This window comes from Aptenodytes patagonicus, chromosome 1, assembly GCF_965638725.1.
Source record: "Aptenodytes patagonicus chromosome 1, bAptPat1.pri.cur, whole genome shotgun sequence".
Classification (NCBI taxonomy): Eukaryota; Metazoa; Chordata; class Aves; order Sphenisciformes; family Spheniscidae; genus Aptenodytes; species Aptenodytes patagonicus.
Window position 1 is genome coordinate 207,063,530 of NC_134949.1, and position 286,613 is coordinate 207,350,142.

At 40.0% G+C, this 286,613-nt stretch overlaps 5 protein-coding genes and 1 long non-coding RNA gene across 10 annotated transcripts; 3 read left to right on the forward strand and 3 right to left on the reverse strand.

Moving 5' to 3' along the window:
• Positions 1 to 17,840: 17,840 nt before the first annotated feature.
• On the reverse strand, positions 17,841 to 26,885 carry LOC143155404 (uncharacterized). Its single transcript, XR_012994412.1, has 3 exons — positions 26,795 to 26,885; positions 18,401 to 18,671; positions 17,841 to 18,201 (listed from the first exon to the last, which is right to left on the reverse strand). It is a non-coding gene; the product is annotated as an uncharacterized LOC143155404 (long non-coding RNA).
• An 82-nt stretch (positions 26,886 to 26,967) lies between these two features.
• MICU2 (mitochondrial calcium uptake 2) lies at positions 26,968 to 182,257 on the forward strand. Its single transcript, XM_076328105.1, has 12 exons — positions 26,968 to 27,249; positions 115,334 to 115,481; positions 139,187 to 139,218; positions 139,333 to 139,408; positions 144,084 to 144,131; positions 148,280 to 148,362; positions 154,431 to 154,493; positions 164,375 to 164,472; positions 174,007 to 174,178; positions 174,471 to 174,579; positions 178,890 to 179,047; positions 179,334 to 182,257. The coding sequence occupies exons 1-12, from the start codon at positions 26,968 to 26,970 to the stop codon at positions 179,436 to 179,438; spliced, it is 1,374 nt and encodes a 457-aa protein (XP_076184220.1). The 3' UTR covers positions 179,439 to 182,257.
• An 8,092-nt stretch (positions 182,258 to 190,349) lies between these two features.
• ZDHHC20 (zDHHC palmitoyltransferase 20) lies at positions 190,350 to 235,940 on the forward strand. Of its 3 annotated transcripts, XR_012994413.1 has the most exons (14): positions 190,355 to 190,540; positions 209,936 to 209,962; positions 214,527 to 214,621; positions 218,186 to 218,306; positions 219,674 to 219,743; positions 220,961 to 220,993; positions 221,837 to 221,957; positions 228,283 to 228,415; positions 230,044 to 230,170; positions 231,425 to 231,514; positions 232,705 to 232,820; positions 233,217 to 233,294; positions 233,813 to 233,846; positions 235,549 to 235,940. XR_012994413.1 is itself a non-coding variant. In XM_076328107.1 (13 exons), exons 1-12 carry the CDS (start codon positions 190,423 to 190,425, stop codon positions 233,252 to 233,254), a joined length of 1,089 nt encoding a protein of 362 aa, XP_076184222.1. In that variant the 5' UTR covers positions 190,355 to 190,422; the 3' UTR covers positions 233,255 to 233,294; positions 235,549 to 235,940. The 3 variants fall into 3 exon arrangements, 2 of the variants coding, with proteins under 2 accessions (XP_076184223.1, XP_076184222.1); XM_076328107.1 differs by lacking the exon at positions 233,813 to 233,846; XM_076328108.1 differs by lacking the exons at positions 214,527 to 214,621; positions 233,813 to 233,846 and having other exon boundaries at positions 190,350 to 190,540.
• Positions 235,941 to 242,023: 6,083 nt separating this feature from the next.
• On the reverse strand, positions 242,024 to 243,870 carry MRPL57 (mitochondrial ribosomal protein L57). 2 transcript variants are annotated; one of them, XM_076328111.1, is made up of 3 exons: positions 243,803 to 243,870; positions 242,591 to 242,690; positions 242,024 to 242,497 (listed from the first exon to the last, which is right to left on the reverse strand). In XM_076328111.1, the coding sequence occupies exon 3, from the start codon at positions 242,490 to 242,492 to the stop codon at positions 242,181 to 242,183; it is 312 nt and encodes a 103-aa protein (XP_076184226.1). In that variant the 5' UTR covers positions 242,493 to 242,497; positions 242,591 to 242,690; positions 243,803 to 243,870; the 3' UTR covers positions 242,024 to 242,180. The 2 variants fall into 2 exon arrangements, with proteins under 2 accessions (XP_076184226.1, XP_076184225.1); XM_076328110.1 differs by lacking the exon at positions 242,591 to 242,690.
• A 113-nt stretch (positions 243,871 to 243,983) lies between these two features.
• Positions 243,984 to 254,360, forward strand: SKA3 (spindle and kinetochore associated complex subunit 3). Of its 2 annotated transcripts, none has more exons than XM_076328198.1 (9): positions 243,984 to 244,267; positions 245,414 to 245,478; positions 246,036 to 246,201; positions 247,861 to 248,284; positions 251,445 to 251,545; positions 252,350 to 252,534; positions 252,739 to 252,951; positions 253,147 to 253,265; positions 254,155 to 254,360. In XM_076328198.1, the coding sequence occupies exons 1-9, from the start codon at positions 244,165 to 244,167 to the stop codon at positions 254,177 to 254,179; spliced, it is 1,401 nt and encodes a 466-aa protein (XP_076184313.1). In that variant the 5' UTR covers positions 243,984 to 244,164; the 3' UTR covers positions 254,180 to 254,360. The 2 variants fall into 2 exon arrangements, with proteins under 2 accessions (XP_076184313.1, XP_076184405.1); XM_076328290.1 differs by having other exon boundaries at positions 252,353 to 252,534.
• Positions 254,361 to 264,481: 10,121 nt separating this feature from the next.
• Positions 264,482 to 267,933, reverse strand: SAP18 (Sin3A associated protein 18). The gene is made up of 4 exons (XM_076328112.1): positions 267,815 to 267,933; positions 267,529 to 267,638; positions 265,692 to 265,814; positions 264,482 to 264,970 (listed from the first exon to the last, which is right to left on the reverse strand). Exons 1-4 carry the CDS (start codon positions 267,884 to 267,886, stop codon positions 264,814 to 264,816), a joined length of 462 nt encoding a protein of 153 aa, XP_076184227.1. The 5' UTR covers positions 267,887 to 267,933; the 3' UTR covers positions 264,482 to 264,813.
• Between the last annotated feature and the right edge of the window lie 18,680 nt (positions 267,934 to 286,613).

The following is a 286,613-nucleotide window of genomic DNA, read 5'->3' on the forward strand; positions in this document are numbered from 1 at the left end:
GTTGCTTGGGCAGAGCTCAAGGACCGGGCACGATACAGAGGCTTGCATGAGGGAGAAGACGGCTCCGGCAGCCCCTTGAATTAAATACACAAACCTGAAGACAGGCTCTTTTAGGGGTGGTGGTGGGAGAGAGGCAGGGAGAAAAGGAGGAGAAACATAGTATCTTGGGGGCTGGGGGGAGAGATTGCATGGTGTGAATGATGATGTGCATCGCTGAGGTGGCGGGGCCCAGGAAGGTCACTGGTGGAGGCTGGAAACAGAGCTCCGGAGAAGGGGAATTTTGCAAGGGTGTTAATTAAAAATAATCGACTCTCTGCATGTCTCCCCTGCTCGGTGGGCATGCGGTGGCAGGGGTGGCTCTCCTTGCCTTCCCCACCACAAAAGCCAGCAGCCCAGCTCTGACTGGTGCAGCCTTTCTGCATCCCTCCACTTGCCACTGTGACTTAACACTTGAGGGAAAGAGACTTCTAGTTTCCACGTCTAGCAGGGAAACTGCAGCAGGGAAAGGCTGTGTCCTGAATCCCCACGGACCTTTAGGGAACTGACACATTCCATGCCAGTGGCGCATGAGCCACCTCTCTTTCATTTGACTCCATCGGTCTTTATTACTATTTGAAGGACGGGATGCAGAAGCTTCAGAGCAGGGTCCCATCATGCTAGTTAAGTACAAACCCACAAAAAGAAACAGCTGCTGCACATCAGTCCATGCATTTCAATGTGCAAGAGCAGACGAGCCCCCCAACCCCAAAGCAGGAAAGTCAGCGCTCTCCGGTAAATAGTTCCACAGCATTTACCCTGTATATCGGGTTTAAGGACACTGCTCACACACGCACACTGGTTATATCAGTGTGAACAACTGCAGAATGACTTGGGAAAAACTGCAGAACTCACCATGTCAAAAATCATTATTCTTTATCAACTGGATCATGGCAGTACCCAGAGGCCCCGTTGAGGGCTCACAGTCCCATTGTGTCGGATACTGTAGACACATGTAATAAGAGAGATGGTCTATGCCCAAGGAGCTTATGATCTTAACCCATGATGAAAGACAACAGGTGTATACTACAGACCCATGGGGGAAGGATAAGGGAAAAGCAGCCTGGAGAATAAAAAGCAACAGGCCTGGCCAATGACAAGTGTTTGGTGTCAGAAGGAAGTTTTAAGGAGATTTGAAGGAGAACAATAAAGGATCTTTATGGTTATTAATGGGAAGGTTTTTCCATGTGTAATGGCTAACTTGGAAGAGAACATAAAATTGCTTGTTAGGAAATTGGACTGCTGAAAAGTGAAGGTCTGTGCCACTGGCAAAGCAGAGGGAATATTGCAGAGTGACTGAGGAGCCTGGTATCTGGTGTGCTCTCAGTCTAGAAACAACTGGGAAAGAGGCTCCCAGCTCCTTTCCAGTGCTTTAAAATTTACATTTCCAGTCCCAGTGAAGAGTATTATATGGAATTTTAATTTTTTCTCTAGTCCAGGCTTCAGTATTGTATTTTCTATCTTGTACTTCACAGCAGCATACCTTATGAAAAATATCTGAAGGTAAAGAAGAAAGTGTTGGTATAGTCGCTTTTTTTAAAGGAACTTAAATGAAAGCTCACAGATTATTGGCTATAGGAAGTTTAATGTTATAAAAGTGTTATCTAAGTTGAGGCTTTGATGTCTGAATTACTCATAAGTATCAAAGCCACACATGAATTATGCAGGACATCCCCAAAATTATACCCATCTGTGAGTAGGTGGTGTTCCAACCCTGCTTCACATAAAATCTATGTGTGATGTGTAATGTCAAACTTAGCCCTTACAGAAGTTTGGCTTTACTGATAGCTGGGGCTGTATTAAAAACCTACACTTTTATCCCCGAGACACTGATGCAGGAACATCCCTACCCCTAGCTCCCCTCTACTTGAGATTCACACCCACTTCCCTTATACCCTTCTGGAATTAAAGACTGCATCTGCCACAGTGAGTCATCAAGAGCTTACTCATCAGCTTTATGCAGGATTTTAACTCTTGCGAGCAGAACTGGTCAGAAGGATCCTGCATTTCTTGAGGTGTTCCTGGCACACGTTCTCCTCATGCGTACCACACTAATGCGGAACCTCTGGCAAGTTTTAGACGTTATGACTTTTTTTTTTTTTTTTAAACTGTTTCACCTGTACTCTGCCAACCAGTTCAGCTTTACTTGAACTTTTCACATATCAATTTTTGAGTGTCATTTAAAAAAATAAATCAGCCTGCCATATGAAAATGGCTTTTTTTTTTTCATTCCCCCAGATTGCATAATTTCACCAAAAGTACAGGATCCTACTCTGGACCTACAATGTATCTAACTCATTTATTTCCCAACCTTGCAGATGGAGAACTGGAAGACTTATATCATTAAAAAGAGAGGTGCTACGACTTTCCCGCGAAACACATGGCATTTGCCATTTTTACTAAAATGTCTTCAGTCAGCAAACTTTTAAAAGCTGCTTTTTTATACATCGAGAATAATATAGAAAGTAATGCTATTTTCAGTTTTCTTTACAAATAAGAATTTTTAGAGGACTTTGAAGCATGATATAAACCTGGATATGATAAGAGTATTAACTCATCTCACCTCACTTGAGGCTGCTACGATGGAGACATCAAGTTCTAAACTACTTGTTCCTTAACGCAGAGAAATAGGAGCAATTTTAGGGCACAAATCATCTGACCTATTCTAGGTGTCTACTTTAGGATGACATGACTCATGCTCTAAAGATGCTTAATTCTTTCTCGTGTATGAAGGGAGCCTATATTAGATGTAGACTTCTACATGACAGAGGTCTAGATAGGACTGGATGGATCCCACCTGCTGCGCTATACACGTGATTCAGCATTTCCCCAGAATGGCTGGTGAGGGCACTAAACTTAATATAGCTGCACAAATTAATTCTCCAAAGAAAACTCATGTCATCTCAGCAACAAAAAGTTACTGAAAGTCATGATTATGAAACATTAGATTGCCTGGAAATAAATAAAATATTTGTGAAAATCTATTAGCCGTGTGATTCAGGTTAACTGGATTAACATAGGAAGCGCCTACAAGTTTAGAAAACTTGAGCTAGCAGAATGTATTTGCTTTCTCACTTCAGAAACTGTAGAAAAAATAGCAGTATTTATGACAAAAAAAAAATTACCTACAAGAATCCCAGAAGACAACATGAAAGGGCCCATTTCCCAGTTCACCAAATTTTCAGACCAGAGGAGTGTAAAACATACAGTTTAGATGGAAAACCCCAAGAAAACATCAGCATCAGTGTCACCATACGATACACAGCCACAGCAGGGTATCTGACATGGATTTCTTATGGCGTTATGGTATTTTGCCGCGTACAGGAATTAGTGAATCTACGTTAAATAAGCATTGGCAGAATATGATCTTTGTGACCGTCCTAGGGAGGGAGTTACCAGGTTACGTGTTTTAAGATATCTTAATTTAATTACAAAAGTAATAACGCCATTATCGGTCAGATACAGTCGAGTGCATTGACACAGGTGTTGATACGGTCTTTTGGAATGCATGTCCTTGTTGGTGATACTTGAAGGTAGATAGGGTGATATAAGTGTGAAAGCTGCCAAATGTTTAAAATTTCTCCGATGTGTGTACTTGTACATGGCTTGTATCTGCTGTTTTTAGTAATGAATTGGTTGTCTATGATGTTGCAAGTCCCTCCAGCTCAAGAGCCAAAGTGCTGTTGATTGGAAGAACAGGGGAAGAAATCAGAGTTGCCACGTGTACAGGTGACCGCAGAGGCCTCCGCATGGCAAGCGATTTGTGTGGCACGGCTCACAGGACTGCTCACTGTGAAAACGGGTCTGCCGCTGCCCACCCTTTGCCTTGTGCACCTTTCCTGCCCAAGCGCACACGGTGTCTAATCAAAGAGGTTTCTGCCTTCTTCATGCTCCCATACTGTTGGTGCTCATTTGCAACTGCAGGCTCGGCAGGGTTTGCCAGCAGGCTGCAGGGTGTCCCTGAGGTTCTTCCTTTGCCTGATGTACTTCCTTTGTAGATAGTTCACTATCTGAAAGGTAAGGCGGCATTCGTATACCAACCAAGGCACAGACCCAGACCATCAGCTGGACGCTACTTACCAATGCTAGACTGGAGCTGCAGCCAGCAACCAGCTCATCGTCACCTCCCTTGGGGCAGGGAGAAGGTGCCTCTTGGCACTTGCCCAGCTCGGCAGGAGCCGGGTGCGTGCCCCGACTTACCACTCTGCGTGCGCTGTGGCAGGCACAGCAGCCCGGTGTACCTTCGCCCCGATGAAGAAGGTGGTCCATGCCAGCTCCATTATGGCTCCACGCCCGCTTTCTGGAATGGCCAAAGGCCTCGCTAGCTTTCCCGATGGAAGCGATTACCTCTCCATCTACGGCACCGTGGCCATCCAGGACATTTCCTCCCGCGTCGCCAAGAGCCCAGGAGAAGGCCTCAGGCCCGCTGCCTCTCGCCGCCTCCAGGAGGCACCTCCGCGGGGGCTCCTCGCCGAGGAGCGGGCGGCGGGGCCGCGCCTGGCTGCCTGCAGCAGCCGTCCTGGGGCGGCCCCCCGCGCGGCTGCGGCGCCGGAACCCGCCGGTGGCAGGAGCGGGGCAGGAGCGAGGCTGGGCGAGGCGGGCGCCGAGGGCTGCGGGGCAGGGGCAGCCGCCCCGCCGCGCTTGTGCGGGGCTCTCTTGCCCTCTAGCGGGCAAAGCCAGCGGGGCGGCCCCGCCATGCCCCCCGCCGCCGCCGCCGCCACCCCAGGCCAGCGCTCCCCGTTCGACGCCAGAGCCCGGGGCCAGCCGGCGACAGCCCAGCCATCCCACTCCGGTGAGCGGGCAGACGGGGGCAGGAGGCCGAGGGGCGAGCCCAGCCCCGGGCGTGCTGGTACCCTGGCTGATGGGCTGTTGTGCTGCGGGTGGTGGACAGCCTGGCTGGGGAGCACAGCGTGAATAGCGCCTGTCCAAGATGTCACCACCATCACTCAGCCAGCAGTGGGGGGAGGTACCCAGTGCCACGGCCCCAACAAGCTGCACGAAGAGCTGATGAGCAAGACCATGATGGGGCAGTCAGAGGCACCATTTGTCTTTGATGGGTGTGAGCCCCTCGACTGGTCATGGTGGCTGACCATGTCCCCATTGCTAGGACCAGAGCTGGCCAAGCAACGGATGGGCCCCAAGGGGAGCATGGGGCTATGCACCCTCAGTTGCTGGGCAGATATCGGGTGCCTGCTGCTGCTGAGGAAGGGAGCAGCCACTGAGGACAAGGGTGCCCCAGGCATGGCCTTGCCATGCAGGGACCTGGAGGCGGCTCTGCAGTGAGCCCACGGCTGAGTGAGGATGGAAGCAGAGCTGGAGGCTGTGCTTGGGGAAGGGAGGACGTCCGTACTCATGTGGGGTGTTCTGGCATACCATAGGAAGATCAGTTCTTCCTGTTGTTGCCTGTGTTTACTAAAAATTCTCCTTTTTTGCTAATGAATTAGAAAATATTTCAGTATCACCATCTCCATCATCTTCTTCTTTCCCAGATCCAAATCAGTAAAAACTTTGTCCTTTCCTACATTATTTTAAATGTACTATCTCCATCTAACAAAAGATCTTACACCATCACTAGGAATTCTTGCTTTACAAATATGTTTTAGAAAATTTGCATTTCTTTTTAAATCTGTCAGTGACTGACTTTCTTCCTGTAGTCTTCAGCTGGACTTTATCACTTTTCCCCATTTTGTAAATCAATTTTATACTTTTGTTCCATCCCCATTTTTAAAATTATTTTCAGTATTATATATTGCATTTTTGCTCTGACTGCTGTTGTAACCACTGAACCACAACAGGCTTAAAAGCCATCCTTTTTATGAAATAACAGCTTGTTAGCCATCTAACAGAATTCAGGATTTGAGTTTGCTTTCTTCCTCTCTAAAGCTTTCCTCCTCTCACTCTCATTTGTAATTTCCCCATTCTTTGGGAAACCCTGATACCTCTGGGGTGACCGTCCCCTCTTGTTGTGGTTCCTTGAAGTAGGGTAGTGATGAGATGTTTGCTGGTAGTGAATGTAGTTGGGTCACTGGGAACGTAGTCACTTGGAAACCTCCACTCTCTGCTACAGTTATTATAATCCTTTGTAATATTTTGCATGCCTGTGTCTGTTTCATCCGCTTAAACGCCATCCAATTACTTTGTTGATAACTAACATATTTTGCGTGGTTTTGCCTGTTGATTTCCTTAATCGTTCTGCTGCCATTTCACCAGTAAGTCAACAGTATGTAACTGCACTCTGATTCAGTGATGTGAAGGGACAGAAAATAATATAACCATTTTCTTCAAATAATTACCCTGGGTATGTAAGTGTTTTCCTTTTGACTGGCCAAGACAAAAGCACCTCTGACTAGAATTTCGGCTTGTTTCTCCTGAACTCCATGCTTTTATAGCAAGACCAGAGACCCTTCCCTCTTGTACGGGGAATAAGGGGCTGCTCTGGAGAAGCCAGTAGTTGTGGGGAGCTGAGGGACTGCAAGATTACTAAGCCATTCCCCATAGAGGACTGCCATCTTCTGTTTAAGCTCTTTCTGTTTGCCCAGCCTGAAGAAGTTTATAAAGGAACTGGGCAAAAGTATGAGAATGAATGCTTTACATTTTGGAGAGAGTGGAAGGTCATGGAAAATGCACGCTGTCTTTTGGGTTTGAGAGACAGCGTCTGACTTGTTTGATTCTCCAGTTAATGTAAGAACATAAGAACATGGTTATAGCAGACCAGGGTACAGCTATGCCAGTACCTTCTCTATGACAGTGGCAGTGGGAAACACCATTTAGGGAGTACATGTGTTCCTGGCCACTTTGTGCAGTCTGATCCCCTTGTTCTCCCCCAGATTGGATTCAAACCAATCTCCTATTAGTTTCATTGAATACCTCCTAATCCTTGTGCTGTAACTGTTGAATAACAGGTGAATAATAGTTACTCATTCACCTGATATATTCCCTTCATGATTTTGTAAACTTTACTCTTTGCTCTCAGCCTTCTCCTCTCCAAAATGAAGAGTCCCGGTCTATGTAGCCTCTCATATGGCACCCAGGAGGTGCAAGGGTCTTAGTTTCCCTTGAGGAGACAATAAACATTATAAACATTACTGGAAACTTAGGCAATATCAAGTTAAACTAAGGGATGATAGAAAATGGGCTCAGTGAGCAGGCTTATGCGATGTTATGTGCAGCTCACATGAGGCAGATTATCAAAATCATTTCAGCCAGAAGAATCCCAGGGACATGCTTTGATTTGCTCACTGTCAGGTCAGTTCTCCAGGAACTGGTCAAGGAACCTAAGTTTTGTGTACAGTATGTCAAATGTTTTGTGGAACCAATCAATGCTGAATTCCTTAACAATATCTGCAATGTGACCATCATCACAGATACAGCAAGCAATGGACCTTTCATATAATGGATCTTGTAGTCTACTAGAGAAGTATGCTGGTGTTGACCTTTATATAGCTCTGGTGAATATAGTTTTAACCATGGAGACTGTATCACAAGCTTATCTCAAATCTTGATTGCTTGGCTAACTGTGCTAACACTGTGTGCAACCAAAAATGTTTGACCCTAGTAGAAAATTCAATGGCGGTCAAGACATGGTGGAGTGCTGATCCTCAGACAACAGCAACATCACATACGCCATTAAATGACATTGGTTAGACTTTTTACGTTTGATGGTATTCATCATCTTAAGGCATTCAGTGCTTTTTCATCAGTGGCCAGACTATAGTCCTAACACTGCCAACTGTTAGTGAACTACTACACTGACAAGGTGAAGGGGGAGAGAAGGGACTGCACTGTACAAATTGCCATCAGTGTAATCTTTTCACATGCTGTTGTGAGCCACCAAAAGTATTTTATATATTATCCCATGTGCTGGTGAAGAATTGGAAATGCCTGTGACCTAGCAACTACTAAGGTGTTTCAGATAAGGAGGTTTTCTCCTCCAGATCTTTGCCATGCACAGCTGCAACCTATGTTTGATGTTACACAGGGAGTTAACCAACGGTAACGGTGGTCTCTTCTAGGTTTAAATTATGTGAAAAATTGGCTTTCAAGAGAACAAAAAAGAAACCAACAACAGTGGTTCTGAGCTACTACACAGCCCTCAATGTGACTCTCCCTCCCTCTCTCTGGCTCTCAAGGCACTGCTTTTATAAGAGTCACCAACACACTTCGAGTACCAGGCTGTATCTTTATCCTTACCAGGGATACCTCCCTATGGAGGAGCTGAACAGAAGAGTCTCTACTCCTCTGCCCCCACCGCTCAAAATTCATACTGGGTTTCCACATCCTACCCTTCATTTCTCAGAAAAACGGGACAAGGAGATGAAAAGCTCTTTACTGACAGGAGTTTGCTTCTCTGCCTTCATAGCTGCTCTTGATAAAAACCAGCTTTCCCACCCTGTTGTTTAGAGATTTCATCAAAGTCTGCAAACCTGAAATCCACCGTGGGGATTCCAGTCCCCTCCCAGCAGCTGTTATTCCATGAGAGCTTAGAAATTCACCAGAGGGTCTGAAAAACACATCAGCACTGGGAATCCACAACTAGGATTTCACACCAGAAATAGATGCAGTCTGAACTGCTGTGCTTTTTCTAGGCATTGCAGTGAAATCACTGACAGGCAACGGGGGAAGAAACCATTCAGGAGGTTCCTGTGCTTCCTCCGCTTTAAACATTGCTCTAGGTTTGAGGAGGAGAATTACAATTACCGTCAGGGATTCTCAGGGACGGGCTTTATAGCACAACCAAGCACTGAGAACTCACTTCTTCTGCAGATACGGACAAATTGGCTCTGACTACCTTGCCTTTACTGCAGTAGCACTGCAGCCAACAGAACTATGCCTGCAAATGTTGAGACATCAGGCAGACCTCTAGTATTAAGTATCCTGCTTTTTTTAATGGGGTACAGGCTTGTGAAGAAACACATGGCAAAACTGAAGGAAAATTATCTTGCCAAGCCTCGTGTTATGCTATTTATATAAATCTTGATATGAACAAGCAGAAGGAATTTGCTTGAGCTTTCTGGAATTCATACCTTGTATTCTTGTAATCATCTGATCGTTCCAGCTCTGTATCTGGGAACCTGGTTCTGCTGCCCTGCTGAGGGCTGCTAAGGAGAGCTCCGATATACAGAGCTTGTAAGCTTGCTCCCTTCTTTAGAGTACGTGTTTTCTGGTTGTGTCTTCCAGTGGGGTAATGGTGATGACACTGCAAACCCTGTTCCTCCAAAAAACTGGAGCAGATTCTCAGCTTAGGTAAACTGTCACAGCACCACCCCATTGCTGGAGCTCTGAAAACTGATATGAACAGAAGATAAGCACATTTGGATCTTCTGTTCCCTCAGGTAAAAAACCCTCTTACAGTTCTCCACTGCAAACCCTCAGAATTTGTGGGCCATTCTTGGCCACAGCTTCCATAATTACGGAAAACTGTGGAAGTCACCTTAGAAGGATAGATGAAAGCAAAGCCCGGGTACACCAAGCACAGGGAAATGAGTAAAAGCTCTAAGAACGGCTTAAACGTTTACAGAGTGAATTTCTGGAAAGACTGTTTGCAGTCCAGCTGCTCAAAATACTTGACTCTCAACTGTAAAAGTGTGAGGACTGAGTCCTTAGTAAATGTTCTTGAATAATCCTCTCTGTAGATTTGACTGTCACTAAGTTTTTCCTGCATGCAGATTTTGGTCCAGTAGTCCCCATATTTTATTTATAATTTGAGTCATATGTTGCTTTCATAATTTTTTGTCTAGTCATTTTAAACATCTTTGTACAGTATTCAGGCAACAAGAGCAAATCTTGTAGCTATTATTATATTTGCAATTTCCCTTGGGTGGCAATTTCCCTTGGGTGTAAGCAAAGTCTATATAATGCAGAGTCTATCAAATATTTCAAATTTATTGCATTCCAAAGCTATTAAAAAGTTGAGGCATTAGGCTCGTCTATTAACTTAACAGTGAGAATGAAGCTTATTTCTTAGCATTTCTGAAAGGTAAAAATAAATCTGTAAGACACACAAATGCCACACTTGAAAAATAACAGCATACTGGTAATACGCTTGAAAAGAGTCGGTCATTTATAAAGATGTTTTACAAGTGGAGTCTCTCTTCAGGAACAGAGAATCAAATAACTTCCATTACTGAAATGAATTGAAATTATGCGTTTTATACGGCCAAGGGCAAATATTCAAAAAATAGAGCCTAAATTAAGACTGAACGGCTAAGATTCTCAGAACTGCTCTTTGGTGACTGTTTTTGGGCAATTACATTCAAAAACTCTGCAGATGCCTCATACGAGTGCTCAGTAAGTGAACTTCAGAAAGTACATACAGAAAATTAGGTCCATTAAGATCTCGTCAATGTCTTTAACTATTTACTTACTTATGTCCTAAGTAAGGATAAAGATTTCAGTGCCTGATTTTAAGCTGCCACTGTTTTAAATTCCTGGCCTCATCATTCTGTAGTGAGATTACACTTTCATTAATCTGTGGCATTTTTTTCACATGTGAAAATTTAAAATACTTGCTTTACATCACCTCATACCTCCTTATCCCTTCTGAAAATTATGTCAACCAAGTCTAAATCACTAAAGGTTTCCTATTTCATAGGATATACAGAAATCACTAAAGGTTTCCTATTTCATAGGATATACAGCTATGATCTTTGCTTTAGAGTATTTGGGTAGTCACTGGGGTAGTCCTGCCAGGTTATGGAGAACAGACGTGAGCTGCCAAGAAGGCTGATAAGCATGGTACTTTTTTATTCATGGTACCTTTTTATTCACATGATTCTTCTTAAGGCAACTGAGAAGAAAAGCTGGTGCAGGCAACATGACAGCAGCAAGCCTGTATGCAATATACACCATGAGACAAAGAACATTAGTTTAATACTAAATTCTGCCTGTAACTGGCCTTCCAGCCTGACCTTACTAGCAATTCCTTTCAAGAGTTGTCCTTAGATAAACTACTTCTGAGTAGAAGGTTGTAAAATGACATTTTTTGCATCTTTTGAACAGCATTTAAGCAGAGAGATCAGAGTCTTTACTCCTTTCCCTATTAAACACAGAGCAGTCTGCCTCCTCCCCTCTCACTTTAGATGGGCAGCATGGGCATAAAGCTCACAGCTATTGCGTGTTCAGGGACTCTTCCTGACTGGGGCTGAATGTGGGCGCTTTGACCCTCAGGACTTCAGCCACCCTTGGCAGGCTGCAAATTCAAATCCTACTTCTGTCCACTGGGCAAATGTTAGGCAGCAACCTCAAACCTCCTGGAGGGAAGCTTCACACAAGTGGCTCCATTTGCAAGTGCTTGATGGTATAGAACTGCATGAGCTTAACCAATTTCCAGTCTTACTCCAAAGGAGAATATAAACAGCTCAACTCAAGGTCAGTTACGCCTAGATCATGACAAAACATAAATTCACACTGAGCTGGAGAGGAACTGTTCCTGAGATTACGCTCCTTGAATATATTCACAAATGCAGGCACTCCTGCTAGTCCTAATGCTGATATTTAGAACACAGGTAACTGCTGAAAATTAGTATCCATTAGGCTGCATTTACAAAAAAGACTGTTCCAGCTTCACTGAGGACCAGACTGGGTATCTATTGACACAAAAGAAAGGAAAAGCTAAAATTCCTATCTAATGAGAGATACATGTCCCACTCCACAAACCAAACCATCAGTTTAGACTGACAGGCAAGGATTTCTCTCACATTGCAGAATGCTGTCTCATGCTCTTCTAAGGACATCCGTCCACAGTCACTACAGCCTAGTTGGTTCCCATCAGTTCCAGCATTTCAATAGTACTAACTGCTGCCACATGGCAATTGCTATTGAGTCTGCGGAGATCCATCCAATGCCTTTTGCTGAAAGCATAAGCTGTAAGATTGCAATGTCATGTGAGCTGTTTTCACATCTTGTCTTCTGGGTTTTGTTTTTTCCCTCTGATTTCTTAGAATTATTGGAAGGTTCTTACCCCTCCCTGCTTCTTTACCTTTTCAGGAAGGTCCAATCAACTCAATTCAGTCATCTTTGATTTTCTCTCCAGTTCTGCTCTCAGTATGGAGCTATCTCATCAGCTCCACATTCCACCGCAGCCTTGCCTTTCATCTTAGTGATGCTTTGGTGTGGCTCTTTGATGACTAGAGCAAGAAATATTCATTCACGTATGGAGTCCTCAAGCTCTTAATCACTGAGCATTTTTAGAGCAGAAATTCTAGTATTTTGCCCTTAATAATAATACCCAGTGACCTTGCACTGGGTATTACAACATTTCATCTTGTTCCTATCCTTCTACTAAAAGTTCATTTAGTTCTTCTTGTGTAACAATCCAATCCTCTTCCATTTTTCTTATCAAATTTGTCATCCTCAAACTATAAGACTCCTCAAAGAACTATGTGTGTAAAACAGAGACTAAAAGAATATGGCATTCTAGAGCGAGACCCTGTATCTTTGTACCAGCTATGGCCCCTGTGCCATAACCTCTTTGTCAAAGCTACCTTCAGCACCAAGGGCTCTGCATTGTGGCATACACATCTTCTGAAATGCCCAAAGGAGTTAACGTATCCTCCTCCTCCCCTTCCTGATACAAACATTCTCAGCTATGGAGGGTTAGAGCTACACCAGAGGCAGGTGAACAGTTGACTTATTCTGTCCTGCCGATGATGTGCCACATCCATACAGAGACAATCCCCTTTGTGCAGAGAGCTCAGTAGGAATGCTCAAACCTCAAGCTCTTTCTTCAGTTAAGCTTTTCAAAGTCAAGCACAATTTCCTAGGCCTTCTGGATTTTGTTTTTTCTATTTGTGTGACCATTATTCTCAGTGTTTGCTAGGTGGCAACGTACCTTCAGGAAAGAAATATTTTATAGTATCCTGGTTCTCTGGAATACTGCTTTTTTTATTCTTGTTTAACCCCTTTGCTATTTTTAGTACAGCCAACATTCTTTAACAGACAATAAATCAAAGAGAACCATAAGTTCAGATTTCAAATATATGAAAGTCAGTAGAAGTCCTTGGGAAAAACAAAAACTCTGCTTAAGCTTAAATTGTGTACACAAAAGCTGGCAGCACCTTTTGGAATTAAAAATCACCACAGTACAAATGCAGCTAATGTGATCACAAAATAACAGGCCGCATTAGCATATATCTGTAAATAAAATATGATCTATTTCACAGACTTGGTTAACAGGGTTGGGAGACTGAGACTCAGAGGAGACTGATGTCAGCAACAAGAAAAGGAAAAGACTGCTTTTTGTTGGGTTTTTTGTTTGTTTTTGAACAGGCCTTTTATTGAGCTCTTTCTGACATGAAAACCTTGACCCAGCCGCCTTCCAAGCACAAACCTCACCCAGAATTCAGCAGAAATTCTGTGGATGCAGAACTCATGGGATGACATCCAGTACGCAGCGTACAGTGGCAAGTGCTCATATATGCACATAAACAACAGCATCTACTTCTCTAGCAGTAATTTAGAGATTTGTAGGCAGAATTGCAGTGCTAGGTTATAAAGGCATACTGTAAGTCACAGAAAAATATAAAAAGAGGACACTTTTTCCCCTCAACTGAAGCTTTGGGCTGAGGTTCTAGCCTTCATTTCAGCTAGCACAACATGTAAAAGACACAAAGACAAACAGAATTCCTCTTTCTCTCATCATCATAACACTCTTGATCACAACTATTAGACTTTTTTCAGGCTGCTAATTCAATGCCCACTGGCACTTCTGCTCTTTCCTCTTCAAGTACATTTTACTGGTATCTCATCTGAAATTCAAGTCTGGTAAATATAATAAATTTTATTGTAACTTAGATTCCCTAGTTATTAAATTAGCTTCTTTTCAGAAAGAGTGCTGAATCTAAAGGAGAAAAAGCTGTAAATTATACCTGACAGCTTTAATGCTCTTATAACTATTTTAATAAAAGATGTTGTGATTCATCATAGGTAACGTCTTGCAAAAAAAATTGGGTGCACTGAGAAAATAATGCTAACAGCTTTGCAAAACTACTTAGAATTTAAAATAATTTGGGTGGTGGGGAAAATGTGGCTGATTCTGAAGACTACAAAGTGTTCCAAATTACATTAAATTTTCTCTTGCAGAATCTGTTTTTGGGTAAAACAATAGCAGTAATTTCTACTTTCATAACTGCCAAGGTAATATCAAGTATGGAGAAACCAGGCAAGATACCTTTTGTCAGTAAACATCTTACCATTTTTCTGATTTGCTAGAATGGAAGATGTGGTTGACAGTAAACCCTTACTTCGTATTCATAAGCCTAAAACATAATATTGTTAACTATATGACAATAGGGTTGTGTATTGTACAGTATCAATATTACAACTCCAGGGTTCATAGGAGAAGGCAGGGCAGATGACTTTAATGACACATTAAAGGACTCAGAGAAACCAGTGGAAATGTAAAGTACAAACAATGGCATTCTTGTCCTTTGGCCCAGAACTCAATCACCTGAACCAAGCTGCATCACTTCTGTTTATGGATGTCCTGGAATTACTCACAGCACATCTAGGGGGAGCAACTTTTTATTTATGCCAATTAGATAGAAAGCTTGAGATAAAAAAAAAAAATCAACTGTATCTAGCAACAAAAAAATAATTACTATTATAATTACTATTATAATCTTCATACTCCAAGATTTAATATAAGAAATTAAACTAAGAGATAGACTCTATCATCCAGAATTTTCCCATTCCATTTTCATAGGAGAAGAAATCTTTAAAGATCCATTTTGTATCATTTTGTCCTGGTTTCAGCTGGGATAGAGTTAATTTTCTTCCTAGTAGCTGGTATAGTGCTGTGTTTTGGATTTAGGGTGAGAACAATGTTGATAACACACCGATGTTTTAGTTGTTGCTAGGTAGTGCTTACACTAGGCAAGGACTTTGCAGCTTCCCATGCTCTACTGACTGAGAAGGCTGGAGGTGCACAAGAAGCGGGGAGGGGGCACAGCCAGGACAGCTGACCCAAACCTGCCAAAGGGACATTCCATACCATGTGACGTCATGCTCAGCATAGAAACTGGGGGAAAGCTGGCCGGGGGGGCCGCTGCTCGGGGACTGGCTGGGCATCACTCGGCGGGTGGTGAGCAATTGCACTGTGCATCACTTGCTTTGTATATTCTTCTTATTATTATTAATATTAATATTATTTTATTTCAATTATTAAACTGTTCTTATCTCAACCCATGAATTTTCTCACTTTTACTCTTCCGATTCTCTCCCCCGTCCCACTGGGGCAGGGGGGCAGTGAGTGAGTGGCTGTGTGGTGCTCAGTTGCCGGCTGAGGTTAAACCACAACACATTTGCACATCTATGTACATATTTCATAGAATCACAGAAATTTAGGGGTGGAGGGGTCTCAAGAGATCCCTTTCTCAAACTACAGCACTGGGACAAAATGAAATATGTAAAGAACAGTCCCAAGAGATAGTTACTTAATTTGTCCAGAAAAAAAATGCCCATGAAGGGTATTCTGCAGCCCTTCTACATAGCTTGTTCCACTGCTTCCCTGTATTTATAACAAAAAGGATTTTTCTAACCTGGAAATTAAGCTGATTCTCCTTGCTTTTCCCTAATGGCCACTGAAGAACAACTGATCACTATTCTTCTTAGAGAAGTCTTTTCCATACTGGGAGATGTCAGCACTTCCCTCCTCTATTTTCCACTGTCTAGACTAAACTAAATTCCATTTTTTCCTCTTTTCTTATACTGTTACACTTTGCTGAACTCACTTCTATTTATTTATATTTTTTAAAGTTTAATGTCCCAAACTGGATACAGTAAACCAGTTCAGGTCTCTGGAAAGCATCTCATCCAGGCTTCTTTTCCTACAAAAGGTTGGACCAGATGATCTTTCAAGGTCCCTTCCAACCTGAGCTGTTCTATCATTTGTAGTGGGGTATTCAATCTTTCTATCTCCCTGACAGTACATACACACGAGAACTGGCTTTAGGTCACATGATTGCATTTATGGATCTCATTTAGTTTGTAAGTTTCTTCAGATCTATACAGTCTTCTTTGCAGTCTTCCTGTCCCATCTGGGTTTTTTTGCTTTTGTGCAATTGATGCCTCTTTCATCAGCGTAAGAACTTGTATTTATGGCACTCGTTGATTTTAAGCCATATCTGCAACTTGGGAGGATCATTTTACCATTCTGATCCCTTTTTCCAGTGTATTTCCAACTTCTTCCAGCTTAACATAAATTTTGAAATTTATAAGCGTATAGTCTAGTCACTCATGCCAACACATTGAAGAGAACTGTCCCCAAATTTCTAAAGCCTACATGAAATGCCATCTCAAATTGACTGTAAGCCACAAATAACCACTTTTCCAATGCAGTATTTTTTGATCAGTTGCCCTCACCCATCCTTACCTTCTAGCGATTTCATCGAGGCCATACTTCTTTAGTTACTTATAAAAACCAACAGGGAACAAACTCAGAAGCCTTACTAAAATCTGCGTAAGTAATTTTTCCTACTTCATCTGTATCTACTAGGCAATATATTGAAGGAGAAAATTAGTTTGGTTTGATATGATATGTTCTTGACAGAGGCATGTCAGCAAGTTTTTATCACCTTATCATGTTCTAGGCCTTTAGAAACTGCTTATTTAATAATTTGTTCCAGAATCCAGGGGTAGGAGTTAGTTAGGCTACATGGCTACCTTGGGTTCTCTTCTGTCTCTTTTTCTAAAAGCTGTTATGTTTCCCTTTTTCAGTCTACTGTCTCCTCTGTCCTCCATGAGTTTTCAAAGATATCTGAAATACCTGGAAACGATTCAGTGCTTACGTGGGCTAGCTCCTGAATTACCTCAGAAGGTAGATGCAGGAAATGTGAGTGTATCTATCTTACCCAAGTATCTTCTCTTTCTTAAAAATTATTTTGTTAAATATCCAGACAGCAGTAACCTTTGTTCTAAGTTTTGAAGACTATCTGACATTTGAGAAGTGTTAGAAACTTTGGCTTGTCTGCATGACATACATAATATTTATTACATGTGGACATCCAAATTAGCCAGATATGGTTGGTATGGTGGTATGCTGGCTCATGAACAAGTTTACAGTTTTGAAAAAAGTAAGTTACCAAAGGAAATGCTAACTAATTGAAATGTTTAACATAATCCTTAAGAGGCAATTGCAACCTAGTAATTGTTTTTAATGCTACTACGTAATGATCTGGGGTTTTGCTAGTTTGAGGTCAAAACATGATTCAGATCATGACATGATGACACCGTTTTTGCAGAAAGGAGAGAATAACTTCATGGAATCTAAAACCACTTCTGCAAGACATTTACTATTTGTTCTGGCTAAGCTATTTCTAAGCCTAGGGGAAAAACAAAGATGATGAATAAGGCAGCTTAAGTTTTAGGCTATCAAGTATATGCAGAAGTACGAAGGTAAGTTCTGGACTGAAGTCCAGAATAATTTTGCAAGTGACTTCAAGTAGATTAAAATCTTAGACATTGTCTCAGAGTCTTAGGGAATATAAGGGACTTTTAACTTGTGTCATTTAGATACCAAGGAACTAGAATAAGGTGCACTAAATAAGGCATAAAGTTAATGATAGAGGTTCCCACTATGCTTTAGCCATTGCTTTCTTACGTCTTCTTGTTACTTGCTTTTATTGGACCATAGTCTCTCCTGTACCTTCAGAATGTAAGTTACAACAAATTCGAATCAGTGGAGTTATAGCTAGGAAAATTTAAAAATTACGTGTAAGGTGGATGTAAGACAGTAGATGAGTAGTAGCATAAGACAGACACAGACATCCTTGGATTTAAAATCAAATGTGGACCCCCAAAAGCTCAGTAATGCAGAAATTTTATTTTTTTTTTAACATTTGCAATAATCAACTGGAAACCATCCAAATAATGCAGTATTTGCAGAAAATACATTACAAATAGCTTTTGCCTTCAGGGATTACTTCCAGCTCTGTCACTGCCTTGCTTTAAGATCTTAGACAAGTCATTTCAGCCTACTGCGCTGGTACCAAAAGAAGGCAATCAACCTCTAGTGATCCTCCACAGATGCCGTAATACGTAGTTCTTGATGGGGTACCCTAACCCTTCAGAGTAGCAGAGTCCCCTGTTGCTCTCCCTGCAGGGAGTCTGGTACCTCCCCAACCACCAGTGGTAGTTGAGTTTCTGGTGATCAGCAAGTAAACCTAGTTGCTGAATACACACAATATGACATAATAAAATAGAGATTATATAAAAAGAGATTAAGGAGCAGAGTAGACTAAAAAGAGGAGAAGAGAACAGACACATTGCATGGGCGTTAAGTCATTTAGATCCTACTTAGTCTGTAACAGCAACTGCTAACCTACAAGTTATTCAATATAAAAATGCAATACTTATCCCTCAAACTTGCCTTCCACTTCGTCCATCCAGGTCTGGTAAGAGTAGTGGGCTCTTTTGGGTGCGGGGATGTTATCAGGTGTAACAGACAGCTGCCATGGGTAGATTTGGGGTAACATCACACCATGGACAGTGCCTGGTTTCCAGCAGGTGGCCTATAGGCTCTGCTGATCCTCAGTCCTCCACTGCTGCCACAGCTTCCTGGAGCTTCTCAGGGCTTATGGAGTGGGAGGCTCCAGGCTGACCTCAGGTCCTGTGAGTCAAAATGGCAGTCTCTCTTGCTGCTGTGGAGAACAATAAACGGCTTGCTTTCATCAGTCACCCTCTCCCTACTCATAGGGCCCCACCCAGCTAAGCTTTGGGGCAGCCTAGCACTCCTGAGTGCCTTCAGCTACCACAGGCAAGTAGGCAGGTAGCCTCTGCAACACTGGACCACCTGCCTTTGTGAGCTCTCTCTGAGCTCTCTCTGTAGCAGATCACAGGAGCGATGTCTGAACTGACAGAGGATATGTATATTTTTCATACAAGGCAAGACACAAGAGAGGCGTAAATTCCAGTGTTCCCAAAACCAGATGTTCATAAGCCTAGTAACAAGTTAGTACTTAGGTAGGGTATCACAACCTCTCACATGCAGCAGCAATAGGACATTCTTCCCTCAGCTGCACCTTTAATTAACACACCCATGCTTCCACCTGTCATCAGGGTGGCACCCCATAATCAAACCGCATCTGACTATCTTCTTTGTTGCCAACCCCGACAGTGTATGTGCCCAACAAGTTTGGTATCCAGATCTGCAAGAGTTCCTTTTCAAGAATATCTACAGCAACAGTAAGCAGTAAATAAAAGCAGCTTACAGTGTAGGTATTTACCACTGAACCAAAATCATCTCAGTTCCCCTTACAGCCAGGAAAAGTGAAATGGGTATTTCTTTGGTTGAGATTCATCTGAGCCACTTTAAACATCTGTCTTAGGATGAGATGAATCATGATGCAGAGATGCATACTTCTCCCCATTGACTATAACAAGAACATAAGGCAATTAATTCAGGTGCAGACACCTCTATGTAGACATTTATTTTTAGCCAGACAAATCCTAGCCATGTCTTACATACCCTTGCCATTCTGCACAAACCTATGTTACACATGGTTTAGTCTCACCAGTCCCCTTTCCTCAGAAATTGTTACAGCTGATTTGCTGTGGATCCTGACTAATACTGTATGGGTGCATCTTTTGTGCTACATAAAAGAGAGAGAGGGACTGAGCTCAGGGACCGGAACCAGCACCATACAGGTGTCCTGGCTGTGCTCTGGGCTGCTCCAACTATATCTCTCAACTACAGACCAGATACAGAGAGGCCATACCTAAGCTGTGTGAACATGAGACCCATAAATGCCGTGAATGCCATGTGAACAGGACACCCCCTAAGCCTTGTGAACATAAGCCAGTCTGTATCTTGACTTTCTGCTCTTGGTATAGCTTATGCCTCCTTGGACACATGCAATTCAGATATTGCAGAGTACCAACTCCCTCAAGTTCCCTCAAGACCCTTCTCTTTTCTAGTGGAGGGTCCTGTAATGGACTGGAAATCCTCCCTGGGTGTGCTCAGCCAACAGCTCCTGCCTCAGTGGTGCCAAGTAGGGACCCTTCCCCAAAGACCAGCTTTGTCCACAGTTTCTTCAGGGATTTTTATTAGTGCCATTATTACTATGCCTTTGTGAGTGGCTCCAACAGTCTGTTTTGATGTAGCTACAGACTAAGGAACTCCTCATTAGCAAATATACCAAGATTGCCCACAATATTTACACAAACAGTTTAGCTATTTTTCAACTCTGTAAGAGCCAAATGCAGACATCAATGGAAAGAGAAAGACTCTGCTGACCACAATGAACTTTGTATTAGGACTTTCAACTTTTTTATGAAAGGATCGCAGAACCTTTCATGGTGAAGGTATGTGTCTACCACACACTCGTGCTATTAGCTTAGATTAGACCCTATACTAATTTTAGTTACTAAACACACATATTTGGAAAATAACCATGCCTTCCCCTGCCTATACAAAAATAGGTGCAATCAAAGATTATAAATGGTATTCTGAGCAAAAGAAGTAAACACTACTTAAAATAATGGAATACATTACAGAAAACAGTAATTTAGAGTTTTATAATCCCTTTCTTTTTAAAAGAAATAATTATATACACTTCACCATCTTCAGCAGTATTAAAGATGTTATAATTTAAGATAACTTTCATTAATAATCACAGTAGTACTACAAAGTGTTATTAATAGTAGCTTTAGACAGCGGTCTGGGAAAAGAAACAAGAAAAAAGGTGTATGATGCTTCTTCTACTTCAACATTTCCAGAAAACATATATTTTAAGAATATTTTACAGGTTAAAATACCGATAATTCTATATTTGTTTCTTTAGTAATACTGTGAAGTAATGTCTTTGCCATCTTTATTGTATTTTTTGAACTACATAACAATAATTATTTAAAATTATATCAGTCACATTGCATTTAAAAATATAGAGTCTGAGTCCCTAATAAATCCTTCTGGTTTTTCAAGTAACATAGATAAAATTAACTTTGCTAATCTTGACTTGTTTTATTGTACCCTTATGTACAATTTCTATCCCTCTCTCTTTTTAAGTACAGAATCTATACAGTGGAAAGTGTTAGGCAACCTTAACTATAGTTATTGCTGCCAACTCTTCCTATAAAACTTAGGGTGAAATACTGGTATAATTAAAATTGATGGCAATGCTCACATTGATTTCAGAGAATGAAAGAAAAGAGAAGAAACGCTCCCTGAAATACAGTAAGGTCCCCACAATAGAATTTTATATTTACATGGGAAACACTAATAGTAAGATTTCAGGAAATCCTATAATTAATATATTATAGGCAAAATACATACATAAATGTGTATATATATGTATATAAAGATACAGGTAAAAAGTCAAAATTATAGGATTTCACTTAGATATGGGTCTATCTTTTTAATCAATGCTAGTAACACTACAGAAGAATGTTTGGAAGGGAAGAAAAATGAATTATAACTTATTCAGCTGGAACCATGAGGAAAATATTAACTACTAAAGCACATAATGTAATTCCATTACTTAAAATGTTTTCAGGGGACCATGGGACCTCTATTATTGTTGCAAAAGTGCCATGGGATCTTACCATTAAAAGATAAAACAGCAGTTGAACTACAGTTCTCATCTAATAGCGAGCAAGTCCCCAGTCCTCAAGGATTTATGTATACAGTTAATTTTATGCAGGAGTAGTCTTGCTTCAGACCACTGAACTTTTCAAAATGCTTAGAATTAGGCATAATATATGTAACTCTTCACAGAATTGAGACCTACAGCCTAACTTGGAGAGCCATAACGAATATACTTTTCAAATTCAAAAAAATGCATGTTCCTTCACAAGAGAGTATCAGTTTTGAGCTGCATTTTTTATTCACATAAAAGCAGAATTTCGACAGTCTGCATACCATTTCTTTTATGAATCAAATATTTATCACAAAAAGGTCAGTGCCATCTTAGAAACTGTATTTTAAAATCTTTCCAATTGCATTACTAGTATCTTCAATTCTCAAATTTATTTTTTTTAAAAATAAGAATTTGCTTTCAACTTTTTCCTCCAATTTTTCAACTTGACTTAAAAAAGTAATTTTTCTGAAGTTTGAGGGAAATTGTTAAATATGCCAGCAAGGTGTTTTCCAGCTAACTGCATAGGAACAGTGTGGGAAGACATTCAGTGTGTTAGAAAGGTCAATATAAATTAATGCTATGAGAGGTATTTGGGGACACATATCTTAGATAAATTTTAATTCTTTTCCTTTTAAATGGACTCTATCATGATAAGCTTTCAAGTAACTTTAGCAAGTTGAAAATATTTGAAGATAAGCTATATTTATGGCCTAGGTCCTAAATGCAAAGATTGCTGTGAAGTCTTATTTATGAGCTGAATGGTGTTATCTAGCCACAAAATGTTCACATTTATTTTCGGTCTTACTAATGGACGAATGTTGACTGTCTGGTATTTAGTTCCATTTCCATCATCTCCAAAGCCTACAAAGTAACTGGACTTTCTGTAAACTAACAGCACATTGTCACCTTAAGGCTTCTTCATCAGAGGAAGGTATTTCAGTTTCTCTCATCTGTTTGTTGTTTGTTTTTTTTCTTGTGGAGGAGGGATGGGTAGAAATTATAGAAACATTCCAGGTCAGGTTAGACGGGGCTCTGAGCAACCTGATCTAGTTGAAGATGTCCCTGTTCATTGCAGGGGGGTTGGACTAGATGACCTTTAAAGGTCCCTTCCAACCCAAACTATTCTATGATTCTATGAATAATAGTCTGTCTAGCATACAAAGCAGCTTTGGAAATCCCTGAAGTTAACTCCCCACCTTCACCATAAACAACCTTGGTACAGGACCTTTGAGACTCTGGATAGAGATCAAGGTATCAGCCAGCCAATTTTAACAACTGTCCAGTTTTATCCAATCACCCTGCAGTTTTCAAAGTACGCAAGGATTATTTTGTTTTATCACTTTTAACAAAACTTGTCTTCCTTGTGCTTATATCCTTATCTGCTTCAGAGTGTTTTCCTTGTAATCATAGGCAGACAGATTGCTCTCACGTCTGTTCAAGTAAAATACAAGTGATATTCTTAAGAGGACCAATGTAATTTTGAAGGGGCTAAAGAAGGCTTCGCTTTGCGAGACCTTCCATTTCAGTCTTCTATCTGACTTTGGGCAGAATTTAATCTATGGTCCAGTTCTTCACCTACAAAACCAAGCAGTGATATTTCCTGTCTTACGATTAGCTTGTCTGTTCAGCTCCTCCAGGAAAGTATCTGAAATATTGTTAGCACAGTGCCTAGCCCACTAAAATCTTACTTTCGGTTGGAGCTTACTGTCAAATGTACATACATTAAATAAGTCAGACCATCCCCATGCTATGTCTCATGAAATGGGGTCATGTATATAAAAGGTGGCTTGCCAGCCCCCCCCTCAATTCACAACTGGCTGGTCATTGCCTTCCCCAATCCAGTTTACGCAGCATTTGAAGTCCTGAAAGATAGATGAGCATGATGGGTGGCCCTCAGACTGGATGACTGAATCCATCTTTCAACTCTTATTCTATCTAAAATAGTAAGAAAGGGTTTAGATTGAATGTAACAGGAGTTAATTTAAGCTGTTACAAGAGTAAATGAATGCTGGCACTAAGCCTAATGCTCTTGAGGGGATTGGAGTTCCAGCGGAGAGTGAATCCCTGTTGGAACTTGGCCTAATGCTCTTAAAAGACACCGAGACGTGGAAGTGGACCTTCAGGCATGTGGAGCTGTAGGTTTACTTGGTATTTTTAATTTTTGCTTTTGACTTTGTAAGAAAACTTGGAAGAAACAAAGTTTCTGCCAAACATGATTTCCTAAGCATCACAAGAGTCACAAGGGTTTTGTTTCATGGTAGTGTGTTTTCATCTTTTGATGTGACTTCACATTATGTTCATTACGCCTAACAAGAAATGACTGCATTTAAGTATTGTTATGTAACAATTCACTGGAATATTGAATCTTACAGGAAAATTACATTCTTAAACATTTAAGAAAATATTTTATTAGGCTTTTCATTTGCTTTCGCAAATTTTCAGCAATGCAAACATCTCTAGAACAAAGTCTGAAGTCAACATGTAGAAAGCACTTGTTAAAAAAGCAGGTATGTCAGCTTGCGAAATGTAATGATTTCTGCTTACAAGAGCCAAGGAAGAGCAAACTGTGCAGGATGGGAAAGGGAGCCTCTGAACTAACATTTTAGTGCCACAGGGCATAGTAGTTGATGACATTTGTCACCATGTAGCCCAATTTTTCTGATGAAACTCCTATTTACCAAACTGTCAGTGTCATTTCTATAGACTACAGCGATCTTTGCTTTCTGTCGTACACTACCATGCAGTGATACTGCATGAGGTGAAACAGGGCTATGTCTTAATAGCCAAGGGTTTTCTAGCTTAGGCATACATTCTAGCACCCACAAACATACCAGCCTGGTTACTGCAACACAGGTGGGAGCCACGTTATCGCAGCAGTAGCTTTGCACTCCTGGACACTGCACACACAGGGTGAATTTACTGCAGGGAGAGAAGGGGTGGCTAAGGACACTTAACTTCCCCATCAGCATTGCGTGCTTGCAGTCATATGAGAATAGTTCTCCATTCACACTGCAGTTGTATCTGTTCCGGTCAGGAATGTCATCTGAGGAAAGACAAATGACCTACTTATTCGTTCTCACTCAAAGAAAACCTGAAAATGCCTGGCAGAGTGCTGAACTAAACCTGCTTACCTGCATTGTGGTCGTGTGTTCTACATAAAGGGATCTGGCATTCAGAACTCAAATCTCTCAGCCATCCTTTACAATGTTTCTGAGATGTTGCCAGCATTCATGAAGTGCTTGTTATTCGCTGACACAGAAAGGGAAGTACTCTTAGTGTGTTTGTGCAAATATTCTGTGTCACACTATAAGATTGGAATGGAAAATATTTTGGCTGTCTAGAAGGAAGTAGAAATAGGGGACAGGAATTTGCTGCAAGTTTTACATCTCTACAGCAGAAGTGGGATTTTGCAGTGTGTGTTTGTGTATGACGATAGAAGGATTTTGCTGCTATGTTTTACAGTATCTGGGGATTAGAAAGGATTTTCCTGTATGAGTTACCTTCTAGGTCTCTGGGGATAGGAAAAAGATTTTGCAATGTACATTAGTCTGTGGAGATGGAAACCATTCACCCTGCATGTTGCACTCTTGGGTGATTTTGCAATGAACAGCCATTTCTGTTCCCCAGAGAAGGTGTTTTTGAAGGGTTTGTATGCTGCTAAGGACTCAGGTGGCACATTCCTGAAGGTGTCCCAAACACTTCACAGAATGACACTCAGTGAACAACACATGCTAATGGAAGACTGGATAAATTCTGAGATGCCATTAGTTAGATGACTGAAATTACCATCCATGAAACTGAATTCATGACTCCAAATTCAGGTCAGGGGAGTGAACTAAAATTACTTTAGTGGCACTGATGGATGATCACTGTTTGTCAGTGGATAGAGGGCAAAAAGGCATTTCCATGTTTCAGAGCGTGTACCACAGCATTTGTAATGTTGACCACACAGTACTGGCTGTCGTATCAGAAAGAGGTGAAAGATACAGTTTGCTAAAATGGACTAAGTACTTTCTGAAGGCCTTTAACCAAAGACCAAAATAATGGGAAATTGCATGCAGCAGTTCTCTCCCCAGTCTTTTCCCACATTCACGTGAACTGCTGTGAAAACATGGATACTGGCACTGCCAACCTACAAATGACATTTAGCTTCCTCTCCGCTTTACTTCATGTGACCGTATCATTAATTCCCAGATGGCCCAATGTTTGAACGTGATCAGCTAACTCAATCTAAGCAAGGCCTAGAGAGCTTTGTTAAAACTATGGTACTGGACAAAAAAGCACTTTGAAGCATTCACAGTAAATAGTTGTCTTTGACACAAGTGATTACTGCTGGTAAAGTCAATCTGTAACGCTTTTCAGTTATCACCTTTGCCATGACGGTTTCTGTAACCAGTACCTTCTGTCATCTGTATTTCATGAGAAACTCTACTCTGCCTTTGAAAAGGATGTTCTAAACTTATTCATGCTTTTGTTGTTTCTCGTCTGGAACATACGCAGAGCAATGCATCCATACACAATGTCTCCAACACTTAGAAAACCCCAACTGCACAGCACATGGCACCAGGTCAGCCCTGCTAGTGCAAGCTCACCAAACCCGCCTCGCTCTGTATGCTGGGTTTCCTGCAGGGTTTCAAACCCAGTTCATGACCCATTGCTCTTCATGTACTCGGCAGTGGCGTAAAGCTCTGAAAGAAGAGTCACATCAGTGAATAACGTGAAGCTGAGCTCTGCGAGGCAGCGAGGGGCACCCTCAGGACCGGAGGACTGTTACAAGCGCCGCCACTTTTCAGTCCCTACTGCACAGGCAAGGCCTTCAGTGGCCCCTTCTCTGACACAAACAAAACGCCTGACCCCTGCCACCGCCTTCCCTCTCTACCAGGAACGCGCCGGGCGAGCCCGATCCTCGGCCAGGCCCTCTCCCCTTCCCAGTGCAGGGCCAGGGGCAGCTACAGCCCCCAGGGGCCCAGGCCGGCCGCGCAGGGCCTCTGACCGCCGACCAGCCCCTCCGTTTGAGTTGTTTTCAGCGAAACGCTTGAAGCGGGGGCCCTGCCGCCTCCCCTCACCCCTGAGGGTACTGCCCGGCCCGGCCCGGGGCCGGGAGCCGGGCGCGTTTCCACGACGGGAAGGCGGCCCTGCGGCGCCGGTCACTGCTGTGAGACCCTGCGCACCTCTGACTGCGTTACCTCTCTGCCAGGACCGTCCCCTCCGATTTGCGGGTAGCGTCCCTCCCGCTCGGGGAGCGGGGCCAGCGCGCTGCGCTCTCACAGGGGACAGCACGATCCCGACGGGACTGAGCCGCCCCCGCCCCGCAGGGCGGGCAGCGAGCCTCCCCGCGGCTTCGGGCGCGGCGCTGCGCATGCGCCCCGAGGCGCCCCGCGGCCGGAGGCGGTGGCGGAGGGGCCGGTTTGATGTCGGCGGCGCCACGGCGACTTCCGGGAAGATGGCGGCGTGGAGAGCGGTGCTGGCGGCGGGCGCCCGCGCTCCGCTGAGGGGGCGGCTCGCGGGACTGCGGCCCCCTCGGAGCCAGCGGCGCCTGCCCAGCTGGAGGGTCGCCGCCACCGCCGCCCTGGTCGGGGGAGGCTCCCTGGCGGTGTGTTACAGCGGGCGGCCGGGCGTGTTCCCGACGGTCCTGGCTCAGGTAAGGCGGCAGCATCCCCGCTCCGGCAGCCTCGCCTCTCGCCGGCGGGCAGGGCCGGGAGGGCCGCGGGGGAGGGCCGGGGTCTGGCGCCGGGGGCGGGCGTGGGTCTGCGGGTCCCGGGGGCGGCTGTTGGCGGGCGCGGAGTAGCGGCCTGCGGGCGGGCCGGGGTCCGTGGCGATCAGACCTCGTCTGCTTCAGCGCCGTGAGGCAGGACCCGGCTGCGGGAGCTCTCATCGCTCAGGTCGTCCAGCAGGTAATGCGCATCCCCGGCCCCCTTGGCAGCAGCCGGGATCAGCGCTGTGTCACTTAAACTAATCCTGCCTCACCTCATTGACGGGAACTTGGCCGTTTTCTTCAGTGGAAGAAGGCAGGGGGTTGCCTTAGCACCGAGCCTTTCCCCCGTTCGCTTGACAGCCCTGGGCCTGCAACCTGATGAACTTGTGTGGTTTGCAGGAGCACAGGGCCTGTACTGAGCTCCTTGTTTTGCTGGTAACTTTCAGAGCTTGTCTTCCTTCCACGATGCCTCATCATCAGGAGCTGTTAGACAGTTGTGTACCTTTTTTTCCCCTTAAAAAAGAACATTTCATGAAAATAGTGCTTTATATCTCATATTTTGTCTGAAATGCATCACACGTAACACTTAGGAAAATTTCCTCTTAGTATGTTCAAAATGTGTGCTATGGATGTTAAAATGTAGTTTGCCTTGGAGCATCAGTGCACACTCAGAAGGTTATGTTCAAGGACAGATAATCATTATTTACAAAATAATCTTCACAAGTTCCAAAATACAGTTGTTTCCCAACTTTATTCTTTTCACAGAGGTAGTGAACTTTTTCCCATTCTTCCTTCAGAGAAGAAGTTACTGTCAATTAGAGTTGGTTAGGTATTTCAAGACTGGAAGACCTAAATGTTTTTTAGGCCAGAGGGTTTAGGTGGGATGGGGGGAGGAGGTCAGTGTATGCTTGCAGTGCTGTTCATCTGCTTATATCTAGGAAATTTTGGAAGTATTCAACAGTTTGTATGCTTTGATGTCTTGTCTCTGAACAGATATTGAACAGACTGAACTGCAGGCAGGTAAATAGCAACCTTTATTCTTGAGTCAAGAACAATTAATTTTTTTTTTTTAATATTGCAGTCTTAATTGTGGAGAATTTCTAAGCTGCATCTCCTTAGGAAACTCCAATTTTTTTACATAAGCATGTTTCTAAATAGATTAACTATTAGTCCTGATTCCTTGGACAGCGCATGTTAAAACTTTGGTTTTCTGTATACCGCTTCTAGTGAGGAAGACATCTGTTTTCCACTAGAAATCCTACTGGAAATGTATCTCCTTGTAGTAAAGAGCCAACAGAATATGATTTTACGTTTAGTTATGTGACATTTTTCAGCAGCATTGCATTACATTTAAAAAGTCCTGTCACTGAGACCAATTTCATATATGTATAGGACTCTTGTGTAAGTAGACATGTATGTAGTTATATAAAAAAAGTGTTAAATGCAGGAAGTAATCACTTCTAAAGGGTGTTGAGTGTAATGATTTAGTTCTGGTGCTGATATGTTCATGGAGTAGCTTCCATGCAATACATGGACAGTCCTACAAGTACACTTTTTAATTCTCTGGGGGAACTCCAAAAGTCTACAGCTTATTTAGTTGATTCATTTTTAGAGACAGTAAATTGCTGGACTCTGCAAATGTTAAGTAGTTTATTCAATTTAAACTTTTCAGTTTTCCAGTAAAAAGATTGTTGGAGATGCTATCGTAGTTACAGGTAAAAGTTCTCCATATGTCTTGTACTCCATGTTGCTGCAATTAACGTATTGAGCTTTTCAAAACTACCCAAGAACTGGCCATGCCAAGTGTGACACTAAGGCCTCACTAATAAACTGAAAGTGGAACTGGATTGTAAAAGCTATGAGGAGCAGAGTGATAGAGCCAAAGTAGCATGCTGCAAGGAGTCTTTTAAGCAGTTTAGATGCTACTTGTGGCTTCTTACTGACAGAAACAGGAAATACTGAAGAGCAAAACAGTGTTGAAACAAGTATATCGCCTTTATTTTATGTTTTGGAGTGATCTTTTTGCAGTTCAGAGCTTGTGCAATCCTGTTAAATGGAGATACTTTTCACATTCTAACAGTGGATAACTTTCTATTATTATTCCTTTTCATTATAATTGATCTTAAGCAGCCTTGCTTGAGATTGTGCTGGCAAACAATTCTGAACTGTTTGTTTATGTTGCAGTCTGTTATGTAGTGGAAATGTTTGCAGCATAGGTATGTGAAATACTACAGGTTAAGGCAAGTATTTGACATTCGACAGCATAATTTTCATTACCATTGTGGTAATAAAGGAATACGTAGTGGAAATGTTTATACTTCTATCTCATCAACCAGGCCTAGCATTTGCTTTTGAGAATGCAGTGAGATTACGCTACAGTGCTTCCCAGTTTTCCTTGGTAATACAGTCTTTACTGTTGAATCGTAAGAATGAATTGCTGCAAAATGGGAGGTAGTTATTTAAAATGCTTGACAAAGTGAAGCTGACAAAGTGACAATGTATCTCCATGCTGTAAAGAGCCAACAGAATATGATTTTATGTTTAGTTATGTGACATTTTTCAGCAGCATTGCATTATGTTTAAAAAGTCCTGTCATTAAGACCAATTTCATGTATGTATGGGACTCTGGTGTGAGCATAATTTGAGCCACTGAGTAAATTCTCATTCTTGTCTTAAGTGAGGTGTAACAACCATTAATAGCTTTGTTGCAGAATCAAAGTCTTCATTGTAAGTACTTGCTGTTTGTTTAGTTTTAAGTAGTTGAAGTTGATAACTCTATTTAAATTTTCCATTATTCTCAATAAAACTAGTCTCTATCAAACTAGTCAGAAATTTTTCAGCTATACATTGTTCTAGACAACTTCAGAGATACAAGTTACTGTTGAAGCTGGCAAACAACACATCAAATCTAAAGTTCTGCAAATTCAGTATTCTTTTTTTCTTCTAAAGCTATTCATTATTTTAAAATCAAAGACTGATACCTTTAGCACCTAGTTTCTTAAATCTTTATTTACTTCCAGTCCTCACGTGCTGCTGCAGTGGGTTTAATCCTGCTCATATTGGTTGTTGGGACTTCTGACTTCTGCTCAGAGTGAATGAAATCAAGCCTGTCTACAACTCTTTGCAGAATCAAAGGTCCTGCAGGGTCAGTTAATCTGTTTTCCTTTTGTGAGTAGTATAGGTAGTGTCTGTTTTATTTTGTAGTGGCTTATGTTTGGTTATTGTGTTCTAATATAATTGTTGTTTATTACGGCAATAAATTTTCAGTTTGGATGGTTTTTTTAAACTTTTTTTGGCCCAGTTTTTTATCAGCATTTTCACTGCCACTTACCTGTTCTGACAGCTTACATTAAGTGGTTAGCATATTAATAATGAAAGTGTCTATATTTAACATAAGATTACCTCAGATGTAATCTTTCCTACTAATTGTCTCTTTAGAGCTTCAGTAAGTGATTTATGAGTTATTTTCATTCTCTATCTTCATTTGCTGACCTGCTGTTTAGAAAAATATAACTAATATATATTGGAATAAGTCCTCAGTGCTGATTTTAAATCTGTACTGTACAAAGATTTTTATAGCAAAATTAACATATTCTTTTTTTATTTTTTGTAGATGACAGGTTTTAGTTCTATCTGCACTTGTTATTTACCAGTGAAGCTACATTGACAATATCCTAGACCAGATATAGCCTGTGCTGGGCAAAACTAGATCATTTTTTTCAAATGAAATGAGCTAGTCAGCTTGTATAAAGGGGGGGGGAAATTTTTTGGGGGGGAAGAGCTTTTGTTCTACCAGTGTAACTTAGAACAGGGATTTATGTTGAAGTTCACTAAAAGTGTTTCTTCCATTATCCAAACCAACAGAGCCAGGTCAAAAATGTACACACTGCAGTGATACTATACAGGCTGCTTTTCTTCTTTAGTAGTGTAATTCAAATGACACAATGGTATATAATTTGTAACCTTGATCAGACTTGCAGCATTGTCTACTGTGTCTTTATTATCTCAGAGCTTGCAGTTTGCAATACTAATGTGGCATTATATGGGCTAAAGCTGTTGGAATTCTTTGGTTAAAGTGTGCTGTTTATCGCGAGTCAGCTTTGCAGTCAGTTAGGTTACCTTTATAAAGGTCAAGAATCAAATACGTGATTGCCAAAGAGCATGCAAGTGAATTTGGAATGGCACACATTGGGAGGCTGTAGCATTTTGTGAGAGGCAATGACTTCTGCCTCCCCACTCAAACTAAATTTGGAACTTGCCAAGTGACTGTAGCATCGATCTCGTATGCGCACAAACTGCAAATGATAAGAAAACTCTGAGAAGCAGCAAGCTGCCAGAGGCAGCGTCTCCTGCCCCTGCTGAGTTTTTTATGGACATGTTTAGTCCCTAGCTTCAGAAAGAAGAATATAATTTGATTTACCCAGTTACCATCCCTGCAGTGTTACATTTTGTGCTGAGTCCAAGTCACTGTTTTCCAAATGAGACTGACTGGAGTTGTTACTAGCACATATATGAAGTTATACGTGTGCAAAGCCCTGTCTGGTGCCAATAAATGTGATTTTGTTTCAGCATTCTTTTTCTAGGATTGTGGGAGCACTAGTTGGTACTTAAATATTTGATACTGCTTACCTGAGGTAAAGAGGAAAACACAACTTATTAACAGCATCTTTTTTGTCTGTTTTTGTTAATACTTTCTGTTACATGATTGTAGTCTAATTGGTTCTCTTTATCTTACCTTTTCTACTACTGCTTGTGTTGCATCAGCAATGTGCTACAATTCTTCCAGATAAGAAGAGACTAGATTCCTGTCGTGGAGGTCTTAAACAAATACATAAATTGTATTTGATCACACTGAAAATATTAAGATAATGCTTTTAACAGTGGTTAACAAACCATTTGTGCCATTTTTTTTGTGTGATATTTCTGAAATTCTTGTTTTATTTAAAATGTGTTTATTGAAACAGTCCTCTTTTGATCTGTGTTAAATGTTTTATTTCACCTTGAACTACATTGAATGTTTCACCCTTTTCCAGTTTTCCAATGTTAACGATTCTTAAGCAAAGATAGCCACACATGGTAGTGGTGTCTTTGTGTGTCACAGTGATATGAAAACTGTTATTCCAAGCAACTGTGCGTAAAATACTTCTAATGATCAAAACTGGAGCTTAAATGAGCTTTCTGGGGTTAAAAGTGTAACCACCACAAAAATTTATTTTAAAAATGTATAATTTTGGAACTATTGCCTAACACTGTTTAAAGAACCCAGAATACTGTAAAGGATTCCCCAAACACCAGTTTTGTTCAGGGAAGGCCCTTTTGGTTCTGGCACTACAGAAAAGGCAAAATAATCCACTGGAGGACCTCTTCACAAATCCCAGGGGTACAGAGAACTTGGGAAGTGCCACAGTTCATAGGATAATCTAGGGAGAGTGCTTAAATTAGATACAATTGTAAGTTTATCAGGGTTTTAGTAGAAGTCTCTGGACTCCCAGACTTGGAAGCTGATAAAAATGGTTTTAAAAGTTCTGAAGTCCTCTTTGTGTTTCTTGGTGACATTTTGAGACATGCACTGTGTCTCCAAAGAGGTGAATGCTGAGTTAGAGTTATTTTAGACAACTTCTGATATGTTGTGCATGGTTTTCACTCAGGTAAAATTTCCAACCCAAATCAATAGATGATTTGCAAAATAATGTCTACTATAAGCATGTTACCTGTTTAGCATATTTTTACTTCTACTGGATTGGTAACTTCAGGCATAAACATGTGTAAAATATATTCATGGTGTTGTCAGTGGTCCTTGTTATATGCTTCCAAACCAAATGTAATCAGTTGCATGCATGTCAAAAGCAGCTTTTGTTTAAATCATTTCAAGTAATTTCTTCAGAGCAGTGGAAGGAAGAAGTGTCTAGCTCTGGGATTTTGGTGTGTTTTTACATATCCTTTGTATCCAGGACCACTTTGTGACTTAAGTTATGCTTACACTACTTTTAGCCGACACTTTCTCACTCAGTATATTTCTGAATTTTTTTTGGTAATAAATGATGTTATTTAGGAAGGTAAGCTGTGCATAATAACTGCATGTGAAGGATTTTTGGTATTGGCAGATAAAAATATGTATGTGGCATTTGAATTCGGTCATCAAATAGGAAAAAAAAAAGCATATTTGTGGGAACCACTGTTTAATCTATAAGTTATGTGTAAGTGCTTTAAATTGTGAGACATTGGTGAATCTTGTTAGAATGGGAATTTTTGTGTGCGTTTCTTTGTAATCTGTTTTAAAAGCTTGGTTCATGCTGGGGGAAGAACATTGCTATTAAGATGAGGTGTCTTTATAAATATAGAACCCGGGATAATATTGCATAAGGATTTGTAGTGATGTATGGAATCGCCTGGAGGGAGGAATGTGGTTCTAAAATAGAACCAGAAAGAGTATGTGCAGTCTAATCTGAGAAATACACAGGAAGGTTCTTGTGCTTACTCTGTCAGAAAAAAATTGCCTGCTTTTGTTGGATCAAAAATCCTAGAATAGTTTTTGTGTCCTAAGTAATATTTTAAAGTGTTTGTCTCTGAGTCTTTATTCGATTAGAAATTAATTGAGAATGCAAATGTAGCAGCATATATGATAGATTACTAGGATGCTCACAAAGTAAAATTAAGTGTGTATAAAATAAGTCTGCAGCATAATGCTTTAACAGGCTTTTGAAACTTAATGCAAATGTTTTTAATCCACATCAAACATGCTACTCAGTGATAGCTTGCAGGCCTCAGAGAAGCCTCATGTTCTAATTCAGCTGGTGCAAACCTGACCACATGATCAGATCGTTAATGCTTAAAATCTATGTAGTAAAACAAGGCCATGTAAAAATCATTAAAATTACCGTTGCTGTTGTGGTTGGAGCATCTTTAAGGATCATGATTTTTTTAAAAAAATCTCTTCCCTGCCTTACCTTGTCCCTTCCTTAAAATGTTGACCTTCCATTTTTTGCTTCTTATTTTGCTGCTGACCGTTTTTCTCTCCACATGACAGAACGTATTATGCTGTACGGAGTGGACCAGGATGCAGCACATGGAGCCAGGCAGTGGTCCCCTGCATAGCGTTAGATTTCTGTTCTGGTTGTAGCACGGTTGGAAAGGTGTTAGAGGATTCCTTACTGCATCTTCAGGTTGGGTCCTTGAACCATCTGCAAGATTTAAAGGTGCCTTTAAATCTTCCCACTGAAAAATCTGCAAAACTGGCAGCCTTTGGGGGGGGGGGGGCAGTTTGATTCAAGATGCTTTGAACCCGTGGCATGTCTGTACAGCAGCACCCAGCGCAGGAGAGGCTCCTTGTTGAGGTACAGTGAGCTGCAGGCAGTGCTCTTGTCAGCATGTGGTAGCACCCCTCTGCCAACTTCGTGTTTTACTTTCTGCTGTATCTTTACTGCTATATTTACTGTCTCGATAAATATTACCAAAAAAATGTTGTCTTAGATCATGACAAGGCAGTCAACTTTGTAGTAAATGCATTAAATACTTCCTATTTTTGAACAGGAAGTGAGTAGTCAATTTTTTATTACGTGACTGAGATGTCAATAGTGTATGGCTACATAAGAGACAGTTTAACACAATTCATGCATAGGCCTTCTAACTCTGGTGTATCGTGTGAATATATTCCTATTAAGTTTTTTTCTTTACCATGCATCTAGAAGTAAACTGAAGTACTACAATATAATTCATTTGGTTCTATGCGTTTAAATGCCTTAATAACATTGTTGCCTCCTAATTCACCTAGAATGAATGAGTTTCAGTTAATAGTCCCAAAATATTATGAAAATAGTGTGTGTTCAAAAAATGCATTTTAAAACAACATTTCTCGAGGTTTTAAGCATCAATAAATATGAATCTCCCCTGCAAGAAGAGCTCTTTGGAATCAGATTGCCAGCTCAGCCTACACTAATCTTTCTTCTTTTCCTTAAATATACTTAAGTCTTTCTGAAACTGTTCCTCTTGTGCAGCCAACCAGGGTAACCTTAGCTACCTCTTGTTTAATTCTGTATTTCACTGTGTTATGGAAATACTGTATGTATCAGGTATCCACCAAGCAGTCTAAATCAATAACTGAGATATTAAATATATCACAAACATCATTCTCGGCATTAGTGACATACAGACATTGTCATGTTGTGTGCCTAAAATAGCTTGTGGTATAGGGAGTATGGAATCTGTAGGACCATGATGTTATAATTAATTATAGACTTAAATATTACTTATGGATGTGCATTTGTTTCTCAACTTTAAATATACGGTATCCTTTTAGCTTTTTGAATGTGAGATATTTACATCCTGAAGTTTTTGGCTTTTGAAAATATTTACATTTATTCCCTTCTCTCTGTGCACGGAGATTCTTTGTGCAGGTGTCTTCATTGATGCTAAAACATGATGTCAAATGTAATCTTAGGGGTCGAGGTTAAAATTTAACTATCTTTCATCTGATCTGTCACCTCTTACTTGAATTCACTCTTGCTATATGACTTCAGTGATTAAATAAAATCTAACTAACGTTCCTTCTAGGCACTTTAATACACGTGAAGTTGCATGGTTTTGTTGTGTTTTTAGCTACTGTTTTAATTGCAATGTAATAAAAAGTTAGCCTTTGAGAGTCTTTGACTGTTTATGTTACTGGACGAGCTTGCCTGAAATAAAAAAAAATACTCTTTTGAATAGAAAGAATACAAAATAATATTCTGATTTCTAACAAAGATCCCAGAGAAGAAACTAATATTTATTTACTGGGGATATGAGACTTTTCCTCCAGTAAATACTCTAGGTGGTTTCAAAATAGATATTACAATGTTTCTTTTTTATCTGCTTTCTTAGGTGGAACTTGTGTTCATTTTTTTTCTAAAAACTTTGAACATAGTGATAATTGGCCTTTTTGGGGGGGGGGGTAAGAAATTATCTGTTGTACGCATCTATTCTCCCATTGATGCTGTTTTGTACTGTTTTTCACATGTGTTTGCTGGATTAGCTTGAGAGCTCTGTATTGCACTTCCTTGCAGCCCTTTGTGTAAAGACTGTGGCTGGCTAAATATGGCTATTCCTAACAAGCGGGTCAGCATCTTGGAAACATAAGGTAGCTGGAAAAAGAAGAAATAACTCAGAATCTAGTTTAATTTGTGCTGTGGAGAAACTTAGATAGACAAAACTGGTGATAGCTGTAACAATAGCATTAGGGCCATTTATTCCATCTCCTGATTTTCTGCATTGGGTACTTCTAGGTCAGTAAATTTTGGTACATTATAATGTTGTCTAATTTTCTTTTTACTATGGTTCTTATAATAAGGTTACTTAACATAACTAGGCTTAATTTTGTTTGAATAATATTCCAGAAAGACACTAGCTAAAATAATCATCAAAGCTAAATGACAGATAAAACTATGTGAAATGCTCAGTCAGAATATGTATCCTTACTATTCAGAATACTATATCTCCTTACTGCTACTCCTGAAGGTTTTTATTACACTATGAACTGAAAGACAAGAGAAAGGAGTCTTGTCAGCTTTAAACACCAAACAGGATTTAAAGTAGTTCCTCAAGGTTTGTGTCCCTTTCAGGGTAGGAGAAATTTCAAGAGTGACTGTCTTGCACTGATGGAGTCTTTAAAAAGCAGTTATAGCAGATGTAGCTAATAAATATTATCTTATCAGCACTGATACCTTCCCTGCTCCTTTGCCAAATTAGCAGAGAAACTCCTTCGTCTGCCTCCAAAAACTGCAGAGACTAACTCTAGCATAGATGAAAGATTTACATGACATGAAGGAAACCGGTGTTTCCAGAAATAAATCTTTTTCTTAATCTTTCTTTTTTTAAAAGTAGGCATTTTCTTTGATAATGCCTATTATTTGAGATACTGCCATTAATAATCTATTAACAAATTATAATGCAATATTAAAATAAAAGACATTGAACTGCATGTAAAGCTGTATACATACATATTTATAATGTAAATTTATACTTTTTCTATATATAAGTAAGCATATAATAGTATGCATATGTATAAAATATACTTAAAATACAGACTCTGTGAATGCAGTAATAAAAATAAATATAATGCTGTGTTAATAATGAAGTTATGGGATTTATTTGGAAAGTTCCTAGTCTAAATTATCAGATATACCCAGCATTTAAAGGATGGATTCTGCCTGAAGTTCCATCAAAGGCTCCTTCTGGTGGCCCTGTAAGAGGCAGATGGCTGCGTGCTGCCAAGTCAGGCTGCGCTTTGAACTTGACTGCGTGTGCATGCCAATGTGAAATCTTGCCAAGAAGAAAAGTGGAAAGTTCTGTGCTGTCGTATTGCTCACTGTGGTGAAACAGACTTGGTAATAGTATTATATTATCTCACAAAGTTGCCAAAATGAACTTTATTTTTCAGTACAGAAGTCTTAACAGTTACGTATTGATCACGTTATTTGATGGTCTGCTTCTCTTTTTCTAAAACTTTGAAAATTAGAAGACACCAGAGCTTAATGCCATAACTGACAGAAGAATTGGTTTGGGGCTGCAGTACAGCTTCTGTACCAGTTCTCTCTAGGTTTGTTTTTGAAGCAACTGTGGACTTGTCTGGTAATTTGGTGTTCTTTAAGGAAATGCAAAATCAAAATTATACTTGGCATGGAGACTAAGATACTGCTTTTTACCATTACTTTATAGCCTTAAATTGTTTAAATGCAAAGTGACAGTGATCTCAGTAGTCTGGAATTGTCACAAAATGAAATGTTTTCCCTTGCTCATTTACCTGAGGGGAAGGCATGAGAGTATGGTTCTTAGAAATGTAGTAAAGCTAATTGATAAAACATCTGGCACCCTTTTGTACTGAAAAATACACTAGATGGTCTTAGGCATAAGGGAATACAGTAGTATCACTGCTGTATTTGGGAATAAGTAAAAAATGACAGGCTTCTGCTGAAGATCTGAAACAGGAGGAATAAACATTGTAATCTCCAAAACCCAAAAAACCCAACACGAAACATGCATCAATTAAGACGGGGTTTCCCAGAGTAATTTAGATGCTTTTATCTAATGTAAAGCATTAATATAAAATCTGTACATTCAATAGGGAACAAATGAGGAGAATTGATACTTGATTTAGTTGTTCACATTAGATGGACTTCTGGTTCTTAATGCATAACTGTTCTTCATGAGATCCATCTCCACTTAAGAGTAGCTTTTCTACTTTTTGCAGTGAGTTGTGTCCACAGTGGAACATCCTGGGGTGTTGTTTCTTTTTTTTTTAAAAAGAGTGTTGGTACTAACATGCATAGATCAGAGAAAATGTTTTTTCAGTGCTTCAGACAACTGCAAGATCTGGTTTGTCTTCCTGAAATTTTTGTGTCGCTAATGTAATTTAGAGGCAGACTTTTTTTTTTTTTAAACAGTGCAGTTACAGCAGCTGCTTAGAAATGTGGGCATGTTTTAGTAAGTTTGCAGTCAGAGAAATGTAGTCTTTCATATTCTGATTCTACAGAAATCCTGTGGTTAGGCCAGGGATGTTTATAAGCACATGAGAACCAACTGAGTGATGGAAATAGAGCTACTTAAACAATATGCAGATTCCATTTGTGTGAGCTTTACAATGTGCAGATGCTTTTCTTGTGCTGTGACTTACTTTGTCTGAAATTATTTTCTTCTAACCTTCCAGCAGATTATCTGGCAGTGCACGCTGATATTTTTTCTTTACTTAAGTGACAATTTTTTTAAGCTCTGCAAACTCTTTTCATTGAAATTGGATGTAGCCAGACCTTTCCATATAGAAGTTTCTCAACAAAATCTTAAAATATATTTAGCTATTATAAATTAATCCCAACGTGCTCTATTTTGTGGTATATGGTTAAAATGTGTTTTAATTTGCCTTTCAAAGTAAATCAATTTCTGTATTATATCAGAGCTGGAGTTTCCTTTTATAGCTTGGTGGTTATTGCATGTGTGTGTGTTACTGCTGCAGTATTTCTCCTTCTGGGAAAAAATAATTGTTCATTTTTTCACATAGGGCTGTAGTTAAGCACTTCTGTAAAGAAATTTGTGCTTATCTGTCTTGAGCTCTCTCCAGCAACTTTCTTGAAAAGAGCACTAGAGACTGAAAAGTCATTAGTAACAGCATTTAAGCTGTGACCTATGGGAAGGTCTCAACATGAAAAACAAAAATGGGAAAAACTAAAGCAACTCTTCTGTTTCTGGATTTTTAAAAAAATCCGTTAAAACTTCAAATTTTCAGCTTAGCTGAAGAACCACCATGGACAATAAAGAGTGTAAAGTGTATAAAATTACTTTTCCTAGAACACAGTGTTTTCTTTTATTCTGAATATGCCTGTTGTATGGAATGTTCCTACTCAATCTCCCAGAAAAACATTGTAGGAAATTGCTGACATACTTTTTTTCCAGCTGCTGTTAAATTTGGAAAACTGACAATGTCATATTGCCAAATGGTGTTGCATTGTTATTCTTTAATTTTAAGATTTATGTTCTTGCTTCTCTTCAGCCTCAAAAGTGAAAAATATAAAGAAAAATCTAAAGATTTAGGTGTACCAGTAATGTTGCATGTGTTAATTGAGCAGACTTTGTATAGCAATAAATACCGGATTCTTTTTGTGAACACCTCTAAAAAAATAATGCACTTTCATCTGTTAATATGCCATCTGTTTACTGAATGTTTATCAAGGATACCTCATTTTATAATTTGTGATGAAGAGGTCACTTGACAGTACCGCTTCTTGAAATGACAACAATGCAATCAAGATGCATTGTCAGAAATAGTGATTCATAGTCAGATTCCTTGGTGTAAAACCCTTAAAGCAGTACATAATGTTCCACTACAGATAGCTTTTTCTTTGCAGTGTACACTCATGCTTTGTGGCGGTAGTAGGAGGTACCACTTCCAGTATTGCAGAGTAGTCATACTGACAGCAAACAGGGAATGATTATCCTGAGAGTCATCACATGGATGAATCCTCTGGCAGAAGGATTTGTGAGACTGTAGCTGTGGGAGTAATGTGGCATCTTTCTTGCTTCTTCATCCCTAATTGCTTGTTAATTAGATCTTTGGGGGGGTCTGGGAGTATTCCTGGCAGGACTCCTTCCTCACAGCAGACACTGCAGGATGAAGTTGTGCAGAGGGTCCTGGGTCCTCTCTCCTTCGCGTAGCCTGCAGGTTAGGTCACTCTCTCTTCATCACTTCATGGTCTTCCAGGACCAGCAGACTCCACATGTGGGACCGCTCTGCACTGCTGCTTGCCAGCAGGAAGCGATGCTTGCTTCTGCTCCCTTCATTGCTGAAGCAGAGGGGCTGGGCTGGGCTCAGTTTTGAATACAGAGTTAAAAGGTGGTGGGTAACGGGAAGTAGACGCAGTGGCTCTGGGCCAGGCTGTGTAGGGGTTAAGTTCTGGATGTGGTGTTAATATGATGGAATCAGACCCTTCTGTATGGTTCAGTAGATTGTGTGTGATTGCGTGTCACCTCTCTAAATTCATGTTATGTACCTCTGCTTCTGGCCATCAGAAATACCCAGTTGACCTGACTAGACCACCGCAAGTGGACTTAAAAGTTGCTCACAGTTCTTTGAAGTGCGTTATACTTCATGCATACAGTGTTCCTCGTCATCGTGGAGGTCATATCTGGGCTGTTATTTTGCCACTTCAGACCTGGAGATTGTCAAGCTTCCCATCACTGCATGCTTGAGGGACACTTCTAGCCCATTTAGTGTCCCTGTGAATGCGTTTGGCAAAACAAGTTGATAGAGGCAATATCCTTTATTAGACCAGCTGCTGTAACTGGGAAGATTATACAAGCTTTTGGTCACCACACCAAGCTGCAGAATGTGCCTTCTCTGTCAGTAAACTTTGAATAGACAGATAATGAGGTACTGATGATGATCAGGTTATGTTGAGGTAGCCATGAAACAGTAGTGATCTGCTTTTGATTGTGGATAGCGCATTGGTCCTAGAGGCCATACTTTGCAAAGAGCAGAGTCCATGAATAGTTTCATAAGAATTTGAAGTTAACATGCTAGCAACACTCATGCCTATACACCAGCTGAATAATTTTTCATATTCAGGTATTTTGCTGAATGTGAGATGCTTCCCCTAAAGCAGTTCATAAAAGCAGTAGTTCTGCTTTTGCAGTAAAAATGTCCTTTATTCAGTTTTGGTCCTGAAATCTTTCTATTTAATATAATACTTTTATAGTAGGGGAAGCAGGAGAGGGGAAAAGTGGATCTGCTCTCCTCCAGAGTTTGTTCTAGTATATTTTTGGAACTGATGTATGCATAAGGCACAGTAAAGCACCTTGTGTTATTGTAGTTGTCTTTAAAAATGTTATTTTATGCAGTAAGTATATACAATAGCATAATTAATTTTCCATTGTTCATAAAATAAGTGTCCATGAAATGTCTGACATTCAAAGAAATTAAATTGCTGTTGTATATATCTATAAGCAATTTACCTACCACATAACCAACTTGTTAATGGTAAAACAATGCTTTGACAAGAGACTAAGTTGAACTTATGGTAGGGTGATGTGGTCATAAGTGTTCAGAAATCATAAATCAAGCCTTAAAATTGAACTGGCTGAAAATGTAAAGTTTTTTATTAAAGATCATGTGGATTCTTTTTATTGGTTTTGAACCTCCAGGCTTGAAACTTCTGGATTGTAGGGGCTAGAAGTTTTTCAGTGGAAGCTGAGATACTTTCTCAGTATTACGAACAATAATGTGACTTTAATGATATCAAATGCTTTACTAGTATTCATGATGAAACTAAGTGGCAGGATCAATGTATATATACACTTTGTATACCCTTGACTTGAGAATGAAGAGTAGCAAGAGTCTTGATGAGTTCTTTGGTGGCATTTGTTAAATCTCAAGGTGAGAAACTTTATTGATGTGCCAAGTTGTACTACTTACCACAGTGAAAAACAAGCCTTTAATAATAGAAAAAGGGTTGTAAAAACTGATGACTGCTTTCATCTTGTGGAATTCCTAGTTGGTCATCCATTTCATATCCTGTTTCCTTTCCTTATACTGTAAGTTTGCTCTGTATGGCTTATTTTCTTGATTTGTTAAGTTGAGGGCTAGTGACCTTCAAGTTCCTCCAGATGGAAAGGGGGAAAGGATCACTTCCCACACAGAAGAAACTTGAAAAAATTATAAGTTCAAAAAAAAAAAAGGGGGGGGGAGGGGAGGAATTTTCGTTACATAGAAATAATTTATCTAGTAAATATAACCTTGGATTATCTTTGTGTCTGTTGTTTTTGTACAGTGTCTTGTATGTTGAGATTGTTGATAATGACAGGGTTCTCATGCACTGCAGCAAAACAGATATAAGTGTATGTTACCTGAACCATGAATTTTCGGTTGGGTTTTGCTGGGGGAGTAAAAGCTCCCCCCCTTTTTTTTTTGGGGGGGGGGGGGGGGAGGGGATAGTGTTGCAATTAATTTTTCTCCAATTCTCTTCCTTATCAGTGTGGGAATAGCTGTGTTCATAATGCCAAATTTGGTGTGGAATTTTAGCGGCCTTGTGTTAAAAGTAACAAGGCCGCACTTGAGCATAACGATAACTATGCTAGGAAATCCTGGGCATTTGAGTACAGAAAGCTTCAGACTTTTCTGTAGTAGTACCTTTGCTGGAGAACTGGCAGAGGTTTTTTTCAATTAATTTTTTTTCCCACTGAAAACAAAGCAGGTTGTTGTAGTCTACAACATAGGAATATGTCTGTTTTGACAATATTAGGAAGATTTCTACTGCCTAAGATGAGAGAAGAGAGGTAATTTTTCAGAATAAGGAGAGTCTGAAGGTTGGGATATGAAATATTTAGGCTCAAATCCATGATACGGATAGAGCACAACACAAAGCTCAGTTTGCGTCTTTCATATCACAGGTAAGTGTCTTTATCACTCAACTTCTTAGGTGTTCTAGGATGATTATTTTTTTAAAGTTGAACAACAACAACAACAAAAAATTCTCAGATGTACTGAAACCATGATCTTCTTTTCCTGCCAGTCCAGATACTTCAGGACTTAAAACCAGTCTTATATTAAGTATATATAAGGCCAATTTATAAAAAGAAAAAGTGTTCTGGAGAGTTGTCTTTTTTTTAAGTAAAAATATTTAGATTCTTATGGTATTGTTTATCTGTGATAAAAATATTGTACTTCTAGGGCCAGAGTGAAAGAGAGGCATAGAATTTCAAAGGTACGCTATTTCTCAACCAGACTTGGATATAAGTGGATACAGGAAATACTCACAACTGAAGAAAAACAAATCAATTTTGAGAGGAAATGTATCATCAGCTTTTCTCTGTCTTCTCAGTTTACCAAGAACTTCCTGAAAAAAGACTGAGTTTTTTCTGAGGCTTAGAGTCAAAATAATTGTTCTTGAGAGTCAAAATAATTGTTTTTATGGAGTGTTTAGAAGGTTCACACACAGGTAACTTGGTATTCAAAGTACAGTTGGTTCAGTGTAACTCACGTAAGCATCTGTATGAACTGTATCATTAGTTTAATTTTCCTGTTTTAAAAACAGTATTAGATTAGAGTTGGAAAGATAACGCAATAATTTACCAAGTGCTAGACAGGGCTTAAAATCCTCCTTAATGGTATAGACTGAAGTATGTATCTCAGTTGTGTTAAAGATACAAAAGTTAAAAATAAAGGGGAGGAGGAAAGGCATATCTGTGGTGTCAGCGAGGCATGTGGTAAGCTGATGTATAAAGGGAAGGTAATGGATCTGCTTGGATTCCAGCCAGCGGTGCCGGACGCGGGCATTCTGCCGAGGCGCATTCCGGGGCATTAAATGCAATCCCTTCTCCCAGTGTGCTGAGCCCTCTGCGTAATTCATCTTCCCTGCAGTCCACTCTGCCGGGGGCCGGGCATACAGCTTAGCCAGTTTCATAACCGGTGCAAGTTCTTGGTAGTCACTTTTTCAATTCAGGGCAGCGTTTGACTTCTGAACACTTAGGCATGGGTAGCTCTGTTTGAATCTACTATGCAGGCACTATCTTTCAACTTGCTGTTACTTTGAATAGGGTATTGGAATCTTGTTTCTGCTCTAAATTTCTGGTTGTAAGCAAATCGTCTTAAGAAGATGGCTTTGTAATCTACATTTTTAAATTTATAAACACTATTGGTGTTAGCATGCAAAATGAAGCGGTGGTGGGATTTCCTTTTAACCTCTCTGTCATGTTAGCAACTTATTCTGATACTACAGCTGTTTGCTACCTTATAGCAACACTGGAGGAAAAAACTGTATGATCCATTTTTGTGAACACAAAGAGGGAGAACAGAAGGAAAAAGGAATTCTTCATCAGCACCTGTATATTTCAACAAGTAATCAAGCGCTGCAGTAAAACTCACTCCCTAAAGGTGTCCAAGATGGAAGTTTACATCCTCCAACCTTTGAGAAGCATCACTTCCATTTTCCCTACCAGCCTAATTTTCCACCTTTTCCCATTTTCTTGGCCATTTAAAAGCAAGATGAATTAGGCATACAACTCCCTGTTATGTCTCCTAGAGTAAAAACTTTAAAGACATTCAGAAATGTTTGCAGTGTTGGCCTCCTGCTCCTTCCTATGCTCAGAGGGACAGGTTACCTCAGATCTGATGACAAGCATACACCATTTTGTGAAATGAATTCCTCCAAGGTTGTCTTTGACTACCAGGATTATTTGGCCACTTGTTTTACAGAATGACCAGAGCAAGCCTGAATATATAGACTGTAGCTTTGTAGTTTGGTTGTATGCAACCCCTTTATAAAAAAGAAATGTTATGAAAGCATTTATAAATGTTTATAATATTATAGCTTTTAATATCAACTTTTCATGCTAACAGCTATGATTACTTTTCATTTTTATTGAAAAGCTGTTTTGTAACAAGAAGTTTCAAATAAATATTTAATGTCAAGCTGGGCTGAGATTAATCTAAAGATATTAATATGCCCAAGGTAACTGTGACTTGCACTTCGTTGAGATGCTGTGCCTTGAAAATATAAAATGACCTGCATTTCTAGCATGGGTGTTTATATTCACTTTTTAAGAGCCTAATGGCCAAAATCTATTTTTAAAATAGCTTGTTTTTCTGACTTGTTGATAGCAATTAATCCTTATTCAAAGATGTACTATTACAAGTTAAGCTTGTTAAATTAAACTGTTTGATTTACCTTTCACTTCTCCTGCCTTCTTAGAAAATCTTCCTACTTTGAGTGCTACGTAATATTGTTTATAGTTGTGGATGCAAAGAACTAGAAACACTGGACAGTGGAAAGCATATAGGAAGGGATAGCATTTTCCTTCTCTAACATTGGGAACGTAGTGCACTGACATCTGTCCTCCTCCATTCCCACAGCCTTGCTCAAAAAGAACCCAAGGTCCAAAAAACTTGTGTTTAATTTGATGCTGTCATTTAACATTCTCCATGCTTCTGGAACAAAGCTATTTACGTGTGGGACGTAAATAGCTGTTCACAGCTGCTGCCAGCTTACACCCTGGTGATGGTTATAGCTCCTCACCCTAACACTGGAGAGACTTCTTTTAAATATAGTATTTTGATGAACACTGTGTTTCTTGGTTAGAGCCCTTGTCTAACCCTGTTCATGTTTCACACATTTAGGAGAACTGACATTAAGCTCACCTCTGTTAAATATGGGGAGCCATAAGCACTTGAGAAGACAAAGAGTTTTTAAGACCAAATAGATGGAATTCAGCAATAGTAGTGTGAAATGGTATAAAATATGCCTTACACTAGGTAGTCTGTTGTGCAAACAGAAGAGTCATGCTTCATTTTTGGCAAATTGTTCTGGTTCTGATAGTAGCCATTTTTTGTTATTGTAGTTGAACTACTCTGTGCCAGCTGTTTAACTATACTTTTCTAGTAACTTTTACTGAGCTTTCCCAAGCATTTAGAGTGCTGGGTATCTAAAGAGAGATTAATATGAAGCTAAACCAAAGGCAGTAGTGTTTACATTGTGAGGGGGAAAAAAAAAGTAACACTGAGAAATAGCTTGTAATCTCTTTCTCAACTCTGTTATCTATTCATTCCATAATCCTATCAAAATAAAGATAAGAAAATAAATATCTGAATCTTATGTTGGTGCTCTTGTGTAGTGTGGAGTGGGAAAATGGCCCACTGGAACTTCTGACCTTCTGTTCTCTCTTCCCAGGTAAGAATTTTCTAATTCTTTTTTCCAGTTCTTTTATGTTGCCTTCCTCTTGCCTCTAAAGAGCATCCTCAGCCGCCTTCTTGCCACTTTGAACTTCCAGTTTCTCTTTGTGCATTTTGAGTTAAAACAAGCATTTGTTTGAGGAAGAATGAAGAGCAGTATCCTATTCTGAAACTAAAAAATAACTATGAAAAGTGAGTTAGAGACAATGGAATTGTTTTCTTTCTACAGAAAGTAGTATAGCTTAGTATCATTTTAGAGCCCAAATTTGTGCTTCAAGTTGTCCATGTAGTAACCAAAGCAATTAACTTCTTAAAAATTCTTGCAGCTAATTTGTACAGATATTGCTGTACCAACCAAAATGTAGTGTTACGTGATTTACAGGTCAGAAAGTATATAGAACCATAAACTTCAAACTTCTTTTATGATAGAATGAATAATGAGCACTTGTGTATCTTAGTAAATAGGTGCAAAATGTTAAATATAAATAATGAAAATATGCACAAAATATTAATTGAAAAGGAATGTTAATTTTTAAGAATTACTTTGTGTTGACACTGAAAGGAATTATATACATTCTGTTCAGTTGTCTTCTGTAATGCGTTAAGGTTTTTTAGCTACCGTATTAAAGATAGCTTGGGCTTCCCTCAGTAGAAGGTTTAATGACTAGCTTGAAGCCATTTTCTTTTAAGGAATTAATATTTAGACATAACATTAGCTATGGGGGTAATTAACAGTTTTAGAATAATTAATGAATAAAATTGCAAGAACTGTAATTTGCATTGCCTAATATCAACTTTTAAAGCTTTCTTTAAAGGTTTTTGCTAATTAAAATGCTAAACTGGTTTTATTTCATGAACAGGATATGGAAAAATATTGCTGTAATTTCTTTGTAGGCTCCATTTGGCTTGACGCTTCATTGAAATCAAGCCTGGGTTAATAATTTACTCTTTTCTCTAAGCAGATACACTAGAGGTTTAAAAAAAAAACAACTCATTTGGTATTGCTTATTTTAAAACCTCTGAAATTTCATTTTATTTTGTGATTGGATTTGCTTGGTTTTATAAGAAATAAATATTTCACCTTTTAGTGTCTATTGGTGAGGAGAAGGGGAAGGAGAGAGAGATGGGCTTTTAGATGGGCTTTTGAGTTCAGTTTTGTTCCAAAACCAGTTCCTCACAAGGGTGGAAAAAAGCCCTTTAACTGGGACATCAAATGCTTGCGTCATGGTTGGCACACTCCGTTGGTGTTTGAATTGAAGTAAGTTGATAACATTCATACCTGAGAAAAACTAGAAGCACAACAGATATTTTAAGCATGCACATTGTACCCAACTTTCTGTAGTTTGGTATTCCTCCAAATTCATAATTGTACTTAGGAAGTTCCTTTCTGGTCTTCCAAATCATTATTAAAAATGGACATTGCTAACTGATGTGGGAGTGGCATCCCAAAGCTTCTGATCTCTGGTGTTAAATCTTTCAAAGTGAAAAAAATAATAGCTTAGAAAAACTTGATTGAAGACTACTTCAAGAAAAATGGATTTAATAAGTGGTTGCTTAATTGACATGTGACCTGTAGGGTTAGAGATGCCAGACAGCAAAACTACAGTGAAAGAGCTGGGCTGAACTTTATTTAAATAGTGCTTTCAGATGCTATTGTACATATAGATTGTAATCAAAATGACTGTTTTATCTAAATCCCAGGTAGAGACCATAAGAATTGGTACTTCATAATTATCAGTAAATTGCTCAGGCTACTGCTCAGCCCAGCTAATTGCTTTCCTTTCTATACTTTCTTCTAATCAAAGAGGAAACAAAACTATGACCCAGCTTAGTAATGGCCAACGTTGTGTAATAGGAGCTGTCACACTCACTGGTGTTTCACTAGCGAGGCAAGTTTTGTGCTACCTGTCTGAATGAGGTGCTTTTGGTTATAAGGCAATTATGCTCCTTGAATACTGATGGGTATGGTAGGGCCTTGAGTTTGTATTTGGGGATACCTCTCTCCCATCCCTAACAATATATTGACCATTAGAATACTTTTAAATTCTAGGTATAAATGAAGTAAATTACCAGGGTGGGGGTTTTTTTCAGCCTTTTAAGTATTGTCATGCTTCTAAAAAAAATTTGTGAGTTTTTACTATGTCATTCATGTTTTTACTTCAGGGATAAAGTAAAAGTTCTTGCTTTTCTTGAATTACTCTGTTCATATGTGTCTGTACTTGATGCCTGCATCTTAAAAAGGATAAGGCTTGATTAGCATTGATTTTATTAGCATTGTTATGTGATGTGATGGCATGTAGCAGTTGTGAGAGAAGATACTGTTCTCTGACACATTAATCCTGTGTTATGCCGGGCCATTCACAGACCATTCGCATAGTCTTCATTACTTATCATTAATCTTCCATGTCATACTTTCTTCAGATCTTTTGTCTGTGATCATTCCTTACTTGGAGTCCATATTTAAATATACGGAATGTGGAATTTGTGAGTAATGTGGTGCCCAGGGAGGATTAACGCAGAGCACTCTTGGTTCCTCTTGATCTGGGTTTTCATCTTAATCATTTGATTGTTTTTTCAGACCAGACAGTCAAATTCTATTTCCTAGTTTTTCACATAAAGTCACAAATAATTGCAGGCTTTCCAGACATCACCTATAAAATTATTTATGAAAGTACAGTGATTCTTATCAGGTTTGTGTGTATTTAAAAAAAAAACAAACCAACCCACATTGTTTTTACAATCACTTGTTCTACTTCACTCTCCTAGCAACAGTTAATGGATTTAATTGGAATCTATGAAGTGATTAGTAATTTTTCTATGTCTGTTCCTCATCCGTTCAAAACCACTAGGAGATGGGGGGAAAAAAATAATTGTGCTTATGATTAAATATGGAAGAATTAATACATATTATATCAATATCTGTATTGTATCATTAATACTGTGATTCTCTGGTGTTCCTTGATCAGATACCTCTTACTGTGTTAGAAGATAAGAAATTGTTTTCTGTGTAATAGTGCTTTTATGAAAAGATTAATTTTCATTGTAGCACATGCCTTTTTCAGTACCTTTAAATAACTGTGTAGATTGTTTTCTTCAGCTGTTAGTAGCTTAAGTAATCTAAATAAATAAATAGGTGGTTTCATTTTAATTATGAGTTAAATTACAGTGCTTTAAACTGATATGGCAGAAAGATGGCCAAAATTGGTGCTGAATGTCATTCCAAAGGACAAGAAGAAGCATTGATGGTGTTGTGTTGTGTGTGCTTGGGACTGAGCAAGACCTTTCTTATGCAGAGCATAGAATATGAAATTGGGGTTGTACTTGTGTTGTGGAATTGGGGGGGTGAGTTAGTGTTTGTGTAGTGTGGGGGTTGGGTTTGGTTTATTGGGTTTTTTTTTTTAATGCAAGGGCTTTTACTCCTAGTTTTACTCTTAGGAAGCAGTTCCAGTCATTCATATCTTTTTACATTGACAAAAAAGACCTGCACTTGATGAGCAACTGTAAAAATTAGATGCAGAGATTTCAGAGGACTTAACCAAGTTGCTTGCTACTAAAGGCATATTTAATTTTGCTAGTAAAGTTTCTAGGTATTTATAATTTTTGCAGATGTAATAAAATACATAGATAATTTAAAAATAAAAATGTTTCCTATTGTATATACGTAGAGACTTGTTATTAGTAAAGTACCAATGGTAAGTACCATTGATTAGTAAGTTCAAACAAAGCTGTGGAGCAGACCAAAAAGTAAATGGTATGGATAATAAAATAATAGCAGTCTTGAGGTCTGTAATTCTTTCATGGATTAGATACATGATATTTTGCTGGCATTAAGTTCAAAAACCTGTTCCTTTACTATTTGTAATTTGACTTCAGTCATGCATAGACTTGTTGACAGCTATTTACTAGAAGTCTACCTTTGCAAGAGACTAGTACCCTGCTGTGTGGCAATAAAGATATCAACATACCAGCTGCAAGAACTGTTTTTCAGCTGTATTATTATGTAAGCATTAGAAAATGGGAAAGACTTACACTTTGAGCAGAAGTGTGCAAATACACTTAATTTCTCATATTAATTGCTTGGCTGCCTGATTATGCTGTTTTCATTAGAATTGTGCTTTATCTTGTATATCTTTGTTAAATACCAATATCCAAATTACTTTTTCAAGTTATCTATATTTAAAAAATGATCCTGCCTAACAAGTCCTAAGCTGTGTTTAGAGCCTGTTGTGTATTATATGCTCTTGTTAGTAACTTGAAAAGATACGTTCTATGGTTTTGTCAGTCCATGGAGGTGTTAGGGTATTTAACACAGTGCAACTCATGGCATGTACCAGACAATGCCATTTTGTAAAAGACATTAGCAAAACTCTTGAGTTGGCATCAAATAAATTAAAATATTTGTTTATAAACTTTTGAAAGTTGTAATGTCACCATTAGGAGAAAGCTGTGCTTTTCTTGCCTCCTGCCACACACATACTTTGAGGGTATGCTGATAACTGGGTTCACTTTCTCTGGCTTTTTGGTCTGTGGACTTAAACATTAACCTTTCCTCTGAGCACATCAGTCCAGTCTCTTTTGCTGTATCGCTAAACTGGGAGACATGTCTGATCTAATGATTTCTTTTTTGGCATTTCCAGCTGAATTGGTTTTGGTAATTAGTAGAAGTTAATGTTCTCATTTTGAGGCTGCAGCTTTTAAAAGTTTACCAATTCTTTTGATCATAGCTTCAGAGCTAGGAACAGTAAGCCTGGTTAACCTAACTGTTTCTGTTGTGTTGCTCTATTTGGTTTATTTGTTCCATATCTAGAAGCTAACCCATACCTGTAATAGTCTTTGTCTTCTCTGTATCTTTTCTGGCTCTGTGTTCACATTTTTAAGATGTTGAAGAAGAATGGTGAGAATTGTGTACAGTATTCAGAAATGTGGGTACGCTAGTGGCACAGTGACTTTCTTCTTTTTTTTTATTCTTTCATCATTTCTGATGATCCTAGCCTTAGATTTGTCTTTTTGATCACTATTGGGATTTTAGCTGTTGTATTCAGAGAACCATGTATGATGATTCCATTCTCCCCCCTCCCCCCTGCCCCCCGACTGGTAACAGAACTGGTATCATACATCATATGTAATTTCTTTTTCTATGTGCTTTCTTTTGCATTTACATTGAATTTTATCCTTCAATCATTTATACCATTTGATCAGATTTATTTTTGATTACACCAAATAATTTTGTATAATTAGTAAGCCTTTTCACTTTTTTTTTTTGTTTTAAAAACTAGCTTTCTAGATCTTGGATGTGCTGAACCACACTGACCCTTTAGGAACTCTACTGGCAAAATCTCTCATATGAAAAACTGTTTATTTCCGCTCTTGCTTTGCTTTGTTTTAACGAGTTATTTAATTCTGTAAGGAGCTTCCCTTTTTGTCCTGTGTTAGCACGGTTTGTTTAGGAGATTCCTTAGCTTTTGTTAGGTAGCTTGTCCAAACTTCTTGAAAACTCAAATCTGTTCTGTCACTATAAATCACAGTTATGCAGCTGCTTATCAATCCTTCAAGTACTTCTAGTAGTAATGACTTCACTCTACAAAAGTTGTTGACTCTTCCCATATATTTATACGTATGCTTAGTCTTGCTGGTTTTGTTACAGTTTAAACTGTTTGCTTTGGTGCAGGCCTGACTTATCTGTACCAAAATTCCCTGACTGCTTCCAGAAAGCTAATTTTTTGTTTAAATGCTACAATATTTGACTCTGTCATTGCTGTCTTATAGCATAGTTTTAAGGAATAAATTTCACACCACAGTTGTTAGATCATCGGTTTCGTAGTTACTTTGTCTGGAAATTTTGGGTAAATACTGTCTGATCCTGATGACTTGTTGTTAATGGCTTTATCTAGATTATCTTCTGCTGATGATTGCTTAAAATACTTTCTCTGTTCTACCCCTCTGGAAAAAGACTGTTGTGGCAGCTTCCATCAGCAATTCTATAGTGCGCATCAGGGCAAAAAAAAAAAACAACAGCGTAGCTTTTCTAGTACTTTTGTTTGAGCTTTTCCTTCATGTCTCAATCACATATTTACCCTACTGATTCTTTCTTATCTTCATGCTTATTCTTGGAACAGTTTTTAATTGTGAATTGAGAGGGTTATTAGAAAGTTGGTTTTAAAACTTTTTTTGTTCTGCTTTTTTACAATTTCTAGTTAACTAGCTAAAGTTTATGGGGAGTCCTCCCCCACCCCATTTTCACTGTTTAGGAGCAACACACACTTTTTAAAAGATGCTTTTCTACCTAAAATAGCCTTCTCCAATGTTGTTTTTAATCAGACTGGCTTTTCTGGGGCTTTTTTGTTATTTTTGCTTGCTTGTTTTTAATGTGATGTGTGTTTACCGTGAGCTTCTAACAATTTTGCAGATGATCCCTGTCACATCCAAGCATTTACGCTTCGAGGTGCTCCTTTTAACTAGCCTCTTTGTTTTCATTTAGCTTACTTTTGTGAAATTTAACTTTATAAGAATGGATATATTTTTTTGTTATTCCAAAGAGGTTTAATATGAATGTATTACAGTTACTATTAGTGGCTCTTTGATTCAAGATGTAACTGGCTTTGTGAACTGTTTGCTCCTGCATCAAAAGTTGTTTCTACTTTTTATGACAGCTTGCAGAAGGAATAATTTATGGTGTTTAAAATACTACAGTTTTCACAGTTGTGTTGTATTTACATATCTAACAGTGAGAGATTTCAACTACTGAGTAGTTGCTTTTCTGCTTTCATAACTTCTGCAGTTTTCATTAGTGTGTACTACTATACTAACTTTTGGTCACATGGTTTATAGTACAACTCTTAATTTTATGCTTGGAGGATGTTGTGCTTACAGACCTGTTGGCTTTCCTGTGGATTTGTGGATAAGGGGAGAACAGTGGGAGCCATTTGCTTCAAATTTTTGTGAGGTCTTCAGCACTGTGTCTCACAATATTCTTGCCTCCAAGTTAAGATACTACAGTCTGGATGGGTGGACAAGATGAGTGAAAAAATGGTTGAATGATCAGCCTCAGAGGGTAATGGTTAATGAGTCATACTTGACCTGGAGGCCAGTGAAAGTGGAGCACTGTAGAGGTCTGTCCTGGGACCTGTCCTGTTTAATATCTTTACCAATGAACCAGAGGAGGTGACAGGGTTCACTTGTCAAGTTTGCAGACAACACCAAATTGAGGGGAACCAGTTGATACACAGAGCTGCCATTTGGCGAGACCTAGATAGGCTGGAGGGATGGGACAACAGGAACCTCATGAAATTCTAAAAACAAATGCAGAGTTCTACACCTGCAAAGGAAGAATTCCTTGCAGCAGTACTGTCTGAGGAGCAGCTCTATGGAAAGGGATCTAAGGGTTTTGATGGACAGCAACCTGAACATAAGTTAGCAGTGTGCCCTGGCTGCAAAGAGGGTGAAGTATCCTGGGCTGATTAATCATAGATTGAGGGAAGGAAAAAGGATTATCCTCCTTAACTTGGCATTCTTTAGACCATATCTAGAACACCACTTCTAGTATTGGACTCTCCAGTACAAGAAAGGCATTGACAAGCTGGAGTGAGTTCAGTGGAGAGCCGCCAAGATGGTTGGGAGCTGGAACACTTGCTCTATGAAGAAACGCTGAGGGATCTGGGCTTCTTAAACCTGGAGAAGACACAGTTTCAAGAGGACCTGATAGCATCCTTCCAGTGCCTTCGAGGAGGTCATCAAGAAGATAGAGCCAGGTTCTTTGCAATGGTGAATGGTGGAGAGGACAAGACACAGTGGGCATAAATTAAAATAAAGACAATAGCTGGGTATTTAAAAAGAAAAAAAACAAAAACAACCAAGTATGGTGGAGGTGCACAGTGGGATTTTATGGCTCTTGCATTAATGTTGAATTTTTGGCCCCTTTAACTTTGAACTGGTTAACACGGTAATTCTAACATTCTTTTAACATTGTATTTCCTAAAATAAAAGGAACAGGTACTGGAAAAAGATAGGAATGTTTGGGCCTGCTGCTGTTGCAATTAGGTGGTGTTCCCATTCCATAGTACTTGGCTTAGAATGCTGCTCAAGATGTACAATTTAATAGTGGTGTTGGACTGTATCTGGTCCTGTCGGTTTTGGGTTTGGTTTTTGCAACTTATTTGTCTTGATGCAGAGTAATAACATTTAGAATTATGGAATCCACAGGTAGTCATTATTTCAGCATTAATGTTCCAGCTACTCAGAAAACAGATTTAGAAAGAGAGTTACAAATACAGATGTGAAAACAAAATCTTAACAGAAAATATATATAGGTAAAAACAGTTCCTTTCAGGCACTTCCAGACTTGCAAAAGTGATGAAAAATACCATTAGATCTCAGTAAGTAACTTGGAGACGTCAAATACGCAGGAGCCCTACCTTCATTTGTTGTGGAAAATCACATAGTATTTAATCTTTAATTTAATATAGAAACTTTATCCAGGCTATTAGTGAAAACTTGCTGCTTGTTCTTAACTTGTAGAGGCAGTATTATTTCCTCCATTATACCCTCAAGCACATTTTTCAGTTGGAATTTGGTACTATATGATAGAGAGCTTCCTCGGGAGGCTCTTAACCTCTGATTATAGTTGCACTAGATGGTAGCCTTCTTTTCTTAAACTTGGAATAAAAAAGTTAGATGGGTTTCACTGTTGTTCTTGGTTGCCTTAACAAAGGTCTATCACCTGAAATTCTCTATAAGACATATTTTGATTATTGATAATTTTAAGAAAGTGACTCATGTAGCTAAAGTGTATCAAAGCTTTTTTAATTTGTGCTCTGCTAACTGAACTCCCTCACATTTGATTTCACAGTTGAGAAGTGATCCTTTTCTCATAAAAAACCACAAGAACAGCCATACAGGTTCAGTCAAGGAAGAACAGAGGAATTGGGCAAGTGTATATGGCACTTTTTCTAGTATTCTGGCCACTTGTGATTTGGCAGCCTAAGGAGAAACCACCTTTGGCTCAGGATTTACTGGCTTTCAGGGGTGTTTTTTCTGTTCAATGAACATCTCCAGATATCACTTGAATACAAAAATTTTTAGGTTCTATAGCATAAAATGGCAGCATTTCACAGCTGGTTATGTCATGAACCATCTCTTACTGTTTTTGAGCATTTGGTATCCAAGACAGCTACCCTCTTTTAATGTTTCAGGTATAAGTCAAAATAGAAGCTAGGAACAGACTTTAATGTTTTATCCAAATTCTGTATTTGCAATTGAATACAGTGCAAAGTATCTCAAGTGTATAATTAAAAAGTATAAAGTTAAATGGGGGATGAAGGGATTGAGAGCAGCCCTGCCGAGAAGGACTTGGGGGTATTGGTGGATGAAAAGCTGGACATGAGCCAGCAATGTGCGCTTGCAGCCCAGAAGGCCAGTCGTATCCTGGGCTGCATCAGAAGAAGCGTGGCCAGCAGGTCGAGGGAGGGGATTCTGCCCCTCTGCTCTGGTGAGACCCCACCTGGAGTACTGCATCCAGCTCTGGAGCCCTCAGCATAAGAAAGACACGGACCAGTTGGAGCGCGTCCACAGGAGGGTCACAAAAATGATCAGGGGGATGGAAGACCTCTCCTATGAAGAAAGGCTGAGAGAGTTGGGGTTGTTCAGCCTAGAGAAGAGGCGGCTTCGGGGAGACCTTCTTGCAGCCTCTCAGTACTTAAAGGGGGCTTATCAAAAAGATGGTGGCAAACTTTTTGGCAGGGCCTGTTGCGACCGGACAAGGGGGAATGGCTTTAAACTAAAGGGGGCTAGATTTAGACTAGATAGAAGGAAGAAATTTTTTATGCTGAGGCTGGTGAAACACTGGCAGAGAGGTGGTGGATGCCCCATCCCTGGCAACATTCCAGGTCAGGTTGGACAGGGCTCTGAGCAACCTGATCTAGTTGAAGATGTCCCTGCCCACGGCAGGGAGGTTGTTGGACTAGATGACCTTTAGAGATCCCTTCCAACCCAAACTATTCTATTCTATGATTCTAAATTAAAAACTTCTTTGTAACAGGAATGTTACCTTTCATAATGAATCCTATTTGTAATAACTAATGGAATTGTGAATACAGAAATCTTTCAGAAATCTAGCACAACTGGTTGCAGAAATATGCTGCATAAACATCTGCTATTGCATTCCTTTCTGTTTGTGAATATACTTGTTCCATGCAGGTTGGTTGAACGTAATGATGCATGCTTAGTCATTTCATCTTATCTTCAGCAGTTTTCTTAGAGCAAGAAATAACACAGATTGCCATTGCAAGACAAGGTCACTTCTTGTGTTCTTTACACAACATAGAGCAAATGATGGATTTCTTGAGGCTGGTCTACATTGTGATCCCAGAATTGCAGACTAATCAAGAGATGGAAAAGTGAAGTTTAAACTGGCTCATTGGTGGCCCAGAATCAGTAGCATGTTTATCACCACAGCATGACTGTTTGGACCTGCTGAGAACCTTCTGCAAAAGATATACTAGGGAGAAGTTTTAATTGTCTTTAATTGCGTTTAACAAATGAAGAAGCAGCTGCATTGGAATTGGGAAGTACTGTATGCTGTGCTGAAAACCTTCTCTTTTTTTATACGGGTTAAAGGATCCTTTGTCCATCTGTAAGCTTTAGGCAGCAGTTGCCAATTTTGGCTCCAGCCAAGAATGTCTAAAGTGCAATAGCCAACATGTTCTCTTTTTAAAAGCAGGTAATAGGTTCCAGTTAGGCTCTACATTACCAGGATTCTGGTAGTTTCTAAGAGCATAAGTATTATGCTTTCTATTGTAATTTCAACAGAAATGCTCAAATAATTCTTAAATTTGGTAAAGATTTCAAAGCCAGGAAGGATTGCAGTTACCTGCAGTACAGCACAGTTCACCTAGTCCTTTGTTAAAGTCAAGTTAACCAAACCTAAACAGTAAGCTTTCTCAGCTACATTGTAGCCTTGCTAATACACCTGCACTTGTAGGGGAAGCAAAAATGATCATTTCTGTGTTGTCAGGTGAACAAGTATATATTATATATTCTAATCCTATTTTGAAAATGTGTGTGGCCCATGATCTGCTGCCTTCCTGCATCCGAGGGGTCCCTAGGAAAAGGGACAGCAGTGAGCACGCTACACCGAGTGTAGTGATTTAGTTTGTCAAGCTGTGTTGGGCATTAGGTAATATATTCTTAAGGGTGTCTTAGAATTTGAGCTTTCTCTGTTGAGTGTAATGTTCTTATGTTGATAAGTGTCAGTAATGGTTTCATGTTGTTGAATAAATGGTCTTTCTCCATAAATTTATATGAGCAATTTTCTCATTTTGTTAAGAAATGAATGTTCTCTAACGTTAAAAGTGATATACTGATGTTAAGATTTCCTCTTTTCCCCAGTTTGTCACCAACTATATTAAAAAAAAAAAAATACTCATAGGGATTAGGGCTACCAGTATGCTAGAAAATTATTATATTAATGAAAAAAAAATCCCTGCCTTTAAACAGCTTTTCTACTAAAAGAACTTACCTATCATTGTCTGTAGACCCATCTATAAAGTCACCTGCCATTACTGCAGTACCCAGCCATCTTAGGGCTTTTGCAGAACACATCAATTTTTTTTTTTTTTTTTTTGCAGCCCATGCATTCTCTTTTTTATTTTGTAAAGTGTCTTTTCTGTGTCCTGAAGCATGCTTTTTGCATTACTCATTTCCCCTTTCAATGGCACTCCTTGGTCTGGCATTTGCTGATTATCAGTCACATTCCAAGGCATAACTTGTGAAGGGAAGGAAATACACTCAAGCTTACCTCTCTAGGACTGTGCATGATTCTGTGCAATTTCTTCTTCCATTTAATTTGCCTGGATTTTTTTTTTTCTTGTCTTGTCAGTGGTATTTAAAAGCAGGCTGTTGCTTGCACCATTTTGTTGAATGTCAAAGCTATGAGGCTGCTGCTGCTGCTACGCTACAGTTTGGTGAATAAAACCTGAAGCTCTTCAAAACCAGATATGTCTTGGGATGATTTGTTTCAACTAGGGGGTCTTTTGATCAGAAGTGGGGAAAGGAATCACAGCTCACTGTGAAGCAATCAGCCTTTGAGGTGGCTACATGGCTGTGCTGCAATAGTTCTGGTCAGCTTGAGAATAGCATACCTTTGTGGATTAGTTGGTAGCATACAACGTTCATAATGTATTGCATCTCTATTCTGTTTAGATAGAGGAGTAAACCGAAGAATTGAATTTTCTACCTGTATAAAATTTTTTAGTTAAAATCAGTCCTTGGGTGCATTGTTTAGCAATTTGTATTGTTGGTGACCACTACTGAACCTTCTGTTTAGTCTTTCAGATCACTTAGCATCTTCTTTTCTTTGCTCTTTTTTATTTCTGACTGGTTTTATGCATGACTTCCTTCCATCCTCCTTGTTTAATTTACATTGAGCTTATTTACATTGGATTTCAGCTGTTCAGAAACTTTTTTTGCTTGATGTACAGTTAGGCCTAGCTTGTGGGAGGCATTATAAAATTCGTGTCTCAAACTCCCTTGTCCTTTTTGCAGTCTGGTGTGGAGCTTATTTTTTTGCCACAATTATCTGAGTTGAAGAACGTGGCTGAACTTACATTGCTGGTAAGGGTTATGACCTGTGAAATTTCAGACATTTACATCTCTAGTCACATTCTTTAACCATGAATGTGTCGTGGTTTAACCTCAGCCAGCAACTGAGCACCACACAGCCGCTCGCTTACTCCCCCTGCCGCCCCCCCAGTGGGATGGAGGAGAGAATCAGAAGAGTAAAAGTGAGAAAATTCATGGGTTGAGATAAAAACAGTTTAATAATTGAAATAAAATAATAATAATAATAGTAATAAGAATAAGAATACACAAAGCAAGTGATGCACAATGCAATTGCTCACCACCCGCTGACTGATGCCCAGCCAGTCACCGAGCAGCGGCCCCCCCGGCCAGCTTTCCCCCAGTTTATGTACTGAGCATGACATCACATGGTATGGAATATCCCTTTGGCCAGTTTGGGTCAGCTGTCCTGGCTGTGCCCCCTCCCAGCTTCTTGTGCACCTCCAGCCTTCTCAGTCAGTAGAGCATGGGAAGCTGCAAAGTCCTTGCCTAGTGTAAGCACTACCTAGCAACAACTAAAACATTGGTGTGTTATCAACATTGTTCTCACCCTAAATCCAAAACACAGCACTGTACCAGCTACTAGGAAGAAAATTAACTGTATCCCAGCCAAAACCAGGACAGAATGCCACCCACTACCTACAGATTCTCTTTTTCTGGTATCCCTCTTGTGCAGTTGTGTGTTTTATTTATCATTTAAAACTATTGTGTTTAAAATTTTTATGGAAAAATATGTATCAGCGTTCATGTATTTCTCTACTAGTTTTCTACCTATATAAAATCTTACTGTTCACTTGTTCCTATTACTCTTATTACTTTGGATGTCTAATTAATTAATTTCCCCCTTGTATTTCCCTCAGGTTCTGTCCTAACATTTCTGAAGATCTGCTCTCATGTTTTGGCATATTTTGTTCTTCAGTGACTGCTAATTTTTCCACTTGTCTTCTCTTTCTAGTATTGTTTGGTCTGATTTACTGCTTTTCTTTATAGCTTTTGGAATTGTTATTGCCACCATTAATTCCGTGCTCCAGCAGTTCCCGCTCAACAATGACAACGGTTTAATCAAATTAGAGTGGATAACGTTAATAGGTGCACTCCCATTGTTAGAAGTCAAAGAAAGAAAATACAGTTTAGTGTCTTCATTTAATATTTTATGGTCCTTAAGTACATTTAGTCTGTCATTGTTACTGTGGTTGTTTTCCAGACCCTTATCTGTTGTGAACAGATGACTCAACAAAAGTAATGTTTCAAACATTTTCTTGCACATTTGCTATATTTAGTGTATATATCTTTGGAGAAAATGATATTTAAGTCTGTAGTTTGGAGTGTAAGATTATAGCAGTTTTGTAGCAGTTAAAATATGTAAGTTGCCTGGTCCTACAGTGAAGTGGAAAAGACAATACAGATAAACTATACAGGGAGATCTCCAGGTTAGTGATTTCTGTAGGATTGTGTGTATGCTGGTGCTTGGAGGTATGTTGCTGTTCGAAGCTTGAAATATTCTCAAACACAAATTGTCTTGGAGTAAGAAATTGCTGGTTCCCTTGAATGAAAGGGTGAAAAAACTTATGCAATTTGCTTGTCTATGTATGCCAAAGCGATATACGTAAAGTCCATTTAAAATTCAAGTGATGTTTTGCCAAATATCAGTTGTAAAGAAATAGTATCAATATAACCTCTCTCTTTCTGCTCTGTATTCTACAATTTTTATTTCTAATAGAATTTTACTGCTCTGTTTCAAGGGGTAGTTAAAAGGCAAGTAGATATTTTTAAATATCAGTTTTTTAAATTTTCCATCATGTGGAAAAAAATTGTTCTATTAAAAAAAACTACACAAAAAAATACTTAACACTATGTACTTCATAATCTGCTTATTTATACCAGTGCCTTTATTTTCCAGTTAACAGAATGCTATATACAGCTGTTTATCTATAGCTCTTTGTGTAAGTGTGCTTGTGTTTGTGCATGTACACATGCACACGCAGAATAAGATAACTGATTTTTATCACAAGAAAGGGAGATCATTATGTGGTTCTTTACAACTACTGTGCATGTAGTTTTGAATAGAGATTGTGTTGCATTTTATTCTCACAAGCAGTTCTGACCCCAGCTTGGGCCAAAGCCCTTAGTTCCTGAGGTCCCATCAATTGCCTCTATATTATGTTACTAATTTTCACATATATAAGCACTCTAGTTTGTCAGATTTGAGAAAACACAGGCTTCAAAAAGTCTCTTGTACACTGTTTGTGAGAGGGAGAGAGGCATACTCCCAGGTGAGGTAATTCATGGCTTAAGGCAGCTGCCTGGTGTGGTTCCAGCTGTGTGTGTTCAGCCTTCAGGCTATCTGTGACATAGTGCATCCAACATTGACGTTACGTACAGTGATCGGCTCATGTGCATGAAGCTTGATGTTTCAGGCTCCTGGTCCTGGGCAGCTACTGTGCATGAGCCTTCTAGATTTATAGGAATTTTAGCACTTTAACCAGTTCCAGTGATGGTCTTTTCCAGTGTTACCTGTCTTAAGTTATTTCTGCAAGGCATGAAAGAGCAGAGCAAGGTATATATTGCCATCTTAAATACCTTGTTGTTTTTTACTTGCTTGTTGTACAGCCTGAGAAAGCCATCTTCATTGCTCTTACAGATATCATCAGTTCACCTGTTTACTGTTGTTGTTGATGCTCCCTCCCCAGTCTGAAACCTGCATCTTCTTGTTGTTTAGTCATTATGCCTGTAGATTATACATGTCAAAACAAAGAAGCTTTAATATTTTTCTAGGTAAGAACAACACTAAAATAAATTACTTTCTGATCTTTTTAGATGGGAGAAATAGATTGGGCTCTAGGTGTGTTTTACAAGATTGAATCATTCTTGTAGCTCATGTTTGAACTTTATCTACTGCTTTTTTTTTTTAAATGAGTTCCAAAATTAAACTCAAGTGTTTGTGGTTTCATGAGCTCATGTGTGAAGGCAACATGATATCCATATTCCTAGTCAGGATTTTTCTTGTTTAATTCCCATTGGCAGAAAATCTTAAATTTATAATGTTCAGCAAAATATCTATAATAAGCCCCGAATCAAAATGTCAGGTCCTGGCCAGGAAACTTTTCAGTATGAGAGATGAAGAAGTGAATGGGTCTAAAACTTAAAATCAGAAAGGTATAGTGTTTGTGCAGAATGAGAATAGCATATATGGACACAAGATGGAAAAAAGCATTGTACTACGTGTGTGGGGTGGAAGTCTCTTAGTTACCTTTTGCTGTGACAGATGACACTGCCAGCTTTCTGCTGAAGTGATGAAGCAAGTCTAGTGTAGGTTGTGGACAATGGTCAGAGGCAGATGTTCTGGTGACTTTCTGTCCTCCTTCTACATTTTAGAGAACAAAAGTAAAGATGCAACAAAATCAGGAAGTTATTGGTGGTAATGATGAAGGTTTGGGGCTCTTCAGTTATTGGAAAGCAGTTGGAGGAAGATGACTGATGGATGTGTCCCAACTAAATGCCTGAGGAAAATTGCTTCTGCATTCTGGGACAGAAGGTCCAATATAAACTAAGAGCAAGGAATAGGTTGAAAGTTTGAGAGAAGGACACAGAAATTTCTTTGCTTGGTCTTTGTACCCTGGAGGAAGAAGTAAAACGAATGAGAATATAGCTGTAAAGGAAGAGATGAGAGTAGGACACAAATGGCAGAAAGCAAGGAAAATATAGAAGCAATAGGTAGGTAAGATTTACTTCACGGGCAGACTTTCTCTTTTGTACTAAGTTTGTTGGAAATGTGACCACCTCTAATCATTTTTTCACTGTTCATCAGCTGGCGATTGTTCTCCCCACAGCCAAACTGTGTGAGCATTCCCCATCCTGCTTCAGGCAAAATTGACTACATTAGCGCATATCACTGGTGATAAAACAGTAATGAACAGTGGAAAAGGGGGAAGGAAAATAGCCTTCTTTAGCTGAAACATCTGTTTGCAGAGTAGATGTCTGTGATCTTAATGAAAGGGCACTGTATCAGTTTCAAAAGAGAGACCCGCAATATCCATATGCCAAAGCACAGAGTCAAGAAAATAGAACTAGAGCTACTGGATCAGGTAAAGAAAGAGATGCTAATGGTTCACGGTGAATTTCTCTTTTGTGTATAAGGCACAAACTGGGGAGAGGGAAAGGGAATGTCAGAAAAAGTAAAACAATTTGGAAAGATCAGTAGATCTTCTAAGAACCTGTAAGCTGGATAGGGCCCTTTGGGACCTCAAATCTAAAACCCTTCTGTAGCAGGTAAGCATTTCGTATATAATTCAAGTCACAAATTGTTCAAGCTCCATTTTAACTCATTATGGCTTGTAGCTTTTGTTTTCCTAATCTTTTAATTGGAAGACTGTTCCAGAATTTCATGTTGTTTGGGACAGTCTTATTTTTAAGCTACCTTTATTTCTGGTCAGTGTTTTGCCCTCATGTTAATGTATTTTAAAACTATAATCATTCTTAATAATTGATACCTTTCCCTCACTACTTCATATTATTATATGGAACAATTTTGTCTCTTTTAGCTTTCATTTTGCTAGGCCAAGGAAGCCAAACTTCTGTAATGGATTTCTCTCTCAATACATTCTTTGTTCTCCTGATCACAGTATTAGCTCAGCTCATCACCTATAACATTAGAAAGTATGCTTTTGACCCTCAGGGTTTGATTTGGATTTGAATGGAAATATCCCTTTGAGAAAGGGATACTAACAGAAATCACGATAGAATCATTTTCCCCAATTATAAACTGACATACAAATGCTAATAATAATGGTAAAGCCTGTGTGTTCCTGGGTGTAACAGCTGCCATGTTTTTTCACAGAATAGCTGTGTGCCCGCAAAGGAATATGCTAATTGTAGACTAGATCTTGGTCAGTGAGGACATTGTACAAGCTTGACTAACAGTATATACATGTAATGGATGTAAAGTTTGAATGGAAAATAATAAAATTTAAAAAATACATAAGAGTTTGGGTTTGATGTAGTTTCTAATTCAAACACAAACTTTGAGAAATAAAATAAAGCAGTGATTTAAGAGCATAGGAGCTTGGTTATGGAGGAAGCACAGAAAATAATTGGAATTTTAATACCAATTAAGAAAGAGAAACTTCCAGGGAAGGACTCCAAACATGAGGGAAAATATAAGCACCTCAAAAAACAGAAGACTAGAGCAGGAGCTTGAATACATGGAAGGTCAGAGGGGATAGTGAGACATGCTAGAAGTCAAGCAAATTAAGCTTTATGAAAAGTATTTAAAGATCCTCCTGTCTGAAGACAATATAAAGACTGGTGTTAGATATTTAAAATGTTGAAATGAAACACTTGGCTAGAACTGATGTGAAAATTTTTGTCTCAATTTTAGATTAGAAAAATATGGTAAGATGTGATAGAAAAGGCAGAAGGTCTCTATATGTATTAGCACCTTCAAAGTGGAAGCAAAGTTCAGATCTCAGTATGCTCCTACCACAATGGTCTGTATCTGAATGTCCCTGGTACCTGACTGCATGCTCCTAACGCTGGAACTTAAGTGGGAAAAGTGGTGCAGGTGGTTATAATCCTGTTGGATTTACCTCACCAGTTTATGATTTTTCGGAAGAAACTTAAGGGAAAAGAAGTCATTAAGAATATAGGTGCAGGTGAGACACATGACCAAACACAAGGAACTTACCATGTTTAGATGACTTCAGACTAATGCATTATTTTTACAGTGGTTTTACTGGGGGTACAGAGGCAAATACACTGCTCCTTGGAAAAGTTCTGGCTTCCAAATTCCCTTTCTTGAGATTTTTCCCAGTTGTTGCCTAGGTAGGAAATATGAGAAGGAAGGATAAAGCCATATTAACTCATCTGGGGGCAGTGCTGCCAACATTTGCTACTTGAGTTAACCAGATCACCTCCTAAGTTATCTAATAGCAGCCTTATCTTTCAGAAATGGTACAGGATGGATTAAATACTGGAGGACTGGAAGGGATGAATGTACCAGTTGTCAAAGGGGGGAGAGGAGTCAAGGAGAGAGAGTGCAGTCATCTTAATATTGGCATCCCCCTCCAAAAAAAAGTTTATCAAACTTTTTATTTATCTGCAAGGTAATGAAGAGATGAATAATTGCCAGCATGGGCTTATCAAGAATAAATAATGTCAAACTAGGTTAACTTCTCTCTATGATAAAGCAGTTGAACCTGTGAATAGAAACAAAGCAGTAGCTGTCATATATTTTGACTTTATTTAAAGGCTTTAATAAGACTGTCTTTCGTGACATTTTCATAAGTAATGTGGAGAAATGTGGTCTAGGAGAAACTAGTGTACAATGAGTGCAAAATTGATTGGATTAGTATTGTTATTGATGAATTGTCGATGAATTGCTCTCAAAATGAAAAGGTATATTGAGCAGATTTTCTTTAGAGACCTGCCTGCAGTCTGGTGGTTCTTTCTGTTTTTTACCTAGTGAACTGAGTGATAAAATAAAGAGTAACTGGGGTCATTCTGCAGATGACACAAAACTGGGAAGGGACTGTACTGGGGAACAAGATCACACTTCAGAATGATCTTGCAAAATTGGAAAAATAATCTGCAAACCAGTAGGTGAAATTCAGTGGACATGAGAAGACGTGACACTTATTCATGAATAAATCATAGCAGTCCTTCAGAAAAGGATTTGCATTTTTTTTTTTATTTGATAGCGCTATACTATATCAAAAGGTAACCCTTCCACTGGCATGTACAGATAGAAGTGTAGCCAGTAAAATGAGCAAAGTCAACCTTATTTTTAATTCAGCATTATCAGAGTCTCTGCTGGAACACTATTCCGCTTGGGTAGTCACATTTCAAGGAAGACTTGGACCCCTTGGAGGCTGAACAAAAGCATCACAGATGATAAGTGTAGGAAGCATCCCTTGGAGGAAGAGTAAACTATTTTCATTTGTTTAGCCTGCAGAAGAGAAGACCTAGGACAGTGTGGTTTTCTAATATGTAAAAGGCTGTCGCAGAAGAAATGAAGGAATAATCTCTTGTGTCAGTGGTGACCATGATAAGTAAAAAGGGCCCAAACTCAACCAAGAAAGGCTTAAAGGAGATATTAGAGAAACCTTTCTAAGTGTCAGATTAATTAAGTAATAAAGCAGATTGCATGAGAAGACTTTGAATTTTTATCATTGCTAGGCTTTCAAGAGCTAGTTAAAGACGTGTAGCTATAGTTTTTCCCACTTTTGAGAGTAAGGTGGAAATGCATTTTTAAAAAAAATTTGTTTCCTTAACCTGTATTTTTCTAAAAGTTTCTGACTGAATGGCTGCCTGGAAGAGAAGTATTCAAGTTGAAGAAAGATAACATCAGCGGTTACATTTGTGCCCTGCCCCCCGAATTCACCTTCTTTGAGAAGGAAAGTCAGGAAACCTTTTCTTCATTATAATGGGGGGGGGGAGTTGCTCCAAGACGTAGAAATCATCTTTCTTTCAGGAAGATTCGTATTTATATTGGCCAAACTGATAAACTTTTCTCTTGATTCAAACATATTTGATTCAAGAGTTATTTTATTTTGAACTATCTTTTTAATGCTCTAGTAAGGATTCGAATTCTAGCAGTTGATATCTTCAGATTAGTTTTAGACCATATATTTTTGTTTGTATAATCATAGCTTTCAGGCAGAAGTCTGTCCGTCACCTTTCTCTGATTTGAATTTGAGAGGGATCTCTTCAATGTGACTGTCAAGATTATTTTAGCCTTCTAACACTAACTTTACCTTCTCCGTTTCTTCAAGGGTGGTGGTCATCTATGTGCTTTTTTGCTGTGATCTGTATATACAGAAGATGACCTGTATAGCTTAATTAAAAATTCATTACCGTTTTATGTTTGATGGAAAGCTAAACAATGCATTAGACTAAATTGTCCATTACACTTTTATACAAGGTAGTGTAATTACATGAAAAATAGCCTTAACAGTAAGAATAAAATTTATCATAGGATAGTGCTAATGCATTTATATGCAATCAGAGTAGGTTTAATTATAGTACATTTAAGATTGGTGTGCCAAGGGCAATAAACTTTACAACAACATTCAAATGTTTAATAAGCATGAAACATCATAAGAACAATGTAGACTAAACCTTCCTTGCATCCGAAAAGCTGAAATGCAAAGAAGTTTTTATTTATTGCCTCAGGTAAAAAAGTCTGTAGAAACAGATAAGTGATGACAAAGCTTTGATGTTAATAAACCCAAATGGAAGTCAAAAATCAAAGTGTGTAAACGGCTAGGTTATAAAAAGAAAGATGACAGAGTTATACCCTGTAATTAGGTGTAATTTGTGCTTTTGGCACAGCTATTTGTCCTGCATGAATGAGAGGTTGTCTTATGTTTTCTTGTCCCTGTATAATAGAATTGCAGTACGGGCACATCCCACTTCAAACCTCCCTAGGGTTTTTTTTTTTTCAAGAAATATTTGAAAGCAGCATGCATATTGATCCCCTCTTATGTGAGTACTGTAGTCGGTTTGCCCTTCCTAGTACTTAAAAATAATCATAAGCTGAGTGTTTATAAAACACTTACAGCTAGAAACAAAGTAATAATTTTAGAAAAATGCAACCAAATCACAAAATGAGTTTCTACCTTGAGCATAAAACACAGATTTATGTCATGCAAGTAAATTACATCAAAACTAGAAAATTAATAATCCAATTAAATTATTTAATGAGTTGTTCTGTTTAGCAGCTGCATAATTGGCTGTCTCATCCATATTTTAAAGTGTTATAGAACAAATTGCTATTAATTAAATAATTTAATTTGATTCCTGTCTTTGTTTTATGGTATCTCTGCATGAGACATAAAATTTTCAGTGCTGAAACCTATTTTACAACCATCTCTTTCTGCCATGCACCGTGAAAAATTACAAGAAATCTTCTACTTTCTGTGTTGCAAAGAAACTAAAAAAGTCTATTGATTCAGGGAAAACTGCAGATTTTACTAATGGCTATATATCTGTACCGGTATCAGTTTTTAAACTTTCTTGTTTAGGAATAATTACTGTATTTTTAGACATGCTAAGTTCTCTGTGTCTTTATAAAATTACCACAAGGTTTGGTACCGATGTGTGGTTTTAATCTCTCTGATGTGAAGTTCACAGCTCTCATTTGGTGGGATGTGAAATACCCTTGCAGAGCACCTTTTGGTTACCTGCATTACATGTTAAAGGTTGTAAATCCATGATATGCAGGGCAAGAATTGACTGCTCCAGCAGTGCAAAGCCACTTGCTAAAGCTTATATGTCTCTTACACATGAAAACACGTGAAACAAAATGAAAAATGAGTATGATTCCTTTTTATCTTGGCCTAAATATATTTTTGCTTTGTTTTCAATGTCTCCTTTTTTACTTGAAATTTAAGTCTGACACGTTCAGAAATTCTCAAATTATTTCTGTGAATGCTGCAGCGTAGTTGCATGTCAGTGTTCACTGGAGGCATGAAGTGGCCCTCCGCCTCCTGTGGATATCCTTCTGTCTTCTGGTACATCCTTGAAAGGTTGTGTGCTTGTACTTCAGTGCATAAATCTACCCCTTTCTTTCCAGTTCATGAAGCCTTTTTCATGAATTCTACCTTGAAGGACAAACTCCCTGGTGGGGAAAAGGGCTCTCTGATACAGACATTTCCTTTCTGTTTGGGCCAGGGGGGCTGCATTTTACATTTTGGGGGTCTGTGCTCATTGAAGGGTGAGGGATTCCTTCCGCCCACACCAGTGTCACTCCTGACACTGTTATATGCCTCTCTTCCTCCCGGTGTCATACCCCACTCCAGAACTGCTATGGGTTATACTGGGGAAAAGGATTTGGCAAGTCTGTAGCTTCTGGTGTTAAAGGAATAATCTTGTTACAAAGCCAGTTATGTATGTATTTCATTTCAGAGGTCACATTTTGGTATGCTAAAAAGGTTGGCTAAAATTTCTGGAAGCCTACGTGGGATATTATTTAAATAAAATTAAAAAAAGCAAATCCTCAAACAGTATTATTTCAACTTCTGCCCATGCTGTCAGTACTTTAAAATATCTTCAGAAGATTTAAGTGAAAAGTCATAGTATATGAATAGGATGCTACTGAAGTAACTTCAGCTCTTCTGTCGAGATTGGGTGGGATTCAGTAGAATTCCAAACCCCCATGGGATGTGACGAGAGCAGAACTTTCAAGAGAAATTCAATAACGATCCAGTGATTTAGAAGTTACAAAAGTAGATGCCTGTAGACAGGTCTTAAACTAGTTTTCCACATCACCACGGGATTTCTGCAGCCTTAAAACTTAAAGAAAAATTTAGAAAACCCTGTATGCTGTGTATGTTCAACAGGTGCCAAAGATGCACATTTTTCTACCTTACTTGTAAAACCACTCTGTCTTCTAAATGTGTTCTGATCATTATTGGGTTTATCTTTTCTGATAAATGTGATATTGTTAGTGACACATGGATGAATATTTCTTATATAATCTCAGAAGTTAGAAAATGCTGATCTCCAGGAGAGTTCCGTAAGTACGGTTCATGCTGATCAGTTACTTAAAGGCTTTTTGTTTTCCTCTTTTCCTCCCACTGAGATCCACTTTTAAATTTTATCTGTAGCTTTTAAGGTGCATTTTCTAACTGCAGTGGAATGAAAAGATGTGACCTGTACTTCTTCATAAGTCAAGTGGTAGAGCCGTGCTCCAAATGGCTCAGCTCATTGTCTTTTTCCTGCTAACATTGTGAGTTAAGCTTTCCCAGACTTGTTTAAATCTGTTTCTTGAGCCCAAATATCTGCTCACAATTGCTGCTATTCTTGAAGTGCCGGCGCATGATTTCTGAACTGCTGGCACTGTTCGCTCCTAACCAGATGACAACTCACGTTTAGTTAACAAAATTAACTGTAAGTTTTCTTAAGCCTGCAGTCTATAGTCATAACAGTGTACCCTAGCTTGGGGTTGGTCTTTCCCTCTGTGTTTCTGATCATTATTTGCTTTCCTCTTTTGCTTCCCCTTTCCCCCCAGTTAATTATAAACTTCTTTCATGACTCCGAACTTCCCAGATGTGTCAGAACTGAGGTTCTTGCTCTCTCTGGACTGTCCCAAGCCAGGTTCAGTTTTTACCTGAACCATCTTCCACACCAGCCAAGAGGGGTGGGGATATGAGGCAGGCAGTACATGGACCTCCTCTGAGCCTGAGCAAAGCCGTGACCCCCTAGTTGTGCCAGCTGCCACCTTTGTGTCAAGACGGTCCAGTTTGCAGAAGGACAGAAGTGAACGGAGCATGGCTTCCTAGCCAGACACCATTGCTCCGCAACTCTTCAGATCAAACCCAGCAAGTCTGTATGACTTTGGAGGAATGACTAATAATTTATTTGGGACTTCCAAGTAGTCTTACAGTAGAGAATTTGATTTGCCTGTCAATTGCCCGAATTCATTATGTTGTGGAAAAAAAGTCTGAAAATTCTTTTTTCTAAGTTTTCTGTCTGTTTGAGGTGAATGACTTTGTGAGATTTTTCTCTAACTCCAATATATAAAACAAACCTTTTTTGCTTGTTTTTGAGTGGAGCCATTTCAAATTAAAGCATAATTAATTTTTAATTGAGAGTTGTGTGATTTCTTCCTAGATTGGTGTATACATAGTATGATAGTAATGTACTCTATTAAAACTGATTCTTTCCATTGTCCTCTTACTCTGTTGAGGTGCTGCTACTTGTTGAGGACTGGGAAGATGCCTTAAGGTGAAGGGAGACTGGACTCCCTGTGTGCAGAATTGTAGCTTTGCTTAGAGACTTATGTTAGTATTTGGAAAAAAAAATTCGTAAGATTAATCTAGATGTGTGGCTACAAAGATTTTTTTTTTATAATGATTGGAAGAAGTGTATGTAGATTAAGACTAGAATAATGGATAAACTATCCTTTTTAAAATATTTAACTGTAATTACGTTAGATTTATAGATAGGAGAATATTTCTTTCTACTTGTTCTCTGGAGTCTGTATCAGTTCTGGAGTTCTTTGTGTCTTTTTGGTGGTCTGGTTTTTTTGAGTCATCAATTTGATGGCTGTCAAAGCCTTGCCTTTGTTTAAAGTGTAATAACATCTTTATTTGAGAATGTATGGGGATGTTGTTATCTGGACATGACGGAAGACAGATTTGTGTTCTTTCAAGCACTTTTGTTCCAAATGATAATGACTTTTGTTCTAAATGGTACTTTCAGAGTGCCATTAGGTCAGTGGCTGCAATCGCCATAGCAAATCAGTTGCCTCCAATAGATGATGATTGCTGCAAATCAGACCTGCTTAGGTTATCGTATCAAATAGGTGGGGACTGCAGTCCCTGGCCCAGGGTAAGGAATTAAGTTATTCTTTGCCAGGGAAGCCTTAATTGTTTTAGGCCCAAGAACGGAAAGTGCATACTTGAGGAGACTAGCAGGAGTTGCAGAAGTGTGGTTGACTTACTAATTGTGACTCAGTAGTAACTTATTTTTACCACTTCAGATAGCTGTGGATTTGGTGAGTAAAACTTAATGTCTACTGATTAAATTCAAATTTTTGTTAGGATAATTTAATGTGTTTTTTCTTTTCACTTTATCTTCTTTTCTGTAATGCTAGGTGTGCATTTGCATTGCAGATTAAATAGTAGAGAAAGTGCAGTAAAAGTTTACTTCAGTAAGGATGCATTTGATCCTCTTAAAGTTCTAGGTATGGAGTTTTACAGTTGAGATATAGTTTAGTTATTCTTAAGTGTACTGATTTAAAAAAAAATGAAAATACTTGTTCTGGGGCGGATAAGCATTTTTGAAACTAGCAAATGTAACTGAGAATTTTGGGTTACGTGAAGGATTCTTCCAAAACGTGTTGCAGTTTTTTATTTTTTTAATAAAATTAGAGTTTTGAAATGAAATTGTGCAAAACCAAGATTTCAGAACATTCATATATTGAAGTGTTTGAGTACTATATAGACAATTCAGCAAAATCAATAAATATATATACACACACGTATGTGTATGTGTATGTATATATCTGTCGATGCTTCCACATCGAAACCTGCTGAGAAAAAAGGCAAGAAACTTCCCATGGCATTTTTGCATTGTCCCGGTAACATGCCTGCCATGGAGGAAGCACCTACCTAACTGAGGATAGATCGGTGTGGTTGTCTTACCTGCTCTGTCTCTGCCTTTCTTGTTGCGAACATTAACAAAAGGGCGAGGTTTTCTTTGTTTAAATAAAAATCCTGTCCTGTTTCAAAAACATAAACTTTTGTATGAAAACTGTACCGTGTTTTTTTCAGTAGGCTATAACTTGGCTTTCTCATGCTTTGATGTCAGTGTTTTCTGCTTCCAGACTGTGTCCCTGAATACAGTAAAAACGTACTGATAATAGTCCTTTCAGAGAACCTTTTATTTGGTTTGGTTATGAGAATTTTTTTTTTCATCGTTCCAGGAAAAAAAGCACTTCTATTCATCTCTCATTTCACCTATTCCTCTAGTTCTGTAATTTATATTTTCCAGTGTCTTTGGATAGAATCCTGGTGAGTTCTCATGAGATTTTTGCATATTTAGGTCTTTTTAAAATCAGCTTTCAGAATTAGCATTTTACTGAGTTACTTGTATCTGCCAGTATTAAGTAGGCCATAAGTATTCTATTCTGCTTTTTAAAACAGTAACAAATTTTGTCCCCTTAAATGGAAGTGAGGACAGCATTATATAATTGCTGTTGTTTTTAGCTCAAATTTCTGGAGTGGACCACAAATAAAATCCTAGCTTTTCTGAGGCCATTGAAAGTGTTGAGGAAAACGTAACGACCTTGATGATTTCTGACAAACAAATGAGGGTTACTTATGGCAAGCTAGCATTGTTGAATTAGAAGCTATATTCCAGGCCTGCTTGTAAGTCTTCACAAATCCTATCACAATGGAAGCCATGGAGTAACAAAAATATTGTGAAACAAATGCCTCCTGGGTGGCTAATTATTGGCATTCTTTCCTTTTTACTCAAAGGGAAGCTCTGTATCTTCCCTGTAAAATGCTGTCTGACTCAAGAGCAAGAATGCTTTGGGGCGGGGAGCTGGAATCTCTTCAGTGGTTTATTTGTGAGGGATTTCTTATTTATGCTTTTATTTTATTGAAAAAAAAAATAGTTCTTAAAAGGAAGTGCATTAAGTCCTTACTGTCACAAAAGACTGTTAATACCTTGGCTTTCTCTATTAAAATATCATGTAAACAATTATTGCATTATTTGTGCTGGTTTGTGGATGTTGTTTCAGTTTGAAATAAATGTTGAATTCAGAAGAACAGTTAATACATATCTTAATTTAACATATTTTGTTTAGGTGAACTAATGGAGTGAGAAGGCTTTTCAATTTATTATACTTTCTTCTTAAGTGAATGCCAAAGCTTTTCTGCTGATTTGAAGTAAGAACTTATGATGATATTACTGTTTATCATGCACTGTGGAGGTTGCAATTATTTCCTTTCTCTGAGCATTCCTGTATCAGCTTGATTATTAAAAGCTTTAGATGCCATAATGTTAATTAGAAAATGACAATGGCGTAATTGCATTCTCATCTTCGTAGAAAAGTGGCAGTTCTTAGAGAAGGAAAGAATAAAAGGCCAATATATGCCTTCGTATGTCTGTCTGGAGGTGGTTCATGTTAAAGAAGCTTTTCGATGAGCATGAAAAATTAGAGCCTCAAAGTTGAGACAAATTTAGAAACATTATAGAAAATAAACTCTCTCTAGGAAATCTAAATTTGAGGAAAGAAAAATAAGTTTCCCCAAATTATGCTTTTATATTGGCCATGCAAGTCACTAAACCCTTTCTCATTTAGTCATTTTTAATTTAACAGGCCGTTGCCTGTGTTCCATTAACCTCAGTCCTTTACAGGATCTGGGGAACGATTGCTGTAAGTCTGAACAATAACCATCTCTGGTGATACCTTGATGACCTGACTTTCTGTTTTTGGCTTTCTTCAGTTGTGTTGTGCTTCCTAGGAGATTAGAAATTCATTATTGTGCATCTGTTCTTCCTTCTTTGTGAAAGTTGTCAGTCCAATATTTTGATTAGGGTTATGATTTGTGGGAAGAGAGGGTTTATTGTTAGGGAAGAGAGAATCTATTCTCTTCTGACCATGCTGCAAACAGGTTTTGTTACAGCATTTTCCTGTCATGATTTTCCACACACCCCTGGGAGAACTAAAGCAAAAAAGACAGAGATCCAGCGTCTCTGACATTAGAGACGTGAAGTTTGTCTGCGTTTCACATAGCTTTGGTACGTATTCTCCCTGAAAGCTGAGCTTTTCATTGTGTTACTTTTCTTAGTCCTAATGGTGGAGGGTAGAAGAGTTTTTTACTGCATGGTAACAAGTGTTTTTCTTGTTCCATGGATGTGCAATACTTGTCCTAAATCTGTTTTAAACAAAAAAAGAAAACCCTCGTGTTTTATAAGAAAAACTTAGTGACCAAGTCTATTCACATCACTGGCTTTTTCAAAACTGCACCAAGGGAAGAGAATTTAGTTGTAACTTCACAGAGTGAAAGAGTTCGCCTTATCAGCAGAAAGCTCTCATAGAGTAACAAAAACCTATGGCAGACAGCTATGAAAAATCTTACAATTTCTTCCATATTTTTGGCATTAATGAAGAAACAGGTTTATAATTTAGAAGTAATTGAATAGTTTAATCATGGAATATATAAGCAAAAAAACTCTCTTTAATTCAAACTATGGCTTACGGTATTTATTTAAAAATCCACAATTAATTTACCGTGTGTTCATTTTTTAAGACTATCAGGATTATTTTTCTCTATTCCCTTAATATAGTGTTTCTATGTATGTGTATATATATATATAAAAATAAAAGCATCATTGCTTGTCCAAATGTGTATGTTGTAGCTAAGGCTGGTGCTTAGTAATCTGAGTACTACTTCAAAATCAGTCAGGCTTGTAATTTTTTTATACATTAATAAAAATTAAATAGATTCTCTGATCTGTAATCAGGATAAATACACTGACTTCATGTGAGTTTTCTGATTTATACTAGCTTCACCTGGTTTACTAAAGAGAAAAATTGAGCAGAGACTAGATAGCAAAAAGTGGGAGAAGGCAGGTGGGACAAAATGAAAATGTCCTACAGTCACTTTGAAGATCAAATATAAAATATATAAAATATAAAAAAGCAGTCGGGAAATCATGCTCCCTGACCTAACCTCGGCATGCAGAATATGGGGAAAAAGCAAAAATGGCCAAGGAATTTCTCTGGGCTATGTCATTTAGAGACACCAATATGTGTGTATACACAGAGTATCGTTTTTATACTTAGTTTTCAAATGTGGCAAAACAACTCAGCTAAGAAAGCAAGCTAAAAGACTTTTTTGAAAAAGAGATCTTCAAATTATGCTTAATCGCCACTTGCTTAAGTCCTGGTTAACTAACTGAGCATAAATATGTCCATAAAGCTGAGCACAGATTTAAGTGTTTTGTCAAATGGAGACTTAAACTTAAGCTTTCCATGTGTTTAAATGTTCTGAGCTGCTGTGATCTACTGAGTACTCTTACCTGTATTCCTGAGTCTAATAAAACCACGGTCTGTTAGGTTAGAGATGTAGGGTCAAGAATGTTTATCTTTAATGTCTTATGTTCTCTCCACAACCTGTAGCAGTAGGCTGCCTTTGTTGTATGAAAAAGTGCAGAAATGGAAACCTGGCAAAGTGTGTGGTATTCCTATAAATTGCTGCCCTCAATACTTCTCAATTAAATTATCATCAAACATCAGCATTTACAGAGCTAAGTACAAAATAAGTTGGGTGAAAATAGAAGAATTTAATATCCACTTTCAGCCTCTGACATTTAAATCTTTCTCTAAAAGAAAATTCAGGGAGCTGTGATTGCACATAAGCATTAGAGTTGTTGGTGAAGCCTGACGTGGGCAAACGGTCCCGCCAAGTTGTTAGAGAAATGGGGTGAAGGGTTGGCATGGACTTGGGAGCACAGTCACAAGAAACTTGAAAAACTGTAATAATTGGAAGTTCAGGTGGATCATACTATTCTTTCAAATATTAAACTCGTAACATGATACCCTGTATTGAATGTTCCCCCTTTCGCTTTATCTGTATGTATGTGTATATATACATATGTAAAATGCAGTACACGTGGGGGGTGGGGGGGTGTGTGTGTATACACACACATATGAAAATCCCAAACTGGATATGTGGGGTTTTTCTTCCAATAATTAAAATTCACCCTTCTGAGTCCATTTCATCTCCTTCTTCCCTCCACCCAAGTATTTTCATGCTTCAGTATCACCAAATGAAATGTATCTAATCCAGGAAAGGGCAAGTACTGAAACCAATGATGATTGCTTTGCAAAAGTAACATAACTGCCCAAAGTATTAATAATTTGTGGAGTGTATCAGTTAGTTATTTACTTTCACCCTTTGGAAGTAAGAAATGGTGGTTCTTCTGAAGAAGCATGTCTTTCTATTTTTAAAGGTAGCATTTTCCAGACTCAATAGGAGCAAAAACTCAGTTAGGAGCAAGGCATTTAGAATATTTCAGTAGAATGTCGTGGTTTCGGCTGGGATAGAATTAATTTTCTTCCTAGTAGCTGGTACAGTGCTGTGTTTTGGATTTAGCATGAGAATAACGTTGATAACACACCGATGTTTTAGTTGTTGCTAGGTAGTGCTTACTCTAGTCAAGGACTTTTCAGCTTCCCATGCTCTGCCAGGTGCACAAGAAGCCGGGAGGGGGCACAGCCAGGACAGCTGACCCAAACTGGCCAAAGGGATATTCCATACCATATGACATCATGCTCAGTATATAAACTGGGGGGAGTTGGCCATGGGGCAGCAATCGCTGCTTGGGGATGGGATGGGCATTGGTCAGTGGGTGGTGAGCAATTGCATTGTGCATCACTTGTTTTGTATATTCTATTATTATTATTATTATTATTATTATTATTATTATTATTATTATTATTATTATTATTATCATAATCATCATCATCTTCTTCTTCTTCTTCCATTGCTGTCCTATGAAACTGTCTTTGTCCCAGCCCACAGGTTTTACTTTTTTCCCCCGATTCTCTCCCCCATCCCACTGGGGCAGGGGGGGGTGTGTGTGTGAGGGTGAGCGAGCAGCTGTGTGGTACTTACTTGCCAACTGGGGTTAAACTACGACATAGAAGTAACTGATTCAAGTGGATACGTATTGCAAAATGTGGTAGTTTTCCTGCCTGCCGTTCCTGCTTGTAGCTGCTGTTGATCATTAACATTTATAACAAATTTCACAGCTGCTGTTGATGAGCTAACTAAAATAATAGCCTGTGTTAAGCTGTAATTGGACTCTCCCTGTCATCTTCACTTGCAACATTTTGAATTCTGTTAAACATTATTAAACTTGTGACACCCTGTGGCAGTGGTGAGCCATTGCATATTATGTATTGCTGCAAAAGATGTATTTTGGACACCCTTTTGCGGTAGAGGTTTTGCTTTTCAAAGCTAGACCAACTGCAAACTACTTTTGGCTGCCCAAAATAGGCACTCCCCTCAGAGACAAGGGTAGAAGTCTTGCTTTTTTTCAGCATTCTGTGTTTTACAAATAAACTAATTTGCTGGACCAAGTAAACACATTGTATTTCACCTGTCTTATTTTGAAAGTGCCTCTTTGTCATTGATGTTTCTGAAACAGCTTTCTGTCTGTGTGCACAGCAGCAGTCCAAGAAACAGCAAGGGCAAGCAAATACTTCTAAGAGGCACAGTCTTCATTGAAATTATTTTGTAAAGCAGCTGTTAGCAATAGTTGTATTACCAACTAATCAAGTAAGGTAGCTAAGACAGACAGTGTTGTATGGACTTTTAAATCATTATACTTACAGTGCTCTTCAGAGATTCCTGAAAGAGATTGTAATAACCACTTATGTCATGTGTTGGCAGACACTAGAGGATGAGTCGGTGTGGATACCTCTTACTACATCTTGAAATATTCACCATAATGTTTGCACCTCTGCACTATAAAGAAGTGTGTCCCCACAAAACCATGTTTTGCTGAAGCAAGAAGTTAGTTTGTCAAAGCGTTGTATCCTCATCTGTTGATAACTATTTACTGGCAATTTAATGGTTTTACTTTATATCAAACCCAATGGGAATGGGGTGCCTTTTTAGTGCCTCCATGGTTAAACGCTGGTGTTCTGATACAGTGTGGTAAAATACTTGACTTTTTTGCCAATAAATATTTAGTTTGGCCAGAGGACAGATAAATTGTGAAATTTTATTTATGTATCTACACGCACACAGATGCTTATATATACATATATGTGTGCTTTTAGGAGCTGGGGCAACAGTTGTGCCCCAGTACTCGTATGGGGCAACATAAAAGTTAATGGGCTTCTGAAGTCACAGATGCTTACAATTTCCAGGTAGCTCCAGTGGCTTTGCTGGTAGATAAGGTTACTCAACCTTTTTCTTTACAAGCCTGTTTACAGTTGTTCACAAGTGTCAAAATGTAACTGCTCACTCTGAAATTCTCTGTGCCAGGAGTCAGCCTTAGGCTGAATTTTTCTGAAACTGTGTAGTGAAGATGAAATGGAAGGTACAGGCACTTTCAGGGAAGTGTCTTAGGTGCAGGAGACAGGAATGGGGCAGACTCAGATCAGGGGATGGAAGGATAAAACCAGCTGCTGAGGTGGTAGCTGCAGGGTTGGTAGAGGGATTAGCAGAGGGGAAACTGAACAGCTGAGGGACTGGGCAGTGGGGATGGGGCAGTAACTCGGGCAGGACAGTCTCTGCCGATTATGGGTTCTGGGAAGTCTGGTCGTGGTACGTTCCTTTGCTATCTGTAAAATATGAGGTGTGGGGGTTTATTCCCCTCAGTCAATCAAGATAAGATCCTATTGAATCTACCAATTACCCCCTCAGCTCAAATGGTGGAGGCACATGCTGTGGTGAGAACTACATGAAGTTACGGAGTAAAGATGTTGCCATATAACAGAACTTGGGGGTTTTATTGTGTATTTTGGAGTCCTGAAACAACTGAAAGAATTTTTGGAGTCATATCACTGCATTATATACATAAGAGGGAAGGCTAAGTTATGACTGAACTAGTAGTTATAATTAAGGCAATTTTTTGAGTCTTTGATTTTGTGGCTTTAATGTTCAACAAACTGGACTGCTTGAAAATAGTGCCACTGGAAGGATGAAAAACAGTTACACTACAAAATGTAGTTATTAGAAAGGTGAAGTAGCCCAGATGCTAGAAATTGAGTGCAAAGCTGAAGAGTAGAAATGACACTAAACAAAACATTGAGCACAGTTCATGATCTTAGCTGTCATTTTCCTGGAGGGAAGTTGGGCAGCTCTGAATGTTAAAGTCCTTCTTAAACTGTATCTATGTAAAAAGGAAAAAAAGAAGTAGCAAAGGTAGTTGCCTGACATGAAAGATGGGCCTAGAGGATGTCTCCTTGTTTGAAAATTTAAACAATGGGATTGATAACAATAGTGCAAAGAATAACGTAGGGAGTAGGATTCATATAAAAAGAGAAGGAGCTGGGTCTGAGTCATTTCAGGCATGAGAAGATGGGTAGGCACCCAAGAGTGGCTATCAGAGAGTGGGACTGAGCTGTGGATTGAATTAGTCAAGGTTAATGGCAGAAAGGTAATTTATGCATCATCAGTATACCATGATATTTGAAGACACAATAGAAAAAGAGCAGCTCAAGCATTTAACAAAAAAAGAGCAGAGGGACGTGGTAATTCTGTAGTGATAGAAGAGAGGAAGTGTCCACCTTGCCTGTATTGGACAGACATCACCAAGTGGGCTGCAGGCAGTAGCCTGCTCACTGCCTACAACTAATACTGCAGATAGCATTGAGCAAGGCATCTTGAATTCTGAGACTTTTCCAAGCTCCCCAACTTGACCTTTGCTTACAGAACAGCCATTTTATACGTAGCTTTTTATCACTTTGTACCTTGTCCACCTATACTACTTTGTCAAAAATGTTAATACATCATTGATATGAAAATAATTGTGTGGTAAAAACAGAGTTTAGGAACAAAGGCCACTTCACATTAAGATATAATTAAGATTATCTTTTAGTTGGTTGTGTATCTTGCTGCCTTTTGGAATATGATTTGTATCTTCAAAGAGTAACCAGTCTATTAAAACCCACATTTCTCTTTCAAGAATACTTTGTTATGATAATTACATTCTGTTTCTAGTTTTGGCAGCTTAATGCTTTTTATTGAAGCATCACACTACAAACCTGTATTTTCCATGTGTTAGTACACTGTTTTAGACAAAATACAATTTCAGGCTCTGATCAGATCCTTACATAAGAGAATCTAAATGTTCGAATCAATTGAGAAGATAGACTCCAGTTGTTAAATACTTTACTTACAAATCCTTTGTTCTGTTGTTAGTTGTGTTTGGTCCCTACTCTTTCATTTGGTCCTTCCAGTTAAAGACCTGTGACCAACTCCATTAGGTTGTTGATTCTCTTTGTTCCTAAGGCAAAAGTTGTAGGTTAGGCCTGCTACACCAAAAGAAAACTTCTGGGAGCCTCGTTTGTTGCTTTTTCATCCTCATTGTAGGTTGATGTAATTGTCTTTAGGATTACTTTAATCTCACGAGCAGAAGAGCGTATTCTGTGCCAGGGATATACAGCTTCTTCATTACAGTGATGTTTTCATCTCACATGGTTAACACAGTTGATAATTAGTTTTTCTGTTGACAAGTACAGAAAGATGAGAGGATTTTACCATTTATCGTCCTAAATATAATTTTACCTATGATAGTAGGTACTTACAGGTGCGTTAGCTGATGGTATAGCTGTGTTTTGTCCACTTTTTCATGTGACATCTTGATCACACAAGGCATTCCTCAGATCTCATGAAAATGAAGGATGACTGATGAGCAGTTGCTCTGAATGTAATGTTAAAATGTCAGTTAGACAAATTAAGATAAAAGAGGGGTTGGTACCTGCAGGGCAGAGGGACATGTTGACAGGGAGAGTGTTACTGGCTAGCTTTGAACAGAGAAGGAAGCAGTGAGTTACAGCTATGGTTAACACAACCATAGGTGTGTGGAGGACTGTAAGTCGTTAAGACCAGTGTTGATATTAACATTGTTTTATTTAGTGTACAGTAAAATTATAAATTTTAGTTTGCAAGCTCGTTTTCTGGAAATATTTTGTAAGTCTCCTTTTGAAGGTCAAGACTGAAAGGTGGGGGGGTTCTGGTCTGGTGTTTTTTTGTTTTGAGAAATGGTCTGCTGGCAACTGGCTGTTTCTGGTTTCATTTGTGTGAGTTTGTTCTGCTGTGCATTGGTTAGTGGTTTTATTTTATGGTCTCCATGAAATCATTTGTTGCATCTGGTATGTACTCATATAGGAAATGTGAACTATGAATCTGTATTGGCAGGCATTTATATTGATTATTGTGGAGACAGCGACAAGGATGGCTAATTCTTGCAAGATCTTGTTCCGTTCCACAAACCACTGGAGATTTGCTACCAATAATGAGTTAGGTAAGGCTGAAGAAATCATAAGAATGGGGTTTGGAAAACATACCTTCCATTATACACCCTTTTCCAAGTATGTATTGGTTGTTCTCTGATGCTTTTTGCCCTGTATGGTTTCCAGCATGGGGCAGTTTGACAGGTAGGGACACACTGGCAGGGAGGACGTGAGGCAGAAATCTTCTTGTACTGCAGGAGGTTACTAGGCAGTATCTGTGTCCTGTTTGAAGACAAGATCTCTTTCTGCTGGGATTTTTTTTGTTGAGCAAAGCTTATCCTTAGGCTGGTTAGGGTGTAGTGAGTGGCTCTACTCAGAGCAGAAGTGATGATGTTGCTGGTTTTATGTAGGCAAGTATGTTGGGCTGTGGGCTCTTTGCTTGTGGTAGCAAGGTTGTGTATTTTGTATGTCTGTTGTGGTGCCTAGGAAGCTGACCTTAGAGGAGGACCGTATCAGAGGGTGATTTTGTGAAGGGAGGAGGTTGATGTCTTTGCAGTAGAAATCAGTGAGGAATTTTGTGGGTTTGATTCAGATGATGGAGAAAGTAATTTTGTGTGTTCTGGTTATAGTGTAATCTTGCTAGTACAGTTGCCTAGAAAGTCATTCTTGAGGTGGTCCATCAAGGAATGGCATGTTGCAGGTTTGTTCAGGGGTCTGTGGTTTGAAGAAAAAGACTGTTGTTAATCTTTGATTGGACTACTGATTTCTATGCCTTAGGGTGTATGAAAAATTACTTTTGCAGATGTGATAATAGAAGAGGACGACTACTTGGCAGTAGGTCTTGGATGCCAAGAAGGTGACTCCTACCCGTGAATTGCACTCATGTATTAGTGCAGTGGAAACCATAAAATAAGTCTGATTTTCTGAGCCCTGCTGGAGATAAGCTGTGTAGCGGTTCATTTTATTAAAATCTGAAATTACAGAGAAAAAATTATGAATAAGCTGCAATGTATTTCCCATCAGTTGCATACTCTGTTCTTGTTTGAAATAGCTTTAGCATAATTCCTTTTTTGCTAACTCTTAAGATCTACCTTTTGTTTCCTGTTTATTCGGGGGAAGTTAGGTTAAGTTGCAAGGCTTCTCTTACTTCTAGCATTGTAGATAGCATCTATCCCATTCAGTATTGAACAAGATTACAGGCACTGATTCTGCTCTTGTATAGTTTTTAGGCATGAAGTGTAACCTCTCAAAGATTTAAATACTGATAACTATGAAGCTCAGGACAGGTGAACATTATTAACTGATATTTTGCTTTTTTCAGCTATCAAATTGGATTCGTGCTTATAGCTTTAGAAGAAGTACTGATTTTTTTTAGTTACTTTGTAAACAGCTGTTAGAGTTGAGCTTTTCTGAAGCCTTTTGAGAGTGTCTAAAGATTAATAATCACAGAAATTTTTAAAATAGTTAGCTGGCTTATTTCTAGCATGCTTTCTTTTGCAGAGGGCTTTTGAAAGCACTCTGTATTTAAAACCCTAGCATGGATTTAGAATGGCTTTGAAATAGTTTTCAAGGTGGCAGAATAGAAAGAGTGTGACATGACTACTTAATCTCTAGCTGGGGCCAAGGGTTCTTTTTACATAATCCCATCATTCTTACAATATGTTAATGCAATGGATGGAGTTAACTGACCAACGGTTGCCAAAAAAAAAAAAAATTACAATAAACCAATCTGCCATAATTTGGGACTGTAGTATATAAGAAGTTGTTTTTGAGGAGCCTCGTTGTCCTTTTTTTAGTTATTAATATTTCCTTTTTTTGTTACAGATGACAATTAGGCTAATGTTGTCTTAAAGGTGAAACAGATATATAGCATTCAGGTTCCTTCCACAAATTTTTACATCCTGGTAGCATAAACTGAATCATCAACAGGTTGTAAAATTAGAATATGTATTTCTTTAAATAGTGTGTTGCATCTGCTATTCCATCATAAACAAAACAAAACACTTATTTTCTAATGTAATTGTGACTATAAGCTGAAATGTAAAATACTTAATTTTACAAGTTTGTACATTGGCATTCCTTTTAGTTCTGTTTCATAAATGTTTGGTTTGGTACAAAAGTCTACATTGCAATTTTCACCACACCTCAATCTTGACTAACTTTAATAAAAGTTTGTTTTGTTTTGCCAGATCATTTCTGTGATTCTAAGTCAAGATCAGTAGGTTGAAAATTGTGTAAAGAAAAGAAATCCACCCAAACCTTAAAAATCAATTCTACAAAGGTGATTGAGTTTGTGCTTTTCCTTTAAAGATCAAACTTCCTGTAATAATTCCCATGTAATCCCTGTGTAGTTAAATAGCACAGTAGTCATAACATGCTTGAAATATATGCAAGGCATCAGCCCAAAAGTTTAACTCTTAATAACAGAAGGATCAAAGAGAGCTTCACTGACACAATTTTATTTTAAAATAAAACATGATACAGACATAAACGTTAGTCTGAGTAAAAAGCTTTTATAGCATGCATTGTGGATATTTTATATTGTAGATTAAAACCAGTTCTCCTTGTCTCAGCCACAGAAAGAAATCTCACACACCTTCATCGTCCTAAAACAAATGTTGTCGTTTCAGTTTGTTCACGAGTTGATGGGTCTGTGCTGGAGAATGATGCTTCTGTGAAAAGGGAGCTCTGTGACATGCAGCATCTTTCCCTCTGCAAAAATAAAGTGTGTATGTTTGAAAATGTGCTTTGATGTCTTAAAAATACTCTTAACGGAGGGATCTTGTATGTTTTTAACTTGCCATGTAACTCAATAATTAAGTAAACTTCCTTTGAAAGTAACTATGTTGCTGTAGGGTACTGAAAATAATGGAAGCTACAGTATCCCATTGGTAATTTGAGTGAATTATAAAGACAGCTCAATGGATTTTTCCTGTACTGAAATTTGTCTTTAGAGAGCCAGTTGTGTGGTCTTATTACACAGTTGGCTTCTGGTCCTGCTAAGATAAACTAAATCACAAATCTACTTAAAGAAACTGACTTTAACCAGTCAGTTAAAGTCTTTTGGCTCATTAAAAATGAGATGCTATGTTTGTAGGAAGCTTGCATCCGCTTCTCACAAGCTGTTGTTCAGAAATGTCAAATTATGAAATAGCTTCTCCTGTGGTGAGGTGTATTTTGTCCTGATTCTTAGAGATTTTAAATTTCTAGAAGTGTTCCTCATCATTAAAGTAGACACTCTTTCTTTTTCAAGCTAATGCAGTGTCAAGTTTACATTTTAATATTTAAATTAAATACTTCCTAGCAAACATTCAGAAAGCCAACTTTCAATATTGGAAGTGGGAACTGATTAATCACTGCAGAAATTCACTTTACTGTGGATGACAAGCAGAATTTTTTTCTCTGTTTTACAAAAGAATGTATCGCATATGCAGTGTGATTAATTGCCAGGTTTTGTAGTTTAGTAAGTTTTTATTCTGCTAGAGCACAGTGTATTATTCTTACAAATAGTGGTAGTGTGTGAAAAGTCCTAACAATTCCCAGGTACAAAATTATTTGGAAGGAGGGGAGGAAAGGTTGTGAATCACTTGGAGTTCTTTATTTGAAATGATACTGGGTTTTGATATGTACAAGGAAACACAGTGGTGTCTGTGAGGCACATGAGTCTGATTTTTATTTTTATTTTTTAATTTTCCAAGCTGGGGCTTTAACTGCCTGTCAATTTTCCTCTCAGTGTGTTTGAAAAATAGCTTTTCTTCTTCACTCGTACTTCACTTAGCTTCCTATATTCTTCAAAGGCAGGGACACTGGTATGTGTCCATCAGAACTAATTTTTTAGTAATTTTTTTTTTGCACTTGCAGGAGATTAAAAATGTGTCGAGCTCATTTGGGGGAGGTGCTGTGCCTGTGAGGTGTGCTGTGTCTCTGGCTCCTCTTCTCCTGAGCCCTCTTCGGCGCAGAGCCCCTCTCCCCCACCTCGGGCAATTAGCCTTGCACTTCTGCCCATCCTCATTGCCTGCTTCCATGTAAGACCATCTCCTGCCTAACTCTGATCCAGGATTTGGAAAGCCTTAAGATAAGTGTGCAAGAGGAGGGACCTTTTCAGTTCTTACGGTATCTCTCACTAACAGGGTTAAAGCCTGGCTCAATCCATCCCTGAGAGGTTTTTTCCCCCTTGTTTTATAAACAAAACATTCTATTTTGGGATGTTACAAGAATAACTTTTTATATTCCTGTTCACAAATTTAGAAGAAACTGCAAATGTTATGAGACCTTCAGTTATAGATGAGAAAGCCTATTGGGCAAGTAATTGGTTGGAAGGAATGGAATTAATAAAATAGAAAAAATAAGTTACAGTGTTTCTGATACACAGTATTTGCCTGCGTATTCTGTGAACCTCTAGTAGACTGGGATCAGTTTCCTCTCACAGGACAGGAGAACAATCAAAGCCGGGCCTGCAATGCTTGTAAAATCTGCTGTCCTGCCACAGCTGAAACTGCTGGCACTAGAAAGTTGGGGTGAGCTCTCACTGGTCAGCTGCACAGGCAGGTTTCCACATTTCCACGGGGCCTATGGAAGTGTGCTGCTCAAAATGAAACTCTTGTATGCAAGGAATGCCTCCTTTACTCTGCCACTATATGTGAAGTTCACTTACTTGAATTTTTAAAAAATTAATCTTTCTGGCAGGATATTACACTGGTTTGATAGGTTTTTTTAAAATCATTCAAATTTTAATTAGTCAAACTGTACAGTCATTTGGAGAGTAATTCACAGTTGGTGACTGGGCCCTTAGAAGCTGGTAAAAGATGCTGGCTCTTTTGTAATGTAACTGTTAGTAATGGAAAATCCATTTTTCTGGATTAATTTAGTTTCATTTTCATTTTTCAATTTAATATTTAGCATCTAAGATATATAAAACGAGATTCTGTGCTCAGTATAACAGATACATGTAAATTCATCTTCTTTTCTCTTGAGTAAAGGGGACTCTCTTTAGTATCCCAACATAGTATGTTCCTGTTTTTCTGGTAGGTCAAAAAAAGGTGCAGCAACTTTTCCATAGTTAACACAAATTACACAGGTAATGTGTAATTGAGATAAACCTTTAGAAAACACCACAGAGAAACCCTACTTGGAGAGGTTAGATCACAGGATAGGTCCCTTCATTTCCTAAGCAGGAAGATGGATAGAGAAAAAACTCAGCATAGCGCAGGGTCTGGGCATTTTAAAGGATTGTGCAGATAATGTGTAACATGAAACTGTTTCATTTGTATTCTCAGAAAAATCCAGAGGTAATCAAAACTGCTAACATAATGAGTTTTGTTAAATTTATTAGAAAAAAAGAGTAAGAGCCCTTAAGACTGCTTTGAAGTTTTGCTCACACACAGTATAGCATCATGATAGCCATCAGGTGTGATTGGGACAAAAGGGACTTTGATCTTCTTGTCTTTCCAGAGCGGACCACCTTTTGAGGCAGGATCTCAGTTTTTCTAGCTTAACAGATGCTCAGAGAAGGGATTAGCTTCAAATTTATTTCCAGATTATACTTTCTTATTTCAGACTTTGTGCATTGTAACTGCATTGTCAGTTTTGTAATTGAAGACTTAACTCTTTGCTACAATAAAATTTATGGTTTTCTGCTTTGGTTGCACAACAATTTAATAAAGACACTGTTCTTAGAGAAACATAATATATGACTGATGATGTAGCAGAATCTCTCCGGTATAGAACAGCTGAAATAACTGCCTGACACATTGTATGTCCACTCTCAAAGTACCGTATGCAAAACTCAGCAAAATTCATTTTCACATTCTCAGCGCTCATGCTTGGGGTCGTATCTGTCACAAATGGTCTGTTGTTATCTTTCGTATCACAGAGTGAAATTTCCCTTGTTGTAGTGTATGAAAAATGTTTGCTTTCCTTTTTGCTGCGATAAAATATTCAAGTGATGACCTGCCAGTGTCTTATAATATATACTCCACTACATGAAGGGTTCCCAAAACTCATACCAATGGAAACTCAGATACCAGTGGCCTTAGGAGGAGTTTCTGGCTTCGTGCTACTTTGTGGGCATCCGCAGGAGGGACTCATTGCTCCATGTCATCAGCATCCTACCCTTCAAATTCAGGACTACAAACTCATGCACCTGTACTTACCCTGATTTGTTGATGGGTGGTAGCTGCCAGTGTGAAAAAAGCTTCGCCTATGCACTTCAAATGGTCCAGCTATCACTTGTGCTATACGTCTGTCAGGTTGGGCCTATGTTGAGGTAATTGAGTTAATTCAGCATTTAAAGATTCTACCTTGATACCAACAAATTTCAAATATATAGCTCACTGTTTCCGTTAAAAGTCTCACTCCCTAGCACTGCCCTATGTTGTAAGTGGATGCAGACAGAGGTTTATCTTAGTACATGTCTTTCTGAAAATGTTCCCTGGTATCACTTTTGGTAGCTGATCTTTATTTCCTCCTCGCTGTGTTTCCTTTACCCTAGTAGCTTCTTGCATCTTACATCGTGAGGGTTATCTGAGATTTATTTTCAAGTACTCATACCTTTAGAGTCTGTAAAGTATTGTTTACTCTTCCAGATAAAGTTCTTTGAAATGAAGTTTGAAAGCTGTATTGTCATGGCTTGTTAGTGTGTTCAAAGAGTAAAATGTTTATTACATTTTAAGCAGCAATTTGTTGCAAAAGATGTGATGTAACACCATCTCTATCTTTTCAGCTGAAGTCAAAGCACCTTTTCCATAGATCATGCAGAAACTCTATAGTATTCATTTCTATCTCCTATGACTGTGAAAAAAGTCTCCAAATATAAACATAAGCAATGCTCTGCTTATCTTTCATTTTTCTAGATTTTCTGAAACCATAAATCTGCAGGAATGTTGTTCTTTTAGTCATTTAAATGAAGTGCTGAGTGCTGAAAATACAAGTTTGGGTGATAACTATGTGGCTGCTGATCAAAGCAACTAGAGAGAGTGCAAGTCCTCAGGTGATTTTTTTTTTTTTTTTTTTTTGTTATAAAGTCCCCAGGAGCCCCAGGCTTAATCATGCAAGATAATTGTACTTTGAACACATGTAAACTAGCCCCATGTTTTCCATTTTGACTTTTTTTTTTTCAGATACACCTAGTGGTTCATGAAAAGATAAGCAAAGGACTAGACTTGATGATGTAAGAAGTCCTTTCCAGTCCTATATGTGCCTAATTTTTCTATTTCTCTCCACTGTTATATTTTTCTTCTTTTTCTCCTTTTGCTAGAAATGCTTCAGATGGAATGGAGATTCCCCTCTCCACCCCTGATCTTATGTAACTGTGCTCCTTGGGTTCTTTTGGGGGCTTTTGGTTTGTTTGTTTTTTTTTTAAGACAGAGATGTGCTTGCAAGTCATTATGCTAAACAAAGAAGGAGCTCCTCTCCAGTTTTTCACCCATTATAAAACATTAATTGGCTACAGAAAAGAATTTAAACACAATGAGCATGTCAATCTTAGCACTGTCCCTTGGGACTTTGGAGGACGGCATGCTTTCTGCACTATGCACAGTCTGTCAGATTTTAAAATGGGAAAATGCATTGTCATTATCAAAGATGAACTAAAAAGGAAACAAAACATGCTGTTCACGGTAATCACTATGGTGCATCCTAATACATGTTCTCCAGTGAAAAGACACCTACATAGTAAGTATGCTTTGATGAAGTTGGGTATACTTTTAGAAGCTTGGTAGAGGGCAATGTCATGCTAAGTGAGGTGTTTCAAAGCCAGTTTTCTGCTTTCAATGGCATCCTTTTTAAAGCGGTTGATTCCTTACCAAATAAGCTGTAAGTGCATCTATTTTGATAGTGACATAGGTGTAACAGCAGAATGTTGTCACTACATTTGCAGTTACCATTGGAGCGCTCTCGCTCAATAGCTGGACCTGAAAAATCCCTTAAGTCAGTCATACATGAAGCTTGAAATCTGTACAGCTACTTTGTTCATAGTTACAAAATCATGGTGTGAAACAGCAGGTGCAACCCAGTGTCTGCAGTTTGCATGGTTTCTACTACAGCTAAGATGGGGATAAGTCCCGTTGGACAGTGAGGAGTGGTACCACCTGTCTGTCAGTGGGTCTCCCTTTCACTGCCTGGGTCCCTGGGGGGGTAGTACTCAGCAGGGTGCAGTGATCTTGTGTGCAATGTCAGGCTGTAATTGTGTCAGTCCACTGATATCTTCAAGTTTGGAAGGACAGTCAACATCTGCGTATTCTGCTGAGATGTGTTTTTGCAGTGGTATAATGGGTCATGTTGACGCTTCCAGCTATGCAGTCAAACCCAAAACATTCAGTCATCTAGCACATTGCTTGGAGTTGCAGCTGATGGCCATGATAAAGAGTTGTGTTTACTCTGAGTTCCGGACAAATAGGGTAAAATAATGAAAATGAAGACAACTTTTTAGTCCAAGACATAGGGAACATTTATAAGCAAGCATCTGAGGAAAAAGAATTACAAAAGAGCAAATGACCTACTATTTCATTTTAAGCAAATTTTCTAAATATAGCATGTATATGACCTTATAGTAAAAAAAACCCCAAAACAAAACAAAAAAACCTTTCAGAAAAATCAAAATTCTCTGTTTTTCTCTGGATAATTAATGTAGGAGTTAATGCAAGATTTCCTGGTGGGTTTTGATAACTTTGGGATTAGAAAAGTAGAGGACAGCATTAATTCCTGATATAATTCCTTTGGGGTTTGACCAAATTTATCCATAATTAAGTAGTGCTTGCTTCTAGGATGCATCCTCAATTTATGTTTCCATAAAGAAAAGCAAAACTAGTTTTTAGTGCTGGAACAGGCTGGAATAGGCATTTCTCATTTTATTCTCTGCCCACAGAGCTACAAGTGCTGCGATTGCTGTGAGCCGGGTATTCTAGTCTTTTTCCTGAGTTATTTCAAGAAGGTGATAGTGCTTGTGGTTTTTATTTTCCTCAACAAAGGTTTCCTGCCTTTCCCAGCAGTTGGAGTTACTCACTTGAGCCGTAGGCCACATACGACTGTTATTGCAGACTTCTGTGCTCTGTCCCATTTTTCACTACGCCTAGTTAGCAAGGAGTTAAGTCAGACATAGATTTATCAGAGGAGAAATCAAATTTTAGGTGTCTGAATACTATGAGGAGACACACATCTTTCTCTACTGAAGCCAGGAGGAGTCTGAAGTAACAGAGTTCTCACTCTTTAGGCTGGATCTGGGAATGTCACGAGCATGTAGACAGTGATCTGTGAATGGTGTTCTGGGGTCTTTGAGCTTAGGACCTGTCTGTCATCCCAGACATACCTTGCTTAACTATTGTTCAACATCCAAAGAGAAATTTAATCTAATCTCAAACTAATTAATTTCTCCTTGTTTGCTGCAGTGGCCAGAAATGACTGGCTCTACCTCCTCTCCGTATACTTCGTTTTCTGAGAAATGAATTTATATCTGGTTTCCTCCAGTGAGGCTTCTGCCTCAGTATGGCTTTCAACTCCTTTTTGGGAATTCTTGCACTTTTATTTAACACCATAAGTAATTTAAAAAATGGCACTAATGTAACACTTCAGTGCCCCTGCCAGAGGAAATGGTCTTTGCAGTTTGTAAACTGAGAGGGAGAGAAAAGGAGATGTGAACCAGTCAACTTCTCTGTTCATTGATGTTCTGTATTATAAAGGATGGTTGAACTTCTGTTTGGAGATAACTTAACTTAATGGTTTCTAATAAAACACTGAAGTGTTGGCTCATCTTTAAAAAAAAAAAACCTACTTGAAATTTAAAAAAATGCAGGAGAAAACTGCTTCATCAACTATTAAACAATTGACAAGAATTATAGTCAGGTGGCTCAGATTCTGTAGCCTTAATGGATTTCTGGCAGCAACCATAAGTAATAATTACAGAAGAAAACCTCTACAGTAATTTTTTTCAGTCTGTTTAAGCACAGACTGCTATTTAAAATTTTGATAAATAAAAAGCAGAGTACATTTAATTTGGGAGTTGAAGATTACTATTCTGCAGCATTTCTGTAGTGTAGGTGGAACTAGCATGTTGCCAAATACTGATGCTCCACTGCATGCAGTCTTCAAAGCTAATTCATATCCCACACTGTTTTTGTTAGCAAATCAGTACAAGTTTATATCGGGTTTTAGATTTAACTAGTATTTGTTCTTTTAAAATAATTTTCTTGTAATGCCACAGGAATGGCATCACAGACATATCATTTATGGTTCTTTAAAACATGTCTTTGATAGTCTCAAGTGTAAAACTACAACAGCGATATTGTTTTATGAAAAAGGAATTAATGGCAAAGAATAGGGACTGGATGGAAGAAATCACGGAAACCTGCAAGTTCTGTTAAAGCTTTCTCTGAGCTGATAGCATGGTGAGTAACAGTCACTGTAGCTCTGGTAAAATGTTCCCTGACTTGATAACCTGAAGAGTAGCAGGTGCTACAACTTTGTTCTTTGACGCTGGAAGAAAAGGGTGATTATATAGTGATGCTGGAGGCTTTCAGCTACTAGGTGAGTTCAGTAGACTTGCCCGTTGAGGTAGAAGGTGATAGAGCATCATTTAAAATACGAGTTGTAACTCCACAAGCTTTGAAATGGAAATATTTATTGCACTAATGCAATGCAAAGTTCTGCATCAAGCTTCCAGAGTTTAAAATTCATGAGGAAGTGGCAATTTAGGACTTTCTTTAGAGGAGGAGCAAATGTACGGAAAGACCAGGCTGTACAAGTGCTAGCAATTTGTGATTTATCTGCCCTCCCCACATACACATATTGAATTAGTCAATGTTCTGAGTTGCTATTGGCGTGAGATGAACAGAGACTCCTTTAACATTACATCAGTAGTATAATTAGGAAGGAAAATTAAAATCTTTTAAATATTACTAAAAATTGTCTTATAACACACAGTATTGTTGTTTTAAATTCTGATAGTTTTCTTGCAACTAGAATCTGGAAACGGCTGTTGCATGTATCTTAAATAGGTAGAGTTTGCGGATGTTTGATGAACCTAGTTCCCACCTCCATCCTCAAGGGTTCACAAGAACAAGGCATGAATCAGTCACAGATCCCAGACAGAATATCACTGACTATTCAAGACTGAATATTGAACTTCAGGTAAGTGGGATTTGAAGTGACAGGATTACATTTGGGAATATAAAAGGGCTTTTTTGTGGCAGGTTTTTTTCATGGCAGCTGTATGAAGCTGCTCAGAAGTGTGGAGTGTTCAAAGTAGTCCCAGCAGAGATGGATTATTGGAAAAATGCAAGTGAGGTGGGCAAAGCTGCCTGATAGATTGCAAAACCATATGATAAATTATACTGATCACATGCATATGGCCCCCATATAAGTAATGTATATTTGTGCACAGAGATTTATCCTCCCCACCACCTTTTTTTTGTAGTAAAATTCAGAGCAGTGAATTAGGAACGATACAATCAGATATAAAAGGATTTAGAACTGTTTAGGTGACTGGGCCAACAGCTGGCAAATGCGATTCACTGTGGAAAAATGTAAAATAATTAGTCTGGGAGCAAGAAACCAAAAGAAACACAGTGTGTGCTGCAATGGAACAATCATTCAGCACACTGACTAGGAAAGGATTTGAAGGTTATTGTGGAAAAATCATTGAAACCATGAGGCTTGTGCACAGCTGCAAGAAAGTAAGTTACTAGGTTGTATCAGAGGGATAAAATACAAAGTAAGAGGCGATACTGTTACAGGAGTGTTAGGCTCCATCTGGAATACTGTATATAGTATTGGTCACTGTGCCACACAAGGAAGATATTGTCTGGGAAAGAGTGCAAAAACAGTAACAAGATAAGTATTTTATGTGTAAAGATTAGGGAAGATGATCTAGTAAAATGGATACATATATCCTTTTCTCTATGCGAGATTAAAAATTAGGAGTGATTTTAAAAATGGGGAGATAGAAATGGACAACTTAGAACTGCATAGAAAGAGTGACAAGGATCTGGAATAAATATTTCAGAAAGTGTTGGTATACAGAATATACATAAATTCTATAGACTTCGTAAAGAGAGTTAAAGGGAGTGACAAACAGTGATAAATCTGTGATTGAGTTTTTAAATTTGAAGGCGGGCACATTAAGCTGTTTTCCCTTCTCTCCCCTCTTAAAGATTCGTGACTTGGATGGCCATAGTTTTCAGACTTATTACAGCTTGTAACTGGGAGGGGGGCACACAGTTTGTATCTATGAATTATGCTTCTGTGTCTACTAAGACTGTTTTTAAGTCTTTTTTTCCTGTGCTTTTCTGTATGTCAAAGTCCTGCAACTAGAAGCTAAGGCTGACTGTTTAGTGTCTCTGTAATGCCATTTCAGGATAATGATGCACTTATACAGCATGCCATAGGTTTGGAAATGTGTTTTAGAGTGTCTGCTGTTTTGTCAACCTTGGTTCTTCCATTAAAAAAAATTGGGGGTGAGAAAGCCAAGCGTATTAAAGAATATGGCATTCAGATTTTATGTAAGTGGTAAAATTATAGTTAAGATGAGAAAATATGCTAAAACAATTAAACTATTTTAAGTAATAGAACTCCCTTTTTTTCAGGATTCAGCACTTGGCTGGGATGCTTAGCTCTTCTTTTTTTTTTCTTTTTCTTTTTTCTTTTTCCTTAATGCCTAGCTAGCTGTTGCAGAAGCAGTAAGACACCGTGTGAATAATATAAGGGATAACTCCATAGACTTCAGTTCAATGGAGAAAATTGTTCCACAGATTTGAACTTAGCTATCTGCATCTTTGGATCTGAACCAAACGCAGTGGGTCAGTGGATTGATGTTTGAGAAAGCAACTTGTCAAACTTGGTGTAAATTGTTAACTCCTCCTGGGAACCTTTTCCATTTTGATACTCTACTTTGAAAATTTTGGAGTTATTTGGTCCCAGCTGCTTCTCTGTTGTCACACAGCTGCAGCAATGAGGACAGTTCTTTGTGACGTTGTCATCTGTATCATAAGCAAGGTGTCACTTTTGCAGTAAAAAGCTGATTTTGACTTTCCCGTAAGCTGAGTCGTTTGCTTCCCAGTGTTGTTCCTCTGCCATGTTAGAAATCTGCTTTTAGTCATCTGACCGGGAACTGTCAGCAGATTAGTTTGTCAATGGGAAAAACTTGGTGTTGCATATTAAGACAGTCTCAGCAACCAGATCATATTTACAGTAGCTTCATGTATACAAATGTTTGATTTTTATTAACTTTATCCTCAATCATATAAACCAAATTCCTATTATATTTTTTTCCTCTCATTTTTTAAACTAGCAACTTTTACAATATGGATTTTTAAATACAGGTAGAATCACTTTAAAGCAGGTCATTAAAAACTTTGTGACTTGCCAGAAGCGAAGTCAAGCCAGTGGTACCTTTTTTAATTTTTCAGTATCTTTAATGGTATGTAATGATGGGACAGCAAGTCAAGCATAGTCTGAGAGGGAACCGTCTGCAACATCTCCTGTAGGAGGCTCCACAAAAAGAGAAAACTGACTTTATTTGAATAAAAGCTAGAAACTTAAACAGAGAAAATTCAAGCAACTAGGGGAGACAAAACAAAGATATTTGTACACAGATCTCTTCTGTCTTCTGGGTCCTTGCAGATGGGTCCTTGCTTTCAGCAAGCTTGATGACCAAGAGGCAGCAAGCTCTGCCTCTTCCCTGCTTAGTCCTGAGGAGGTCTATTCAAATGGACATATCCATGCTGTTTTGCACTACTCTAACTACACTTTAAAACTTCTCTGGCCAACAAGAATTTCCTACATGAAGACTTGAGCCCTTCTGGGGATGTGTTATTCTGTTCATGCCATTGCAAGCACAGTGCTGAATTAGAACTGCTTCTTTAGATGAAGTTCCCCTGGTGAGCACGTCCTGGTACCCCAGAGTGTAGTCAAAGCCTTGCAGAAGTTTACTGTAAACTGGTACTGTGTGAGAGATTCATATTACTTTACTCATCTGCATTTACATACCTTTAGATACCTAACTGAGGAACTTGGTCTTTAAGTCACTCTGGAGTCAGTGGGAAGCAGCAGTCTCCTGCTGAGGATCTCTGCAGCTTAGATACCAAAAATGTATTCTGTTATTAACACCCCTCCCAATTAGTGGTTGAATTCAGGAACAAATCTAAATCAAAGATATCTTTTAAAATGTTAATCTTGATTAATTAAATACAAGAAAACCTGTTTTTCAACCACACTGCTTTTGACCCATTTTTGAAAGCAACATCACTTCAGATTGTTTCCAAGAGCTAGAGAAGAGTGGCATATATAATCATTAGACTCAGGTCTGAAGAGCTTCAGATGTTGCTTTAAAAATGGTTTGGCAATCATAAAACTGCTCTAGCTGGATCAATGAGATCAATGAAGTGTGAGAAAATAGATCAGTTTTGAGTAAAACCATGTATAGTTTAATTTGAAATGTGCAGCTGCAGTTTTGCAGAAAACAAAATATATGGCAAGCACAATGCTTTTATTCAGCTTAAAGTTCAAGCATTTTTTTCCAGCTATCAATTTACAGCTTAAGATAATGGATTTTGGCAGTGTGCAGAGCTATTAAGTAATGTTTATTAAAATGGATAAGAAAGGACTTAAGAGGTGGCCTGTAAAAGAGAATTTTTAAAGGACTGGTTAGTGGAATAAAGAAATAGCATTTTCTCCTAGAAGTAAAGTTTTATGTCCCTGGATAGGTCATTAATGAAAAAGATTGTGGTGATATCATCTTATTATTTAGTACAGTTTGTGAAGTGATATGGAAACTGTACTTATGGAGGTTTTTTCACCTCTACTGTGAGGCTGAAAAACTTATGTGTGTTAAACATCTATCCTGGAGAGAGAAATAATCAACTATATTTAAGTTTGCCTCAGTCACAAAACTAGCATATAATTTGACATAAACTTGACATTCCCAGGGTCTATTATCCATTGTGCAATTCTTCACAATAGGCAGTAGATGTGTGAAACTCCATGCCAAAAGCCATTAAAGTCACTAAAGGTTTGCAGGGACTCAAGGAGATATTGGGTAAGTGCCAGAAAGTGATATAACCAAGGGTTGTTAAATACATAGAAACCACATCCAGCTCAGGATGTCCCTGAGCTCAAAATAGATTAATGCTGAGAGAATATTTTTATTCCTTCCTAAGCATTTGCTTATGGCCAATGCTTGAATTGATGCAGACCCACTGCTAGATTTTAAGTAAAACATCTGACTTATTCAGCTGCTCTAGCCTTGCAGCCACAGACCATAAGGAAGGAGAAAGGATGTTGGATGACGTAGACCTTTGGTCTGATCCAGCGCAGTCATTCATCCATTCTTCTGAGACCATCTCTGACCAAATTCAGGGAGACATTTAAATGTTTTCTAAATACTTTCAAGATAGGGCTAGTCGTATGCGTGAGTTCAGCTCTGAGCATGAGCTTAAGTCCTACTGTATATGCATGCATTTATTTGTTTTTCTGAATAGAAGTGCTTTTGAAATCTGTGTATCTGCTAACAGGTCACAAAACTGAAATATCCTGACTGGCAAGTCAAGGCTATGGAGCACTACAGAGCCTTGGCTGAAGGGGTGCTAACTTTCTGCAGTTAGAAGCAGGGTATCTGTGTAACTACTTTAAATTAATATTTTATAATAGAATAAGCTTTAATGTCATATATATCCTCCAAAGATTTCCGCATTAAAAAAATCTAAATATTACTGAGTTTACCAACTGATATTTATTTGGACTGACTAATATTTTCACCCTAATTTTCATGAGCAATAAAATCTTAAAACATGATGACATCCAAGCTAGCTATGGAGTTCATGCAACCCAGTATGTCTGTTTGCAGTCAGGGGTACCCTGGGACCCCTGTTCTTCCTTCCAGATCTTCCCCAGAGGTCACCTGCCTAAATGCAGGTGCTGGCAAGGAGAGTTTGAGCTTGACTGAGACCATGCTCCAGATGCAGACCTAAGCAATGTGCGTTTCTCTTTCATTGTCATTCAAAATGAACAAGGTGTTTCCTAAGCACAGTGAGAGCAACCCTGTAACTAGTTTTTACCCATCTCACTACTGGCTTCAGTGCTAATTTTTTTCCCCTCTGGAACTGTTTTCAAGTTTGGTGGTTGCAGAATAAATAGCATCTCCCTATTCTTGACAAATACGGGGCACCTGTCATCTTCTGATATCAAGAAGCAGGAGTCTTAGATGGGCAGAGAATGGGGCGGTGGCAGGGACGTGACATGACTAGGTATATCATCCTCTTTTTCCTTTCTTCCTCTATTCAGTTGCCTGGCAAATGTGGCAGATTTAAAAGAATGAGCATCTCTGACAGTTGGTCTCAAGAGCCTAGTGTTTAATGATATTTGCCTCAAGTTTCTCTGCAGACTGAGACTGTATTTATTGAAGATCTTAATGGAGGAACATTTGGCTTCCTATTCTAAATCTTAAAAAGCTGAATCTGTTATGCAATGTGAAATTGAGCACCAGTTAGCCATATTTCCCTTCTGTTTTTTCTTTCCAGTAAGGTTGATGGTTGGGAAAACATGGAAAAGAATGGCGCAGAGAAATAAACTTACTTGAAGTGAGTTACATTGTAAAACCTTTAGCTAAGCTGTTCTGTCTGTCCAAAATTAATTCCTCTCTTAGTAATAAGCCAATTAATAAAGGCCAGAGTTGGATTTGAAGAACTGTTTGGTGATGTTGCTAATAACATATTGATTGCATTGTCACATTTTAGTACTGTAAAAAAGAAATGGCATTATTATCTCAGATGCTATAGATAAATGCATAATATCCCTATTTTTAAAATTAAGCCAATTCTGCATTTTTACGGTTGCTCCAGCTAGCCTGGTCTTTGCTCTTAACCTGTTCTGGGCTCTTTCTCTGTCTGTCATCCTGAAATTTTGTGGCAAATGGTGAATTAGCACGTGAAAGTCATTCTCTCTGAAAAGATATTGTAGAGAATTTCAGCAGTGTCTTCAATTAGAAAATCAGTTTAGCATGGTAAACATTCTGTCTTCATTGGTTGTGTGAGTTATTTCCAGCGTAAGTTGTATAAGACTTTAACAAATCAGTGGAAGATTCAGTATGTTCTTTTACTTAATGCATGTTGGAATAGGTGTCCAGCTACAGATCCAGAATGATCTGGTTTTCAAGGATGATGGCAAGTACTAGCTAGGAATCAAGTCATCAATTTGTACTTTGAAATTGTGAAATTATAGTGCTGGCTAGTGAATCTTCTCAAGCAGAGCAGGGGAAAACTAACTTGCATTATTTTTAGTTACTACTGTAAACATTTGCAAATAAGCAGTCTGGTTTTGAAAAATGTAGGGATGCCTGAGGTCTTAGGATGTCTCAGAAATTGCTTTTTATTAAAAGAGGTTGGACTCTAGCATTAGAGCTGGAATATAGCATTAATTTGACTCAGTCTGAGTCTTACACAATTTTGTCCCTTTTGAATTAAATGCTGTAGTCAAAAAATTTCACAAAACAAGTCTGAGAGAAAGATAATCTCAAAAACTGAAGAGGAGGAGAAGAGAGAATTGCATCAGATGGAGTTCTGGACCTCCCAAAGAAATGTGATGTTTGTGCTAATAGTCTGCTTCCAAGAATATGGCAGCTTTGATAAATGAAGGAACACTGATAACCACCGAGGTCTTGAAAAAGAAAATCAGCAGATGCTTGATGACCTGCTTAAATGGTACTACATCCTCTACAAAAGCCGTTTAAGGTGCAGCCAGGATGACTGAAAACAACTTTATCTCCGGTACAGAGGAATGTAGCACAGAAAAATGAATGACCTACCAGGTACAGGTTTTTGCTAGATTCAGATGCTGCAGAGAAGAAAATTGTAGTGCTGCATTGTGACCTTGCGGTCTCGCTGAAGGTGCAGCAGTGATGGGCTTTGAAGGGAGGATTGAGAAAACATACTTGAACTTTCATTACAGAAGGAAAGTTCAGAATTAGAGGATGGAATTTATAAACACTAGTAAAAAATGAAGGGTCGTTACAACTCTGCTGTAATCAGGAATACGCTGGTTTTACACTCTGCAATGGCTCCAAATAAAATAAATATTTGTCTGTGTTACCTTATTCACAGTGTTTCATACTGAATTAATTTCAACTTTCAGGATAACTGTTACTGAAATGACTGAATGTGAAAGGGATTGTTTAAATTTCTCTGATATAAATCTCGTGTCCTGGACAATCATCTCCTTGATGTCCCGTTTAGAGGTAGTAAGACATTTTCTCTTTGCCAATAAAGTGTATGTATAAATTAATGAATGCAAGCTTCTGTTACCTGCTGTTGGTGCCCGTAACTCTTTCTCATCTCTTGTTTTCTGTGATTTTTCTGTTAGAGGCTGTCAAAAACTGATTTTAAAAGTTCTGATCTGCACAGCAATCTGCTGGAACTTTTAATTGTCGCTCATTACATTTAATTGTCATATCATTCTTACCAATTTTGAGTATGATGCATTTTACAGTCTATTGAAAACTTAAAATACTACACAAATCTTTGAGTAAATAATGCGTGCTTCGTTCAAAGTAAATATGTCAATTTGAATAAGCAGAATTCTAGATTTCTGAATTTTTGTTTGGAGTATTTTGAGTTTATTGTGAATGTTCTCATTGTGGAAAAGGATGATGTTTAAAATGTTCAGTTAGAAAATGGGAATATCGGAATTTAGATAAAACTTTTACTGTGGTTTCTGTTTTTCTGGACAATGAGTGGCACAGCAGAACTGTGCATCATACGGGTTTCTTAGCTGTCTCTCTTCATCCAGTCTTTCCATGTGTAATCTCTGTGTCAAATGAAAATGCTTTAGAAGAAAAATTCTGCATAGGTAGAAAGTTTAAAAAAATAAACAGGACTAGGAAAAATATGTCTGGTCATTGGTAAATCTAGTGTGTTTTAAGACATGCAAGTTTTACACATAACATTGTCACAAGATCATTGACTCCTACGGAAAACAAATCATTTGTTTAGAAGTGAAGTCAGCAGCTTTATGGAGAAATAAATATAATTTTACAACTTAATTACAATATAAACATTTCTTGTGGTTGCAATGACTTTGTTGTTATTGTTGTATTAATCTTACAGGACATACGGATGTTTGTTTCAGGTCCCTCCTGGGACCTGCTAAATCCTCTGAGCATAACTGGCCCCTCTTCTAAAGAGCTTAACTTTGTTAGCCATTTTTCATCTATGTGACTAAACCTTTAATAAATTTAAAAAAAAAAAAGAAAGAAAGGAAAGCTTTAAAGAGATTCTGGTTTCTTTCTTTTACATGTTGTTATTGTCTGATTAATTTATCTCCGTGGAAGTTTTATCTAATAGTGTTAGTTCACTGTATTTAAAAGTGAAGAATTTCACACTTCCCAGATGCTGTTGAATGCTTTGGGAGGTTTGATGGTGATAGTCTTTTTCTGTGGCAACCTAATCAGTTAACTCCCCATCACTTATGGCACCTTTTTAAGTACCAGGCTCTCTGAGAACTGAGAAAACATCTTGGTGTAACATAGGTAATAATGGGGTTTAAAATCTGATAGACTTTTTGTAGAGTAAAGAGTGTATTGTGACAGATTCAGCTAAGTATTTATTTTTTCAGTTTGGTTGCTTATGCAGAACCTGGAGCATATCTGGCTTTTTTTTTTTTTCCCTCTCGTTTCTTTTTGCCATTTGCATGTGTCTTTGACTTGGAAAATTGTGTTATAAAAGGGTGAGCAGTAATGTGATTACCTTTGTAATGTTCACATTATCACTGAAGGGAATTCTTATTCTTTCTGAACACAGTTTTCCTGTCTTTCCAGCAATCTGTCACGTCTAGGATTCTTATATATTTGTTCTTAAGGGAGTAATATTTTTGAGTATTGCCTACTATTTGGGCTCTTCTTTATTTTAAACAGTGAATTTTTTAAATTTTTTTTATTTCAGAATATTTATAGCAAGCACTTGTGTAGTTGCATGCCGTCTTCTCTTCTGTTGTGTTTTGGTTTGGGGTGGTTTTTTATTAAAAAAAAAGAAAACCACAACAAACCACAAACTGTAAAATTCCTAATTCTTTTACTAGTAAATGTTTTTATGTAGCTTTGCTGTGTAAAGCCATCATACCAGTGTACAACTGGTATGATGTACAGTGACCTGTGATACTGTTAAATATACGTGTGGATTAAAACAAGAGCCTTAAAGCACCACCTTGTAGATCTTGTGACCAAGGAGATCTCTCTTTCCATGAAGAATAAATTCAGGGCTCCTGTCTCAGTTGAGCACCAGCCAGCAGAACTTTTTTCCAAGATTCACCACATTTTTTAACTATCTGAGTTTTCTTTATGTCAAAGCCTTCAAAAAGGGACACTGAAGTTTGGAGACATTCATAACATCTCCAAGTTTCTTTTAAAGTATTTGCAGGCTGACTAAATAGAAGCACTCATTTACAGAGACCGATGACAGCTAGCATATATGATGCTCGCATATTTAACATTGTCATCTTTTTTTTCATTCTCTGATAGTATAATATAAGCATTTTTAAGCCTTATGTAGGCGTCCTGTTTGGTTTGGTTTGAGTTGTATTTACTCTTCTATACAGAAACATAGTTCTTAGTCCAGAAAGATGAAATCACAGGATATTTCTGCTTTGGGGGTTCTTGTCCTTGGTAGAGAAGTAGTTGTAAGTCCATAGGTTCTGCCGCTGCATGGTTGGTTTTCATCAGTGCTGTGTTAGCCTGGTCAGTAACTGCAACACAGGGTGTATTTCTTGTAATGCAGTCCCAGTGTTGTGATGAAAATTCCCTGGCAGGGCAAGTCCAAAGTACCTAGGTTAAAAATTAACAGGATTTGCATTTTAATGCGTAATTATATTTGGCATGCAGCGTGTTTCAGTGACTGATACAGGAATCTAAGGCTGTTCTACATCTATTTTTATGGAAGGCACCATGTATTCAGCCACTGTTTAAAACATTTTGGATGTGCAAACATGTTAACAATAGCGCTTAAACAAGATTGGTATTCTGAAACGTGTTTCAAAAACATGCAAGCGACAGCCTTCTCCGATGACAGGGAGGCAGTTTCTTTCACAGTGTTTCCCTTGAAGCACATATATTGTCTGTAAAATACCATGCCGGTGTAATGCCTTTTCAGGAATGCTTTTGGCACGTTGTTGCAAACGTAGGGTGTACAGAACTATTGGAAGGGTATGTAACCATTGACAGGGCACTTTGAAGTTGTTTTAAAAAGCTTATAAGACCAACTCTGATACATTTCTGGTATTCTTTTTTTTTTTTTTAATTGAGCTTTTCTCCTCCCATTATCACTAAACTCCCTACTATCTTGATTCCCATTCCATTGTATTTACCACTTCTTGCTCAGCCCTGACACAGGTTATGGTAGCCGCCATCTTTCTAGTCTCTTTTATTCATACATGGACATGGATATATTTAAATCTGCGCAACCATTAAATGCTAACACAATACATCTGTTTAATTACAAAAAAAAAAGTCTTGAAAATTTAACCACTTTGGGTTTTTATTGTTTAACTCTTGACTGTCTTCTTACATACTGCTACATCAAATCTAGGTCCCTTATCCTCAGCTTTTCATCTCTTTAATTTTCTTTGGAACTTGTACTGCTTATTTTAATTATTGGAAAGTAATTTTCCCTTCTTGTCATCTTCTCCCAGTCTTGGTTTTGGACATGCATTCTCTTAGGTCCTTGTGCTTAGGTCGGTCTACTACATCTACCATTAAACAGTTTATTTTCTCCTTTAAATTCTTACTTATAAGCAATGAGTCAAGAATTCATTTGTCTTCTGGTTCAGAACAAAAACTGGTCTAGCATTCAACTACCTACTATTAAAGCCGTTAACTTTCTTCCTGTCTGTACAGTTGTTACAGGACCAAGCACTATGACAGTAAAAAGCTTTTAAAGCCAGAAAGCATCAGGTAAATATATAGCACCATGCAGTTGGCATGAGTTGGACTGCAAAAATTCCCACAGTTTGAAGTTGTACTTCTCAAACTCAGACATATATAGTCCCATTTTGAAGGGCCTGCAGTTAAACTGAACTGCCATGTAATAAATGGATTATCTCTTGATGTAGTTCAGAACAGATCAAGTAGACCTACTATCTGAGTTACCCAAACAAAGCGAGAAGCTATTTGAAAAGGGCATATGGTTTCCTTCTACAGCACAAGTACACATAAGTAAACTCCTATTAACTTGAAGAGTCCTGAAGATCTGCAAGCCCAGGGTAAGCAAAAAGTTCAGATGGCTTAGAGCATCTCCCAGCTCCTCCTGAGAAGATGTGCCAAGAGGCAGTCCGTACATCATTTGAATTGAGAAGGGGGAGGAAAAAATAAAGATGATATGGCATTTTAGAGGCAAATAGTTAAGCTCCATGTATTGATTACACATTTGCACATAGCATCTTTCACAAATACCTAGCTCTTCTTACCTTTAAAGATAAATGTATTCGTGTCTTCACATTTTAACTGCACTTTAATGTGCAGTGACTGACTGAAAAAGATCAGTGTGAAGTAGGTACAACACATTTTTCACTTAAATCCACTGACTGTCAAATACAATAGCAGTGTGATGAGCTTTCCGAGAAAGCTGTATGAACATGTTTCCTGGGCGTGTTGCCTTTGAGGTGTCTATGTGGTCCACCCGCCACTCTGTATGTATTTAGTACTTCTGTACCAGAGTGTTCGAGCGGTGTGTCAGCCTCGGTGGGGGAATGTGTAAGCTGGGCGGTGTGATAACTTGCAAGTTGAGGTGTAAATGTATGGTTTGTTAAATGAACTGGTTCTCTGGCTTGTTAGAGCTTGGGCACCTTATCTGTCTTCGTTATATTCTGTTAGTGGAAATGTGTTAGTTTCCGACTTCTTTTTAAGTTTATGTTTAAAAATGAGCTCAGCTAAGGCTGCAATTTCCCTAATTGAATAGTGAAATTAAAAAAAACTTATAAACTGAAACTGTTTTCTGTATTATCCTTATATTTGGGTTAATTCTCTATTTGGTATGGGTTCTAGTAACAGTGGAAGACCTGTTCTGTGTGCACCAGTTTAGTCTGAACTCAGTGAAATATAGAGTGGGAGAGAAAAATTAAAACCAAAAATGCCAGGGGTTTAGATGCATATAAACTGTTCAGCTGCTGCTTCAAATGTAACCGTCACTAATTAGTACTAGCACAGCAGAATTGTCTAAGCAGCTATTTGAAAGAAAGAAGGGGAGTGGCACCTGTTAGTGCATAGAAAGGGCTTCATCTAATTTTGGAGTATTTGTATTCAGCAGTGTAACCTCAGTATTTGTATTCAGCAGTGAAGTGTATTCATTCAGAGTAACCAGACATAAGGCTATTGCATTCTCATTCTCCGCTTGTCCTTCTTTTAGCAGTCTGCTCTCTGTCTCAGAAGTAGCTCCTGAGGAGGTATTTTAATCTTTTGTCCATTTCATATTTAGGGATTTCAAGACTGTTAGAGCTTTTAGGAACATAGTTGTTTGTTTAGTTTCACATTGCTAAACAGTCATTCAAATACTTAGAACTTATTTCCAAACAGAAATCTGTACTTTTTTTTCCTCTTCTTTCCTGGCTTACTTTATGTCCGGGCTTGCCGTTTGATCTGCAAGGTCAAAAAATACAACGTTGAAAAAAGTTACACAGATCAATTCGCTTCATAAGTATGTTTTGCTTCTGATCTTATTCTGATCAAGCTGAAGCTTGATGTTGGTTTTGGTAACTGATGCGTTTGATTGAGACTCTGCATAATACATGGCTCATGTTCAAACTACTTTTGCATATACTTATAGAAGCTTTCTTAAATATTACAATCTTGAGCTTTCTGTAAGTCACATATTTCTATCGAATGGATTTCTTGTCAGAACCCTTTTTCATCTAGAAATTATTGCATCGTATGAAACTTTCAAACCTTGAGCTCCAAGCATTATCCTCTGTGCATTCAGCTTGCATGCTGGGTATGTTAACATGTGCAGCAGGGTTTGAGGTTAAGTTACATTTTCTGTTATTTTGACCATTTCAGATTACATTGAGTTGAAATTGAGATACGATAATGACACAAGTTAACTGCAAAGTTTTCATCAGCCGTACAGAAATTTGATACAAAGTTGCTAAATCCATCTGTAGATCTAGTGTGAATTAATGGATGCAAACCTAAGGCTCCCAGAGAGCCTGCTGGCACCAACTGGATTTTAATTACATCCCACACATTGGTTTAGTTATCCTTATAGCAGGTAAAATGAGTGATGCAAGTTCACCCTTCCAGATCAGGGAAGGGAAAAAAAGCATACATCCTCTTTTTGGAGGAGGGAAAAAAAAGTTGTATAGCTTAATTTTTTTTTTTTTTCCAAGGGAAAGGGAAAGTGGAAGAAGGTGCATAGATAATGGAGGAAAGAAAGGCAGTGAAAGGATACAAAGAGGCAAAATAAGTAAATTATATGGAGAGGAGTAGAGTGAAGAAAGAAAAATTATGTTGGGAAAAATTAACTGGAAAATGTAGACTATTTTATAAGCCGAAAAAATTAAGATGGAAAACATAAAAGGTGCAGGCACATCAAACCACCAAATTCTGTGCAAAGGGAGAAAAAGTAAAATGAAAGAAAGTGGAAGACATAATTTTAAGTTTAAAGGACAGATAAGTGTATATGCTTATTTTAAGTCATTTCTGACTCATAATCAGCTGCAAATATTTGAGTTTGTACACAAGTACTTACATTTTGAATGGATGCAGAATTTGTTTAGCAGTGTTACCAAAATCACATCACAGTGATCAGCAGTGTTACAAAAATCACAGGTAAGGGTTATCAAGGTTTTATTTATGTAACCTTTCAATTTTATTTAATGTATTTTTTAAAAAAATAGTTCAAAGATACAGTAAATACAAGGTTTTGACTTGACTTAAGCTTGCTATTTTTCGTACCAAAAAAATCAAAGCCAAAAATTGAACACCATGAATTCTTTACTGGCATCCTAAATTAAGAGACTGATAAACAGATTCATTACATCAATCTGAAAATTAATTGTAAGAAGTAATGTTGTTGCCCTTAGGCATTTCTCAGTGCAGGAAGCCAAGAAGGAAACCATAGTCTTTGGTAATGCTTACAGACGCCAGTAGCTGGTCAGCTGCTGATCCCTTGCCATGTTGACTGCAGAGAAAAACACTTGCATCCTTCTAGAGCCCTTTTTATGTCATTCAATTCTAATTTACCATCAACTGTCATAGCTTTACCATGGACATGCTCAAATCGGTGTTGGAGGCTTGACATAAAACCACAAAGGCAACTAAATTCCAAGTTGAAGCTGAAACTTCATTCTTAATTCACTCGGTTGTGCGGGGGGTGCTGTGGAGCATGTGGGAACACCCAGTGTTTGAAGCCCCGGCTGTACCCACACACAATAGAACGAGTTAAGGATGGAATTTCAGCCCGAGCCTTAAGGTTAATGCAGCATAGCTCTTTCTGGTTTGATTTCTTCTTATATGACACTATTAAAGACAAAAATAAGCCCAAGTCATTCTCAGAGTCATTTTAAATTATGCTTACAAGAATCTTGTGCAAGCAATAGTAATAGATTCTTCTCACCCATTGCTTCTTAGTAAATTTGAATTTTTGTATCCTGCTTGCTTTGAGTTTGCACTGTTGGAAACTGCTGAGGTGTTAGATTACAGATACCTTAATATCTGAAGTCCAGCCTTAAATACATAATTGTTTCCTACAGTGTACCTGTCTTTACTTGAAACTTATTTTGTGGAATAGAATTAAAGAGGAAAACTCTGCTTTTTGCCCTGTACGTGCATTTTTATGAGCAAAATGAGCTTTGACAGTGTCGTTAGAAACGTCAGGAATGTCAAATGTTTTTTATCTGAAGAACTCCTTGGATGACTCAGGAAAAAGTACTTGGAAATTAGTCAGGACTTGACTGACGTGGGAAGGATACTGAATTGTTGAGAGCAAGCTTGCTCCCCTATGCATGCTTTAGATTGGTACTTTAAAAGAAGATCAAACTTAATTTTAAGTGATTGAATCAGGCTTTTCTTCAGAACATAATTTTTATTTAATCTTTGGTTAGGCGTTTGGAATAGTGATTAGAATAGTTATTCAGTCATTTATCCCTTCTCAGAGCAAATGAGAGTTATGCTTCTAATCTTTTTTTCAAAAATCCATAGCGCTCTAATTCTTCCCATGTATTTCCATCCTTTACCAACTGTCTTCGGTGGGTCCGGCATCCCTGCTTGCTGAAGACATGCAGAGATACGTATTGGTGAAGAGAACAATGGTGAAGGAGCGGGATACAGGTTTTAAAAGAGCATGTAAGCTACTGCTGTAGACTTGTCTATATTTTACATTTAGCCATATGACATGGCCTGTACCTGCTTCAGGATGCCCGTCTCCCCTTTTCTGAGACAGTAGATCTGCTTTTGCTCAGGGTTAGGGGCTGTCCTAAACCATAGTTTCAGGAATAACTTGATCACTGGCAATAGTAGTCCAGAAACAGCAAACAATTTGGTGGAAAGAAGTGATATAGTTAAAGCAAGTTATGCTCCAGAACACCTTCTGAAATTATTATTTTGATTTGGAGAATAATCATAGTAAAGTGTTATGCTCATATTTTTTATTTAGGTTATGAGAGTGGTTTTGTGTGGTGAAATGGAGAACTGAGGCAGTATGAGGGTTGTAGTTGGCAGTGTGGCTAACAAAAGTGTGATGACCAAAATATGAGAAAGATGTCTCTCAAAGCTTAATTAAATGCTGGCAGTATGTTTAAGGAAGAAATTAAGAAGAGTAAGAATAAGATCATCAGTACTGATCTTTAAAGGGCAAACATCCAGCTACATTCAATTTAATTAAAATTGCAGAAATAATTGTATTGAATATTTTTGTCAAATTATAAATTATATGGCTTACACCTGAAGTCATCACTTTTTCGATGTCGTTACAACTTGATTGTGAATTTCTAGTCTCTGATGCCAAATGTAGCAGGTTCAAGTCCTTAATTGATATTAAACCAATTTGAACGGTATTATTGTTGGTTTTGGAAAACATTGTGAGAAAGGTGGCAATTGAAGGGGCTTATGTCATCATGATGTGCTATTTGAGTATGTGGCCACTGATGCTACCTGCCTTCACTCTGGACGGTAAAAATCTCTATATTCCTTACACACTTTCTATTCTGGCTGAAGTGTGTAACACCCCTGCTGCCACTTCTTCTCCTCTGAGCTTCCACCCTCTGGTACATGTGCCTGGATTTTCAGTCTCTCATTTTACAAAATTGTGCAAACGTGTTTGGTGGGAAGGAAGGTCAGCTTTTTTTGTGGTGCTCTATCCCTCCCTGCATCTTCTGAACTGTCTGTCCAGACAGCTAAAAAAAGTCCCTATAATTGCACTCCAGAACTGCCATTCTTGCCACTTGTTATAGAGGGGGCCTGGATTAACCACATTTAATGGAGATGCTGGTGGTGTAGCTGTATGAATCTCCAGTGGAGAGCCCAGCTCAGTCATCTTGATAACTTCCGTGTAGGCACTGGCAGGTTGCTATTAGGTCCCCCTGAAGCTTTCTCTTCTCCGGGTTGAAAAAGCCCAGTTCCCTCAGCTTCCAGATGTTCTGTAGTAAAAAGGATCTTAATAAAAACTTTCAGATTTTTTTTTTCCCTTAGGTTTTGTGCAGATTACAGAGCCACTTGGGGTAATTTCAGTCTTTACTCTCATAACCATTGAGGGGGGTAAAACTTATTCAGCATTTCTGAAATATTTTGATAGGCTTTTTATTTGTCTGTACGTGTTTCTCTCCCAGACCTTCACTGAGGTCTGCCTTGTGCTCCTCCATAAGTTAAAGTGCAAAATAATGGGGTATGAGATAATTGCAAACATTTTGCTTTCATGTTATACTTCTGCACTCCTGAATGTTGCACAGTCTTTTTTTTTTTTTTTCCTTTAACATTAACATACTTGGGAGTATGCTGTAGAGGCTGTCACAGTAACCATGCTAAAACATGGGGGGAAAGCAGAATTAAAGATACCTGTCATAGTAAAGATGGCAGGTCAGCTTTGTAGCTGGTGTAAGTTGTTTTTACTGCCATTGGAGTGCCATGAATTTTCAGTCTGAGGGCCACACGCTGTTCAGAAGTAGTAAGCAGTTACACATGAGAAGCTGAGCTCTAGCCTAGCTCGTGCTGAGCTCATGCTGGTGTCCAGAGGGGTCAGAGTGCTTTTAGCAGACACTGAGCTTCTCATACAGTGGCAGGACATCAGGAATTTTGCAAAAGCTTTGAAAACAAAGTAGGAGATGGCACAGCTGATTCATTTCATCCTGTAAAGTTTACTTATCTCATTTGTGCTAGTATTTGAAGCTGACTTTTGTAAGAAATGACCCTTGTTCCCAAGGCTGTTTTGCAAATCAGGGATGCTAGTTTCATGAAAAGAAAGGGGCTTGATGAATCTGTAGTCACACATTATAATAATGCTGATGGGTACACGTTCTCTTCCAAATACAAGGCACACTTCAGTTAATGTGTGAACTTATACCTATCTATTTCAGTTAAAATTGTGGATTGCTGAAATTCAGTGCTTTGATATCAGTAACAAGTTTAGCTTTAGACAGAATTCAGACAAATACTGCAAGACTTACGAAACTTGAAAATCCAGTTGGTTTGAAGACATTGTAGGATTAGCTCTTTACTTCTTGTCTAAACTTTTTTATTTTGTATTTGTGCAGAAAGATTGCTTTTCATTCCATAATTTTAGTTAAAGGACAACTGTGAAGCAATTTTCCATTTTTTTTTTAAATTTGCCATCGGGCAAAAATTGCTCATGTTATTATAAGAAGGAGGTGATTTTAATAACAATGCTGCATGTTAATACCCAGCAACTATGAACTATTCATTTGATATCTGCATCCTTTGTTGAATCTTGTTAACTAAGCAATTACAGAGTCACTTGTCCCCCAAAGTTTTAAAAAGAATAAGCTAACGTTCTCATTAGATTAGATTTATTTTTAAACAGTGTCTTCCAGAATGTACAGATCTGAATCATAGAACAGCAGCAGTGCAGCTTGTGTTGTAGGCCATGATGAAGCTCCATACTATGTAAGAAGCTTAAAGCAGTGATATTGATACGAAATGGTCATATCTAAAACAAAGCAAACCTTGCCTTGAGATACTTAGAAGTAGCCCTCATTCTCCTTGCATATCAGAATGACTGTTTTAATTCTAAATTACGAGTATTTTGGTTTTTTTCTTGTTGGTCCCCTCACCTTCATTGAAACCTGAGGTTTGAGGGAAGCAAACACGCTACAAGGGGAAACTAAAATTGACTATAACAAGGTGCTTGTATCATTCAGTGAAGTATTCTAACAAGTGCTTAATGCTAACACAAAGGTGCACGGCGTGGGATTAAATGGCAAGTTGCAGCCTTCTATTTAGAACTATAGTTAAGTATAATATAATATATTATGGTAATAATTGTATCCAGGCTATGGCTATAGGTTTGCCAGTTGTACCCCTTGTCTTGAGATCCCCAAATTGTATGAACATATGGTCCCCATATCCAGTTAGGGACCATGGTGGGTAGAGAAAAAGGAAACATAATGAGACAAAGTTGAAATGCTCCATCCTCCTCTCTGATGTCTCATTGTCCACTGACCTGTTCTTTCACACTTTCTTAGTGTGAAATAACTATTGATTAGTTATTGGCCACAGCTTGAGTTCCACCCTCCTGTTCCTAGAGTGCTTCACTTCGAAGGAGTTGGTCATTACTCTCAGGGTAGTGGGTCCCATTATTTGGAGCTACCTGTATCAATATCAGTCCTCCATCTCTTTCCTCTACTTCGTAAGCCTGACACCAAACCTAATGTTTTTTATTTTAACTTCAGAGCCCTGTCTGAGAGCTAGAAGCTATCGTCCCAAAACTGCTTATATGTTCATCATATCAGCTAGCTCCCCTGCTGTCTTTGCCACTTCATACCAAAGTCCTGGCATGTTGTCAGCTGGGTGGAGGAAATGTAACTGCTAGTGCTTGATTCTGCAATTGTTGGAACTCAGCAGAGGAGACTGAATTAGCAGTCCCCATCCTGGAGAAATAGTAATTTAAAACTAAAGTGTCAGAAATCTGATCACAGCTTTTAAGTAGTTCAGAAAGTCTTGTTCCCTTCTTGCTTGCCCACTCCCTGGATGTGTGTACACAAACACACAGGCGCCCCATTACCTAGAATCATAGAATCATTAAGGTTGGAAAAGACCTCTAAGATCATCGAGTCCAACCGTCAACCCAACACCACCATGCCCACTAAACCATGTCCCTAAGTGCCTCATCTACATGTCTTTTAAATACCTCCAGGGATGGGGACTCAACCACTTCCCTGCGCAGCCTGTTCCAATGTTTAACCACTCTTTCAGTACAGAAATTTTTCCTCACGTCCAATCTAAACCTCCCCTGGCGCAACTGGAGGCCATTTCCTCTCGTCCTATCGCTAGTTACTTGGGAGAAGAGACTGACACCCACCTCGCTACAACCTCCTTTCAGGTAGTTGTAGAGAGCAATGAGGTCTCCCCTCAGCCTCCTTTTCTCCAGGCTAAACAACTCCAGTTCCCTCAGCTGCTCCTCATAAGACTTGTTCTCCAGACCCCTCACCAGCCTCGTTGCCCTTCTCTGGACACGCTCCAGCACCTCAATGTCCTTCTTGTAGTGAGGGGCCCAAAACTGAACACAGTATTCGAGGTGCGGCCTCACCAGGGCCGAGTACAGGGGCACGATCACTTCCCTACTCCTGCTGGCCACACTAGTTCTGATACAGGCCAGGATGCCATTGGCCTTCTTGGCCGCCTGGGCACACTGCTGGCTCATGTTCAGCCAGCTGTCAACCAGCACCCCCAGGTCCTTTTCCGCGGGGCAGCTTTCCAGCCACTCTTCCCCAAGCCTGTAGCGCTGCATGGGGTTGTTGTGGCCAAAGTGCAGGACCCGGCACTTGGCTTTGTTGAACCTCATACAGTTGGCCTTGGCCCATCGATCCAGCCTGTCCAGGTCCCTCTGCAGAGCCTTCCTACCCTCGAGCAGATCAACACTCCCACCCAACTTGGTGTCCTCTGCAAACTGACTGAGGGTGCACTCGATCCCCTCATCCAGATCATTGATGAAGATATTGAACAAGACCAGCCCCAAAACTGAGCCCTGGGGAACACCGCTCGTGACTGGCCGCCAACTGGATGTAACTCCATTCACCACAACCCTCTGGGCCCGGCCGTCCAGCCAGTTTTTGACCCAGCGTAGAGTACACCTGTCTAAGCCGTGAGCCGCCAGCTTCTCTAGGAGAATGCTGTGGGAGACGGTGTCAAAGGCTTTACTGAAGTCCAGGTAGACCACATCCACAGCCTTTCCCTCATCCATTAGGCGGGTCACCTGGTCATAGAAGGAGATCAGGTTGGTCAAGCAGGACCTGCCCTTCATGAACCCGTGCTGGCTGGGCCTGATCCTCTGGTTGTCCCGCACATGCCTTGTGAGCGCCCTCAAGATGAACCGCTCCATAATCTTCCCCGGCACCGAGGTCAGGCTGACAGGCCTGTAGTTCCCCGGATCCTCCTTCCGGCCCTTCTTGTAGATGGGTGTCACATTGGCAAGCCTCCAGTCGTCCAGGACCTCCCCCATTAACCAGGACTGCTGATAAATGATGGAGAGTGGCTTGGCGAGCTCCTCCGCCAGCTCCCTCAGCACTCTCGGGTGGATCCCATCCAGCCCCATAGACTTGTGAGCATCCAGGTGGTGTAGCAGGTCGTTGACTGCTTCCTCTTGGATTATGGGGGGTTCATCCTGCTCGCCGTCCCTGTCTTCCAGCTCAGGGGGCTGAATACCCTGAGGATAATTGGTCTGACTATTAAAGACTGAGGCAAAGAAGGCATTGAGTACCTCAGCCTTTTCCTCAACCTCGGTGACAATGTTCCCCCCTGCATCCAATACAGGATGGAGATTCTCCTTGGCTCTCTTTGTCATTAATATATTTGTAAAAACATTTTTTGTTGTCTTTCACGACAGCGGCCAGATTGCGTTCTAGCTGGGCTTTTGCCTTTCTCATTTCCTCTCTGCGTGACCTAACGAGATCCCTGTACTCTTCTTGAGTCGCCTGCCCCTTCTTCCACAAGTGGGTAAACTCTCCTTTTTTTCCTGAGTCCCAGCAAGAGCTCCCCGTTCAGCCAGGCTGGTCGTCTTCCCCGCCCGTTCTTCTTACCGCGTATAGGGACAGCCTTTAAGACTTCCTTCTTGCTACCTGCTACGCTATTTGCAAATATCTGTGCATGTTCCCAATTTTCATAACAACCTCCCATGCAGCTGGGTGCCTATTACCTTGCATGTCGCTATAACCAGTGCTGACTTCAGCAAAACCAGGTGAGGTGTTCCCACTGGTCTCCACCCTCCTCCATTCACATACTGTCTGCCTGTCTGCATCCCACAGTTCGCCCCATGAACACACTCAGCACAGCAGACCCTGTGTTCTAACATCAACTGGTGAGAGCCTGGCTGCACCTGCAGCTGGTCTGAGTGTAATCAGGAGCTGCTTACACTGCCCTGTCTCAGGAATAACCGAGTTTGCAAAATGCAGCATACAGCAGCGCTGTACTGAACTGCTCAAATGCCAAGCAGTCCATAGGAACGATCCAGAAACTGAAAACTGCATAAACGAATAGCGATCGTTTGCTGGAAGATGTGATGCAGCACCTTGGTAGGCCATGCCCTAGGCTGTATACGCTCATCTGCATCGCACACCGAGTAATACCACGGGCACTGAGCTAGCTGCAGATCCATCTTGCTGTTTACTGACTTGTTTCAAGTATGTGCAGTTTGGGATCTTGGTACTTAGCCTTGCATTTTCTTGCTTTTCCTTCACTCTCACACCTTTGAACAGTCCTAAAATTGAGTGATGCTGCTGGTGGTAAAATTGTTCCATGATTAATGTTCAAATACACACAGTGTGTTCTGAATTTTCAAGTGTCTCGTTTTCCTGCTGTCACTATCTCTGAAATCCAAAAATGTAAATGTCTCTCTTTCACTGTGTCTGTGTCCTTTCTTGCTGCCAGTAAGTGCTGTTACTACTTGCCAGTGTTGTCAACTTGTATGATTTTGATCATGAGTCTTTCAATATTTAAGGGGGGGGGGGAGATTTGGAAGTTTTTTGTTTGCTTGACTAGTTGAATCTTTGGGTTTGGCGATAGGATCTCTGACTCTTTGTCGGTGTTTTCATTGCTTTTCCCGTTTTTCTAATTTCTCTGAAAGATAGGCCCATATTTAAACTAGAATATCATTATTCTCCCATCTTAGGAGTTGCTCCGCAACTTGGTAATTAACTTCAGGAGTGGATCATTTGCATGGAGGCAGAGCACATTTCAACCTTTGCTGAGCCAGTCACTAACCTGGCAAAATACTATTTGCTGTTTGGTCAGTTTAGTTTTTTGTTGAGTTAGTGAGCTGAATTTGGCTCAGCAGGAGTCCAATAAGTAGCAGAGCTAGCAAAGGAGGAGGTGCAGGACCCTATGGCCAAGAGCAGGGGAGTGGGAAGCAAGGGCAGCCTTTGGTGACAGCAAGCCATTAATTTGGCTCAGCTGTGTTGTTAAGGCATGCTCTCAGTGAAGCCAAAAAATACTTTGAATGTCATATAAGCATGTCATTCACTAAGACTGTGCCATAAGAGCTTTAATTCCTGGTAGTCTCTTGTTGTGGTTACCCACAAAATATTGAGGTTAATCAAGATAGGATATAGCATTCTTTCTAATTACAGAGTTGGCCTACAAATGCAAGCATCTTTCTGTATGGATTTTTTTTCTGTTTCAGAAGGAAGATGTCATTAATGCGGAAAGGGACGAAAGACTGTCTCTTCGGAAGCATCGTTTCATGCATTTTGCATCAGTGGAATATGAAGGAGAATGTTACATGACACCAAGAGATTTCTTGTTCTCAGTAATGTTTGATCAAGTGGAACGTAAGTTGTTTTCTCATCATTTTATTTGTGAAGGAAAAGAAACTTGCCCTTAAAGATGTAATTTGCAAATTACTGGGATAAGATCCTTTATCTGACATAAATCAGCAGAAGCCAGTTTATAAATGTTGTGCATATGGATTCTTACAGGCACCACCACTCTTTACACCAGTGAAGTGAGGCTGATGATTTAGAAATCTGGTGACTTGGCGGTGACATTATGTCTCTGCATAATTTGCATGTCTGATCAGTATGTAGTTACTCAATTACTTACATGCCACAGAAAATAGTAGGACTGTAATATAATAGTGTTCATACCATTGCTGGCCCCATTATCTGTCTATCCACTTCACCAGTAAGTACTCTGTGACCTTTTTTCTTAGAAGAGGCAGTGATGGGAGTGACTTGAGTGAGTGTAATGAAGCATCGAGCTCAGCTCTAGGTTTCTGGTTTCAAATCTCCTCTGGTTTGTACAAAACCTAGTTAAGAAAAAATCAAAATTGTATGCACATTTTTTAAAAAGTACTTTTAAAAACATGCTTTCTGAGGAGAAGATAGGACCAGCACACAAATAAAAAATGCATAGGTGGTTGTCTTCCTTTCCCCCTGGTTTTCTGGCCTCATTAGCTCTGCCCTATTCCCTAAGCTTCTTTTATCTGTCTTTGTATCATCTTCTGTAATTTCCATGTTACAGTAACTTTTTTAAATATGTTTTTTTCTCAAAAAATTTGGCTTTTACAGCTTTCCCAAGAATTTTTTGCTTTAGAAATGTTAAGTTCTCCAAGTTTCGGAGAGGATTGTCACTCAGAGAACAAATACTCTGTTAGTACATCTGCTGAGGGAAAGAAGGGGAAATCCCAACTTTAATCATTGTTTGCTGCAGTCTGCACATACTGACCAGGGGAGCGTGTTGTCTAGCAAAAGCCTAGGATGCTCTGCCCAGCTAGCAGCGAATGTCTGAGTGACTTGGGGGTATTGAACAGGAAGTACAGAAGGGAATTCAAGGTACTGTGTGGAAAGGCTTGAGGCACAGGGAGGAAGAAGGAGACCTGAACGCACTTTGATTCAAACCTGTGGGAAACCAGGGGCAGAACAGAGTTTACTGAGCTGCAAGTGGTCAAAGAATAGGACACAAGAATCTGTAATAAAAGAAGTTTTCTTGTGTCTGCCAAAAATCTATAGGTGATAAGGATACATGGCTTCACTGCTGACGCACAACTTCTAATATTATACAAAGCTGAATATAAATCCTTAGAAGGACTTCACGACCTTGAGAGTTGTGGAGACTCTCAAAATAATATGGCTAATGGAAAGAGTTCTTTCCCTTCAAAACTTAGGTCATTAAGTTAAAAACCTAGAAGGGATTTTCTTTCAAGTTTTCCAGCCTGAAACACTGAAAGACAGTGAATACTGATATTTTCAGTTTTGAAGTGTGTGTTTCAGACAGTTGTCTGTGAAAGCAAGGTTAGAGAAATAAGTGTTTTTCAGTCTTAGCGGTTCATACATATTAAATGGTTACTCCAACTATAATTGTACATGTGCAGATTTTTAATGAAGTGGTATGTGGGTAAGATTTATTTGTAATGCAGCCAGGTTAATTTCAGTTACTTTGCTACTATGAGTAGGAAACAGTGTTAAACAGAAAAGAAAAAATAATGACAAGAAAAACCACGTGAACAAAACACATCTTTGCACTAAAGCATATTTAGTATATTTCAAGTTGAGGTCAGGCTTACAACAACAGCATCATAGACAATTCATAGAAAAATGTTAATACTTGAATCTAATGCTCCTAAACATTTTTTTAACCATCACTGGTTCTTTGGCCAGTAGCATAAACACAATGGTAAGCAATTCTCTTCAAGTCGTATTGCTTGGGATTTTAGGTTTTCTTGTAGCATTTGTTAGTAGAAAAATATGGTGGTTTAAGTATTTTAAAGGCAGTGGTTCGTTCATTGTGTTTAGAAGAGTTTCATACGAGGAAAATAAATAGATGTATCTCAAGTGTCTGTCCAGGTATGTTCAGAGTAGATCAAGATGGTGAACTTAATAGCAAAGCAGCAATTATTTTTGGAAACTTTCTGCTTATATCATAAAATTAATTCCCTTTCACCCTGAACAGTGGTTTTAGAAAGGAAAACAGGCATGCCACCACTAATCCTAGAAAGCCCTTCACTTACTGGCTTACTGAGATGCAATTTTAACATGTGATGCTGCATGCAAATGATGAGTCTTATAATGCTGAACTTAAAGCTGTAATGATTTGGTTATTCTCTACCTATTCTTGATTAATCACTAATTAAAAAAAAAAACAAAACAAAACTCTCGGAAAAATTTGAAGCAGCCTGGCAGTAACCATTCATCTTCATAAATGTTGGCTTGGAGTTTGCCAGTTGGTTGCTGTATATAATAATATGGAAGGCTTAGGGCTGTTCTAAAGTTTTGTTTCTGCTGTCTTTTTTACAGATATAGGCAGGAACATATGATCAGCTTCACGAGCAATTTAGCTGTGTACACCAAGAAATATTGCTGAGGTTGATCACAACATTCTGTTGCTTTGTTCCTATTCAGAGATAAACACTCCCAAAGGGGAAAAAGGCAAGCAAAAAGAGGGGATGAGAAGCAGTTATGGGTTGGGAATCGGGGTCCTTGTCCAACAGCCTTGGGGTTTTTTGCTCACTGGTGATTGTCATTGGAGAATTACTTTGAAATCTCCTGTTAGTTTTTAAGCGTAATTAAATTTAGAAGAAAGTAAATGTGGTGTTATGTAAACCAGTTGAGTTGTTGGTGCTAGATCATAAGTGCTGAAGTTAGAAAATACCAAAATATTTTAGCTATGTCCAGATTGTCAAGTGAATTCCTGTACACAGTTGGGTGGAATTTATTACTGAAGCAAAAATCTTAGGTGTGCCCTTTGACAAGATTGCAAAACATGCAATAAATTATGATTTATTATAGAACACTTTCCCAGATAAGAAAACAGATGAACTGTAGTGCAAATATATCAACTGTCATCCAACCCAAGTGATCTTGAACCCTGCTTGATAGACCTTAGTTCACTAGTTCTGCTCATTTGTTTCCTGGTACATGGGTTTCTCTATTACTTGTTTTCTTTAAGGTAGGCCAAAAATTGTGAAATCTTGGCATTCCTGTTGATTAAATCACACCTGCAAAGTTATTTACTGTCAGGGTGATAATGAAGAAAAATATTTACAGTCCTGCCGTCTAAGGAGAATGAGCTGATAACAAATGCAGTTTCCTGACAGACTTATTTTGTTCTGCATATTGACAAAGCAAAGAGCTCTATAAAGGAAGAAAGGCACTGTCCAAAAAAAATTAGCTTTCTTTTAGAGGCAGTGTTTCACACTGGATTACTGTTGTAAATATTTGCCTAATTCTATTACTGTTAGTTATTTTATGGAAGGAAGCAGCCACCTTTTTATAAACAGTGGCAAACAGTAAATGAGATGTGGTAGTGTGGTACAGCATTTGTGCCGATACAAAATACCTACGACAGTGTTTTGTACCAGTTGAAGCAGTTCATACTAAATGCATTGTTCAGACTTCTGGATTCATGGCTATATGCCATGTAATCTCGTGTTAAAACAATGTTACCACAGGGATGTGTGGCAAAACATTGCAAATCCAGCCAAGTTCTTCTGGGTAATCCGTGGGATGTTCATGTAAACCGTCATATCTGATGCAATGATAGTTTAGTGAAAAAGTATTTTCTGTTACTCCTCTTATCGTGATGTAAAAACTTCTCAATGTCTAGTAATATCTAATAAGAATAATATGAAGTTGTTGTGTTGCATCAGAAATTCTAGCATTTTTAAGATTACAGGTATAAGAAGGATAAAGCTCAGCTGACTCACACTGAATTTTCATTGCAACGCAGGAGCATTTTTACTTCCTTCTTCATGTAAATTCTGTAACCCTTTCAGCTTCATGTAAAACTTGCTTTAAACAGTTGTGTATACTTAGGCTTATATTCCAGATTATACAGCCAATACTGTGTTAAAACTTCTCCGTGGAAATATCATCTCTAGTGTGTTGTTGTTGTAGAACATATAAGAAAATCTGTATTAAATTTTGGAAAGGACTACAGATACAAGAATCCTTCAGAAAATGAAGATTTTGCAGTACATTAAATCTGGACTGCGTTTATGTTCATTTTTCTGGAGAGGATTATTCTATTCCAGAAATACCTTCCTCTTTCAAGTAGAAGACAAACATTCAGGTTAGCTTGTCTGATAATGATTGATACCTGGTAAATAAAGATCTTAATCCTTCTGTATATACTCAGTCCAGATTTAATGTATCATAGCATCTTCACATCCCAAACCACTCCTTTATCTGCGGTAAAAAAATTTTCCTGTGTTCTGTAGCACCACAGTGCCAGAGGCAATATTTCCACGGTAGAGTCCTATCAGTAGAGTCCTGTCGGTGAGTATTAGTGTCTTGTAAGTTTGCTAGGACAAGTTGTTTGAGTTGGTTAAGCTTTCTGTGAAAACATGGTTGGTGCAAGGTTGTGGTATGTTTGCAGGTTTGATATGATGTGTGGCTTCGTGTTGTCACAGCATCAGCATGGTCATGACTGAATGAATCTGAGGAAAGGATACAGTGCAAGGCTGCAATGGCTAGAAAATTGAGTTCTCCGTTGTCCTTAGTGGACATCAGTGCTGGTGCAGTCAGTGGGATTTGGAGAGCTGAGAGGGACCAGCCAGTAGATGGGCACTTCAGAACAAGCTGAGTCAGTCTTTTTGTTTCTGGATCTTGAGTTTTTGCCTCTAGTGGGAGTTCAGATGCCTATACTTCAGTGTCTTCATTTTGACCTGAATTTCATATACAATAACTGATCAGACTGATATGAGTTATGCATGAGTATCAGATCTAAAACCTAGGATTCAGAGTCAAAGACTAAGATTTAAGCTTGTGTAAGCGGTGAAGCTCCATATGGGAAGTGAGGACTGAAATGTTATATGGGGAGCCACTGGCACAGCTGGGAACTGAACTCAATCCTCCTGAATTTCTAATGTGTTAACAAAGAGATCGTTTTCTCTCTGTCTCTGCATTTAGCATTTTTTAGCACTGATACATTGTTGTTGCTCAACTCCTTCACACACAGTAGAGAACTCTGCAAGCTGGGATATGCAGGACAGAGATGACCCCTTGCTGAGTGCTAGATGGGAGGTAAAGCGAAGCAAAGGCGAGGAAGCAGCATGATGGTTTAGGCTCATTATATGAATCTCTTCTGAGTTTTAGAAAAAGGAAACAAAATCAGGCATTTCTAGCCAAAGCTTCTTAGTCATCATTGTTTACTCATTTCTTAAAGTGGGGTTATGAGTGAAGGAAAGTAATGTTCCTGTTGAGGGATCTGCGCACATAAGCAAAGATAAGCAGACTGCTGAAAATTTCTGCTTCTGTAACCAGCCCATACTGTGAATTTTTCATCTTTAGCTGTCCTTCCTCACCCAAACAGCATTAGGAAGTCCTACCACAACCCTAAGAAAGTCTTTAAAGTAACACATTGTATACATTTGGCCTTTTACTTTCCCTCAAATGTCCAAACACAACATTAAAATTGATGTTCTGGATAAAATATTAGATCATTTTGGATAAAATGTTGTACCTCAGCCAACTGTTGGTAAATAGATAAGCTAAATAAGATTTTTTTCTTCTTCTTTTCTCCTCAGCAACAGTATGTTAATACCGATAACTTAGTTATATAGGCTGTCTGATGCAACACCAATGATCCTCATGGGATTGGTTTATCAAAAAATTAATTTGAAGGGAAACAGTTCTTTATCTAGAAAAGTAGAAATACTGCACAAATTCCTATAATCTTGATAATGTATATTTATGTCTGGACATAAGCTATGTTGTGAAATCAAAATAAAGACTAATGCATTTTTGTAGCGGTTGCATCACAAGGTACTACGTAACAGAATCGGAGATGGGATTCTTGAGGGGAAATGGGGTCTTCCACCCCGCAGCAATCAAATCTGGTCTGTTGGCCAGGCTGCTTTTTTGGTGTATTAACCACTGGCCACTGCACTGACTTATTTGTTTGCTCTCGTTTTTCAGAAAAACTTGTTAGGTTGAGAGTCCAAAAAATAGTTGCAAGAGGTGCTGCCTTAATCGGCAGAGGTGTTAGGTGTGAGCTGGCTTCCAGTGCTGTAGCCCCTGCAGCAGCGAGGGAGCACGCACAGTCAGATGGGGGAGCAAGAGGAAGGATTGAGCAGTGGTGTTCAGAGGAAAGGGAACCATGGAGCAAAATCACTTAAGAAGCAGCAGGTTTTAGCATATCATTGCACAGGGAGAAGGTGTCCTTTTTTCCCCCCTGTTCGATTTCCATGCCTTGAACCATGTTACGAGACAGTGCTGAAGGTACCTGGGATACATTCCTTGTAAGGTCAAAGAGGAAAACATATTTTTGATCCTTAAAATTGTACTGATATTGTATTAATTACATTTGTATTTTTGTGGTTATGTCTGCATGAGATGACAGTAAGGTTATAATAAGCTCGTGACTTTGTTGTGATTAATTCTTATTTTTCCCTTTGTGGCATTGCTGACTAGCTGGAGAATGATGCAGAATCAGACTTCTTATCTCAATTGACTGCAGTGCTTACTGATTAGGTAAAAACTTTGGCAAGATGTTATGTTTTGAAAATACGTTACTAGCTATTTAGCTTTCTGAAAATCAATTGTTAATGAGAAGATATATTGCAACTTCTCAGTGAATGAAAGCAATTTTTTAAAACTCAGCACAAAAATAGTACCAATAATAAAACTAGTCAGGCTTCAGCAGAGCTGCGAGCAAGAGGCAAGTGGTCTCAACACACATCTTGAAGGATTTAGTTATTTAAAGTGTGAAAATTATTGGTTATTTAATGGCATCTGAATGGAAAACAGATTCCTTGAAACGAATGAAAATGTATTGTGTGCATACAGAATACTTGTAGTACAAGTAATGGAAAGACCTGGTTATTAATAACAAGAGCCTGTTTGTTGTATAAACATCGGCTGCCTTAGAATTTCAGAAGTCTTGCAACAGTTTCTGCTTTAGTCTAGTATTCCAGTTTTGTGACATGCTACTGTGATATTTAAAATACTTAACAGAGAAGTCACTTTTTTTTATACATAGGAGCAAATTTCAAGAACTCGTACAATCATTCTTGGTCTCTGAATATTTTTTCCTATTTGTAAAGATTTTTTTTGTTTTTGTCGAACACCACATACTATTTCAACTACGTTTATAAAATACTGTCGTTATACCACAGAAAATATCTCTTGGATTTTTTCTGCCACGGGTTCTGAATACTTTTTGACAGATTACTTCAGTATTTTTTTTTTTAATAAATTCAGTGGAACTTGATCAGTCCTGAGACATCCTGCTTAACTGACAATTAAGTCTTAACAGATGTAGCGTGAAAATCAGACTCAATGAATTTTTATCACTCTTAAGTGTATTTTAATTTCTTGCAACATATGTCCTTAACACAGACAGGTATTGGTTTGTACCTAAGAAGTACAGTCTGTTTTTAAAATTCCTTGGGTTGCATTCAGATATTTAGAACTGATGGGGATCTGGCAGACCGTCAGTGGACGATAGCAGGTGCCAGGAGTGCAGGTCAGGCTCCTGCCAAAATCTAGCATGCGTTCTAGCCTCACATTTTCAGTTGTTTGTAATTCTTCCAGTGTTGATGGTGGTTCTGTGCTTTTCCTTAAGCCAACGCTGAATTTTTGTTATATTTGTCATATGATTTATCCTTTTTTGAGTAATCTTGGTACAGACTGATTTTTTTTTTCCCCTGCATGTTCTCATAAGAAATGTTACATTATGGGGTTTTTTTAAAATATCTAAGGTAGAACCATCGAGTATCAATCACTTTCCTTCTAGGCAATAATAGCAGGCAACGTGTGCAGCCTGCTTTGGTAGATGAGAGGAGCTGTCCTTACTTGCCAAACGGCTGGAGTCTCCAGGGAGACCTTTGAGAAGTTCCACTGCTCCCTGTTTGGAAAACACTGGCATTGATTTCCTGAGGGAGAAACTACCTGGGTTATGCTCTCTTTTTTTACTCCCCAGCCCTGCACCTGCAGTGGGTTATAGCAGATTGCGCTCAGTAGCCTTTCTCATCTACTGTGAAACAAAAGCAAATTCCGAGCTCAAAGACTTTTTTCCATGTATAAAACACGCAGGTTTCTCTTGTTAGAGCCACCTGCTTACATGGTAGTGCCCTCTCTTGGGCTTACCAGCTTCATTACTGCAGAGGCGAATACAGCCGAGAGCCAACTCTTAGTAATCAAATCAATCTTCCAACGTTGTCCAGTCCATCAGAGAGCTCTGGTCCTCACACCACCATCCATAATGCTGGCAAGCACCTGGTCATTCTGCTGGCTACGTCTTTAGTTAAATATCTTTCCTCTCAGACCTGGAAAAGGCTTGTGCACCTGAAAGCATAAGGATTTTTCAGCCATAGCTAACAAAAGATACCATGTTTTCCAACAAATCCTGCCTTTGTTCTTACCAGATGAAAGGTAGTTCAGCATCATTATTAGGTCCAAATGCATTCTAATTGGCCATTCTTGGTTTTTCTAGTTAGTTTATCAGTATATAGAAAATGCCAGTATGTTCATTTTGGGCTTTGTTCGCCAAGAGCTGTAATCCTACCTGGCTTAATAAAAATAAAAAAATGGGCTCCTTGTATGGAATTTGAATATAAAACATGGCCAAGCCAGCTGCCGTTTGACTTTATGCAGACTATTTCAGTTGTCTTTCAGAAGAACTGACATTCGAAGTCTTCAGTATGGTACAGCTCGTTTTCCCAAGGGCTGGCCTTCTTTTCAAGCCTTGAATTCATGTCCTTTGTGCCAATACCTCTGATACTGCTGGAACTACTGGGACAATGGAGTCTTGCTGCTGCGTTGGTATTGGCAAGCACTAAGTCAGTCACGTATCCCACCAGAGAAACTGCCAGTTCCAGAAACAGACGACTTTTGTCTTTTTTGTTCCTCTCCAAATGTTTTTTGTTTTGTTTTTGTTTTTCCGGGGGAAGAGTGAAGTGTGTTTGTTCTTAACTGTGGACTGGATCCAAACAGTTGTGAGCCTGACAGAGCAGATTCTTATAATAGAGAATACTAAAATTAGTCATTTTGTCTCATGTGGATGGACATCTGCTTTTCCATTGGGACTGTATTTATTTACTGTGTCTGACAACTTCTGAACAGTCACCCACACCCTGACATAGCAATTATTTCTTCTCCATGAATTTTTTGGTGATAGAGAATATGAGAGCTCATTTCTGTTTTGCTGTCACTTTCTTGGGAGAAAATATAAAACCTAATGTTCAAAAATTGCATCTGCTTCTCTGGCTTTGTTTGAATTGGCAAAAGAGAGTGTTTAGCAGAAAAGAGGAACGTTTTTTGTGATGTGTATGGTAGTAAAGGCAGTCTCTGCTGTTGAAGGGCTTTTAAACCAGTATGGTCAATTTAGAAGTACAGTGGGCAACATAAAATGACTTTACTCTTTCACTAAAAGAAAGCCACCTATTGTTTGCTTTTCATTTGCACCCACTTTGAGAATTGTAAAAAGCCTGCTTAAAATTTGATTCAAATTTCAATTCAAACTCTTTCCTCTGCAGCGAAAATAAATGCTCATTTCAGGAGGACAGTCCCTATTCTTTATGTCCAGTACTGCTCTAAGGAGGAAAAAGGATATCTGCTTAGCCGTACCATTGTAAGAACACTTGTATTTTTTACTACAGCTCACCTAAGTTAACATGTAATATCTTGTAATGTGTTTTTAAGGATTTGTACCCTCTATTAGGGTGATACGTAATGGCTTAGCACTTGTTTTTAGCATTTCATGGCTAAGCATGTCAAAATTTATCATAAATATTCTAAAAGTCAGTTCCTATTTTAGCAGTTTAAAAACTTAAAATATAAATCTTTCCTAAATTTTTCATGCTCAATTTAAAATCATTTGTAATCACCGTTTATATTGGAAACGGTGACACAGCATCTTCTCTGTTGCTTTGAAAACTCTTCTGATATCCAACCTAAAATGAATCACTGTCTGTTTAAACCCACTTGCTCTTGTACCAACGTTTCTCATTACCTAAAATAGGGTTTTTTTCTTTTGAATCTTAACCCCATGATGCATTATAGATAATTGTATTACCACTCAGCGCTGGTCTTGTTAGGTTAAGCAAACCCAAGCTTATTTTTATCTCCTCTGGCTGGGTGAGGCTATCCGTTCCACGGCTTCATGTAGGTAGCTTTATTCCATGGTTTTCTGAATCTGATTTCTTTTTATAAAGCCAGCTTCATTCCCTGGCTCACAGCACAATCCGCTTGCAATCACTATGGCCTAAGGGATGGAACAAGGATTGAAGTCAGGAACTTTTTAAATTAATACTATTGCTGAAACATCTGAATTGTCAAACTGCAGCTTCAGTCAAGGAGAAAAATGGTACAAAGCAATGCTCACTAGAGCAAAACACTGAAACTCATTTAGCCTGTGCTTTACTTACAGTTGCTACACCCAGAACAGCTTCCAGCACCATAGGTGCTTTGGTCCTCATTTGTAGCTCCATGTGTCTGCTAAGCTGAGGGTAGTACAGTAGAGCAAATTGTTTTCTGCGTTCTTAGGTGAAGAAAGTTTTAATGTAATCATGGAATTGTGATTAAGACAAAAAAAGAGAGATCTGGCAAAGAACATCCTTTTGGGAGGTTAAGCACTTGATGCCCCCAGGTAATGTACACCTTTGCACAGGAACAATTGTTCATTTTTCCAGTCCAAGATTGCTCTTGGAGGAGCAATTAGTTTTGTCAGAGAAGCTGAGTATGGCAGGAAGGAGACAATGCAAGGATAATTAGAGGCAGTGGACACACAGAAGCCCAGTATACTGAAAGCTGCTGCAAGTTAAATGAGAAGATGTTAGTGGGAATTTCAATGTAAAGTGTATGTATGCTTTTAGATTTGTCTTCTCCATTATCTTTACTGAAAAAATATTTCTGTTCTTCTTCTGTTTTGACAGACCTAATACAGTGTTTCCTCTGGTGCTTAATAAGATCAGAATTCTTTAGAAAATCTGAATGTAAAATTAAAGCCAGGGTAAAGCCAAATGTCTTTTTGAGGTTTGCTTCATCAGATGATTTGAATTCAGGGGAGAAAGCTTTTTTTTCCCTGGGGAGATGAGATAAGACAATTCTAGAAAAGAATAACTTCATTTTTTTGAAAGAGACTATTGATCATCTTTGTCTAGATTTTTTTTTTTCTTTCTGCCCAACTTTTTTCTTTAGAACGTGAAGAATTTGAAGTCACAGGGTCAAGAGACAGCTTATCTTTGCTTCTCTTATTCAGACTCCAAAGTTCACCCCTTAGAGCGGAGGTGGTGTTCTAGTTGGACGAAACTTTCCTTTCTACTGGTAGGGAAGGCTGATGGACATCGTGTCAGTAATTTATTATTAAACCTACTATTGGCAGCATTTTTTTTTTCTAACTTGCAAATTAACCAAACCGTTTTGGCCACTGCAATAAGGCACAACTGACATCTGTTTTTAAGCTCTTCTATGATTTCTCATTACTTTAGTTCTCTCTGATCTTTTAGGGGAGTTCTCAGACTTTTCATGATCCTGCTCCTCTTTCCATTACCACCTTATCTTCTGAATAAGACAGCGTTTCAAATTAGGTTGATGTAACTTCCTTCATTCTGGTACTCTCAGGAACCAGCCAAAACTAAGTTACTTCAGTAGTCTTTTTGTGTGGCAAAAATAGGATAAACCTTTCTTAGCTTAAAATACAGGAGCATTCTGTTATCATTTACATACCTTTGGAGCCCCTGCTATAAGAAAACTTCCCAAACATCTGTTAATTGCTATGTGACAGATATTAATGATGTATAAACAAGTCAGACTGAGCAGGAGCTGTTACTGGTTTGCTCAGAGCTTCTGTATGTGCTAATAACAGAATGAGCTAATCTTGGAAGTAGGAAGAAACTCCTGGCTAATTTAAAGGTAAAAGCGAGAATAACGTGGACCATCAACTGAAGGAAAGCAAGTCAGCCACTGAAAGGAACTCTGATTAAGCATGAGAAAGAGGAAAGAAAGAAAAGTTGGAGATTGCAATAATGCCTGATCCTGGAGAGTTATGGAAATAATGAAGTAGGGCTGCGCAGGATCAGTAAAATGCCCAAAGCAGTAGGCAGAGATTTCTGTAGGAAAATTCCCAAACATGGTCATTAGAATGTCCTTGTCTTCTCACGGTGGCAATTGGAAAAAGTAATGTCATCACTGGGGTCATCTGCATTAAAATGGCCTTCCTAAAATTTTGATGTAAGGTTGCACTTCAGAGCCTTATAAAGGGAAAAGGTTCCTTCTGGAAATTCTGACATGACAGGATCAGCTTAATTCAGCTCTGAATGGCAATTCCCTTTATCGCTAGTCATCCTTGTAATCTCCAGGAATCTAAAATATCTGAAGTTAAGTGCTACAGTACTGCACCTATGCCAAAAGTCTCTTCCCCTAAAATAGCACTTTTTTTTCCTTATGCTGATTCACTAATCACTAATGGGAATTAGTTGCAGTTATTACAATTCTGCTGAAAAAGAAAGTGATGCATTAGGTTCTACTAGAATAGACATCTGGTAATTCAGTTCATCCTTTTAATAAAACTAATTGCAAAATGGATATGTTTCTTTGAGTGTTTATTCACCCTTTTCTTTCAATGGAGAAATTTCAGGAGAGTTTGGGAGGATGAGGAGCAGATGGACAATATCACCAATTGCAAAAATACAAGTATCTTGAGATAGAGATATAATAGAATAGAATATTAGCAAGTGGATCCAAAACAATCTTGTGTACTTTCTTTTGTTTAGATTTGTCATATGTTTTAGAAGTTCTACTTAACCACATTCAACACAGGTGGTAATTAATTTACTAAAGCATTTCCAAGTTTCTAGTACAGAGGGTGATTTCATCCCTTTTTGTCCTCTTATACAAATGTATTTGTTGTTTCTTCAAGAAGTGTCTGCTGCAAAGCAGAGGTGAATAGGAGCTAGAGCTGTAACTGGCCCAGGTCACCTCACGCAGTAACTGAACACCATCTAGTGGGTGTTCGCTTAATCCTTTCATTCCTAAGCAGAATTTATATTGGTTATAATTTACAAATTAACTGTTCTGTAAACTCAATAGCAATGCTCTCAGACACTAGTCACTGTAAATTGCATGTTCATGAATGGGGCTTATGTTCTGGAAGATAAGTATAATAAGGTTCTGAATTTTTTTGGCATTTACTGTGCTCTGGACAGCAAGACAAAATGTCCCAGGCCTTGAGCTTAAACACAGAGCTCTCATTAATGAAATTACCAACATAGAATTGTTTCCTTTCAATAAAATGCCCAAATTCGCCGTTAAATCCAGTACTTAGTGCTCTTACGTCTTGACAAATAAGGCAAAAATGCGCTCTCTTCCTTCATAGGTCGTCATTGAGAATTGAAGCCAGGATACAGTCTTCAACTGCATGAGAATGTTATTGACTTTGATATAAGCAAGGGAGAAAAATCCTAAAACTTCATATGAAACCTGCCAACTATTGCTTGTATTTGGTGTTAGTGTAGGTTACAAAAGCACCTAAACTGATACTTTCCTGTTGTGAAGTTGCTCAGGTGACTGTAGTAAATTAGAGAGATGTCTTGTATTCATAGCCCTTCCAGAAACAAATGTCTGCAAGCATACTCAAAACCCAGCTGGACATGGTCTTGGGCAACCTGACCTGACTCACCCCGCTTTGAGCTTTTTCCAGTTGTCACCATGAGAAGATAAGGACATTCTAATTACTACAGTGATCTCCAGAGCTCCCTTCCAACTTTCAGCTATTCTGTGAATGAGGCAATTTCCCTTAACCACATGGGAGCCCCACTTCATGGGCCTTCCCACAAGCTTCTCTGAAACTCCTGAGACCATCTTTTGCGATCACCAGAAAGGTGCTGTTTGTGCTATATTCCCTAGAATTGTTACTACTGGGAAGGAAATAAGAACAATAAGATGTTGAAAAGGATGTGTTTAGTCTGTGGAGGATGTTGGGCAGCCCTGAAGGAGTCAAGTTCTAGACATTTGATGGAAGGACAAGGCACTAGGAGAATGAAACAGGAGCAATGATTACCGCCATCACGTGCAGCAATAGAAATCGGGCATCCTGCTGATGAGATTTCCAGATTTCACAATAGCAGTGCAGAAGGACATCAGCCATCTCTCTCTCTTTTTTTTTTTCCCCCCCCTTCCTTCCAAAGGTCTAACTAGGGGTTGCTGGGATATGATGAACGAAAGTTTTCCAAACTGATATTTCTAGCAAAATTCCATTGTACTTTCCCAATCAGCTGTCATCTCTTGGAACATTTTTTGCAATATTTCGAAGAACTTTTACTGCATGTTGCTGTAGTGGAAGTAAATTAATCTTTAAAAGAAAAATACTGTTTTAACAAAAAAGAAAGCATTAATGACGGTGTAAATAATTTTGATATGTGATAGGGTGAAACAGGAAAAAAAGTGAGCTACTATATAAACTGGATCTAAATAGCTTTTGATATTTACAGGACTCTTGAGAACCCACTCAATTTATGTGAAATGTCAGTGCTCCCGGTTACTTACCCACTGCAGTAATTTAAATTGGCTTGATGCACTAATATGTCAGCTATTTACTGCTTGGACACAAGTGCTATAAATGCCCTACATCTGAACAGAATTATGGTAACAAGACTGCATTTTTCATGCTGATACCATGAATAACTTCAATTTTTTTCACAGAGTATTTCCAGTTTTAATTTTTTAATTATATCAAGTTATTACGTTTTATTTTTTTCTGTTCCACTAGGAATAAGCAATGTCAACAGTACCCTGAAGTTTGTACTTGGATGAGTAAGTTTAAGAAAAAGCAAACTATTTCATAAAAAAAGCAGTTGAATTAACATCACTATTGTCTTTTGAACCCCAAACTACAGTTTAGTATTAATACTATCTTTCAAATGTGCGAACATGTATTTGTGTGCACGTAAACTGATGAGATAATGCATGAGCAAAAGTCTGTTGGGAGCAATACGACAAAGTAGGTGACCCACATGGTCGTTTCTGGCCTCGTTACCTGTAATTCTTGCATGTTGGAGTGTTCATTACGTATCAAAGTGCAATAAATAAACCATACAGTTACTTCATATAATTTGACACAATTTGATATGATTTGCAGTTCCTGCTTAGGGGATAAATTGCATCAAAGCAAGAAAGTGAAAAGGATAGTCCTCTCTGACACATGCCCTCTTTTTCCTTATTCCAGGGTTAGTAAGGTAGCTTTATGCTAGTGATAAAATCCCACACAAAGGATGAATTCTTCACTTGGTGCCTCAGTTATGTTTGCCAGCAAGTGAATCCAATTTGTAATAATTAAAGGTCTTTAATATTCTTGTGCTTAGTCTAACTGTATTACAAAATGTAAAAAAATATAGATGCATGTGAAAAGTAACAGTTTGTCATGGTAGGGAAGATCCTTCTGTAAAGGAAGTGGCTGAATGAGATATGATAGGGATAGTTGCTACAGTGGTGATGGTGGCTTTATATTGAGCACATAAGCTTAAATCAAGTCTTACACAGTGAGGTAAGAATCAATTTCTGGTGCTGTTAAGGTGTTGATCTTTTCTTCCTTCATTTTGATTGTGGGATGATTAATTTGCACACATTTTCATTCTGAATCCAAATTAATCTCTGCTTACAATTAAGATGCAATTTGCTCGTTATGCATGCAGTTAGATTTTTTAACTGTGTCATTTCATTGTTGTTGTTCTTATCCTACTTCACTTGTTCTTCTGATTTTTGTTATCTTCTCTACCCATAAAGTAGATTACATAGCCTTTAGGTCAGGGATCATGACTTCTAACACTGTCTAGTAGAGGAATAGAATTAAACCTCTGGTGCTACGAGGCTATCATAATAGTTTATCTTCATCTGTTGTTAGTACCTTAACCTAGCATGTGCTCCAGCACTATAGTATTTACAAAACTAGTCTTTGTTAGCAATAGGAGATGACAACATAAAGCATAGCGATGCTACAGAAATCATGTCTTCTATATTTCAGGGTAGGATCAAACTTCATTAATTCAGTCATCTTGAAGGTTTAGTCTAGCTTATGCTGTTCTCTTTGCTAGATGAGACTGAATACCATCTCAAGCCTAATACTGGGAATTTTTCTTGAGTTGAGGCTCTGCCTGCCTGCTCTTTGTGGAAGGTCCATGGTTTTGTGCAGATTCAGGAGATGCCATCCGTCCCAAAAGTCTGAACTGCATAATGTTCTCTGTAGGTTGGCAGGAATCATTCTCTACCCTTCTGGTCTCAGAAACATGTATTATGGATACAGCTCCTTCCAGGTAATCTTAATTGTCCTTTATAATACTTTATGGCTCCAGTTATGCAGAATACATGCCCTTAGCACTGCTAACATCGGGCTGATAGATGGGAGGTTGGAAAAACCAGATTACAGATATAACAAATACAAAAAGCAGTCATGGTGTGAGTTATCTGATTGCGTGCAGAAGGATTCATCTACTCAATTTAGATATATAAAAGCTGAATGTCAGGTCAGAATTAGTGATTGTAGCATCTCTTTAAAGTTAACGGAAGGAAACAGGTAAGTCCAAGGCCTGTGTTAGACACCTATCTCAACCTGGAATAAATTGCTCTTTTGCTGTGTTTGTTTCTCTCCCTTGACTATAAAGGGAGCCTGGGGTCATTAGTCAGGATGAGGTTTGTAGACAGAGATAACATCTTTTATTAGACCAGCTGCTGTAAGTTGGAAAAATTAGACAAGCTTTTGGGCATATGAGCTCTCCTTCAGATCTGAAATAGGAGCAGCAGATTTCAAAGTTAATTATAAACCCTTTTCTACATATGTCCTTATACCATCGTAGTTACAGCAAAGCACCATAGAGATCACTAACTCAGATTTAGGCATCTAATTTTTAGACATCTAAATGAAGCCACAGGAACCAAGCATGAGGTGCTTATTTGGGAGTTTGAGGTCTTGCATTTCACATGACACATTTTTCCTCTGGATGCTCCCTCCAGCCCTGACCTCAAAACCAGCCCAGAGGGCTGGCAGCCTCTCCTGCTGGGGAGATGCTCATCTGCGATTGCGCTCTCTGCTTGGCGCTTTGCTCCTTGTGTGTTACATGTGAAGTCTTAACTCACATCACATGCTCCTTTTGCAGCCAAGGGCTGCTGTTACGCACCTGTTAGACTTTTCTGGTGTTTTGGAAGAAATAACTTTCTATCTTTGCAGTGCAAGTCTTGTGGTAGGCTGGGAAGTTTGAACCTGTTCTCAGCTTTTCCTATCTGCAGTTTGGATATGTTATTAGAAAGAGAGCAGATCTGGGAGGAAGTCACTTTTCCTGGATAATACCTAAGGAAAAGTTGTTGCCCTGCTCTCCCTGCCATCCCCACAGACTCCTGCTACAGTCCCAATGAGGACTGAGCTGCTTGCACACTCTGTAGCGAGCACCACAAAATCTGCTTTTACCCTGATGCCTTTTAGTTATTTTGGAACTCCTGGCACCGCTGGTAACTCAGAGCCACTGTCTCTTTAACAGTTTTTGAAAACTGGCTTATCTTAATTTTTCAGTCTGTTTCAGTTTCCTAAAAGACTGTGTCATCCTTTGATGTTTTCTCCCTACATCAGCATCCCACCCTTTTTACCCCGGGCCTTACTCACAGAGAAACCTTCCGGTATTGACTGGCTCTGATGCAACTGCTCTTCTGAAATGGAGATTTGTCAGCACCGGCCTCAGCCCAGGACTGTATATTTCTCATTTCCTCAGAGGAACTATTGCTCTAAATAAAGAAGGACAGATGCAAAGTTTGTTTTGTAAAGCATATCAGAAGCTTCTATTACTGCAAATTGCGTTTTCCACTGGGCATACTTGGATTTTAATTCAGGTGGTTCAATTCACTAATTTGTGTGATTGAAATTACTTTTATCAATTATTTTTTCAATGGAGCAATGCACTAGTTCAGTAAAAGCTTTCTAGCTGAAGTGGATTCTTCATTTAAATGGCACGCTCACTTATTATTCAGATACTGGTTTGCCAGGAGCTATCACAGGAATCTGTCCACTTGGTTTGTCATGCTTTCAAAAAGCTTTAATTTTTTTTGCTGTCCTTGATTTATCTCCTATATCACCAATATTTCCAAAGGAGGCCTTAAAGAACTAATTACTGGCTTGAATATTTTCCCTTTGCATTATTGGTTTCATTAGCAGTAAGTACTTTATAAATGCATAGAAGAGCTTTAAAGAGCTGAGAACATAAATAAGGCAGGTAAACAAAGGACACCTTGTTGAGTTAAGATACTTGTCCAGTACCATAAAAAAATATCTGAGAGAGAGCTGGGAACGACATACAAGCTATTGAATTTCAATGATAGTCTATTTTAGGCTAATTTAAACAAAAATTTTAACGGGGTCTCCCCAAGGAAATCGACATACACTATTCTTATCTAACCCAGCTCGTCAGGGCGCAGGGGCAGGATTCTCAGACTTCAGCTTGTGAAAGCTGGCAGCCGCCTAAAAGGGAGAAATACAAACTCTTGTTCCCACGGCAGGCAAGGCTTGCAAGGTGGGCTCTGCTGTAAAGGCCATAGCATGAGCTGCGCACAGTGGGTTTGGGTTTTAAAATGCCCTGATCCTCAGATTACGACTGTGCTGAAATCCCGTTCAGCTTAAAAGGTTTGTTTCACTCATCATTTTGCAGAATCAGAGTTTGGTTGAATTGTAGCATACTTAATGCTGTCCTCTTCTTAATTTTTCAGGGGGGGGAAAAAAAATCTATTTCCTAGTACCCCAGTATGACTTTGAACTTGCCAAGCTTCAGCAAAGATAGCAATGATTGCCATCTAAAATTAAAAAACTGGGAGGACAATTTTTCTTGTTTATCACTGTGTCTATCTGAAATGGAGCTAAAAAGAGATCCTGGTCAAACCATCTCAGTGACTTTGCTGATAAAAGGGACAGGAGTTTGTCCTCCTAGGAGAAGATAGCTATTTTATACTGTTCTCATTTGAAGTTAAGGCTGTGGAGAAAGATTGTTTGAAAAATTAATTTTCATTTCCATATTACCAAAATAGAGCAATCTTGCAGACGTGAAATTATGCTTTCTTGCAGATAGTAGTAACTTCTCTACTTTTGCTTTGGCATTTGATTGTTGTTGTTATAATGGTTGATCTTAGTGATTTTGTTCATTCTTCGGCTCTAAAAATCTTTTGTCAGATCTAAGCCTTTCCTTAGCTATACAGGTGTAAATGGGTGTTACTGAGTGCAAGTGGGTACTTGTTTAATTCAGCCCTTTCCTAATGTTAATCCTAACATTGATGTCGGGTCCATTCTACATCTTAGTGTAAAAAAACTGATAGATGATGGAAACACTTCTATTGTAAGAAATGTATGTGACAAAATACCCAGGTTTGCCGAGGGCAAATTAAGGCTGACGTAGCTGCTCTTGGCAGTGTTTTCTTAATTACAGTTGTCAGCTAACTTTCTTGGCTAACAGCACAGAATTTGCGTGTTTCTAAGTAGACTCAGTGTTCATTCAACTTAAAAAGCTAAGATGGCTTTTTGTCCGTGAAAGGTGTGTCTGTACCTCATTGTTGTTTCATGGATCCGCTATAGATGGTGAAAATTAGATTATAGCATCTGTAAAATATGTAGAGACCCTTGAAAATACTCATTGTCCTTTAAGCCAGAATTCCATCACAGTCTTGGCAGGTCTGTAGGAAAAAAAAAGTTGTTTTTCTTCTCATTCATTCAAGTTCAAAACAATAAAAATTCCAAGTTTCTTTTTCTGATACCAAAGTAAGGCTGTTACTACTACAAACATGTTTTCTAATATGTCATTAATTTACCTATTAGTAAGACTCTGTCAAGGTAAAAGAATAAAACTATATAAAAGTGCATCGTACAGATCTTTTACTTATTAGATTAAATAGTTCCTAATAATTATAACCATTGTCTGTATTCTTCAGAGAGCGCCTTAGATCCTGATACATTTGTAGTCATGTGTCAGGAATGACAGCACCAAGATTTAATTGATAGAAAGAAAGATGCGCTTTTTTTTTTCAGTGTCCAAACTGGCCAAGAAAACTGTTCATACCTTTGCAGTGCATTTTCTGCAAAGAGGAGTTAACCTTCTTTTCCTAATTATTGTATACAAGGCCTTAAAAGACCTGGTTCCTCAGAGGGCTGCACATTTGATATGGTACTGTGCGGTATTAACAGTTCTGCTTGTTGGTATTTAAAGGGTTCTCATTGTTAGGAAGTGAATAAATGGAGAGAATAAGCACCAAGAGCTAAATTAGTATTCAAGGAATATTATGAGTGCTACAATAAAAGTAGCTAATGTTTCCAAGTGAAAACTGAGATTTGGGTCTTCACAAATGATTTTATATGGTGACAGTACCAACAGAATATAGCTGGAATTAATTCTTAGAAAATATTCAAATAATTATTGGAGGAAACTGCAATTTAAATTATTACATTAGTATAAGATTGTATTCTAATACTTTACACAAACACCAATATGAAAAATAACACTAGTGTCCCAAATGTCTTTTTTTTTCTTCCCCCCCCCCCCCCCCCAAAAAAAAATTCCTGGCCTACCAGTACACATGCTTGCTGACATCTGTATGCCATTTTCATTTGACTAGGTTATTAAATCTTTTTACTTTGAAGCCCATTTGAGAAGAGTACCATTAAAAGGCTCCACATTTATTACTCTGCTGTATTTACTACTTAGAAAGATAGAAATGTCTTTGTTTCTCTCTCAATCTGTCCCTTTCCCTCCTGCCTTTTTTTCCTCTTTTATTGTAGCAGCAGCCCCTTGTGCAGTCAGCCATGGTAGGGACCACCTCTCACCCACCTCGTTCTGCCCGTCACCACGTCCTGGGGTGATGTGACTGTCCTCCTCCTCTTCTGCCATGCAGCAAATGCTTCCTCTCCTCCACTAGTCCTTTCACCCATGCCAAGATCCCCAGTCAAGGGTAGCATGAGCACCTCTGTATCGTTGTTGTTACTGTCTTTTCATCTGTTGAACAGGTCAGTCGGCATGTCAACATCTTAAACATCCTCTGGAGGGTGGCCATAGCTGAATGCAAGAGGGCAGATGTTGATGGCTGCTGCAGCCATTTGTATGAGCTCTAGGCAGTTGCAGTTGTGACTGTGGGCTGGCGAAAAGAGGGTCCACATGTCTGCAACAGATTTTCCTTCCCTTTCTTAATTTTTATCACAGTAGGGTAATTCTCATTGAGGATATGTTCCCTATAACTGCGTAGCTGAAGTGTTTCAGAACTACTGTGCTGAATACAACAAGAAGAGGAGAAACACCAACTTAACCAAGTGCAGAGCCTCACAAACTTGGCCAACTAGTGTCTCAGCTGTAGCTCCCAGTGCTTTCTCCTTACCTTGCATCAATTATTCATGCCTTTGCTGTTCCAGCTTGCAGAGTTCAGCTTGTCTCCCTTCATCATCCTCCTGGATGCTGGCAAAATGCTATTGCCCAGTACGCTGCTGCAGTAGCAGTTGCCGTAAAAACGCTATTGCCCAGTACGCTGCTGCAGTAGCAGTTGCCGTCCCAGATGTGATGCTCTTGGGGCCACCAGCAGAAAGGAATGAGTGGAGCCACTGTTAACCAAATAAGAGTGCATGGCATACATGGCTGGCTTCAAAACAGACAACTACGGAGAGCATTTACAGTGCAAATCACTGCAGGGTGGTTTTCCCTTTTTTCTTTCACATACTGTTTTTCGCAGACCTACAGCCTGACTCATTCCCTCTTAAAAGGCTTCTCGCCACGTGGGTCTCCCAGAGCCGAAAGAGCTGCTGTAGTTTAATTCCAAGTTGAAATGTGCTGTGCAGAGGAGGTGACATTTCAAAGCTGAGATCTGAATACTTAATTTGCTAAATAGGCATTCATTAAAACGCTCTGCAGCAGTGAACAGTGTTGAACTGTGGTGTTACATCGCCCTGCTCAGCACTCAGCCTTGCTAGAAACAGGGATTTTTACTTGCTCTCCCAGACTGTTATTAGTCTGACTTCTTTTATGTCAAATGAGGCAAAAATAGAGGATTTCATACTTCCTTTGAGCTAGAAGGTATCTATCTGTATAGCTTTATATACGTGTGTGTATGTGTGTAAATATATGTACATACACTGCACAAAAATGTATTCATCCACAGTAACAGGTGGTGCTGGCAACACCTGTTGCTGGGGTCACTCAACACTCCAGTATTAAAACCCTAATTTTAGTTGCTTATAACTTTTGTCAAACTTAAACATTTGGGTTGCAATGTTATGTGCCAGGTGTCTGCCTTAGGCTGATTTGGGGGAGGGGGGTGGGGAGAGGAATTTATCAGCAAAACTGTTACTGCCAGTTCAGGGAGCAGAGGCCAGGGCGCTGGTTTGCCTGTGCTGAAAAATGAACCATTGCTGGTTGAGATGTTCCAGCAGCTTCCCTCGTCCGAAGGCAAAACTTGCCAGTGGAGATCCCCTGCAGCTGGGCATGTCTTTTGCCACCATTTTGGAAATTCGACGTTTTACTGAGAATGGTAGAAGTTTGTTGACAGCTGCCTACCAGGCTGCCTCCATCATGTCTGCTTCCAAACAGCAGTGCTGCACTGGTGACCCTTCGGATGCAAGATGCCCGTGAAGCAGCAGAGTAAGCCTTGGAGTCTGAGCATGGAGCAAAGCAGGCTGCTGCATGCAGGGGCACCGGTCCTCAGAGCAAATGCAAGCAGCTCACCTTGTGTTTACACAGCATGAATAAATAGGAGGGAATGGCTGGCTGGAATCCAGAGGAACTGGTGATGAAGGAAGGGAGCGATGGGCTGAGAGTGGTAAGAGTGAAGGACACAGGGTTAAGAACTGAATGAGGAGAAGTGCTGAGGAGACAGACTGGTGTGATAGGGCAGATAGACTGAGAAAGGATGGAGCACAGCTCCTGCCAGTCCATGACTGCAAGATTTCTGTAGTCCCTGCCTAACCAGCTGAAACGTTCCACTGATAATACATCACAGCTCCTCAAACGGGTGATTTACACAGGAATACAACCTATGGCTTCCCCTATTCGAGTGTACAAACTTGAACCTACTACTAAACACTTAGGAGTTTGCATGGTTTCATCTGATGCTGTTTCAGGAGGCAGAATTGTCAATTTACTTCTGCTTACTACAAACATCAACATTTTCATTCTTTTTTCTCTTTTTTTAGTATTTCTTAGCTTTTGCATACTCAACCTGCACTTGAAGGATTATTATGTGTGCATGCAAATCCCTTTGTAAATACTACAGTTGTTTCTTACTGTATAATCTTGCTTTGGAATCTGTACTACATTTGTAGCTCACAGTATGCAAAATCACACTAGTAAGTCAGTCATAGATACCAAAGTGGTCTGTGGTTTTATCTAGGTTGCAAAAACATTTGAACAGACTGCTCATATTATTTTTAAATGTTGTCCTTTCTTGATTGTTGGGGGAATTAGAAACAAACTGCCTGTTTCAAAATATTCTGTTTCATATTACTTAGCATTTTCCCATAAAAATCTGAAGAAATGCCACAGAACCTGATCAAAGTTTAAAGTCAGTTTGTTATTGAATGATGATGATTTTTTTTATTATAGGTAAAGCCTCAGCCAAGAAACTGACAAAAAAGGTAAGCAAAATGTTCCTTTCCTTCTTCAAAAGAACTTGCATTCTTTCTGTTACTCAACTGAATAGACTTCTCTTTCAAAACTGGCTTTATATTTTCTTGTTTGTGTCTTTAAAGGAGGTAGATGCTGCACTGCTGTGTGTTGCCAAAGCTAAACCAGGACCGACCTTTTTTAGAGAGCTTGGTGATAAAGGTAATGAGCACTTTTGATACTGAAAAATACATCTTGCTTTTTATCTCATTATATGGTATGAACTGAATGTATTTTTAAAGAAGGTTTAATGGATTTGACTTCATCCCCATCTAGCCAGTAGCTGCCTCCTTGGCAAATCTCTCAGTTATGCAAGAGAGAGTAAAGAGGCAGGGCTGGGAATTGAAAGGCTTGAGGTGCAGGAGGAGACATGAAAGAAATTGGAAAGCCTACTTGGAGAAGAGAAAGGGGCTAAAGGGATCGCTTCAACACAAAATGGACTTTTAAGACTTGTTAATAAGCTGCTGTTTCACTATATAACGTATGCACGGAAACTAAGAATAAAAATAAAATTTGTATCTAGTTATGTAAAGTGGCATCCCTGATTCCAAAAGCAGTTGAACTTACTTCTTTCTCTTCAGGAGCTCAGTGGCCCTTCGTAGCACCTATGTGCTTCGGTTTCTTTTCACCCAGCATTTCCACCTTATATCGGGCTATGTAAAGAGAAAACTGAGAGCTGGGATATTGTTTGTATAACAACGGGGAATTAAAGAACACCAAATAAACACCTCGTTAGCATAAATCAATTGAAAGGAGAAAACAAACGAGGATCAAGGAAACCAAATAGATGAGTAATTAACCATTTCACCAGTTACAAAGACTAAAATCCCCAAACCAATGAGAGAGACTGACAGCATCTATTCACAAACTTGCTATATGGTAGGGTTCTGCCTGAATCCCTTATCCCGTGGACATTTCTGGAAAATAAAGCTGCCTTTGCACTGCTGCAGTTCCGTGGTAGACATGAGCCACGCTGTCTCCATGCGCAGCAAATCTCCAGGCATGGCTGGCAGCTTGTGCAAGAGAGCAGCCCTCGATCTCAGCCTGCAGCGTTTCTCCTGCCCTTTGGCCTCATGGCCTCTTCTGCGTGCCGTTCATTTCTTGCATCCTTGTGCAGATGTGGAGGGGTCTTCAGCTGGGTGCCTTGCTTGTCAGTCCACTCCTGCGAGCCCCAGCATACCCCAGCAGCCCTGAAACATCTCTGAACAAGCTGAACAATTTTTTCCTATCCTAGGGAAGTCTGGATTTTGTATTGAATAGTTACTCCCTGCCTTTTCAAATTACTAATCATCATGTGCTTTCCCAGGATTGGGTTTAAAGGATTCCCAGTCTTTAATTCTTGGATATTCTTTCTCTATCCCTGCTTTTTTAGAGCCTTTCTTTTTCTAGTGGTTGACGCTGCAAATCCCCAAAGCACTCTGCCTGGGAAAACCGGGAATCCACCAATAGGGAGTGAAAACATAGCAAATCAGTGCAGCCTCCTTTTACTGCACCTCTCCCAGCTGACTGCTTGGCAGAAAGTGGCTCGGTGGTATGCTCAGCCTGGTGTCTTTTGCATTCTAGACAAGGCATTGATCTCCCCTTGCTTACGACTGTGTGTCCGTATGCTCTGTCCTTCAGAGGTCAGGTAGGAGTTTGAGATGATGCAGGAACATTCAGGGCAGTCATCCGTATGTCTCTGCAACACACGGAGTTTTTACAGTTTTTGGTCATGATGCTTCTTTAATGGCTTTGATGCTTTTGCTTTGAGAGGCATTATTATTACATGTAAAAATGTAGATATTTGTGTATTAAATACTGCTTTTGCAGGTACCAGAATAATGAATCTACACCTGTTCCATTCTTTAGTTGAGATTATTTTAACTACCTTCAAATTGTTATTTAAATATCAAGTAGAGCAAAAACTGTCAGTCCAGTTTGTAAAACGTAACGCTAGCGAATTCTGCCTTCTAGTGGGCAGTTTTAAAATTCATGTCATGTTTTGTAGGTATACTTATGATTTATTCAGCAATAAGAGTATTGTACTGTCAGCATTTGCTATAAAGTTTGAGGGTAGAGATTTCCAGGGAGGGATAGGGAAGGCTCATTTAGTGTTAGAAAATGACAGTATTTTGCCAATGCTAACTGCAAATACTTGGCTGCAAGTAAGCTGAGTCATTCAACAGTATGTGAAGCTTTTATCTTCTAAAACTTGCTTGGACATGAATGTAATTTTCTATGTTTTGGGGGGTTTTTTTTAGATTTGTTGCATTGTATCTTTTAATTTGAGTAACTTTGTAATGATTACTGTAGAATAAAAAGAAAATTCCCAAAATATTTAATTTACTTTATGAATAAGGTAAATTGGCCTTTCACTACAAGTAGTAAAAGGACAATAAAATTAAAAGAAGAATTTTTATGGAAATGAGTCCACAAGTTAAAAAAATCTTATATCAATTTAATTTAGTATAATTAGCCTGCCAGAAAATGTCAGACAGGCTGTGGATTTGCTTTAAGGCACTGAGACAGATTTTAAAATACAATCAAGAAATTTTTTTTACATATTTTTATTATCTTTACCTTTTTACCTATTTCACTATAGTGACTTTTCAATCAGCTTACGATAAGATGATGAAAACAGAGTCTGTGTCTCGCCCCTGCCATTTCTTGCAAGGCTTTTCTTTCCAGCCCTCTGCAGTTCAAGGGAATAGAGCCATCATGCTTCTCCCTTGAGCCAATAAGCAGGGTGTTGTCTCTAAATTGGTCTTTTCTTTACATCCTACCTTTTATAAGGTATAATGTTCCCTGTCTACCCATATAGCTAAAACTCTCCAGGTGCTCAGCATTTTGTATCTCAATTATTACAACTTTTTTTTTCCTCTGACTTTAACAAACATGATCTGCCATGTTAATATCCTTTCAAATGCTTTGATAAAGTTGTTTTTCTTACAAGACTCCTTTGAGTGTGTCATCTCTTCTTTTGTATCCCAACACTGGGCTCTCCTTGTTCTGTTTTATCTAGCAGAAGCTGCTTGTCTTCACCTTGCAGGTCTTCCCTAGACTATCCCTGGGCAGCAGATCTCCAGACAGCTGAGAGGCAGACTCCCACTTCTCCTTGGCCAGTGATGCTGGCCTTCATCACTTGCTGGTTAAATTTTCAGGCAGGGATCTTTGTGCTGATACCATTGCAGTCCACGACTGGGAGCTGTTTTCTAAATAGAGTTGAAAAGTTACCTCCTTGTCTTTCTTTATATTCTTCCTTTAAACATTCTTTTGCTGTGACACACAGAAAACAAAATTAGGGAGCAGGAATCTTGATCATTGCCCATCACACTATTTGCTTGATTGCTTTTCCTCCCCTATTTGTTTCTATCCATTTTTTTATCTTGTCTTAGGCGTATAAGCTAAAAAATGGGATAGGAGTTCTTTCTCTGTTTGTTTGGTTTCGAGTTTGTAGAAATCCCAGACACTTTGTCTAGGAACACGATTCCAAGTTTTACAGCAATGCAAATAATAATTTACATTCCTGCAATGGCAGTAACCCTAAAACTTGTAAGCAAACTAAATCTTTGAGATGAAAGTATTTTTTATTTCCACAGTGTATTCTATGACTGTAGTACTGTGCTGATTTACACATGATGCATGCTGGATAATGGGGTGAATAGCCCTATTTTGATGGAGAGGAAAACTGAGATGTGGAACCAGAGTGAGCTGGCAACAGGATCAGCGTTAGACCTGTCTTTAGCTAAGACTTGTTCTTGGATTTTCAGACTCTTACATTCAGCAATTTAATATTTCTAAACTCTGGTACTTAAAACTTAAAGTGTTAAGTCACTATTTGAGGTCAAATACAAATGCTGTTGGCTCTGCATAGTAATTTATCAGAAGTTAATTGTTTATCATGAAGCTTAAGTGGATTCCTTATCAATCAATTAACTAAATATAAATTATAAAAAATAGTTTATCTTTGCACAGATAGGCATGTTTGAACTTCATTATTTTAAACAGCTTCAGCATTATACAATGTTTAGGTCACAAGTTAAAAGTAGCTCAGTTATTTTGAAAAGTGATTTATAAAAAAGCCCTTTACATTTTTTTCTCCAAACATTATTGCAGGGCAGATGGTTCAGATTCTGTTGTTCAACCACCCTCGTTATGCGCTCTCTATCTTTAGCTCGTACGCTCTATTTTGACGCTATCACATCTTTGTGTTTGTTCAGGCTTTTCACTTAAGGCAGCATTTCAAAGGAAAACACTGGAATTTTCCTTCAAAAGGGGGGAAAATACTTTCACCTTGTAGAAAGGACATGTTCCTATTTTAAAAAAAAAATAGAAGCCTCCTCTTGGCACGCGGCCCAGCAGTACTATCAGCACAATCTAGCAGCTTGGCAGCTTTGCATGTTGCCATGTTCCCCTTGAGAATTAGAGGGAAGCTGTTCTCCGCCTTCACGAGCCTGCCAGAGGATGGAGGACTTTGATCCTTCAGGGTAATGTTAGAGTAGTTCTCCTCCCAGGTACTAAATGTGACAAAGCGCATTTAATTTATTTGCCTTTTATATAAACATTGAATGTTTTCAGTGAGAATCCAAAGATTTAGTGTAGGCCTTTTATTATTAATAAAATAAACCTTACTTCTTGATTAGACATGAATATTGATGAGTCTCTGGATAGGGAATTTTACCTTCAGAGCACTAAAAACAGAAGTAAAAACTTTATTAAATAATAATGTGGCTTACTTTAATAACCTATTTAATACAATGTTAAACTACGTTTTTTATATTTATAAGATTCGATCTTTCAAGTCTTGCTATAATTGTATTTTCTTTTTGCAAGTAATTTTTTAACTCTCTTATTTCAGGGTTGATATCTTATGCAGAGTACCTATTTTTGCTGACAATCCTTACGAGTAAGTATTATATATTTAAAATATATATGCGTAAATACTCAGCTACTAACAGCTTTCCAGGAACTTTTCCTGATATTTTTTAACTTCTAAATTTCTGCATTATGGTAAACTTAAAGAACTATTGTATATAGAGTGATAAAGCATTAATATAAATTGATATAGCTTTAATTGATTGCAACTTACTTCCATAGTGTCATCATTGGTCCATAGCAGTACTTCAAAAATCATGATAATCCCTGCACCATGGGATCAGTAAAGTCTTTCAAGAGACTTTGAGAGAGGGGAGACATTGGTTACAGGGCCACGTAATAAGGGGAGGAACAGTGGGGGAAGATAAATAATTCGTCTTCTGGGTAGTAGTTATAGGCATTTTGGACAATGATACTTTAACATTATAGCTCGTGCAGTGGTGTAAAAAGCTGTTGTGGTGTCTGAAAGGTTGTTGCCTATTACTCGTGTTCAGATATGCAATGGATGATACACATAAACAGCAGACTTCTGCAGTGTCCTTTTGTTTGACTTTTTAATCCTTTTTTTTCCTGCCCTCTGTTCCTTTTGACTTTATTTCCTCCAAGTACTTTGCATGTATTTCTGCTCCTTCCTTTGCCTCCTTCCTTTTTCTCTATCAGACACTTTTTAAAAAAAACTTTTTTCCTTGGTACTTGCTGTATCTGCAAACAGCAGGCATTTTTTGATTGTGTGTGGAAGTGATCTTGGATTTTCTGGGTTTCCTCACCCATACTTACTCTTTGCCGTGCTTGCCACCTCCCTATGCTGTTCTGATGAAGTGTAGGTGATGCTGGAAAATACCGAGATTTGAGGTAAGATGTGTGCAATGAGCATTACGCAGTGAGACCCATAGACTAGTAGTGAAGTAGTCCACATGCAGTCTTGTTTGACTGACTTATACAGGTCTAACATTTTAAGCAAGGGACAAAACCAGGCGTACTAGATCTCATGGTATCAGTGGATGGGGAAAGGTGAGAAGGAAGCAGTCGCTCTTATCCCAGTGGGCTGTAGATGCTTGAGCCTCATCACTTCCATGGCTGCAAGGTCCATGGCAAGGGCTTAAACAAATGGACAAATTTTCCTTGCTCTAGAAATCCACTCTGTCACGGTGTAGTAAGAATAGTGTTGGTCTCCAGAGTCCAGTCTTCACAGACAATGACTGTCGGTACACACCTCTCGCACAGTTTAAGGTAGGCCTCTTACAGCTTACGTCATTTCTCAGCAGAACTACATTGGTTTCTACTAGGAACTTCAACTAGTACACAATATTAATTAGTGTATATAAACTAATATAACCTATTTACCATACAAATGTACTGTTTCACCAGTAGTGACTGTCCAGTGCTACACACAACTCTAACATGAGTTATATCATGTGCTCAAGTGCTTTTTAAAATCAGAAATAATATGTCTAGCCCAGTTAGAAAGTTGATTTAAAAATATTTGTTGTAACTCAAAGAAGAGGGATTTTTAAAAAAAAAAAAAGCACAACCACATTATAACTTCAGAAGAATACCTTAATTAAAGTTGCAGAAATAGGTGCCAAAGATTCTATTTTTTTAAAAATCTGTGGCAACTGAAAGTAAATTCATGCTGATTTATTGCTGAAACAATTAGAAAAGTGAAGCAGTATCAGAGCAAGTTGTTCCACTTCTCCAGACAATCAAGTAACATTATTTTTTACAGAATTTATATAGGAATGTATTGAACTGCAAAAACAAAGACATCTTTTGATGCAGGATAAAAATGCAGTGCTAATGTCCCTGCTTTGGTTACACAGAGGGTTATCATACTGATCAGTTTGAAAGCAAATGTCAACAAGTGTTAGTGCCTCTGTCGTTGCCTAACGAGTATCCCATGTCAGTCAGCCCCCAGTTACACAACCTGTCTCTCTCGCTAGTGAGAATTAATGTGAAATTTCTTAAAGCAGCCATTAATATTTAAATGACTTCTTCTAAGTCACCAACAGAGCAATAGGGAAACAGGAAAAGAGTCACCAGGTTTCCAGAGTCCTGGTTCCAGGACACTGCTGACCGGACCATGCTGCCTGTCATACAAAAGCACCATCCGTAACAACACTGAACTTGAAAATGTAATTTTGCGGCAGACAAAGGCTTTATTTTGCCCCCTGTGATCCCTTTTTCTCTTTTCTGTGTGCCTTGTATCATTGTTATCTTTTTTCTTCCAGTGCTGTACTGAATTTCATTTCCAGCAACTGGTTAATGGAGCTTCTGATGAAGGAGCCCAGAAACTGAAATTGTCACCTTGACTCAAAGCTTCATTTCAATTAGCCAGTCACACAAGTTGGCAGCTTGGTCAACGTAGGAATGGTTGCAGGGCAAGCACCAAAGTCTAACCTGCGCTCACAGCTAAGATGAAGCTCTTCTGTTCACATTTTGGAATTTTGCCTGATTCTAATTAAATACAAATATATCTGAGGTAGTCTTTGAACTACGCTTATTTTACGAACACATACCTTTGGGGTTACATCATATCAGATAAGTATGTCATCTCTGAACAGTATAAGCAGCTTTAGGTCCTATATTTTCAGTAACAGCTCTCTTATCTGAAAATTGCAATACAGATGGTATGAATTACTATTAAATACATCAATTACTTTTATTTGCTAAATATGTTATAGGATAGGCTCTTGTTGCTTTTTGTACTAGTAACGCAAATTTAGTGTGTGGCATTTCCATGGAAAGGAAGCCAGTTTTGATTATTACAACTCAGTTGCTGGGGAAGGGCTCTGCTATGCAGATTGCAACAGTATTTATAAAATATCCCTGCATCACAAGGTTGCTCCACAGAGACTGTTAGTTGGCTGCTGAAGATGTAGTTATTTCTAAAATGTAAAAATAGTACTTTCTTTAACCATCTTGTTATCACTTAAAAGGAACGGGATATTTCTTTAACTTGTTCCTTTGCAGAAAGATTCTCTAAAAAAAAAAAAAGCAAGACTTAAAACTTTACAGGATGGAGCTGGAAAAATATATTTCCAAAAGAAAAACTCTGAAGACATTAGAGTTTTTTAGAGATACTGCTTCACTGCCCTCATGAGTCCAACATTGTTCTTGGAAACATGAATATATTCTAGAGATGATAAGTCCGTGGCTTTCATGTTAATGCCTGACTTGACTGCGTTGTGGAATTAATTCACCTGCTCCAGAAATTACTGGGATAAGTGCTTGCTACTGCAGTGAACTGTAACTACATTTCAGTGGCATGCTGCTCCTGTGTGGGCTTGCTAATGAGCAAGGCAAAGCAAGCAAAGTAAGATCAGGAAATTGTGGGAAGGAGCTCAAAACACACTGTGTTTTTATAGCACCTGCAAGGCTCCGAACTCATTACATTTTTTGTGTTGAAAAGAAACATCCACTCGGTGAGGGAAATGCAGAGTAAAATTGCATAAAATTCCTGAAAAAATGAGCTTGATGGGAGTCATACAAAACATGCTTTTGTCCAGAAAGGCCAGAAAGAGTGATTTATTACTTCAGTAACATTTGAGTACATGGTTTAGGGAGGGAGGAGAAGTGAAGAGAAAAAAGGCCTGGGGCTAACACAGTGGGAGCAGGAGCTGAGAGAGCTGGCCACGATTACAAGATCAGTCTGTTTGCTAGGGAAGACTAGGGTAGACTGCAAATACTGGCATACAGTAATGCATGCAAGAAGTACCTGAGGAGTACACTAGCTCTTTCACGCAGTTTGGGAATAATTATTGGTTTCTCAAGGCACTTTCCAGTCTTCTCACCTGAAAAGGAGCTCCAATAAACAAGGCAGAACTAGACTTCAGAAGTGACATAGGATTATGGAGACATCTGTAGAGAATATCTAAGACCAGGACAGTAAGACATAACAACATTTTCACAGTCATTGGGATCAAATGGATGTTTGTGGCTGTACTGCTGGCATTTCTTGCTTTGCCATTGCATTAATTATCCTTTGAAATGGTAGTAAAAAGGTGTTTAAAAAGTTTGCTTGTATTGGAGGAGGTACATATGGTTTACTGGAAATATCATGTACATGCATAACAATGGAGAACTGAACCATAGGCAATATTCCTTTTACATTAAATATTTAAGTACTAGTGTATGTGTGTGTGTGTGTTTACAATAAAGTTCTTTCGCGATTTGTTGCAGAACCGCAGACTGGATTTCAGATTGCCTTTAAAATGTTGGATACAGATGGCAATGAACAAGTTGAAAAGAAAGAATTCTTTAAGGTGTGTGTATTTCTATGCATATTAATTTTAAAGCATTTAAATAGTTCCATGGCTTATATTTGCTAAATGAAGATTCATTAAAATCTTCAAGCCTATTTTTCTAGTCCAATCTATGATCGCATACTTACTAAAATACTTTATATGAAAGGAGCACATACCAAAGCATTGCTGTAGAAGTACTTCTTATATTTGAATCCACTTTTATAAATGTTACCTTTGACTTGTATCTAAAAATCTGTTACTGGGAAGGTAAGAGTTGATGTACATCCCTTAATCCCATGAGCTAATTTAAATAATCATCTGGAAAAGTCTTTTATTTTCTAAATATTTTGAATAATTTTTTAAATTCACCATCCTCTCTTGGTTTTTATTGATTTTGTTTGCTCTTGCACAGGTTTTTTACCAATTCACACTTTGGAGATTAACAGCAGTTTTTCCCATATTTTGTATAAAATATGGGGGAGAAAGGCAGATGATTAAAAAACAAAGAAAATCTTGCTCTGATATTTTAAAGAAGAATAGGCTTAATTATATAGCTTATTCAACTTCTACTTAAAAGTAGGAGACTGTTAACTAAATACTTCTTGTCAAAAGTCAAATATAAAATTAACAAACATAGATTTTAATAGACCCCCTCAGCTTAATTCAGATCCTTCATTCATATTGGAGATGACTAGAGAGACAATTTTATAAGAAGCTGAAATGGCAACTACAACGCAAATTATTTTCTGTCACTAGGATAAAGTTAAAGATGATCATTAATGCAACAACTCTAGAGAACCTTAGAATCTAAAACTTATAAAGATGTACCTGTTGATAGAGAAATTACCAAAAATTTACTTACGTGTACTTTCATAGCCTTAAACTCTGAATAAATGATACAATAGCTGTTAGCATATGTTTTGCACTGAGCCATTTTTTCAGTGAATTGTCTCTTAGCAAGATTACAATTGATGAGTCGTACTTAAATATATTTTTAAATATTTTTAAAATACTTTTTGACTTAGTATTACTATTTGAAAATAATACTTGAAATTAGACCATTTCCCAAGACAATGTTCCCAGAAGCCCCTAACTGGGCCTGCAGATACCCTGCACTCATTTGTTGCTACACAAAATCTTTTAAGCTTGAAGAATTTGCTCTGTTAAAATGTTAATTATTCTGCTGGTTATAAAGAAACCAAATTCTAACTACAACCTTTAATTTTAACCTACTAAACCTGGTACAATCCTAGTGAACTGTTATCAGATTAGTAGTGCCCTGATCACCGAAATATGCCTGTTATGGCTGTATCGTTCATCTACAAAACACTTGTGTTCATGGACTTACTTTCCCCTGTAACATACTGAACTTGTTCAGCCTGTAGTGCCGCTGCACCAAAATGCCATGTTAGCAGTACTTCCTTTAAATAGGTACTGTGTCAGTTAAGCAAATAAGGAGATTCTTGCAGATATACAGCACAACTCTCTTTGGGAGAGGTACAGTATGTCATATATTTAATATCCATTACCCATTTCAGGTAATTCTAATTGAATCAGCCAGTACGAACAACAGAAAGTCATCAAAAGTAGAGGTGAAAATGCTATACAAATCATTAAAAATAATTTGATTCCTGTAGAGGCAATCAAATTAAATGAAAATTATTCTAGTTAGATTGTTACTTTGCATTTCCTTTATGGGCTGTATTGATAAATTAATATAGTGGTAAAATAAACTCATATAAATTGCAGTGTCAACTCACAAGAATCATTAAATTCAAAGAAGTCCTACAGGATGCAAGCTAGTCAAAAGATGAGTTTTCTCACATGACTGTTTACTTAACATTTATAAGCAGTGACTATTTTAAAGCAAAACTTGATATTTATATGTTAGGTTTAAAAATAAAACTTTTGGAATGTAAGAATCTGGAAAAATGTGTGTGTGTTAATCTCTGTATACTCTAGTTCTGTATGCATCATAGAAAGCTTCTGTATATCTAATAAATCAGTAAATGGTGTGGCTAATCTGTCATGTGTCTTGTCCCACTTGGCATCTCAGGAAAATACGTCTGAACTATTCTATTAGTTATTTCCACGCTATATTTGACAATAATACCAGGAAACATATGTAGGGAAAGGGCAATGGAAAAGAGTAGCGAAGAAGCAGTAATTAGGAGGCAGTTACTATAAGCAGGATGTGATGGGAAAAGAAATTTCAGTGCTACTTCATTCTCTTGCTTTGTCACCTCTACCTGATTAGACATCTATGTACGTCTACATTATCTGTTGATCTAGACTGTAAATTCTTTGAGGTAAGAACTTTGCCTTTTTGTTTGAAAAATGTCCATCATTTTTTGAATTAGGTATATCTCAACTCTCGTGTGTTACTGGATAAACAGGCGCAAGATGTGTCACATGAATCATTCAGGAAAGGGAGAAGGGTGACAAGCAGACTCTACAACCCAAGTCCTTAGTGCCTGCAGCGTGTGATGGAGATAAGATATTCAGACCTGTATGGATCAGACACTGAGGGAGTGTGAGATGCAGGATTTCCCAGTAGATTCAGTGCTCTTCGCTAACATAAATGAATGTTCAGGAAAGGAAATCTTGAATGCAATTCCATGTTTTGAAGGAGAGTGTTTATCTTGTCCTCCATAGCCTTTCCATTTCTGTGCACATTTTCCTCCTTTCCAGTAGGAGTCCCTTCCCAGGGACAGACTCTTGTTCTCTCTCCTTGCTACTACTTTGTATTCAAGCCAGTCTATTTTTAATTGCTGCTTCATCCATGTTTCAGTGGTGAACATTTACAATACAAGAGACATTTCAGTATTAGGGCCCAGAATCACAGCAATCTGTATTTTGAGGTGGGCATCCACAAGGATTTGTTGCTTTGCCCTGCAACTCCAGCATGAAGAAGACATGGCAGAAATGGCAAGTTCACAGATGTTAGTTGCCATCCTTTAATCAGCCCCTGCCAGAGTGCAAAGAATTGTTTCTCAGAGCCATATTATCTGCATCTTTGTGAGGACATGTTGTGGTTTAACCTCAGTCGGCAACTGAGCACCACACAGCCACTCGCTCACTCCCCCCCCACCCCCCCGGTGGGATGGGGGAGAGAATTGGAAGAGCATAAGTGAGAGAAACTCGTGGGTTGAGATAAAAACAGTTTAATAATTGAAATAAAATAATAATAATACACAAAGCAAGTGATGCACAGCGCAATTGCTCACCACCCGCCGACTGATGCCCAGCCAGTCCCTGAGCAGTGGCCCCCCCGGCCAGCTTTCCCCAGTTTATGTACTGAGCATGATGTCACATGATATGGAATGTCCCTTTGGCCAGTTTGGCTGTGCCCCCTCCCAGCTTCTTGTGCACCTCCAGCCTTCTCAGTCGGTAGAGCATGGGAAACTGAAAAGTCCTTGACTAGTGTAAGCATTACCTAGCAACAACTAAAACATCGGTGTGTTATCAACTTTGTTCTCATCCTAAATCCAAAACACAGCACTGTACCAGCTACTAGGAAGGAAATTAACTCTATCCCTGCTGAAACCAGGACAGGACAGTAAGATACTTCTGTGAACTCTGCACTTCCAAGATACTCACATGAGACTTGGTGAGGGGGATTTCCAGACATGTGCACACAATAACCCATGCACATTAATCTGAGACCTCCCATCCAGAATAAGGCTACCAAAGATCCCAAAATCCCCAGCAAGTGAGAAATTTCCCTCACTCTGTCCCGATGAAAGATTTCTTAAGTAAAATTAATGACAGTTCAAAACTACTGGGAATGGAGGTAGGGTAACTGATGGCACATGCAAATGCTATGTGATTTAGACTTTCTAAATAGACTGTCTTTATACACTTGTCCTGGACAGCAGATACCACAAAAAACTTGTAGAGGTTCATCTAGGGCTGAATGAACCAGCACCCGACACTGTCGGCAGTTGTGGTGGTTTGGTACAGAGCACATCTGCAGTCCTAGAACATCCACAAGCACTAACTTCTCTTAAACAACTGGAAGATGCAAAATCACCATTTTTGTTTTTGTTTTTTTTAAGACAGACATAGCCTTTCTGCCAGCTCTTGTCTTCTTCAGAAAAGATTACTTCTTAGTATGTCTTTAGTAAAGAGGCATCGGTTGTGCATAATAGATCTCATTATCTTTGAATTAGCCATTAGTATCTTTCAGTGATGAACAGATACAAATATTAAATACAGATAAACGTTACATGGAGAAGTTGAGTATTAGAGTCCATTTCTCGAGGGCAGAATTCTTCTCCCTCTGTGAGTAGTTGCTGCACTGTGCTGGAAAAAATCTGCAAACTACTGGAAATAGTTTCAAACACTATAAGGATTTACATACAGTGTAAAAAACCAATAAACTAAATCTTCCAGAACACTTGTGAAAAAAAATTATACTGTGTCTGTGTTCTTTAGTAGGCTCTGCAGATTTTTTTAAGAGTCATTTAAAAATAAAATCCAAAAGAAAAAAATCATATTTTCTCTTGTTTGGAAAGTATTTGCAGTTGTATTTCTTGTGTGTGAGCAAAAGATGGATTTTTCAGGTGAGAAAAAATGTAATTTTTAGTGTGAATATGGACGAGCAGTTGTGCTTTTTATCCTGACCTCTATGTTGCGCTCTTGCCATGAAGAAATTCATAATGCTTTTACTGTACTAGTCAATTGTTCTGTAAGTGATCAAAAATAAAAAGAATTTGGAGAAACTTGGAAGAACTGGTACTGTTTAATTGTCTTGTTACAGTATTTATTTTGATAAATACTATCAAGGCATGCCGTTTAAAAATAATAGAAAGTAACTATCCTGAGGAACTAAAAAACTGAGGCTATAAAAAAAACAGAACAGGTGAATTAGTCAAAATTTGAAGGCCAAGGGAAGACCTTTGGCAACACGAACAGTTAGCAGTTTTTTTCCTACTCACTACTTACAAGCCCATATTGCTTCTCTGAACAACATAACAAAAAAAGGAAAAAAAATAAAGCCCTAAGAAGAGATTTGAAAACCCCACAAAATAATGGCTATGCAAATTTGGTCATGGATTTTTTTTCCCCAGTTTTAATGGGCAGGGTGAGGAATCACTCAGAAATGTTTGAGAAGCAAACCAACAGCTGCAAAAACCCTGAGCTTTAAAAGCATCTTTCCTAAAGCTTCAAATCCAGAGCACTCGGTATAAATCCATATCTATACCTGAAATGTAATAAGTGCCTTGTTCTTTCATTTTTGCTGTCCTTTTGAGGATTCATGCAAATGTCTGTGAAAGGTAGGTATACCTTGTGCTATCTTAAATCACTCATTCTTGTGGCAGTGTTGACCTCCCAAGCTAAAACACAGTCAAAGAAACCCTGCAGCTGAGATATACTTGAGATGCTGCAAATTAGTGCACTTTCTGTATGACCTTAAAGCTCTGCTTGGGACAGTGGAAGTTGTTTTTAAATGTGAGTCATTTCAGTACTTCTAAAAATCTTCTTAGCTAACACGTTCGAGATTCATTTATTTGTGGGGTGGAGGGGAAACTCAAACCACATCCTGCTTAATGCCAGTTCTGAAAATACGTTTGCTTATTTAATTAAATTATTCTTTGTTGTTAGTTGTATAGTATCTCACTTGAACAGGTATGTTTTTCATGTCTAGAAGATCACTTCTGTAGCATTACTATGTAAAGCTGTCTAGGAGGACAGCATGAAAATCACAGGATAATTTTTATTTCCCAAATGACCCTTGATGTTATACCCTTGAGTTTCAAAATCTTATGGAGTGAATGCTAATCTTCTAGTGCAAGAAAATCTCCTCTAAAAACAGAGTAAGCGCTGGGTTGCAAGAGATAGATTCATATGCTCTGCCTGGCTGTATTAACCACAGTAGATAAGACATTCCTGGGAAAAAGTGTGTCTGAATAGCAAAATGTCCATAAGTATGCAAGTATTTTGTCGTGACTAGAGAACCTTGCAGAAATGTAATGACTTTATAATTAAGAAAAGGTGGAATTAATGCAAGTTTCTGAAAAAGGAGACTCTTGTAAGACCAAATTTGTAATTTTCCTGGTTTATTCATGTTTTAACAAATACAGCTACAGAGAATCATTGGGAAGGAAGATGATTTGAAGACAGCTGGAGACGAAACAGTATTTCGGGTATGAAATAGAGATACGTTTTTCTTTACAAAAGCATTGTCATATTTCCCATGAACTTTGGTTTTTTTTTTTGGAGTTTTTAGATAAGTATATAAGTATCAGTATTAGTGCTTTAATTAAATGAAAGCACATGATTTGTCAACTACTTTCTAACTGGGAAAGAAAAATGTTTGTCATTTCTGAATCTCCTGATGAAATGTATGCAATTAATGTATTTTATTATGGTGTAGTCACTCCATTATTTAGTTTCTGTAAGCCTCTGTTCCAAAGTAACTCTCTTCTGTTTATGAAAAACTCAGAAAAAACTCTGTATGGCCATATGAGAAAAGATGTCTTTCCAAATAGAAATTGATACCGTAAACTTACCTAAGTGCTGCTGTTGCAGTAATATCAGTTTATTCTGAGTTGGTTTGAAATGTAATTGCTGTCATTGAGGTGACAAAAGCAAGGATTACTTTAGTTAGGTCCACTTCCAGAAAGAAATGGCTTAGATGCAGATCAGAAGAAGAAACAATCTTAGAGTATGATCTTCCAACTGGGTTAGAAGTTCCACTGGATTGCAGACCATTAGCTAATGGCAAACACAGCTTGTCAATGAAAGGAGAGGTAAATTCCTGCTCTCTTCTGGCTGTTTTCCCCTGAATCCTGCCAGTATCACCTACCTTCTTCCCCGAGTGGAGTCTTTGCTAGCTGCGATCACTTCTTCAGTCTCTAGTTAGCACAGAGACAAGATATTCTGTAGCCTGGATGAGATTGAATGAGAACTGAAAACAGAGAGGGGTAAGTCCTGAGCACACTGAAAACACCTCAGAAGACACTGATGAACTGTGGCGAAGGAGGGGGAGAGTACAGATGGGATTATCTCCAGCTGTTACTATAAGGTGCTGCTTGCATCAGCAGCACTACTTTTGTTGCGTGCTTAAATTGGATAGTATAGCTGAAGGACATTTTTCTCACCACAGACTTGCTTTCAGTTGTAAACTGAAAATGGGTGACTAGGCATGGGGCAGCGACTGCTCATGTTGGAAGCATTCAATAAGAAATTCATACAGGGCTCAGCTTTATAAACCTATCGTGCATCGGCAGTTTCTAAAAAAGTTGGTCCAGCTCGTGTTCTTTGCTTTTTCACCTGCCTGGGGAAAAAATGGAAGTGGCAGTATTGCTAACACTTTTAATATTTACTAGGCATAAACAAAAACTGTTTTCTGATGCATAAAGGTTTTGCTCCCTCAATATGCATCCGGAGTTCAGTTAAAAATTGTTTGACTAACTAACAACCATCTCCTTTCTTGAATCTTTTCGTCAGTCACCAGATTAAAATAGCTAGGATTAATAGGGTTGTTTGCTCCTCAAAACCAATTTCAATTGAGACTTAACTGCCATGACAGTGAAAGAAAAAGGATCTTTATTCTGCATGAATGCACAGCTATAGTATAAAATTTCCAGAGAGACTTTGATACAGTTGGGCAGATTTAGTTATAAACACATAATCTTATTGGGAGCTAATTAAATACCTGAGCCTGAATGTCTCTATTTTGTTTTTTCTCTTGCTTCAAATTTTGTCTTCAGAACTCTCCGTTGAGAAAAATCTGAAGTTATTGTAACCAGAAAATACTATTTAATATGGTTTCTTAGCAGATTATAAATGGAATTATAGTCTGTTCAAAAGAAGAATTAAATAGCTTTGGGGAGTACAGCTATCTTGAAATTCTTCTGGTCTCTATAGTTCTACTTGGCAAAGTCCAAATTATCACTTTTCTTCTAATTTTTATTTTCTTTCCTGTCTCTGTCTCTCACAAAAGAAGTTGATTATCTTTATAAGCAGTGAATCTGACTATACAATGTAATCAGTGCATATGTTTTTACCCCTTATTTTTAATAATTATGGCAGTCATAGTATTACTTTCAAGCAAAGCAGATAAAGCATAAAAATATGGCTTTTAAGTTGACTGTGTTCTTTGAAAGCTGAGATACTGCAACAGAAGTTTGGTGTTTGGGATAGTTCTTTATTTCCACAACGCTTTCACAATTTGCATATGAGTTTTCTGGTTTTTCAAAGTAATCCCAGTCTCATACCAGATGGAAAACATCACTGACTTATGAAAATAAGGTATAAATGGTAGTCTGCAACTTTATTTAACCACCAGGTATATCCAGGTATGTTCCCTGTCCAGTGTGTAGACAGAGGTCCCAGTCATTCATTTACTGTATGGAGATACCAGTTAATACTCATTGAGATACTGTATTAGGAAAAGAAAAAGCAGTTCGTTTGCTGTGCTCCCAGAGTGCTTGTATCTCTGCCTCTTTTACTGAGACTTTGACTTACGCATCTGAAATTCAAAATTTCACCACTTAGTAGTGGCCCTTGAATGGGATTGCAGTGGACTTTGTTATCCAGATAAATGTATTTCAGTTGAGGGATTTTCTTTTTCCAATATCATAATTGATGCTGGAAGAAAAGCCAAAAAATCTGCCCAGCCTTAACCGGCCCAGTCTTTGGGAATTTCCTTGCTGACTTTTGCAGAGCAAGCAGTCTGATTTACTCATAGCACAGGCATGCATGCACACACTGAAGGAGAGATGCAGGCAGACTTAGAAGACTGGCAACCTGGTTCTTTCTAACTAGACTGGAGAAAATGGTACAGAAGTCAAAAGAGGCAGTCACTATCTCACCTCACCCATCTACCCATAGGCCAAAGGAAATGGTGCACCTGGCTTCCTAGCACAACTGTTCTGCTTCACATGAGACATCCAGCTGAGCATTTGACCATGCTTCGTGGAAGAGGAGAGGCAGACTGCTTGTCTAGAAGTGGTGTAGAGTGTTATAGGAAAGTGCGTGAGCTAGAAGAGTTTGGTGTATTTTGAAAAAGGTGTTGCCCAGTGAACAGCACTAGTTGCTTTTGTATTAATGCCCTGAGTTCCTTAAAATAGTGGTACATAGTTCCTTAATAGTGGTACATGCATTAGCATTCTGGTAGTGAAAACAATGCTAATGGTTGCAGATACCTACTGTACAGCCCAGTCGTTTAGATCAGGGACTTTGCTCTTGGGTCCTTCAATTTAGATTAATGAGTTATCAAGTAGTTTCAGTACCTCTAATTTAATATGCTTTGTATAATGGTTAAACTTAGAAGTTAATTTTAGCTATTGTTAGGAAAGGAATGACAATACAGAATGTTCTGTATTTGTTCTTAAAATGGAATTCATGTTGGGAAATAATATGTACGTTGTCTTATTTCCAAATGATTAAACATATGCTTCTGGATTCCATAATGAACACATTTTCATACAAAGTATCTCATTTACATGGGTTTTTTTAAACATTTAACTAGTACGTGGGGACACAGCTATTAATCTCTTTTAAACAGAAAACTTTTGAACTAAATTCAGTCTGACTATAAGCAGTATACTTTTAGACCCACACATGGATATTTTCCTATTGATTGTGTATTAGTTGTTTTAACATGTCTACTTTTCTTTCTTCATTATTCATTCACACATTTATCACCACTTAGCTGGTCAGCACAAGGTTTTACACTTGGACCTTTAGACATTGCAGCATTGTGATGCATCTCCTCAGCCACAGAGACTGTGCGGGCAGATAGGCCAGACTGCCTATCTGCTCCCTAGAATTTCAAACTAATTTAAAGGGTTTTTTACCTGTAGCTTCAAAGTCTGTAAAGCCCTGGGCCCAGAATAACTAAAGACTGCCTAAACTGAAGGGAGGAAGATGGTGGTTGACAGCTGTGCTCTTCTAGTGCAGTAATACTCTCTAACAGAGTTGCAGCATATCTGTGCAGCACATTGAATTTTGCCAGAATCTGGTCCAAAACTAAAATTAATATCCCTCCCCAAAAGAGTGTGTCATTAATCTTGTCACCTCTCAGTTCATATGGAATGCACATTTTTTTCTTAACCTGTCTTCTCCAACATAAATGTATATGTTTTGTATCAGCAGATTGAGTTCTGTTGAAAAGCTTTTAGATACTTTAAACCAAGGAGTATTGCAATGTTCCTGCATGCTTTAAAGGAAGCTCTCCAGGCACGTAAACCCCATAAAGAACCAAGCCGTGTGGCATCAAAATATGCCACAAATATTAACAAACTCTTGGGTCATTGTTTACCTCACAGACAAGGAAAATATTTTATTTTTTCCACTTGATCTGATGACATTATAACTTCAAGAGAGGCAAAGAAACATACTTTCAGACATCTTTTTAGGTACCTATTTTGCTAGTACATTGAATTTCGATAGCAAAAGTCTCTCCCCCGAGGAATTCATCTGGAAGCCTGTTGTGGTCACAGTAGCATTGCTTTCCATTGTGCAGATGTGTGAGGCAAGGCTACCCCTTTAGTCTCTGCTACTTAACCTAGTCTGAAGTGCTTTAAATTATATAGCTAGCGAAGCCAGATAGCAGTGTGGGCTCCTGACAGGCCAGGGAAAACACGATTTGGCTTTGCACTAACAGCTCTAGTCCTCAGTTCAAAACAGCAAGAATCTGGTCATAATCTCTGAAGGCTACCTAGTGCATTTGCTTGTAAAATTAATTGGAATAAACTGGAAATGGTGCACGTAAGCATGCTCACTTGGCATTTTGTGATTACTGAAACTTGGGATGGCAACCTGAACGTGGACTACCTGGGGACGCATTCGGACAGCGGGGCGGGGGAATTGGACATAGTCCATCAGGACTCAGTTTTAGCACCGAGAGCAAGGAGGTTTATGCATGCTGAGAATGGGTGTGCTCTGCCTTTGAAGCCAAGTCCATGTTAATCAAAAGAGCATGCTTCACTGAATGTCATACTTCCTGAGGGTGGGTCCTCATTACAGATTCTCTACTTTTTACGGAAATTAATATTTTTAAAGTATGGAATGACAGGGAGGCAGGGCCTGAATTCTTGTGAGGGACTGTCCCCAGCTGTGTATAGAAGCTGCTTTTCCCAGCTGCCAGCACAGCACCGGTCAGGCAGCCTCAGGCTTTGCAGTGCAACAGTGCCATTCCCTGACTGCTTGATGCAGCAGGATTTGGTCCCTCTCAACCTGCTGGCAACAAGACTAGTTTCAACCTGTTCCTATTTTTTTCATAAAGTATCTCCTACAATGTCTGCTCCTAGATTAGTTTTAGCCCACTTGGCTGGAAACCGTTTTTATTCTGTACCTCTGTGAACTGATGCAGAACCGTGGGTGACACACTGAAAGCTGAGGACGTCCGTGAAGTTACATCTTCTTCCTTGCTAAAGCCACTAATGGTACAGCATAGCAATTCCATGGCATCAGTTGTCATTAAAAAACAACTAATCCCCAGGTAATGGGAATGCTGGATGTTGTTGAATGCTGCATATAAGCTGTTTATTGCTTAGAAAACAGTCCGTCGGATTTCTTCTCAGATACTGTCTGTTATACCCTCTGTAGAAAAAAAATGTGCACAGTTTACCCTGTCTGTATCAGATCCAATGTATTCTTGAATCCTACCTCGTAAGAAAGTGCCTTGCAAAACATTAAAAACTTCAGTATTGATTTACATGATTAAAGCTGATTCATGATAAAATGCTATATTGTTCATTCTGGCATCCACTTGAGGCTGTCTGGGCTTTGCCAAAAAAGACTGCTTTTGGAGATCTGGATCTCCTGGTCTCACTAGCTTGCCTGTTCACAGTTCTTTTGACTAGCTGTACCTGGCAGGATTAATTTCATAATGGATACATCTTTTAAACCTTCTTCACAGAACTGAGTTGTAGGTCAAGGTCAGGTTGGACAGGGCTCTGAGCAACCTGATCTAGCTGAACATGTCAACTTCAAGCTCGAGAAGTGGGTCCGAGTGAACCTCATGAGGTTTAACAAGGCCAAGGGCAAGGTCCTGCACCTGGGTTGGGGCAACCCCCAGTATCAATACAGGCTGGGGGATGAAGGGATTGAGAGCAGCCCTGCCGAGAAGGACTTGGGGGTACTGGTGGATGAAAAGCTGGACATGAGCCAGCAATGTGCGCTCACAGCCCAGAAGGCCAATCGTATCGTGGGCTGCATCAAAAGAAGCGTGGCCAGCAGGTCGAGGGAGGGGATTCTGCCCCTCTGCTCTGCTCTGGTGAGACCCCACCTGGAGTACTGCGTCCAGCTCTGGAGCCCCCAGCATAAGAAAGACACAGACCTGTTGGAGCGGGTCCAGCAGAGGGCCACGAAAATGATCAGGGGGATGGAAGACCTCTGCTATGAAGCAAGGCTGAGAGAGTTGGGGTTGTTCAGCCTAGAGAAGAGAAGGCTTCGGGGAGACCTTCTTGCAGCCTCTCAGTACTTAAAGGAGGCTTATAAAAAAGATGGCGTCAAACTTTTTGGCAGGGCCTGTTGCGACAGGACAAGGGGGAATGGCTTTAAACTAAAGGAGGTTAGATTTAGACTAGATAGAAGGAAGAAATTTTTGACGCTGAGGGTGGTGAAACACTGGCACAGGTTGCCCAGAGAGGTGGTGGATGCCCCATCCCTGGCAACATTCCAGGTCAGGTTGGATGGGGCTCTGAGCAACCTGATCTAGTTGAAGATGTCCCTGCCCATGGCAGGGGAATTGGACTAGATGACCTTTAGTGGTCCCTTCCAACCCAAACTATTCTGTGATTCTATATATCCCAACATCTTGGAGACTCTCAAAATGACAGAAAGGTTGACACTCTTGAGCTGCGTTTGAGGCTAGGCTGCTTAGATTGAAGTCTACATTGCCTACAGGGATAGGAGCCTGGCATGATGAATTGACTGACCTAGTAGCTGAAAAACAAAGAGCATTTCAGAGAAGTGGACTCAAAAATTTGCAAAGATTTAGTGTTACCTTTGGAAAGATCACTAGCAGGCAGAAACTAAGATACTGTTCTCCTTGACCTTCCTCTTCTTTTCTGCCCCTGTTCTTCATCTATTCACTCTCCTTGTGTCTTAACCAAAAAAAATTTCAATCCAAAATATGTATTATTTTTACAATTTCTATCGAAACAAGACATTGCACAGCAAATACCATCTCCCAGGAAGCAAGTAAGAGAACAAGGAACGTATTACAGATTTTAATCATGATGAATGCTTTCCAGTTATGCCTCAGGCAAATTCTGCAATGAAAGGTGGTAAGAATCTAGAGACAGTAAGTCTATTAACGTTTCAGATGAGTTTTGAAAATCAGTTAGGTACATTATTCCGAAAATCCTGTCTCACTGTGATAAGTTTCTTCTCAGTGGCACTTGTTGCTACTTGCTGCAGTATCAGGTCCTAAATGTCAAAAGCTCAGTGGGGAGCTACAGGATTAGGTAGGTCTGTGCCCATGACTCAGTGTTTGCAGCATCAGGCTTCTATGTTAACAGTCTGTGTAATGTAATAAGGAAATAAATGTTGTGTTATCTGATCTTGCTTAAAAAAGAATAATTGCATAATTCAGCAGTTCATGGTGCTTTTGAAAAGTGTACAAGGTGTTAACATTACTCTAGGAACATAAGCTTATGTTTGTAGTATGTACACACATGTTCATTAGTTCATATACACTTGTGTGGCATCAGAGCTAGGTCTTTGGGATTCTTTGTGTGAACCAACGGTCCCAGGAACATGTATGAGCTCCCCAGCTGAGATACATATCCCTGCCCCTTCCCGTGCCTGTATCAAGATGAGACTTGGAACATCACCATCCCTTCTCCACTCTGTGCCTCAGCTTTCTGTAAAGCACACAGCCCAAAAGGGTGCTGTGCTGCACCCTCCCCAAGCTGAAGCCACCAGATACACCAGAATACAAATTTTCACTCAATTTAGATAGTGGCTCTGTGAGTCAAAGCTACCAGTCTAGTCCTGTGTACAGCTCCAGGATTAGGTTACCATTTCATTCTCATTGCCAAGAGAGACATTCCAAATGTAAGTTACTCTTTTACCTAAGCTCAGGAGGGTGAGGTGTTGGAAATATTAATAGAGCTCTTATTATCTTCTAACAAAGATTTGTCATGTCGCTACTAATTTATACAGTTCAGCAGCAAAAGCTCCTAATGATTCTGTGGACAAAAAGGAATTATGTACTAACATGTACTTTAATTTAATAGCATTAACTCTAGGAAAAGCAATTTTTTGAAATTTTACCCTTAAGCTGTAGTCTCTGTGGTCTGCTATTGCATACTCTGTTTTTAAAAAAATCTACTATTTTGTAGTTTTAAAATAGATTTAACTTTCACTAACATAGTGTTTGGACGTCTGCCAATTCCACTTTGGAATTTCAACTGATAAAGAGGGTAGCCAACAAGTAGGTGCATATTTGTTATAAATCCAGGGATAGGCTTTGTCATCTTAGATAAGATGAGATAGGTATTGTTTGTATGTCGTCTTCTAGCTTATAACTAGAGAAACATGAATAGAAGAAAAAAAACTTTTTCTGTCGCAGACTTAGTTTTTAAAAGGTTATTTTAAACCTCGTTTTTCAGTTTGTTCTCAATACAACACTGATTTTAATATGGAGTAATTGAACTTGAAGCCTTAAATTGCATAATCAAGTTCAGTTTTAAAAATTACATAAGCAAATTTATTTCTTGCATTTTTCAAGTCTCTTAAACATGTAAGCAAAACCACAAAAAGCAGATTAGAATCTCACTGCAGTGGGAAATATGTGGACTCTTTTCTGTTTCTTCTTAGAAAACTTTGCATTCTGACATAAACAGTTTGGGTTTGAATTTCAAATAAGCATACATGAATGTTTGACTTCTGACTTTCAAAAAAGCATGTACCAGTGTTTATGCATCGGTCTTCACAGTAATCTGAAGTGTTTAAACTTTAGAAGGGTGGATCTTGTCGGTATTTAAATATTCTTTGCCTCCAGTTAAATGATAAAGTTCAATAAGTACAGTTTGCATATGGCTTGAAAAGTTTTTTTTCCTAGGTTCACTCATACATAACTCGTATCACTGGCATTTAGTGAATTGTAGCTTGCAGTAGAAGTGAGGAATGTTACCTCTTTAACTATAAAATAACTGTGTCACATATGCAGTAAGCATGAAACACACAGTGGACTAATGGGACTTGTTATTGATGATGCTGAAAGCTAAATAACCATTAGTATTAAATCTTATGAATAGACTCTTGTCTTTCATCTTACCTCTTCAACCAGATAAAAGACACAGAAGCTATTTAGATGTCATAAGAATAGTTTGTTGAAATCCCTCCAGAATTACCAAAAAAAACCCTCTCTTCATGTTGCTTAGTGTTTTGTTGCGTTCAAAGAAATGCCAGTATGCTAGTGTTGAAAGAAGAATAGAACAGAAATCCAGCATTATGTGTGGTTTTAGGCTTGTTAAAGATGCTGTTGAGTTGAAATAATGTGCATCCTTTTTCTGCAGAAATCTCTTAATCAGATTTAAAAAAATATATAGAAAAGTCACTAACATTGAAAATTTACAAGAAACCTTGTAAGACCATGTTATAATAGAGCACTTTGAATGTTTGTATTTTTCTAGTTTTGTTTCTTAGACTATCATGAATGTTTTTAAATGGCTGCATCAAATTAGAAATATCTGACTAAAAACTTTTTTATGAAGATGTTAACTTTATTTAAAGCCTCTATTCACCTAAGCATAAAGGTTTTTAAAGATTTAACTAGCAACTTTCTCAGTTCTAATAATAAAACACACTGAAGGTGGTTGTAAATTGTACTCGTCTTTCATACAGAATATTTGGAAGCAGAATATATAATACAGTGTTACCAATTGATGTAAAAGAATTATTCAGCTCTGAGATCCTGTGTGATAGCTTTGGGAACAGTAATTAAATTGGAAGTATCTCTTGTGAAATTCTAGTTAAAATAAGTATTTCCAGATTTGTGGTGAACAGATATTAATAATCATACAATGCATAATAATTAATCATACTGTTTTTTGTTTTATAGGGAGCAGAACTGGAAAGCTCTGGTGTTAATACTATGTTGCTGATACATTTCTTTGGAAAAGAAGGAAAGGAAAAACTTCGCTACTCTGAGTTTTTCAGGTATTTTTTGCAGTTAGGCAAGCCTAACAGCAACCAGTCCTGTTCCTACCCCCTCTACTTTGCACCAACACTGGCATTAATCTGACCTCACACTGAGCTGATTCAGAAATTTAAGCAGGTGATCAAGCAGGAGATTATTCATGATTTTGCATGTTTAAATTTCTAGTTTAGCTCCTTGGGTCTGCTGTTTGCAGGAGGAGTTGAGCACCATGATAACTCCAAAGCAGCAGTGGGCCTGGAGGCTGTCAGGGTTGAGACTACCATTCTTGGCAGCTGTGCGATAGCATACCTTTAGACAATATGATTCATGAGTATCTTTCTTTTTCTTGATCAAATCACCAAAAAAGTGACTGCTAATGAATTAAAAAAGCTTTTCTGAGCTGAGACACCCCCCTCCCATTACAACTGTCATGGTAGGCTACAGGCAACTTCTCTGCTTGCTTCAAATTCCAGCTTCTGTTGAAAATTTACCTGTGCCTTTTCCTTTACCTTTTGAACTACTTTTGCAATGGGACTACATAGATACTTCATGGCACTTATGTCAGAACTGAGAATTAAGTCATAGCAAACACCACATCAGACTGAAACTTCAGTCGAATACCAAGTGGCCATTACTCCTGGAAACGTAGTGTTGTATACTCGTCTATTTCACTGTAAGCTTTGCAAAATCAGAAGTTAATAAAAAGTTTTAAGACTGGTGTAGGGAATCATTCAGTTTATACGTCATATACATGTCAGAAACATAGTGTAATCCTTGTCTGCATCAGAGTAGGAAGTTCTGCTGAGGTTGCTTTCGACTTGAAAACCCAACCAGGTATCAGCTATTAGTGTTTTAATTGGATGAGATTCTTTCTTCCAATGTTTATTTCAGTCAGTAATGATAACCACCACCTACACAGCATCACAACTTAATTGGTTAAAACTCTCTGTTTCTTGGGAAATCAATTTCTCCTGTTAGTATGAACTCCAGACACATCTTGCTGTGTGAACTTGGGCCCAGAATCCAAATGCACAGTCTTTCTTTGAGATAAACGGAAGTTAAGTGCCTAAATACCTGTGTGACTCTTGACACTCGTCTTGTAGCATCGAGAAGATTATCTACATCAGTATTACCTTTTCTACAAAAATAATCAGTCATTTACAGACTGAAATAATAAATTAGAATAATATGTTTTACTTCAATATATGTTCAGAAGCAGGGGAATCTGCGTCAGCCTTCTTAAAGATGAATGTTGTTGCAATCAGTAGAGGTTTGGGGAAAGCCAGAGTAGAAGAGGAAGAGTGGCAATTTTTCTAACACTAAAAAGTGTTCGGCTCCACTGGCTCTGGCACACACCAGTCTTCAAATAAACAAAATTTCTCCTTTGAAGACCTCGATTCAATAGGAATCTAAGCGAGTGAAATAAGCTTAAGATGCCTCCAGCTTCCTTTTCTATAAATACCATAGATACTCTCAACGAAGCAAAAGGCAGAGAGCACCAGTAAAAGGTTGTGTTTGCATATACAGTGTAAACTGAAAAGCCTCAGGTTTTAGATAAAATCCTACATTGACCCAATGAGGCATGACACTGATGAAACTATGTACCTAGTACATTCAGAACGCGTAGGTTAAAGACCTTTGCCTACCACACAGATAGAGGCCTGTAATCAAAATCAAACTCCCACATCTTGCTCTTAAAATTTGTGGGATAAGTGTAAGGTTTAATGCAGGTAATTTTTCAACAGTGGCAGTTATGTTTCGTAGAGCTGGAATGTGCCTCTTTATCACCGCGTAGACACTCCATCTCAGTTGCAACATGACAGTGAAGTTTGTTTAACACGCAGAAAGGTGAATAAAAGGATCACTGTCTTTTTAACCTGTGTGAAGATATCACCTTTCGCATGATTTTATTTGCAAGTAAATCAAGCACATCATTTCTGGGTTCCTATTGTTCAGAGAAAATGTGATTTCTATCTGATGGCCTCTCATAACATTTTACCTTACGCGGGAAGCTATTGTTGGCTGTTTGATCAAAGTGCCACGCTGTTTTTACAAGAGATGACTGATGAGCTGTACAGACATAGATCATTGTCAAAAGCAGAAAATAATGATGGCAAATGCTTTTATCATTTTCCAAGTTCTTGCCTAGAAAGCTTTTCCATTGATCAGTGTAGTACCTAGTAGAAAGTAGGGGTGATTAGGTTTGATTAGGACACACTAAAACTTGTCACATTAGTTAAATACACAGATATTGCTGTGCTGTAGAGTCCTTGAAACTAAAAAGAAATAAAAAAAAGCAGGAATGCTTCTTTGTGAAATTTCACTGTACTTACATGGGAATTCAGAAAGCTGAGACTCGTGTTCTTACCTCATTACTTACATATATTTTCCTCATGCTTCCTCCTTTTCAGTTTGGCTGACACTAAAAAAATCCTTTTGTAAGCATGCAACCATCTATATCTACATGTACACCAGTGATGTCTGACCCTTTTAGCCCACAGTCGAAACATTTAAAACATGTTGGACAGCCACAGTCAATGTATCAGGGCAATTAATTTGCCTTGTTCTCCTTTCTTTGCATTCAGATGGCACACAGAAAATGGAAACCGTCTACATCTCTTCAGGCAATGTGGAGCTGATGTAAGCCAGCTCTTGTGCCTCCCTTCCTACTGTCCTGAACACAGGAGGCACACTGATTATAGGGAGGGAGAATGGTTAAGCATGCTGTGCTCCATCTGTCTCCACCTGGTGCATGGTTCTTTGGAAATCATAGGTAGGCGATACACACAAGGACAATCCTCAGGCAGTTTTTTACTGGACATAAGGAAGGAGACTATGAAGCAGAATATCAGATCGCTTTTCAACCTTCTTGGGCTGCTGGTAGCATGAAAGTAAAGTAACCTTTTCATAGGTATTTTGTGACACCAGTCAAGCTCTTTTCTCACTATCCTCCAGAACATAGTCAAAACAGCAACCAAAGCTGCTCCTTTTCATTCTCTGCTGAGCAGCGGTGGTGGGACTCCTGCTTCATTCTGCAGGGACTGCTTAGAAGTAGTGGAAGCAATCCAGGAAGCACACCATCTTACGTCTTTCACATAGTAACAAGGTGGTTTCAGAGATCTTAAGGTAGGACTCAAGGAACACGTGTTCAGCTCCAGACTGCTACATGATTTCTTGCCAATTGTATTGTCCTTAACATAAGGACAATATGATAATTATTAATAATAATTCACAACTTCAAAAGCGACAGCTTGTTTCCCTGGCAAAAGTTAGGAAATTTAAATCTGAATTATTGTGGAGTATGTTTATGTACATCACTAGTAAAGGTGGTGCCTCCTGGTCAAATGCAGCTATTATTCTCCCGTATCAGTTTAAGAAAACATAAAATAATAGGCAGCAAACGTAAAATCATGTAACAAAGAAGGGTAAATTTAATACAAGAAGCTGTAACCAGGTGAGACTTCTCAGGTCTTCTCAGAAGACCTGAACAAATTTCTGGTTTAGATGACCACCACTCAGTTTTACACCTCAACAATAACGTCATCTTCTAATACCAGGCCCCATCTTATAGAATGTCAGATTTCAAACATGAAGTCAGAAGTTCTTTGGGATTCCATGCTTTTTTTTCTTATGCATAGCAGTTTCCCCTGGTTTTTGAGACATAACTAATTTTTGGTCTTTTCCTTCAAAAAAATGTTTCATTTGTGCTTTAATTTCCAGCTATATTGTATGTACTATTTTTTGTTCTGAGTAGAAAACTATTTAGTTTTCTAGGTATAGCAAATATTTCTTCTTGACAGCCACTGTTTTTTTTTCCCTGGAAAAGTCCCTTACTGATCTTGTTTAAGTATGTCTAATCCCAAATAAGAGAGGAGACAGTAACTCACTCCCTAAACAGTTTACGACTGCTATTATTTTTTTCTGTAATCTGTCCCCAAGCAAGCTTAAATCTCTCACAATCTCCTTGAAGGAAAAAAAAAAGAAAAAGTGGAGAGAGTATGGAAAGAATATTCAAAAAACTTTCTGATTGTTGTATTTTTTTTCTGGGATGGCTTACAAAAAAGTACTTCCTGGTATGGTTAAACAATGGGCATCTTTTAATCATATAAGGAAAATTAACATTTCAAATCCAGTTTATGGCATTTTCTTATCTGATTTGTTGCTTCCAAGTTTCTCATCAGTTATTAGAATTTTGCACCAGAAATAATCTTTAATCATTATTTCTTTTTTATTTTCTGCTCTTGCATGAAGGTCACAAATTGTGTAACCATACACAAAACATGCCTTGTCCCTACCTGTCCTGTTTCTTTTCTTCAGTATTTTGAATTCCTTGGTACATTTCATTTGAAACCTTTCATTTAAGAAACCAGAATGATCCAGGCTGAACCACACTGCTAGTGCTGACATTTGTCTGGTGCTGTTCTGTGTTTGTGCCAATGCATGGATGCAGGATCTCTTTCAGGTAGCATCATCAGCCAGTAGTGCTTTTGCTGTAATGATAGCTTGTACATTTTCAGTCATTTTCATCTAGGGATTTGGAAGTGCTTTGCAGAAATAGAATATGATTGCCTCCTTATTTCTCTCTGTACCTACACTTGCATCTATGTGTGTGTGTGTATGTATATAGACCCCTAATACACATAGAGATTACATCTCGTGCAACCAGGATCACAGTGAGGAAGTGAAGATGAGAACAAAATCTGGCTTCGTGATTGTATATTCCTATCATAACTGAAGCTGAATATTTCCCAAATATTTAGTAATGATGTTGAGAAGAATCTATGTTTCTTCCTTTCCTATATACTTAGCAAAGGAAAAGCTTGATTAGTTTCTACAGAATGCTCATAAATGAAAGTGAGTAGTTTTGTTACGTTTGGTTTGGAAACATTGAGGACAGTAAATCGAAGGGGGTTTTGCCTGTAATTCTGAAAATGGTGAGATTGATTAACTGTCTTACCACTTGCAAAACTGAATTTACAAGCATAGATCTCAATGTTCTCTAACCCTTATTAGATTTTCTGTATGCTGTTTTGAAAGTCAGATTTGCAAAAAGGCAACCTTGCAGCTGGTTTGCAACAGTCCTTTGGTGCAGAGAGGGTTATTCAAGTCTTCAGAAGGACTTCAGTGTCCAAAGAGGAGCTGAAGCAGGGTACAAATGCCGGGGTGGTATATCCACCACTATCTTTGATGTTAAGTTTCCTTCCTATAAATCAGTGCAACAAGAACTAGTCAGTTCTGTATTAGCGTATTAAAGCTCTATGCAGACTTTCAGTTCAGGTCAAGAGGTGTAGGAAGGAAAACTTTCCCTAACCTTTGCTTTTGTGTTTCATTCTACTGCTTTGTGTTCCTAGCACTTCATTGCAACATCTCGGGTTGGAGGGGGAATAGCTGCATTCCTGAGGTCTCCCCACTTTTATTACATTTTCACTTCTATTCAAGCTGAGTTGCCAAAAAGACTTGAGAGACTCCCTCTTTCTGTAGATCTGTAAAGCACATTACAAAATGAGGGATAAATCCTGATAAGGTTTCTGGATGCTGTTGTAACACGATAATGAATTTGGCCATTGGCCTTCAATGTGGGTGTTTTAGAGAGTGTGGATAAAACAGGCTATCTTAAAGAAAGCACTGTCTGTTCCCAGCCTTTTCCCCATCTTATGAATTTATGATTTACCTTTCCTTTTTGTTATTTGGAAACTTAGGGCTTGCTTTTATTCTCAAGCTACTATAGCATAAGAGTATTCCCGGTGTAATTATTTTTGAATTGTAGAGCACATCTACAATCAGAATCCTGTTCCCGTAGTTGAATTATGGCTCCCTTCAAAGTCCCCGGCCAAGCTCCCACTGACTTTGGGAGAGCATGAATTTCATTCCTGCGCTTGTTTTTCCTAATATCTGGATAAATTTTTAAGGAATTTCCAGCTGAAACTCATCACACCATGATCCAGAAGATACAAAAGCAAGTATCCCTAGTGGTGTCTTGGCATTTAAGTATCAAGTTTTACTTCCTAACCAGAAAGTTATTTTTAATAACTTTTAATAACTTTCACTTAAAAAAAAACTCATTAGAATTTTTAACTCTCACATCTGGGAATAAGAGTGACCTAGAATGCTGATGCGATGATTCATAGGATTTTAATTTTTGTAATATGGGATACTATCACATATAGATTTTAAATTGCACATTTCAGCTGCTGCTCTAAGTAGCGTTTGGTACAGGAGGAAATCTTCCCACTCTGGCTTGCCAGGAGCAAGCCTGCAAGTTGAAATGAAATATCCATTAATTTTTTTGTACCTAAATAAGTAATTCCTGCTTCCCTCCCTAATCTGCGCAGTGCAGCAAGATGCATGGCTCCTGCACCACAGGAAGGGTGCAGTGTCATTGCCCCAAAGCAACTGGAGAGGGCAAGAACCTAGGCCTGAGAAAAGGCAGTGGAAAACCCACAGTGGGGCTGGGGAAATATAATGCTTCATTTGCTGTCTGACTAGAAGAGGGTGCAGAAGCAAGAACACATAAAAAATGCCACAGCCAAATCCCTCACTTTCCTATTTGGCTTTACTGCACCTTTCAGCTGGCTGATGTGTTGTGGCTAGGTGGGCCACCTGCTCCTTCCTCAGCATTTAGAAATGCTTGGTCTTTCAGCTGTCCTGCCTTTATTGAGTGTGGCTAGAGGGCAGGTCACTGAGGGTTTTCTGCTTAAGGAAATGCAATATGTAGAAAAGATGGAAGACTATGTAGTTTGTCATCACCTGTGGCTACTGACCAGTACAGCAAATGACTGAACATTAGCTCCCCAAGATAAATAACATACTTTCAATAACAGACCTTAAGTCTGTTGCAAAACGTGTCTACCTTTCATAGATTAAAAGCCAAGAAAATAAAACACGTGGTGTCTTGTTTCCCTACATCCACGTTTTGGGCATATTTCTGAAAGTGACCTCATTTTCAGCAGCTTCTCCTCCCCCAGACAAGATGTTACATGGGTTGGAAACAACAGTCAAAAGATGCAGTTACTGTTCTGCACGGTCTCTGCTGTGACTTCCAGCCAAGCACAGTCCACACATCCCAGATACCATCTACTCCTTGCCATTGATGGACACTCCCAAAATGCCAGCCCAGTGGCCCTAGTCAGTCTTTGCTGGACTCACTCCATGCCTGGTCTACATGCCTGGTCCATGCCATCCTCTCCCCCTGCATCTCGACCTCCTTTCCCAGGATCTGGGGAGGTTCTTGCAGGCGACGCAACAGAACTGTTTCTGCCAGCCCGCACTGGCCAGTCTCCCTGGCACATGCTGACTGCTGGGCTGTCCAGAGGCAGCAGTCACCTCACAAGTTACAAGGACAGGAGCTGCGTCTGAAAACTGAAGAGTGGTTTGCAAGCTGTGCAAGTAAGCTTTCGCTGGTCTGTAAGACAAGGGGCCTCCCCTTCACACTGATGGCACAAACAGGTCCTTTGATGTTTCATCCCCTTGTGAGAGGGTGAGTTGGGGGTCTTGAAAGTGAGCCAGGTCTTAAGGTGGACTGTGGAGGAAGATATCTCAGTGTTTGACTATGCTGTGGAAGCCTTGTAACCCCTTTTACTGGACCAGAAAAATGCCCATATAAAATGTGAGAGCATATCATACTCCTCCTCAGTATTACCCTAATAAAACTCTAGCCTGAGTCTTAAAATCACTTCCACTGTCAGGCTTTCATTTACCTGCATGTCCTGAGCCATGAAGCATTTGTTTGCCCTTTATTTGCATGTGCAGCTCTAATTATTAGAGGAAAAAATACAAGAGAGAGCTTATGCTGCAACAGCAGTCTTCAGCTAACCCCTCATAGACTTCACAGAGCTTTGAGCTACTGATTGTCTAAGTGATCTCATTAAAGAACTAAAGATAGCTGTGCGGACTAAAATGCCGTAATTTCAGGGGAAAGAATTCAAACCCAGTGAGGCCGTGCAAACACTGATGAGCAAATGAGCCTCTAGTGATATTTGTTACATAGACCCTTAGCTGTCCTCTTCTCCAACCAATTGCTTTGTCCCTATAATCATAGAATCGTAGGATACCAGGCTGAAAAGGACCTCGAGGATCATCTGGTCCAACCTTTCTTAGCAAAAGCACGGTCTAGACAAGATGGACCAGCACCCTGTCCAGCTGAATCTTAAAGGTATCCAGTGTTGGGGAATCCACCACTTCCCTGGGGTGATTATTCCAATGGCTGATTGTTCTCATTGTGAAAAATTTTCCTCCTGCGTCCAATCAGAATCCCCCCAGGAGTAACTTGTACCCATTACCCCATGTCTTTTCCATGTGACTCCTTGTGAAAAGGGAGTCTCCATCTTCTTTGTAGCCACCCTTTAAATACTGGAACATGGTGATAAGGTCTCCCCTAAGCCTTCCTTTCTTAAGGGTGAACAAACCCAGTTCTCTCAGCCTTACCTTACCAGTTCCATCTGGGTGGAAGCATCAGACATCTCAGGGGTTTTCTCTGTAGAAACACTGGTTTTAACTCTGAGGCGAGTGCCCACCATCCTGGCAGAGACCTAGAGCACTTCCCTGGGCTGTGGGCCTACAAGCAGGGTGCATGGCACTTCTCATGCACCCTTCTGCGCAAAGGCCTTCAGCCTTTATTTATATTTAAAAATTACCACTTTTTGGATTGCCCCATTTCTGAAGTGGAAATTACTAAATGGATCGCACAGTATTGTCTTTTACTTTCTCAAAATTCATATCAGGCCAGAAGAAAAGATAATGGCCACGTAGACCAAACTGGGGAAATGCAAAGCTACAATTCTGCTTACAGTTCTAGCTCTGTACCTACGGGTTGTTACTTGCTTTTTTTTTTTTTTGATTCCTAAAAGAATGGGTGTCTCCTAAAAACCTTGATGTTCACCCCTTCCTTTTTCAGACAGCTCTCTCCGTACCTTCCCGAACACCTGCAACATCATTTTCTGTGCTCTTCCGAACTCTGTAACTGTCAATTATAATCCTCTCTAATCCATCCTCTAGTGAGTGCAGAACTGATTTGCCAAGCCCCTCCTTGCAATTATAATCTTTGAGGCTTTTAGTCATCTTTTACTGCAGTGATGATTTCAAGTTTCCTCTTTTCTTTCACCTTTGTGATTATTAGGGCCTCATCTTTCTAGGCACTTTCCAACCTTGTCATTCCTCTCTTATTAATATGAAATTTCATAAATCATGTGTCAGGCCTTTAGTTACCATGTCCTTTTTCATTCATTATAATACTGCCTTACCAATAATTTTATCTCATTGTCTGCACACTTTTAAACATTAGTTAAAGCTATATGCCAAGTGTACCTGTAAATTATCTTAGCAGCAGCAATCAATGAATGCAGACTTGGAGAGCACCCTACTGGTGTTACTATTGAAATGCACCCGTAGAAACAAATCTGCACACACAGGTAAAATTAAACCAGTGACATTTTAAACAATTATGTCGATAGTATCTGTGATTAAGAGTTTGTGTCTAGTGCATTTAATAGCTAAAGTAGTAGTAGTGATACAGTGATGCAAGTATCAACTGTTGGATAATATCTGTTTACACTTAGATTCATGGAAAATCTGCAAACAGAAGTCCAAGAAATGGAATTCATAAAGTTTTCAAAGGGTTTGAATGTCATGAGAAAAGAAGACTTTGCAGAATGGTTACTGTACTTCACTGATGAGGAAAACAATGACATTTACTGGCAGAATGTGAAAGACAGAATTGAGGCAGGAGAGGTTGGTACATAAAGCGTGCTTTGTTTTGCTTCCTCGTTTGCATGTACAGGTTTCATTTGAATATGAGTATCTAATAATGTAACTAGTTTCCAAGTGAATTATTGCAGCTTTTGAATTTGATGCAAATTTTATGCAAAGAACAATGATAATTTGCCAACTGAGAAATACAAATATTGACGATGAGTAAGCAATCACACCTAAACACTAGGTCCCACCAGATTTACTGAAATAGATTTACTGGGGTTTGAATGTATTATTCATTACATATCATCTGAATTCTGTGATACTCTAGAATATCAGTTTGGAAGAATTCAAGACTTTTTGCAAGTTTACAAACAACCTGGAAGACTTTTCTATTGCCATGCAGATGTTTTCTGTAGCCAATCGTCCTGTTAAAAGGGGTAAGTACTGCACACCTTTCATTTTTTTTTTTTTAAAGAAAAAATGCATTTTTGTTACAGAATTAATGTAAGTTATCCCAAAGTATCCCAAAGTAGCATTATGAAGTCCAAAAATAGTATACTGCTCTTCATTCTGAATTAATTCTATTTTATGAAAAAATAATAATATCAAGTTCCCAAAATTACTTGATTTGTAAGTTCTAATGTGCTATCATATGCTGAACCGCTCACAGCAGACTGAACCATAGAATCATAGAATGGTTTGGGTTGGAAGGGACCTTTAAAGATCATCTAGTCCAACCCCCCACTGCCGTGGGCAGGGACATCTTTCACTAGTTGCTCAAAGCCCCATCCAACCTGACCTTGAACTCCAATGATGGGGCTGGGCAACCTGTTCCAGTGTCCCACCACCGTCATCGTAAAAAGTTTCTTCCTTATGTCCAGTCTAAATCTACTGTCTTTCAGTTTGAAACCATTTCGCCTTGTCCTGTCGCTACAGGCCTTGGTAAAAAGTCTGTCCCCATCTTTCTTATAAGCCCCCTTTATATATTGAAAGGCCACAATAAGATCTGCCCAGAGCCTTCTCTACTCCAGGCTGAGTAACACCAACTTTCTCGGCCTTTCTTCACTGGAGAAGTGCTCCAGACCTCTGATCATTTTTGTGGCCCTCCTCTGTAACAGGTCCATGTCTTCCGTGTACTGGGAGCCCCAGAGCTGGACACGGTACTCCAGGTGGGGTCTCACCAGAGCAGAGGAGAGGGGCAGAATCCCCTCCCTCGACCTGCTGGCCACGCTTCTTTGGATGCAGCCCAGGATACGATTGGCCTTCTGGGCTGTGAGCACACATTGCTGGCTCATGTCCAGATTTTCATCCACCAGTATCCCCAAGTCCTTCTCCATAGGGCTGTTCTCAGTCCAATCTAAATTCTAGGTTAGGAAGGATTTATTGAAACAACACATGCTTCAGTAACAGTTCATGGTAACAAAGCTTTTTCCTCATAGTGAAACTAGTTTTCTGAGGAAACTAAACAATAGAAATCTCTTCTTTTGCAGGGTCTGTAGCATCTTGCTGTGTTTTACTTATGTCTCCATACTGCCTTCTCCATGTGCTTATGTAGCATTATGCAATCATGGCAATGAAAGACAAACAATGTAGTAAAGTGGTTTTTAAAATAAAGATTTGGAGGAGGGAAGTTGCTTCTTTCCCATACAGTAGAAATAGGAGCAATGCAACAAAAGTTTCATGGACATACAAATGCTTTTTGTTATAATCCTGAGGTTGTTACTTACTTGTTATACTTCAAAGACAGCTCTCATAATTTATTTGAACATAGTAACATAAAAAGTTCCTAAGGAAATTTAATGAGGCATTAACGTTCATTGAAATAAATATTTGATGGGCTCATGTGAAAAAGTGAGAGAGATGTGAGAAGACAGGAAGAGAATTCAGTATTCTTGAGAGAGAAATGTGAAGATTGTTTGAACCAAGGAAGGCCAAAACTGGGGGTGGGGGGTGGGGGGTGGGGGTGGGGCTTACAACTTGTGACTTTCATCACTAGTTAATCCAGCCTTCAGGAAGAGTTTCGTTTCCACAGCCTCTCCAGGCGGCTGTTCTAGTGCTTAACCACTCTCATCATGAAGACTTTTCTGTGTCAAAACCTTGCTGCAACTTAGAACAGTTGTGTCTTACCTCCATGCACCTTTGAGAAAAATACGGCGCTCTCTTCTCTATAACCCCTTTTAGGTGGTTGAAGGCTGCAGCGAGATCCCTCCTTACACTTCTGTTCTCCCCAGGTCCCTTAGCTTCTCTTCCTCCATCATGTGCTCCAGTTCCCAGCTGGGTTTGTGGCCCTCCTCTGTCTGGTTTGACAACATCTTTCTTCTGCAGGACAGGGAGACAGATTTTATTTGCACAAGGTGTACAAAGAATGCAGAGGAAAGAGGATGAATTAATGGTGAAATAATAGTCATAAGTGAGATACGAGAGTTTAGCTCACTTGTCTATTAAGTATCCCATTTTTAAGTGCCAAAGGATGATGAGGCCAGCAGTTGGTATTGACTCTGGTAATGTTTCCTTGTAAAAACTCATTCCTAACCAACAGGCAGTTGTGACTCTGTTTATGCACTGAATCATACTGTGATCGAAAACAGTCAGCTCCTGAGGTAACTCACGGATGTTACATGTATACATGTCTAATCCTTTCCTGAATCTCACTAAGTTCTTTGTCTTGCTGTTTGCATGTATGTACATGTATACATGTATTCACACACATATTAATATTTATCTAAAAATAAGACAGTCCTTTAGTCCCTCCTTTTATTCTAGACTTTTTTTTCTTCTAAGTTAGCAGCTCATCTTTTCTCTCTGATAAGGTGGCCCTTCTTGGTTTGAAGATTATTATGCTCCACCATTTTAGAAGATCTTTCTCCTTTTCTTCATGTTCTGTTCAAAAAACTGCAGTGCCATCTCTGGATTTATATTTAGCTTCAAGAGCTGAAACAGTTAACATCTTTTTAAAGATAAAATTAAGACTCTACTATAAGCATCCCATATTTCATGTCCTTGTCAAATTGCGGTATATCCTTTTACAGAAGGATTTTCAACTTAATTATATTTAAACCAACTGTAGATTAATCAACTGCATTTACACAGGAGTTTTTCAGAGGCAAAGATGAGAGCTAAGTCAGGAGTGCTCTTTCCTCTACTAAGCTTCAGAACTAATCATATTTATAGTGCTGTTTCTAAACAGCACTTGTTTATGAAAGCAGAACCATGTTATTACTATATTTATGACTTAGTTGGACAACTTGCTATAATAATCTACAATACTGCTATACGTTAATAACCTCCAGTCCCTTTTTGAAATTCACATTTCTGTGATGCCTTAAAAAATGCATCCAATTCATGTGTTGTGATTGTGCTTGCTATAATAAACAATAATCATTTCACTCTTACTATCTGCTGTTTTACGGCAACCCCACCCATTTCCTCATCTTCCTTGAGTCAAAACTCCAAATTCTTTACACCACAGAACGAAAAGTGGGGATAGTAGGTATTACTGTGATACATATGGTACTGTAAAGAGAGATGGCCAAAAAGCTGAAGAGGAAAGTAGATCTCCAGAGAGGTATGACAGCTTTTTCTGCCATGAATCCTCATAAACTCTTCCATCATAATTTAAGAGAAGGTAGCCTACTTCTTTAAAAATCAGAACTACAGGTATGTGTCGTGGTTTAATCTCAGTCGGCAACTAAGCACCACGCAGCCGCTCGCTCACTCCCCCCCACCCGGTGGGATGGGGGAGAGAATTGGAAGAGCACAAGTTAGAAAAAGTCGTGGGTTGAGATAAAAACAGTTTAATAATTGAAATAAAATTAAAATAATAATAATATGATGATAATAATAATAATACACAAAACAAGTGATGCACAGTACAATTGCTCACCACCCGCTGACCGATGCCCAGCCAGTCCCCGAGCAGCGGCCCCCCCCGGCCAGCTTTCCCCAGTTTATGTACTGAGCATGATGTCACATGGTATGGAATGTCCCTTTGGCCAGTTTGGCTGTGCCCCCTCCCCGCTTCTTGTGCACCTCCAGCCTTCTCAGTCAGTAGAGCATGGGAAACTAAAAAGTCCTTGGCTAGTGTAAGCATTACCTAGCAACAACTAAAACACCGGTGTGTTATCAACTTTGTTCTCATCCTAAATCCAAAACACAGTACCAGCTACTAGAAAGGAAATTAACTCTATCCCTGCCGAAACCAGGATAGTATGTAAAGCCATGTGCTGTAAACAGTGCGTTGAATATTTGATGGTCTGTGTTTCTACAGAGTTGCTGAGGGGATTGTTGGTTGAGGTGGAGCATATCGTAAAATACTGTTCTCTGAGGAGAACAGTTTTCTTGCAGAATGAATTGGCATGAAACTGGTTTGAGATAAAATGGTAGCATTTTTTATGAGACCGTAGTGAGGCAAACACTTATCATCCATATGCACAGGTATCAACCAAAAGTACGTAAGTTTTTAGCATGCAGCTATTTCTAGCAAAAATTATCACTCTTCCTGTTTCTTGAGTAGTGCATTTCAAAAGTTTATCATACAATTAATAAATATTGTGTTACGAAAGATGAAGCAAGCTCAAGTACACATGAACTGTGGCCTCCTAATAGTTTACTAGTTCACACATCTCAAATTCTTCAGTTAGGATACCCATGAGACATTGTAAATTGTACAGAATCCTGCTATTTATGTGCTTTCCAATTTCTTTACAAGTTCACAGTCACTTATGATGTAATGTTATGTCTTTACTAGCTGAGTTCAAGAGGGCAGTGAAGGTGGCAACAGGACAGGAGCTCTCAGATAATGTTTTGGATACCATCTTCAAGATTTTTGATCTAGATGGAGATGACTGCCTGAGCCACGGCGAGTTTCTTGGAGTCCTGAGGAACCGTATTCATCGAGGTTTGAGGGTAACAAGCTGACATCGTTGTTTTTAAATACCACAGATGATTGCTACAACTGTCTTGTTAACGCCTGTAGAAACACAAGTAGAGATAGTGAATAGAAACAAGTTATATTTTAAACTGAAGATTCCTTACTGCTTATGAATCTTGGAGGAGTGTTGCCACCAAGAACTTGTTATTACGCATGTGAACTATGGGAGCAGCAGCATTGCATTACATATTATATTTACTTAGTCTGTGAATAAGAGTCTTTTTTGTGTAAATACTAAACATACTTTAACTTTATTAACAGGTACCGCAACAGCAAGGCATTCAAGGTTACTGGAAGTGTGTGAAAAGAGAAAGCATTAAAGGAGCCAAAGAAGTGTGGAAGCAAACTGGGAAAAGTCCTTTTTAAAGCAGTCCATTGTTCTTTTGCTATAAATGTTGTTATTTAGGGGGGGTTGTCTGTCCTGTTTACATAATAGCTGAATCAAAAATACTCTCTTTTTTTACTATAGTTAAACTTTAATTAACCCAGTTTCTAATGGAATAATTTTATATCGTTCTAGTGCAATCAGTTTGGTTTACAGAACCGTTACCACTTTTGACCTCCATACGGAAGTACTCTTGTTCTAGGGAATAGTGTTGTTTACTCCTCTGTGGAGTCTGACCCTGCGCTGTAGCACACAGGCTACGCAAGATTTAATAGTGGCCACTGGCAGGAACGTCACAGCAGTATCATCTCCTGTTGGAAGAGTGGACATCATCTCAGTTAGCCACTAACACAGCAGTTCTCTTTCCCTGGCAAGGATAGAGGTCCAAAAGGCGAAACCACTTGCACAATCCATGCAAATCAAGTTATCCTAAATCAAAAAGGAAAATTCACGTGGTTCGTGCCCTCATTACTGTGAACTGCTCACGTGCTAGTTCCTGGTGGATGATTCCACCAGATCCTGTGTGGATGTCTGGATTGTCTACCTTCATGATGATAATATTAAACTGGAAATACAAGACTGTTGATACAGGCTTTAAAAGTTGTACATTAATCTATGAATGTGCATTGGGTCTCTCAGACCTCTTCAACAAATGGTATAAATGAGAAGCAAAAAACCTTATTCTAGCATAAACAGCAGTAGCTACAATTTGAGTCATAACTATGTTGCCTTAATTGTATTGCAGAAGGTGAATGTGTAACAAATAGTTGCTTTATCTTAGTAAAGGTTGTGACAGGGAATGCTGCAGTGTCGCAGGAATTCAAGGTTATAATAAGCAAGTGTTGGGGGCAAAATAAGTCCAATGAAATGTAAAAAAAAAAGTTTATTATTCCAAAATGCAAAGTTAGGCATAAGATCTTAAACAGTAAAACAAGGAACACATCAAAATTAACATTTAGCAATTATAGATGAACGTTTTTTAGCTACAACATAGTGTGCATCTGTGTATACACAGGTGTGCATGTTACATGTTTTTCTTTCTTACAGCCTTAAGAGCCGATAGTCCCAGGTCCAGATCAGTCTTCCTGGTTGTCCGCTATATATAGGAGATAGACTTATCTGTAAAGCTCTCAAGGTTCTTCCTCTTTGCCCCTCCCAGTTGTCTGACTTGACTTGGCTGGGGTGAAAGCTTAACCTTTCAAGGCAGGTTTGTGGTAACAGACTCAAAAGATGGACTGGGGAGATGTCTCAAGAAAAACAACCAAGAAATCTCACCACTCTGTGAGGAAGTATCCATCCCTTTTAAGTATGACACTAGCTATGTTATTCTCAAAGTTGTACATAAGCTCAACAGGAGGTGTTTTTTTGTAATTTCTTTGGCGTTTGATGGGGGGAGCCTTGAGACGAGGGGAACCTTCCATGATAGATACCAGAGCAGCCCTCACTCAGATGAGGCAAAGGAGACACTGCATTACGAAACCATAAAGATGCCACGTAAGGAGTAGTGAGATTACAGAGAATGTATTTGGTATGTCAGTAGCGGTCAGGCAAGCTTGTGCTGAGGAGGAGTCCTCCCGCCTGAGCCTCAGCACGGTGGTCTCATGTAGGGAAATAGAGTGAGAAGCTGGCAAAGCAGCAGTGTGCCACTCTTCCCTCCACGGCCTTCACTTGGAGCTTTAATTTAAATTGTGTTAGAGAAAATGCTTGTATTCTTGTCATCTGTGGACATGCACCCAGAGTCACCCACCAAAACAAGAGCATGCGTATGTGGGTGTCCTGAGACCTGTCTAGAAGATCAGGCACCAGTGACCACCAAGGGTCCCTTTACTTCCCCAGGAAACCATCAGAATGAAATAAAATGCAGTAAACGCCTCAGCCTCCCCCCCTCAAACTGAACTCATGCACTGCTCTGCAGGCAACAGGAAATTGGCTAGCTGGTTTACTTTGTGTGTTTGGAAGTTGCTTGCTGCTTCTGGTGATGGGAGCTACTTTTTATTGCTTTTGTGGTTTCTTTCGTTTACCAATGACTTGCTTCCTACAAGCTGTTTGATTTTCTTTTGGAAAAATCAATTCATTTAGCTTTAGCCTATCTAGAAGTTTAATTCCTCATTGCTCATTTATATCTGGGTTTGTGCAATCAGCAGTATCTGCTTTCAGCAGCAAGTTACTAAAAATGGGATTTCAAGTTTTATTTTTTAGCAAAGGCTTTGGTGTCAAGTTCAGAGGAAAAAGAGAACAGATATGCTTATTTTTAAATGAACTTTGTCTCTGTAGTAAAAAAAGAAACGAAATTATTGATTAGGAGTTAAAATACAGTTAGGAAACGTTTTCAGAAGTTACACTGAAAGTACAGCCATGAAGGAACTCCTTTGAAGGCCAGGGAATGCTTGTCCATGAGGCTTGAAGAATCAGACTCTGTTTAATTTTATAGTCTGTTTTTGTCTTAACTAAAAGCCTTTACAAAACGGTCTTAAAATAATTTCTCATGTTCTCTTCTCATGTTCTAATTTCTCATATCTTAGGTTGAAAGAGCTGTTTACATAAGTGTTTAGATTGACCTTGTCTTTTAATGAATCCATCGTAGTTTTAGCATTAGATGTTTTAGTTTCTTTTAGTAGCTGTATGGTATTTGCAACCTGTCTGTCAGCATTACTCAACACAATTTGGTTACAAGTTTATGCCAACTGCCAATCTATCAGTTAAACTTATCAGTTATGACTTTTTTAATGTTAGGAACTCTTCCTCTGAACAGAAATATATGGAAGAACTAAATAAAATTATTTTTTTTTAAATTCTCCAACATTGCATCTGAATGTTATGTGGAATAAAGTTGAATACATTGCACATTGCAGAAATCTCAAAAATTGATTTAACATATTTCAAAAGGATACACAAGGGTGAGTACAAGTCATTTACAGCATATAACTCACAGAATTTTAGTTGTATCCCCATAACAACTTTTTACATTTCTTTCAGTTTGTTTAGTTTAAGATAATTGTTTAAGAACATTTACTCTTAATTTCTAAAAAGCAAAGGCAAAAATGCAGTGTGATATACTACAACTAAGAGAAACTCATTGGTTGGTTCTAGAAATTAATTTTGGTATCTCAGTTTATGCAAGCCTCTTTCTAAAAGCAAAACTCCCTCTGGAGTCAAACCAAGTTGGTGGGTTTTAACAAAATATGCCACAATGAGGAGTATATATTCTGCATATAAGAACTGAAAAAGAAAAGTTTTATCACGATGTTATATGGCTGTCTCAAAAGCAAATCTCTGATTTACTCCATCTCTTCCAGTGTATTGTCTCCTTTCAGGGTTCAGACAGGTTGCCACTGATCGTGCCTGGAAACAGGCCAGCGCCTGATCTGAACTCAGGTATCATCATAGAATCATAGAATCATTAAGGTTGGAAAAGACCTCTAAGATCATCGAGTCCAACCGTCAACCCAACACCACCATGCCCACTAAACCATGTCCCTAAGCACCTCATCTACACGTCTTTTAAATACCTCCAGGGATGGTGACTCAACCACTTCCCTGGGCAGCCTGTTCCAATGTTTAACCACTCTTTCAGTAAAGAAATTTTTCCTCACGTCCAACCTAAACCTCCCCTGGCACAACTTGAGGCCATTTCCTCTCGTCCTATCGCTTGTTACTTGGGAGAAGAGACCGACACCCACCTCGCTACAACCTCCTTTCAGGGAGTTGTAGAGAGCGATGAGGTCTCCCCTCAGCCTCCTTTTCTCCAGGCTGAACAACCCCAGTTCCCTCAGCCGCTCCTCATAAGACTTGTGCTCCAGACCCCTCACCAGCCTCGTTGTCCTTCTCTGGACACGCTCCAGCACCTCAACGTCCTTCTTGTAGTGAGGGGCCCAAAACTGAACACAGTATTCGAGGTGCGGCCTCACCAGTGCCGAGTACAGGGGCACGATCACTTCCCTACTCCTGCTGGCCACACTATTTCTGATACAGGCCAGGATGCCATTGGCCTTCTTGGCCGCCTGGGCACACTGCCGGCTCATGTTCAGCCAGCTGTCGACCAGCACCCCCAGGTCCTTTTCCTCCAGGCAGCTTTCCAGCCACTCTTCCCCAGGCCTGTAGCGCTGCATGGGGTTGTTGTGGCCCAAGTGCAGGACCCAGCACTTGGCCTTGTTGAACCTCATACAATTGGCCTCGGCCCATCGATCCAGCCTGTCCAGGTCCCTCTGTAAAGCCTTGCTATCCTCATCGGGATGTGTTGGTTTGTCTGTTGAACCAGGTATTATTAAAAGGGTGAACAATATGTTCATTCCTAATTTCAAGCTTTTGGTGGAGAATACGTAAGGTTTTTATAATTTTAGGAATTATAAATGTTTTGTCTCTGGACTCCAAGGTGTCTCAGAGCTCGTGGAATTTGGGGTGTAGATATCAGACCATGTCTTGGCTCTGAAGAGTTTACAGATTACACTTGAGTTATCTAGAAAGCAGAGTTGAGACAATAAGATAAACAAGCCAGCCCATGGATTGCAGTTTCATGGCACTTTACACATCCAGTACATATAACAAAAAAGGATCACTGCCCAATAAAGGGCTAGAATGGGAACAAACCCAGGTATTTAGAGGAAGTATTTTAAAATTCAGGCATATTGACCATACTTTGACTTAAGCATAGAAATGGATCAATAAATGTACATTGGAATTTAAAAATACAGTTTTCTTCTCATGCAAGAGTTCTCATGGGAGAGTGCAAGCATGTCTTGTGCCTTCAGATTTAATCTTTCCTATAAGACAGTCACAGCTGGGTCAGGAAACTACTCCAATGCAGAAAAAATCTTCAGTCCTTCTGAAGATACGTGTCCAAATGATGTTGTGGTCATTAATAGTGAGATCCAGGTTGACCGAGCAACAGCTTCTGTAATGCAGCTGGTCACAAGGGAAGCACGGAGATGAACATGGTGAATGTAGACACACAGTGTCAGCCCCCAGCTGACCACAGAAACTCCTCCTAGAGAAACTGAAGATGTCGCCGAACAAGAAGTGGAAAGCCCTGTTCAGGACAGGAAACCTGAGAGGCTTGAGCATGCACAAAATTAATTGGCAAACAAGTGCATGTCTCTTCACTCTCCTGCTATTTGAAGGTTTCCTGCTGGCTTTGTTCATTAAACAATTCCTAGTTGGTTCAATAATATAAAAATTAAGCAACATACGCAGAGACAGATTTCCCATTAGGCTGGTATTGGCTGAGTTAATGTTTTTAGTTCACTAACCAGAGTGCCCTAGCACAGAGCTCTGCTCGCCATCCTTGGGAGCCACGCTGCTGCTCCTGCACACTGGCCTCTGCAGGGAAGCTGCTTAACAGTGCACCCACCTGCATGGTTTTAGAAAGAACGCCTCATGCCCTGAAAAGCAAAAAGCCATGTGTCATGGTTTAACCTCAGCCGGCAACTGAGCACCACGCAGCTGCTCGCTCACTCCCCCCGGCTGGGATGGGGGAGAGAATCGGAAGAGTAAAAGTGAGAAAACTCGTGGGTTGAGATAAGAATAGTTTAGTAGATAAAGCAAAAGCCGCGCACACAAGCAAAGCAAAACAAGGAATTCATTCACCACTTCCCATCGGCAGGCAGGTGTGCAGCCATCTCCAGGAAAGCAGGGCCCCATCATGCATAACGGTTACTTGGGAAGGCAAAACGCCATCACTCCAAACGTTCCCCCTTCCTTCTTCTTCCCCCAGCTTTATATGCTGAGCATGACGTCATATGGTGTGGGATATCCCTTTGGTCAGTTGGGGTCATCTGTCCTAGCTGTGTCCCCTCCCAACTTCTTGTGCACCCCCAGCCTACTCGCTGGTAGGGTGGGGTGAGAAGCAGAAAAGGCCTTGACTCTGAGTAAGCACTGCTCAGCAATAACAAAAACATCCCTGTGTTATCAGCACTGTTTCCAGCACAAATGCAAAACATAGCCCCATACTAGCTACTGTGAAGAAAATTAACTCTATCCCAGCCAAAACCAGTACGCCATGTTTTTCCACACCCAATGTGAAGCTTGTCCTTTCCTTTTCTGCCCCTGGCTGAGGGTGGTCTGCCTTTCCACACTGACCGGGTGGTGGAAGTAACATGGAAGGCAACAGGCTGTGGGAGCACGGACGCTGCGCCTTGCAAAACATAGGGTTTATGTTGGCCCCATTTCACACAGATTTGAAAAGCTGGGAGGAGGGATATTCTGTAGTTAATGCAGAGAAATGTGTGGTTTTTTCCTCATGTGATTTCAGACACCAGCTAGCTGCTCTGAAACAGCCTCTGGACCACCTGGCCTTTCTCCATGAACTGCAAAGGGCGCACAGAAAATGAGCTTCACTGGACTAGACTTGTACTTTGCGAATGCCACTTTTCTTCATCGTCTTTAATGGCCCCTGAATACAAGTACTTGCATTTGGATGTTTTTTGTTAAATTGATGTGCTATTTTATGTGAAGGGTGAAAACTCTTAGAGAGGAGCTGTTTCAAAACTTTTATGAATTTGGACCTAAAGAAAGTAGATTCTGAAATCAGAACCATCCAATGAGCAATTTCCTGGAGAAAGGAAGTACCACAGGGGTGTTGTACTGCAACACTGTAAGCCTCAGGTCCACTGTTTTAGGGGAAATGTGTCAGTTTTAATATTACCCCATGGAGCAACTAGTAGCTCTAAATCACCCCCAAGAAAACCAATTGCTTTTAAGACTTGTCAATGAAGTGTTTTAAAATTCTCTTCTTTTTTCAGGATACAGATTTTTTTTAAATTATGTGGCATCTTACTGTGTCTTAATCTATTTTGAAATTGATACTATGAGAATGAGTGAACATTACTAAAAATGTTGCGTGCATCTCTTAAATAATGCACAGAAGGTAATTCCTAGAGCAACGGTAGCTGAGTCACAGGACAGACGATTACATTCACTGTTGAAAAGGAAGGATGCCAAAATGTGATGCTTTGCCACTAATCTTTAGAAAAGGGGATTTCAAAAGAAGAGGAGACTAATCAAATGATAGGTCCTAAAGCTAAAAGAAACAAAGCTCTTTTAAATGCTATTAGAAGAAATTATAATTTAGGAGACATTAATATCACTGAACAAAAGGACACTATAAAAGCAAGGAATAAATCAATACGGCTGAAATTAAATTTTTCAAGATGCTGTTTGAGCAAAAGCACATCTTCACGATTTAGAAATTTGACCTAATGCAAACAAGGGCAAATAATCACTCACACTTGGTGTGTACAACGTTACATGAGCTGCGCTGGAACGTGAAGAGCAAATACTTACACAATCTCGGTTGGGTTTATGTGTATATCAGACACGAAGCTTCCAAAAAATTGGTTTGTCTGATATTACCAGGAGCAAATAATAAGATTCCTAATGAGACAAATTATCATTTTGATTTTGCATCAGTCTCCATCTAAGAGGCTTTTGGGATGCTTCTACCTGGGGATTGCATGTTCCTGGAATTTAAGATAAGCTACTCTGAGAGGAAAAAAATACAGAAGCAAAATGGAGATGAAATTGTTGTAGATGATGAGGTTTAAATAGTACAGAGAGAAATTCTGAAAAACCAGAGTGTTTGCAGTGTCTTGTTCTAAGACACCTTTCCAAAAGCATAGCAAATGTTGGTAGCTGTATTTTTAATTAAAAAAAAAAAGTTGAAAGGGATGACACAGTAATTTACAGTACAGTAAATTTTGCCACCTGTTCCTGCCAACCTGCACGAACTATTTATTGCAAATAGACCAACAAACATTTGCAAAACTCTGCAATAGACCCTAACCAGTGCTGAGGCTGCAAGGGGAAATGTTTCACTTCTCTCATGCAGTTCTTTCTGTGGCTAAAGCAGGTGGGCAGCCAGAAATGAAGGTGTGAAATGTGAAAATGGACAGGGGACACCTTTTTTTTTTTTTTTTTTGCTATTTTACAGTTCCGGGATCACATGTGAGTGAGGTGAGCAGCCATTCCCACGACATGGCATTATCAATTGCTGTTTGGTTTCCCAGCGTCTGCTCCAAGTGTCATCACTTGTCCCTCCCCACATATGAGGCAGCGGAGTTTGCATGAGCTGCAGTGCAGCCATTTGAAGCCAAACAGGCACTCAGTGATTTCTAGCAGAGCTTCCTTCCATCCTGCTTGGCTTCTGTTCAAGGAGCTGGTTTCTTCTCAAGAGGTCCTTGTAGAGACATCCCAGATGGCTTTGAGAAGTGGAAGATGTTAGTTCCTGCCAGTTGTGCCAAGGGGCTCCTCATGCAGCGTAACTTCTCGGTGTGGGGGACTATCTGGGGATGAATAGTCCCTCTCTGCCACCTCACAACCTTGATGTTGTCCTTGTTTAATTCAGTTTCACTTCAGTTCCTGTCAGTATGGAAACACTGCACAGAAATGTTACTGGACAATAGCTGGTCAAAAAATCATCCGTCCTGTCCTAGGTTTATGCAGCTGTCACTGGCTTTCTGTCCTACCCAAGGCATCTGTCTGACCCAGAACAGAAATACTGGCCATGTCACGGCTTCCAGCTTTGCCAGCATCAGACTCCTTCCAAACCACACGCGGTGGCTGTTCCTGCAGCTCAGTACTGACGTGCTAAAAGGGTTGTTGGGAGCGGAGACAAGAGGAGGGTCAGTGCACAGTAACAGCCGGCCACACACAGTACAAGCTTGGTAAAAGCTGTTTGTAGCTTTACTTCCCAGGTCCAGCTCCCTTCCTTTTAGATTGCAGCCTTGAGACTACAATGTTTATTCACTGAATACACTATTAAGAAACTAACACGGCGATTAAATTATTAAAAGCACACACAACTCTAAACCTAATTATCATTCTTAAAACTTGCAGATTACATCCAATGATACTGCATTACAATCCTATCCCCCTTGCCTCCCCACTGCTGAGTATCAGGGTGCAAGCCTACCCCTCCTCACTCCACCCTCCCACACCAAGTTGTTTGGGCAGAGAGCTGACGGGGAGTCCAGCAGGGCTGTCCAAGGGGGTTCCCCCCAGTGTCCTGGTGGGTTCAGGTCTGCAGGTCAGCATCCCTACAGCGTGGAGGCGTTCACACTCCTACCATCAGAAGATCCCCCTCTGTTGTTCTTACCTTTCCCCATTTTTTCTATTTCTGGACCCACTTTTTCACTGCCCTTGTACTGTCCTTTCTCCACCCAAACTCCTCCCAAATAAACACTCTGCTTGTGTTAGCCTCCCACGCTACCACTAGCAGCAAGGCTACACACATACAATCCAAACTGCTCTATCCTTGTTAGTACTTCTCTAGAGCAACTAGTCCCTATAACCAAGATGCCATCCATGTAACCAGTCACTCCTCCTACACCTTCCAGCTCTCCGTTAGGAATGGGTCAGTTGTTGTTCCACCAGCTCGCTCCCTCTCCTGTAATCCCTTTCTTTAACAACCCTTGCATTACTATGTACAGTATTGCAGCCCCCTTCCTTACCGTTCTGATCCTGCTCCCATGCCCATACACTTAGAGTTGATCCCAAACTGATCATCTTTCTATGGTCCCTGGGCACATCTCCCTGCTCCACAGTTATTCTGTATATGTCAAGACCGGAGGTCGCCGCTTCCCTCCTCTGCTTTAACACCCCGATGAACACACATGCACACACGCACATTCCCACACACACAGGCTGCTGCCGCTTGGGCATTTGTCCGGGGCGTCCCCTCCCTGTTAGCTGTTAGAGGCTCACAGCCTTCTGAATTCCTGATCACCCGTCTCAGTACTTTTTCCATCATCTCAGCAGCAGGCGAGGCCATAATAATTGCCCCCGCCTCCCGTCAAGGCAACCCTATCGCCGTTACCACCCACTTAGCCTCTTCATTCTCAAAAGGACTACGCGGTCCCAAAGCCCTCCCGCACCAGCCATCCCCCCTTGCTGTTTTTTCCAAGCCTTCTCCTTTCGGGGCACCCCTCTCCCCATGCCGCACTTCTGGGCTGTTAAAGCCTTACCCCTCGCCCTATGGATTTTATCTTTTCGGCTACTCCCGGGGCCGGAGAGCTTCCCCACCGCCGGAGCTGCCGGCACCGCAGGGCAGGTCCGGCTCAGCCTCGGGCGGCCCCGCCGGCCCCTCCCGCCGCCGCCAGGTGGCGCCGGAGCCCTGCGGGAGCCGCCGCCGCCGGGGCCGCCCCGCTGCCGCCCGAGACCAGGCGAAGCGCACGCAGCACGAGCACCCTCTGAATTTGAAGAGAAGTGGGGATTTTGTCATGCCACGGGCCGTTCCAACCCCGGGATCCCAGGCGACAGTAATGCTATAGTAAGGCTAAAAATTTCAAGCATTAAAAACGTCCACGTTAAAGAGGATCAGCCCCGCGAAGCGGCGCCTGTGGCGATGCCTTTCCGGAAGGTCGTGGTGCTGCCCGCAGTTGTCAGGCATTAACTGACGTTCAGAAAGCAGTAAAGTCAGTCATTTATAAATAAACATCGCTGCATCCAACGCGCCATTTGACCCCTGTAAGTACACGGACTTGGTAAGTAGGAGGAGGTAACAGCCCGGCAGGGCCCCGGGTATGGCTGCCCGGACCCGTCCCGGCGCCTTTGTGCCCGGCACCGACCCGCCCGCCCAGTCAGGACCGCAAAAGAGCAACGCTGAGGTTTAAGACCATTTTTTATGTCTGGAGGAGGATCCTGCCCAGAAACGGCCCCGCCGGTGCAGGGTGAAACACCCATGACCGACCCGTCCTGTGAGAAGGGGACCCTCTCACCTCCCTCCCGGCGGAGGACGAGGGGCGGCAGAAGGAAGTAGCGGAGGGCGGCGGGACGCTGAGGCATTTCGGCGCCCGCGGGAAGGAGGCGGTGGCGGACTCCGGGGCCGCCCCTCTCCGCCCACTGCGGCCCGCCCAGGGCCTGCCCGCCCGCCCGCCCGGGACCGGCTCCGCAGCGGCGGCCGTAGCTGCAGCCGCCGCCGCCGCCCGTTGCAGCGCCGGCGCCGATGCCTCCTGCGGCGGCCCGGCAGGGAAGATGGCGCCGTCCCACGTCCTCAAGTGTTGCCAGAAGGTGCTGGCCTGGGTGCCCGTGGCCTTCATCGCCCTGGTCGTGGCCTGGTCCTACTACGCCTACGTGGTGGAGCTGTGTGTGTGTGAGTGGACGGGGAGGGTCGCGGGTGCCGGGCGCTGCCAACTGGGCGGGGAGAACCCCTCACCACTCGCCTCCTCCGGGGGCCTCTTCTCCCCTGCGCCCCGGCGGGGTTTCCTTTCCTTTCGCCCGCCTCAGGCTTTCCTTCAGGCGGGCGAGAGGTGACCCCCCCTCAGGCGCTTCCTCTGGGGCCGGTTTACCTGTTGTCCCCCCGCCTCTGGCGCCCTCCCGGGGCCGCGAGCGAGGACGGCGGGAGCCCGCCCGTAGGCGCCTCATGGCGGCGGGGTCCCGGCCCGGGATCGCCTGTGCAGAAGCGAGGGACGGGAGAGAGGAGGCCCAGGCTGGGGGTCCGGGGCACTTCATTTGGGGACGGGCCCCCTGGGGAGGCGGTGAGGGGCAGAGACCTCACGAGGTCTCCTTGGGGGTTGCCGGAGGCCTCGAGGGGTCTCTGCCCCTCCTGTCTCCCCGGGAGAAGTTTCCCCTCTGTATTTTTCTGCTGTTAATCCATCTTCCTGATGTATCAAATAAATCCTTGACTACCTTATGGGTGTATTTATTCCCCTCCCCTTCTAACTAAGAAGTCCAGTGTCATCAGAGCGTAATGAGACTGAAAACATCCCACTTAAGCGGGCAGGGGAAAAGATTTAGGGCTTATGAGGTTTTGTCAGGCTGCATCAAGGCTTTCTGGACAAGGGCTCAGCATTATGTAAATCTGACTTGCAGACAATGTCGGTCAGGATCATATTTACCCTTTTCTGTCTTCAGGTGGGAACTTCAGTTCAGGAGGATGTTGGCTTTCTGTGGGCAGGGTAAACAGCAGCACGGTGATGTGCAGATTTGTCAGACTTGGTAAAACTTGGAAGCAGCGTAGGAAAACTAAGGAACGCGTTGCTGAGCATTTGGCATGTTTTAAGTAAGGAAGCTGAAATGAAAAAAAAAAAAACAAACCAACCCCAAGAGTACAAAGAACTATTTTAAGCTACATATACGTCTACCTAGTGTCTGTAGGTCCTTGTAGTTCTCGCTGTTTGCGTAAAATGTGCTTTCATATCCGTAGCTAGAAATAAAAGGCTTGCATATACTTTACATGTAGGCAAACTTGTAAAGACATCCATCCATTAGAAATAAGCAGGACTTTTTTTCTGCAGGACTTAGGTTTTTGGATAACTTTTCTGAATGCCCATGGTATTTCACAGCCTTTTGTGTTAGCTTCATGTATGTGGACTGGAACATAAACCACAGGCAAAAAGTTACTTGGACGTAAAATAGTAGAAATACAGTTGTGAAATAATGCTTGTTGAGACGTTACGTGAAATGTTGACATGAGAGAGTTGCAAATATGTCAGTGTATCCAAACTTGCCAGATTGCTATGGTTTAGTAGTCTGTTTGTATGAGTAAATAGTACTGTTTTCTGGGAAAATCATGCTTAAAACTATAAACACTTGGAACCAAATTTTAGGCAATCTTTAATACTGGAGGTCTGAGGCATGGGTAATTGTTACAGTAGTCCTGAGTGGGGCTGTGTGAGGTTACAGACTCACATTTTACAGGTGTGATGTGAAGGTTTTCTGTACCCATTACAGTCTGACTGGTATGACAAAAGGCAGATTAGAGCTATGCGTTTCTTCGCTTAAGCAAAGAACAAAAACTTAGAGATGAAGAGACTTGCCCAGGGTTGCACAGGTGGTCTCTGGCTGAATTGGGAACAGAACCTTGACCTCCCAAGTCCCAGCTCTGTGTCTTGATCACAGAGTGGGTCAGGGCTGTGCTGGTGAATAATTTCTCCTTCGCAGGCATAGAGAAGCTGCAAAGAGCCCTTCTGAGTTCATTAGGGTTTCATTTGTGTGAAAATTATTGAAAGGGTTGGCTCATGTTTATGCGAGAACTTTCACATCTATAAATCTGGTTTCTAGACATCTGGCACATTTTGCTCACAAATCAGCTTTATTCTTAACGTCTGCACATACAGAATATTAAGAAAAAGTCATTTAATAAGAAAATTACTTACTGATTTTTATTGCTGTCACTGAATTTTACAGTCTAAATCTGTCTAAATCATACTTGGTGACCAAGGATTTTATTTTTCTGTGATTTTTTTTTTTTTTCCTCTTGTGGGTTTTGGTTTTTGGGTTGGTTTGTTTTTAAGCTGTTGAGTTTTGTTTACACTCTTGATAAAAGGTCATCTCATCAAGGGAGAGGAAAGGGGTTTTTGTGTTTGGGGTTTTTTTGGTGTGGTGTTTGTTTTTTTTTTCTTTGTGTGCTTTTCTTTTACAGTGCAGTTGAGTTCAAACTGGCATAGGGAGGATTTATAGCGAAATACAGGATTTTCTGTTTCCTTTGGCAGGTATGTTTACTTTCTCCCAGTGCTCCTTACGTTTTTTTTTGTTTGAGAACCACTGCACTGTGTACTATGAAGAAGAGCAAGGATGTGCCTTTAGCACACTGCTAATGAATGAGGTGACGCTGGTCTCTGCAGATGTTCACATACGGCAGGTGCAGAAGCAGGGCTTATGGCTTGTTGCACTTCTGTGGCTTTGGCAAAGGGCACAATATGCAGCTGATGTATGCCTGGGTACAGGAAAGACAGATGGAGGAAGGGAAGCTTTAGAAAAGAGGAGACAATAGCAAATTTCAAGTAAATACTGAGTGTAAAAGAGAAATTGAAACCCCACAGACACCAGTGTTTTCTCAAAGGTTATTCTTAAAGATTAGATAATTGTTAAGATGTGAAGCTAACAAGGAAACAGGAAGAGAGAAAGCCTTCATTCCCCCAACTATTTCTTCTTCCTGTTTTGTTTCTTCTCCTTGTAGTCCCTGCTTATGTATTAAAGGTTAAACATATGTATGCAGTTAGTAGATCAAGTGGGAAGCCAAGCTTAATGTAGTATCATAAATATTCCTAATAATCAGTGTAGAAGATGGTACAGTAAAGTTGGGGCTGCTTCTTTCATCACATCACCCTTTTCCTTTCAGTTTTGCTTCACTGTGCCGCTTGCCCCACCCTCCTCTGCTGGGGTGCTCACATGTTGCTCAATGTCTTGCTTTTGGTGTCTGATGGACTCAGTCTTACTCTGTAATTCACTGCTAGTATGTATTTACTTGGTTATGCCTCTTCTATAACCCTAAATTATGTTACTTACATACCGGCTGTGAACACTGAGGAGGGCTGGTGTGGATAAGATGAAAGGACATTCATGAGCTAGTCTATTGTTTTCCTCCCATGGAATCTGCCAGCATCGTTGTGTATCTCTGAAGCATTGACGTTGTATGCTGGTGAATACTGGCTTATTTAGTGGTCTGTTGCTGTGTAGTTGTGATCTATCAGGTAAATTAGCTATTAAGCTAATTGCAAAGGTGAAAACAGCCGCTTCTCACCAAATGCGTAGAAGTTGAGGGAATGTCAGCAGAGTGGAAAAAAATCTGTGAACACGTGTAACTGAAGGAACTGCAAAAGACTCAAGGCAACATCTCAATCATATTTTTTTTAATGTTTTGAAGTAGAAGAACATGAACGAACACTTTCTTACTAGATTATTTCTTCTTTTCACATATAACTTGCCCAGAGTTCTGTTTGCAAGAAAGCAAACCTAGAAATACATAAGGGATGTTGTAAAACAGCTTTTCATTAGTTTAAAACCACTTCATGTGTTCTTTCTTGTTATCAAAACATGTTTTGCTTTTAACATTGCTTTTGTAAACAGTGGCTGTATTATGCTGTTAGTGAATTGAACTGATTGTGTCTGCTTACCACATCCCTGAGAAGCTCAGAATGAGTGGAGCTCTTCTGTCGTGGTTTGTTTGCACTTAGGGCTGACTTGTATCTTATTACCTATCCCAAACGTTTTTGTAGGTGATCGGCTGTAATACAGACTGGCTAGAGGATGGTCAGAAGACACTGTTTTGACACATGTAGTAGGAGTTGGTGGGTGAAGCCAGCTTGTTTCCTACAGGCAACCCTTTTGCTAAAACACCAGCAGAATTTGGTAGTACAGTCTGCACTGAGAAAAAGAAAAAGAAGTTACCTTTGGCTGAGTCGTCTGCAGATCGTAACTGAGGTGTATTGGCTGGTTTTATTTAAAAAAAAAAAAAAAAATTAACAATCTTGTTCAGGTTAGGGTTTTACTTCTATAGCGAGAACTATATGTTCTGAAAAGCGCAGTCCTGGCTCTTCTCCTGGGCCGAGAGTTGTAAGGAGAGTGATTTGTTTTATGGATTTACTAGTCTTGTAAATGAATGAGTGTTTTCATGCCTCAAACTCCGCAAAGTATGGAAAAATGTGATTTTGAAAGCTACAGGAGTAACTAGTTGTGTGTTCTTTTCAGAGCATCTACTTGCAGAAAGGTTTGCTTTTTTTAATACAGTGTAATGTCTAATGTGTCTAAAATCCTGGCAAACAAAGCAGTTTGTAATTTAGAATACATAACTTCATGTTAATGATACAAATTGAACTCCTCACTGTTCCAGGAGACTGCAATAGCTCTTGTCAGCAGGGAGATAGCTCTGATTTCCTCAAAGCACAGTCCACATGAGAAGCACATGGTGATCTGTTGTAATGTTCCCATTTGAAAAGTCTGTTGCATAAACAGAGAGAAGGTAATTCCATCTGCCCCCTCCAGAAGAAATCTCTAATGAAAATGCTAATGCAGTGGCTATCAAACAATGGCAAGGTGATATTAACAGCAGTGTGTCAGTAACTTCTGATTTCCAACTACAGAAAAAGCTAAAGTATCAGCACTGAAGTACAACATTTGCATGTTAAGCATGCAAAAGGCATTCCCATAGCAAAAGAGGGTTACCTTTCAAGAAAAGGAACAGCAAATTAAATGGGTTAGATTATTAGTAACAGTTAACTGTTTATGTGCCTCTCATGAATTTCAGAATAAAGAAGTTGAACTGCTTTGGATGCACTTAGTTGTGTTGTAGTGTCTCGGCTCAAGCGTGCATATTACCATCTTAAATGAGAAGCTTTTTTGTTATTATAAATAAGTAGAATTTCTGTTGAGGTGCTCAGACTGGATACATATGTATTGGAAAACTGGACACTCGGCTTGAGTAGAAAAATTATCTATCTTCTTATATGGTGCTTTGCACTGTATTGGTCATATTAGTTTATAAGGACGGGTGGGCATGTGCCCTTTATATGGCATGAAATCTGCTCTCTTGGCAGTCCTCTAATGAAAAATGTTCCAAGAGCAACAGAACTAGTCAGCCTGCTTTCTTGGGGAGTTGTCTTGTGTCTACTCTTCCTACTCTTCTGCCAGTGGAAGGACTCCATCCCCCTTCTCCCTCCCAGCCCTCTATCTGCAGTGCCCGCCCCAGCCCTCCATCGTCAGTTTTCCCCTAAAGCTGCTAAACCATTCCTGACAGCTCTGCAGTAGGTGGCATCTTTCCTTGACCCCTAGTTACCATTTGGTAAAAAAGTGTGGTGCGGTGGCCAGTTTGGTGTTGCTTAGCTTGCCAGGGGGCCAGGCAGAAAATGAGCGCCTGAGCTCAGAGCAGCTATTTCCTAACAGGGAGCGTGTGCTTGTGTTTTCTACCCATGCAACAGCTTTGGTGAAACTTACTGGCATATGCTTAGTGTGAGACCTCCACCAAGCTTCAAAACTTGGCTGAAACTGGTCCATGGGCAGGATGGCTTTGGAGTAGGGGAGAGAAAGGGCTTAGGTAAAGCAGGGAGCTGAGCACAAGTATCTGAGCCAAAGCAGGGACTCTGCTTGTGGTGTTACTCTTTTATTGTAGCTGTGATCACTCATTGCTGCAGAGATTCCTGATTGCCTTTTAGATGTGGACTATAAAGCTTTTGTTCTTGGTTTGAAAGGGCTTAGATAGTATGAGTATTTAAGGTTATGAAAAATAACTTCTCTCAAATTTTTCTCTGGTAACAACAGTAGTAGCTTTCTGTATGCCTTTAGAGTTACAGCAGTGAACTAAAAAGTCACTTTAAGCAGGGGTTTTACATTACTTCACTTACTGGTCTCCCACTTTTCCTACAAGACGCTCTGGGTAAAAGGACCAGAATTTCAAGTGTATGTTTTCAGTAGACATTATTTTGAGGTTGTTGACACTCTGCATACTATGAACTTGAGGATCTACTGTCTATTGAAATTTAAGTAATTAAAACTGTTCTCTAGCAGCTCATATTTTTATGAGTTAATGTCGACGTGCTTTCCATAATCAAAGAGTTTACAGTGTTACAAAGATGGGTATCTGAGCTGAGTTCTCGTACACCTGCAGCAGGTGAAACACTTGGATGGCACTGTACCTGCTTTTACTTTTGGAACTTGAGACTGCCTGTGATGGAAAATGGGAGTAGAAGTCCTAGTTGTCTGTCTAAAATTGTGCCTGTAAATACTGAGGGTTCATTTTTCACCCATTCAATATATCAGTGTTTATCCAACTCTTTGTTCAACAGTCTCCTACAACTGGTAAGAGTTTATGCTGAACGTGTACTTTCCTTACAAGTGTTATAAACTATAGGTTCCTGGGTTTCCTGAAACAGCTTTTATGGAGTTTTCAACTCAGTCGTTAACTCCTCCCCACCCAGTGCATATTCTTACTGTAACAGGACAAGAGTATCCATTTTTCTTTCATTAGTATGTATGAAATTTAGTAGAAACATTTGAGAAGTAACCACAGGCCACTTTTCTGTGTGAGCTGAATCTCCACCAAGGTGAGTCAGGTATAAAAGGGATAATGAGACCACAACAAATGCATTTGCTCTTTTAGCCACTTGCCCAATATTATCTCCTTCTGCTGTCACTAAATTGTTTCCTGTAGGATGTGCTTAACTCCTCCTATCCTCGGTCAATAAAAAACCCCAGACTTTTCCCCCTCTTCTGCTCCCCCCCTCCCTCCCCCAATCCTCAGTAGAGTGCCTCCTACGTAACCTTTGACTGTCTTCTCTTATCTGTGCTAAAAATCAAGTTCCTCCTCTGCAGCATTTCAAGCCTCTGCTTTTCCTTTTTTTTTGAAAGACCAAATGGCTCATCCGTTCCTTATTCATGTTCCCTTTTGACTATTAAAATTGTCTTACAAGATTGTTGAAGAGAACTGGATCACAAGAACAGCATGCTTTGCCTTTGCAGTTTCTGCAGCGCTTTCTCTGATGCTATATATGGTGCAGCATTGTCTTAAATGTGAAGCACGGAACCATTTTAATCATATGATTTACAGAGAGATCAAGTGAGGGTTTTTTGCAGGGTTTTTTTGTTTGTGGTATTTCAGTTGTGCATCCTGATGTGTGTTTGTCTCCAGAGTGGGGAATTCTTATGCATCTATTGTGAAGCGCTAAGCAGGGAGATAGTTCTTTTTTCTTTTTTTTTTTTTTAGCCTATTTGGGACAAAAATTTTAGAGATGGAAGTAATAATTCATCTGGAATTAGGCAAGCTGCCACTGCAGAGAGAATGAAACAAAATTTAGATTAAATCTAAGTAACCTTGAGAGGAACAGACGTGATTTGTTTGAAGCAACCTAAACAGACAGTTATTTTATAAGCTGGTTTGCAGTTATCTGTGGTAGACTTAAAACTTACGAAGTGCCTTGGCTACTGTCTTGTCATAGTGTGAATGCAGAGAACCTGTTACTGTACCATTCTTCTTGACGAGTAGTCATTGCTTTTAGGTTTGTCAAGTTTGGTTCTTTTTTTATAGTGTCCAGAAAAGGATGCAAGTTGTACATAGGATTTTTGTGGGGATCTTTTGTGTGTATATTTTTATCAGTTTAATTTATTGCTCCTTAAGTGTCATGGTTTGTTTGTTTTTTAAATAATTATATATATAAAAAAAAGCTTGAGTTCAGCCTAGTAATTGCATAGAGAGAGATTACTTGCTGTGTTGCAGGGTAGATATCTGCTGAGATAAAGCTAAAGCAGCAACTGATGCAGAGGGTAGGCTTGAACTTTTTAGTAAGTCATAATTTAGACAAAGGGAAGCTTAAAGACCACTGAGCACTAGATTCAGTCATTTTCTCTCTTTGTGTGGCTTTTTTCTATTGACATTCTCAAACTTGTAAAGATCCTATGTTTCTCCCTTCTTCCCACACTTGCAGAGCCACTTGGGAAATGCTATTACCAAGGAGCCGTTAGGGGTGGAAACAGGGATCTGTTTGCGAGCAGAAATGACTGTCTGGGAGAGCTGTTAGGCACATACAGGGCATCAGGAGCTGTGCTGCCATGCCTCAGCTGCCTGCTTTTGTGATATTCTCCTTTCCTACTGTGTGACAGTGCTCTCCTCTTGCTGCATGGCTTCTCTGGAGTCTTTAGGCAAGTGGCTGCACTTCCTGATCTCATCCTGGTTTATGTTTCTGTGTGGCTTCTCAGGAGGCAGCAGGTTTAAGGGTCTGGGTCACCTCGCACTTAGTTGTAGATGTTTAGAAGTAATCACTTTCCTCATCTAACTTTCCGTAACTCTGTGTCATTCCTGACTTATGTGTTAAACCAGTGGCAATGATTTCTTGTTCTTCACAAACATTATTTTCCACCAGCGTACCACTCTCCAGTACTTCACCTGCAAACGCAGATGTTCTTGCAACTATATTATGAAACATGATATCCTAGGAAGATGACAGCAAAAGTTAATTCTCTTGGTAGGTGTCATGTATACATCAAACTCTACTCGTTTCTTGCTAGGCAGTTTGCCAGTCCTCCTGTGTTACATCCAGTGCTTTGCCATGGGAGCCCTAATGCATCTCTGAGGTGTAGTAGGCAGTACTGTTTCTCCCCTTGGCACACATTGCATTAGGATTTATGATATTTCAGCTGACCTTTTTGCAGAGTCCCAAGTTAATGCTTTCCAAGAATATGTGGTAAACTGTCAGCAGGCAGATGAGGTCTGGGGATTTTATTTATTTATTTATTGGAAGCAATATTTACTGAATGAGAGCTATATGGATGATACGCTATGCTCTTTTGTATGCTTACCTCTCTGTTTACTCTGCAGTACTTTCTAAGTCTTAGTATAAATTTTCTGGAGTATCCAAAAATCCCTTTGCAGTGGCTTGTGCAGTCTTTGTGCTGTCACTTTTTCATGTTCCTAAGTGATCTGGTAGTTAAATGAGACCTGGTGCAACAAAAACATGTCCTTCTGATCCTGTTCTCTAGCCAAAACTTTCTGTCCTGTTATCCCTGATGTTTTTTCCCCTCTGCAGCACCTGGATCTTTTGTTATGTTCCTGGGGAGTCGCTGGTTATTTCTTCCTTTCTCCAATAAACTAGAGGAAGTAGCTTTAGCTACAGTCAAGGTTTGCCCCAAAATATTTCAGTCCAAGTAAGGTTTAATGAGTGACATTTTGTTTTGCAAGAAGAACAAGCAGCAAAGGTTCCAGCATCAAAAGATGGCAGCATTTGTTATCAACCAATTTGATAAGCCATATGTGGACAGATTCTCTAAATCACCATGAGAAGTCTTTGAACCTTTATTCCATAAATATTTTAATAATAAAAATAATAAAGTATTAAATATTTATTAATATTTACAAGTCCGGTATGTTGAAGACATGAATTCCCCACCATTAAACTTTCCCACAACTAATAGACATGTTTTTAAATGACATGTTTTTCAAAAGAAAACTTCCTTAAAGGGCTCTATTCAAAAGCTTGGCTTACTAATATCTTGATGGGAGTTCATGTAAATTACATTACTGGCTGCTATGTTGTTAATGTGTTGCTGGCAGAAAATTAGCTCTTCTCATCATAGGTAGTTCCATATTTAATCTCAGGTGGCAAATACCCATCAAACCTGACCAATGCCACAAAAAAACTGAACTTAAAACTTCATTTGAGGAATCCAGTGACCTAATGCATGAGAGGACGTCAGCGTGCTGGGCAGTTTGATTTCTCCCATTACCTGATGAACTTGGCAGCAGCAAAATCCTTCTCTTGGAAAACAGAGTGCTAATGCTTTGTAATGAGATTTACAAGGAGATTTTTATCTGCTGAGTTTTGCAAGGAGATTTTATCCTAATATTTGAGGAAGCACTTGTTGCAAGCAGGGTCAGTAAGTAAGTAAGGAGACAACTGATTTTTGGAAGAGTCCGAAGCCAAACGCAAAGAAGGGTACCTGATTAACGAAGTGGATCCCTACCATCTGCTGACGGTTCTCACCACTGGGCAATGGTTCATGTCTGCAGGTCACAGCAGCTGTGTCTGGAACTTTTGTTCGCCAGGAACTGACACCTCTGCTCTCCTGCCGTCATACCTCACAGCTGTGTGGAATAGCTAAATAAAGACTGTCGCTCTATTTTCATCTGTCTAGAGTAGAAGTAAATGGATTTACTAGTAGCGTCCTGAGCCATAAGACACTCAGCTTTGAGTGACCTTAATATTCAAGGCAGGTATTGACTGGCAGTCACAACTATGAATTAGTGAAGAGTGTTCTTTTTTTGAAAAGAAATGGTAACTCCTTAATTACCTGAAAAATTCTGTTACGAGAATGAATTGTATGTTGTTGGTTTTTGGTTGGGTGGGTTTTTTGTTTGTTTTGGTTTTTTACTTTAAATATATTGATGGTTTCTCGTATTACCTGCAGAACACCTAATCTTGTGCAGGGTGTATAAGACAACCCTGTACAACATATGATACTAGCACTCTGTCAACATCAGCTGATTATCCTGTTTGTCTCTCCTATCTCTTGCAAGTGTCGTAGTAGTGTCTTAACTACAGAACCAGTGGAGTTACTCCTAACACAAAAAGCCCTTTGAGGTATACAGATACTTGAGTGACGTGTTACTATGAGCTTGATCTGGCCAGCCTGAGTGTAAATACCCCTCCTTCAAATGTAAATGTAATTAATTAGTGGTGTGGACATAAGCTAGCTCCACTCAGATGCTTCTGAGTTTCCATGCCTTTCTGCCGATTCTGTTTTTTCCTATTCCCCGATGTGCCAGAGAGCACAGCTCACTGACTCGTGCAAGTAAGAGCTCTCTTTGTCTTTCGAGAAGAAACCAGGCTTTCTTTTGGCTGTGTCTGATAGCTTAAAGGCAATACTGGAAACAATTTATATGCAGCACTTCCAAACTACTGAGCGATAAAGCTGTTATTGTTATGATAAAGTAGAATTTTTGGGAAAGAACTGAATGAAGAAAGTCCAGTAATTTGAGTAAGTAGCTGAGGAAAGCATGTAGAAGTAATGCTAGGGTTTAAAATCCATCAAAATGCAAACAGAATGAGCAGTGGCAATAGTGATTAAATAGCTGAAGAAAATCAAGTTACATTAGGTTTCTTTGGGCAATTATGGTAAATTGAAAGTGAATAGTGCTTCTCAAGGAATAGGACTTTTCAGGGACAACAAACCTGGTATGTTGCTGCAGCTGAATGCCAACTTCATATGCAGAAAAAGCCTTTAGTTATTTGGGCTGATACATCTCTTAATACATTATGGTTCTTAGTGCGGGCACAAGTGTGGGGCTGTGAGGTTAAAACCTGGCAACACTTCCTCCTGCATGCTAACCAAGTGTAACTCTTGGTTTTGAAATCATTTAAAACGTGCAGACACCCTCGGTGAGAAGACCATTAGGAGACCTTTGGTATAACTTTCAAGAATATTTTGTAGAGGCAGAGGTAAGGAGCCTGTAGGATTTTGTGGGTTACAGAAGTCAGCTGCCTTTGTAGCTGTGTTTCTGAACTGTGTCAGTGGTAGCACAGAATTTACTGTTTCCAGAATATATGGCAGAAATCTTTTCAGTTGTCATAGCTTAATCCATTGCTAAATGTAACTCAGTACCCAAAAAGTATCTTGCATTGATTATGCTAATTTCTGCTGTAGCCCTGTTTGTATTTATGCACATACTCTCTGCATTGAGGCTGAAAAGACCTTGGCTAAATGAAAAACTCCTTTATTATTGTCATAAGAGAATGTTTTCTGGGCAGCAAGCCTCTGGCTGCTCTAAATTACTTGTTACAGTGAAAGAATTGTGTCAATATTGTTTTAAACATACAACCAATCATAACGATGGCTGGTAACAAATAACAAAAAAGGTCTGTAGTGCAGCTTGAACTGCCTTATTTGAAATATTAATTCGTTTTACCTATCCATGTGATAATGCTTCTCTGAATCCTGTAGCAATGGGCATGGCGATTGTAAACATACAAAATCTGGTGGCCATAAACAACAGAGCATCCCCCCTTGCAGCAAGGTGTCTCTTCCCTGGCTGCATTTTCTTCCTCCTTTCTCCTCCCACCCCAGATTTCTCCCCCCACACACACTCCCTGCAGTGCCTTTGAAGGCATCATCTTGTGATCACTTGAAGTCGCAAAGTAGCTCACTCAAGTGATGTTGCTGTGCACAGTGTGTGAGGAGTTTGGGCTCTAGCTCATGTGCTTGTGGAAACGGCTGCACTGCTTTAAGGCATCGGTGGCCCTGCCAGGGTTTCTTTTCCCTCTCATGACTGACTGTGCATAACCCAGAACAGCGAGAGGCCATTCATTGCTGCTCACCTTCATCACTGTAATTCCCTGCTGTTTGTTGTCACTCAAACTTGCCTTCACAGGTAGCTCAAACCTGACCTGAAGTGTCTGGGAAGGCAAGTGCTCACTTTTACTATGTTTGTCTGCCATAGGGGAGTGAGTAGATGGTTAAGAGGGGTAACTTCATACACCCCTGCAGCAAGAGTTGTCCGCCACAGGTCGTGCCTCTGAGATAACCATTGTGTTAGACCTGGGCAATGGTGCCCCCATGCTGCAGAGCAGCCCCAGGCAGTGCTACCGCTGGGGCATGCAGTATGGCAATGTGTGCTTCTTCATACCAGCACAGCACAAAGGCCTGTGGAGCCACCTCTCCCGCCTCACCATTCTATAAAATATTACTTTCTGAATGACCTAGCAGTGCACTGGGGGGAAACCTGTGTCCTATTCCTGGAGATCTGGAGTGAAAAAATACATCAATCTAGCACCATATGAAGATAAAACAATTCTAGTTCGTATGGCTCAAATTTCTGCAGAAGACATTCATTCCAGCTGGTGGCAAGTCATGTGTGCAATTCCTGGGCCCCCATAGCCTTTCGGCAGGGACCTGGCAGCATCTTCCTGCGTTGGCTTTTGGCTACATGATGCTGTCAACTCGGTTGTCTTGAGTCATTTGTCTAAAAACAACTCCCTGCTGCTTAGGGAGGAAAGCACCTAGTGGGTGCCTGCCAGTCAGGAAGTAAGAAATAGCTCAGTGTGGAAAGGTCACAGAATTACGGCTTTTAGGGAACAGTGAAGTGGTGCTAAGGTCTTTGTGCTCTGGTGCTGCCCTGTAACAGAAGTCAAATGAGTATTTGCTCAAGGAAATTCACTCATTGCCTGTCCCACTTGTGTCAGTAATGTTTCTACCATCTTCTTGTGAGTGATTAAGGTCTGCATTTGCAAATAGGAATTACGTTACCATAAATCTCAGTTACACTTTCAATTAAATGCCATTCTCTGAACAAATGAAAAACTTGGGATAATGTCAGTGGTGCTTGCCTTTGCAGATAGGGTAGTGCCCATGGGGAGTTTCTGTTGAGTTTCAGTACTGGTAAGTTCTGGAAATATATATGTGTGTGTGTGTATGCATGCATATATATATTTTAACCCTTTTCCTTAAAAACTGAGAAAAGCTAAGGCTGTACATCTGGTGAAGGGATGCAATTGCACATTTATCACTCACTCTTCCCACCCATGAGGAATGTCAGCCAAAATGTGAATGTTACTCTTGAAATTTGTGGAAAGGCTGTAACACCCGAAGTATGACTCCTGCTGGGAGCCATCATGGGAGGGGACAGGGGGAAATAAACATAGTACATCAGTAACAAGATCAGTTCTTTTCCTTTTCTATACTTACACGTTAGTTGCAGTTGAATTCCTTGCTCTGCAAGGCGCATATCTGGCTTTGATTGGAATATGCCTTTTAGGGGAGTAGGGAGATGTGGTGTGTGGGTTTTGTAGAGTGGTGGGGTTTTTTTTTTCTTCCAAGGTTGAAGGCAAATGTATCTTCTTTTAGCGTGCCTCTTGCAAGGTTTTGGCAGATCATTCCACCTCTTTGCCTTAGAATAGAGAAATTTGGGGTTCTTCCTATTATGCAGTGATTTGGAAGGTGCTTGAACACTTCATAGCAATCCTGAAAATAAGCCTGAAACTGAAAGCAAACCAGCTCCCTAAACATACTTGTTCTTCCAAGATGTTCTGGGAGGTTTCCTTGAAGCAGCTTTAAAAATTCTCCAAAGCTTTCTCTTTCTGAAACTTGCACCTCTGTCAGTTCGTACTCCAAGAAGAATGCTTCCAACAAATGACATTTTCCCCCCAGTCTCATTTGTTAGCCAACTAATGATGTTCCTATGTCTGCAGGATTGTTTCCTGTGATAATATATAGGCTTCTGCCTCTTTCATTCCTGTGACACAGGTGAGATGAAAGATAACAGACAACAATGTAAGGAAGAGTATCTAGAAAGAGGTTTAACAAACAACTGGGGTCATGAAGGAAAAAGTGTCTTTGTTGCCAGGGGTGATGCTAGGTGTCTAAATCAAAACTAAGACAACTTTTTGCTCTGTTAAAGTCAAACCTGGAATTTCTGTTTGTCCTCTAAGCTGAACAAGTTAAAAGTACATTTGAATCCAGCCTAATAAAAGGCTGTATCATGTATTTTGGAGGTAGTATTCTGTAGAAAGTGAAACCACATACTTAGTTTTGTGTGCTTCATATTGCAGTGACCCCAAGGCATTGGGAGGTCCAATGTGTAAGCTGCCTAGTGGCGCAGGATCGGCTAGCGGAGGGTATTGGGCCTGTACGTCCCTGGACAAGCTGCAGCAGCATGACGTTCAGTGTAGGCGCATTTACCTCTCTTCACAGGCAGGCTTTGCTGAGCTCCTTCCTTAGACGTGCTGATTTTGGAAACCCTGAGGTAGCCAAGGTAAAGCTCTGCGCTGCAGTCAGTCAGACAGGGCTCATTCACTGTGTTTGACTTGCTCAGTGCTGTAACACTGAGACGTTGAATCCTTTGAAATTATGAGACCATTGTGGAAACTCACTGTGTGCATGAGCATGCGAGTGCCTGCTTCTAAGCTCTTTGCAATGAAGTGAACTGCAGCTTTCACTGTCTAGTCATATTTTTTTATCCTTCCCTAGCAATATCTTGCTAGAACTTTTTAAGTGTGATCGAGAATTAGAAACTTAATATTAAGAAGCCAATCCTAAGAATATTTTTGCTCTTATTTTTCCTTTTGTAGCTGAGCAGTAGACTGATATGGGGATCTATTTTAAAATCCTCAAAAGAACAATGCTTTCATTTCTGAAATACGGACAGGTTTGTGTTGACTGCAGTGCTGAAGGCACTAACTTGTGCTGATGCATCTAGTCTACTGTATAGTGCTGTTGCATCCTGAGGTTAACATATAAATCATATACAGTGCTTATTTTATTAAAAAAAAATCAGTAAGCAAAAAGGCAGCGCTGCTTTTTCCCCCATCCCAACCCCCAAACAAGAAACCATGTTTTACAAATGTTTAAAGTGAAAATGCTATTAATTTAGCCAAAGCTGATGGCAATATCTAAGTAGTTAGAAGCAGCAAAGGAAAAAAGCAATAGAGAGCTAAGCTTGTAACTTAAAGCTTTACAGGCCAGAGACACACAATGGTAATGGCTTGTTCTGTGGTTTTTTCCTGAACCGGAGTCCAAAAGCTAGAATTGATTTCTTGATGGTATAAAGCTGCTTGTTACATTGCCAGCCTAGCAAATACTTAAAGGTCTGTTTTATGTAAAGATTAAACATTAACTTATTTAAAGGAAGGCTTCGCTTTGTAGTATAAAGATCCTGTAAAACTGTTGATTTGCCATTTGCTGAGTGAATTTGGACAAGTAGTAGGATTGTTGTTCATTTAATCTATCTAACAATGGGAATAACAACGGTGAAAGGGATAGAAACAGAAACACTGAACTTGCATGAACTTCTGAGGCAGAAGAGAACTGGCCATCTTTTATTTTTATTTCATTTGAGGATGATAAGACAGGATGAAAATCACAAGTGTTTCAGTGTTGGCTTTTACCTCAAACTGTAGGAGTTTGCCAAACTAAAATTGTTCTGCACAGTCTAATAACTGCATTCTGACCTAAGGGACCTAGGTACAAAAGAGGAAAATTATCTTCCTGGTGCTGTGAAGCTTTAATTAATTTTTATGAAGTTTATTTAGGGATCTTTTTGATGAAGTCTTACAGGTGATATAATCTTCAGCTTTTTTTCTGCGTGTAAAGACTGTTCATTATTTTGAGTCTTCAAACATCAAATTTGGCTCACAATTTTGTTTTGTACTGAAAGCAGAAATGAGGCTACAGATTGTGGAGTGCTTTAACCAGAATTACTTACAAAAAATTTCCCGTAGTTTTATAGATTATGATGTTCTCCCATCCTGTTAGAGGATAATTAAGAACTTTTTTATATTTCTTGTCTAGGGAAACAGTGTCAAACGGTGTCAAACGTGTTTCCCACAGCATTCTCCTAGAGAAGCTGGCGGCTCATGGCTTGGACGGGTATACTCTTTGCTGGGTAAAAAAATGGCTGGATGGCTGGGCTCAAAGAGTGGTGGTGAATGGAGTTAAATCCAGTTGGCAGCCGGTCATGAGCGGTGTTCCCCAGGGCTCAGTTTTGGGGCCAGTTCTGTTCAATGTCTTTATCAATGATCTGGATGAGGGGATCTAGTGCACCCTCAGTCAGTTTGCAGAGGACACCAAGTTGGGCAGGAGTGTTGATCTGCTCCAGGGTAGGAAGTCTGTGCAGAGGGACCTGGACAGGCTGGATCGATGGGCCCAGGACAACTGTATGAGGTTCAACAAGGCCAAGTGCCGGGTCCTGCACTTCGGCCACAACAACCCCATGCAGCACTACAGGCTTGGGGAAGAGTGGCTGGAAAGCTGCCTGTCGGAAAAGGACCTGGGGGTGTTGGTTGACAGCTGGCTGAATATGAGCCGGCAGTGTGCCAGATGGCCAAGAAGGCCAACAGCATCCTGGCCTGTATCAGAACTAGTGTGGCCAGCAGGAGTAGGGAAGTGATCGTGCCCCTGTACTCGGCACTGGTGAGGCCGCACCTCGACTACTGTGTTCAGTTTTGGGCCCCTCACTACAAGAAGGACATTGAGGTGCTGGAGCGTGTCCAGAGAAGGACAACGAGGCTGGTGAGGGGTCTGGAGAACAAGTCTGATGAGGAGCGGCTGAGGGAACTGGGGCTGTTTAGCCTGGAGAAAAGGAGGCTGAGGGGAGACCTCATCGCTCTCTACAAGTCCCTGAAAGGAGGTTGTAGCGAGGTGGGTGTCGGTCCATTCTCCCAAGTAACAAGCAATAGGACGAGAGGAAACGGCCTCAAGTTGCGCCAGGGGAGGTTTAGATTGGATGTGAGGAAAAATTTCTTCACCGAAAGGGTTATCAAGCATTGGAACAGGCTGCCCAGGGAAGTGGTTGAGTCACCATCCCTGGAGGTATTTAAAAGACGTGTAGATGTGGTGCTTAGGGACATGGTTTAGTGGTGGACTTGGCAGTGTTAGGTTAACGGTTGGACTTGATGATCTTAAAGGTCTTTTCCAACCTAAATAATTCTCTGATTCTATGTTTGTCCAGCTGTGTGCAAAGGTGTTTACTTAAGATATATGAGGAGCCAAAGACAAAGCATAATCTAAAGTACTTTTAGTATTTTTTTAAGTTGAGCAAACAACCCTACTCAGCAAGCTTGTTTTAATTTTCACCTTTTTAATGATTTTATCTTCTCCTTGTGTTGTTGAAAAAGTTTTAACTGGAGAAATAACACATTAGTAAAATTTCAAGCAAAAACTCATAGGATTCGCTTTAAAAATAATGCAACTTCTGTAGCATGCAGTGAAGTAGTACCGAGACTGTATTGTGACACAGCTGGACCTGTTCTTATATTTACATGCATACTTTGCAGGTAATTGTGTGCTTCAGGTCTGGTTTTCTGTGTGGATTAGTTTTCTGTGTGGATTGTGTCCCTGTTTCAGACAGAAACATGGGAGGAGGATGTGCAAGTATGCATAACTAAAGTGAAATTAAGCTGTCCTTTAGGATTGACCTCCTTTAGTTTGAAGCCAACCTTGTTCTATTCTAAATTCTTCCTTCTTTAGGTGGAAGGAACCAGAACCTTTTCAATTAACTTTGTAGAGGCTTCCATGGACAGATAGAGGCTGCCGAGTGGATATTTTAAGGAAGGGGGAGGGGGAGACAGAAGAAAAAAATAAAACCACCACCAAACAAAAAACACGTATCTGAACAAAAAGGGGTCATCTATACAATAGATATCACCTCATTATGTCTCTTGTTGACTATAAAAAGAGGAATGGTTGCATAGTATATTTGCAGACCCTTTTACTATAGATATCTGCTGTTAAGTGAGACACGTGCCACCTCTGTGACCAAAGTAAGTCTTCAGAAGGAAGTCTGCAATGCATACTGAAGCCCTGCAGATGTAAGACTCTAGTGTGCATCAGGAAAAACCTCTTTTGAACTGGCACACAGACTGATGACTGTCGAAATGTCAGAGCTGAGAGAGAGGAGACAATGTGGAGTAAGGTGAACTGCAGTAGGCAGGGTGTGCTCTGTTAACCTTTTGCTCATGCTGATGACCAGAAGCTTAAATTTGCTGTATAAGATAGAGTCGAGAAAATATCCTTTCCTCATTGAATTTCAGGAATTCAGTGTCTAAGGAAGAGATCCAGCAAGGGGAATGATAAGAACAAAGTGACCCAATAAGTACAGCAGCTCTCTGTTCAGCATCTTACCTGAACTGATGAATGAAGTGTGAAGGTTTTGGAGAAGCCTGAGGGCAGGAGAATGTACTAGTCAGGCAGTATACAAGATAGATTTGAACAACAGAATTTGCTGTTGGGATACAAGGAGATGAGGATGTGGGAGAGAAGGAAGTGGAGAGGTTTTAACTATGCCTGAAGAATTCAGGTCAGGGGAAAAAAGTCAAAAATAGCATTTGACGGGAAGAGAGAAGTGGTGGGAAAAAAAACTAAGAGAGGGAAGTAGGTTACACGTAACAGTTTCACAGGGACTTCTGTAAGAACAACTTCTATTTCATTTTCTGCTTTCCAGTGATACACCTGTTAGCCTAGTTGTTGATGTGCCTCAGAAAACTTTGCTAGGTGCATATCTGAAGGGGAACATGCATAAATTATGATTTAATTAATGTCCATGAAAAGGAGTGCGCTCACTTGGTTAGCGCAGGGAACTGGATCTCTTCAGCTCTTCCACTGACTCACCAAGCCTCAAGGGCTGGCAGGAAGAATACTAACTCCTGTTTTACCCCAGAGGGGTGTAGGGAGGCTTTACTAACACCTGAAGTACATTTGGGAACAAGTCAGCTATCTCATATCTCACTTCTAGCCAAACTTCTGATTCAATACGGATTTACTTACCATATTATCTTTTTTTTTTCTCTTCCAGTTACTATTTCTTCAACTGCAGAAAAAGGTAAATTTTTTTTATGTTTTTGAAAATGTGAATAGTTTTGTTGCACACAAGTCTTAAAGGACATAGAATTTAAATGTACTCCTTTATGTGTAAGCTCTGTGTAGTGAGTAGATTAGCACTAAGAAACAAGGTAAATATTGTGAGGTTGAGTCTGTTTAGCTTCTAGTACCACACGCTTGGGATGATGACAAGACCTGTGAGTAACGCAACTATGATTTAGGTTTGCAAATATTTTTAAATGGGTACCTTCTAAGAACAGAAAAAGGAGAAGAGAGAAGGAACTGCAGCAGATCCACAAGTCCATTTTCTGTTTCTTTCTGAACACACCCTGTGACCTGAAAGACTTCTAGAAGAGGAAGAATTGTTGTTCTACTGCTTGCTATTTTTCAAACAGCTTACCAAATTCTTCAGAACTCTATTCTTTAGGACTGGTTAGAACTGTGCAAAACACAACCATTTCAAAGGTGGCTGCACATTATAATTTTAAATTTCCAGGTCAAGTGGTTAAGGCCTTGTTTTGCAAAACTTTACTTAAGTCTTTGTATTTGCTTTGGCAAGTATATGCCACAGTAGGTAGTACTCAAAAAAAATTCCAGCATTCTTGCTCTGCCACTTCTTTTAGTTGTGAACAGAAACTAGTCTAAAGGATGATTCAATTCCAGAATTTCAAAATAAAGGGGTTTTTTATAAAACTTCTTTTTTTTTCTGTAAAAATACAAATGATTGATGGGATCGTTGTTTGGGAGTTATTTCAGCTTATGGGGGAACATGAGTGGTAGATTAAGCAGAGATTTGCATTTTGACTGCCCACAGAGGGCCGTCTTCAGAGAGTGAGACCATGGGTAAGAGGCTCTCATCTCTTAAATATTTTTGGAAAAGAGCATAGAACTTGAAACTAATCTAGCAGTTTTCTTCCTGGTGGGGAACATCCAGGAGAACACTGTGAGAGGAAGGAACCTTGATGGAATCTGTCTTCTTTCATCTTCTAATGAAGAGGTGAAAGAATGGGAAAACCTCCAAAATAAATAAGTCGTTCAAGATGGGAGCTGTATCTTACCCTGGGTTTTTACATCACATTGCACAGCTGGGCTTCACCTAGACTTCACAAAATTCTGCAGATTGCTGCTGTGCTTTAACGTTGACCTGTATATGAATAAGTTTTACTTTCTAGTTTCTTCCAGAAAGGCAAGATCCATGTCTCAGTTAAGGAAGCCTGGCAGAGCAATGATGTTGGTGTTGCATAGTCAGATCTCTGGCTTTAATACAAATGCGGTGCCTGTCTGACTGAAGCAGGTGCTCTTAAATCTACTAAAGAAGAAAAATACTTGATTAATTAATGAGACTGACAGTATAGTTGGAACCTGACTGTTAGGCTTTTAATAGCTGTCACCTGCATGCTTTTTGCACCTTCAATTCTAAAGCATGTCACAGGCATCTTGCATGCATGAATTTCTTTACCGTGGAGGTTGATCTTAAAATGAGATGTGAAGTCTTTTTTCATTTGAAATGAAAGCTATCATAAGTTTTATAAAGTTCTTATAAGCTAGTTCACAGTAGCCAGGAAATAACATCAGAAGAGTCAAAAGGCCAAAGTACCAGTAACATTGCTATGTAAATCAATAATGTGCATCTTAGCAAATATATTTTGCTCCATATTTCAATGTACTGTGTTCAAATCCTTTTACTCCAGTACTTAATTACAACTTTTGATTAAATTAGTGGTGATTTCTTCACCCCATTTAGGCTATTTGTAATTTCATATTTCTTGTCTAGATTTATATCCATTAGGATAGGGGAATAAAGTCAACTCTGAATCTCGTTTAACAATATAATATATTTCTGTTATATATTATTACCTCTCTGTAATCTGACTCTGTCTTGGAAGTAGTGTTAAGAATGATTCAGAAAAGGATGTTAAGGGCAAATCTTAGGAGGGCTTAGCATATTTTAGGAGGATGTTAAGAGCATGTTTTAAGACATTGTCCTCCTGAGGGCATAAATTATGGTCTAATATGCATCAGTGCCTTTAAAGAGAAGTGACTTCACTTGATCACAGCATAGCACCAAGAATCCTGGATTCCCTTAGCTTAGCCAGGACTTCCTCATGACTCTGAGTCTGGCTAAACTGGCAGATATTGGGGTTTGAGGTTTTTGACGTATTTTCCATCTAGCTTGTAATTACAAGAAAATGAGCTGAATAGGAATGAAGCTGGTTTATATTTGTACTGGAAACTGATGCAAGATGCTTCAGGGAGTAGTCTGCAGAGGAGACTTTACTTTGGACTGCCAAAGTAAAGCCATCAAAAATGGTATCTTCCCTCCGTCTCATTTCTCTGGGAGCACTGACAGGACAGATACCTGTAATCGCAGTAGGAATGGCAGCATGGGAGTGGGAAAAGAAGCAAGAATTTATTCAGTGTGGGGCCAGTATGGACTGCCGATTGCAGGCTCTTTCTCCTCTAGACTGTGTGGTGCCCATCACTGGAACAGCTGTGAAAGACTTGTTCTTCCTTGAGTTGCCCCAGTTTGGCTGCTGAGGACAGGTCCTTGGTTTTTAATGATGGTGACAGACTGCAAGATCTCAGTTATTAGAAGAGTGCAAGAGCACTTTAACGCTGCCTCTTTCTAGTAAATACCGGTAGCACTGGCACAGATCTGTACCCTTGCTGCAGCCAGCCTTGGTGCCTGTTACTCTGTGTGTTGTTGGGGCATTTGCAGCCTGTGACAAGACTTTGAGGTTCTGCTATTTGAAGTATTGTGTGTGCACTAAAAATAATCCTTCAAAAGAATTTGAATTGTGGGGGTGATTTTTATGGACAGAATAGAACTGTTTACTGTGTAAGTTAGTTTTGCTGTGCCTTGCCCTCCCCTGTATCTCACTTCCTCTTTCCTTCTATTCAACTTCTCTCACCCTCTTCTCTCCCAAAGCTCTGATCTTTGCAGCTGATTCCACTCCAATTTTGTGTCTGTTTCTCCTCTTTTCCGAACCATTTTCTCATGCTTTAATTGCTTAACCACATTATGTTTGAATGTGTATAGTATGTTTTTAATAAAAGACCATTTCTAATTATGCAGTGCCTAGTACAGTGATACACAAGTTCTTTCCTATCAGGATGACAGTTTTAGGATGGCTTTAGAAAAAGGTTTTGCTTCTTGCATTTTAAGTCAGCTCCACAGCTGAAAATTTGCCAAATCTGTCTGTAAGTTTGGAGGAGTTGGAGGCAAAGGTAAAAAGCATAATTCTCTGAAGAAAGCTCAAATACCGTTTGTTTGGATTTTTTACTGTAACAAGCAATGAAAATCCTGAAAGATGATAAATTATGTGCACATGCGTTTTCTGAGCTGTTGGAAGTTCCCCAAGTTTCAAGCCTGTTCTGCCATCCATGAAGTATGTCATATGGCTTCTTAAAGGACTCTATGTGCACGGGAAAGTAGGTCAAGTTTCCTTCTTCCTGCAACTGAAGATAATATAAGTGAAGATAATGTAAATATTTAGTATGACTTCCTTTCTAAGGCTTGCTGTTCTGGCACAACTGATCTGTTTCCTCTTGACAAGTGGTAAAAGAAACTGTTAGAGGAAACAAGATTGGAAGAAGCTTCCTGGGTCATAAGGTCTGGGTCTCTGGTCTTTAAGGCAACCATATCACACACAGACCCATTCATAAATTGATTGAGCTCCCTACTAAAGCCACCTACATTTTGTTGCCACTGTGACTATAATAGCAGGACTCTTCCAGATTATATTCCTGTGATGACATGAAAGAAGATACCCAGACAATTTTTAACTCACAGACAGCTCTCACCTTGGAGTGCAGTCCTCTCCAAGGCCCTGGTTTGGAGTTTTTAATGTCATTGATGGCCAGTGCCTTCTACAATGGCACAGTACTGTGCTGTTCTATTAGAAGTAGAAATTAAATTGAATTCTGTAGGTCAGTTATCAAATACTTTAATCTAGAATGGAATTGTAGCATCTTCTTTATCCAAAAAAGGTTAGTCACATGCCACAGGCGAAGCTGTGTTCAGTTCTGGGGTTTTTGTTTTGTTTGTTTTTTTCCCTTCAAAGTCTGTTTTGGAATCATACATAAAAGCATATTATAGAATCATAGAATAGTTTGGGTTGGAAGGGACCTCTAAAGGTCATCTAGTCCAACCCCCCTGCCGTGGGCAGGGACATCTTCAACTAGATCAGGTTGCTCAGAGCCCTGTCCAACCTGACCTTGAATGTTGCCAGGGATGGGGCATCCACCGCCTCTCTGGGCAACCTGTGCCAGTGTTTCACCACCCTCAGCGTAAAAAATTTCTTCCTTATATCTAGTTCTTTCTTATTTCTTCCTTATATCTAGTCTAAATCTATCCTCCCTTTATTTCCTTGAGGAATAGCAACCATCACATTTGGTGGGTTTTTTTTTTTTTTTTTTAAGTGAGCACACCCAGGGAAGAGGATTTAATATAACTTATCAGGTGATTCATAGTGTAGTAGTTTAGCCCTCATCAAAGATCAGGGATTTTATTTCTTGTTCTTTTCAGCTATATTCACCGAACTCTTATTTGTATTTTATTGCAGTTGTCTACCTTGTGGTTTTTCATCTGTCATTTGTCATGTTTGTATGGTCCTATTGGAAGACAATTTTCACATCTCCTGCATCCCCCTCTAATGAGGTAAATATAATGTTAGAAAAACGTCAGTGCCTTTTTTATAAATAGCTGAACTGTTTTCAGTGATGAAACTTGTTTGCAGTACTGCATGATTCACCTTTTGCTTCTCATTATCTAAAATAGAACAGCATGACAGTGTACCATGAATGAAAATTATCAAATTACTCTTAAAATACTGTATACTCTGTGTAATGACATTTCCTTATACGAAATGCACATTTAATTCATCACAAATTTGACAGTCATGCACAGTGCTTTGCTATGAAGTAGCTTGCTTGAAACTTGGAATTTTTAAAACCAATAAATCAAATATAGTGACAACATTTTTATATTTCCATTTTAGGCAGTTTTGACCTTTGTTTGGGTAAGAAAAAGTAGTAATGCAATGTATACTCATAACCTGGAGGACTGAACCACTTAGTAGTAAGTCAAGGGTTAAGGTTTAGTGACAATTGAGAAGTAAATACATAAAGGAGCTTTACATAATGGCAAAAGAATGCATGATGACTGTAAGATGTTTTGTTTTGAAAAAGAACAGTATTAATTGCAATAAGTCTGAGATGGATTACTTTGTTTTCTATTTTCTCTAAGGTGTGCGTATGTAAGGATTAAATACTGGCACCAAATTTAAAATAGTTCCCTTCCCTGGTTTCATAAAGCTTTTAAATTGGCTAAACTGTTTGAGGTTTTGGTTACTCTATGGGGGTTGAATTTTTATTCTATTTTTGGCAAGACTGACTTTCAGAGCTAATGTCAACCTTAAACATTTTTTTAAGAGTTAAAACCATGCTTCTAAGGAAAAGCAAACACTGCTCTGCAGTGCTTAATTATGGCTTCGAGATCTGTATCTTAGAAAGCTACAGAATATAAAGTGAAAAAAGCTAAAGACTATTCTGCTGTTTAGCTAAGCAAAAAGAGTGGTACTGAATTGTTAAACCTAAAGATTCAAAGGAACTTGTCTTCAGGGTGGTTTGTTTCAGCTTTATCTGGGATGGTTCTGCAGGAAAATGATAACATTAAGCAGGTTAACTAATTAAAATGTGGTTGGAACCATGTTATTCCAGGTTTTGTAAAGCTATATGAACTACGGCTGCTCATAAAACTAATGCCTAGTAACTTTTACTGTCTGCTTGGATTCTTCAATAATAGAAAACCTCTTCTGGCAGTACTTACCTGTAGTTACAGTAATGTTGTAGCAAGCTTTTCATATTCAGTGAGTGAAAGGGATGGTTTGGGCATATGGCATGTAATGAATATTTCCTCTATCAAGTGTGGGGGTAGATCAGATTTAATACAGTTTTCTTCTACAGCTAGCTTTAAAAAGAAAAAAAGGGAAAAAACCCAACCCACAACAACAACAAAAAACCCACAAAAACCAACCAAACAAAAAAAACCATCGCCACTTTTTGTCTCTCTGGGCAAGTCCCTTCTGTTCACATACCAGTGAGTAATTTATGCTGGTTTTAGTTAAAAACAAAACCTGACTTCAGAATCTCCCCATTGTATGAGAGTGTAAACGTATATATTTTTAGTCATTCAAATTAGCCGTTCTTGCAAAACAAATAGCATCCTGTGATCTTACTATTGAACTAAAAAATATTCTGCAGCTGCTGTTGTCTTAGTGTAATCCCTGTACATTTGTCATAAGAAAGAACAATCAGCATTGTACAAGATCCAGAAAGAGGAAGGAAACAAAGGGACTCTTTCTGTTTTCAATAAGAACTGCTGGAACCTCATTGGAAATTCTGTTAGCTATGTGGTAACAGACAACTTTTGATGTCTTTGAACATATCCTGCCATTGTCCAAAGAGACTCTGGTCTCATGGCCCTATTAATTTCTGAATTTAGAACAGAAATATAGCTGTTTGGAAAACCAAAATCCTATGCAGAATTTTTGGAGTAATATTATGATGTTACTTGGACAAATTAAAAAAGTTTTAAATCTTGTGACTTAGTTCCTTTTCTGTGCATTAATGGTTTGCCATAGAAATGTCATCTAGAAGTAGTATTTCATGTTTAATGCCACCTCTGCTTGATTGCAGGTCATGGAGACAGGCATTGGGTCACCTAGCAGACTCACAAGGGCAATAGGGAGGAGGGATATTGCACTGCTGTTTGCTGGCATGATGCTTCGTATCTGTCTTAAACTTTTTATGTGAGCATCTCCAGTTTTCATATTTGAGTAAATATCTAGTTTAGAGATGGATATTAAAAAATGAGGTCAAACTCTTGGTGATGACTGAAACGTTAAACTTTAATTTCACTCTTTGCATAGATTGATCCTAGTTTCTGATTATTTAAAAGGGGATTATGTTTCATGTTTCACCCTTGAATGGTGGGTAGGCTCAGTAACTGGGATGACACTATGTGTAACAGGAGACTTAACTAGATTCTGTGAGATATGAGGCAACTTACTTGCATTCTGGGTTGGGAAATAGCGCAGAGAAATTGCAGCAATGTCTTACTGCTTCCTCCTTTCTGTAAGTGGAGTCTTCATTGTGGCTTGCCAACTGACTGTAATCCAAAAGAGGAAAAAGTACAGGATGAAAGGAAAATCCATGTGAAATAATCATGTACATGTTCTTGGTAGGAAAATATGGTCATATTAAACCATGCTAAGCCAATTTTTGTTCCAGTTGCACACACAGCATTTTCCACTCATTACCATGAATACTTTGTCTATGTGTGCTCATAAAAGGGGCTCTTGTAGCCCATGCGGGAATCTCAGAGTTTAAAAGTGCTTCAGAACAGAAAAATACCAAAGGAAATAGCGAGTTCAGCCCCAACTCTGCAGGGGCTTGTCAGCACGCTGGGTGTTTGTGGGGCTTAATGGTAAAGCTCATCATTTCAGTGGATACCAAACTAAGTGTTTCACAAGTGAGTAAAAGCTCTCCAGGTTCTTCTGGTAAAGCTTTACATTTCAGCGAGGCTTCAACATGAATGCTCCTCATGCTTTACTCAGAATTTTAACTCTCTCTGAAACTGTACAGGCTTTGCTGAAGTTGCTTTCAATATAGCTCATGGATTTTGAGACTAGTGCTGACTACTCCCAAGCAAAAATTCCAGTTAAACTCTTTCAACTTCTGAGCTGAAGCCATGAAGCCGCACACCCTTCACCCCCCCCAGCTTGTACCCTCTCTAAGTCAGAGAGAGGAAGTGGGATAAGAGAACTTTAGTTGCCCTGTGGCAGCAAAGGACAGTTGCACCTTCCTCTTGTTCACAGATCACTTAAATTTAACTCCTGGTAAGCATAAAGGAAAGGTTATGCCTTCTTAAAACTCCCGAGTCTCTGCTTCCTTTGTGTTGAAGGGAAAATGCCATAGATAATGGAACAGAGATAAAAGATTATTTTCTTTAAAATATGCCCAGGACTGTCATGGAGTTTTGAGGATCTCCTGTAATTCCTGTAGCATTCTGTTTTTCTTTGTGGGTTTTTTTTGGTCAGTGGGCAGGGGCTGTCCAAAAACATAGGATTAAGATACATAGGGTCTGTTCCTTGGAGCTTGACTAGAACACAAAGTAATAGTTAATCTCTTCCCTTCATTCCATTTTCTCCCTCCCTCCTAGTTCTGCTTGTCAAAAGCTGATAAAGAACAATATGAAAAAGAAGAGAGACCAGAATCCCAACAGGAGATTTTGAGAAGAGCTGCTAAAGACTTGCCTATCTATACGACAACAGCATCGAGAGGTGAGATATAAAGATAATTCTGTGCTCCTGAAGCTGCTAGTTTAATACAGTGAAATTCATTTGATGTCACTGAATGAACAATCTATTAAGCACATATTGCAAAGGCCGTGACCTTGTTTTGTTATTTGTTTGGGCTGGTTTTTTTTCCCCAAAGAGAAACTAGAGTCCTTTGTCTGGGGATCTCAACATGTAGCCAGTATTTGGAATTTAAAAAAAAAAAAAAAAAAAATCCTCTTCTAGCAAGCAGATAGATGGCAACCTTTATCTCTAATTGTGACTATAAAAAATAAGCACAGCAAAGAAATACAACTAGAAATAGAGAAAATTCAACTTTTTACTCAATTTTATAACCATTTCTATCCCCCTTTAAACTTTTTCTGAGCTGTATCGGTTCAGCAGGAGGAGAAACGTCATACTTAAGGCTAGAATTTAAGAATGAATAAATGTTGTTTCATTCCCATCTGTAATTCAGTACAAAGCTAGTTATGGGCTATTTCTGTATTTGCCTTTAATACATATAGGCATTTTTATTCCAACTTATATATGAATGATCTGTGAAACTGCTGTCTTATACATATGTATATTCTTTAAAAATCTAGCTTTTGTATGTGTATATATATCTGTCTCTTTCTTGAAACTAGCAATGCTGTAGAGTTTTCCGAAAACATAAACTACTCAGAATAACTGTTACCAATGTGTACTGTGACTTTGAAAACAAAGTCTAAGGACACCTGGCTTTTTTGAATACAAGCCTCTCTTTCAGAGAATCCCAGTCTTAAGTTCCTGGAGTGGTCTGGGAAGCTCTTGCCAGCTCTTAGCAGTTCTGCTTAGCTGTAGGTGTTGGCTTTCCTTCTTTCAAACTGCCTGTGCTGGTGTCTTATTTCCACTGAGAAGAGCCTGAAGGCTTGTTTAAAAATATCCAGGAAAGATGAGGAAGAGCTGAACGGTCTGCTAGATCACTATTTGCTGAAGAGGATAGAGAAAGCTAATGCAGAAAGTTGGGTTGCTGAAAGAATGTAGTTTCACAATGGGATGCCCAAGTACCCTGTCCAGATTTGAAAGAAAGCAAGCGACAGGGGATCAGTGCCAGAGGATGAAGGATGGGAAGATTGGGGAGCCAAAGAATAAATGGAAATGGACGCAGTACAGTAGTAATAGATGAAAGTGTTTTAAATACTTTCATATGTTACATTTCTTAAAAAAACTCCGAAGTACGTATCATATGAGAGTAGGCACATGAAGGTCTGTGAGAACAGGTGTGGCAGGGGAGGGCAGGAAGCTCTTTAAGATTCACTTCATGTTAAGGGGGAAAACCTTCATAACATTAAATGAGTTCTAATGACTTGATCCTTGCCACTTGAATGCAGCAATCAGATACTGTGATCGATGCCAGCTAATCAAACCTGACCGCTGCCACCACTGTTCTGCATGTGACATGTAAGTTACTGAATCTGAAATGATGGATTTTCTCTCTCCTGCGATCATCACTTTAGTGTGTGCATGTCTTCAGTGTGTCAGCCCTTGCGTAACAGCAGGTTTTACTATTTGTTCCTCTCTCAGACCCTTAGTACCTGGATTTCATGAAAAAGCAAAGTTGCTCCTGTTGGTGCAATATTATTATTGGCGTCCCGTTGTCCAAAGTGGCAGAATTTTTTAGAAAACCTGCTTGTAGCTTTGTAAAACAGTGCTTATATTAAAAAAAAAAAAAAGAAAAAAAAAGAAAAAAAAAGAAAAAAAAATCGGCGATTGAAAGTAAGGAAAGGCAGGTCTGAGATACCAGCACAGCAAATGCTTATTATAGAACTCTTTTATTGTATCTTGCTTCTGCAGCCTTGAAACAGATGTGTGCTACTAATAATGCTAAAAATCTTTATCTCAAAGATTGACAGTGCAATTACATGCCTTAACCATTTCAAAGATATCACTGCTGTTCCCTAGCCTCGTTCTGAATCATCAGAGAAGTCTGTAAGGGCACTGAAAACTGAGGCTATGAGTGAGACTTCAGTAGGCTGAGCTTGAGGAAATCTAGTTAACTGAAGAACCTAATCCACATCTTCTGGCTAAAATCAAATTTATTAGCAAATACAGTGAATGTCTGTGTGTCTGAAATGTCTAGTATTTGTCCTTATACTAAAACTGGATGAAAATGGCATGTGGAGTATTCAAATACCCACTGTGCTGCTCTTTTCCTCAATTAGCTTTAAAAAACAAACAAGCAAGCAGCAAACAAAAAAAGGTAGCAAAAATAGCCCTGAGGTAGACTTCGTTGAAGTGAATGCCAGGCTAACATACCTTATCCACACAACTCTGAAGGGTCCTTTGGATTTGTTTTCTCTCAATGTGCACATAAAACTAGGGTGGCTTAATGAACTATTACATGGTGTTGCTCAGTAATGCTCCCCATGTTAATTTAAGAGACTATCTTCATAACTCTTCTGAATGTCACTTGGTCCTTTTGGGTGAAAGGATGGCTGCTATAATACGGAGAATCGGCATGATTGAGAAGGACTTGAAAAATATACAGTGGGGCAAAATACTTAAAAAAAAAAAAAAAAATAATAAAAAACAACCCCCAAACCTGTAGAAGCTAAAAGTATGTGTCTTAGAAAGAAAATGTATTTTTGCTTTAATATGCTGGAAATTATCTCTTTCAGATGTGTATTAAAAATGGACCACCACTGTCCATGGTAAGTTTATAAAAACAAACAAAAAAATCAGTATAATAACGATGAATTAGATCCTACATGATGAATTAGATGCTGCTTTAAAAATGCAACTTTGAAGTAAAACTTGATTTTCACAGAATTTCTTGAGGCTTTAATATGTGAAAATAAATCTTGTTCCCAATGTGTGTTGCAACATAGAGTTGTAGCTCCAGTAGCCCAAATCATGCAGTTTCTCCTTATACAGAGAAACCCTGGTGTTAACGAGATCTATGAGAAATGGCATTTCTTTCTTTTGTTTAGTTTGGTATTGTTACCAGGAGAGGAGATACCCACTACACTGTGAAAATCAGTTCTTGATTCTAGATGATACATAAGACCCCCTCAGACAGTTACTCTTCTGCAGTTTGTATTCACTGGTAGTCAGTAACAATATTATCTGCTGTCACTATAAAAATACTGCTATCAGTAGTTGACTTGAAGGTGGTTTTGTAACCAAAGCAACATCCACTGAAATTGATGGAGAGGCTCGTATTATCTTCTGCGATGACTGCAGTTAGTTCATAGTGTGTGAGATGCTTCCTATACAGACTGTATGTATCATACGCTTTGCCAGCTCATGTCCTGTCCTGTAGAACTTCGTGGGGGGTGAAATTTATGTGAGGGGCCCAGATCATTTGGCCTGAGGAAAGAGACTTCATTCAAAATGGTGGCTTAAAATGCTTCTGAAACACTAGTGCCAAACTGTTTTGGACATACCACTGACATCATACACATTATGCTCTGCAAAAGCTGAATGTATTGTTTTTTATTTTATTTTATTTTTTGTATATCATAGTAACCTCTTTCTCTTTCCCCTCCTTCTAGGGTGAATAATTGTGTGGGATTTTCTAACTACAAATTCTTCCTCCTGTTTTTAATGTATTCCTTACTGTACTGTCTGTTTGTTGCTGCTACAGTCTTGCAGTACTTCATAAAGTTTTGGACAGTAAGTTCTAAGGCTTTTTTCTGTTGTTCATTTGTTTAATCCTGCATGTGTTATTGGAGGCTGCATCAGCATGTTGTCACTCACCATTTACTCTGTTCCATAGTTCATTACCATTAACAGCATCAATCGAAGTGACTGAAGCAGGAGAACCTTCCGAATATTAATGAATTAAATGTATTACACTGCCCAAGATAAGTAGTTGGGGGAAGAAGTTCCGATAAGGACACTGCAATTTCTCTGCTCCATCAAAATCGAGTGGCACAGCTCAGGTTTTTTTTAGACTATTGGATATAGATATGTAGATATAGAAAGAACTGGCTATATCAAACAATTACATATATATGTGTGTGTGTGTATATACGCACACATATGTATATATAAAAATACTGACAAATGTGAAATACAAATAACAATTTTGTATCTTCCTAGACTTGTCTATGGATAACCAGCTACTAGATAAGGCAGATTAATCTCCTGGGAACTGACCAAGCTCTGTTTTGGAGTCCCTACATAGGCATGTCTGAACTTCTTCATACTAGTGGCTTTTATCAATCTGATATGGGTAGAATGCTAAGATACTTACAGTGTTAATGATATACATCTTCCTTGCAACTATTATCAGTTGTCAAATGATCAATACGCATACATGCATCTTAGTAGATTTAATAATATTTATGTGAAGGGCAACCATCCTTGTATGTCAGTGTTACATTCCTCCTATCAGTTTTGTTCCAGTTGCATTCCAGGCTGAACAGAGTGTCTTCTGGTGGTGTTCCCTTTCATCTCCAAAACCTTGTACTATGCCTTCCTGTCTCTAGGCAGAAGAGCTAGCATCAGAATTCCCTTAATCAGTTTCCATTAACTAGCATGGGAAAAATCACTGTAAGTGGAAGGCTCTCCATCACATCTTTATAAGTAAATAACATGTATTTCTTAGGTGCTAGTTGCTGTCAGAGTAACTGGGAAAAGCAGTCATTATCTGTAGTTGTAGAAATAATCTTTATTGGAGCAAAAAGATATTGCCATGTCAGGGTAAGAGAAGCTTGATCATGTATTCAGAATAGCTGTACTTTGAGACAGTTGGCATTAGACAGGTAAGATAAATGGTGCAAAAAGTGGTTTTTTGTGTTCATCTGAGCCTATGGGTCTGATGCGCCAAAGTACTATGTTTCTCTTAGTCCGCTAGTTCTGTATAGCGGCCTGTCACTGGAGAGCAAGGAACTATGTGGGAATTTAGCTGTCAGTATTGTGTGAGATGAAAGCCATAAATGTATTTATCAGTCATAGCTGTGGCTTGACAGATATTTCAGATGAAATGGTCTGATTCTGCTGTTCAGTGTTGCTTGACTGTAAATAGTTAAATTTTTAATTTGTGAATGTGGCACTCCCAAACGTCTGCCTGGCTGCTTTCCAGTACTTTGTATGCAATTTCTAATGAAACTGTAGATGCACTCTTACACATTTACCAGTCAGTGCTTGAGCAAAAAAAAAAAAGAATTTGCTTTGTTACCTCACTTCGTAAGTGTTAGTGCAGCAAAAGTCCGCAGGACATCTGACCACAATGAACATTTAATACCGGCATTTGCAGCAAGGCTCTTCCAAAGCCCATCAGACACAATATTGAAGTGGACCCTTGAGCAGAGGAAGTAAACTTAAGAGGGATTTTTTTTTTTATGATTTAGTTGTTAAAAATGCTTCCTGCAAGACTGGACTGTTTCTGAAATGTGACAATAGACAAGTGTGCTTGCACTTGTTGCTTTCATTTCCGGTTACTTCCAAGATAGAATCTGGTGATGCCATGATCTTATGATTAGAGTAGGTCTCAGACTCACTTTACTCATATTAAATCACTCATTCTACAAAGCTTCTACAAAGCTAATATTCCTCTGATCTTATAATAGCCTGACTAAAGTAGACTTCCAGAAGGAGGTGGCAGCACCATAATCATGTAGGCTTGCAAAATCTAGTATGTCTCAAGTATGTAAGCTTTTAGGCAAGTGCTGTTGACTGCAGAATAGAGTCCTGGAAGCTTCTCCCTACATCTGTATCCAGATCAGAGCATACTGCTGACACGTGCTGTCTGTAGACTGCTTCAGTATATTGCTAATGCTCAGCTTTGTCTGCTACAGCATCAGACAGATTACTGTTTTGACGTTTTCTGTTGAGGCTCTCTAGATGTTGGTTTCCCCCCCCCCCCAAGCTTGACTATCAGAGCTGTTATAGTATACCTTCAGAAGGTAGTGTTTCTTTTTTGCTTCTTCATAGATGTTTTTCAGGAAAGCGTGCAACAAACTGCTGTATATATCCCATGTTGGGGTGGAAGATGAACTGCTTCTTGGGGACTGTAGCCTTGGTTACTTCAGAACTTGTAGTAATGAGGTTGTGAAGGTGTATGTGCTAACTACACAAATTTTAGCAATCCCTTGTTTTGCACTGTTGCTAATACTTGCATAGAGACATGACACATGCAGATACTTGCCAACATTGTGAGACATGCACACCTACCTAACTCTTCTGTTGAAGAAAGTCTTTGTGTTTCCCACTTGCACATGCAAGTCTTTTACATAGCATCTTTCATGCTCTAAGCAGAAGTGCTGAAGAAATCTTGATACTGTTCATACAGTGGTGGAACCACAGGCTTACACACTGATGCGAACGTTAAAATCTGGTTTGTAGATCAAGGGAATGTCAATGATTCCTTTTTTTTTTTTAATACTCTTAACTACTTTTCCTGTACTCATAAAATTTTTATTTCTACCTAGGAAGTTGTTAAAGCTGAGCAGATAAAACCTCAGTTTAACCAAATGTATTTGACACAAACACCAGCACTGGCTGAATGCCCAGTCCTTGATGCCTTGTTTACATAGTGCATGGTGGTACTTCCCAGTGTGTATTTGTATCTACCCTCATTCTTGCTGCACTCCTTCCTCCTTGAAACCTGTATATTTTCCAGCTGTTTTCAGTGTCTTTCATTGTCCTCCAAATTATTTTGGCAATCCTGAGTATAGCCAATTCAAGGATGTGATACATGTTCCAGGTAGATGGCACATGCTTCTGCAAAACTTTGGTTGTATTAGCAAAAAAACCAAAAACAACAACAAAAAAACCCAAAACCAACAACAAAAAAAAAAGAGCGATTCCAGATCCTTAGTTAGAACTCATTCCTCTTGCATATACACATAAGGACATATACCAGATCTTCTGAGTTTTTTCTAGATTTAAGCTAGACCTAGCTACTAAAGATGAGTAACGAGTCAAGCTCTGACAGCACTTTTTTTGTTGTTGTTGTGGGTTTTGTTTGGTGTATTTTGTGACCTGATACATGCTCAAATGACTCTATGCTTGTGAAGGAGTTTGTAGGGGACTCTTTAGAATAGTGACTGGCTTCAGTCTATTACACGTGCTAAGTAGCCCTAATTTTATTGTGCAGATTGCTTCCCTATGTAAGCCCTGCAGCGCTCTCACCGGCAAGTCTGTGCTTCGGTGCTGCTGCTGAACATAATGATTTTAAATAACTAATGTCTGAAGTTTCACTCTTTTCTTCACGTGCTGTGGCATGTGGACTGCTGCTAGAACACAATTGTGAATAAGGCTGTCATACGCACTCAATGCCTGCATGCTTCTCTCCAAGAAGGAATTGGCCTTTTTTGGAAAGATCCTTCAGTTCTGCAACTGTCATTCAAGAACTTACAACCAGTGGCTGAAACTGGGTAGTCAGAAGACATAAATGCTCCCTGGGGATCATGCAGATTAATCACGCATAATTCAAAAAATCCTTCTCCAGGTTACAGAGCTACTGTTTTAGGAAGATGCAATTGAAACAAACTTACATTTTCTGGCCCACAGAAAACACAAAGACTAGGTGTTACTGCTCTTTGAGCTTCAAAACCAACTGGCATGAGAATTCTTTATAGAGAACTATTTTGTTTAAATATGCAATTCCAAAAGAGTCATAGAAATACAAGTTACAAAAATTAATTGGGAAACTGGGGAACACTGCAGTGTGCTCTGAGGCAGGAAGAGTCATCATAGCTTTAATATGAAGCTTAGGAATAAGAAGCAAGTAGAGGATGTATTTTGCTAGCCTTGATTTCAAGGGATCACAAAACAAAACACAACATATCCCTACTGCAGGGGGAAGAGGGACCATTGCACAAATTGTCCAAGCAAAACTGCATCAAAAAATAAAAAGGCAGTAAATAAGGAAACTGAACTTAGATGGCAGTTCAGAGAGCTGGACTCTGCTATCATTTGCTTACTGTAGCATCATCTGATGGTAGCCAGCATTTTTGAAAATGCTGTGTATATCTGCCCAACTCTAAGGTAAACACTTGGGCTCTCCCTAGGCTTTCTGCACAGATTTATGTAACTGAAAAGCCATACATCTTGCCTACAACAGATTTGTTAAGTGCTAGCATCTTAGCTAAGACAGCTAATACCACTCTTCAGGTATAAAGTTCGGAATTTAAAAGCTAATTTAAACTAAGTTTTCCTGTTTCTTGCTTTATTTTCTTAAGTACTAGTTCAATTTCAGATGTTATGCTAAAGATACACCCCACAAACATATCTCAGTATTGAAGGATATTGGGAAGAAGAAGAACTGTACTGATGTGTTATGGGTTCTTTTTCTAAACAAAGAAAATTGTGCAAAGAACGGCAATTTATTTTTTTATGGTTTTGACTGAAACTGCATCTAATGGTAATAGATATGTTCTGAAGTCAGAAAGATTTTGTAATTTATAAACCATTGCTTTATACCTCTGGAGTATTCTGAGCTTTTCAGACCTCTATGAATGGTTTCATCATACAGAATATTCACATAAACCTTACTTGTGATGGAAACAATTAGCAAAGAATGCACCTGGTGTAGTCATGCTGTTCAAGCTGAGGAACTACTTGGAAAGTGATCCAGCCACAATCTGAATAGCAATACTTCTATGCTTTGGTAGAAAACTTCATGCCTTGGAAGTTAGTAGTGTGCTTTTACGTACTCTCTCCTCTGTTCTCTTGGAGAACGAGGGCTAAGGCTGCTGATGGGCATTGGAACTCAGCACGTCTGAGAGCACGTGTGCACACCAACCATTTCTTAACAAAGCCTGTGCTGTTTTCAAACACTTCGTCTTAACATAATACTAGTGTTTAATAAATTGTCTTTGTTTGCGCAAAGCTTTGCCGCAGGAAAGCTGCAGAGAATTGTCCAAAGGTAAAATCCAATATTGCTGTAATTATTTAAATACTGTTCCTACTATAATTTTTCAGTCATTCATGGTAGCTATTTACACCATCACAGAAGGAAGGAGACTTGTAATCTGTTAGTTATGAATATAAGCAGTGTACTGGGATATAGATATACCTATGTGCACTTGATCTTAATTGAAATGTGCTTTAGTCTTAAAAAAAAAAATCAGCCTTAGATAAGTGGGTATACTGAATGAGCTAATGGAAACAGTAATGGCAGTAATGCTAACTAAACAGTTGAATAAAAATAGCCTCTCTGCTTTCATAGTGCTGTTAAAGATCAACTACTTAAAGTACTGTGATTTTGAGGATATAGAACTGGAATAGTATTGTTATAAATCCCATTGGCCTCTTGAAAGTGCAAGCCTAAAAATAGTTGGGGTTGGGGGTGGAATTGACTGTCTGACTATGGGTGGGAGGTTATTTTTTTTATATGGTGGTTGTACTGAAATTGTTGTTTTTCATGTAGATCTGGCGAATCACTTCTGCCTGGTCAGACATGGCAAATTTATTTTGCTAGGTACATGCTGGTGGTTGCCTAAACCTTAGAGATCATCAAAAACTGAAGATCTGTCCCAGGTCTTGTTTAGGAGTTGTTCAGTCTTGGAAACACAATATGACAGCCATTTCCCTTTTATCTTCCTTACACCAGTTCAGAAGTAGGTTCAGTATTATTACCTTGCCAGGAAAGGGTTTGGATGTTTTTGTTGTATTGTCTTTCCTTCAAAGAAAGTGATTTTGGACATGTTTTCCCTGTGCCTCTTTGGCTGTGGCTGCACAGTTAACAGTTTTTAGTATAGGAAATTTTTTTCCTTGCCTCCTACTGTGCATTTAAAAACTAACAGATGAACATATGCACTCATGCTACTAAACTCAGGTGGAAGGGGTACCCATCAGCTTTAAGTGCTGTTGTGTACCAGTTTAACATGACATGAAAGGAAAGCCAGGCTTGTGCTTTTTTTTCTTGGTGAAAAGTGAGGTGAAAGACCTGTAGCAGAATGGGTGTGGCAGAAAATGTTTAGCGACAATACTGCATTAGTTGCTAAAAAGTGTTAACGTATTAATCTCTTTCTCTCTTCTTCCTCAGAATGAATTGCCAGATACCCATGCAAAATTCCACGTACTATTCCTTTTCTTCGTGGCAGCCATGTTCTTCATCAGCATACTGTCCCTCTTCAGCTACCACTGCTGGCTAGTTGGCAAAAACAGATCAACCATAGGTCAGTTAATTGGAATATGGAACTGTGCCTTGTCCAGAAAACCAACAAGTCAATGAGAATGTGAGGCCTACAGGATATGCCATCACATATAAACAAAATTTTTAAATATTGTGCAATAAGAAGCGTATTTGGTGAAAGTAATTAAAGGTGAAACATATGGGAAAATGAAGCATGTGTAGGGGTCCTCTGCTGGAGCCAAGCATTCGGATTCATGATGAATGTTAATTTCTTTTGTTTGTATTTTTGAGATCTCTGAGGCACTGTGCATTTTTGTTGTGTTTTTATATAGTGTTAAGTATGTAACACAATTGCTACTTGCCAGTAACCTGTTGTTCTAATACTTTGAGTAGCTGGGTGGCCACAACCAAGGTGAATGCTCTACTGTATATGAATATACTACATTTTGAACTAGATCCAAAAGAGTATTCTTAAACCCTGTGAAATAAAATGCACCTCGCTATTAGGAAGTGGCTTGTAAAAGCAGTGCAGTAAAAATGGAAACACTGATGCACATTTCCTAAATAATAAAAGAGATTCCTGTAATTTCTATGCCTAAATGTTATAAATGGCATTGACCAGCATAAGCAAGTTACGTGCAGTAGTTAAAATATCTGAAGTTCTTGCTAAAGCATTTTTGAAAGTCTTTTTGCGGGGTCGGGGGGATGGGGACCGTTGGGTATTTCCACAACTGAACAAGTCAAAATCTTATACCTTTCAATGGAAGTTAAATTTCTATCCTCAAAAATAAGTGGGTTGATTAAAAGTGAAATAATTTTCAGCTTGCTAGAATTTTTTGATGGAGGAAAAGGAATTTTTTTTGATTGCTTGACAGGAGGGTTGTTTGAGTCCTTTTTCTTTTGATGTATCTACAGCTAAGGAATATTCACAGTCTCTTTTTTAGCTTTGAAGAAAATTTTAGCATGTTCCTTGCCCAAAAGTCAGTGGTCATAATTGGCAACACAGTCAGTACTTTATTTACTTTCTGTATCATGATTGTAAAAAGACAAGCTGTTGATATGGGGAGAGCAATGACTCCTCTTGGTTCTTCGCCAAGGGTGTAACCAGAATGACTAGAATAATGGTGGTGGTTTGCTACAGTTCGTGGTGTGTCTGTGTATCTAATGTAATAGAGCTCATCTTTCTCTGATACCATGGGATGCTCTTAATTCAACTTCAGACCTTGGCAGAAGTGGAAAAAACTATCCTGTATGTGTTTAGGTCCAGTAGTGCTTATGGTAAATTGCTTCTAGAAGAGGAAGTCGTCTGCTCAAAAAAGGCTTCGCAGGCCAAAGAGCAAGCTAGCCATCAATGACTAAGGGATGTGGTATTTTTGGCATGCTGATGGTACTTAGCTCTGCCTCAGACCTTATGTTAAATGCAAAGAGAGAAAGATGACTGTTCTCCTTATGTGACTTTCTTACCTTTCATTTCTATTTTTGTCATTAACCCTGTGATTATTTTTTTATGCGCTCTGATTACTTGAGATGACTTTTTTTTTCCCCGTAATATACATCAAGATCATCTCAGCTTGCCTGACACTGTTTTCACAATACAGAAGTTTGAGTCTGTTTATTCATCTTCCCTGACTCCTTATTGCTTTAGAGATACTGAATGTTTTTCTTTTACAGAAACATTCCGTGCACCCACATTTCGAAATGGCCCTGATAAAAATGGCTTTTCTCTTGGATGCAGCAAAAATCTGAGGGAGGTTTTCGGAGATGAAAAGAAGTATTGGCTACTCCCTATCTTTACCAGGTATTCAGTCTGAATGGGAATGAATTGGGGAATAAATTGATGCCATGACTTTCACCTTGTTCCCCTTTTCCTAAAAAATAAAGCACAACTGAAAAGCCAACTTGTAAATCCTGCACGATGAATATTGGTGTAGGGAAAATGTGCAGGAGAAAACTGAGCAAATTCTGCACAGGGTTTTCATTCAAAGACGAGGGCCTTCTAAATACCAAAGTTTGGAAAGCTTTGAGAAGTGTATTTCAAAAATTGTACACCTTTTGTGTAGTGTGATTTCTGTGGAGCAGAAATCAGCAACTCAGAGATCCAAATGCTTGAACTTAAGCTGCACTGAAACAACATCAGTTTAAAAACACCCCCTCTTACCCTGAAAACGCTTGACAGCTTTCCTTTTGCTGTAGATTTTGGTATTGGAAGCTGCCTGAGAAAGTGCATGTAAATAAGCAGCAGTGCAAAAAAAAAATTCTGATACAATGCAAAATACTGGTTTTAAAACTTCAGCTGAGCCAGTGTTAGGGAGTTGCAGACAAGCGTCAGAGAAGCTTGATGAAGCAAGACTGACCTGCTGCCCACTCCCACCACTCCCAAAAGTCAGCAGAACAAAGTAGGAGCTGTGTTTCAACACTGCTTTTGGGGGGTTGTGTATCAGTTTAAAATGCTGGTGAACCCATTTGTGAAGCTGAGGTCTGGTAGCAAACAGCAGAGGTAATAACAAGATCTTAAGTTGCCTCAGCTGTTTGCTCAACTACCATGACTTCTCATGTGATTAAAGACAGAAGCTATATTGTAGATGGATCAGTCTGGTTTGCCACCACATTTTATCCTGATTAAACTTGCTTTAAAAGAAGGCTTAGCTAACCTCAAAATGATGGGCGGAGGGGAAAGCATGGCCACCAGAATGTTATTTATGCTACAGCTTCTGGGGTTGTAAATACCAGATAGTCTGACTACATGTGCACGGTGGTTTGTGGGAAGACTAGGGCTACAGTCTACAGAAACACAGTGATGTTTCTGAAATACATAGACTAGTGCTGTGCTCAGCAATCCATACTGAGTGATAGGGTGGGAATCATTTGAGCTCCAAGATTTAATTAACTGATCATACAGCTTAGTGGTAGAACTGCCTTGCCCAAGTCTGGAGTCCAACGCTGCACTCAAGTAATTGATTTGAGCCTGTAGTGTTTGCTTTTTGCATGGGTACTTTTTCAGTTCATTTAAGTCAACTACAAACAGTGATTTGAATCTTTGTTTCTGGCTTAGTTTGGGTGACGGGTGTAATTTTCCAACTCGTTTGGTGATTATGGATCCAGAGCAACTTACTGTCTCAAGCCAAAATGAACCTGCCAAAAGGTAACTATAGCATTTAAGATACTGATTTTGTACTGTTCTGTACTTCATCTGGAAAAAAATTGTTTCAAAACTATTTTTTAATTTTTTATACTTCTTGTCATCTTCAAAGTGAGTTTGTAAGTCTTCAGAGAAGGACAGAATGGATCAGGACTAAAAAATGGTGCTGCTTGATGCAGAAAGTCTGTTTCTTGGTTTTGACCTGTAACAGAGGATATGTCTCTACGGAAACAGTAATACAAAAAGTAAGGGAGCTTACTGGCTCTTAACAACAATCAGAAAAGTCCCAGGGAAGACTGAATAATGGTCCATGGAAAAAAAGGTTTTAAGATTTTTTTTTTTTTTTTTTGAATGAGAGAAAGGCAAGGTATTACTTGTATTTCACCTCCTCCAGCATGCTTAAACAAGGGATGCTGAGACACAGTTCGCAAGAGAGGTAGATCACTCTGGCTATTGCTGGTTTTTAGCACTGCTGGAGGGGTTTTAGCTCATTACTTTTTATCCCTCCAAATTTGCATGTTTTGTATCTTCAGTGTATTTTCAGGAAGCCTACTTTAGATTCAAAGACACAGGAGTATGTGAAACTTTTGGGGGTGTTTACATCTGCCATTTTGTAAGTCTTCTGTATAGTTTGGTGAATTTGCAGCTGAAGGTTGTTGTTAACAGCAGTCACCTGAGTTATCAGGCATTAGGGGGGTTCAGAGGCAATACTGAGAAGAAGTTGCTTCCAGTGCAACATAACCTGTGGAATTTACACAAGAGCCAGACCCTTGTGCAAAAAGCAGAGTATCCTTTTGCATTAGGAAGAAGTTCAGCAGAAGGCCCTAGCATTTACTGATGGGATAAGATGGCATTAGGTTGTTCTTCCAGACAGTACTGGTTAGGTTTTCTTTCTAACTGTGTGGCAGTAGCATTGTTGTTAGCATGCCATTTCTTGTCTATCTTTGACAAGATAGACAGTCTGTGCTTTTTTTCCATTAGAACTGTAAGTGGCCTATGTCAGGTAAGGGTTTAGATAGATGACTGGAACAAGCCTGTAGGAGAATTGGGGTTGGGGGCCCGGGACCATTTTTAGTTGGCAGTGTAGGTTTTTTTGTTTGCTTTGCTCTTAAGTAACTTCAGTACTCTACAAATGTCTGAAATAAGCAGCTGCTGCTATTACAGAATTCCTGTTGACTTTGCTTACTTTTCAGCTCTGGAGCCAATCAGCCCTTTCCTACTCGACCACTCAGTGAATCACAAAATCGATTGCTAGCCAGTGACAGTCAGTGGGTGGAAAGTGGCCCTGAAGAGGAAAATGTTAAATCAGGTAGCCTGCACCGTAACACTTCTGATGATTCTATGGTTTTGTTTCTGGTGGGGTTTTCCAGGTTTTTTTAGGCCTAAAAAGTCTCTAGGAATTGGTTGGAGTCAAGTAGAAGAAAACTTGTTCCATAGAATCAAGTCAGCATGTTTAAAAGTTAAGGCTAACTTGTGTCTCATGCTCTGCTCCAAAATGAGTTATTACACTAAGGTAATAGATAGATAATTCTCGCTTTCACACTTCCTGTTCTGAGATTTTGGATCTTTTTACATTTGATTAGGGGGAGGAAAATATTTTTCTAAAATAGGCACAATACAATAAATGTGCTTTCCGGTTTGAAGTCTTTGCTATTTGTTGTGTAAATCTGCAAAAACACATAATTAAGATTCTCTTGCATTTTAGGTGCAAAAAAGCATATTATAGTTTCATTGGAAAGCTGATCTCAGCTTATTACTAACCAACCATCTCAATGAGAAACAGGTAAGACCAACATAATTGATTGCCATTTCTGTATATGTATGAGTAAACTAAAGTAGACATCTTGAAGTCAAAAGTCACTAGTCATGGAATGCAGAGGAGTCCTCTGATGTTGGATGAGTAATAGAAAAGTCTAAAGAAAACTCAGAATGGCTGTCCAGAAAACAAGAACGGGAGTAATGCTACAGTGCCCGAAACATGAGCTGGCTAGATCCGAGATGAGTCAGACTAATCCTGTAATTTAGATTGACGTGCGTAGTGTTGGATTTGTTACCTGACCAGAGAAAAGAATCTAATCTGCTAAATAGGCAATTTCAAGATGAAGTGCTGTCTTGAGGAAGCGCTGTTCTCAAGGAGCAGCTCCTTAACTGTCTCTTTCTTAATAGTATATTGGTGGGCAGTGCTCTGCTCTTTAAGAAGCTGTGTGCACACAAGGGAGGAAGGTCAATAGGTAAATATATGTGTCTGCATACGGACTGCTTCGTCGCACTTGGAATTGACAGTGATCTTCTTTTATGTAGGAGCTCGGCGCACACTTTGCATTCAGGAAATACAGTGAGTGCTGCTGCATATGTGCAAACTTCCCTTGGTGTATTTCCAGTGACTACATTAGACTTCTTTTATGTTGACTTCATACTGTGGTGGGCTTATAAGCTCCCATTAAACTTTTCTCTCTGGAAGAGAAACGAATCTTATGTGGACAACTAGCAACTGTAGATGCTGAGGGCTGAGTCATTCACCTCCTCTGCCCGTTTTCCCCCCCTGCCCCTTCTTTTTCTTTTTTCTTCCAAAAAAAATGGGAGACAGAATTTGCAAGGAATTCCCATTTTCTTTGGAAAGAAAACACAATATTTGAGTTTTGTGAGCTCAGTAATTTTAGGATCACTTAATTTTTTTTTTTTTTTAAATAAGCCTTCTGACCTAGAATCATTGTTTTGGGGGGGGGTTTGGTTTGTTTTCAAGAAAAAAAAAAATCTGTCTAAAAGGTCTCTGTGAGGGATGGTGTGATGCTTCAACTGATGTTGGTCAGATTGCTCAGTGTAAACTCGTACAAAACCAAAATTAGACTAGTTAGTGGTACTTCTGAAAAACGTATTCAACCAAGAGAACCCACCAATGACGAGTTTTCCCTTTGCAACTTTTCTTAACACGCTATATAAATGTGCAAATGGATGTCCCAGCAAGGGACTCCTTTCAGCCTCTAGCTATATAAAAACTAATCTGCTCTAAACAGGTTACTAAGGCTTTTCTGTCCTTCATAGAAAGGAATAGATATCTTCTGAGAGCAGTTCATCCCAGCAGCCTTTGACAGGGTATTATAGAAAGGTCTTAATCTTTCTTTCCACTGACCTGGAGAGGGAGCATAAGTGACTGGCTTAGGCTAGACAATTAACTGGTAGTAGTTTGGAATTAATTTCCTTTCTATCCTCCTTCTCTTCCTAAAGTCAGGCCAAATTTAATACAGGAAGATTGTGTACTTTGTGTCACACTTGCCCAAACTGCTATAGTTTTAAAAGTTGTATAAATAAATAGTGCATAATTGCACCCAACACAAAAGCATTTTGGTATGTGTTATCTCAAATAATGGTTAACTCAGTAGCACAGCCATGCTGTTTCAGCCGTTCTGAGTTCAGTTGGATTTGATCACAGTTTCTGTAGGCCAGGGTGGTTAATTCCAGTCCCCCTGCAATTGTAAGCAACTATGCAATAGCTGTGAGATCCAACATCTGTTCCATGCACTTTCATATACCCTGTAACAGACTGATAGTTGTATTTTTCAATTTTATGCCTATAATATGCAGCAGAAGCAAAGTTACAGCTGACGAATAAAATTCCCAGATTATTATAGAGAAAAGAGCATGATTTGCAAAAGAAGGCCAATCCCTCAGCCAGCAGTGCCCCAGCCTCACCTAGGCAAGTATCATTTGTGTCCCCGTATCTATCAACTTAATTCAAAATTAATGAGCAATTCTTGCCAATCAGGGATCCAAGAGACTTTAGCCACAGGTCAGTGGTGATGGAGTGACGTTCTTAGTGCAGGTAATCTTCGAAAACATAAGAAGTTTAAAACAAAAACAAAACAAAAAAACACACGCCTCCCAGAAGGCTAATTATGAGTTGAAGTTACCTTAACTGCTGGTCTGAGTCAGGAGTCTGTAAATTACATGTTACCTAGCTGCATTCTTGTAATGCACTATGATCTGTTTTTTCAAAGCTAATGGTATAATTCCACTAATTACCTTTTTTGTTTCACTAGGTTTCTGCAACACATTTTGTGCTTGAATATTATTTAATTTTGTTTGGAAGAAGTTGATCAATAAAAAATGGAACATGAACATTTTAGGAAGAGACAAGAAATTCAAGTTTCTGCACAGTACATTGGATTCTTGTAAGCACTATTGCAGAGCAGGGAAGTTAAGACAGATGCCTTAAGATTCTTAATGTGCATTTATGCAACACTGAATTATATACTGCTACCAAAGGGCCAAATCCTGAAGTGCCCTGCTTGGATGCACAAGGTCCAGAGTGGGAACTATGCATTTCTGTTATGCTGCAGTGGTGGGGGTAGATTGCAGAGACTCCTACCTCCCCATGGGCAAACTTCATACCTGAGGCACTGCAGAAGTCACTTCCATAGCAGGTCTCCAGAGTACAGAAAGAAATCGAAAAGGGGGGGGGGGGGGGAATTTGGGGGGGGTGGAATCAACACAGAGCATGGCCAGTGAGTCTGAAGTGCGACTATACATAGTTCAAACACCGGGCGAAGGGGAAGGGACTGGATGATGTCTTCTCCCCTCTTCCTATTAACCAGTCTACCCCATAGCTCTCCAAGTCTTTTGGGACTGAGGATTCCTTCTACTAGCTGTGCTTTGGAGTAAGGCAATGCCAACAACGTAAAAGCCTTTTACTTGGGTGTTGCTTTTTTGCTATAGGATTGAGCCCCCTCATCATTTTAACTGGATTTATTTAACCGTATCAAGAACAGAGCTCAAAGAAGCAAACTTGGTTTTTAGTTGGAAAAACATGGATTATTACTTTCAACAATTGTCTATCAGCATACAAAGAAAAGCCAACCCAAAAAGGAATTAACAATTGTAACATTTTCTGTTAACGTCTGCAGTGTTCTGTATGAGGCAGTAACAAAATGGTAAAGTACCCCTGAGAAAAACCTTATTGCAGTTGTGTGTTGTTAGAAAATGGAACTGGAAGAGTACTGCTTTTTCTGTGGGACTCTTGATGGTTTATAAATACTGTTTTATACTTTTGTTTTATCTTTTTAATAAAGGCACAAGTTTTTATTGGTTCTAAAGTACCATTTAAACAAGTATCAAGTACTTAAGAGAAAATTAATGTTGGATCATACATCTGTGTTAACACACTGAAAATTTGTATGCTTTAGTCTGCCACTTTCAAGTCCAGTTTAAGTGATACTGAAATTGCTAAAGATTGAATGCTTTGTGCAGTGATGTACCTGTTCACAAAAGGCAAAATGTGTTTCCTGTGCGAGGAATAAAGTCCATCCTAAGTTCAAGACCTACAGCAAACAACATGGGGTTGTGTTTTTTTCCCCTCACTCTGTAGAGAAGCCTGCTAACTCATCTGTGGGTGGTATTGGAATTTTGCACCTGGAAAAAGTGACAAATACTATTTTCCTGTCTAACTTTCCTGATGTTACAAATAGACCTGAGCCCTTTTGATACAGACTGAAGGTAGCAGCCGAGTTGATGATCTGGATCAAAAGAACCTGTTTGGTTTCTTTCCCAGAGTGATTGCTACTTAAGTCAAACATGTTTATGATGGAGATACTAAGGTATCATATACTGTAAGGTATAAAACAAGTATTGTTTGTCTTTGGAAAGAATAAATTTTTCTTAATCTTCTAGAACAAGAACACTTTGAGAACCTATGAACGTGATTTGGTCACTGTTGGACGTTCTTGAGACAGAAGTAATGGTCCAAACTTGCATGTTTTATAAAAGTTGCAGAATATTTCTTCAGACCTTGTACAAGAAATTTTGCATTTGCTAATTTCAAAACTTAAACATTTGCTACACAGTAATCCAAAAGGTTTAGCTTTTTCTTCTCAAATGTCAAGTGAGAAGTGCTCATCTGGATATAAGCTCTCAGCAGTACTGCACCAGCAAAATTTCTTGGGGAAGACAACAGAGACAGAAGACTGCAAGTTCAAATGGCTGGTTCTGGATACCAAAATTTGCAGCCCCAAACACTGGTGGAACTGTAATGGAGGGCCCAGGATATCATCTGGCGTTTACTGCATCAGTGTATTACAGCTAAGAGAACACATACATGCACAGTCATCATCTAGCAGAACTAGAAGCAAAATCTATGTCTCTAGTATGGTAAATATCACTGATTCAGCAATATGGTCTCTGCTCCCGCTCACCCCCCAAAGTGCTTGATACACCCCCATATGGAGGTATATATACTGTAGGCTAACATCAGTATAACTTGTTTGATTTCTTCAGTCAGAATAGTTAATCTACAGGAAAAACTGCAAGTAAACAGACCAGGCTAACTCCATGTGTGTTCTCTAGCAAGTGCTGGTCTTCTGAAACCGGTTCTTTGTATATCTGATGGACATTTTTGTGGCTTTTCATGAAGAGCTGGTGTTTCTGATGTCTTTATGCAGAGCACAGGTACATTTTGTCTCAGATTTTTCTCATGTTCCAGATGAGAAAAGGAGGAGAGCCATGTGCTTAGGATACTCTTGAGGCCAGAGTTACTGGTGGTGTAAAAGCAGGCATTACTGAAAAGTTATTTTGACAAATATGAAACGTAGTCAAATGCTTCAAATATGATTCTTCCAAAGTCACCACCCCCAAACCCCCCCTGCTTTTTTTCCCCCTGGGGAACTGGTTACTAAGAGAAGCCCCAGACTGATATAAAGGAATTAAGTTCTCTAAGGGAATTGTATTGATGAACTCTAAGGGCCCCCCAATGAGTGGGATGGGGGGGGGGTCAAGTTTTCCTGGCAGGCTCTGGCTGCGGAGGAGGTATCACCTCTAAGGTGGCAGGATGACGTCTTCTGTTCTGCCTTTCAGAGTTCCGTCCTGACAGCTCCCTAGCCATAAGCAAGGGCACTCTGTGCTGTATCAAAGAGTAGGATAGGCAAAACATGGGAGCAAGCCAGGAATTTAAAAAGTTGGTGAGGACAAACAGCTGTTCGGCTGCTAGGTTGCAAGCAGACTTAGGTATCACTGCCAGCAGAGGCAGGGGGGCTGTAGGGGTGCTCCAGGAAATAGGTCCTTTTGGCCCATGCACTGAAGAGCTGAAAACTTCCAGTGAATGCAGCAAGAAGAGCAGCCCTACCTGTTCAGGAGGTCAGAAGGGAGATGGATCCTGAGAAAACAACTGTTTAGGGTGCTGTGTCATGTTGTACATGCTGGTTTTGCGCTTTAACCTACTCTGTATCAGCAAGTCTTGAAAATACCTAGATTGTCACTAAAAATACCAGCCCTTAAGCTTTTAGATCCATCAAAATAATTACTATTGCAAGCCATAAATAGTATTGTAGTTACTGTAGGATAGTTGACATTGGCTGGAATTAGAAACTATGCTTTAGTATTTCTTACTGCTTTTTTCTTTTAAAAAAATCCACGTACACACAGGAGTCACGCACACAAAATGACATTAAACTCCCAGTGTGAGGATAGAAGCCTGACAAAGGGCAAGATTTCAGTGTGATTTCTCGAGATTTCTGAAATGTCTTTGAGATGATAAACCCGTCCCTGTGAAGATCAGGCAAAGAGATCCATAAATAGAAAAGAATACTTCAAACTACACAGCTAATACTACTTTTTTCTTACAATGATCTGTTGACAGACTGTACAACATACACGTCACTGGTACATTATGGGAAAAGGGCAGGAAGGTTTCTGTCGTAACTGATTTCCTACAGTATTATCCTGAGATTGCAGTGTCATGAGTTAGATGCATCATAAGCCTTTGATTGAAAACTCCCACTTTAAATGTTCAGAGGGTTATTTTAGAGGGTGTTCAGGCACTTTTAGTGATTTGAGTAGAAATTATGGTAACATTTTTGTTAAAGCTGGCCCCTGAGTGTGGAATTCGCAGGTACCAAGCTACTTCTGGTATGCTGTTCTTGGAAACTGTTCGTTCTCCAGAGTGCTAAATGCCTAGTTTTCAGATACTGTTCTGTCCCTCGTTTGATCTTGTGTGGCTCTCCTGTATTGTAAATAACCTTTTGGGGTTTGGAGGGTTTGGTTAAGTTCAATACCATCCGATATCCGCTCAAAGAACTTCTTGATGTATCATCTGAAGTATGGTCTGGTTGTAGCTCACCAGAGCCCAAGAGGAGGGAAAAAAAGCAGCGTCTGCAGCAGCAGTAGTGTCTGGCAGATTTGCCAAGAGATGCATTGACTCTGACATAAATTAACCAGATCTGCCTAGATCTGGAGCACTGACTGACCATATTTATTAAAAACTGAAAAAAACCGCCAAACCTAAAACCAAAAAACAACTTTGAGCTTCATAGTATATGTTCTCTGAGGACACCATCTAAAATTGTACATAATTGGGGGATTCAGATACACATTTACAGAGGCTCCAAATAGCAGCTACTTTAATTGTAAGTGCAGATCAAGAACACATCTTTCACAGTACCTAAAAAATAGCTAGGTATGTAACATCAGAGGCTCTTCTCTTCCTAAATGGCACCAAAGAGAGCAGCTGCATATAAAGTGATGTTATAATACTGAACATTTACTACACTCATTTCTATCAATTTATTTTGTATATATAGACAGCTTTTTATATGCATTTTTCTTAATTACATAACTGTCATGAAATGTAATGAAGCTGCAAGTTAGTTTTAATGCTGATTAAAACTGGTGTTTGGCTGTTTGTTTTCTGCAGCAATTACTTGAATCTTGTTTCCATTAGGTAGTAAAGTCTGATAATGTTTACAGGATTGCTTGCTTTGTTTTTTGGGGGGTTTCCCCATCTTTCTTCCCATCCCCTGCCCCAAGAAACAGAGAGCACATGCTCAACAGTCAAGCAGATGTGTTGGGGATGAAGTATTGGGATCACCTTTATTGGCACCAAAGCATTAATGGTGACATGCAGATTCCCTTCCGTTTACATTGCTTAGCTGACAACTTACATGCTTAACATGTTCCTCTCTAATTTCCCCTGTCCCTTAACCTGTTGCTATCAGCCAGCTTTATTGTGAGAAACTTCAATCATCTTCCTGAGCGACAATTTACAATCATAAAAATACCACAGAAAGAGGCAGCATTCCTGCTGTTAAGTCTGCCGCCTCTCCCTGTCCCCTTTTTAACTTTGAAGAATTAAACATCCCTGGGTTATCTCTGCAATTATTTTTGTATTTGCCAGCAAGGGTCACCAACATTTGCACTAATCACAATGTCTCAGCCGTTCTACTTCCACATAGTTATTTTTAATTGTGCTGCCTAAACTTGTAATGAGCTGTATTTGAGGTGAAGTGTAAAAGATGTATGTAGTAATGACACATTTATTGTATTTTTTGTATATCACAGATAGGATGAGTCCTATGCACAGAGAAAACGTTGCCATTTATAGTTTAATAATTGAAGTAACTTTTTAAAACTGGGCTTTTATAAATGAATTAAATACAAAATCACATTACTTTGCCTGGAAGTTCCTTCATGTTTTAATTGTATTGTGCAAGTTCCCTATATGTATACTTTTCCATAAATGTTATCTTAAGCCATTTATAACCATTGAAAGTGCATTCAAGATTTTGTACATCAGTGTTCAGACCTGTTCATACTTTGCTGAAGTATAGTTCACATTTAAATAAAAAAGTTGTACCATTTTAGGCCTCTTTTCCAAAGTGATAAAATATGAATGGATTTGACACTTGATGTTGCGTTCATTGACGAATTCAACTTAATAAAAGTATGTGAAAGAATCTGAAAATTGCTTAGCTGTAGCATGTGTATATTAGATCAGTGAGAAAAACTGCCTACCCAGGCAACATTTTGTAACTGTTCACACTTTTTACACTCCAGCTGCAACAAACCTAAGATTACACTCACTCTTGACACATCTTCCAGGTCACTTGGGTCTTGAGAGGAGAAATAAAAAAACTCTGACTTGTGGCTGACTATATTCCTTCAGGACACTAAACATGACTTAGAAATCAGATTGCCACTCGAACAGGAATCAGCTGTGTTCCTTTTAGATCAGAAAGAATCTCTGTAAGAGAGGGCAGCAACACCCAAGTCGACACTGACACGACAATGACACTGGCATTTAAATGCAACAATTCTTTCCAGAAAGTTTAAAAAAACTGGAGCATTTTACAATCTTCCATGAGTTCCAGCCTCATACACCTAACTTTGTAATTCTAGTTCATCTTGGTCCTTGCATGCCTGATGAAGTGAGCAGTATGTAAGTAGCGTCAGTTGTGTCTCAAGTATTGATGTATACAGAAGTATCCCTTCAGAAGGGAGTGACCAGTAAGAGCCATCTGGTCAGTACCAGCAGATAATCCCTTTCAACAGAGCAGGTGTGTTCTCCTAGCTTTCAAAAGGAAATTAGTGAAGCTATAAATCTAGCTCGAATCATCATCATTGCACTTGGTAACTCATGCTGTGTTATGCAAAACCCCTGAAGAACAGAAGGCAGGCAGATGGCAGAGAGCCACAGAAAGAACTGTCTTTTTCTAAAGAGGCAATAATAAGAAAACATACATACACTGTTCTGTAGGACTACTTTTAATGTAAGATTTTGTATACCGTAGCAAAGTCTCATTTGTCATCTACCCTTATTATACTGAATTACAAAACGACCATAATAGGGTACAACAGCAGATCCCGTGGTACTGCATAATACATGCCAAATATAAGTATGCCGTATTATTCAAGATGTCCACTTTTTCGACACATTTAAGTGGTTTAAATGATCGCTGATATATCTATGCTCAGGAAACTTGGCTTTCAACAGGCTTTTCAAAGCTTCCCATTTTGCATGCCTCTCTTCTGTGTTATGTTTGTACTCCTGTTCCCGTGTCAGGTAAGGTCGACTCAGCCAATATTCATTCTCTGCTTCAATTTCCAACCTTCGGATCATTGCTTGCTTCATTGAAAGGGTAACCACTCTTGGTCGCCTGTATTTTCCAATCCACTGTTTTCCAGGAATTCTCTTTCGGAGTAATACTGTTGTTAAAAACATTATGCCTTAAAATACAGATAAAAATATAAAATACTCATTACATCAGGGACAAAATTTAAAAATTTAACAACAAAAATGAAAATTCTGCACATACTTACTCCACTGCCTTTTAGCCGGCTGTTTTGAATTTTGAAGTCCAGAACCTGATACTCGCAACCAACCATTACGTAGACAGTACAATGACAGATATATTGGAAACTTAAGACCAGAAAAGGGAAGCGGAAATCTTTATTTAGCTGAAGAGTTTACTCAGTTATCCTCACATTGAGATTAAAGCATGTCCTCCATAAATTATTTGTGAAAAATCCAGTCCCGGATACTATTAAACAAAGGATTCACTTCATTCATTCCTTCTTCAAATAGCTAACTGCATTGTCAAAACAAGGAGTATTTCCAGGTCTATCTTCTAGGTCCAGATCTGGCCTTTCCTCAGTATTAAGTTTTGAACTACAGTCTCCCCATAAACTTATTAGTATACAATTACCTAGTCTTGTATTTTTACTATGGGAAATCTGGTTTGTAGAGAAAAACAATATCCTGTATTAGACTAACTAGCATATGTAGAAAGCACGAATACAGTTTCCAACACAACACACAGGTTTAACAAAGAGGCAAGAAAGGCCAAGCTACATTTAGATTTGACACACATGCTCTTCATTAACCTATTTATTAGTCCTAAACATGCCTATCTCCTAGATCTCTCATTACACATTATTTTCATCAACTAATAAGTCAGCCAGGAACTTCAACACATCATAAACCATCACTACTGCTGAGAAAAGCCACCCCGCTATACGCCATTCCCATGGTGCAACTGCATGCTAATGTTCCACGCTCTGATCCGGTTTAGAGATGAAGCTGCGGAGCTTCGCGGGGGCATTGCTGCCTCAGTCTCTGGTTCCCCTCCCGGAAGGGGAGGGCAGAGCAGAGTTGCCCGTCTCCACGGCAGTGCCGGCTGCTCGCCCTCAGGCCTGCGCCCGCTGCAGCCTCGACCGGGAGCGAAGCCGAAGCGCGACGCGGCACAGCTGCCCACCGGGGCTCTCCAGTGCCACGGGAGCAACCTAGACCGCTAGGCACTCGCCAGCTCCAGGCGGGTTTCGGCCCACGCGGCGGAGCGCTGCTGCCTGGGGAGAAGGATCCCCTGCCCGTTCCCCACTAGAGTTATCCCCCAGGGCCAGGCCAGCCCGAGCGAGACCGGGGCCAACCCGCCAAAAGACACCCCGCGCTCGGGGCGAAGAAGCACTATGAGAGGCCGCAGCAGCGCTCCGAGCCCTGTCATTAACGGGCCCCTCCCCTCCGTCCTCACTCACCGACTCCGGTGACGGCTCCAGCCCCACGGCGGGAAGCAAGATGGCGGCGCGCGGCGGCGGGCGGCCTGTCTCGCGAGAGCTCGCGGCGGGCGGGCGGGGCCTGGCAGCGCCAATGGGGCGCGCGCTGCTCACGGTTCGAACCTGGTGGCGGGCGGTAACCGTTCCCCCTCGGGCAGCGCCCGGCCCGGCTTTCCTCTCCTCTCCTCAGGGTCGCTTCCAGCGCGCAGCGGCAGCTCCAGCTCTCGGGCAGCGGTTAACGGCCGTTCGCGTGGCCTGGGGCTAGTCGGGGGGAGCGGGGCTCGGGCGGCCCTCGCCGGGTGGTGCTGGCGCTGTCCCTCTGGCGCTCCCCTTCCCCGCGGGCGATGGACATGTCGAGGGATTTCTTCGGTAAGCTGCGCGCTCTAGCCCTCACGCTGGAGAAGGAGGCGAGGCAGCTCGAGCGGGCCCTACGCAGAGAGGACACGGGTAAGCACAGGCCTTGCCTCGTCTCCTTCCCGGGGCGGCCTAGTCCGCTGGGGCCTCTCCCGCTCCTAGGGCCGCAGCCCTGCTCCGGGGCTCCTGCCGGCGTGTCCGTCCCACCCCCAGGCAGCAAGACCCCGAGTCCGGAAGGTGGTCTGGAGAGTTGCTCCTGATGACTCGTGGTGATGGGTGTCACGCCTGGACGCTGGGGCTGACGGCTCTGCTGGGATAGCCCTGGGGGAGGGCGGGGGCGGTTGTTTATCGGGAGTCCTCGATTTGGGTTCCCGCCTGCCGCTGTGCCCCTATGCTCCTCTGGGCATGCGGAGATGGGCCTTCGGTGGGCTGATGGGCCTGGGAGTAGATCGGCAGGGTATGATTTGGGCTCCCCCTCTTATCATTGTCTTTCTGAGCTCCTTTGTGAGTGCGTAGGTGAGCTTTTATTACGGGGAAAAACGGGATGAACAGGGAATCGCATTCTTGCTTTTACTCTTCTCATGGATTGAGACAGGAAAACGTATTTGCAGGGCTTGTTCTCTCTGCACAGATCGCTCAAGCTTCTAATTGGATTTATTGCTGTGCTGTCTTGTCGCATAGCAGGTGTCCTCTTTTACACTATTTGCATTAACCTTGATTTCCAGTGAAAGAAGTAATGACTGCTGCATGTGTAAGTGAACAGTACTAACATCTGCCCACGTACGTATAAGGCAGAAGAATTCATCTTTTTGTTGATGTACGTTTTTCAGTGCTGTCTATATCGCTTTTTCCAATTTTTATTATTATTTCAAGTTCAAGCTCTTTAAGGATAAAAATTCAGCATAAATAATCCTTGATAGTGCAGGGACCTACCTATTGTACCAACATCTGCCATACATTAATCTTTACAGTATTAGCTGCAACAGTAAAATGGAAGCCTGTGCAGTTTCTCTGTGTAGTTTAACATACTGTGCAAATTGCAGTCTCGTGCTGTGCAAGGTACCTGATGTGAACTAGTTTCTCTTTGATTTTCTCTATCTTGACTCTCTTTCTCTAACATGTGACTCCAACATCTCTAATACAGGAGATTACGTTCTGATATAGAATGTACTTGCATGCTAAAATACTAATACTCCTTTTTTCTTCCCAAACCTTCTTATGTGAACATGCATATCAAAGACTATGAAGATGAATCTCCAATAAGAGTCTTACATGACCTCCATTGTGAAATCAGGACTCTGAAGGTAACATCTTAACTCACTTCCTTCTTGAAAAATTGGGGGGGGGGTGTCCATAAACTTATGGTTCTATTTTGATCATTAAGCCATAGTACAATTTTGTTAGTCACCAGGTCTGACCCTTATTTTTATTCATTTATCTCTAAGTCTTCAAAGTGGCTGTGGATGTCGGGGTAGTGCCCAAGAACTTCTGGGTGACTCAAAGTAGATTTAGCAGTGTTTATTAGTTTGCAATCACTGTTGTCGCTCGGATCAGCAGGGGACAAAGGTAACAGAGAGGTTGTAGCTGTGCCAAGGCGTAGGTATAGGGGAGAAGGATTCAGGAGCAGCAGCTCCCTACAGAAGAGTTGTGCTTATTTGTGTTCAATGACCAGCACTTAGAATAAAGAAAATCTTCACAGAAGTTTTTTCAGGTATAGATAAGACCTAAATTTGCTGCTAATCCTCATCTGAATTGAAGTTCAATACTTATTCCCAAAACACTTCATGTGTAAACAACTACCATGTGGTGATTTGTAAACCAATATTTCTACATTTCTCTCCCCCCCGCTTCACCCCCAAAGGAAGATGTTAATGCCAGTCTTGGTAAGAGTTGCTCTGAAAAACAAGCAATTAATGACTTTATGAAGGCAAGTGAAATATTGATGCAAAGAAATGCAGCAGATCTTGGAAAAATAAGAGAGCTGTTCCAGAAATATGGCTACAAACCACATGTCAAAGACTCTACAGGTAATATTTCTTGGCAATACAGTATGTGAAGACAAATGTAACTTTCTAAAATGTTTCTCTTTAGCTATGTGTATATTTCTATTAATTAAGAGATCAAGTACATCTATGTTATTTGCTTTATAATAATGTCCAGAGGGTAAAAGATTCTGTTGTGATTGGTGCCATAAGAATAAACCAAAATACAAAAAACTTAGATCTCCTGGCATGCTTTTAAGTTAGCGTGTGGGGTTTTTTTCTCCAGTAATAGTTGTATTCAGAAAACATGTTAGCAAACATGTTTTCATAACCCAGAGAATTATGGTGCTTCAGCTTCTCGTGCATGGGAAATGATTGTAGATGCATCTAAATTAGTTCGTATTCATCTGTGATGATTCCATTAACTTAAATCACCATAGAGAAAATCTTAAAATAACGTGCTCCGTAGCACAAATGGGACAAGAGAAGCACATATGGGGATCAGGTGACACTGGCAATCTATGAAGCAGTACTAGCTTGATCATTGGAGCCGGGGGACATCCTTAATCCAGTCAGAAAGTGAACATGCACCTGTGTGAAAAATCCAGATATGCCAAATGAGTTTAAAATACTACAACTGTCAGTACTACACATACCCCTTTTGGTATCAAGGGCCCCATCAACCTTCAAGAAGCCTTTGGCAGGGTATGCCTGAACTTTCCCCCAAGCGTTATCCAGTCATTACACAAAACAAAATTGTGGTTCTGGACCATATTGACCTCCGAGTTCAGCTACTACAACTGTTTTACAAAGATACGGCAGAAGGCTCCGATTTTACGTACCTTCCTTGCAAGCAAGTACCTTCCTTGCTGTCCTCTCTCTGCCTTTAAAGAAGACTCCAAACAGAGCTACAAGGTTAATTTATTTTTTAAGATTTATTTTTAAGCTAAGTGTATTTGAATATGTAATACCAATACACATAAAAAGGTAATGCCTCTGCTATATTATTTTAAATAGCTTCCCCCCCCCTGCTTCTTACATCATGCAGAAATTCACAAATATTTTGGGGTGTTTCAGTTTATCTAACTACGGAAGTGTACAAATTACATGTTTGCTTATGTCTGCAGTGGACCCTTGTTATCTAAAAAGCTACCCTCTTTCATGACTTCTGAGTTGCTGCTTCATAACCTTTCCTCAATACTGTTTTTCTGAAGAATGAGCATTCTAGTACTGCATGCAGCCTTTGCTCTTTCCCCAAAAACATTTTCAGTTCTATACAAATTTTGTTTTCATTGTCATTTATGTTGTACATTTCTAATGAATTTCCATTCTTGCACTGAAGTAAAAACAAATATATTTAAGGTTAGCACTTCCTGCCTGCTCCATGCAGGGAGATGAATTCTATTAAAAATATACATGTGTAAAAATTTTTCCATTTCATTTTTCCTAGAAATAATATTTGCCAATAGAGTGAAATTCAGTAACTGTGTGACCTATATTATAAATATAGCTTAGCCTGAGATGAGCTTTTGATATCTGTTGTAGCTTCAGGTTCAATGCTTTAAAATGAAAGAAGGAATCTATTTTTTACAATAATAAATAAAAAATTTTGAGCTGGGGGGGGAAGTACCAATTTATTTTATAAATTCTTAAAACAAACTTCTGACATAATTTTTTTTTATTGTTATTACTTTTCTCAAACAGAAGAGGAGGAAGAAGTTAACAGTGATTCGAAGGTGTCTGTCCAGAATAAATCTGATGCAGAAAAAGCAGACAATGTACCTCATCTTCCTGCTTGTACTGAGAAGCCACTGGTGCCCAAAGACCCACTGCGTAACCCCCAGCTTTCTGATTTTGGTCTTTCACAATATGCTTTCTCCAGGCCTTGGAGTGCAGTGAAAGGACAACACGCAACAAACGCGTATCGAGAAAATTCAAAGGACAGGACTCCACTAAAAACACAGACCCCCCGTATTTTGCCCAAAACACCAAAATGTATGCTAAAGATGGACGATTATGAGTGTGTAACACCAAAACTTGAACATTTTGGCATTAGTGAGCATACCATGTGTATGAATGAAGATTATACGATGTCACTTATTCGTAAAACTGCTCAGACAAGCAAGAAGTGAGTAAATTACTTAAGTTCAGATTGTTTCTCTACTGAAATTTCTGTAGTTTCTTCTTGCTGTACTAATTTCTTGCTGCTATGGCCCTTCTCTCTTTCTTCAAGCAGGTGATATGTTATTATCTACCAGCTGGTTAGTCCTGTGTTTTTATTCAACTCTCTACATGTCTTTTCACGTACCCTTTGCAGTGCCAAACACTGCCTTGAAACACATCTCCGATATACTCCTTCCCTTGACTGCACCATGATAAGAACCTTCCATACGCAATCTATTTACAAAGGGAAAATGCGCAGTAAATCTGTGATCTTTTGCTTTCCTTAACCTTGGATTTGGATTTGAGGACATGTTGTCTGCAGTAGATACTACATAACCAATTTAAAGGTTTCAAAAGGTTCAGGAATGTAGATAGACCCGGAAAAAACTTCTAAAGCATTCAGTAAAATGCCTCATTGTAGAAACAGAGTATTATCTCTTACGTTATCCAGCCTGACCTTACAAACGGTTAGCTCTTTTTGCTCCAGTCTTCTGTTGAAAAGACATCTTGAGATTTTCACTGTTCTAATTAAAATTAAAGAAAAGAATTTGCAGCAGTGAGGTGTAGAACACCTTAGCAGTAGAAGTATTTTTCTATACTTCTAAGGTAATGTAAAGGTAGTTAGATCATGTTTTTATAGTTAGTATTAGCAATACATTCAATTTTAAAAGCTGACGGTATTTAAAAGAAACTCGCTGTTCTGCAGCTAAATATTTGGTACTTAGAGAAATTATTCAAAAAACAACCATATTGAAGCAAGCTGTGGAAATAATAATTCAACTTTTTTTTTTTTAATCCCTGATATTTGCAATATAGGCACAGGTGTGAAGTTCTTCAGAACCATGTCAACTTAAGTGGCTTTGTCCCCCAAACATCCAATTTACTGCAATGGTTAAATTTTGAGTGGTTTTTCTAATTTTAAGATTACTGGGGGGGGGAAGGGAAAGTGAAAAGATACATTTTCTTTTAAAATAGTTTTGGGATCTCTCCTTTTAAATAGTTATATGAATACTATATTGTCTATAAAGCTTTATAGTATTGGAATTGTAATAACAGGAAAACTGTTACTGAATCCTGAAAGATATTAATTCAAAAATCATTCCCTCTCAAATAATATTTTGAAAATAGTTTCAGCTTATCGCACAATTTAAGTTCTATTGATATCTATAACTTTTTGTGGTTTTGTACTACTTTTCCTATTTAATGAGAACTGTTTTAAATGTGGTCTTCACCTTTAATTATGGCTGTAATTTATAAATCTACATCCACGAATGTAGATTCTATTTCTGTGGCTTCTAGTGAAATGATTAGACAGTCCACTAGCGATATTTATATATAATAATAAATAAAAAAAAAAAAAAATCGCACTAGCAGTCTTCTATACCCCTAATGAGAATATGAAAATTCTGTTGAGAATTAGTTACAGCATCATTGCTCTTTAACACATCATCGTTATCAATGACCAAAACAGACGGACATGCTCTTAATTGTGACTAAAGTTAAAGCTGCGTATGGATTCAGTATTAGTGGCATATGTGAGAGGTCATGACACTAACTCATTAGAGTTAAAATGTTGTCTAACTGTCTTTTAGCTTATTTGTTTTGTTTATTTTGCAACATGAAGTTAGGATTAGCTTGCGGTTTGATCAGAAAGGTTGAAACAATTAAACAGCTTGTTACCTCCAAAAAGCACTCATCTCGCCTCTTAGTGAGAAGGATCAGCATGTTAAATGGGCAGAACACTAAGCCAACAAATTAAAAAAAAAAAAAAAAAAAAAAGAAAGATTCCCTCCCCCCAACACTGGATAATGTCCAGAATCTCTTCCCCGAGGATCAGATAAGCAAAAAAATTAGTACCAATGAGCTAGCTTTATACCTGTAGTTTCCAGATACAAAGACAGGTAATAATTCTGACTTACATGGAGACAGCCCTGCCCTTTCACATCCCTTGCTTGTGCCAGCCAGGTCTTGTACCTAGCTGAAATCTGTCTAGCAGCTGTGCATTGTGTGAAAACCACTTTAAAAATTAATCTCAAAGTTCTTAAAAATATTTAGTAGACCTCAACTCCTCCAACTTTGTTTTTCAGGTTTTCAGTTTTGAAGCAGGTGAAAAGAACAATATACTTCAGTGCACCTACTACAAAACTGAAACCAAAAGTAATTATGAAAGAAAAGAAGGGGGGAAAAAAAGGAAAGTGTCTGAACAAAAGTGGGTTTTGTTATACTTGTTCTTCTCCATTGTAAAAACTAAAAATCATATGGTTTCAGGTATCTATAATACTTCCAAGGTAAAACTGACTTGAAAAATTACTTTTTTTTTTAACTCAAAATTTGAGATGTGTTCATCTGAGTAAAATATACTGCCTCAAGCGGATTCTTTTTTTAAGCTTAGGCTTTGTTTATCTGGTTCTCATAGTTAAGATAACTTTTTAAACATTTAAAATAACTTTATTATAGACACACTTTTGTGTAGAGTTTAGATAAGCTGCTTCTTTTTGTCTGGTATTGTCTCTTAACTGCCTACACCCTTCTTCTACTAGAATATCTTGGATATGAAAAAAGAATTTTAGGAATTGTGGATTAATTAAGAATTTTTAAAAATTGTGGAATTGATATTAAATGGCTTTTCACTCTGAAGTTAGCTAGCGATTAGCATAAGTAATCTTATTCAAACTTAAAAATTGAATTAAAAATCTTCTAGTGTTCACAATAACGTTAGTAGGTTAAGAGCCAAAAAGATTTCCTCTTGTTTAGAATTTTGTAGGCAACAGGCAATTCAAAATAAAATAGACTGTACCCCTAACACAGAATTGATCATCTGGGACAAAGAAAATTGATCCTACCCTGGACATGTTTTTGTTTGTTTGTTTTGGGGTTTTTTTAATGCCTTGGATTGACATCTCAGTGTATTTGATAATTTGTGGATGGACTGAACATTTGCATGCTACAAATTGCTGTAGTAGAATCCTAGATGAAAAATCTGTGAAAAAATAATCTTTGAGGAAATGAATTTTTGACTTGCATGTTGATGTACAAATACTAGAAAAGTGATCAGGTTGACAGTATTCCTTTAACTGTGATTTCTTCATATTATTTGAGAGCTAATTGAGGGCTTTGGTTTTCAGGTTGGTTAAAAAAGATGATCATGAAGTGAGTGTACGAGAAAAGACATCCAGGGAAATCATGGTTACTCCTGGGCCAAAACCAAAAGTGACAGCTGAGAATGGTAAGTTAAAAATATGTGAAATAAATATACATATATTTATTTATAAATGCATTTTTTACATAATACATGTGTAAATGCATTGTAAACACACAGTAAACTTTTAAACTGTGTTTCTTGTTAAATATAGTTAATTCAGGCCCACTCATTGTATGAGTACTAATGTCTAGAAAATGAAATGTTGGTGGCTTCTATAGGAAAGTTTTTCTCACTTCAGTATAAATCTCTGCTCGTTCTTCTACTCATATCCATCTAGAATTATGCAGAGGGATCCATCCTTTTGTAACTGCAACTTATCCTTATTTGAAATAAAAATACTGTTTTGCCAACTTAGCTTTTTTTCCCCCCCTGAGAGTACCCATTAGATCTGTTTAAAGTTAGGAAGGAAATTGCTTTGAAAGAGGCTAACAAGACAGTAACTTAGATCTTTCAAGAGTAGTGCTAAAACTTCTTTGAGAGATGTAATATGTTCTCTTGAAAATATGTGAAGATCTTGGGACAAACATAGTGACAATTGAATATATGGGAAGCTAAAGCAATGTTGATTTAAGTTGGGCTTTTTCAGTTATATTTAGTAGTGGGACTAGATTTTTTTTTTTGCATTTGCTTTTATGGAATTCTGTAATTTGGATGGTTTGTCATACTAAAAATATCAGCTAAAATGATACAGGTGTTTTAGAATATGCAAATATATTAAAAACTAATAGACTTAGAAAACTAAACTGGGGCACTGGAACTGATAATATTTATGTGTGTGTGTATTTTTATTTTTATCCCCCCCCCCCCCCCCCGCCCGCTTAATTTCAGCAGCTGAGTGGATGGCTTCTCCTATGATACTTGTGTTCTGTACCCCTGATGTAAAAAAGCCTTCCAGAACAAATAGTACAGTATTATCAAGGTCACCAGAGACAAATGAACTGCCTCTTCCCAGTCATACAGGAACGCCGCAGTTTCCAGATTTTGAAACAAGATGGCTAAAAACAGAAGCTAAGGTAGTAAATAGCAATTATGTACATTTTCGCACACTTTTTACCATAAGCAATTTTTCAAATGTCACTTTGTGATTTTTTTCCAATACTACTTTTTCTTATGTCATTGTAGAAGATTTTTCTAATGGTAATTTTGTAAGAACATCTATTAAATACTTTACCTAAGATAAGTAAATTAACTGAAGGCATTTAATACCTCTTTTGCAGCAGGTAAAGCAGGGGGAAAAGATTGAGTCGGTGACTAAGAATGATGCAGCAGATAAACAATACATAGAAGATAGCATTCCTTTTGCTGTGAGCTCTGATGAGTATCTTAAACGTTTTGGAGACCCTTCTCCTCCCAAAATAAAACACTATGACCAGTTACTCAATACTCCTCCACCTCCAGAAATAACAAGGATACCAGATGATGTTCTTCAGGTTAGCTAATACACTTTTTTTTTTTCCCCCTAAATAGTTTTAATATCAAAATAGTAAAATTAAAAGGGCTTAGTTCTATCAAATTTTGTTCTTCAAAAAGAAAGAGTTCTCTGCTACTTATTAAAAATGTATAAACTGTAATCTGTTTTGAGTTCTTAGATAATTCTTGTCATTACCTTTTAATGTTTCCTGTAGATTCTGTCCAAGTATAATCATAAAGTAGACTCTTCTAAAGCCAAGGAAAGGGAGACCAAGGCAGGAAATACTACAAGATATGAAAGTGATTTCACTGATTACTGCAACAAAGAGAACAGGTATGATTTAAATTTTACAAATTTGGTTAAGTAATTTAATTTGGAGGAGCTACAAAGATGCTTTAATGCATTTAGAAATTCATGCAGCTGCTTGCTCTTCAGCTACCAAAATAGCTCTTGTTGCTGTCACTAAATAACTATTCTTTGGATGGTATCTGACTGCCTTTATTGTAAAGAACAAATATTATAATTGATTGTGTGTTTGAATCCTCCCAACTTTAAAAAAAATATATGAAGGTAGAGTTTTACTGTTTTATCTGTAGGTATATTTTGCTTCGTGGCAATCAAAGCACCAGTGAATGCTTTCTTCTTAGTTTTATTGCCTAAATTTACTCAGGAATTGGAGAAAACTACGTAAGTGACACGACCGATTTCACGGTTGTTTTGGCAAAGACAAAGTTCTTTGAAATGCAAAGCCACCTTACGAACAGTATGTGAGATGAAATTAATCTACAATAAGTATGAGTAATCTTTGAACAATGGAATAATAGCTTTAAAAAGAACTTGATTGTTTTGAATAGAAAGAAGTTTTCGTGACAACCTGATCAAGTGTAGATATTTCTGATTCAATGCAATGTATATTATACTTGTTGATTATCTGTTAAACTTGGGGTCAGTACAGACTACTTAGGTAAGAGGTGCAAGGAACATGTATGGAGTCAAATAATAATCACAACAACCCAGAATGAGACTGATAAAAGTAGGAATCTTAATATACTTGGAGTTGGAATCCATTTGAGTAATCAAATAGAGCAAAGTTCTTACTTTAGCTGACCCTTTTTTTTCTTGTTAAGTTAATTAAAAAAAAGTTTTCAATGTTTGTCTCTTCTGCTAATTCAAAATATGATTGATATAATAAGTTCATTAACTCTTCTGGATATATTTGCAGAGGATTTTTCAAGCCAAACATCTGAAACCAAGCTGAAGACCACGTTGAGACTGTTTCACGTTCATGGATCTTATCACTGAATCACAGGAAGCTCAAAAAGCAAAAGAAAATACTAGTGGGAGGAAAGACCCATACAAAGGAAAAGTTTTTTTAATGGAGAAAGTTTGATGTGGATAAACTTGTTTGAACTAACAACTTGTGCTTAATTTTTTATTGAAATTATTGGCAAAACTTATTGAGGGTTTTTAAATATATATATATATGCTTCAAAGAGGACTGGGGTCATGTACGAGGTAGTTGTTTCACCTGATTCTCATGTTTATTGTGTATGCTTGCGTTTGCAGTAGGCTATAGAGAAGCATAGTTAGGTTGCAGTAAAGGGAAAGTCCAGTATATTGCCCTAGAAAATGGATATGTCTGGCTGTTCTGGTGACACTGTACATCAAGTAAAGGTGCCTTTTTCCTGCTATTCCAGGATAAGCATACATCAAATTAGCTGGAGAAGCTGATTTTCTCCTAGTTCTGGCCTGAGCACACTGTTGTTTTTCTGTGCTAGCTTCTGTTAAAAAATACATATGTATTATGTGTCAGTCTTTGAGCTTGATCAACACTTCTGAATACTAAATAAATCTGTCTCAGATGTTTGGTGGCTGCTTGGAAAACTAATAATCTGCTGCTGTAAAAGCACTTACTTGTTCTACCCAACTCCTTCAGAGAGTGAAGGCCAGACCTGCTTCCAGCATCTTCGCAGACTAAAACCGCTTAATGAGCTGGATGCTAGTCATGGAATTTCATGGTCTTAAAAAGGTACAAAGTATGCTGCTGCAGAGCAAGAACCTTTCAGCCAGACAGGTTTACCAGCACTAAGCAGGAGGGGTTTCACAGCCTGCATTCTCCCTCCACAGCACTTCATGGCTACTTTCTAGCCCTGAAGCAAGCCAGATATCCTGAAAGACTCCATTTAACATGAAATGGGACAAGCAGCACTACTGTCCTGGACCTTGCTGTATTCCCCTCACCCCCTTCAACTAGTGAAATTCCCAAAAGGGCTTATAAATGTCTTTTCCCTAAACTTGAGAACAACTCTGCTCCACTGTCCTTTCCTCTATTAGGGAACTGTAGAGTTGTACCCAACAGTGCTGGGGTTCTGACTGTAAGCCACTTGCATCACTTTCTTGCCTATTAACAATGTTTTCTGCTATATTTCATAGCTATTTCATTAACTAATATGAAAGGGATTCAAGTAATATTTTGAGATACAAATTATCTTGAGGATGACAATTGAAATCTTAAACTCTTCTGGTCTACTCAATCTATTATGACATGATGCTGGCACGAGACTCTTTGGAATCTAGAAATGAAGTTTTACTAGTTAGTTTTGGTTTTCTTGCTTACGATATTACCCTAATACAAGCAATCTTGCTGTTTGTACTTATTTTCTTCTTTATAGCAGGACCATTGCTCTGAGGTGGATATAATCAGAGCAGCAAAACAAAAACTAGTTTTAGTTTGTTGTGCTTTACCTTTGAAAACCTAGGTTTCAGTAAGGCCTAAGCTGTAGTTTGAGTATTGGGGGTGGGGGAGGGAAAAGTTGGCAGAAGTGAAAGCATAAGCAGTGTTGGAAACTGATCTGTGTTCAAAATAAGCTGGGGAGGGAAAGCTTTGTGTTTTGTTTTGTCTTTTTTCTTCCTTCCCAGATCAGTGTTCTCACGCAGGTGGCTGTTTGGCCATCTGATAAACTGCACAAGTTCAAATACTGGAACAACCAAGGATGTAGCCATGGGGCTGGAGGAGGGTAAAACTCCACTTAAGCCAGTATTGCTGCTGAATGAAAGGCTCATCCTGCTGCACACTAAAGTAATATAACATGTCAGAGTGGGAATAATGCAAAAGAACTTAAAACAAAAGTTACATGTTGGTTCGTTGTGGGGTGAATATTCTGACAGGCCAATAGCATTGGCCTGTCAGAAAGTGCAGTTTGGATAAACAGTAGCTAAATAAGTAGCAAATGCAGTAGTTCTGTAAGGGCCAGTCGTCACCTGAAAACAGGCAAAATTGACTCAGAGTGCGGTTCTGTGTTGTGCTTAATTCAGTTTAATTGGGGGCTGCTTCCACTAGAGGCTGTTTCACCAATTCTCTTGCACAGAACCCAGGGGTTGTGCAGTTTTACGATGGATTCCTTCCATTTGCCAAGCCACTGAAAAGTTAATAAATCTTGTTTTCTCTTCTAGTTTGTCCTCCCCAACAGTAATCTCAAACTCAGCTTCTGCCTGTGTGGGTGCTAGATCAGATGTAAGGGGAGGGTGAGAATGGGATCACATCTTCTAACAGCAGCCTGCAGTCAGAAAAGATTGAACCCAGCACAAAATTGCACTTCAGTATTTAGGCACATCTGGGAAGCAACCAAAAAAGCATAGCCTTTAGTTTTCCTTCACTTGCTGTGGTTCTTAATCTTTCTTCATTTTTTTAAGTATATCAAACATGTCAGCTAACAGAAGCTTCTCTCCATCATCCCATTTGTTGTCAAAGGAGTGTCTCGATTGTTCTGCCTAGGAAGCTCCTTAAGGTGGTCAGTGCTTTCTTACCTTGAAAATCTTTTGCCTGAGGTTAAATACAAATACAGATCTTGCAGTGAAATGAAACTTCCCAGATGATTGTCAAATGGATAAATGACAAGCATCGTTTTTAGTGCCTCCCATTGTGCTTTTTATTGATGTTTTTATAAATCACTGGAGTCCACACTTCCTTGGTTATTTAAAGCATCATGGATGCTTTAAATTTTCTGTAGAATGTGATATTTGCTTTGTTCCCTGTTGTCATTCAGATGTCCCAATACTTGTGGCGGTTGCATGTGCTCCAGCAACAGATGTAGCTGATGTCAGAGCTGCCTTGTATTTTGGGAGTGCCTTGTTTCCCCATGGGACTGTAATACAGAGATTGTGGCATTTATAAGGAGCAACGACAACATCCAGTGGCTGCACTGTGGAATCACAGGTACGTTAGTCCACGGGAATACAACTTTCTACCAGGAAGACTTCAGTCAATGCTGGCTGTATTATCTATCAACTTAAATGTGAAACCTCATGCTGTTCTTATGGTAATATCCACTTTTACAAAGGGGCAGTTGACATCATGGTAGGGAGCTGACCAGGCCCGTCAATTTCTTCGATCTTGTCTAATTCAAGTTGAAGAGTTTAAAAAAAAAAAAAAAAAAAACAAAAAAAAAAAAAAACACCACCACAAAAAAACCCCAACAAAAAACCCCACAAGTGTGCACACACAAGAAATGGTCCATGGAAGAAGATGCTCTGCTACACGGGCATTTCTCCTGGGGAGAAACCAAGCAAAGGATAGTTTGCAGAATACCCAGCAGGAAGGTGTTCAAATACTTTCATAATTTTTGGCATAATGCATTCCTGGCTTAAAGCCCTGTGGTTACGCTCCCTAATGATTGCTTACGCAATTGTTGTAAACCAATTTAAGGCCTTGCTGCCCGGTCCCGCCTTTCCTCTCCCTCAGCTGCAGGTCCCACACCCTTGATTGTGTCACTGCAGTTGTGGCTGCACAGGAAGCTATTCCTGCTTGTCCAGCCACCAGGAACTAATTGTTGTTTTCCAAGGTTAAATTATTCATGGACTCTGCGTGCTGACCCAAATCATTGCGCACCTGCAAAGGCACTGATGGGTGTTGAGGCAAGAGAAGGGAAAGGGCGGGGGGAGTGGGAGCCAGGACGTCCTCCTTCACGGGCAGTTTAAGCTGCTTGGGGAATCTTACCCTGTTTGTCCGGCTGCTTTGGTAAGGTTTCCTGAGGTGGTGGTTCTGTAAGCGCTTCCATGGCAGCTGAAGCAGTTCCTCTCTTCACCCCATCAACACTTCCCCTTCCCTGGGACAACTGCTTGGGTGGTCGTGCATGAATTAAACTGGAGGGGACACAGCTACTATGACAAACCTCACCCTTGGAAGAGGTTTGCACTATAGGTGCAGAGTGGTGGTGTTTGTTCCTGGCCATGTAGGCTGTTGTGATGTGCTGGTGGGGACCATATTTCAAACCTTCAGCACTTTTAAATGCATGTGCTTCCCTTCTCCCTTCCAAGTGTAACCCTCCTGCTCTCCAGTGCAGTTCTTCAACCAAAGGCAGCAGGAGTGGGGCATTCTTGCCAGCAGGCCCTGGGCTAGGCAAGGGCTGTGGGACGGTGCACAGCCCCAGCTGAGCAGGCAGGTAGCAAGGGGTGGTGGTGCAGGACTGCTGCATGCCTGGTGCTTTTCTTCAAATGCCCTACCTGGAAGCACTGTTGGGGCTCTCCTCTCTTGTCCTCTGACGCCTGGGCTGTGTGCTTCATGGCTTTCAGCCAAAAGACTTCAGCAGAAGGCTAGAAGGAAAAGGGTCAGCTATGCTGGCTCCTACCTCTCTTGTTCGAGGATGGAGTGCTGGGAGTCTTCTGCATCTCCCAAACGTGCACTGAGAACTCAAGGAAAGGAACACTTGGATTCAAACAGCGTACACAGCGTGGTTGATTGGGCCAGGTGCAGTTTCAGGCCCCTGTTAAAGACCCCAAGTCTCTTCAAGCTTGAAGACACTAACTCATGTTTTTCTGCATGCCTGAAGCATGGGGTGGGGAATTCATGCCTCAGCCAGCGCTGAGAGGAGCTCACCCAGAGGTGCCCTTGAAGCTGTCACTTGCAGCGTTCACTGGATTTTCTTGCTGAGTGCGGAAGGGGTCAAGTGAGTTTTTGGGCCAGGATGTCTCTACTTTAGCCTGTCAGTTCTGTGAGACTGAAGGTACCCCAGGGAGGGTCCCAAACACCCCAGCCCCTCTGAACCCAGCCCTTAGCCATTTTTTTATCTCCAGCACCTTGCCCTGGTGTGCCAGCCAGGCATCCCCCCTCATCACCGATAGGTCTTTGTGACCAGGCATGGCACCAGCTGTGCATGACATGATATGGGTGTTTTACAATTCACATTCCTCAGGCTCCTGTTCTGCTGGAGGAACTGATGCTTTTTTTTTTAACCCAGCTGATCTGCTGTAATGTCTAGACACAAGGGCTGAGACAAGAGCAGCAGGTTATTGGATCGCTTTGGGTTTGGCAGTTTATGTCTTAGCTGTTGCATTACTTACAACGCTGTTCTTTGAACACGACCGTAGCTGTTGTCATTCATTTGTCCTGACACAACAGGGTTTCTGAGACCTTCTCATTTTTCCATGCTTTCCATAGCAAGAGTGAGAACTTGCTGATAACGCTTAATGTTTTCCTGCTGCATCACAACTGTTTCTGCTTTTGACCAGAGCTGTAAAGCAAAACTTAAGCCTCCACAACTGCTCCAGTCAGATGGCAAACATGGTGCCAAAGCGAGGTGTGTCTGATGCAGCCCAGGTTATTGACAAAGTGTGTGTCTGAGCCTTGTCCTCGCTGCTTAACTAGAGAGGGAGTTAAGCCAGATACCGGTCCCTCCACCAGAGACACAGACAGCCTCTCCCAAAAGCGCTGCAGAAGAACTTTTATAAGGGTAGTGCTGCCATTGCAGGGAAGGAAATGGCTGCTCTTCTGAGGCTGTAGCCTCTGTGCCTGTACATATGCGCATATGTGTGTACACACGCATGCATGAATCTGTAGCGGAGGGGTGGTGAAATCAGAGGGAGACTGTGAAAACAGCAGTTGGTTTAAGGCCTGAGCATGTCAAAGAGGAATCTTTTTTTTTCCTATGTTAAATGAAAGCCTGGCTAATCATCAATAGCAGCAGCAATATTTATGTAAAGTGTAACAAGGTAATGGTGGGGGGTTTCTTGGTGTGAAAAAGAATAGCATTTTTTTATACAACTTTTTTGATTTCTTAAATTGAAAAAAGCATTGTTTTAGGTGGATAAAGCAGAGAGAAGAGTCCTTCAGGACAAACCAAACCTGGACAGGCGGGAAAGGCACACCAGAAGGAACACAGAAACATGAAGCCACATCTATGGGAGCAGAGCAGCCTGTGGTAGCTGCTACTGAGGGTAAAGAAGAGAAATTAGGGAAAGTTGCCTCCGTTTTGTAGCTGGGTCCATTTGACTGTGCTGCACCCACAGGCAGGGCACAGGGCGCTTCTCCTGGCCCTGCTGGGGAGCCCAGCTCACCCAGCTCAATGCTGCAGCCAGAGGGGCTGGGGACCACAGAGGCTGGAGACCTGCACAAGGGGCCCAGGTGTTTGCCAGCAAAGGCAGAGAAAAACCGAGCCCCTCTGAGGAAGGACAGGGAGGAGGTGAGGTCTGGAGGGCCACCTGCAAGGGGGTAGGTGTGGTATCCCTGGAAGGGCCTGGGCAGGAGGCGAGAGCTGGCTGCAGTGCTGTGCGTGGGGTTTACCTCTAAGAAATGACAAAGCCGGGAAACCTTTTTTTGAAAACTTATCCTAGTTCTTTGCCTGACGCAGCTGGGAGAGAAAAAATCTTTGGGGGGTGGTTGCTGGTGAATGTGCAGACATGAAACTGAGTTGTGTCTGTTAGGGCTTTAAGCATCCAAAAAGAAAAGGGGGGGAAAAACCAACCATCTCATCCAGCTGCCTTGATGAGGGACAAAAATTCCTTGTGAAATTGCTGCATACAAAGCAAGTCCTGTGGATTGACAGATCTGGATGTAGTGTTGCCTACACCACTTTGCTTCCTGAGCATATGGGATTGCTCACTGTTGAGTTTTGAGACCGTGTTTTAATTTCCCCAAACCACAGTGCTGTACGTATTTTTGCTCTTTTGGGGGACTGACATCTTTCCTCAGCTTTTATAGTAGCTACAAAAGAGACACACACAACCTTGATACTGTGAGTAAATTCCCTCCTGTGCAGTAGGAGCTCAGCAGGTGACGGCTTCCACTTACCATTCCACCTCTTGCAACATCTGGATGGTTGTACCCTGGTGCTGTCTGCTTTCACAGCTGCTCACTGTATCCCAATGTCCGAGTGCAAAACTATTGCTGTTGGCCTTGATTGCATAGTGGATTTTTGATGTGGGGAACCCCTAACCCTAACTGCACTGATCTCTCAAGTGTCTTTTCCAATCAAAATAGGTACAAAAGTTGAACTCTCTTCACTTTTACATTACCTTTCTGTGTGAAGTGCAAATGTTTGAGGGCAAATCTCTTTCTCAAGAGATGTTTAGCCCAAAGCAGCCAGGGAAGAGGTCGTCTGAGGTTTATACTTCCATGGCAGTGAACTCCACACCTGAACAGTCAAGCTGAAGTCTTTGCTGCTGAAGGCAGCTCTGCATGTTCATTTCCTGGTGATTTTGCCCTATGGGCCACAGGCCAGTAGGTTGTTCCTCTTTTTTTCTGAAGTGTGTGAAGACCTGCCCCAGGCTGGGCAGGCGCAAACCCTCACTGGGCCTGTCTCCCATTCCAGCAGCAAAGCCAAGCCTCCTCCCGGAGCAGCTGAGTCAGACATAGGCTCACTTGCTGCTGTTGCCTTATATATTGACTACATTTAATTTTGAGAATTATCCTTAAATGCAACTAAAGCAAAAACCAGGACACAGAAATGAGGAAACGTCCATATTCCTGTGTACCTTTAATGGCAGGTCTGTCCTCTGCCTTTGGTGGGAGGCTGTGCAATTCTGTAATTACATGCTGGTTACTGCAGGACTTGACTCACTCATTTTGCAGCATGGATGATGCCCTGTGGAAAGCAGGCCACTTAGCAGCGGTCTTCACTTTTCTGTCTCCCAGGTCTGTAAGGTGCCAAAAACCAGATGGCTGATCTGCTGGCCACAACCCAGCACACAGGTGGCAGGGGTTCCGAGCCTGACCAAACCTGCCCCTGGTGACACAGAAGTCACTGAGCTGTTATGGCATGTGGGCTCCTCACAGCAGCAGTATCGTGGAGAGCCTCCCCTTCGCACCAGAGGTGACTGTCTTCACCCTGGCAAATCATCCCACCCATCCCACCTCTGGCCACACTAGACCAGCTCCATTGCCACTTCCAGGCTCACAGTCCTTTATAAAGCAGCATTTATATTGTCTTTTCTTGAGCTCTCTTTAAAAAAGGGTGGGGAGCGCTTTCCAACCTCTTCAGTCTTAGGGGAAAAAGTGACTCGGATGCAGCTGATTCTGCAAATGAGAATTCATTTTCATTTCATTCATGAATTCATTTCATTCATGAAGGCTGAAATCAGAACTCCCTAACTTAAAAGCCAGAGAAGGGGGACAGAAGAGGGTGAACCATGGGCAGAACTGAATCTAAAATCCCTCAGGCTATACTGCACTGAGGGACTCCTGAGAGGTAAAAAAAAATTATAAATCACAGCTCATGAAAGAAGGCACACCTTGTCCTTAGCAGACAGGAACACTTACTTCAGTCTTAGCGTCTGCTCTGCTAAGGCCTTAAGTGAGGAAGGTGAAGGCCCTAAGGAGCAGCTACAGCTTCTACTTCTCCTGCCCTTACTTTTCTCTCAGCACACAGGGGCACAACATGCAGAAAACAAGCGCAGGGCTCTCTCCCAACCAGTTGGATGCTCAGGGTCAGCCGGCAGAGGCACACGGCGCAGGGACAGCTGGAGCATGCTCTAAGACCAGATGCACCTGCACGTCTCAAGATCTCCCCCTGCAGTGACAGAAGAAACTGGCAAGCGCTGAACTATGGGAAGCCACAGGCCCCATCCTCCAGTGTTGCACTTATTTGTTGGGAGATGGGTCACCCCTTCTTTCTCCTGCTCCTTAAGAAGGTACCAGCCAACATCAGCTGCTTCCCAGAGAGTAGTATCCATCACGCAGACCAGCCTTCCAGTTTCCCCTTGGAAAACTGAGACCCCTTAGCTACCCCTTCCTCTATTTTGAGATTCTGGAAGCTGGCTAACTAGACACCCCCAACAACCTCCAGCTCCATCAGTAACTTTTAACACATAGTAGCCTTGAACCTTGATACCTCACTGCTCCTTGGCTTTGCCCTGACACCCAAGGGTCACAGGAAACTGAGAGACCGGTGCTCAGTACAAGCTGCAAGTATTTGTGAAAGTTATCTTACTGAGCGCTAAGCAGTGAGATTTACCCAGCTCAGACTGGTCAGAGTAGGCTCCAAAATCCTATGTATTCATTAGATGAAGACAACCAAGGGAAAGAGGCTTCAGTATTCCTCTTCCTTAGAGTTGCAGAAGCCAAAATTGGGTGTTTTCCTCTTGGTCAGTGTATGCTGACAATATACTGCTTGTGGTCAACAGCCCAGGAGATCTAGGTAGGCAAGCCAGCTGCCTCCACCCCACAGGTTTGCTTGGCCAAGAACCACCCGGTGGTCAGGGTCAGGACTCCCACGTGTACTGCCAGCATGCAGCCTTGCTGCCTCACCTCCTCTCGGTTCATCTGAACTGCAGGCAAGAGCACCTCTGGGCAGACTGCCTGCCATTATATTTTCATTAGGAAATAGTTCTGCTCCTTAAGTCAACCTCGATCTGAAAACACTGGATTTCTTCTGGCCAGGTCTCTGCAGACACTCCCATCTTCTAAGACAGTGGTCTCCAAAGTGGGGTGCACAAGACAGTCTCCAAAGTGGTACACATGCAAGTGGGGTGCAGGAAGAAAATATTTTTTGTACCATTAATACAATTTTAAAATATTTTTTGAAGTATTTCACCTTTCTTTTTCATTTCTATTTTTGTGTAGTTTTAAAATGCACATAATATTAGCACAGTAGTAGATGTATGTAACATGAATAAAACAGTTTTGGGGGCGTACACTCAAATTTTTTACTGATAGGGGTGCGTGATCAAAAAAAGTTTGGAGACCACTGTTCTAAGAAAAGCAAGACCTTCAAAGACAGCTTTATACCTTCCGTTTTTAAAGACAACACTAGTTCCTTCAGAACTCAAGTAAGGATGACATGCAAGTGTGCCGAACCATGTCTTCCTCTGGTAAGGCCAGCAGCTCCTCAGTATCCTGGGATATACTGGTGTCACTGAGGCCACTCCCAATCCATGGATTGGCATCATCTTGGCACAAGATGGAGCGGCCCCTGGAAGCCATGGTGGTCTGCCCTCGCTCCCCTCCAGGACAGGCAGCCTTACACAGCTCATCTCTGACTTTCCCCGTCAGCCTATCTACATCAGCAGGGAGCGTAACACCAAGCTTGCCTGCCTTCGACCACACCGTTCTCATACTCATCCTCCAAAATCCAGCCAGCAGTGGTTTAAGAAATCCTCCTGCAAAAGGAATCCCCATGAGGCCACCTACCTCTACTCATCAAGCCCAGAAGTTATCAGATATAGGCTTTGGCCCTCCTTTCAACTTCTGCTTAAAAGCAGACTTCCAAATTTCTCTGCAGAAATCCACTTTAAAAACAAAAACCAACAAAAAACCCAAACACCCCCACACTATCAAAAAGATTAATAACATCAATCTTTATTCCAAACAAGACAGAACTACAGAACACCTGTAATCCTGGTTATATTTTATGGAAATCTTGAAACACTGGACACACGGACTTACTGTTCAAACTATAACAATCAGGGATAGGATGATGGCACTGCTAAAGATAAGTGTTTCTTCTAAACAAATAAACTAAGAGTTAAGGTTTAAAAGTTAACTTTCATTTCTGATGCTTAGCTTTGTCTTCAGGTGTTCTTGCTTAGCAACAAAAGCAAAAAAATAAGCCTGCTTTAGAACAGCAAGTAGGAATAAACAGAAGATGTAATCATACAAAGAAGCAATAGTTTAGTACGGTCTCATGCGGCTTGATGGGGGCGGTGCGCGATTCGGAGGAGTAATTGCTATATCCAAGTAGTCTCCTATCTGGAATTTCTGAGACTGCAATGTCATGGAATCATCTGTGCCCTTCCTGCCCGACATGGTACTGCCGATCTCCTTCACCCTGCGCGCAGGAGAGAAAAGGCAAGTTAGTGATCAGAGGCAAATCTCTCTAGATGTCCAAAATGGGAACCGCATCGGCTCACAACCACCTTCCCATGCCATCCCCTGCACTGCATGTAGCATTTAGCGATGTACACAGGGTGCTGGGTTTTTTCTCTCTGGTACCAGGTGCCAAGAAAAGCCACACTGAATCCTCCTTCTGTTGGGGCAGAGGGGTGGGGGAACCTTCTACCATATTAAGTTAAATACTAGAGAGAACCCCTTGCCCCCCTCCATACACACACAGAACAAGACCCTGCAGATTACAGAGCAGGATATATCCACTGGTTGCTGACAAAGGTTAGCTCATACAATTTTGGAAGATGGATACCTGCAACAAGATCACTGCTAAAACTCAAATGCATTCTCAGATACAAGACCTACCACTCCTCATATCACCAGAAACAAAGCTTTATCTCAAGCTGTAGGTCCACGTTCTGGTTGATTGCCAATACAGCAACCAAAGCCTTCAAGCACACAGGTTCACTGTGTTGGGAACACATTAACAATGATGGCCACCAAGCAAAATTTAGAGTTTGCAGAGGCCTTCATGTAGTCTGTTACCAAGAACTTTAGAAATTTGATTTGTGGGTTCTGAACTTTAAAATCAGTGTTAATGAAAAATAATTTACTGCTCTGGTGCCTGAAGTCTTCTACTAACCCAGAGAAGAAATGCCATTTACCTGTATCCAGGCCTCTTGAGATCCGTAAAAACAATTGCAAAATTGAAGTGCGTGCCCTTCTTCCGTGCTTCCGGGTAGACTTCTTTCACTAAGCTGGTCAGCTCTTTCAGAGTTGCATCCATCCTAGATTAAACAAACAAGCCAAAGCGGTTCACCTTCTCAAAAGCAACAACAATAAAAAAAGCTTCCCCAAACCCATTTAAGGTGGAATCAATATATTGCTACAACTTAACCATGTATTTCCTTGCCTTTGCATACTTTCTGTTGGTACCTGAAGATGAGCAAGATCTTACATTTCGGCTACATAGTGAGCCATTGAATTCACAACTACGTGGCATTCCAAACAATACATCTTGGTCTAACGATCCAAGTGACAAGAAGTTGCTCTAGTTATCGACTAAAACACCTGGGAGAATTCACCACTTACCGTACAGTGGAGGCAACATGGTCTAGTGCAAATGTGGTTCTAGCTATAGTAGCTTCTAATTTACCGCGACATTAGACAACTCTCTTCACCTCTATGTACGTTTCAACATCCGCTTTTCCATGTCTCCCAAAAGAGTTACTATTTAAACAGCAGGGAACTTTTTTTTTTAAATACATTAATGCATTTATACAACGAACGCTGTTTCCTCACCTAAGTTGCTGTCTATGTTAAAATAGCTTCTTGAATACTAGAGGAAATGTAGAAATAAAAAAAAAAAAATCATGAGTAGTTTTACATTTCCATCAAGATTTCCATTTCTGCCCTAACAGGCAGCATGCCTTCTCTTCCCAGCCTTCAACCAGACAAGGGCTAAAGCTCATTTCTAGAATTTCAAGAACAAAAGGACTCAATCATCACAACTAAAGCGGCTCTAATTATACAGACTGGACACTCACTCCAAGCAACCAAGGAGCAGTGTGTTGACAGACAATGCCCGTTTTGACTTCTGCAGACAGCAAACAGCTCAGACACCATCAATTGCCTGGACTGAGTCCATAAATTCCATTAAGAAGTAAGTTAGAACCGCATGCTTTGCTGGCCACAAAAATGGATTTATTCAACCATACGACATACAAGTTATAAACCTAGCAGACACCTTGAAGGAAAAATAAGATTTAAAAAGTAGCATAATTCACTTTCAAAAGCATTCTTCAAAATACTATAAACAAAAACTAACATGTTTGCAACGCAGACTAAAGCAGTTCTCCGAACTGAATTTGAAAGCAATAAAAAGTAGGTCTCTGTTAAAGCACTGCTACCTGACCAGACAAGAAGAAACACGTTACTCCACCCTCAAGAGCCTTTGACTTAAAACCAACACACCATTCACACACCAGTTCAAGCCTTCTGGGACAACTACTTCTACTGAAAAACCAGGGCTGTTTGAACAAAATTTAAGCATTAAAGGAGAACCCCTGTGTTGAATAGATTCGTTGTGACAACCAAAGATATGCCACAACACAAGCCTCTGATTACGCGCGTTAGTAATTGGGCAATTCAACCGCAGCAAGTTTCAGTGTGCAGCAATCAGCACTTAGCTAGAGTTGTGCTTCCATGGATGCCACGTCTAAGTTGCCACGGCTATAGGCAGAAGCGCTGTATCTCAGCGGCAGCTGCCTTCCCCCGCGGAGCTGCCACCACAGCGGAGCGCACAACTGCCCCCATGAAGACTTCCCCCCGTTTCCTGCTTTAACAAGGCCTACCGAACTCCCCCCTGCAGCTCAGTATCAGACGAGGGGCTCAAGCCTGGCAAGCTCCCCGATACCGCTCGGAGCCCCCGCCCGCAGGGCCCGGCTCGCCTCCGTGCCCGAGGGCCGGGCGGAGGGGCCCGGGCCGCCGCCGCGCACTCACCAGGTGTAGATCTGCAGCTCGCTAGAGGGCACGTTGCCGCGGGAGAACTCGTCCATGCGGTGGTGCCGCCCGTTGTTGGTGGTGAAGACGCGAAGCAGCAGCGGGCACGTCTGCGGGGCGATGCGAGGGTGAGGGGCCGCTCGCCACCCGCCGCCATCCCCAGCCGCCCCCCCTCTTCCCCGGCCCGAGGCCTCACGGCGTCGCCATACCTTCCCCCCCCCCCCCGGTGCCCGCCCTGCCGCGCCCGGGAGCGGCGTAAGAGGACGCACGGCACCACCCCCGGCACCTTTTCCCGGTCGATCGGCTTCTCCGGCTCCTTCTTAATCTCCTCCTGCGTGACCCGCGACTCCACCGCCATCTCGCCCCGCCGCGCAAACAACCGGCGGCCCCGGATGTCCCGCCGGGCGCCTCAGATCTCGCGAGAGGAGGGAGGGGGCGGTGACCGCCGCGGCGGGGCGGGGCCGGGCGCGCGCAGGCCCCGGGTGTGGCGGGCGTTGGGCGGTGCGCAGCGCATGCGCGCGGGCAGCGCGGGAGACGTGTGAGGGCGGCTGGCGGCCGCGCGGAGGGAGGGAGGGAGGGAGGCCCCGGCGGGGGTGGCCCCCGTGGGGCACCGCTGGCTGGAGCCCGGGAGTGGGGCTCGGCAAGCGGCCGCAGGGCGGAGGGGTGGTTTTAAGGAGCAGAGGAGACGCAGCCGCGGGCTGCCCCACCGCCGCGGGCTGCAGCTATGCGCGCCCCCCGCAGTGGCTGTTCGTTTGTTTTCACAGAATTCACACATTATTTCCTCAAGTGCTGTGATTTTATTTCTCGTTTCAAGAGTAAAACAAAACTAAATTCTTCTGTAAAATGATGCAGAAATGTATGTGCTTGCAGGTGCAAAATCGGAGACTCACAGAATTGCTGAGGTTGGAAGGGAGCTCTGAAGGAGACTGCCTAGTCCAAACCCCTGCTCAAAGCGGGGTCAGCAAGGGCCAGTTGCTCAGGGCCAGGTCTGGGTGGGTTTTGAGTATGTCCAAGGATGGAGACCTCTGGGCAACCTGCTCCAGTGCTGAGTCACCCTCACAGTTAAAAAAAAAAAAAAAAAAAGGTTTATTTTTCTTCTTATATTTAAATTAAATTTCTGGTATGTCACTACATGCCCATTGCCTCTTCTCCTGTCACCGGGCACTGCTGAGAAGCCTGGCTCTGTCTTCTTTACTCCCTCCTGTCAGATACACAGTGATAGGGTCCCCCTGAGCCATCTTTCCCAAAGCTGAACAGTCCCAGCTCTCCCAGCCTGTCCTCATGTGACAGATGCTCCCGTCCCTTTAACCATCCCATTAAGCTATATTTGATGCTATATTATTATAGTGTTCCTGTACTGCTCATGTAATTTTCTGTTGATGCTTACAGTAGAGTACAGCACAGAACTATGTGCCACTGAAGCTGTGTCTCAGGGTCCCCATTCTGCAATGTACTTCTCTGAGTAAGGACATTCAGGGTGAATTTACATCTGTGTTGGGCTGCTTTCCCAAGTATAAGTCTAGTATCAGAGAAAAATAAATAAATTCTGCACCATGAAAAAAGCATATGCTTGTTACGGTGTTATAACTGTTGAAATACCTGTGCTCTAAGGGTGATGTGGTGGTTTTGATTTCACGTTTCCAAACATTGTAGATACATGTTTCCAATGTATTATTTATTAAAAAAATATGCAGGGGAGAAAAAAATATAAAAATATATTCACTTATGAGGTTTCTGTGTGCATCACAGAGAAGAAAAAGGGTTATGAGTCCATACTGTAAAAAAGAGAAAAAGCTCTTGCAGTTCACCTCTAATATAACCAACAGCGTTTGGTTTAAAATGTTGATTTATGGCACACCTAATACAAGACAAGAGAACCAACAACCTATTAGAGTTCACCCTCAGCTTTTATTGACTTCCTTTTGTGGTAGCCTGGATAGTATTGTACAGTTTTTAACCTACATTAAGTTATAGCATATCATCATTTTATTACCAAAGGGAATGACTCAGCCTTGCCACCATTTGCAGGATTCGATTTCCCAGGCAACGATACAGTTTATTACACTGCTAAAATTAATTATATCTGCCCTGATAATATGTACTTTGGGCTCAGTATGTGAACCGCCAAAACAAAGGAATTTATGTCTAGGATCAGGTAGCATAAAGGAACAGCTGTAACAAATAAAGCACAGTTCTATTATGAATCTAAGTAGTTCCTTCTGCTAGAACTTTTTGAGTGCTTTATTTATGTGAAAAATGACCTAGTGTGCTTGAGTTGTAAGTAAATTCAAGCATGACTTAATTTATTATTCATGAACTGTCTTAACAATCACAATTTATTTTCAGTCTAAAATCTTGGATTCTTATGTTACATATTTGGAAGAGAAAGTTGGCAATTATTTGGAAATGAAAATGCAATTACGTGATCTGTAACCTGGACTGCGGGATGCAGGTTTTACTGGAGACGGTGCTGTTTGGTTAAACGAGGCATAACATGGTAAACTGGATTCCCACCAGTTTAGGCTGAGGTCCCATGTGTACCTGAGTTAGTCTAACAGCTCGCTCTCACCAAAGGAGCGGGGATTTCGCTCCCCGCTGCCTGTCCTTACTCTCATGTGAGGGTTTTTTCCCTCCCTTCTGCCAGGTGCGGCCCTCACTAGATGCTTCCAAGAACAGGTTAAATTCCCTAATTCAAGATAAAACTATCCAGTTGGGGGCTCGTTTTCTGCCAGTTTGTTGCATCTGGCACTTTCTAAACTGGTTCCATGATTGCTAGACCTGGTGCAAGATGAGTGGTGGAAGCGTGCGCCCAGGAGCAGCTGGGAGACGGAGGGAGAGAATAGGAATGGCATGGGGTCTGTCCCTTCAGCGGCAGTGAGACGGTTGATGGCTTCACCCTCCCTTCACATTTTCTTAGGCTTTGGGGAGTGAGGGGTCCCCTCTAATTGTCAGGGACGCTGTGTTCTGTGCAAACAGTGTATATATGTGCGAACATGTGTATATAGTGTATGCTATAGAGGAAATGAAAGCTCCTTGCTGAGGTAGTGGGGCAGAATAACACTCTATATACAAGCAAGTCTCTAGCCTTTATTCTTATAAAGGAGATACCCAAAATATGAATCAAACACTTTCAGATATGAATGCCCATAGAGAACTGAGATAAGTGGTCTCAGAGTGTGAATTGCCTCTAAGTATCGTTAACACACTTTCCTATTTAAGTGGTTATTTAAATAGTGAACTTTTAATTGTTTATTGGAGCATCTAGGAAAGGTATGAATGAGATGGCGTGTCGGTGCCATTAGGATATGGGACTGGGCAAAGCTGCCATGGCCATTTAGAGAAGAGCATTGTGGGTCAAGTAGCCTGTTGGCCTATGAAACACTTACCGTAAGTAAATTGTGATTGAAAGGGGAAAAACAAAAGGAGCAGTTGATATTCTGTGACTTAAAACTTTCTAGGCAGAACAGAGAAGATGATAGTAAATGAAAAGTGTCCTCAGGAAGATAGAGAAAGCAATGGCACAACTGGGCCTGGGATATCAACCATTGAGGTAAACCTCCAAGGAACTAGAAAAACTGTAACAGATGACCGGAACAAGGAACTCTGAACATTTCAGACCCGTGAGTGTATTGAATCTCAGTTCAAAGAAGCTGAATTAGCCTCGCTGTTTGCAGCAGGCTGTTTTCAGGTTCCCAAGGCTCCCAGGACTTCTGGCTTATTGGCTGCATTTGTGAGTTCTTCCTAACCAGGACTACATACCGCTTGTTAATTTTGCATGGTTGTATATGTATCCAGTAAAGCTTGTTTGATAGAGGACTCGGTCTTTATCTTGATTGTGGAAGGTTCAGCTACCCTGTTCTGGCAACAGCACAATCATCTTTCAAACATCTTTACAATCAGCCTAGTGAGCAAAGTCTCAAATTGGATGGAGCTGCTACTGCGAACAAGCTTTAACTGGTGGTATAAGAACACTGTCCCATTTTCTTTGCAAATATGATTGCTGGTATTTCCTACATTTTGTGTCATGGTAACATCACAGATCGGTTTTATGTTCCGAATGCTTCATGTGCAGTACATTTCATTACAGTGCTTTAATTTCCTGTATTTTGTACCAAAGTTAGTGTAGATTTCAAGAACCCTGTAGTGCTGCTAGAAAGTTACACTGTTTTCATTTAAGCTTCAGTTCTTGCTCATTGCCCTATTTTGAATTGAGATGATTTGGGCGCACAAAATGCACCATAACTGTTGGGCCTCTGTGATCCTATTCAACTTGCACGTGAGCCAGCAGGTGAATGAGTCAGTGTGGTAAAGACTAGCAGGAGTGGGCTGTTAGTTTGCCATGTATAAAATGACCCTGTTGCTGTATAGGTAAAGAATGTGGAGACCCTGAGGCAGTATCCTAATTCAGGAGCACCGAGACCTGACTGCCTGGGAGGAATCTATGCTTGTGTATAGATTACATATGTTTTCTTCTTTCTCTATCAGAAGGACCACAAGTTAATAAAAACGCTTTGAAGATGATTTACTATTGTACAATATTGCAAAATTGTTATTTAACTATTAACGTGACAGTAGCAGCGGTCAGTTTGTGCAGCCTCGCACATGCTCCAGGACCCAGGCGTCGTATGCAAGGCAGAGCCACTGGTGTGCCTTGTAAACAAGCTGCCTCATACTTGCCAGTGTAAGACCCTCAACAGTTTATAGCTGTTTGTTATAGATGTCGCCAAATGTTATAATTCTGCCATTCGGATGGAACTTTTCCACATCAGGTGTTTCCTGAAAGAGCATCCTCAGGATGCTTTTTTTTCCGTTTCAGAAAAAATGTTTCCAAGAATAATATTTCAGGCAGATGAGTGTTACCACTCACATTTCTATTATTTTTTTTTCATTTTAAATACCTGTAGCAGTTTGTCTGAAAAGCTGCAGCATCTGCCTACTTTTGAGAAAGAAACACAATTTGCCAGAGATGTGTCCGAAAAGGTCTCATAAAGCAAATATATTTGACTGAACTATAATCTCTTGTAAAAACTGTGGTTTATCTGTAGTCAGCAGAGACAAACTAATACTGGGCAGGTAAATCGTATCTGATGCATCTGGGTGCGCAAGGGATTCAGAAAGACGTCCACAGTGCTCCTGTGCTCTGCGACAGGCCTGGGGACGGGAACGGGGAACAGTGGGGCTCTTTCTTTTTTCCCTTAGGGCGCTGCTGCCCGCAGTGGGCACCAATAAGGGACGCAGGATGGGACCCTGCCCGCATCCCCTGAGCGGTGAGCGGAGGGAGCTGGAGGGCAGCTCCACAGCACTTCAGGCCGACCCAGTGCAAAACTGTTTGCAAACTAAATCAACAACAGGTTATGTGTTATGCAAAAGAAGTCCAGCAAAATTTGTAATGACTGCTTGAACTTCACCTGGAAGAGATCAGAACAAACTGGAGCTTGTAATTGTCAGCAGAGGAAGACAGAATTCAGTTTCAAGTAAAGAAAATGTAAGTCCTGGTCTGTCACGTAGAGTTATTTTCTTCTCTATACAAATACATGTAAAGGTGTGATGGCGAGATGTACTAAATATTCTATTGATTTTTCCTGGTGGGGTAGTGGACTCGGTTACAAAATATAAAATTAAGGAAGAAATGTTGCCAGAATCTAAACCTGGATTTCATTAAAATGTGTTGTCATTTCTCTATAAAATACATCTGCTACAATGTTCCAGAAATTTTAGACACACAATAGAGTAATAAACTGCTTTTATAACTTGGGTAATACTCTACCATGGATTCTTGATTTCCCCCCTACTGTTTGTATTAAATTACCTCAGTACAGAAATGTTCGTACACTGTAAGGAAGGAATAAAGGCGTTGTCACTGCAATGAGTGGAAATTTTAAAAATTGTGTACAAGATGTGTATTATAGAGAGGACAACCAACATCAGAAGCTTGTCAGCCTGTAATTCACTGCAAATAGTTAGGTCGGCAGCCTGGGCCCCTGCCTACGCTCCCTTGTAGCTATGTGTCCTGGTTTTCCTTCACTGGGGCAGCTCCACTACTGACAGCAGCGGTGGGAAACCCGGTGTAAAGGTTACTTTCATCGTTGGTGCTTTTCCCAGTTGTGGGTGTTGCTGCCACCAGTTTGCCCTGGGAACACGGAGGCTGCCTGACCTGCAGCCCCTGTGCCAGCTGCTCTGAGGGCAACAGCAGTATCCTCAAAACGCCCCGTGTGGCAAAGCCAGTGTGTCCCCTCGCAACATCACTGTCTGGAAGAGGTGTCCTTAATATTGTCTTCTATGTTTCCTGTGCAGACAAATCCCTTCCCTGGCTGCTTCCTGGATTAATGTGATCCCGTCCTTGAACACGACACAAAAGTCTGAGAAGGGGGTGAGTATCTCCTTTGGATAGACACAGTCCTGCTCACGCTTTGGTGGGAACATTTCCATGAATAAGCGTTAACAGATTAGGTTGATGGTTATTCCAGTATCTTCTGCCAAATATCTGTTCTTTTCCCTTCCCGTGGAAAAATAATACTAAAAGACTCAAGCTTTTTCTCCTAAAGCAGAAAATTCCAAGAGATCTGACCGAGTATACTGAAGTATGTATATTTTATATGCAGCTCCCTGGCTATGCTGATCTTCAGCTTGCCATACATCTCTAGAAGTTTCCAGTCTGTGGCACACAGAGTTCCTATTGAAAATAGTAGATGGATAAAGATGGATCCTGCACACCCAGAACAGATATTTGCTTCCCTGTTTTCTTCCCCAGGATGATGGGTCTTAACACAAAGAATCTCCCCGAGTCTGTGGCATTTCACACCGATTCTTTAATGACAACGGAGCTGTTGATAAATAAATCCTCTCTTGTCAGCCACAGCAAGAGTCACGTTTTATTTGGTTTTATTCTGGGGCTCAGAGTGCCCCGCAGAAGGTTTATGAGACCACTGCCATATCCGTCATAACAAAGGTTGATGTCATGTAAGCCATTACATGTGTCCTGCCTCCAGAAGCATCATCATAAAGAGTCGAGCAAAACTTTCCTCCAAAATAAGTAGTTCCATGTGGCAAGCCTTGTCAAGCACAAAGCAAAGCCTCAGCACCCCGAGACAGCCCAGCTATATTGCAGAAATATCTTTTGTGGCTCAACATGCAGGTCAGAAAATACAACTCTAACTTTTTCTTTTTTTGTTTGTGGGTTGTTTTTTTTTCCTGAGTGGCCACTTATGACCAAAATGTTCTGGCTGCGATAAATTACCTGCAACATTTTGAATAGTGCAATATAAAACCAAATTCTTTTCTGAATGCTATGTTGTATGTATTGCAATATCAATTAACTCGATGTTTTTTAGAGAAAGGAAATGTCCATCACTGGAAATTTACAATATGTTAAGTTTGAGCCCAGAACAAATTCTGACAGCTTGGTTACCATAAGCTCCTCAGAGACACAGTGCTTAGTGGAAACACTGACATAATCTTAACGATAGTGGCAGGAATAGTGCCAGTAAAACAGCATGTCCTGTAGGCATAATGTAAGGCAGAATCACTTTGGCTCCGCAGATCACAACAGCTTTGAAGGAAAAGTTGATAGAAAATTTGTGGACGCCTATTCCTTTGAGTACAAAAGAATAATCTCTGTATGTACTGCTGACTGTTGTTATCAGTTGTATTGTATTACGTTTTGCACATGGCAAAAGATGCCGGGGAAATTTAAAGGACGTGTTGTTGCAAAGCTATGAAGTCTTGCTGCAGAGCAATGGAGGCACATTGGGGTTATAGATGAGCGATCATAAGGGCATGGACAGAGGTGCACGCTGCAGGCAGGGTGCTAGCAGGAAGAAGTCACTGCTTTTACATTTCTTGCTGTTCCTTCCCTGTCAGCGTTCTTGGCAGAGCTGGTCATGATGAGCTCTCCACAGACTTACTACAATGAAACAGGTTAGCAAAGACTTCATACTTAAATTGTTTACCATAATCTTGTTGCTCTTGCCTGGAATGGGTGAGGAAGGGTTCACACAAATAACTCTTCTGGCACATCAGTGGGCCAGAGGGGATGGTGACAAAGGGCATCCTCTTGCAGTGGTTCAACTGGAGTCAGGAGATGACATCTGCCCATAACCTGGTGCTTTCAAATGACAAGCTGTACGATGTGACATTTTATGTGACAGCATGACAGACTGTGACATTTCAGATTGCTGTGAGCAGTGCTCTTTTTTTGTGTTCACAAGATGTATAAGAAAGTGCAGCATTCCAAAAAATAAGTAAGTGCCTCACAGAATCGCTGGGGGGAAATTCCTGCAAATGAAAAAAGGGGAAGGAAAGAAAGAAACTATTTAAAAAGAAGTGGATTGGAAAAAAAAAAGACCTTAGATTGACACTACTTCACAGTCAGCTTTATGCTTTGTTACCCCTGTTACAAAGCTAAGAATTCAGATTCATTTCTATAAAACTTCAGGGCATAGAAGAGCAAGAGAAGTGGCTCTTCTACACCTCTTAGATTAGATTTGTTCAATATGAAGCAAGATAAAATATGCTCTGGTGTTTTATTTGGGCTTGAGGAATGCAAAGGCATAATAATTACCAGCTGATACACCAATTTAATGCAGGTGTTCAGATTTTTAAAGGACCATTATCACTTAATGTTACCTTTAAAAAGAGATCTCAGATTTTTCAATGAAACAAATACTAGAAAAAGAGACGCCTTATATGAAAGGAGGTGAAACTCTCAAATACAAAAATGCAAAAATTCTATTACTAGAGGTACAGATAGATTCCCTGCCTGTTAGAGATGAATGATTAGCTAAGCACAATGTTTTGAAAATATATAAGTGAAATATTTAGAACACAGGGCACAGCTATTGCTAAATTCTTACGTACAAATTCTGATGTATGGGCCAGATCTTAAAATGCCGTTGAAGTACAGCAGTCCGGCTGCTGATCACTTGTTTCAGATTTGGGTCTGGCTTCACCCAGAAAAATACGGAGCTACTGATCAAACGTGCTTCAACCATCAAACATGAAGTAGATTCAGAAAGGAGTTTAGCGGAGACCAAAGATGAAATGATACACTGTAGAAGTTATTAATTGGTTTCTAATTAGAAACCATGAAGACTTGTCAGAACAAGAGATTCATGAGTGTTCCTCCATCTTGGGCTGCAAATGAAGGGGGAAGATTTGTGTATTCGTGTTAACATAGCTTGTAGTTCTTCTTTGAACTACGGCCAGCAGATGCAAATGATTTGGCATATAAAGACATTACACATTTTTCACAACTTTATGTTTAGATGGCAGATGAAATCTTTGGTCAGTCATGGAGAAGTTCTCACTGTTTTGCACTCAGAGATACCTGGAGTTGGATGAACACTTTTTCATCCCACATTCTTTGAGCACTTTTCTTAAGTTGGTAATTTTTGGTGGCATCCGTGGTGGAAGGCAACCGAGAATGGGCTGTGCACCTGGTGCTGGGGGCACTGAAGCTTATCCTCCTCCAGCTCTCTGCGGGGCGTGAGCTGTACAGCTCCTTTAGCTCTGCACACACTGGATGCTGACAGCTGAACTGCGGGAGATTTTACAGTTTCTTCAGGCTGCTTGAACAAGTCCTGGTTTCTTGCTGGGACAGCAATCCCATGACCCCAGCCATCAGGATCAGGGTTGTGAGTGGCTTTATCAGAGACTAGCTGGCAGAGATTATTAATAGATGGTAAAAGGTACTTGAAAGCAGCTGGTCCTTGTCAGGTGAAAGTGTTATTGGTCCTACCTGTGTGTCACTGACAGAGTATGAGCAAAGCTGTGGGGACACTGCTGAAATGTGGGAACTTATACTTTGTGCACGCTGTTTCCTGGCCCGGCCAGGAGCGAAGCCAAAGCTATGACAAACGGCAATGCAGTCTTTTACTAATACCATAGTTTTTAAAGAAAGACTCCCAGAAAAGATGAATCCTGCTTTCCCGTCTGTGACAATGCATATTTAATCCCAAACTACCTTTTTTTTTACTTCAAACTATAAACAATCTCTCTGACTTCTTGGGGACGAGCATGCAAAACGCCAGGCGCTCTGCTTGATGGACGTGCGAAAATCTTCGCTCACTGGAGCGCCATAGCAGAAGAGGAGTGAGACAGGCACAGCGTAGGCAGGGTGTCTGTGCACAGGGAACGTGGCCGTGGCAGGTCCCCAGGGAGTTTGCTAAGTGGCACCAAGGCATGTGCCTGTCCTGCCATACCAGCACTGCCATGGGGGACAAACCGGGATGTTAAACTCCCCTCACTGAATAGACCGTTCAGCTCCTGCGCTGTCCTCATTCAAGTAAATAACACGTTTCCCCCTTGAAATTATTTTGCATTTCCCTGAAGGGTTCTTAAAATATCTGCAACTCAAAGCGCAAAGGAAAAACTGTTGGAATTTGGTCCTGCTGTGGGTAAGGTAACAATATGAAGGATATGAGGCAAGGTATCATTTCATTGTGCTTTATTAGCACTTGTAATTTATATCTCATCACTTTCAAGGCCTCTGCTGGTAATATTTCCTTCTTCTAAGAATAGAGCTTAAAGGTATTTTAAGAATTCTAGTTGTTGTGCAATTAATAGTGAAACACTTTGTTCTGTGTAAAAAGATTTGCTTGTTTTGAGCAGTAACAGTATTTTGCATGTAAAAAAAGGGGAATGGGGAATCTTTTATTGCCAGCACTTTTCCTTACAGGGGGATGAATCACTTACATTCTTGGCAACCAAGCTCAAATTCACAAGAATGCTCAGTTTGATCAACTTCCTTCAAAACACTAAGCTCAAAGGAAAGAGGAAAAAAGAGAGAAAGAAACTTGGATGGGCTTGGATGCGGAAGACATTACAAGATGGACATCCAAGCAGGAAGACAATAAATCTAGTGTACAAATTGTTTTGCCCAAAGCAAGTCGCTGACTTGCTGTTACAGGAGGGTCCAGTCTAAATTAAGAGAATACTGGAAAGGAAAAAAAAAAACAACAGGGAGGAAAAGAGCCAGAGAAAAGAAAGAAAACCCTGCCGATCTGGCAGACATGGCGGATGTTGTGTCAAACATGAGTTTATTTGCTAACAAAACAATGTGAAATTTCAAGAAAAATAACCACCCTTCCCTTCAGAATGGAAGATTGTGCTGAGAAACAAAATATGAGAATACGGTTAATTTAGGCGTGAGGAAACTGCCCACATTCAGGCTGTGGCTTCATGTGACAAGGCTGAGGATCGCAGGTGTCTTCTTTGGCAGCAGCGCAGGGTGAACCAAGCTGTCCCCTGGCTGCTTCTCTCCACCCATGCAGTGGACCCCACTGAGGAAGGGATGGCACTGAAAATGGTCGCTTTGGGGTTTATTCTGGTGGATTATCTTTCAGCTGGATCGGTTCCCCGGGCCGGTTCACCCAACAGTCACCCATGGCACTGCGCGATATAACCAAGCTGCAGTGGAGAGGATGACAAGGGGAAAGGGACATGGCAGAGGGGGAATGATGAAGCTGGCCAGACATCCCTGCTGCTGCTGTGCCACCTCGGCTGTGGTCTTCAGCACAGCACCAGTCTAAGGCACATTTGGCCCTGCTGCTCACTTCTGCTCAGAGACAGTCAGATGGCAGCTTCAGTCAGACCAGCACAACTGCTTGTTGGCTGAAGTAAAAACAACCCAAGCAAACCCCAAAACATTATTTAGTGTGGAATTCCCCTTTTTCTAGGTCAGGTTCTAGGTCACCCTGTGATCACCCTGGCAAACAGCTGTGCCTCAGTATAAAAGCATGACTGTGAGGAGTGGTGGAAGGCAAGGATGAAGTACTGCTCCCCCAAATTACATGTTTCTTTTGTGTATCTCATTTGGTACCTTTTGATTTCCCTCCATTCTTCACCACAGTGCTCTGCCACCCCGCACCTGCAGTGCAGCACTGGGGCTGCAACAGGGCATAGGGCAGCAGCACCTCAGGATGCTTAAGATAAGCATGATTGTGTCACGCCCTGCAGCCAGCATAGGGCTGCTGTACTTCTGTCCAGGGTGTCCCCCCAAAATACATATTCACTTAGTGAGCCTAATATGGAAGAAAAATAATAATTGGGGAAGAAGGAGAGGTAGAGGCCCAGGAGGGCTGGGCCAGGCCACAAAGGATGAGTGCGACTCGAAGCAGGACCCAAGATACTGCAGCATTGGTGTCTAATACCCTGGGCATCATATAGTTGCTGTTGCGTGTCTTCAGGATCATAGTTTCAGTGTGTTGCCTGTTTCTATCATGTTCTGCAGTGCCCATGCAGTAAATCCAGTACTTCCTCTCTGATTCTGTAATCAGAGATGTTGCTTATATGTAAATCCCACACTTTTGGGACACTGTGAATTTACTGTGTATTCGCCAAGCAACTACATCCCATCCACAGAATAAGATCAGTGCTTCCTGGTCTGGTTTCCTGCACACAGATTGTACAATAGGTCAGCGCAGGTCCTGGGGCTATGTCCAGTTTTTCCACGTGTAGCCTTCCTATCCAAGCTACAGACAATCCTCAAAAATCTGTGCAGGCAATTTTTCTGTGCAGAAAAAAAAAACACCTACCAAATCTGGACACAGGGTAGCCTCAAGTCAGAGCCTCCAACACATGAAACACTGCACCAAGCTGCCAGAGAGAAACGTGTGGAATCTTTGCCCTGGAGTTTTTAAGACTAGACAAAAATCTGCCATAGTGAAGAGGGACAGCCTAAACCAGATCCTTCCCAGCCTTACATTCCTATGATTCCCTGTAAGGAAGGACTGGTTTGACTCTCCCCACCATGAAGAATGGCAAGCACAGTCTGTTCTCTGCTCTGCAACCCACTCTCTCTTTCTCCAGCCTCTCGTCGGGATCAGCACAAAACCCAGGACAGACACTACTCTCAACCCAACGGGGCTGGGCACTGAGAAAAGGGAGATTTGTATGCAATGAGTCTGTGTATTCATGCATGAGAGAAATTGTGGTGGCAATGGTGTTCTCTCATAGTAATGCAGAGCAAGACGGAAACGTGATGAAGGTTTTTTTCAGGATTAAAATAAGGAGAACATGAGCCAGTTGTTTTGGGGAAAAGGAAAGCAGTTGCTGTCAAAACGTTTCACCGACTTGGCAAAAATGCCAAGCTGGCCCTGCCTGCAGCATACATGGACTTCAAAGGGCTTATCTTGAATGAGAATTAGCAGGAGCCAGATCGCTGCTTCCTCCATGTATTCAGCTGAGGTTAAATGATATGCAAGGCTATACCCCAAGGGTGTGTTTTCCTTCTGATGCCAGCCAAGTTGCTGACACCTCTGCCTGCAGGTTTGTGGGATCAGTCTTGCTTTAGCTGCTTACACCCAGAGGGAGCTCAGTTCTGACCCAGCACCAGGAAGAGTGGGTCACACTCTCACAACCGGTCGCTTCAGGAGTGCTGCTCCACAGCAGGAACACTGTGAAACAAATGGTCAGGCCCCCACTCCAGCGGTGAACCAGCCGCTCAGGAGGGGCATGTGGTTCTCAAACAGGATGCAGGCTGAATAACCCTCCATTCCTGAAGAGGGTGGTCCCCGAAGGTCAGGGCTGCCTTCAATGGTGTGGCAGTGTGAGAGGAAACTGCCTCACAGGGTGCTTTCATAATGCTCGGACTATGAATAAATTCAGCCTGTTGTACTCTGGGTTCCCAAGTGTTAGTCATCAAAAATGTGAATAGGAGAATAAGGTTAGGAAAAGAACAATACTCCAGCTGAACTTTCATTACAGGATGAATAGGGGTCCTCCTCCCCCCACCCTGCTTTGATTTCAGACAAAGGGCTTTGCATCCCCTGTAGGAGTTCTCTTTGCTGCCTGGGATGAACATATGGATGTAGGTGAGACAAACCTAGTAGGGCCCAGCTCACAGAATCACAGAATACCTGAGGCTGGAAGGGACCTCTTGAGATGATCTAGGACAAACCCCTGCTTGCAGGGTCAGCTGGAGCAGGTTGCCCAGGACCATGTCCAGTCAGGTTTTGAGTATCTCCATGGATGGAGACTCCACAACCTCTCTGGGCAACCTGTTCCAGCTCTGAATGGACAAGCAATGACCAGAGACCTAATGTCAGTACAGATCATTCTGGCACTTTTTTGCTTTCATGGTAAATTATTCAGTAAAAGTACAACCTTAATAAATGTATTTGATATTCACTCACTGACTCAGGTTCTGGTGAGGCTGGGTATAACGATGTGGGCCAAGGCTGACCCATGCTTTACCCAGTTGCTTAATTATGAAAAAAAGACAGTCAAAGAGGCTGTTGGGTGCTACATGGGATTAACACCTTGTGGCCCCATGGGAACGTTCCTGGTTCAGGACAGAAGCAACCATTACCCCAGTCAATGCTGTGTTAATTTAGTGGAAGGAGGGCCAAGGGCCTTTGAACCCATCACAACAATAAATCCGGAAAAACGATGGAGATTTTTTCATCCTTTAGGACACAAAGTTTTCTGGGAATATTTGTCCCTTAAGCTCCAGAAGGTAAGGGACAGACGGGGTTGTGCTTTCTGTTCCCATGCTTCCGAGCCAGCACTTTGCCCTGACCGTCACTGTTACCAGGGCATCTTCTCAGTTCTGGCAGGAGATCTTATCTGAAATCTTAATTGGGGCACATGTAGGCTATCCCAGGCAGTTTTATATTGCTCAAGCTAAAGTCACTGAAATGTTTTAATTAACGAGCAAACACAGTCTGTCGTTTTCCTCTGTGTGACGCACAGAAATCTGTCTGCTTCCTCCCCGAGTACAGTACAGCATGTCTAAGCCACTGGCTACTATAATTACGATGGGGTAAGCATTTACATGGCACTATAAAGGTGAATTGGGTGCTTTCCAAATACAAAAACACTAATCTCATTCTCAAATAATTCAGAGTCAAACATGGTCAAGAAAAACCACAAGGCAATTGTCTTGATGGAAAAAATGGATCCCGCAGACACCAGGAATCACCAGGACAGGAGGTCTGAAGGACAGATCTGGAGAGGGGGAGTCCTGGGGCCGAATGGCTGGATGCCACTCAGAAACACTGGAGTTTCTTTTCTAATCTGTCATGGACCTCATAGATGACCTTTAGGAGTCAAGGAGTCTGTGCACGAGTTCTCCTCCCTGTAAAATTGATATTACTTCAGCTCATGCAGCTACCAAAATAAAGGCAGGCTACAGAACAGAGGCTGGGAGGAGACGAGAGGTATAGTGGCAGGACAGCATCGGGAGGCACACAGGAAGCAAGAGAGGGAACAGGGGAAAAGGAGAGAAAACCTCTGAAGAGTGAGGAGGCAGGGAGCCAATGATAAGATTAAGAAACAAGATGGTATCTTTCAAGTGTCAGGGAGGAGAATGTAGATTAACAACCTTTTGGTTAGGCTAAAGGAAGTACAGAAGAGCCTGAAGAGTAGCTGTCAGCGAATTACAGTAGCTGAAGCAAGTAATGGCCACAGCATAGAGAAGAACTGTAGTCATGGTGATAGAAAAGCAAGGGCCACTTCAAGAAGGAGATATTGAGACAGAAACTAAAAGCTTCAGATTAGGCCTTTAATGAGAGACCGGTTATATGAAATAAAATTAAAGAAGAGAAAAAACCTCCCCAAACCCAGAATAGAGGAAGTACTGAAAGCAGATTTAGAGAGAACTGATACTTTTATATTGGAAAAAATCAATTTGAGGCAGAATGAATATGTAATAGCAGCAAGGACTTCAGGAGAAGAAATGAAAAAAACCACAGGGATATGAAACTGGACAGTCGTGGACAGAATAGAAAATCATTTCCCCACTAGAAAGGTGCAGGCAGAAATGATCGGGTGTGTTGGGGAGGAGGGTGACATGATCAGCAGTGTCGTGTTTCAGGGGCCACCAAACAAACAACTCCAACTACAGCGGTACCACCGTTTGGTGTCACCCACTCTGCGCATACACCTCCTCTTACTTGACGAGATGAGGATTTACCGTGATGTTTCAAATGGACGTGAAGAACAGCAATAACTGTGAAGTTCCAAGTGGCCAAGAAAACACTCATTGCCCACAAACATGGTCTTTGCTTGCATTTCACAACATTGCACAAGGCTTCTTAAAAAGTAACTTCTAAATTTGCACACCCATATCACTATGTACACAGGGGATGGTTAAACAGATCTGGTGTGCATAGAAATTCATGACAGAGCCTGAGCCTACCCTCTTGCTACATACACACCAAGGGGTTGGTATTGCAGAGTGTTAGAGCATTTGGAGTTACACGTGATTATATGAGAAGTGGAAAATAGATGGAAGAGCAATTAGACTGATTTTGTTAGGCTAAAGGGAGTATGAAGGAGCGTGGAGAGTAACTGTAAATAAATTACAGTACCTGAAGCAAGAAATGGCCAGGGCACAGAGAAGATCTGTAGTCATGGTGATAGAAAAGCAAGGGCCACTTCAGGTGTTTTTCAGCTGTCATGAGATGCCACTTTAAAACAATTTGTTGTGACCTCTGTGTCTCTATTCACTTTGATTTACGGTATGGTAATACTACTATTCATGCTTACCACATTCCAGGATCTATAGAAGACTTTACTCATTTAAGTTACGGACTCAGAATGGTGATTCTCATTCTAACCAAATTCTGTATTTTAATTATTTGCAAATGACGTACTATCCACCCTGCAGTTTTAGTGACTGGTGATGAATAAAAGCTACCCCTGACATTCAGAGCCTTTTTTCTTTAATCATGGAGTTGAGATTTTATGAGCTCTAGCACAGTAGGCAAAGGTAACATACAGCAGACACTGAAAGAAAATAGCTAAAAATTGAAAGTATGTTTAGGACTGCTGTGGAGCTTTTTAGACAAGCAAGCGTGTATTCCTGAAATGAGCTAAAAGCAGTGGCTCGTGTGGGAAGAAAGTTCAAAATAGATGTAGGTTGAAAGACTGTGTGGAAGACCAGGAGACATGCAGTGATAATGATAGTCATCAAACGGGAACATGCGGTGGTGAAGCATTTTTAGAGTGGAAAGTCTTTCAGTTTGGATGCTGTTTTCATGTTATATTATTCTGTGATGATACTCTAGTAGAGCATTATGGACAGTTGAGGATTTTTCACAGTCTCCTACGCAGGGGTCTCAGAATTTTCCCTCAAAAACTTTTTAGGGGCTGTAATCCTGAACCTGATTTCCATAAAACTTTATATTTAAAATGGATGTGTGACACATACGGGTGTCAAGTCCCAACATGCAATTTTCTGTTTCTGTTGAAAAGGCCAGGCGATAGTTACCCCCACCCTTCCATCCTGCTTGTGATTATACCAACTGATCTGTAGGATTCAGGCCAAGTTATTTTATTCATGCAAGTCACTCACCTCATAGACAATAGTAGATACCTTCTCTCAGTTTTCTGGTGTCCTTCTTTGCTGATAAAGGTGTGTAAACAAGCGCAAAGCACACAGGATCTCAGCTCCCAGAGTACACAGAGGTGTGACTGTAGTTTTTCCTCTACTCAATATCTTTCTCTCTCCCCCAAGAAAATATGTGAAGTTTGTTGACTGGAGCTTCTTACGCTGCTTTGAGATGCCTTGCCAAGTTGTATGTTATCCCACTTCCTTCCTGCAGGTAATCCAAACAGGGGAGGCTTCCCCTGGAGCCTTGCCCCTCACAACGGCGCCACACAACTGCTCAGCTCTCAGGCCCTCTCTTACAGTGCCAGAAATGTGGTGGCTGAGTGCTGGGCTCAGCAGGAGCTCTGAGAACGTGCCACTGCTGTGGGCAGACCTTGAACAGGAGAGTGCTGCAACCCCACTGTGCTCTGAGCTCAGGAGATGCTGTGAGTCAGCGGCTGCCACCTCGCCCTGCTGCACCGTAGGGCTGCTCAGCGCTGTCCTGCAGATGTGACAGGTATGCCAACATAAGGCCAGCTCAATTGGCACAGTCACCATGAAAAGCCAGTTTATTTAGGAAAATGAGACACAGCAATAAGCTTACAGCACCACTGGAAAATTACTGTGTGTCAAAGAGAGGCTAAGCAGCGAGGATCTGAATTTCTGCAGACTGTCTAGGGCAAGACCTAAGTCTTACAGGTTTCCCCTAGGGCTTTGTGTCCGGGCCATAGCCTGGAACTGAGAAATTTGACATCCCCTCTGACTCTTCATGTTTTGCATCCTTTTTTAACTTTTTTTTTACTGACAATATGATCTAGTTGCTGATCATGATTCAGATGAGGATTCTGGTCCTGGCTTTGCCATTGAATTGCTGTGTTCCTTCTGAACATTCATGCAGCCTAGCTGTGTTTCTCTGTTCAACTTCTCTGTCCATCTTATCTGTAGAGATGTAATCTCTGCTCTGAAGAGGTGGTCCTTTATTATGTATTTTTTTAAAGAGCAATTGCAGCCTTCCAATGCACCATCACATATAGCAAGATTGACTGATACTTGCCCCATGCTCGTCTGGAATGTTCTTGTTTAGTAGCTATTCCACACATGTGGTTGCCTTGCGTTAGCAAGGTCTTACTTCTGTTTCTTCTTTTAATTTATGGTCACCTCTGTCACCTACATCCCATACTCTAATACAAAAGCAGACTTCTTAAAAACAGAGGTACAAATAGTCTTTTTAAAAGCTCACCACTTCGGTCTATAGCTGACATTTATCCCTGTTTTCACGGTGGTCTTATTCAGTGTATCTAGAATATATGAATGCACATAGTTCAATCTCTTGCAGTTTGATTTCCATGTTTTATATTTGCTCACTCTTTTTTCCTTGTGCATTACTGATGTCAGTCTGCTATCTGTCTAGTTCTCTTCCTCTGCACTATGTGTCTTTTTCTTATCCGTGGTTGTACTTCCTTGCCCATCTGTACTATTATTTTAATTGTCTTTGAATACACATTAATAGTACTTCTGAACACATGCCAGTGCCCATTTTTCTATCCCATCCCTTCCTTTACTCTGTTCCATGTCCAGTTTTCTCTCAGAATTTAATCAGTTGAAAATTGTTGCTGTTATTTTTTTTTTCCTTTTGAGCTGATTTAGTCGTAATAACAAGGCTTACAGGGAAAGATCCAAGTCTTATTGAAAGATCTGATCCAAAGCTCATTACCATGGTCACTATTTTTTTTATAATCTTCCAACTACACTTCCCTGCTTTTAGAGACTCTGG

Coding starts and splice junctions, on each gene's coding strand:
- MICU2 (XM_076328105.1), top strand. CDS start 26,968: ATGCGCCCCGAGGCGCCCCGCGGCCGGAGGCGGTGGCGGAGGGGCCGG. Junction 139,219..139,332: donor CCAAGAAACTGACAAAAAAG/GTAAGCAAAATG, acceptor GTGTCTTTAAAG/GAGGTAGATGCTGCACTGCT. Junction 154,494..164,374: donor GAGACGAAACAGTATTTCGG/GTATGAAATAGA, acceptor TTTGTTTTATAG/GGAGCAGAACTGGAAAGCTC.
- ZDHHC20 (XM_076328107.1), top strand. CDS start 190,423: ATGGCGCCGTCCCACGTCCTCAAGTGTTGCCAGAAGGTGCTGGCCTGG. Junction 220,994..221,836: donor ATGGACCACCACTGTCCATG/GTAAGTTTATAA, acceptor CCCTCCTTCTAG/GGTGAATAATTGTGTGGGAT. Junction 221,958..228,282: donor ACTTCATAAAGTTTTGGACA/GTAAGTTCTAAG, acceptor CTTCTTCCTCAG/AATGAATTGCCAGATACCCA.
- MRPL57 (XM_076328110.1), bottom strand. CDS start 242,492: ATGTTTTTAACAACAGTATTACTCCGAAAGAGAATTCCTGGAAAACAG.
- SKA3 (XM_076328198.1), top strand. CDS start 244,165: ATGGACATGTCGAGGGATTTCTTCGGTAAGCTGCGCGCTCTAGCCCTC. Junction 244,268..245,413: donor CCTACGCAGAGAGGACACGG/GTAAGCACAGGC, acceptor TGCATATCAAAG/ACTATGAAGATGAATCTCCA. Junction 251,546..252,349: donor AAAAGTGACAGCTGAGAATG/GTAAGTTAAAAA, acceptor GCTTAATTTCAG/CAGCTGAGTGGATGGCTTCT.
- SAP18 (XM_076328112.1), bottom strand. CDS start 267,886: ATGGCGGTGGAGTCGCGGGTCACGCAGGAGGAGATTAAGAAGGAGCCG. Junction 265,815..267,528: donor GAGCTGCAGATCTACACCTG/GTGAGTGCGCGG, acceptor TGTTTAATCTAG/GATGGATGCAACTCTGAAAG. Junction 264,971..265,691: donor CTCAAGAGGCCTGGATACAG/GTAAATGGCATT, acceptor TCCTGCGCGCAG/GGTGAAGGAGATCGGCAGTA.